This window comes from Scomber scombrus, chromosome 4, assembly GCF_963691925.1.
Source record: "Scomber scombrus chromosome 4, fScoSco1.1, whole genome shotgun sequence".
Classification (NCBI taxonomy): domain Eukaryota; kingdom Metazoa; phylum Chordata; class Actinopteri; order Scombriformes; family Scombridae; genus Scomber; species Scomber scombrus.
Window position 1 is genome coordinate 23559936 of NC_084973.1, and position 288358 is coordinate 23848293.

The window sequence follows — 288358 nt, forward strand, 5'->3', positions numbered from 1 at the left end:
CAGTGTTTTCAAAACACTGACGTCACAGAACATGTTTCCATGAGGCATATTTACCTTTTTATGTTGGGTGGGAAGCCCTATGACTCAATTTGATACCACAGGCAAGTTTTGTTTAAGAAATAGTTTCCTGAGCTACTGAGTAACCTGAACGTTTTTTTGTTTTTTTGTTTTTTTTTTACCTGTGACCCGTTCAGGAAGTCCTTCAGTGGTATAAGGGATTGCAAAATGTATTTAAAGAGTTTAACCCTGAAATGTCCTTCCCTAGGGGTTTCCACATCACACTTGTATAAGTGTCCTGGACCACAATTGGCTTCAAACTAGGTGTGATGTCACAAATCAAGCTTGCATGTACACATCTTTCCCACTTTAGGAGATGTCAAATCTAGTGTACATACATCATTCTGCACAGTGAACGTCCAAGAGAAGGAACAAAAAAACAAACACATTTTAAGTGTAGGTGAACTTTTAAAGGAATAGTTTGGTCAGACAATTTGGGAAAATTATGCACGTTAGATGAGAAATTTGATATCAATCTGACGTCTGACTGAAAGCACTGGAAGCAGTAGGAAACAGTTATGCTGCCTCCAAACTCCTTTAAAGCTCAGTTATTAACACGTTGTGTCTCATTTGTTTCACAGTGACACACAAAAATGTAACAATGGCTGCAGTTACCTTCCTGAGTGCTGCTGCCACAGTGAACAGTCAAACAGCGCTAATGCCAGAGACCACAGATAGAAGTGCTGAGCAAATGGATAAACTTTTGTTCGTAGTTACGTCACCTATATTCTCCTGAAACCACAAAACTTCTGTTTGTGTACAAGTTAAACAAACAAGATATAACATGTTAACTAGTGAGCTCAAAGGAATCGTCACACTGTGCAATTTTTGGCTGTCTGAGATGGAAGTTGACAATCATGAGAGGATTGTGGTACAATTTTCAGTCATCAATCCAACAGGGATCTGACATTTCATCTGGCATCTGGATTTCATGATAGTGGTTTCTTTCATTTACTTTCACAATCGCTATTGTGGCACAGTTTCAAGGCACCTTTAGGGCACCCCTTGCTCTCAAGATATACTAATCATCTCTGGTTGAGTAGTATTGATTGCATCATATATCTGAAATAAAATGAGTTTTTTCCAAAATGTAGAACTGCTCCTTTTAATGCTTAAACACTGCTCATGTGGACATTCATGATATGCCAGAAAAGAAGAAAAGGTGCCATGGAGTGACACTTGGCAACAAAACAGGTCAGTTGGAGTTTCTGGTGGAGGTTTCTGATCCCATCAGATTTTGTTTTTTCCCTGCGAATGGAAACATGATCAATTTAGCTTTGGTAGCAACTCAGTGTTTTCCCACAATATAATTACTTTATCCCACATGTGAAAGTTGAGGGAGTTCTTGTTTGTGAGATCATTCTCTAATTGCCATTTGACATTTCTAAGCAAATGTCACAAAAAATATGTGACATTCGCACAGCACTAATAAATCTCTCAGATGAGGAAATTCCATGAGAGAAAATGATGTGAAGCGATGCAGATGCAGATTCAATGCTGACTGGATCAACTACCAGATGGCCAGCTCGTCCACCATTGGTTCACCAGTCTCTCCAGTTGTGCGTCTGCTGGCAGTCAGTGGTAGGGGTGTGGTCACAGATTGGATATGGTATGATACAAGTAATTCCCTGTCGGACAGGGAAGGGAGACCGAGGACAGCAGGGAGTGGGCAGCATTGGGGCCAAGAAGAGGTCCAGCTGTGTAGGCGATGCACGTTAGGACAATGACCCCGGCTTGAACTGTTCTCTTTCTCCCTCTTTCTGTTAAAATAGAATAAAATAGATGATGTTCTTTAAAAAGAAAGAACTTTTAGAAATTTTTTTTTTTACTTTAATGGAGAGCTCATAATGGTGAAGCAGACATGAAACAAGGGGAAAGAGAGAGGGGTATGACATGCAACAGGGGTCTCAAAGCGAAGTCTAATAAGGGATGTTGCAGTTAAGTGGCATACACTGTCACTATTTGACTAGCAGGATGCTCAAAAATAGATGACTTTTAATTATGGGCAGTAAAGCTTTTTATACAAATATAACAGCAGACCAGAAGCCGTGAATGATGGAGGGTCTGTCTTTATTTAGAGACTGGAACTGGTAATTCATCATAATAAATAATAAAAGCAATTATGACAGTGTCATTCTGAATACTCCTTCCAATCATCTCCCTCCTCTTTCTTGCAGTGTACTAAAAATAAATCAGCAAGACATTAAATTCAATTTCAGTTTTTGCACACATTAATTAACCTGTTTTCACCCTGTATTCATGATGCTTTCAGCACTATCTCAACTGCAAGCATCTTATTTATCATTTAGTTAATTAAGCAAACTCTGACGATACCAAGAACCAAAATACAAGAAAGAAATCTTCAGTCTATATAAGTCCTGAAGTACCTTAGGTTTCCCTGTTATTGTTTTCATTGTATTTCACTGTATCTCTGTTGATTTATTGTGTCTTACTATAAAAAAAACTGTATTATCATTTGTTGCAATAAATGGTTTAATCTATGACGAGAGTGTTCCTGACTGAACCACATTTTCTTTTTGTTCTTGGCCCTTTTTGCCTACAGCAGCAGCCTTTGATTATAAAAACATGAGGTGTTTTCAATGGATTGTTTCATTTGTTTCTATGTCCACAAATCACATCTATACTGGATATACATAAATGATGTATGTAAATAATGTTGAATAGAATAGAACTGCAATTCTGTCTTTGTGCAAAACAACACTTTACCCATGAGCAGCATTATATATACACTTCCATTATTTATCATCTGGGCTTCCACGTGTACACAAAGTAATACGACAAAAGTGAAAGCCTTGTGTCCTTATCGGCTTATCTATATGTGATAATAATAAAAACTAATGCTACTATGAATACAGTATATGATACCTGATCACCTAATAATAGATGGAGTTGTCACAACTGTGTAAAACAATCCTATCTCCAGTTCTTTAATAAAAATGATCATGCCATATGCATCGAATCAAAGGCTGAACGATTGTCACTTAAGAAGACCAATATCCTTACACAGGCTTGCCTCAAATAATCATTCAATCTGCTTTTGATGACCTCAGAGTCCTTCCTTGTACCACAACATTTCACCAGGCACCGCTGATTATGAACTTGACCTTAGGAATACTTCCTGGTAGTTGTAAAAGTCGACTTACACGACTGTTGAGGCCCTGACGCACCTTTCAGTCAGTCACAACATTGTAACACAGCAGTGATTCCAACACAGTGTAAAGTAGGCACGAAAGGAAACAAATGTGACTCCCTAACAGTGGTGTCAAGTTTTGTTGTGCACACCAAGAAGAACTGAGCAATCACGTGGAAAATCACCGTTGCCCACGAGCTCTCACAAATGTATACAGAGACCAGGTGACGATGTAATTATAGCTGCCCGTAAACAAACATGGTGTGGTCCGTCAAAACATAAACATAGATCCCCAAGCATGTGATCTCCGATTGGATGTTCATTTTGACTGGCTATTTTATGATTGGTGAATAATAATACTCACCTTTCTTCACAGCGACAGCATACTTGTCTTGCATGTGAACAGGGTACTCAACTTTCCTGTTGACGTCATGACATTTCTCACGTATGTAGCATGGTGCAATGCAGCAGGACAAAGCAATAAATAAGACAATGAAATATTTGGAAACTATGTAGAACAGGTAGCTTTGTACTTAAGGTAGTAATCTTCGGCAGTCTATAGTTTCATAGATGATTTTTGAATTTTTTGACCTGGTGGGAAGAATGCATGGGAAAAGACTATTTGCTTTTCATCTGCTTATTTATCAATGTTGTTTGTCTGCCAATCTCCCTCAGGATAAAATCACGTAATTAGCATCCAAGAGAAAGACCGATAAAAAGCCAAATACGAAGATAACCCAGTTTGACTTCTTTATTGCCAAAAGTGAAAACAATCTTCAAACTTGTGACAATAAAAGCAAAGAATATTTTATGCCTGACTTATTTCATTATGACACATCTTCAAAAACATGATTATCAGATCAAATGTCCAGTGATTAATTTGTTAAAATAATCATACGTAAGAACATATTCCCTGAAAACAAGAGGGTCTACCTTCTGGTCTCTTACATTCCAAGAAAATTTGGAGGATGTCTTACTTGGAAACACTGAGACTGCATGTGACCACAGTGCTTTCAACTCACGCCAGACTCTGACTAGCATGCCATAACCACTCAGCTGGCATCGCATTGAGTACAGTAGACCCAGTGGGTGTAGAGAGGTCAGCAGCTGCTTGTGATGAAAGCGTTTCCAGTGTGATCTACTGTGATGTCACGAAAAACATTTGAGACACATTGCTCAAGTAGTTGTTCTCACTGAAGGACTTCCATCAATGCGTGCATGGACTGCTAAGATCATGTGAAATGACCCCCTTCATCCCCTCCCCCTTCCCCCTCGTCTCCTGTGCTCTTGATCCACAGCAGCGGCTAGTGTGGCACTTGAGCCAACATCCCAACATGTGGCAGTGTGTGCACCACCACCCTTTAATCTGCTAGGCACGTGGCACCGGGGTAACCAACAACACAGGACTGCTCATTTCAAACGATGCAAAACGATCTGAAAGCAATGACAAAGACAAACATTTAGATTTGCAACCTTCTTCAGGTTTATTTTACTCCCTCACAGGACACACACAAATGAGTTTACCATCGGATTGCAAATGAAGAACCAGTTTTTCTTGAAGCTCATTATGAGAGTGCATTTTAAATGCTTTGCAGTAACAGTTTTACTTACAGTTTAACTTTTTAAATGAAAAGATAGATTACTAAGTTTCAGTTTCGTAGAGGAATTCCCGTAAATGTGGCATTTATTTAAAACAGAAGGTTGCATCAGGGGTAAATTTGTGATGGTTTATGGGTAGGCTATGTTGCATATTGCTGCATGTCAAAGTCTGAATAACTGTCACAGCCAATGTGGCCAATTTCACAGTCCCTTAAGATTTGACTTTGACATAATTTATTTGAGAGACTTTCAAAGATACAACTTTATCAAGGTAGACAAACTTCACCAGCATCAGAAGACTTTAATAACTAAGGCTGAGTTGTTGATGGTAGCCCATGTACTAACATAGCTCTCAATCAATCAATTTTTGTCCACCAGGGAGCTGTTTGAAAAAGCTGTATTTGCAGATTAATAATCAAACCCTCTCAAATCTGGAACATGGACTGATGTACCAGAGTTGGGTTCAACAAACCTGCTTCTTGGAACAGGCCTAATGGCTTTCTTCTTCTTAACAACCATCCAAAGAAACACTAAATAAGTGAAACAACAAGGAAGATTGAAGGAAAATTGGAAAACAGACAACTGAGCTTTCTGTAAACAACAGTTACAGCAACTCATGAGATGAAAACTGAGCAAATGCCACCTGCTAATGGACACCAGCGATACAGTTGCAGCTCCAGAAAAAAGTCAGTTAGACCTTGAGTTAAGAGGTTTGTCAAACCACAATCTAAAGCTTTTAAAAACTTTGGTTGGGTTTATCCACAAATATTTTAGCGTCTGGCAATTGCCAGACACACAGATGTTCAAGTTATAAACTTAAAAGCACTCAATGACCAAAGAGTTTGTGGTTTGTTAAACGCCGGAGGCAGATGAGATCAAGGGGGTTAAGATTCTCCAAGACTATGAAGTTGACATGAGTCACCAAACCAATTCTGGGTTGTATACTGGTTAGTGTGGGGGCACAACATCACCATGTTCTCATTAACAGACAGACTTTTGGGTTAACTGTATGGTGTCTGTCTTAAGGAAAATGGGTCACAGGCTGCAGTGAGAAATTAGGACAAAACTGAGTGCAGAAGATAATTAAAACCCATCATTAAAACATACGGTTTTAATGATGTTAGAGCATCTTCTTTTCTCTAACATCATCCTTATTATTCATAATAAGGATAATATTATTCTTCAGAAATGAAGATTCTGCAATGACTAAAACTGGAGAAGTTTAGACAGTTTAGCACACTTATGACATAGCTACCATTACTCACCTTCCAGGTATTTCGACATGATCGGGCAAAGGATGGTATGACAAACGATTTGAGTTTTTGTGATCCAGTTTTTCTGGCGTGAGGTTTAAGGGGCACATCAGTGCGACTAGAGGCTCGGCAGGATGTTGCCATATATTGCTTCATGCTACAACAAATGTGTCTTTACAACTCAGGAATGTGCTGTGGCAATCCTGATTTATGACTCATCACAATCTGACTGGTGTATATATCAGAAGAGGTGCTTCAGCTGAAAGACAAGCTACTAGTAAGTCAGTATATGTGTAAGAACGTGTGGCAACAAATTCCCCAAAAAAGAAGTGTGTGGTTCTTTAGATTTCTAGATAACTCAAGAGGTGTTGCAGCTTTACTGTGTTTATTAATTAGTTCTCCAGTTTAGAGGAAGCAATGTTGAGGTTTGGCAAGTGAGGTTTCAGAGAACTTAGTTTCTCTGCTAGTAAAACCATCAAAGAAATAAACAAGTGCTCAGTTTGTTGAGACCTGGTTCTAAGGCTGAATTTAACATGCATCCTTTTTTGGGCAGCATGTAGGTGAACGTGTGAGGCAGACAAGGCTGAGACATTTGTGGGGTTGATACTTTTCTACTTCTAAGATACTATAGATTTTAAGCATGACATTAATGCACCTTATGTTTTCTTTACAGTCGCTTTTCTTGGCAGGGGTTGGATAAAACTAGTCTGCTTGGTTGACACTCTAAAGACCCATTTCAAAGAAATTATTTACGAGCTCTGCTTAAAGCAAAGTCACACCTCAATTTGTCAGGTGAAATGTACTCTTGGGTGTGGCCAAAAGCAGGGGGAAATAACACAGATAGGGTTGTAAACAAAATAATAAATAACATTAATGATGGCGATTCTGGGTTCGAACCCACTGGGTGGGTTGTGGCTTTCCTGTACAGAGTTTGCCTGTGCCTGCACTGGTTTGCTCCGGGTACTCCAGCTTCCTCTCACAAACCAAAAACATGTAGGTTAGGTTAATTGGTAAAACCTATTTAAAAAAATGTGAATGGCTGTCTATGCTAGATGTTTTGTGGATCTTCAAAGTAACTAAAATTTCATGATCACGATAAAAGAAGAAAAGAGATCTTGCAATATATACACAACAATGAAAATGGCACAAGATTACTACAAATAACAGGTGAATTTATTTTTCCAAAAAGTTATTTACATTATATACACATGAACACACACCCCAAAAAGAGCCACATACAGTAACAGTAACACTATGCACAGAACCAGAAAAGATCATGTGCAATGAGATCAGATATCTCCTTCAGTTATACAGTGTATCAGTAATCTCACTCAGCAGAAAGGCACACATATTGGTCACAGACAAACAATCACCCACACAATATACATAACATACGCACACACAAACACACACAAGTACTGCATCCAGAAGAAATTCAACATATGCTTCATAATGGGATGTGCTCTGATAAATAATGTTGGTCTTGCAGTGCTTCCATTTTTTTCATAAATAAAAAAAGAATATTTTAAAAATGTACAGTACAGCGACTACAATTGCTGGTGTATGTCCATTGACACCGATTTATATTCTACTTCACACAAAGGAAAGTTCTGTAACTCCTCCGGCAATCTTGTTCATACTGCCCCAACTTCCAGCCTGCGCGCCGTTTTCCTCTTGACACTGGACAGAGACCTCAGAGTCCTTGTTTCCAGAAACCAATGGAAACCATCCAGGTGCAGTTCAGAGTCCGAGACCTCAAGCCCCTCCCACCGTGCGCTGATCAATCATCCTCCTACGAAAAGTGCTCAAATAAAGAGAAGGCAGTGCTTCTCACTTAGCCATGTTGGGTCCCCATGGTGACGGTGCATTAGTTGTTGGAAGTGCTGAGTTGTTACATTGGTATCCTGTTGATCAAAAACAGAAGTTTGGTAAGAATAAAGACACAAAATACTGCAGCTCTTTCTTAATTTACACTATAAATCAAATGTCATTTTAATGGAAGATTATTTATCCAGCATTTCATAATGTTTTTTTTACCTTTTTCTTGGTTTCACTTCCCAGCCATCACGACATTTCACAAACGTTATCGATTCCCCTGGAGAAATATCGGTTTTTGAAGGGTCTTGGGCACAGAAGGTAAACCTATGATAACAAAAGAAAAAAAAATTAAACTTAATAAACCTTTAAAAAAAAAAGAAAAGAAAAGAAATTCTGCATCATTACAGAAGTGCAGTGACTAATCAGCAGCTCCCCTACTTACTTCTTTTGTGTTTCTCCAGCTTTCACACGAATCCGACGAACTGCCAGCACAGGTTTCGGAGGCTTTGAGTTCCAGGCCCAGAATGACTTCTTAATGTTCTTCCAGACAGAATTCCAGGAGTCAGCTTCTCCTTCCCAGCTGAGACGGATCTTCAGCAGGTCACCGATCTCGTCCTCAGTAAACACCAAGAAGGTGTTGGTCAAGTTCAGACCGACAGTGTCCTCAACACTAAACAAACAGATGGGAGAATCAGGGTAAGTCAGGCGTTCAGACAACCGAAGATGGACATCCTAGTAGACGTGCGTTTAAGTCATTTATTCTGCATGACTTAAAAACAGAAAATAGTGACTGAGCTGCACCAACATGTCTAGATAAAGCTGTCTGTTAAATTGTTCTATGAAATTAGCAACTCGAAACTTGATCTGAAAGTTATAAGGAGTTCCCCTTCCCAGACTGAGCTTGATCTACGTCACAAATCTGTAATATGACTGTGCAGACTTTTTTTTCCTACTCCAAAGTAAATCCAAACAAGACCAGATTTATAAATCACACCAGTCCAACACCACAGGCAGTGCAGCTGGCAGATTGAACATAAATATGAGGACAGTGACCAAGACAGTACACAGTGATTTAGGCATAGTCATGCTGAGGTATTGTGAGAAACAATGCTTTTGCAAGTATTTAGATTTTGTACTTACACATCAACAAATATGCTGTTTGTGTCATTATGGGCGCCGTACAATGTGACATAAAAGGTGGGATCTGCATGGTCTGCCTTTTTCCTGTTGAAGACGTGCATCTTCATCTGGTAGTGGTAGCCTTAAAAAAATACATATGAGTTAATGTTTAAACCACAATAGAGTTGTCTACGGTAGTAGTTTATAGTGGCAAGTGGAGTCATAATACAAGTGAGGAAATGCATAAGGATACAGATAAGATACTGATACCTACTGCTTATCAGTATCTCACTCAGTAAGTCAACATAAGAGTAAAAGATAAAACAAACTGTAGGTTAAAAATGTCACGTCCTTACTCACCTCCAAAGGGAGTGTCCGCACGTGTCTTCAGGTACATTTTACTGTTACGCCTCTTGCGCATCTTTCTGGCGTTGTAGCCAATGTTGTTGCAGCGGTTTTTGCGGCAGCTGAGGCAGATTCCCTTCTTAAAGCGATCCGGCCCAGTGCACTGGAAGGCGAAGCTCATGTGCGCCTTATTCATCAGAGAGTCCACGAACAAGTGCACGGCTCGCTCATGCTCACACTTCATCACCTCCATGAAATCTGAAGAAATTGAGGAGGGTATGTTAGATAAACAACAATTGATAGGGACTACAAGTTTATACTTTAGAGCAAAGATATGAATGATAAAGTCAATAGAAAAGGCTGAACATATTTCCATCACCACTGTAGCCACCCCCCAAAAAAACCCACTAAGGTAAAAATGACAGATCTAGACAAATACTTTTCGCAACATATCTGATTACTGCAGATGCCGTTTAATTGAAAACTGTCCATCTGGACAGCTGAAGCCAAACAGACATTTTTATAAGCACTTACTTCCAGCTACTGCCAGCACGTCACCCAGTGCACAGCCGGGCTGCACTTCGCCACCATTGGGGTAGATATCAATGTCCCCAATTGGCTGTTGGATCCCAATGCTCACGCCCAAGGCCTCTCTTGTGTAAGTATGCAGCACGTCCACGAAGTCAGCATCATCTGGAGAGAGGCGCCTCTGTTCCTCTACTCCCTCAAACATTGGCCCTGCTGGGTCTAGGCCTAAATTAAAATTAGACAGAAGATTAGGCAAATCAAGTAGCAATTTTTTTGCCGTTTTTTGGCGATTCTCACTGAATTTACCTGTAATTCTGCCGATGGTCCCTTGTACAAATGTTCCTGCATAGCCTGCTACATGCGCGCCTAAACTGTAGCCAATCAGGTGCACATTCTGCAAAGGCAGCTGCTGCTCATCCTGTTAAGACAAAAAAAAGTTGCATCAGCAGCTGCTACCATGAACACTAACCAATACTGAACAAATCTTGGATTTCAGCCAGTGATGATCAGTCGTGCCTGCAACCGAGCCAAGCTCAGTTAACTCGAGCACAATCTACTGACAGTCCCTTCCATGCAACAGCGCCTCCACCATCTGTCTCAGTTCGTCTCCATGAAATACTCTTTGTCTACACATTTACAACTAAGTGGCAGTGTGCCTGAATCTCTCCTCATTCTACATTAGTGCACTGGTCCGATTTTGTAACAGACACAGATCTCAGAGTACTGAAGGAACAAAATATAAAATATTCTGAAGTGTGAAGAAAACAAACAAGAAATGTGATCAGTTAGGAGTTCCAACACTATCCATAATTAGCTCGCCATTTTTACTTCGGCAGACTCATTCTGACAGGTTTGCCATGCTCTCACAGGCTGTCATCTTTTCAAACAATGCAATCTAAAAGACTGAACATGGCCAGGTCTTGTGGATTTAGTATTTAGCTGTTCCCCTGTCACTCAACCTCAATAAACTTCGCTGTCAAGTTAGCCCAGGTCGCACACTACATCACTAATAATTCGCTCGAGGTATCAAAAAACATCTAAGAGATTAATTTATATATCTGCCCTAAATACTTAAGACACCTTGCCTTACACACCAAGCAAGTCAGGAATATGTTAAAAATGCATGTGAGAGGTTTCTGTGGTGCTCATGGGGTTTTTTTTAACTTCACTTGTGGTTTCATTGCAAGTGAAGGGAAATTATATTGGAATTTTCAGTTCCACAAATGCACTCAGACATGATTCATACTCGGAACAATTTGACTATACACACCTGAAGCCAGTCAAGCATAGCAGCAATGTCAAGGCCAACGGTATGAGTGTAGTTCACCGCATCGGGGTAGAGCTGTTGAGCCATTGATAACCAGTCAACGATCACCACATTGGCCTCGTTTTCACGCTGCATGACTGCTGAGACCAGTTTGTGCATCCAGCTTTCAAACATCCCGCTCATCTAAAAAGGAAAGAAGAAAAAAGGACAACAGGGGTCAGTCGGTGAGTCAGTAAGTCAGTCATTCATTCATATGAACTACTTCAACCTGGTGACCTGTGACTCTCACACAGTAATGTCACATTCCATCAGTCAAAGCACTCTGGTTGGAGGGATAAATTCATCCATCTAACACACAAGCTTCCTTCACTCTGGTAGAAGTGAGGCTGCATCTTGTCACGAATGACCCACATAGAAAGAGTGGGGAAATTGCAAATAGATGTGGGTAATCTTAAAAAAAAATGTGTGTGCTCATTTGTACCGTCCAGCCGTGGATGATGAAGATGGTCTTGGCTGTGGAGTTGAAGCCACACTCCTGTAGACACTCCTTCTTGCCAGTCTTCAGACTGCAGCCCTCCTGGTCCAGATCTAAAGTTTTTCTCATGCTGTACTTAACTGTGCCAACGAGAGACTTGCTGTCTGTTGACATTTCATCCAATCCACTGTCTGCACCTGAGAGGAGAACAACACAGGATATTAGATATAATAGAAGGAAATCTCTGATTAAATCCATGTCTTATGTCTTCCTTAAGCCTTCAATCTATTATGGGAAAATAAACACTAATCTCAAGTCAGTTGTTTCCATTTCGAACACACGATTCAGACACCATCCAGCCAATCACCCTTCAAAACTGCAGGGAGTGGCTGAGACAGCCAATCAATTGCCTATGCTACAAACATCTGCTACAATAATGCCGGTTGGGTACGAGTTACACCGAAGATGCAGGCGCGTAGCCAAACCACCCCTCTCTTCTTTCATTTCATCCTGTTTTTTCACACAGCTGCAGACACAGCTTGTATAATTATATCCAACGTTAACACACTCTGCTCTTAACCCTGAAGTTAAAATTAAAGCGTTTGTGTGAAGCATTTGGAGGATGCTGATATTTTATCCAGAGGTTAAGAAGAGTCATTTAATTACGAGTATGTTGCCAATTAGGAAGCGTATTTTAAGAATACACAGCCTGAGTTGTTGTTTTTCCTTTTCGTAAAAGCACTGCTGTATTTGTATTTTTGGATAAATTGGTTAAACCAATCTGGGTGAGTCCCGTGGCGCACAGCTGCAACGTCACATCTGAATTTAAATGAACTCAACACCCTTTGGTGATGGGCCACACAGACCAAAATGACTTCAGCTGGGTAGTAAAAAAAAGGCTCGTAAGCGGTCCGTGGTAAAACGCGGATTCAGCAGAACATCTTTCCAAATAGTCCACACAGACGTGGCGTTGTGTGTCCTCCACTTGAAGACTCCGGCTGCCTGCTCTCCCAAAAAAGGACACGTAGACCTGGTCTTTTGAATCCATCCCCGTTTTTCTGGCTCACTCTGCCTGCCACACTCGCTTGTATTTGTAGCTCAATTAAACTAATAGCCTAAAAAAAATACAAATTAGTCAAGCGAATGTGTCTGGCACTGGCTGTTTAGGCTTCTAATTTTAAAAAAAATCATTCATAGATTTTCAGAGGTGCATTTCTCCCTGATTTACATGTGTGATTAGATTTTGACACTTCCTTGTGAAGCTGTGAAATACATTAATGATAGAAATGAATGAACAATAGACACAAAGCCATTTCTTACCTCCGAGGACAGCGTTGTCTCCAAGAGCAGACGAGAAGAGCGCAGCAGCACATTGTAGGAAAATCCATAGTAAAAGGGTTTTATGATTCATTTCTCAGTCACAGACGGGTATAGAAGAAATAAAAACGTCCTGAGAATATAAAATGTCTTTCTGCTGTGCCGGTAGTAGGCGCGAAAGGTAAATGAATGAGTGAATCTAGAGCCGGTGGTGCGTTTTTGGTGCGCTCCCGTGTAAGCGCCGCTCAAGAAATGTATTAACTTGCATCAAGTGTCTCATTAGAGTTTTAAATAGTTTTTCCTTTTCAGTCATCTGATCATCGGCTGATCTATCGTGGCTCTTATTGGTCAAGCCCCCATTTGTTTACGTTGAAAGGCGTGGCAAAGTTGAATGAAGTCGTAGTAGGCTTCTCACGTTGCGTGTTAACCCCTGTGGGATGTGTACTACTGACGCAAGCCTCCAGAAAACGTCTCAAGTAGCTCTGTGTTGCTATGAGGGTCGTGGCTCCATATCTTTGTTGCCCAATCTAACTCAAACATGTGTAAAAATAGTCATCAAACAGTCAATACGCCTACGAGACACACTGACAAGAGGAGGCGCTTCTAAAGGAGGCAGGACTGGTGTGAAGACTGCTCTGTTTTATGACATGTTTTACATTACAGTCTGATATAAACAATAAAAAACCCTCCCTTTGCTCATTATCATACGTGGGAAACCCACAGTCCCTCTCTGCACTTCCATGGGAATATTAAAAAAGGCTCCGACCCGTGTGTGGGGGGATGGCGAGTCTCCCTCCCCACTGAAAGACTCGTCCCCTCCGCCTGGCGCGCTGCCAAACCATCGGCTTAGCTCACCGACCAGTTTCAATTGATGAAGCGAAGAATGGGCGCACTCACGCAAGGGGTCCTTGCTACAATAACACCACTGTCTTGTGTATACATACATCAGCCCTCATTGCCCAGCAGGAAGTGTCACCTGCCACACCAGCAGCCCCTGGTACCTTGATTGTAAACATCCTTTGCCTCTTCGAAAACAAAGGTCATGCTGCTGGTTTCAGTGTGCAGTAGGTCAGTGGGTTTAAGGATCACTGCAAGCTCCACACGCCTTTACTACATTTACATATTCAAAGTTTCTTCATATCCTTCATCATTGTCTATTCTGAGTTATTTCTCAAGTGGATCAGCTGGAAAACCAGACAGATCTTGCTCAACCATGTCTCTCAACATGTTTCTCTTCTCTTTATTATGAACAAAGTCTTGATCTTTATGTAAATAATAATTATAATATCTTCGTCAAATGCAAATCAATCAGACCTCTTGCAGTGTCACTGTGACTTGGACTCACTTGGCTGGAAACTGAGCATTTTTATATATAGCTTCTCTTTAAAAAACCAGCATTAATGAGATTAAATATCTCTGATGATCAAAGTGAGGCTTTGCATGATATGGGAGCATCCAGAATAACTAATTCCTGTTTTTAGCACAGGGTCAAGAACCCATGTATTAATACCCATATGGTTTTGATTGTGTAGCAGAAGGTGTGATATCAAATGATGAGATGATGCAACGTAGCGTAAAATCCATCCTGCTCACTCACTCTTATAGAAACAATTCCTTCAAAGATGTTAGATCTGGATGGAAAAGCAGAGATGATGACACCGCACTGTGCCAGGACTCAAACCTTAAATAAAATAAACTTTTACTTGCAGATTAAACTCACTGGTTGTCAGCTTGGCATATAGATGAAAGTGTGACATGATGCCAGATGTTGCAGCTGTTGTGGAAGATGCAAAGGCCTGAACAACTGATTCAAATGAATCATCTTTCTTGTTTCCCATAATTATGTAATTACTTTATTCCATGCAAATTATTTAATGGGCGGAAAGCCCAACTGCGTCAATTGCAAAATTCATCCAGTTATTCATTTCCTTTAATAGCTCATAAGCTATCAGGGGGACTGAAACTAGAGTTTCTTCATGCATTTCGTGTTTTTAGGGGCATGAGGGGAAAAGTCATGGGTTGGTTCATCACATCTATCTGATATCTGTGCCAACTTGGAGACTTTCCAATTGACTTGCATGTTGTTGAACTAATGGGAGAAACTAGAGCATAGGCAAGACAAATTACAAACTAGTGACCATGAGACAGAGTAGACAGATGGCATTAAATGTGACAGTCATGATGGAATTTTTTTAGAAAATACAGCATCTACATATGTATAAAGATTTTAAATATCACTTTGTAACTATATTTGCCTTCATTAGACTTAGATTCTGTTTTGAGACCAACATATTTTTAGCTTGACAGTGTTTTAAATTTAGTCTCAACCCTCTTTAATATGTGTTTGTTATCTTAATGTCAGAGTGATGAGAACTGTTGTTCCTCAAAAAAGATCCAAAATCAAGGACTTCCCACTGAAAGACAAAGCTCTCTTTTTGGTCTGATGTCTGATGCTGACATTTTTATTTACTTAAAACGTAAGGATTTTTTCATGTAATGTCATTATTTCCATCCTCAGCCCATACCTCAGCCAGCTGGATGGCCTGAGTGCCAGTTTAAATTTGCACTATGCTGACCTTTCCTGATTTTGCCCTACAAGGTTTGTCTGACAGGACCCAACAATGAGGTGCTGTGAAATATTAAAATACTCAATTAGACCTGCAAAAGGCTGCTCAGCAGAAAGAGCAGATTTTAGACTATAAAGAGCTTATGTAGTGTAACCTTGCTCTGATTCATTCCTGGAGTTATTGTCCAAAAAATTCAGGTATGAACCATGAAGCCAGAACAAAAGGACACACACAAAGGTTTTGGATGGTCTTTGGATGGGAAATTCTTGTTTCAAGCTCACTGCAAAATTGTCTATGATCTCGTAACTTTTCCAGCATTTAGCTTTAGTTACTTCAAGATAATTCTATTATTGTTTTACATTAATGGCACATCATGATTATTTGGGAACTATCTAGTAACCATATTTGTTGTTATTATTGCAAAAATACATCAAGTCAAGGTGAGAAATTTGCAAAGCTGATTGGTTCCACAAAGAGCAAGGAGTGCTGCAAAGCAAGCTTTCTTGAGATGCTCTATTTTTTCCCACATAATTTTGCATTTGTTTTATGAGGTGAACAGCTTCTGCTTTCACTTTTTTGCTACCTGCAAGCCAAGGCGGTGAGATAGTCCAAAGGTTAACACAATTTCACATTTGCATTATTTGCTTAACCCCGTGTTTGTTATAATAGTACAAGGATTTAGTTTTGCATTGATTACTGTGTATATTAGGACATTCAGGTATTCCCCCAGTGCTCTTTGTCACACATTGCTGTAATTGAGGAGAATAGAAAAGAGAGCTTTTGACTCAGGTTGATGCTTAAAGTAAGTTTAACAGGTAATGGACATCAAATTTATGGTATGTAGATTTCTGCTATTCATTATTACTATATATTATTATTCAGCTATGATGTGGCCCAGTTAGATGTGACGTGACTGTTCAATACAGTAGTTGATTTGAGAAGAATAACATGTTTCTATAACAGTGATTTATACTGGTTTCCAGTGAGTCATGGGTACATTTGTCAAGGCCAAACAACAACAAAGGTTATTTATATTCTATTTAATAGTAAAGGTTGTCAAATTGTTTAAGGCCAGGGAGCTTTCATGTAAACGTTATGTGCAATACTGTCCATCCAACAAATGTGAATGTCTGTACATTAACCATCAATGTTTTTTAAATTTCTTTAAAAAAAAACTTTCTATGTATGCATATGGTATGTACATAATGCATTGACGTGTGCATTAAGAGTAAGCATTAAAGAATGGATGTGCGAATGTACAATGTGTATTTAAGGGTGTGTGTGTCTGTGTGTGTGTGTGTGTGTGTGTGTGTGTGTGTGTGTGTGTGTGTGTGTGTGTGTGTGTGTGTGTGTGTGTGTGTGTGTGTGTGTGTGTGTTTTGAACTTATGTGTTCTTGTATTTGTATGTACATTACATCCTGTTCACCTTTCAGGACGTTGCACTTTTAATGTCGTAGTACTGCCATGCAATAGCAATAAAGATATTCTACTGTATTATATTCTAATTTGTTATCTTTAATTCATGCTTGTTTGGATAGATGGAGAGGGAGAAATTTGGTAAATACAGTAATTTTGGTAAATTATGGTCAAATTAACTTAATCTTAAAGTCTCCATCCAACTCAAAAATATGCTTTCTTCTGGTTCATGGGTATGGTTACCTAGTTTGGAAGCCAATTCTGGTCCATTATTCAACCTATGCAAGTGTGATGTGGAAACCTGAAGCTTCCAGTGCCCCAAAACTGAGGACGGACTGTTCAGTGAAGCAGTAGCTTTTAACAAGTTTTTAAAATTAAATAAATTCGGATATTTATACATTTTGGATTTGGAGTTGTCATTTTAAGGATTTTAACAAGATAGTTGAACTTTTTTGTGTGATATCACAGATTATTTAAAGTAGACGATTAAATAAACATCGTAACCCTTGCATACTTTTCAGGTGTTTTTTTTAGGGTTTTTTTTTTATACATTTGACAACGGAAAAAACACCACATGCACATTTCTTTTAGCCAGACTTTTCCTAATTTGACCCACAGTATACAACAATATAGAACAAATATATCAGTTTATTTTATTTTTGTGCAGCTGATACACATTTTCATGTATGCAAATGTACAAATTTGACCTGTGTTTATTTTTTTTAAATTAAAAAAAAAAAAATCAGCATTCAAACATGTTGTATTCATCATATTCTATAAAATGTTCTCCTGGACCATAAAATAGTGATTGTGAATGTAAGATTAATCAAACTGATGGGGAATTTATGAATGTGAATTATTAATTCACATGAGATTAATTAATTATGCCTCAGAATATGAAAAGTATGTGAGTGTTAAAACACATCTGGAGTGTTTTATATTATCTGTCTCATCACAAACTAAGTCAATACTCACACCTTAAAAAAATGAGACAGCAGCGCCATCGTGTGGACGGAGCAGAGGAGTGGCGAGCAGTGACACAGCAGGAGGCGGAGGTGGAGGAGGAGGCGGTGTGCCACACCGGATCCTTCATGAGGGAAGAGGCCAGGGACAGCCAGCCAGCCCCGGCTCCTCTTCTCTTCTCTTATATTTCTCTCTATTGCACGTCAGGGAGCCCGAGCAAGGGGCTGCGTTAGTGTCCGTAGGATGTCCCGTCATGAAGGTGAGAGCACACTCCGGGGGTCAGTGTTTCACAGAGAGAAATGTTGGCTGAGCAGCGGTAGCCGACAATGTCTTGTTTTGCAGCTCATCCTAGCTAGCGTTGGCTAGTGTTAGCAGCAAGGCTGTGCAGTGTAATTTGGTCGGGGACGCGTTATGGCGGCCACAAAATGTGAGTGTAAGTTAATCCAAGCGGTCCTTGTGGTCGACGTCACGTTTTAAAAACAATAATGTACAGTGGCTTTATTTAGCAGCTGTTAGTTTCACCAAAACAACGCTGACAAATAAGCGGAAGGAGATAGTTAATGCTAGCTAAGTGTAGGGGGGGGGCTATTATTGCAACTAGCCGACAAGCTAAGTGGCACTAGGTTATGTAGGTTAACGAGCTGGGTAGAAAAGGGGGAGTGCCGACAATAGGAAACAGAGTAGAGCAGCGAGTCGCAGCTCGGTCGAGGCTTGTCACATCGTGGAGCTAGTTTCAGCCTCCTTCCTGGTGGAAAGTTGGCCTCCAAAAAAAAATGCTAAGTTAGATTGCAAGCTAACCCAACACTCACCTCGTCCTTGTGGGCCAACCTTGTGCTTGAAGTTCGCATGTTAGTGTCAAGTTGATGTCATCTTGCACATTGTGAATTGTTTGTCTTAGCTCGCCATGCACTAGAGAAAAGTAGAGTTGGGGGTAAAGTCAGTCACAGCTGAGTAGCCTGTCAGCCCGTTAAGTGGTTCATGTTGGCCAGTAACGAAGGTTAGTCAGGGCCCGAGCGGCCTTTATTTTCCATGCCTGTGTTGTTGTCAACTTTACTGCCAGCAGTCATCAAGTTACTCGGCTCTGATGTTTATACTTGGAAGTTATCGTGGTGACTGTCACAGACATTACTGCACTGGCTAATAGTCGTCAGGATCAGGGTTTGGACTCTTTGAGTTTTTTTGTTTTTTTTAAACAGCTTGGTTGCTATGAATGGAGATAAGGGTGAGTTTTGGTCAGCCTGGTGTCATGCAATACAAGCGAGGCTGGCTGTCTGCACGACTGTCCTGGTCAATCAAGAAAAGCCTGGACTTGACTTGACGTTTTACCTCATGTGACACACATAGGTTGAGCCTGTGTCGTCAGTGTTAATATTGTGATGATGATTTATGGATGAGGCCAAAAAAACCATATCATGTATATATGTAATTCAACTCAGTATCCTTACCATGATTACAAGCCTTGTGACATGTTGGTGATTCTTCATAATGGTTATTTTTAGGCTGCTGGTGCTTTATTTTAATGCAATTTTCATAACCAAGCAACAAAAAGGGAGTCCAGTCTCACCCACCTATGTCCTACTACCGTACGAACAGAGCAAGTGCAAATACACAATTAAACCATGAAAATACCAAAAAAAAACCTGATGAACTGCAACAAAACTAATGTGATGCATCATTCTTTAACCTCATAGCAGGATGCAATTTCATCCTGTGATAATGTCACTTTTAAAACCATTTATCTTTTTAATATCTTAGCAGTGTGTTTGCAAGGATGGTAGTTACCTTGTACACAATTCTTGATCATATATGTTTCAATGTGCAATGCATGAAACTCTTTGTAAATGTGATTTGGTTTATTTTATTTTTCTGATTCTTCTGGTTAAGGAAATCCCAGTCTTAACATCTCATTTAAAGCACATCATGAACGCAGAGTACATTCAGTTTTCATCAAAGTAAACTTTGACCGATGACTTCTGATGAAGAGAAGTGACACATCAAATATTAAAATAGACTGCACTCGACTTGTCCAAAATATGCTGTGTCGATGAACCCAATTAAGATGACATAAATATTCAACATCTGCCCTCTCTCTCATCCTTTCCCTTGTCTGTCGTTCTCTTCCCTCAGGTGTGAGCTGTGATGCGTGTTTAAAAGGCAACTTCAGAGGTCGACGATACAAATGTTTAATTTGCTACGACTACGATCTGTGCGCATCGTGCTATGAGAGCGGCGCAACCACAACCAGACACACCACAGAGCATCCCATGCAGTGTATATTAACCCGAGTCGACTTTGGTAAGTGGAATTGATATCCTCTACAGACTAATTACTAGCAGAGTGCTTATCGAGGTCTTGAGGAGTATGAAATGTGTGAATGTGTCCTTACGTTTGCACATTTTAATGAGGTTATGAGCCACCTGTCATTCAGTTCATACAGCATTTGTTGTTGAGATTAACAGCGTTTGGAAACAATTTTTAATTGTGATATACAGATGGTTACTCCACTAACAGGCAGGCAAGAAAACACAGATGTCTTGAGTGCTGCTGCATGTCTACAGTTTGAGACAGACCCTAAACCAGCAACACAGCCTCTATAAACTGATTCTCACTGTGGTTTATCACCTGAAACTGCAGTTCTGAGTCAGACGTTATTGTTAGTTGGCAGTAAAATGAGTACCAACCCTGAAGTATTAAAATAAGTTTGTATCTGCATTCGAGCCTTCATGTGGTGTGACGGGTGATAATCCATCTGCAAGACTGTTAGCAGAATACGCCAAAGCATATTCGTCATGTATAGATATCATTTGTGATTTTTCAGTGTAGATTTTCAAATTTGTTGCAGTGGGATTTTTTTCTTTTTAAGAGATAGTAATTGCACAGATGCCAGTCACAGATTTACTAAATAGCAAATCTCAAACTGGAGCTTTTTAAAGTACATCGGGAACCTGCATGTAATAATAAGGATAAACCACTAATACTGGCAGTCTTTTGTAAACCTCCTTCCATTGGCTTTAATAAGCCGAGTTGAACTGTTACATTGTGTGTTATCTTTTGCTGGCCTTTGCTTTTGCTCTCAGACAGGAAGGATGCTCCCAAATGACTTAGCAGTGATAGATTTGACCCAGACAGCCCAAGGAGTTTTTGGGAGTGCTCGCTGGCTTCAGTTTTTGTCTGAGAAAGTGCTGTGGCAACGACAGGATAGAAATATTCAGATCCTTTTAGTTTTTAGTTTTAGTTAGACTTTTTATGTTTGGCCAGCTTGGCATTTCTTGTGGTATCATCTAACACGTAGAAGAGCAGTACAATTATGATTAAGGCACAATATATGATTACCTTTGTTTTTAGATGTTAGCTTCAATAATTATTTCATGAATTAGTGCTGTGAAATATGCTGTTGATCAGCCTTTCACACATTGGAAATGCTGTTTTACAATCTGTTTTTAAAAAAAAACAGTTGCAGAAAACAGCGGGTGCGAGCTTTCACAAGGTGCAAGGTCCTCAATAATTTGTTTGTGTTTTAGTTTTAGTTTTTTGTGGGGGTTTTCGCATATTTGTTAGTCCTGCTCGGACAGAGAGCTTGTATTTTAAGGTAGAGCTCAGTATCTGCACAACGAGCTCCATATAGTGTCATTTTAAGACCTCAGTGTAAAGGTAGAATTTTATATTTTTTAGGAAAAATAGGAAAAAGCTGTATGTTGCACTCATGATATTGACTGTCATGTCAGCTCTGGCTTCTTTTGGGTGATTTCATGTGAAGCCGACGAGGGAATGTTTGTTAAACCACTTTCTGTGAAGATGCACCAGTCGATGCTTTCATATTAACAATTCATATTTATTTGAAAGGGCTCTCGCTCATATCGACAAAATCATACACAGTTATTATCTGAGTAACTCTACAGTTCCTCTCAGCTCTAGGGAGGTTTTTTTTCTCCTTCCTTTTTAATTCATCTTCCAACTCAGTAGTTTGGTCTGTTAGCCTACAAATATCGATCAGGCCTCACCACTCATCAACCTTGTTTCCAGCAGATAAAGCCACTATAAGCCACCTACTCTGCATCAAAGAGCAGACGGACAAAGTTAGTGACTCGCTGGGGAACATAAGGGAGCCTTTAGCTGCTAGGGAGCCATATGTCCCTCAAGAGTTGTGTAGACCAAAAAAAGAACCAGTAGGAAAATGAAAATTCTCAACTAAATGTTGATTGTGAACTGTTAATTGTTTGTGAACATGTTCACCATAAGAACTTTGTCATGATATGTCAGTAATATGTTCACAGCTTGTTCCGCTGCCACCAAATTAAAATCACTGAATGTCCACGTTGATTTCCCTCCAGATCTGTACTACGGTGGAGAAGCATTCTCGGTGGAGCAGCCCCAGGCCTTCACATGTCCCTACTGTGGCAGGATGGGCTACACAGAGCTCTCCCTGCAGGAGCATGTGGCTGCAGAGCACTCGGAGACCTCCACAGAAGTGGTACGTTTGTGCTGGACGTCTATGAAACTTCCACATGATGTTTGCAGATGTGAACAGAGTTTAATATCAGGCGATGTTTTCATTTGAGTTGCTTTTCCTTACATACTTAAGAATTGTTCTCACTGGTATCAGACTACACACATCTTTGACACGATTTTGTTGCTGCAAACAAATCTACAGCATCAAGCCTAATAATGAATGTCAGGAACAATGAACGGGCCCATATTTTGTAATATATTTAAAAAAACAGCCCAGCCAGAAAAAAACATGCCATAAGTCATCAGTGACAATTATAACTGAAACACTATAATTTTTCAGCTATAACTAAAATCAAGAAAATGGTCACTTATGACTGACATCAGGTTTTCCTTAATCAGCATGTGGAGGAGGCGGACATGAGCTGCTGCTGTCTGAGACACTAAATGTGCCTCAACTCGACCAGACAGTCACCTGCTATTAAAATACATCTTTTTATCTTCATTTTCTGCAGTATACAATTACCAAAACCTTCTAATATCTTCCTCAACGAGACCTTCTGTTCACATACAGTGAACCTGGTAGCTTTATGTAAGGTTTTTGACCTGTTAAAAGACATTTTTCACCTCCAGTTGTCTTTGAAGGATAAACGGCCCATACTGCCCTATTTGTGACACCTAGAAATGGATCCACAATCCTTTTTTCTTTCTTTTCTTTCTCTTTTCCTAACACAAGACCGTCAGCATCACACAAAGCACTTCTGTTAGCCATGATTGATAATTTCTCGACCCTCCTCCTCCTACCCTGATCACCTGCGAACTCACGCAAGGTCATGAGCAGCGATTGGTCCGTGTAATACTTGTAGTGTTGCCAGTGTCCCAACAAAGACACAGCAAGGATTTATGACACTGCGAACGCCTAATCTGACGCGTCTGACTGCAAGAAAAACTGAAATACCAGTGATGTCAGGTAGTCTTTATAGATGTTCACTGTTTCTCTTTTGACAGCCAGGTAAGAAAACATTACTTTGAACTGAGAAGTTCTTATCATAACAATGTAGCCTGTTTACTGCACGCTTTATATCACTGCTGTGCTTACTTAATGTGGTTTTGAGTTACAGTCAACACATCAGGATTGGTTTTTATTTTTGTTTTGATAGTCTGTCCAAATGATGGATTCAAAATTAATTCCGTGCTTAGAAATGATTGTCACAGTGTCTTTTTAAAAGTGTAACACTAATACAGTGTGACTGATAGTTGTGGTAATGTTTTAGGCATTTAATTGGTTTAGTAAAGTGAAGACTGTGAAGACTAAGACCATAAAGTGGGTATTTAATCCTGACATTTTTGCTAAAATATTTCAGAATTAATTACTACCAATCAAATGCTTTCATGCCCCCTCTGTGATGTTCGACTGGCTAATTGTCAGTCATATCTCACATACCATACGCTTAATTAGAATTACACTAAAATACATAGAGAACGGTTACGTTTAAGCTTCACCTCCATGTCCGTTTCTCTTTCACTATCCTCTCTCATTCGCGCTTCCCACCAGCAAATTAACTGACCAAACTGTCAGTGAGTTAAAAATCAGTCGTAGCCCTTAGTGCTGCTGCAGCTTTACAGACATCACATCCTCTCTCCTCCTCGTGTTTGAATACAGTGTTTGTACGGTATATATTTACTAATCTCAGTGTTTGTTCAAAAGCATCCAGCACCAACTGGTGAATGTTGAATGTGTAGTGAAGTATGCCGATATTGACGTTCTCTCTCTTCCTGTCGCTAGATTTGCCCCATATGTGCAGCGCTGCCAGGTGGAGACCCGAATCATGTGACGGATGACTTTGCTGCTCATCTCACACTTGAACACAGAGCACCCAGAGACTTGATATCCTTTTGAAGTATAGAAATTTAATTTGAATTTGTGTTTTGTCATCAGAACCAGTTATCTTAAGGTTTCTGTGTGGAAACTATTCAGATATTTATTATTGTGCTACTTGAAGGATGTGACTCATCATCCAAATGAACCCCCGTGTGGTTTGTGTCATCCAGATTGTGTTGTCATTTTAAAGATTTGCGCACCATGCAGGCTTCTGTTCACTGAAACTGACATTTCTTGACATTTTGCTAATAACATTAAAGCCTCCGGTGGTAGTTTTCCAACTCGCCACAGTGGGAAGAGAACCGTTTAAGTAATGATTTCACTGTCATTATGTAGTTTTAAACAAAATTATGTTTCTCAACTGAGAGGGAAGGTACAGTGAAGGCTAATTGTGTTCATCTCTGTGTTTTTATTCTGATTTGTCTGAATTTCTCCGTCATTAACCGTGGCCTCTCTTTGAAGTGGCTACTAAACAACAGATGAAATGCAGTGTTATGTTGCATTTTTATGTTGTTTTTTTTTAGCTATTCATAAGGTGTTAAAGGTATACAGTGAAGGTTTTTACCACCAGTGGCACTGTAGTTATGATGGGATGTATCAATTCAATACTCTGAATTAGTATTGATGACTTTTCTGACTTAATAACATGGTTATGCACCATGATGTGACTGATCCACTTTAAATACAATTTATTCATCAATTTCATCACAAAACTCATTTTTTCAGTTATTCAGTATACAGTAAATCAGTCACAGTCATGACTCTTTTTAATGCCACTACAATCCCTAGCCTCATTTTATTTATAATAGATAGATTTCACAGAATTTCAAGCAGGGACCTATACAGATTTTAGATTTAGGAAAAAAAGAGAGCACTTTTTGATTGACAGATACCAAGAGGTGAGGAGTTGGGTCAGGTCATCTCTGATGGTTTGTATTATGTGTTTTATGTGCTTTTCATGAGCACAATGAAGCCAAGAAAGGGATGTGAGCATTTAAAACAGAAACGCATTAATGTGGGATTAATTTGAATGCTGGTGGGGATGAAAACAGACAACTTAACCTCTGGACAGTTTTCTGAAAAATAGCCCTGTATTATCTGTTATTAAATTATTGAATCTGTTAGGAACCCGAGGCTCCTCTGAGTGAAAATGCATACTCACTCCATTTGAGGGTGAAAATGCAGTTCAGAAAGGAATTAAGCTGAATTAACCACATATAGGTGTACGTGTCAGTTAAGAAGAGCCGGAGAGGGCTGTATGAGTGTTGAAATATCAGCATCTGCTTTTAAACCGGCAAAACTACTCACAGTGGGTTTGACTCACTGAGGACTGATGACAGCAGTCTGACAGTCGGTTTAGAGAGTTTTGAATTCAGTGCTGTGGTCGAAACAAAAGATGCAGGAGTGCATTTCAAGTTCCATGAAATACAGGTGTAGGTTTTTGTTTGTGGGTGCTGCTAGTGTGCTGTGTTGTGCAAATGTTCATGTGACACGAGGGCAGCATGCAAATACATCAGCCAATTGCAGCAGTTGCAGAAGACCTGTGTGTAATGAGCATTTAGAAAATAACAAGTTGATTTAATACATTTATAGATCAGCACAGAATCATTTAAATCATTCATAAAGGAAAATGTCAAACATTTATTGATGGCAGCTTCTCAAATATTAAGATTTTCCACATTTTTCCATCATATCTTTTAGCGTATGTGAGGGTTTTGGATACATAAATATGAAATTCAAAACAATCAGCTCAGTTTCTGGGAACTAATGGTCAATATCTTGAAAGTGTAATCCAAAAAAGATTATCTTAGTATTAACAGATGACCTTTAGATGCAGCTCTATCACGCTCTTGATGTGTTTCTTAACGATGAGCTTCACGATGAGTCCAGTGGCGTGCGGCATGTGAGGAGGATGTTTCACCCTGGGCGCGGGCTGGGGGGTCCACGAGCCCGCAGGTCTAACATGCACTTCACCAGCAGCACCACAGGGGGGCTCTCCACCAGTCAGAGCTCCTCACAGAGCTCCAACTACAGCAGAGAGGCCATGGACCCCATAGCAGGTCAGTGTCACACACACACACACACACACACACACACACACCCACACAATCACACACACAGATGAAAGGCTGTGGTTATATGATAAACTCTTCAGAAAATACAGATTTTCTATGAAAAGAAGAAGCTGCTGAGCCTGACCAATAACAAAAAATATTTTTGTTATTGGTCCAGTCAGGCAGGAAAATTATTTTCTTATTGTAATGATCAGTATCACCCAGCTTCAACTGCATGAGGTCTGACACACACAACACAGGTGCACAGTTCTTACTGGTGCAACAGGGCAACTTATTAATATAAATATTTAACAGTTGTCTTAATAGAGTACATTTCTCACAGATACAGATTTTCTACTGCAGATACGCTGTGTTTGTTTCAGTCTTCAAGGCAAGTCTGTAATGTGTGGGCAGAGTTGTTGCTGTGGCAATTCCATGTTTATCCTGTTCCCAATTTTAATCCGGTTCAATGCTTGGTATTCGCCATGTCAGTTCCAGCTGTGCCATAATGAGGGTCCCTGTTCAGGCCGCCTCACAAACAGGACACCGGCCAGTGCTCCCTCCTCTCTAATGACCTGCTATACCTGCTGGGCTGTTGATCCGACTGGCCGAGTTTTAGCCTGAAACACTCACTGCCGAGGCTCTGTTGTACTCTGTGTGTGTGTGTGTGTGTGTGTGTCTTTTGAGTTACAGTGCTGTGCTTTTTATTAAGCATCAAAGGCTGAGAAGCGGTCATGTCTTATTTAAGTTCTGCTTTTAGTTGTGTGACAGTGCAGCTCATAAATGGTAGTTACAGGGGTTGATTAGAATCTTTGCTTTTATATACATTTTACCCTTTTAAACCTATATTGATGAAAAAAACTATTAAAGGGTAATATTATTTCCTTACTGCCATGATTGCTTGAAGATTTTTTAATTTTTTAAGGACACTGGTGCACTGGGATTAATTGATCTTTTATACAAACCACCATTAATGGTTGAAGTAAAGTGAAGTGATGCAGGTGCAGAATTGAACTAAAAGTAAACTAGTGTTGTCACGATACCAAAATGAATACTCACGATACTGTACCAGCCAAAGTAACACGGTTCCGGGTACTATCACGATAACAGAGCCTTTTTTATTGTTATTATTATTTTTATGAACGTGCAATATATTTACACAAGTTAGAATGAAGCTGTGCTCACAAGCCAGATTTATTTTTACAGAAACTATGGGTCCCACTGGCACCGTGTTCAACGGTAGTACCGTTGTGTAGAAATTATGGTATAGTAGGCACCGTGACATTTTGGCACTGCGGTAAAGGTGGGTACCGGTAGGCCGTGCAACACTAAAATAAACTCACATCTTTCCATCACAAGTTGTAACATCCCATTCTTGTCTCCACTGTGTTCCTCCAGAGCTTTTGTCCCAGTTGTCGGGGGTGCGGCGTTCGGCGGGCGGCCAGCTCAGCTCCGGGCCCTCGGCCTCCCAGCTCCAGCAGCTCCAGATGCAGCTCCAGTTGGAGCGCCAGCAGGCGCAGGCAGCACGCCAGCAGCTTGAGACGGCCCGAAACGCCACCCGGGGCGGCGGCCGTGCCAATGCAATCCTCAATACAAATTCAGCTGCCACAAACCCCAACCCCAGCGCCAACCACAATACCAACCCCAGTCCCAACCCGGGTCAACCTGAGCCCAACACACAGCATACTGCACATAGCTCCCAGTTTCTACTCAGCAGGTTGGGATATTGCTCAATTTACTGCATCTCTTTAAATATTTTAAAGGAATTATTCAACATTTTGGGAAATATGCTCATTAAATTTTGTGCCATGAATTAGATGAGAAGATTAACTCCATCCTGATGTCCATCTAATTATGAAGCTCCAGCCAGCAGCTTAGTATATTATAAAGACTTAAGGCTTTTGTAAGTTGTTTCTGAAGATAAAACCAGTCTGTGCTTGGCCAAGAAATAGATTGTCGAATCACATCATGTCAATGTGGTTTTTATACAGCTTAATATTAGTTGAGATATAACATGTTCATTAGTGAGCTGTACTGATGCTTAAAGTTATTGTTAGCTTTGGACAGAGCCAGGCTAGCAGTTCCCCCATTTTCCAGTCTTTAGGCTAAACTAAGCTATCTGGCTCCTGGCTGTAGCTTCATATTTATCAGCAAACAACTACTTGCTATGTCACGATATAGCAGAGTATATGGCAGGATGAAGTCACACTCCCTCTGAGTGTGCAGTAACTCCAGCAGAATACTCCAGAAATAGTAACAGACTCTCGATCCATATTTGATCAGCGCTGGCTAGTTTGACAGTTTGATGTGAGGTTCATGAAATGTGTTCGGTTGCTGCTTTTTTCCCCCTCTAACTTTATTGAGTAAATGCCATCTGCATTTGTTTTGGTCTCAAATGCTGGTGCTCTAGTGTGACATCTAGTGGGGTTGAGTGATGCATATTGCACCTTTTTAACAGGACAGTGAATAATCGTATTTCCAAAATGTCAAATTATCCCTATAAATCTAAGCTGTTCTTCCTCTTTTACTCTCCTGTCACCTAATGTTTCATCCATCTGTCTTCCTCTCATTATCAAAGTCTACATGCTCCTCTGAGCTTCATCTCATGACTGATAACTTGTCGTCCTGCAGGCTGAGCGAACCGCGGCTGTCTGAGGCAGAGCGGCAAGTGTGCGAGGCCCAGTGGGCCGACAGGAGCCTGTTTGTGACGGAGCTGCTGCTGTCCACACTGCTGCCAGACGAGGACGCCTCTGCCTCCTCCTCCGAAGACGAGGACGACTGTCACGGCTCGTTGCGGAATTTCGCTGACTTCGAGGCCATGGGCTGTGTTGAGGTCATGACCTTGGACGTGGCACTGGAGAACCTCAATCTCAAGGAGATGACCCCGGCTACCAAGACGACGAAAACGACGACTAAAACGGCACCGACGAAGAAAGAGCCTCCTGCGCCGCCCCTTTGATGACATAGCCACTCCCTCCCCTCAAAAACCACCATTGTAACTGGCTGACTGCTATGTCAGTCCAACTGCCAATGGATGACGAAAAAGACTGCAGTTCTTTTTGGCTTTGTTTTATTTTTATTTTTTTCTCAGTGATTGTCATTTCAGCTCTGTCGCTCCCCACTCAACCCCATGTTTATTACGTTGTGTACATTGAATAAAAGTAGTGAGACGAGAGAATGTGAAAGCAAGCAAGCGTGGTGGGTGCGTGAGAGTAAGGAAAATAACTATATAAATATATTATAGAAAAATTTATATGAAAGTTGATAATCAATTCCACATAACCCGTGTTTCCTCTAGCAGATGAGCAAAAAGCGTAGTTAGCTGTTTAAGAGACAAACACGTCACATACTCACCCATGGGAGAGGCGGCAGACAGAAACCTCTCCGGTAAAAACGCTGCTGTGTATTTATAGTTATTAATTAAAGAAGTGCTTGGATGGTTTACCACAACTTAAGCATGAGCTTAAATCACCATGTGCCCATTTTTAACTGCACAGTCACCAGATGGGGAGGTCTTTCTCTTTTGTTTCGACACCTGAGTAACTGTAAATTAAAACGGTGCTGATTGCCACATCGGTGGCATTTCTGCACCACACACACACACACACACACACACAAACGGACTGATGGCTGCGTTTGGTTACATTCATGTCCAAGTTCAACCTTCCCCTCCCCCTTGTGTGACACCACCTGTTTTGGGTCATGTGACCTTGCTTTATATCGACTGTGGGCACTTTGGTTTTGAATTGCATATCCAGTGTCCATTTGTGTACACTACAGATGCTCTACATAAAGGCGATACGCAACTCGGAGGCAAATGGAGATGAAGTAATCTCTTTAGTGTGACCATTTTCAGGCCTTTTATAACATGGAAGAAACACACAACCCTGGTCTCATACGGTTGTGTTTTTTGTTTTCACCCCCCACCCTTAATTTTTCGGAAGACCAGACGCTACTTTCTCAAGCTTCACGTGATCTGAAATGAATCCTCTCTCCATTACTCATGAATGCAAAGATTACTCATGTGACTTGAAGGAGAGAATCCTGTATGCTCTTTCCATGAAATTTCTCTCGGTCAAAAAAAAAAAGATCTTTGTATGCCTCCACTGCTACCTGAAGAAATGCAATGTGTGTTTTTGGCTGAGCGAACAAGCCAAATTACAGGGTAAACCTTTCAGTTTGGAGGACAATAAAAATGTTTTGGATGGAAATGAACTAACCCAATCCTGATCTCTGGTTTGTTTTTTCTTTCTCTCGGTTGCTAATGTCCTGGCGAGCATGTACAGCGTATTATATATATATATTTTTAAAACACCTATCTTACAGGTCAATCTCAGTTAGTTTTGTCCTCTCCTGAGTCAGGAGTCCTCCTGACGCATGTTCCATCTCACAGCAACAATGCACAGTCAGATTAACATGCTGCACTGATTAACCAATGGGTGAAATTCAAGTGGCAGCAGCACAGGGTTATGCATCATTTGGCCTAAACGTTTTCTTCTGCTCATTGTCAGAAACACCACAAACCTACAGCCGTGTTTCCCCCCCCTGAGCCATTGCAGCTGTGGTTGTTGAGGTTTTACAGACTGTGCACTTTAATTATCGGAAAACACAGTAAATCAAATTCCAAACAAGCACATACTGTTAAATGTTTCATCCACTTCTTTCTGCCAAACTGATGGCATAAAAGGATAACACGCTCTTTAACGTGTCCAGCTGTTTTTTTCCCTACATGACTTCTTCACATACACTAAATAAAATACAGTTAATTCAGTTTGTCATAGAACAGACTGAACTAACCATGTAGGGCCAAATAATCTGAAATATGAAGGAAAATAATTCCATAATATTCTTGGAATAACAATAATTTGGGAATGAAAGTATGTGTAACAGAATAATCCACTTATTAGCTTTTCAGAGCTGTCAACTGCATCTTATTCTGGCAAAAGTCACTGCTGGAAAAGATCACCACACATTTTTAATTTTCTCTATATTACACACTCGGGCCTGAGCGACTACAGACATGCATCTTAAAAAGTAAGTAGGATAAATTATTATATATATATTTCTAACATTGAAAACATTTGTTGGCAGGTGGTGCAAATTAATAAAGAAAATTGATGTTTCCTCGTGGATGGGTTAAATAAGAGGTCATTCAAAATACTACAAAAAAACGCATGAGTCTTACAAGGTTATTAAAGCTATCTGACCAATCGATTTTAACTTAATAAAAACTTTAACTTGTCTTATATTCTGTTGGCAGAGGCTATTCTACTGTCAGTCTTGATTCTGGCATTTATCGCTCTGCAGTTAGATTTGTGACAGGACACTTACACATCATTGCACTCTCTCATATGTAAGAAGAGAATATCAATGACTCCTGTTCATTTATAATGGACTTATGAATAGGTTACCAACGTGGTGATGTGGAGGCTGGTTTCAGTAACAGGCTCCATCAGTGAAAACTGAGCTACTGAGTACTTTCAGAGAACTCATTAGGGGCATGATTCAAATTAGTTGTGCAGTGTCACTCTTCAATGATAAAGTCTGACAAGGAAACATTAAAAGGATGGGTTCACATTCTTATCAAGTCTGTCCTAACGCTCCGTACAAATGTACTGTACAGTCTGTTAAAGACTTATTGATTACTGTTAAAATTCCTGCTGTTTAAACAAGCCACAAGGAAATCCTTTTTCTAACATCACTGCAAAGAGAAGAAGAGATGGGGGACAAAATCCACACAGTCCTGTTGTGTAAAAATGCATTTCTTAGATCAGTTTTAAGTCTTAAGTATAAAACTCACCCTTTGTTCCCTCAGTGTTTCCCTGCACTAAAAAGACTAATGCTGAAAAATATCTACTTGACTTTGACAGCTGAAGCTTCATTTTAGCTTCAAATATACTTTTAAATGCATTTTTGTTGTCCCCTATCACTTACATTGTAAGTGCATTATGAGGGGATGAACAGGAGTGATTATGGCGAGAAAAAACCATTACAATGTTCATTTGGACACCTGACTATTGTTTTAAGACAGGATAAAAAAATTGTGAACCTATCATTTAGGGGTGACACTCAAAAACACAAGGGCTGATGTTGTTTTAATGACTATTACAAGTTGCCATGAATCTACAAGGAGAGGAGTATCACACAGGGAAAATTTAAAAAATGCTGAGATACTTTAAAGTTTTCAGAAGCCATTATAAACCTCAAGCTTGGGTTAAGTGGACATGGAGCGTAATCCCTGATTTAAACAGTTTGCAGTTTTGTTTTGTTTTGCCCTTATCAGACCTTTAACAGCTTACAGGATCCACACTTTCTCCCAGCTGCCTGTTGTCCATTAAAATGAACACAATAACCACAAATACAGAAATCACTTTCCTGAATCCAATCAACAAATGTCTCTAATAAAGCATGAACAAGCGAATTTGCAGACCCCTGACTGTGGGAAATCAATGGTTTCCATTTCTCGTTGGTTACTGATTTAACCAACAAGAAATGGAAACCATTATCCCATTGAATGTTAAGTGGTGTCACTATTTGTGTGCCAGCATCAAACCAGCATTTTTCAGCGTTACTGTAGAGACTCCTTAAATTAAACCCAGCACAGACGGCCACAGTGCTGGGAACGTAAAAGTGCAATTTGTGCCAAGTGGCTGAATTATTATCTGAGCGCAAAACCCCAAATAACAGCAGCCTGAAAAGATTTGGCAGATTCATTCAGTCTTTTAAGAGGTCAGTTGCTGCAGGAAACCAAATGTATATAAACTCAGGGGGGAAATGAGTAGAGACAACCGTGACATTTAATGTTTTAGGACACAATCATTTAGTCACAAAGTCAAAAATAAAGTTAATTGTAAATATTTTGAAAGCTGAACAGGTTGCATGGCACTTTAAGAATATGTGGATGATTTAGAAATTAGATTATCTAGTTAAAAAAACTCAAATAAAAATTACAGGGAATATTTCACACCAAACAGGACAAAAAAATGGTTTCTCATGCACATCATTTCAGAAATAAAACACACAACTCAGTGATTTTTAAGGTATTCTTTGTAATTTTAATTCCCATAATTTAGTTTAATGCAGACATTTTTTCACTAAAATCTTAAATAAAACATTACAGTACGATATATGCAAATCAGAAGAGTTTTAAGGTTTTGTAGAAGCAGGCTACAAGTTTCTTTTGATTTTTTAAAATCCATTTATTTATCTATTTTTTTTTTTAACTTTTTGAAGGACTGAACAGTTAAATAGCAGTAAACAGTAAAAAGACAACACAGAGCTGTAAAGCCTGCAGGCCAGCCAAGGAGCACATTCTATTACAAAACAGACCAGAAAACTAGAGACTGCACGCCACATCCAGATGAAGGTCTGAACTGAATACCCCCCTCCCCCATCTGCTTGTGTGAGGCGGGTGGTAGTTCCACACAAAACAGGAGAGGGTGCTATTAAACCGGGGCGGGTGGAGCTACACGACCACAGATCGATAGCAACGTGTAGTCGCACCTTCACGAGAAAAAAAACAGCTCGTATTGCACATTCAGGGAGAAGAAAATGGCACATTCTGTTTCTCTAGTTTCTCTCAACGAAAAGGTTATAAAACAGTTATACTGCAGTAGAAGCACAGTTACTCCCTCAATGGCAATTACACCACTCATTGATTTATACTGATCAGTTGATATGGACTGGTCTAAAACGCTGCCTCTCTCTACAGGGAGGGAAAGTGTCCAACTGCGCCGTCTAGTGGCTGCGTACACACAACAGATTATTGTAAATTAGCTTCGGTTACTCGAATTAAAGGATTACAATTGATCAAATGAATAGACTAAATAAGGATTGACTCATTTAAAGGCCCTGAAAACACATTTTCTCAATCTGCTTCTAAGATCACTCGTTATTTGGATAAACTGAGCACATATTGGGAATCTAAATGGCTACTTTCTTGCCTGAAAAAAAAAAAAACACTTGATAAAGTGACATTAACAGTCCTACTCTGAAAATTACAACATCTTCTAGCCTGGCGCGTTAGATTTGCCGAGGGGAAATTAAATAATGTTTGGCATCTCGACCCGTCTTAATGGGTGGTCGGCCCTCGGGTATCTTCGTCAGAACAGTCATTGCTGGCTGACATTAGTAGCATCACTACCAGTGTATAGTGTGGGAATGTCGCCACAGACTGCAGATTTAAAAACTCTATAAACTCTGAAATACAGAGATTTATATGGTGGTGATGGATTTAATCTGTATCGTATGAACTTGTTTACCAAGGGCTTGAATATAACAGATGTTCATTTATATGTCAAAGTCACGCACTCCAGCTTTAACATCTAAATAGCATCACTGTTTTAATTTTTAACCAATTAGCCTGGCTAAATGATGAAAATTGCTTTAAATTAAGTTTTGCAAAGCCTTTTTTTTTTTTCAAAAGATGCTTTAACGCTGCCACCAGAGGGCGATTTTCACTTTCCCTCCCCATCTTGAGCAGTGCATCCCTTTTGGCCTATCAGGATTGAGAATGCATGGAAAAACAACAAAAAATGACAAGTGTGTGTTACAAAGTGGGCCTGCAGTGTCTGGTGATGCTTTTTCCTCTCCCAGATATCTGAAGTGTGGTCATATGGATCCAGCAAAGATCAAAATCTGAAGGCTCGTCTTTGTTCTACGAGCCCTCGACTTTTTAAAAGGCTGAAATACTATTCATTAATTCTTCATCATTATAATGGTCATTCAGTAAAATGGTGACAAATGTTTTGTTGTTAGATGTTAGCAGTTGGTTTAAAGGAAATGTGATCCTTTACATGCTCCAGATCTTCGATGTATTGGGAAACAAGGCCAGACTTTCTGGTGTATCATAAAATGTCTTTAAATTGTATTTTTTTCCCCCCCTCCAGGTTCCTTTACTTTGACAAGACCACTAAGAGAATTTGAACACACCAGCTCTGTGCAGCCCCCTGTGCAACCCACAGATGAAAAGGGTATGAGCTTCAAGAGTGGTCACCTGCCAAAACAAGGAAACAAATGTCCTCACAGTCCAGTTATCAGTTAACAGTTTACGATTTAAAATTTCTCACCTACGAAAAAAAGATTTTGCTTCTAGATTTCGCCTTCAGTGAGCTGTCGTCCTGGTTTTAGCAAGATGCCGTCCTGCTCTCACAGCTCATGATTAAAGCAGTAGGGAAACAAAATTACAAAGTGTTTTCATCTAAAATTCAAAAATAAAAATGGTAATTTAAAAATCTGATCTATTGGCAAGCGACACGTCAATCTACATGTTAGAGGGACACGCTGGGCTTCAAGGAAGTGTGGCGCATGGCACCAAGGAGGCAAGACGACCTGTAATAAGATCATTCTTCAGTGTTGCTGTGATCATGGTCTTATAACAACTAGTGCCAGTTTGCCAATTTCCCAAACAACCCACAGCATGTCCTCCAAAGTGTCTGGAAGCTCACCCAGGTTAAAACTCAGATATGGTAGAAAAATATATAGTCTTGATGAAATTTCTCTAGTTATTCTCATCATTACTGAATTGCACCCATACATGTAGTGTTAACGCATTGTAGTAGCAGTGTAAAGTGACAGGGATCATGATTAGCACTACTACTACAACAAAAAAACCCAAAAAACAAGTCAGCGCACGCACACTTGCTCTCGCTCTTTCTCTCTCTCTAGACACTTTAGGTTTTTTTTTTCTTTACTTGCACTTAAAAATTCACGGTTAATAGTTTGTCTTTCATTGGCATCATTAGGCAACTGTTTTTTTTCAGATACTCTACAACATGGTTACGATGTAAACACCACAGTACTTAATTATTTACTGTATCTGCACAAAATAAAACACAATGTTACAAGGCAAGTGGCTACTTAAGCATAGATTTGTTCATGAGAAAAAAAAAAGAAATTAGGAAACACACCACAAGAACAAAAAAAGATCTTGCAACACCTGGCATTGAGTTTGTTCAAATAAAAAAAGCTTTAGACTTTGTTCATCTACAGGTCAGACGACCCTGTTAAAAAGCTGGTGATGATCAGTACTATCCCCCCTAATACCATCTCTTTCAGACATAATGATCCTATTACAAGAGCCTTGTGATATTTTCATGACGCGAGTGGCCTCAAAACCCTCATCAGGCTTCGATTTAGCCCTCAACTTCACCCTATGATATCTAGTTAACCCCCTTAGCACTTAGACTGAAACACAGGTGATCAATAGACTTCATGCGTCTGTACTTAAAACAATACCGGCTCATTTTGAGGAGCTACACGTGCGGCTTATTTGCCACCTCTGCATAACTAGCTGAGTTATAATACAAATTTGTCTCATTTTAGTTTGATATGACACAGTAATCACTGTCTGGCATGACAAGGCTTCAACTTATGGAGGCATCTTGAGACAGACACCTCAGATTTGTCACATGAGGGACAGTTATGAGACTGAGGTTCAGGGCTACAGAGAAAGATACATTCTCGACTAAGACATGCCAGCTGAACTGAACATTGGACAGTGTAGAGGTCCTTCATTGGCAGGGAGCCTTCAACATGAGGAAATGACTCCAGTAACTGAGCTTAACGTATGAAAAAAAAGGCATATAGATGAAGATATGTGAACACTTTATCGGACCTTAGTGTGAATGTTTCAGTTGTAGTGTTTTGGCTTCTGCTGCACCTAAACCTCATTATCCTACATTGAAGTTGGCATGTTGATATGGCGACAAGATTACTTTGGCATGGCGCTGCTCTCAAAAAGAGCAACCTCTCTTGAATTTACTGACTATCTCCTTAGGATCATCAGCTAGTGGCGGTTTTCTCTGTTGTTACAGGTAATATTTGTTTATTTCCAATCAAAATACTATTTCTGCCAACTTCAGAAAAACAGCAGCCTGTAAGTGTGTGTGTGTGTGTGTGTTCATGAGTGTATGTATGGGTACTCTACTGTGAGCCTCTGGGATGAAACATACTGTATATACAGTAAATGACATCATGAAGAGGTGAAGAGGCCCCCACCCAATGATATTTAAAAAACAAACAAACAAAAACAAAAAAAACACCCCACCCCTCCCATCCCCAACTCTTTAAGGGCAGTATTTACAGTACAAATTACAGTATAATACATCATTAAAAAATATGAGATCCATCTCTAAAAACATACAGGAGCTCTTGACAAAAATCAACTCTTTAGTAAATCAGGTTTCTATGGTATCATGTGGAAAATAAAAAGAGTGACAGTCCCACCACCCCTCTCTGAGGCGTCCTTTCCATTGGCCCCAGTTGTACCTGGCTAACATGTTAAAAGTGAGATGATGGACGGGTTGGTTGAACACACGCACATCTTTTCTTCTTTTTTTTTAACTTTAAAGCAAGCCGCAATACAACAAATCACACTCAATCTGATATAACAATATGTACAGGGTTTTTTTCTGGCATTTTGGAACAATAATAATAATAATAATAATAATAAGCATTTGACCAACTATGCTACCCGGGATTGCAGGCAGGAGGATAATAGCTTCACCGCAGGCATATTTGTCTGTTTAGGTGTGAGAATGAACTTTTTTGATGCCATTTTTAGTTGTGATCTGTTTGTATTTTTTGAAGTCTTTTTTATTTTTAATGAAGAAACTCAGAAAATGACTGCCGCTAATTCTCCAACAACCAAAATTCTTGTTAAAGTCTCCCTCCTGTTCTCTTATGTACAGCAGATTGAATCGTATTGTGAAAACGTTGGTTACACGCTTTCTTTCTTATGCACACACACACAAAAAAAGAATAAATAAAAACCGATCAGAAACTCAAATGAGTCAAAAAGATTTCTGGACTGCAGAGCCAGGCAGCATGTGAACCAACCCTCCTCACATCCACAGTACAACCAAGTCCATCTGTAAACCTCTGCAGCTACTTTCCTCTCTGTTTGCTCCTCTTCGTCGTCACCTTTGCCCTTTCCTCCTCTCTATTTTCCTTTATCTGCAACCCCTGACACTCGAGCTATGATTTTTACCCAAGTTTCCCTCTCTCTCTATCTTTCTCTCTCTTCCTCCTCTGCTTTCCCTCCCAGCCGTGAGCCCTCACACATAGGGCAGGATGCCGTAGACGAACAGGGCCATGACGGCAGCACTGAACAGGCCGGCCACGGGCACAGTCACGAACCAAGCCAGGAAGATGTTCCTGAAGAGGCGCCAGTCCACCGCTTTCTTGGAACGGATCCAACCCACGGCCACGACTGAGCCCACCTGGAGGCCGCAGCCAGGGGGAAGGAGAGGAAACAATCAGCCGCAGAGCAGAACAAACATTTCAACTGTCAAAGTAAAAACAAAACTCTGGAGAGCTGCAGCTTGTTCAGGATTTCTTTATGACAACCACAATGGATCATTTTGTGTTCTCCTTTTTCCATGCTTCTGTTTACTTGCCCAGTTTAGCCATTATTTATCCCAAGCTCTAATGGACCTGACAGCAGATCAATGATATTGCTTTTGGGAGTGCTTGAAACTATTTAGTATGTTTTTTGCCCCTGAATTTGCCGTTCAGGGAGTTTAGTAAAGTGAAGAAAAAAAGCCTGAACTCAGCTCTTCAACATCAGCTTAGTCCAAAATGTCTGTTAGTTAGAGCAAGCTGATTAAAGATGTTTACACTAACAAGTAAAAATATTTATGTGAAAGTCTGAAATTAGCAGCTCTGGTTTATCAAAAAACTGATAAATTAATCTGAACAGGCTTAAAATCTCAACAAAGAGATAATTTTGAGTTTAAAAAGAAGTTTTAGTCATTTCTGCTCGTGCCAGACTTCCACCAATCCAATCTTCACTCACCTTTATTCAAGACCAAACCAGAATAACACTAAGTGAAAATACATTTTTGGAGAAGACACGTAATCACATTTCTATCACCTCAGTGTGTTGGAGTGGCAGCTCCAAAGTCACAGGACCAACATGCACAGCGACTGGTTTCTGTATCTGCCTGCTTTTATACGGCCAGAGAAACATAAGACTTTCCTCCTTCAGACTTCAACATATCGTTAAGTGTGGTGATCAGGCAGGTCGAGTCTCACTGTGAACTTTGAAATTTCTCAGACTCTTCTAGATTTGGATTTTAACACAATGCTAAAAGCAATCTACTCGTGTTGAAGAATATCTCAACTTTGTGGCCAAGACATTTGTTTACGGCCATTTGTAGTATTTCAGGCATGCAGTGACAAAGCCTGAACTGAATGCGACCTCAGTGTTTGTGCTGCTAATGGCCTGCAGAGCTTTTGAAACAACCAGTCGCTGTACATAATCCCACCACAGAGCCACACACACCAGGGCCGGGCATCAATTCAGTTTAACCTCCATACATGTGAGAAAAAAGCATCTGAGTGAGCCTAGGAAAACCAAATGGATGCCCATCACCTTTCTCACAGACACACATACATACATACACTCTTTCACAGCCATCTGGGGGATGCTAACAGATGTTGTTGGCTACTTTCTCAAAACCTAATGAGCACTGAGCATTTTCAGTTTCTCTTTTACATTGGTTTCTTGCAAATATAGGCAAAACTGTCTTAAAATGGAAAACAGTTAAACAGTAACTTTAACTGCTCTAAAAAGGTTTTTTTATTTTTATTTCGACCAACAACCTCTGCAGATCCCCCAGACACAATCATTAAATCAATCAAATCATCACCACAGTTACAGTATTTACCTCTAACCATGAGTAGATTTAGCATTTTTGCATAGCAGTGGAGATTATCCAAGATTTTAGAGAAGAGGGGAGGGTATTTGGAGGTGAGACAGGAAAAATAATGTATGGATGGCGATGTTGATGTTTTTGACGAGTGATCATCAAAAATTTAATACCAGTTTTGAGTCTTGTGCAGTTTCCCTTCGGCAGATTGTTTTAACCATTGATCTACATTTTTAAAAAGGTTTAAATGTTAGCAAGACTTTTGACTGATGAAGCTCTTAAGAGGTGAAATTTTATCCTTTGATTTGACTTATTTCACTGACATTACCATTGTTAATAAGATGACATATTTAAAGAAAAAAAAAGAGAATAAAAAAATTAATTCACTTTCCTAATGTTGCAGGAACACAAGCTCAAGTTTGACTTTCCCTCCATTAAAACTATATTCTATCAAACAATTACTAATGTGGTACTTTGTACTAATGTTAAGAAAATGAGTATGTGAATATATAGACATATTTCTGGCTACAAAACAATCAATAAAACATCTTCGGACAATACAGTAACGTCTCATGAGCCACTCTGTATTTACAAGGTATAGTTCAGTTGCTATAATCTTGTGAAATGTGGCTTTATATTAAATAAACTTGCATCAAATGTTATCAGATTTTCTTCCTTATCAAAAAGGCGAGATCAGATTTGGAAGTTTTTCTGCACGAGGAAAACTGAACGAGGTCAAAAGTGCAACTTCGGGAGTTGTGATTGGCTTTGGTGATTGACAGCTACAGGTGAAGCAATGGAAGTGGGCTCTTCTAACACAGCTTCACTACCAATGACTCCAATACCTTGCAGTGGGTGGAGCTTATTGGGATGCCCACATTTGATGCAACAAGCACTGTTAGCGCACTCATTACTTCAATGCAAAATCCGCTGTGAAGACAGATGAGTGGAGAGACACAGAGAGAAAGATGGAGAAAGAGGGAGAGGTAAGAAAGTGGAAAACAAGTCGTGACAGGTGGGTTGGGTTGGGGCTGGGCGGGGGGAGACTGGTGGTGCAGGGTAGCCTGCTTGCAGCCAAGCACAGGAGGGTGGAGGACCCACACACGAAACCATGCCAGTGCTGAGAGGGCAAAATGGAAGAGAGTTGGTGGAAATGAAACACAGGATGAGACAACATGTTGATGGAGGAGAGGGCAGGGCTGGAGGGGTCTGCTATGTCTTCCAGCCTGGATCCGATGTTCCTGTAAAGAACAGGGGACAGGGGCTGCACACTGCTGCCTGGGGCTGCCTGCAGCGGGCTGGACACGACTCAAATAGTCCGACTGTCTTTTCATGCAATGTGAAGATAAATGATGATTGTAACATGTTGCAATATGCCAAAAAGTTAAGGATCATTACACCTTACTACAATATGGGTCTTATTGTTATAGCTTTTACCATAATTTCCATTAGTAATAATACGTTTGTACTAACCTTTTTTTTTGTTTTATATATATATAAACAATGAAAGCTGTTTGCATCACTGCTCAAAATGAATTGTGTGTATCTTTGAGGCCTAAGAAATATCAGATCAGAACAGATCATATAAAATTTGAAGAGCTGATTTTTGTAAGAATTTGAAACTTACATGGTTTACCTCCATGCTAGCTTACAGGCTTATTCTTCCCTACCTTTGTTGCCACATTGCTGTTTCTACATTTCATTGCCTCAGTACCTTTAATTTCTGAAATCTGGGAGCACAGAGCAGACCTTTAGAAAAGGTCCAAAAGGGAAAGAAAGATGAGCTGTAATACAGTTCTATAATTTTTAAACAAACCCCCATTCTAAAGCCTGTCTACACAGGAGGCGTTTTCAGCTGCATTATCTGATGAAACAGACATGCGTCTATTTTTATCAGTACAGCTGTCTACACAAGCAGTGTTTCCTTTCACTCACATTGTAACCATATTTTTACACTTCTATTTTTTTCTGTTTTACAAGCTTAACTACAATGACTGTGTTCTCTGAGTGCTGCCAAAACATGGGTGACAGTGCTTGAACGTTTCCTTTGTAGACATGTACAGAGGACTGAAACTGCTGCTTTCACTATGACGGCAGTGTAAACAGAAGCAAACAGTGAAATTATTACCCAAAAATGTCTGTTGTGAACACCAAGTCACTTTAAAATTTCCTGGCCCAACTTTGACTCACCCTGTTTGCTGTAGCGGTGCACACACACAGTTTCATTGTGCAAAAATGGATTATCGTCAACAAGTGCAGCTGGTTGTTTAGATTATCTGGGTTAGCTCACGTTTATAACCTGTTTATCTTATCTTATATTCTCTTATCTTATATTATCTTACTGGTTGTATGTTCTGACTTTGTTGCAGCTATGTTGTTTAGATCTCCGCAATGACTTCGATTAGCATGTCCTCATGAACAAAATAACAATATAATCTATGAAAATAAAACCAAAATTGGAATAATTGGAATTACAAAAAAACAAACAAAAGAAAACCCCATCTATGATGCAACTAACTTTCTGAGGACGTCCTTATAATAAAAGACAAAGGCCTAATAGAAATTTGGACGAAAAACTGGAATGATTTGTTTATAAGACAGCTTTGGGTACTCCTAGTGTACACTGGTGATTCATGCCCTGGCGCCCTGGGAGTCAGTGTGAACTCCCTGTCCCCTAGGGATGCCTGTGGGGAAGTTGAGAGGCCGGCTTGAGGGGCCACTCGGTCATACCTTGCAGTGTGTGGTACTGACAGGGATTCCGATATTGGAAGCCAACACGACTGTGACTGCAGAAGCCAGTTCAATAGTGAATCCACTGTGGAGGAGGGAGGGGAAAGGAGGAGGGGGAGCAAAGAGAAATCCTTCATTGTAATGCCTGGGATGTGCTGCTGATGGCACCGTCTGACCATGTTCCACAACAGCATTTCATACAACAAGCTCTTTAAATCATGATTAACACACACAATAAAGTAAAAAAAAAAAAAAAAAGACAATCTTTCACACACACACACATAATACAAACAACATTTCACACACACACACACACACACACACACACACACACACACACACACACACACACACACACACACACACACACACACACACACACACACACACACACACACACACACACACACACACACACACACACAGGGGGTCGTGAGAGTGTGAACATTCATTACACTATTAACACGTTTAAGCCACACCAGTAGGCACACTGGAAGAAGACAAGATGAGATGGAGAGAGTGAGAAATAGAGAAACTGGATGAGTGGGACGAGAAAAACATGAAACCAAAACATTATTTGGTTCTTATTTCATCACCGTCACTTTAAGCAACTGGTGAAACTTTCAGCAACTGGTGAAACTTTCAGCAAGACTCAAGTAGAGTTGTGGTGACAGGCGCATTGAAATTGAATTGGCCAGAACGACTAAATATGCACGTTGCTTGAGCTGCCGTTGCAGCATTTGTGAACAGCGACGGCAAATCTCTTTCACAGCAGGGTGATGACGTGCTCCTGTCAGCATGTGCTTTAATAATTTTACTGAAGCCAATCTGTAAATGAATGCCTGTCTTAAGTGTGAGTCCAGTCTTATTTTTACAGAACTGTGATATCTGCTCTGTCTGTAACTGTTACCCGAAACACGATGAAAGTAAAGCACGTGATTTTCAAAGAAGTTGCGAATGTCTTTCTGATGGCTGCTTATTTTATCACCAACACAGTCCAGAGGCAGACACGACTGGTTCCAACTCCAGTGTCTGCAAGGTGGAACATTTGTGTGGCGGGCAGATTATATAAGTGTCCCACACACAATCAGCTCATCACAGACAGACTGGAACTGTTTGTGTTTCTACGTGTCCCAATGGTGAAGCTTAGTGAGGCCAGTAAACCTGCAGCAGTCTGTGGTGGTTCAACAAGGGAGCCAGTCAGAATGATGAAAATCCACGTTTCTAGTTTAAAACCTGTTTTTAATGCTGTGATATCCATCACCATTGAAGAGCTCACAGTGTCTGCTCAAACATATGTGGAGCCACTAAAGACACACAACTACACCTACACACTTTCCTGTTCCTGCTCCCACACAGACCTCTTTGTCAGATTGATGCAGGGAAACAGACACTAGAGGAAAGAGAGCCTTTACAACAGTGAACCAGAGCAAATTTGTCTTTGAGTCCTGGCGAAAAGACTAAGCTGGTGAAGGGAAGAGGGAGCTTAAGAAAAGAAAGGAGGCACACAGTGGGAAAAGGGCCAAAGTAAGAAGAGAAATGAAGAAAAAGGGGAAAATAATTAGATGGAGTGACCGTGAGAACGATTGTGGAACTACGTGGAAAATAGAAAGATTTAGAGGTGAGACGTCTATAAAAAAACAGGACAAAAAGATGCAGTGAGGAGAGGAAAATAAGAAGTGAGGGTTAACCACAAAAATAGAGATTTACTGGCGAAGACATTAAGAGATATGAAAGAAAAGGAGGAGGACGAAAAGGAAATAGGGGAAGGAGTCAGGCTGGCTTCTCTCCATGCGGTGGGAGAAGAGAGGCCAGAGTTCCCACTGTGGCTTTGCCCCTCCCTCGCCCCTCCCTCACCCCTCCTGCTCTACTTGTCTTTGCCCAGAATGCCAAACAACTTCCTGCAACCCTGTGTGATGTTCCTGCCAGGCGCACGCACACACACGAAAAACTGGACCAATTACACTTAATATGCATGCATACACGCACACATACAGTACATTCACCACACAGTGACCTGCAGGCAAAGAGCTTGGCTTTGTTGAGCTGACACGATACACACAAACATCCCTGAGGTACACACACACACACACACACACACACACACACACACACACACACACACACACACACACACACACACACACACACACACACACACACACACACACACACACACACACACACACACACACACACACACACACACACACACACACACACACACACACACGAGAAGACGATAGGACAGCAAGGCAAAGATAGAGATCGATGTCAAGCACAGATGAACAGCAGTTAGTGGTGGAGGATAAGTCTGCTGCTTAGGTTCTGAACCCCGGGGCTTTGCGTTGTAGTCCAAGAGACTATTCATTTATTCATAATTGTTATGTAATAAGTCAAAGAGCTTAAGGAAAAAATTGAGCGCCCCATTCCCTATGCAAAGAGCCACTACAGATAGACAATTATTACAGTAGATTTCGTATTCCAAAACAGTGATGACATATTTCTGACAGTTTAATTTCATGTAGGACTGCATGATGATTGCTTAAATGATCATTACTTTGTTCAATAAAATTATTCATCTCTAGAAACAAAGTATGTGAGGGAAGGAAGATATTGTTACGCTTAAAGATTTTTAACTCACAGATAAAAGCCTTCCAATTAGTGGTGTACTTCATAAACCCTAAAAAAAATACTTCGACCATGTCTATTCTAACACATCTTTACAGTAAAAGGAAGCATTTTTAAATGAAATCAGTCTCAAAAATATAAATAAAACTGGACTTCACAGATGCTAAAAATACAACATTGAATCTGCATGTTGCCTGTATTGTAAATGCTTTTGCCTGCAGCCACAGCGCTGTTTGGTTAATCTCGGGACATGTTTGAGACACCACAGATTGGTTTGACAAGTTTACTGTAAATACAGAGCACCTGAGACGACAGTGCAGGGACTATGCTGGCATTGGGTCATGCATATTACTGTCAGCATAGTCACGGTTCAGTTTTGTCTCAGTGAACATCAGCTGAACAGAGATTTCTTGTGCAATGACATTTCACAGATGTATAACAGACATTGTGAGTGTTCATTCTAACATAGTTGTGTGTACACAAATACTTACCGACAAAGCTGTTGCACAGGATGGACTTGTGTGTCGGCATCTCGAGGCTTTTTGCATGTAGGATTGTTCATCACTGCCACAAATGATCTCTTTCTGTCTCCTACATACACACCCAACCCTCTTCTACACACAGGCACGCATTCTGCCACCCAATCTCCTGTATGGAGGCTTTCTCACCTTGAGGGGGTGATGGGAGTCAGGTCCTTGCCCATGGTCTGGATGACACGGCGGCCCCACACCCACAGGCCAGCACAGATGCCTATACCGCCGTAAAACAGCAGCCAGATAGGAGTGGCAGCGTCCTGCATCACACCGCCCTGGTCATAGATCATCCACAGCGCCACCAGAGGCCCGATGGCATTACTGCAAAGGTGAAAAAACTGATAAATACTCAGTGAGTGTCTACGTTAGACTCAGCTTCTAAGACAAAATGATATCAAAGCAGCAGATTAAAGGTCATTTCTCAGTTTTTTTGTTGCAGAAACATTACTATTGTATATTTAATCAGGCAAAGAGATTAAGCAATTACTTCATACATTATCATGTACTGGGGAAATATACTATATGGGATGCTATATGTCATGTGAGCAGCAGGAGGCAGCACCTGACATCGTTGCCTCCGTGGGCGAAGGAGCCGAAGCAGGCAGTTAGAATCTGCAGGAAGTGGAACAGCAGGAACACCTGAGGACTGTCCTTCTCCTCGTGATCCTCCTCAGCCAAGTCGTCCAGAGGCACTGGTGCAGGAGCTCCTTCTTCATCCACCCCCTCCATTTCTGTGGCCAGCTTCATCTCCACTCCACCCTCCTCAGCCTCAATCTCGGCCTCGGCCACAGCGTTACAGTACGATGAGTAGCTATCGTAGCGTACCCGCTTCTTGGTGTAAGACACGCTGTTACTCCTGCCGCCTCCCTCTCCTACCAGCTTTTCACTGTCATCGCGTGACTCTGTGCGTATGAGCGGTTGGACAGGCATGCCGCATATCGCCGCTGTGTAGCAGGTATAGCTGTTGTTGCGGCGCAGCAGGCGGTAATTGTTGTCAGGCGGGCCCGAGTTGGAGCCTGAGCGGTCGTTATCATCCATGCGGCCCAAGTGGATTTTATGAAGCAGATCTTTATACAGACCTGAGTCCTTGTGCACTGTGTGGTACACCTGGCCATCACTGCGCATGTGGCCGTCAAAGCTGAAGCTGCCATTAGAGATGGGGGACTTGAGGCAGCCATTGGTCATTGAGTGGGTCCGGCCTGTAGGGAAGAAGATGAAGATATGTGTAGAAGGGGAGTATAAAACCTTTTTTTAAAGCAATATCCAGTTGCAATAAATTTTATAGAAATGAAAAAGTATAAAAGTACAGAAACACTGTATTTTGTACTTGAAAATGGAAATTGCGTCTTTTTTTAATCCTTGGCTGGATGAAGATTAGATATTGTACTATGTGAAAAAATGATGTTTCTTGTTGTACTGATGTCTTGTGTATTTTATATTAATTGTAATGTCATAGAGAGCAGAAACTGACCCACATATTACTGTAATGAAAGCAAGATGTTAGATTGGAGAGTTGTGCTGTTTGTTTAATTTTGATGCTGTTAACTTGAAAAAGTTGTTGCAACTCATAAATGCTCATAAAAGCTTTTTCAATCAAAATGAATGTTCTTGTTTTGCTAAGCCCTAGTTTTTGTTTCTTCAAAATATCTCGACCTCTTAAAGGGCAAAATCATACGGCAACAGACCTCCAGTTTCCAGTTGTTCTAATTGTTTTATGTACTCATGTCACATCTTAAATCAGTGGTGCCTTTAAAAAAATTAAAATAAATCCAGTTTTACCATAGACCCTGCCATTTGGCAGGATGGAGCCTCCATTAGACAGGTTTGTGAGCTCTCCACTAAAGTCGCGAGTGGCCCGTTCACTGCTGCCACCCGTGAGTGGTAACACTGCTTCATCTGTGCCCTTTGCTCCTGGCAGCTCTTTAAAGACGGGACTCTCTTCCTCCTCTTCAGGGATCTTGTCCAGGCTCTCATCAGAGATCCTGGACAAAGCTTGCTCCTTCTTTAGACGACCTGCAGGAGAGTGAGGGATGGAAGGTTTACTCAAGAGGAAAGACAAAATATCACCACCAGATAAAAATGTGTCCAAGTGATCAAATATATACAATATGTGTAGAAAAGATAGATTTAGATAGAAGATAGACTGCCTCTTATTTCGTTGTACTACCTGTATAATGGTAGTGCTTATTCACAAGCGAGTCACAAATTTGGCATAAAGACGAAATTTTTGTGCAATTTACATCAGTAGGGTGTAATTTTCACGGATGTTTTTATTGAAACTGTGTTACTACTTAGCACTTAAATTAAATTAAAGCAAGAAACAGTCTAGAATCGAGTCAGAAAAAGAGAAAACTACGCTGCAACATTCCACAAACAGCACAAACACAAGCACGGCCATCAGCTGATCCAAAGCAAACTAATCCCAGTGCTGACAGACCTGATGCCCTCCGCCCCTCAACCCACAGTACAAACACATAAATAAACTCAGTCGTGGCTGGTTTCATTTTAATGGATGCAGTAATATCCAGATTAGGAGCGATAACATCACCTTTAATCCCCCCAGGCATGCAGAAGTCATGACATGCTAAGTGAAAGGTCAACACAGCTCATTCATGTGAAGGGTTGAAGGAAAGAGTAAATAATCGTTCTATTTTAAGCCTTAACTTGGAAATCATTACTTTATTAATAGCAATTCTTTATTTTCTTTAAGGTCTACAAATCCAATGAAAATAGTTTCTCATTAACCTCTATCAACTTACAATAAGAAATACAACTGGCCTCTCAGACTTATAAAACATCTTGGAAAAAAATCAAAGACTCTAGTAGAGGCTCTAGTTTGTAGCCTCGTCTTTAGACTGTACAAACAGATTGAATTTATCCTGCATGACATTAAGTTGTTTGAATTTAAGACACTGGCTGCCTTGAGATGTCCACTGCTCCCAGATATTTCAGCTACTGCCCTTTTCATCTCTTTTATTTAATGTTGTGTGTTTTATGGCGCTGTCTGCTTCGCTGCAGGCTTTTTTTTCAATTAGGGAAACAATTCTTTACCTTGATCTGAAAGCTTTTTACACTGCAGGCTATGATCTTCCTCTGTGACATCAGGCCAAGCGGCCCGAAAATCTAGATGTCTTCAGCAAAGCAACTGGAGTACTACACAGAGTTCACAGAGTTTTCTTGGTGGCTTTAGTGGCTTTGGCAGAGGCCAAAGAGAAACCACATCTACTGGCATCCGTTGTTTGGTGTCAGAGCACAGAGTGTGCAAGCAGAGTCTTGTTGTTGGGCCCGGGTCAGAGTGTTGGGCTTTCACATGGCGTGAGAAAGACGAGATACTCACACACAAACACAAACACACACACAGATACTTACTTGCTATTTTCCTCCTCATCCAGGGACAGACGAAAAACCAAACCAGACCTGCACAGACTATCGACCCAGCTAAAGTGATGAGAAAGATGGCCCATACCGGCAGCATCTCTATCCCGAGCACTGCAATCAATGAACACACACACATAAGAAAATAACATCTTGCAAGCAGTTTCAGCTTGTTACAATACAATACTTTTGTCACACCTTCAAAAGGAATTTTGAGCCAGCAAATGACATTGGCAACATTTCCTGTTTAGACTAAGATGAGAATGTGATCATATGTAGGTGTCCGACTAAATAAACAGAGACAATATCTCTCTTAACCATTGTGCAGCACTTACATGGGGCTCCAGTGTATAAGATGGAGAACATGTTGATCCCGATGGTGGAGGCATAGAAGAGGGGCAGCGCTCGCAATCCGTTGGGAACAGAGTCCTCCTGTGTGATGATAAAAGAGCCAAGACTTAAGACTCAGTGATGATTCATTACTCAGCAACTTTTAGCTTAATGCCTTTGTAATAGTGTGACCACATTGTTGAAAAAAGGTTATTAAGAGTTCTGTCTAATGTAATGAATAACTGAGAGACATCAATGTAAATAGTATATGTGAGATTTTTGCCAAATGTCACCTTGGGCTCTGTAAGAAATGCAACAGCTGTTTCTAACTTTTTTCTGACTATCATGGACAAAATGCTAATAAAAATAATTGTTAGCTACAGTTCTAATCATCTATAGTGGAAAGAACTGTATTTACATTGTGATATTTGATGTCAACTATGTCTTACCATCACTACACAAGTTTTAAAACTATCTCAACGCAGTTTTTTCTGGCTCTTGCCTTTAATTTCCTGCGTGACGACAAACCTTCCATCGCCCGCAGCTCTATATTTTGTCTAAGTGTCCCTGACACACCCTGAAGACAATAAACACTTAACTGCTTTCTGAGTAAACATCCTTCTGGGCAAGGAAAGCTGCCTTTAAGTACAAAAATGCACAACCTATCATTGCAGTCGCCTCTTGTGTCAAAACAAGTTACAAAAATCATGTGTCAGAGTCTGTAATCAGACTTATGGATCAGTAAGTTCACCTCTGAAACAACAATAAAAACAAAACAAATGTTTCTGCAGATTGATCACAGGTCAGCCTTTTTACGTGCTTTCTAGTATGCTTTTTAGCCATAGTTTAACAGCACTAAACATATGCTAACACAACAACTTTATACTGAGGTCATAAGTTCGGCTGCGGTTGGTTACAAGGTGTGTAAATTGTTAAAACAGGTGATGATGTAAAACTGTGAAACAATTCATTCTTGCAAAATCTGTGGTTTACTGTTATGGGGAGTGTGCAATATGCAGCACGATCGACCTCACAAGGTAAAAAAGTCACATCTGCAAAGTAAACCACCATTTTTATTATATTTTTGCGCCCAAAGGTAAGCATTAGATAAGACCGAAGGATCAAATATTCCTCTTAGATGATGCAGACAGCCTGCAGGGACTGAGATGAACTCATCCTGCGCTGACCCAGCTCTAGACGGACCCTGCAGTCCCGACCCAAAACACTTTCCTCTTCCTAGTCTGCCAGAGATTGCCTGTTACGTAACATGCAGATCTGCAGGTGTTGCCAAATCAAATGGATTTTATCTGCGCTGAAGTTTATGTGTACACATGTGTGTCTGTGTCTGCATTTTAACTCATGAACTAATGATTCACCCTCGTCCTGGAAGTGTCTTAAATGTCGAAATAAAGTCCAACTGCACACCATAAAATTATCAAAATTATAACCCTCACACACCAGCAATAACTCACTAAATGAATAAAACAATATTTTTAAGTGGTTAGTATTCCCGAAACCAGATTTTAAACCATTATATTTCCTTTGTTGTGCTTTAAGCGGGTAGTATATGTGTTGGCCTGTCTCTGGTTGGGTGCAGTCACCTCTCGGATTCATCACAAAAAAGCAAGATAAACATTTCCTTATTAGTGAGCTTTAGAACAGCTGATAGGTGAATTTGTTACCTTTGGACAGAGCAAGGATAGCTGTTTCCCCCTGTTTCCAGTCATTGTGCTAAACTGAAAACAGCTGCTGGCTCCAGTTTCATATTTATTACACAGACATATAAGTGGTACCAATCCTTTCATCTGACTTCCTGCAAGTTAGGAAATACGTGTATTTTTCCAAAATGTTGAACTATTCCTTTAGAAATTACAGTTTAAATATTTAGAAAATGTTATTAAACTCATAATACCATACAAACAAAAACCTTCCTTGAGAAACTGCACGTCTGTGTTTGTGTGGGAGGGTGAGTAAGTGTACAGTGATGTAAGCCCACCTTGTTGAGGATGACATGTCTGATGAGAAAGAAGAGGCATCCAGACATGAGTCCAGAGAGCAGAGGGGAGATGAACCATGACGCCACTGCAGAGGGAGGAACAAATGTTATCAGAACAGCAACAGACTCACTTGCAGATAATAAACAAAAAAACTCACTGATAAAGTATCATTCATCATGCTGATGATGTGCAGGCTTTATAAGTTTATGACATAATTGTCTTTTCTGTCATTCCCAATTTTTACTACTTAGCTGTTCTTCTGTAGGTTGATCACCTCAGTTAGCATTTAGCCTAACCCATCTCTCAGTTTTTGGGAAAAGATTAGATTCAGCTGTGTGTTGTATATGTATAGAGAATAAGCAACTGGTACTTTCAAAAGGTACTTTCTCTGGCTGAAAATGAACCATTTTATCTTTTACTTAAAATATGTTCAGTGGCTGCAATGGATTCTGGTCTACTGAGACTCCAAGCACAAGAAATTGATCTCCGTCTCTTCCCAAACGAGTTTGCTTGCTGTGTAAATTCTTCTGGGGATCCATCTGTGCTGACAACATGTTTAATAACGTAGAGACCAAAACTTTCTTTACAGTCATATTCCATCGCAGTTGTGCTGTTAAAATCAGTTAGATGGTATTTTATTTACATCCTTCCAGTTATCCGTTAAAAAGGGTAAGTTGAAAAAGCAAAACTCATAAATAAAATGTATTTAAAAGAAAAAAAAAGGGTCAATTATGTAAGTAATAAGTAACAGAGTTCTGTACACGTGTGTTTTGATGAAAGTATTCAAAGAAGCTAGTTCATCCGCAGTGGGACAATTTAAATGCAGCAGAGGGCACATCTCAAAAAAATACACAGAACAAGATGACACAATAAACATGAAGAAAAATTATTGAGAGCATATTAGCAAAGTGCATAGTAACATCTATAAGTGCTACAACTAAAATGCATATTATAGATTAATATAGTGCTGGGCACATCAGTCAGGAGTGGCAGAACTGTATATGTTACTTATTTTGAGAAGCAGGCAGATCATGTAATATGTTTCTTTTCCATTGTGGAATGTGTATTTTTGTTGTTACAAAAACATGAAGCTGATATTTTGTGTTAGAAGACTTCACTTAAGATTTAAAAATAAATAATGAATGATACAAACATTAAAAAAAAAAAAGACAATCTTACACACACACACACACACACACACACACACACACACACACACACACACACACACACACACACACACACACACACACACACACACACACACACACACACACACACACACACACACACACACACACACACACACACACACTCTCTGCCCCCACCAATCTTAACGAGCTGCATCCACTGTACGCCTTTCGTGCCGATGGCCACCATGGAGAAGCCGATGGTGGCGCCAACAATGCAGTGAGTTCCAGAGATGGGCAGTCTGAGGAAGGAGGCGATTAGCTGCCAGGCTGCTGACCCTGAGATCAGAACAGAGACATGAAACTCAGACATTTATCGCATTGAATTGGTTACTGTATTGCATACCAAAAAAAGATCCTTATCCTTAAAATGAGCCGATAGCATCATAGTGTCATTTTGGTGCTCAAATATGCAAGGCAATGATATTTGTGTGTTGCTTGCGTCACTGGATTGGAGACTCTGACAGCATGACATATCTTAAGTGAGAATCTAAGACCATTTGATATTCAAAATTACTGCTTTAGGTTTGTGATTGTTGTGGCACAAACAAATTTGTGAGCTTCAGTATCTGAAAACTGCAGAAGTAATAACTCCATTGACACATACAGTAATATTTACTAGAAACTGCTTAATAAGTAATATAATGATACAGTAATGGTGATGCTTTTTACATGCAGGATCACATTTCTTTGATGAAGGCATATTTTAAAATATACAGTGAATATACAGCACACATAGCAGTAGCCAGAAGCTAACAATGATGAACATAGAAAACAATGGTTGATTTATCATGACACAAATCCTTTCTTTTCTCCACAGTCAAATGTGTTTTTGTTATCCTTGAGTAACTGAGTCTGTTATTTGAATAATTGGACCTCAGTGTCTTACTGTCAGGCTTGAACTTTTTTTTTCAAAGCCCTAAATTGACATTGACAAGTATATTTTTGCATTTTTTGTGAGCTCCAGTGGGACATTAAAACCAACCAGCTCCACACAATACACTATTTCCCAGCTGTTATCTTATCAAGTCAAGAAGCTGAAACTCCCTTTTATTCTGAGTAAACAATATGCCAGTGAAAAATGCATCCTGGTCGAGATGAAAGAAAACTGCTCAGTGTTTCCCCAACATTTATTTGTGGCAGCCTGCCACATCTGAACTTTCAGCGACGTGGGAATCCCCTGTGAGTAATATCTGCTTATTTGTCACCGTTTCCCAGCAGTCACTATCAAAAGGAGCCCCATTGTTTTCTGTACTGCTCCATTCATTTACTGAGGTGAGCTAATGTGACTGTTTAAAAAGGTCATTTATACTCAGCAATTCCCAAATGTGTTTCACTATAACTGTGCCGAACTATGAAAACAGTGGCAGGACATTTGATGTGAGGCAAATTTAGGAAATGCTGCAAGATTAATTAATGTTGCCAAAATCTGACCTAATAAAGTTTCTCAGATTTTTTTGCAGTTTATTAGGAAGTTACTTTGAAAGTTGGCAAGGACAAAACAGATTTTATAACATCTCCCTCAAAACCAATAAATGAGAGCAGACTGGGAAAAATAGGTTGCTGTTCTAATGAACCACTGTGAACTTTTACTAACTGGATTACAAAACAACTCTGCAGAGTTATATCATTTCACAGTTTGTTTTGGTTTGTGGGCAAAAAGGAAAAAAATATGCAGCCACACACACACACAGGTGTGCAAGGTTCAGATCATATTGGAAAACCTCAACCTTTAAACATTAAATAAAGACCGGTGATGCCTTTTGCTTTGTGTAGACACCGAGCACATTTTGGTCACAGCTGCTTTGATCACAGCTGTTCACAGCACCTCAGAGCAGAATCTACAAACAGACTCTCAAAGTACCAGTAATCCTACATGAGGATGTAGTACGTGTATTAGAGAAGAGTCTGCTGTGATGGAGCGTCTGCTGTCAGGTCAGGACGCTAACGTTTAATTCAAGTGAAGGAAAAGTTCAAAGGACCAGTGCATCTCTGAAACTTTCCTATTTGATAAGTCGATGGATAGAAAATTAATCTGCAACAATATGGATTATTAATAATTTATAATTTCAAGTAAGTCATTGTTCAAGCAAACATTTAATCAATCAAAAACATTCAGTGGTTCCAGCTTCTCAAAGGTAAGGATTCATTTATTCTATATTATTGGAGGTTGAATTTGTGTCTGGACTGCTGCTGGACTTTGAAATTGTGATTAGTGATTTTACACTTCATTATTTATGTACTTACTATTATTTTCAGATTCTTTTATAGACTGTTACAAAAATAAATGTTAGTCACTGCTATATTATTCACGTATGACCCCACCTCAAAATCAGAGCAAAAAAATGGTAATGTCACCTGGCACAGTTTTGCACCTATACAGTAGTAATAACTGATTACTTGATGTATTCAACCACTTTTAGTGGATTATTTCTTCGTCAAATTATTATAGCATCAAAGACCTTTCATCAGCAATTATGACCATTAACCTTCCTCTTAATAATAAAGTCACGAAGCAGCACTGCAATCGAAAGTGAGACATTAACTATATGACTCACTGGATTATTTTCATTATTTAATTTCTAATGACTAACCTGCCTATTGTTTTCTCGATTCGTCAATTATTTTGTTTATAAAATGTCATAAATCGTGAAAATGGCCATCATAATTTCTCAAAGCTCGAGATCATATCAACTTATTTCTAGTTGTGTTCAACTAACAACCAAAACCCAAAGATATTTTCTTTACCATCATATATGACAAAGAGAATCATTGTTTGAGAAGCTAAAGTCAGAGAATGTTTGAATGATTGATTAATGTTCTGTCAATTCATTAATAAAATATTCGACTGATCATTTCAGCTGTACAATGGATGTAAAAGTGAGTCCAACTTACCGACCATGGCGCTGACCTCCCCCGCCATGAGCACAGGCACGGTCTCATTGTACAGGGTGACATCTATGATGCCTTTTCGAATCGTCTCGCCCACCTTGGCCCCTAGCAGCATTGAGCCCAGTGTCTCAAAGATGGATGCCAGGACACAGGCCTGCTTCAATGTGACCACCCCAGACCCCACCGCTGTGCCAAATGAATTGGCCACATCATTGGCTCCCACCGAAAACGCCAGGATGAAGGCAATGATGAAGCCAAAAATCACCATCCACAGATAATTATCCAAATCCATCTTGATATGTTTTCAGCCACACAAAAAAGGGAAAAAAATCCAAGAGGAGTAAAACAAATAGAAAACTAGCTTATGTATTGTAAAAATGAAGTGCTCTGTGCGTTTTTTGTTGTTTTTTTTGCGGAGGACTTGGAAAGCCTGCTCCTTTTCTTCGTCCCCTGGTTGTAAAGAGTTCGAGGGGAGAAGCACAGCCGCTAACTAAGCGTTTGGAGCTCAGTCCAAAGATTGGAGACTAGTGATGGTGGGTGCAGGGAGCATTCCATAGCTTAGTGTGAGACAGTCTGTCTGCACGTTCCTTCACCTGCAGGAGAAACGAGAGAGAAGAGACACACAAACCGATTACTGTTAGGACCCGTGAGCCATGATTACTCTTTTCCAACATCAGTTGCCATCTGACAACACCTCCCTGTGACTTCCTGAGAAAACCTTAACAAAGAGGGGGAGGGACTCACAGACAGACAGACAGACAGAGAGAGAGAGAGAGAGAGAGAGAGAGAGAGAGAGAGGGCTAAATAAATAAATAAATAATTAATTAATTAATAAGGATTTGGGGTGGATGATGACGACGCCGAACTGGCTTTGATGAACAGTTAGGAGCACTCCAGTGCACTCCAGTGGTGAAAGCTGTGGACATCTTCGATAGCCACAATAGGAAATCACAGTATGCACTTCAAAGAAATCAAATCAGTCTGTTCAGAGAGGCTGCTGTCAGTGCTGAGACTATAAAAAGACCACAGTATCCAGAGTGAGATGTGAGCAATGCTCCCAACATTAGAGTAGACTGTTAACACCTTATCCCCACACAAGTCAGCTGACATTTCTGACAAATCTGATTTTATTTCACAGGTTTTACCTTTGCCACACATCCCAATACAATCTACTGAGTTTCTTTATTAAACAACCAGAGTATATCGACCACTATCACTGTCACGTCTGACACAGTTATGCCCACAGTGATAACAGGCAGAATTACGAAGGATATTAAATGTTTTACATCACAATATTGTAGCTCTTCCTGAAACATCTGGAAGCAATTTGATCAAACCGATGTTATTAAAACACAACCAAGAGATAGTTTCACAGTCATCCCGGTGGATGTTTGCGTGGCAGATTACGTTACAGTTCCTCTCTAATCTTTGCTCCGTCAGCCTCAGCATGACGGCTACGGTGCTCACTGGGCAACAGCCAAAGGTACACACAAGTTTTGTAACTCGCTTTGGAGCACAAGTTCAAACAAACTCGACGGCTTTGCTGCAGTATAAAGAAAAAAAACTTGTGTATGGATTTAAGTCCAGACTGCATTGCAGTGTGAACATCAGCAGTGATGTTTTACTGCTGCATTTTGGGGGTTAGGTAAGTTAACTAATAGTATAGAAGAGAAAAAGACTTGAGTCTTCTCTTATGACTTTTTAAAAATATAGTTACTCTCTTATATCATTTTACATTTTCAGTGGCAATGCATCAAAACTTTCAAAAAATCAAAAATTTCGAGAGAGTGGCATGTGGGACAATTTTATAAACTATTCCTTTAGCATAATTTCATAGGTGTTAGAGATCATACTCAAAATTTTAGTTGGACCATTTGTTTGTGAAACTTGATGTAACTTTTGTCAAATGTCTGACACACCAGAACTAGTTTAGGTGGGTTACCTCAATTAACATCTCTACAGATACACAACAAATCAACCTGTGATGGTAAAGAAAAACAATAAAAGGCACAGCAAGAAAATGTATTTAGGTATATTAATAGCAGCAAATTACAGCTATTACAGCTATTAATGCCCCATTTGAAACTAAGCATGAATTATTTTATAGTGGGAGAGATGTTGTGAGTTCACACTGCGTGCAAACTATAAAACTGCTCTTATGTTATGCTGGTGTCATGCTGTCAGAATACATATTCAACAGTGTTAAGGACTGTGACCAGTGTCCAAAATTAACTTTTTGACTCACCTGCCAAGCAATCCACTGGCCAAGCTTACTTTTACCATCCGACATAAATTGCCTTCTTGTGTCACACATACAATTGTTTTAGTACATTTCATTGAGATAAAACGGTATTAATAACTATTTAAATAACGGTAGCTAGCAGCAGACTGGCTGAAAGTGACAGTGTAGCAGAGAGTTGCAATGTTGAATAGCTGTTGTTGCCGTACGATAAACAGTGCCGTGAAACTTGGGGCGCTTGTGACGGTCTGTGGCTGGCGATCCTTCACCTCAGACCGTCTTGATCACTCCCTACAGTATCGCAGCACTGTTTATATGTACAGTACCAGTCAAACGTTTGGACACACTTTCCCATTCACATCAATGAGAAAGTGTGTCCAAACTTTTGACTGGAACTGTATGTAAAAACACATGACTACATGAGTAATTTCCTCTGAGTCATCATGCCAGATATTATATTACATGACTATTTTGGTACAATTACCCGGGAAGATTTACTCACCAAACAGGCAGGCGTTTATTTCGGACCCTGACTAGAACTACTGACGTGATTTGGGAATAATACATTACTTTCTTAAAAACTGATATTTGATCTAGTGATACTTATGTGTTAAGACTGCTGGCCTCTGGTAACATTTAGAGCTTGAGCTCATCTGTTGATCACATTAGATCCACTACAACAACAACAACAACATGCAAACAGCTTCCTTTGTCCCTATAAAGTTCCACAAAACTTATTTGCATCGCAACAATGACAATACGCACAGGAAATGGATGATGAGGCCACCAACACTGAAACCTCTGGTTGTCCTCGAGAACCCTCTAGACCACAAACGACTTGGTCTGGGCTATTCTATTTTTTTCTTTTGTCGTTGCCACAAAATCATAAAATAATGGCAGCACATTTCCTTCTATGGTTAAGCCAATTGTTAATGGGAGCATTAAATGTAAACAGTTTTAAGGCCATACTAGTACATTCTCCCATCATCAACTGACTGTGTGCTCCTCCTTGCATGGGAGCAGGCAGCTCCTTTCTAAGTAGCCTGCAGCCAGTTATGGCTCCCTCCTCCCAACCAAGAGCTCCATCTGGAACAGTTGAGGTCACATACTCCTATCCTTTATCCTTTGTTGAATCACAACACACACATAAAGAAGCTTAAATAATCTGTCCCTTCAGGTCAGAGTGAGACCTCCCTGAATCAGATCTATTATCTTAATTGACAATAAAAAATTATTACATAGTTTAAAGTTGTAAATCTGACATTTTTCATCTTCCCCAGGACTGTTTTTTTTTATAAAGGCTGAAAGTGAGCTCAGGGGTCATGGTGACCTACCAAATCTCAAAAGGACTGAGTAACATTAATGTGATGTTTCACTGATCATTGAGGAAATCCTCTTTTCACCTGCTTCCTTCCACTGAGAGATGAGAGTGCAGGATCAGAGCAAAGCATCAGCGCCTCTGGACTGTAAGATTCAGCATCTTCAGACACAGAGGGCTGACAATTCGATAAACTTAAATCATTAACTTGCGTCCATCAAGATAATTGCTACTAAGAAGGTGGAGCAAGTTAATAACTTAAGTCCAAATATAACAATACAATCATAAGTAGGATCTCCAATCTGAAGCTCTAAAATCTAATTGCTTCTTACAAGCAGAGTGGTTTATCAGAAACATCAAAATACTATTTAAAAGACATTTGCACCATCATTAGACTAAATAAAATGTATTTTGAACCTAAAATTATAATCTGTTCATTTTAAATTCATTTTAATTTGATGTTGTTTGTTTAACAACCTCTTTACCACTTATGAGAAGGGCTAGACAAATATTAAGTTTAACAATCAATGTATTGACGGTAGCAGACTTTGAAGGACTAATACAAGTCGCTGTGTAAATGTTTAATCCAGGGAACACCACCACCGCATGAGGACCACACAGACAAACATGGCTCTCCACCAAGCTGAACCTGAGATCCCACAGAGGAAACAGTCTGTGCATCAGTCAAACACATCAGCTGTACAGCGTGTGCAAGTGTGTAAAGCAGGAGAGGAAAGATGAGAGTGAGTGACTTGAGTGTGGGTGTGCACATGGCTGCCAGGCCTTTTTAATCACGTCCACAATTTTCTAAACAGGGAAACTCAACATGACAGCTGCAGCTGACGCTAGGTCCATTCTGAAGACCTTGTCCTATACTGTAACACATGAACACCAGTGCACATGCAACTACTCCCAGTTGTGCACATATAAACTATTTTCAAGATCAATTTTAATGGTTAACTGTGCAGTTCTCTTGTTAGCTGCCGTGCTACAGAAGAACGTCTGCATTTCCTCAGTCCTGTAAGAGCGTTTAGAGTGAACTACTCTGAGGGGAATATCAAAACAATAACAATGTGTTCAAGATTCAGTAATCTGCGGAATCTGAGGATTAAAAATAGTTTCCTCTGTCTGTCATTACAAATACTGAACAGGGTTTTAATATATGGTTCTGACATAGCTTAAGTGCCTCAAACATCTGTATGGCTATAATAAATGTTTTATTTAACAGGTTAAATTTAAATTAATGTCTCAAGGGAAATTTGTCTTCTCTACACAACCAATTGTAACTGTTTTGCTGTAGCTTAATTGCCTTTACAAAGTATTGAACATGCATGTGTTTTGTGTGTTTTGGGCAGGAGAAATCCAAACAGATGCAGACACATGAAACATGCAAACTTCATACAGAAAGGCTCCAACAGAGGTTTTGTAAATAGCAGAGGCCACAAATTGTTAGACTTTTTAGGTTTGCTTTGAAAAAAACTAATGTAAGAAACTTCTTAATTTTAGATCACCATCATGACATGTCACCACAACAGAGAATGAGCAACAGTCTCTATAGAGGAACGCCTCCTTAAAACTGCGGTCAAAGGTACAACCACACATCCAAATCGAACACCTGTCTGCTAATTTCATTAACAGGCTCAACATCTGGTGTGTCTGCTGTGACATCTGAAAGCACGCAAACGGTCTATTTCACAGTTTGAACACAGATAAAAAAGAAGTATGACCTTATGTCCTTGAATAGCAAGTCAACAAATACTATCATGTCTTGCTTTATACATTGATTTGCACAAACAGCAATCATTCAGAATACAGTACGTGTCGGAGATTGAGTTACAGATTAACCATATATTAAATGGATTCCTTGAAAATGACTTTATATGACCTTCAGTGTGTTAGAGAAACCCCCAGCATCTCAGACTGCAGCGTCAAGCTGTGTGTTTATCACGCTCCAAATAACCTTGTTACTGCACACAGTTTAATCCTTTAAAATAAAAACATTATAGAAGCTTCACAAATTAGCAGAGTAAAATACATTTTAAAGTAAGTTGCAAAAAAACGTTACGCAACCTGCTTGAAAGCCTTCTTTTACTTTTCACTTTCTGAATAGCAAGGATCATTTGTGAGCAGTAATGATCATTACTTTTTCGCTATCTGGGTAAGATTGCACTACATGATTATGTTGTAGTTTGCTGGCCATTGGGATACAGAAGAGGCAAGAAAGTAATCACTTAGGAGACATGTTTGAGATGATATGCAAGTTACTGTAGTACTCATATGGGGCAGGCCACAGTATGACGTGAATAAGTAGGAGTGTTGACCTCTAGTTATCATTCTGATCTCACAAATTGTACACCAGCTGCTTTTGCAACACAAAAAATAATATAGTTTCATGATTATCATTTGTAACACACCGACAATGACCAATACGGAGAAAAATACTGCTAACTGGTCAACTTCAAGTTGTTGGAGAGCTCTGCGCATATTGATAAATATAATGGGACAATTATTTTCCTTCTCAGGGGGCAGCAGCTCAGGTTAAAGTGTCTGTCTGAATCACAACAAGGCTGATGATAAACAGATAAAAACAGCAATAACGAAGCTTCTCTAGTCAGCTCAGGTGCATATTTGATCAAATTTCTGCACAAAGTGTGTCTAGGCCGCTGTCCAGGGTGCTGATCCTGGGACCACCAGGGATGTGGGACCTATCCGAGATGACGGCTGTTGCTCACACTTTGATATATTTTATGACACAGTTAGATTGCCAACAGGATTTAATGTGGCAAGTATTTTCAAGCAATATTGTTGACACAATTCATGTATTTGGGATATACTGAACATCCAAGTGGATAGTAGTTTTAAAGTTTTCTGAGGATTTTTATATACAAGTAATCTTAAAGTCATGTTACCATAGTTAAAATGATCTCCAGTAACATATGTTGATTGGCAATTGATAAGAATTTATAAAATTGAAGATTTCTTTTAGAGAAAAGTAAGCACCTGGATATTTGCTAACCTTTTTGGGTATGTTGGGTATGTAAAATACAAAACTTTACTATCTGGAGGCAGCTGTGACTTTAAAGGATGAACATGTCATCCATTATCCAGCTGCTCCTGTCCACAGGTGTCCTTAAGCAAAACAGTGAATCCCAAATTGCTCCCAATGGGCACGTCAGCCTCTGCCTTCACAAATATACATATGTGTGTGTCTGTGGGAGTGTGTGAATGGGTGAAAAAGAAGCAAATTGTAAAGCGTTATGTCCACTGAAGTAGTAAAGAGCTATGTATCATTTATCATCTTAAAATCACTGTGAAATGAGTTGCTGTCCCATTTAGGTAAGCTACAAACACTAAAGCTTAAATGACTTGAAAGTCACATAGTCTGTGAGGCAACATGCTCTTGAGGATTATTTCTGGCAGACATATTTTCTTCTAGTGGGTGTCAGACAGTTCACATAATGAGTGCACTGGCACAGAAAAACATGAGGAAACAAGGCTAAATGCAGGCTTCACATTGTCTGTGCTGTAAGATTTCATCTGATGGACAAATGCAATGTATTACCAACAGTCATTTTCAGATTATCCAATTCAATTAACTGCAGAGAACGTTAACTCTCCAGCTACAACGCAACCTGAGTCGGACATTTTACCTGTTACAGCGTCAGCTTCTGGAGGCATGTGCTGTGCTCCCTGAACTGTAAAGAGAAACCTGTGTGCAAACTGCTTACTGTGAACACTTCTCTAATTGTTTGCTGCTGCTGCTGTTCAATGTTCATTAATCTGCCTGAGATGCCACTGCACCACAGCCACAGCTGGTGCAAAACACTGTGTCACGAGCTACATTCTGCATTATCCACGGCTGCACTATCCACGTACCGATTCAACCCCTCCTCCTCCTCTCATCAACTAACCCTTCCCAAGGCACATGCTGAAAGGACCAGAACTGGCACATACATGCAGCGTCAGATGATGACTCACAACAGCATCCTACCAGCGCTGGCTAATTGTTACACCTGAAGCATACGCAACTGCAGTCGGTGCCTCCAAGGACACAGGCTGCATAAATCTACCAGATAGCTTACTAAGTTAGGAGTACGAGAAATTAAAGACAGAAAGGAGGGCAAGTAAGAAAACCCTACAAGTCTGGAAATCAACTCCACTCACCTTCATGTCTCCTCATATCAGTGGGAAAGTGGTGGAAATGAATGAATGTCAAAGACAAAACAACAGTATTGGGGAGAAAAGAAAATGGACTGGTGATAAAATTGGAGTGAACATGTGATTGACGAGGAAAGACGAAGGGTACAAGAGAACAGCTGATGACAGGAGGAGAGAATGTAAGAAAAAAATAGGAGGGAAAGAGCAGGACGGGCTTAGTGAAAACCAGCAGGTTGTGGTGGTGTTGCAGGAGAGAGAAGGAGAGTGAGCAAGCTACCAAAAGAGAGCAACACAGAGAGGGAGAGAGAGAGAGAGAGATAGATAGCAGCACAGCCAGCCGAGTCTAGACTGCTTCTTAAAGGAAAGTATCCGCATTCACAGCACACGCCAACCAATGACAAATGTCGATGAGATGCCGATGTGTGCCGCTGACTGGCTGTCAGCGTGCGGAGAGGATGGACAGATGGAGGAGAGCCAGCCAATAAATGCGGAGGAGAATAACCAATCGGGGGAGGGGGGATGAGATGAACCTGTGTGTGGATGTGTTTTCCAGCCGGAGAAAAGCATGCAGACGGATCAAGGGCATTCAGAGCACTAGCCTTCCCTTCATTACTCTGGTTGAAGCACAATATAATACAGTATCTGCATTGTAGCACCTAAAGACTGATCAGCATATTTAGTGGGAAGCAACAGTGCGACAAGCTGAGGATTACACAATCATCCATGATGCTTGTTACTGCATAGAATTCATTATGATGAAAGGAGCTGGACAACTTAGGGATATTTTTCTTGGTACGTAGAGGCTCATCACACAAGAATGCGCACCATCTCAACATCGTTTCTTGGCCATGAGCCACCCATCAGTCTCTCTGCCACTATTTTCCCTTTCAAAGACATGCTGAACAGTATGCCTTTATGTCACTCGGGCATACTGAGTGTCTCAGCAGGCAGAGACAGAGGCTTTCGTCAACACAATGAAGAGTGTGGAGCGGAGTCACTGCAGACTCATTGCTTACAAAATACAAAGCAGAGCTCCCACGTTTCTCTTCAGCAGTTCCTCAATACTCACCAATAAAGCTACGAGAAAAATCCTTCACACAGACGTCATCTTTGACATATTCACATGCTTGTCTAACAAACTAGTCTTTTTGGAACTGTACTGTACTTGTTTTTCATACTTCGGAGAATTTTTTTTTTCACAGATTAGCCACTAACTAACTGCATCACATGATTTCTATCTTGCATTTTTCTTCTTGACTTCCACACAATCTTTGCGCAATTTTCAACACATGGTTAAAAACAAACATTACTTACGTACACCACTGAAGCTAAAGCAGCATCTGGTGCCACTGGTGCAGCTCAGGTCTTGTTCCCTTGAGCCCTTTTTGTTCTCATACTGTACACGGACTAGAAAGGGGTTGATAAATTCATGTGGTCGGTACTGTTAAGAGCTGATCTTGTGTTTGTTTGAGTTCCTGTGGCTTTCTCCTCTATTGCCTCTAACTCATTCTCTCCCTTTCTGTACCCCAACTGGCCCTGCCTGCTAAAAAGCCTATCTGCGTCAGCTGCACCTGCTGCCTCTGACTCTGGGCTTCGCAGCAGGGAGGCGCTGTATCCTAGAACCCAAACACACACACACTGTACAGTGTTAAGATCAGTCAGCCTCCATGAGCAGGAGGGGGGTTGCTTAAGAATGACAACAACAGCATGCATGACTACAAAAGAGCATGTCGCTCTCAACACCACCTTCAAAGGCTCCTCACACACACATTTCCATAAATCCTTTCACTCATTCTGTTTCTCTCCGCTGCCGTGGGTCTGCATTGCAGCACTAAGTCAGGTTGTCAAGAAGCAAATAAGTCTGGTAATCCTTTGGATTGCTTCTGACGGCCATTAAAAGCACATGAGAAACCCGTCAAAAAACTCATGTGTGCCAGCAGCTAAATCAATAGTTTCCCTAAACATTTTTTTTGTATCTTCTGAGTTACTCTGGTAGAGAAGAGTGAGCTTTATCCAACTGTCTCCTTGCCATCACTACAGCTCCATGGCAGCAATCAAACATTTTGCAGCACAATCCTGCCTTTGAAACAAAATCTTAACTTTAAGCTTCATGAATATTTATTTTGCCTTTATAGCGTATTTAGTTTTAAGACAAGGAATGACAACATACCTGATCCCTTTAAATGTTAGATGTTTTGGTTGTAGGTTTCATTTATGTTTGATAACACTGAATGAAAAAAAATTCCTACAGTGGCACATAGAGTTTAAATATATGCAGTTCACATCTGGCTGGGAACCTTTGTGGCATGTCATTGGCCATCTATGTCTCCTGTCATCTCTCTACTATCAGCTATCTAACAAAAAGCCCCCAAAACACGAATTCAAATGAAATTCATGAATCAAGTTCTGAGTGTTGTCAGACTCTGAACAAGTATCCAAGCCTTCAGCAACACTAAAGCAGGCCATGCTACAACAGCAAACAATCGAGGTCCCCTCTGGCTCTCAGTGTTGAGTAAGCCTTATGTTTAAATACTCTTTTAAGGTCAGCTCTCTCTGGTTTCACTGGAGACTGTGCACGGGTTTGACTCCCTCACTCTGAAATGGCAAAGTGACTGCTGTGACTCCTCCCTGTTTGAGTGTCTGTACGTCCGTTTTAAGTAACTGAGACACACTGTACTGTCCTGAAACTGTTTGTATTGGTTTCTATAGGGTCCAAAAAAAAGGAAACTGATTTATAGTAATACAATGAGAGTAATTAAAGAAAACATGAAACATACGCACATAAATTGGTTTAACAATTTAAAAAAGACATGAATGTATACGATACCAACAAGTAGCCTTTTTTCTTATCAGTAAAACCATCAAGGATTTGAGATGTTGATCTAACAGCTGCACTCACACACATAAGTGCATAAAAACCATTATGGCTAAAATTGCAGTGACATAAAGGATGCAGTGCCTTAAATAATGCTTTTAGACTGGCACAAAGTATTAGTCACCTCTGAGAATAAACCCTGTTCACAACGGGGATCCTAATTGACCAATAAAAATGTGCGTTTTCAGATGAATATAGAGTGGCGCACAGGTGGTCGAATGGTTAAGAGCGTATGCCACATAAGCAGTGGACCCCGGTTCGAATCCCGGATGGGACAGCTTGGAATATAGAGCCAACTACCTAAGGGGTCCGTTTTTTTGGGGGGGAGGGGGGGGTTTCGGCTCGCATTCACATCATATGACGACCGACACAATAAGGCACTTACCAACAACTGTGGCTTTTTGAGGTCCAGTTCTCTTCTTGTTCTGCCAACTGTCACCATGTTCCTGAGTGTAGGAGTCTTCTTTCCCTTGAACCTCTCTCTGTTTTCCTCTCCTCTCCTCTCTCACAATCCTCTCACAACCATCATCCCCCCACTACCACCACCAATGCTCAGCTTTGGCTGGACAGTTCCAGTTCTCTTCCACGAATCAGCAGAAGTACCCGATTGCAAAGCCTGACGCGTTCACCCCTGTCCTTCCTCCTCTTCCCCTCCTGCCTTGCCCTCCTGATCTCTTCTCATCTTAGGTGTGAAACTGGAGAAATGTTGATCTGGCTGTGCGCTCACAAATCAGTGCCAGGACAACAAGCTACCTACCTCTTTCTCTACTGCTGAGGCTGGTAATCTATTGTTGGCATGGTCTGTGGTATTAAAATGTGTTACTGGGGCAAAGAGGGTGCTGGTATTAGTGAGTGCTGAGAACTTGGAGCAAAAAGGGCAAGATACTTGGTGAAAAGGAACAGGTACTGACATGATTAATTATGCTTGAGGTTATGCCCACACTAATGGGGACAAATGTATCCTATCCTCTCCATTTTGGCCTTCCATCTACACTAAGCTGCCAAATAACCGATGAAATCTTAATGAAAGCGGAGCCCCAAGTGAAGATCTGAAAATGCCGGTCTATAGTTGTAGCTTGCATGGAGAGAAATGTTCTTTTTTAGAAAAAAAACAAAACTAATGTATGACTGTCATGTGATATCATGCACACTGGTGTCACATGATCCACTTGAGAATCTGGGCTTGCTTTAAAAAGAAAAAAAAAAACAAGTTGACGGATCGCTGCAAAGCTCCTAGCTTAAGGGGTCTTTGTATATGCACCAGAAGAGATTTAAGCGTTATTTCAATTTGGATTGATGAACTATTAATATTTATGTACCCTTTCATAGTATTAGCAGCATTAGCAACATGGTGCTGTGGGCAGAACAACATATGTTAAAAGGTTAAGGAAAGAAACAAAACAGACACATAGATTAAAATGTATCTGCACTGATGTGGACATAGGCTTTCTGTGTCATGGCTGTAAGAGTTAGTTTGAAGACAGATTTCAGGGAAAAGACAAAATTATGCATCACGTATGGATGAAAACAAGCCGATACACCAACTGTGGCTATTTTTCTATTAACTGTATGTAACCACAATATAATGGATATTTGCGACCTTGGATGACTGTGACCCCACATGTGAGGTTAAAAGATGAGCATAAAAGGGAAGAGAAAGAGAGAGAGAGAGAGAGAGAGAGAGAGAGAGAGAGAGAGAGAGAGAGAGAGAGAGAGAGAGAGAGAGAGAGAGAGAGGCAGACGGATAGAGAGAGAACGAGAAAGAGCGAGAAAACATTCCTTCCTAAGCTGGATCTAGCGGCCTGTGCCCTCCTGCTCTTAATCCTGGCTTCCAGCACATGACCCAGCTAACAGTATTATGGAGTGCTTTGATTAGACCTGCTGCTGTGCGCACGTAGTGAGCGACGTGGCAGTGCTGGGGGAACATGGGGTCCTGTACTCTGCCACCACTTTGCAGGAATGCCAGGCTTCTGCATACGCATGCACTACATTAACGACACGTTTAACCCTAGCGTACACAACCTACACACAGCGGAAGGATAGACACGAGGCTTGCCGGATTAAGTCTGCAAGTCAGTGAGTCAGCGGATTACCCAGGCACTGTTATTCTAGGTGAAAACTAAGAGTAATGCTCAAAAACGTGCTGTTAGCATTAGCCGCAAAATGAGTTGCAAGAATGGCACTTAAGGTGGTCATAACAAGGGGGGGGGTTTCACATGACGACTTCAGCAGTGGGCCTTAATCGCATCAAGTGGTCTCGCAAGGGAGAGGTTTATTTTTAAGATTATCGACTATTAGAAGAAAAAAAACCTTAAGATTAAGGGTTGTTTTTGAAAGTCAATAGACTGCTGATTATATTGTTTACACAGCACAAGTATCAAAAACTGTCAAACATGAGTAAGAACTGCATGATTGGTCAATTCCTCTTTGATAAGTGTCTGATTTTAAATCTAAAATATTGCTTTATTACTATTTTAAGGAAAAGTTTAAGCTCATCCACACCAATATAAGCTTGTTTAAAAAGTGCTGGTTTCGGCGCGCAGGTGGTCGAGTGGTTAGAGCGCATGCCAACCCCGGCCGGAGGTCCTTTGCTGCATGTCAAACCCCCCTCTCTCTAGCATGCTTCCTGTCTGTCTACTGTTAAATAAAGGTGTCTATGCCAGAAAAATAGAAAAAAAAGTGCTGGTTTCCTAATGGTACTGAGATGCAACAAGTACCAATGTTAAAAGTTTTACCTTTACCAAGCCATGGTCAATAATCATCATCGCTAAATACTGAGATTAACAACCACGTAAACTAAGCTGTCCTGTTGTTTATAAAGAAAGGGGGAAGGAACTGAGGTTGGTCAAATTTGAAAATACTATAGAGTAAACTGCTGAGGAACTCAGCACAGCAGGTCTACACTGTGGGAGATACACTGTGTGTTGTATTCCCTCTAGGGAAGATATTTCTGCAGTGTCCTTACAATGTTTTGACAACAATGAAGGCTAAAGCAGAGGTGCTGGAGGTAAACCACAGAATACATTAACACAAATATGACAATCTTACTCAATGAAAGGCTCCGTCTGTCCAACTGTAGCAAATATACGAGAGGCATCAAATCAAAACATGAGTGACAGGTTGATTTTTAAGATGTGAAGGATGTTATTCTGTACAACAGCAGAGTCCATTCTAGCCGAGAGATTTTTGAATGACAAAAAGTACGTTTCTCTCCCAACTGAACAGTCCAAAGGCAAAAATTCTGTCAGTGAACTGAACACCGCCAGAATCACAATCCTCAATCATGTCAACAGACTACAAACACAGTATTGCAGGAGAGTTAGTTCCACTACCACTGCTACTACCACTGAAGCATGAATGAGTGCATCTTAAAATTACACAGTTACATCTATCACATGATTTTTTTCCGGCAGCACATGGTGCAATCACACACACACAGATTTAAACCTCAAGGAGTGGTGTACTCATTTTTACAATTTTATGACAAGCACTCAAATCAGGTGACACCCAGACACACCTTATAGTACACATAAAAATGAATCTGGGTGTTTTTATGCATACAATGTTCTAAAATATTCAATAAATACCTCAACTGTAATATAACCAAAACTTAATGATAGAATAACTTGAAATTAATTCAGTTCACAGGTAGTGTCTGTATGTTTCTCTTTCAACTGTATATATTTATTCCAAAATATGCTCATCTACCAAACACTCCAGCATTTCAGACTATTGAACAACATTTTCATAGAGCCGTCTGCACTGACTCCAGGGAGAGATATTTTGGGCACAGCATCGTTTGAGGCTGTGGGTGACATGTGCTACTTTCTTTGTGTCTGACTGCTGTCGCAGCATGCTCAGCTCTAAACAAAACTCAATTTGACAAGTGGTCTGCTGGTGTTCCGGTGATGGAGGGTAAATGGGGAAGGGGGTTGGGCTTGCCTGGGTCACCTCTAATCTTTGTGATAAATAATGTCTTCGAGAATTTTTCACCCATCACGTCAAATCACTTTTCCCAACCAGTAGGGGGCACAATAAAAAACAAATGCACCCGATTTGCTTATATACCGCTTTAAGTTTAAATGTATGGAGTGTATTCAGTGAGAATTGACACACAGATCACTGTTTAATAGTAAAAAAAAAAAAAAAACATGAGGATATTGTCATTTTCTTCTACGCTGCTGTGTATGCATTAAAAGTTTAAACACTAAAGCTGTTCTTGCCACAGCAAGAAGTTACTGCAACCTTACTGTCACCTCCTGAAAATTGTGGGTGGCAGTTGTTTTCCAAACTCCATTAAAACTTGCTGAGATATACAGCCACCTCAACTAAAATAACTCTCTAGTCTAAACAACAATATTTTATTCTGCCACCCCCGACAACACAATCGTTGCAGTATAAAACAGAGCTTCATTACTCTAGAATTGAATGGGAAGAGATCATTTCATGTCTCAGGCTATATGCACCCACAATCCACTACCAGTTTCAATTTGCCTCTTCACCGCCACACATAATATAATACAGAGCGAGACAAATCCCCAACAGAACAAACAGTACGTGCTTCTGACTGAGATAAACAAATCAGAAGGGTCAGCTTTCTCATTTACAGAAAAATAATGTGTCCTATTGTATAATTTGTGAGTCCCAAATGGACGTGTTTATGTGCAAATATTACGTTGACAGGTTTGTTGACTGCAGCTCAGGCTGAAGCTGGGTAAGACTTTCCTGTGTCACTGAGGTGGTGGTGGGGTCACTTACTCTACAGCTATAGTGGGGCTGGAATGTGTGAGACATTATCAAGATGTCATCACCTGTTCAGTACAAGGAACCCTGGAGATTTTTTATGTTATTTAACCCTCGCCTCCCATCCTATACTGGCCTGACATTACCCTAGGAAAAAAAAGCATGTCTGCTCAATGACAAGACCTGTTTACTTGTGCAAACTATACTTTCAGTGTTTCCCCCTGGGTTTCTTGTAGTACAGGAGTATTTTTGGTACTAGTGCATTTTCCAGGCTCTGTTCCAAAGTGGTTTTCATTTCTATGTTTGGACTATCATAGATCTAAAGAGGACCGATTATACAATTTACCATTATTAACTGCGGAGAATGAGGGCACCAAGACCTGTATTAAACTACTAATCATATACTCCCAACTGTATTAAAACCCTGATTAATTCATCTTTAAAAAAGAAATTGCCTCTAATACTGTATTAGGCAGTCCCAGCTTGCTAGTTTAATGACATGATTCAGTGTAGTCATCTCACTGTGTCATCACAATAGTGTTGCCTCAATACTGCACAATTAAGTGTCATGTAGGTGAAATGAAGATGTAATTTACTTAAAAATACTGACAAATCAGTAAGGCAAACACAGTGAGTAAAAATATTGTATTTCAAACATGTTATGAACCAGAGGCGTTATTATACAGTATGCACAATGTAAGATATCAGTTTTAATTAAGCCAATTGGCATTTTGGGAATTAATATTGCTTCAGGGATTTCTCTAAAATGTAATCAAAACATTAACTCTACACATGGAGGTGCTTTCTTTTTGTACTGTCAATCACACAGAGAAACCACCATAATGACATACATGTACCATTTCAGAAACCATGTACCATGCGAGGGTGAGAAAGTCAATCAATGTAGATATGGCTGGGCAATATAGTGATATTGTAATATGAGACTACATATCGTCTCGGTATCGTAATATGACAGTTGACATAGTGTTGTGTTTTCCTGGTTTTAGAAGCTGCATTACAGTAAAGTGATGTCATTTTTTGCCCTTACCAGACTATTATTTGCTTTGACCCACTTGGTCGTAACATCAACACTACTGATGATTATATATATCAAAAATCTCATTGTGTAAATATTTTGTGAAAGTACCAATACTCATTTGTACAATATTGCTGCAATACTAGAGATCATTGGTCAAAAATAAACATTGCAAACAAGCTAGAAAAGGATCTTCAATTACAGTATGGACATGCAGGAGAGCTGATGGTGCTGTGGGTTTTATTTCCTGACTATACAAACATATTAAAGTCTGTGTAAAGTCAATTAATTGATTTACTTCTAAACATATTATACATGTTGGAAAATGGTTACAGAAAACATGTGAAAAGGCTGATAACTATGCAGTACTGAATTGTGGAGATAGAGCATTAAACTGTTTCTCACCCTCTCATTTTTCCTGATTTTCTGAGTCTGCAAAAAACGGCTACCCCGTGACCTAGTGGAGTACCCGCGTGTTCTTGGTCCCTCCCCTACTGTATAAGACCGAGTCCACTCTCCTCAGTGGTTAACCTGCCTAGTGGCCAGTTATTGTTACTACATCTAACATTACTACTACTACAGTCTACAGTTAGCCAGTTAGTTGAGTTAGCCGCCGATTTAGCCGCAGAGCTAGCAGCTGAACTAGCGGCAGAAAGCGCTCAGACGTAGCGTCCATGTTTAGGGTAGAGGTGGTGACTTTGATTGACAGGTGACACTTGGTAGGGGGCGGGGTTTCAGCGAACTCGGCGGACATGCCCATAGCGTTAGGTCACAACTTTGACCTAATTTCATATATTTGGCGATTTTTTTAATCATTCAAATTTGGCAGGGTGGTTAACAACACACTTTTCTGTGGTATGTCAAACTCAGAACACATATTTATTCTTACTTTACACAGACTTTCAAGTGTAATTTCAGTTGAGAAAAGAGAGAGAATGCGATTTTTTAAATAGTTTGAAAGTTATGCAACCACACAAGAACTCAAGAAGCTCTAACAGCATCACTGTCAGGTGACCTCCTGACATCCTGTCAACTAGCATGAGGGATGTGCTTGGGCCAACAATACGTGTGTTTATTTTAAGTGTCTCAATGGAAAGATTTGTGGCGACGGTGTGTAAACTAAACAGCTCACAGTATGTACATTCATTCCACTCTTATTTTGAACAGAATCATTTACAGCTAATTGCCCAGCATGCCATTGTTCAACCTAGCTAATCCACATCCCTGCAAGGTGGCCTCTGGATAGATATCACTGGACTCTATCTGACAAGCTGCTCCCCACCCTCCAGCTTCGTTGCTTTCTGAGGTGTCACATATCCACCACTCGCTCTTGTTGCTAAAGGCAGTCGGGAGGTGGAATGATTTGGCTAGAAATAGCAGTGTCACATGAGTGTATGCAGTGAACAGTCAGCCAGCTGCTCATCCTTACATGGAGCCCTGCCCCATTCGTACAATCAAATGTAAAAGAGGCGGTAACATTATCAACACAACAGTAACGACCCGACGTAGACAGGTCGATCGCTTCTCCCTGAGACTTGTCCCACCCTTCATTACACGGTACAGGACTAAGAGAGCTGAGTTAAAAAGGACACGTGAGCTCACACCTGTTCAAACATCAAGATTTTTACAAACTCAGAAGAACTTTCACATGGACAAAAGAAACCTCTGAGTCCCTCTCCACATGAGAGAAAATGAAAAACACATGCCTTATTTATAAGGTTAAGTCTGCACGATTAAATAAGAAAATATTTACACATAATAAGTTTATGTTAACAATGAAATCACAGCATTATCGCCACGAAAGTCCAATAAGCTGGATCTGTTTCCAAAAGTAAAAAAAAAAAAAGTTCATCAACTTTCAACAAGCATCAGTCTTACAATTGGTAAAGCATAAAGAAACAAAAAAGGAGTGCAGCTAAAAGAAATGTAAAAAAATAAATAAATTGTCTAGCCACCCACACGAGTTTTTCCAGTCCTTTCCTTATTGAAAAGAAGACTCTTGGGATATTTGTAGGTAGCAGGAACGGAGACATTTATCCATCAAGCATAAAGACAACAAAACTCGTCATTTACAGTACATGACTTAACAAATCCCAAATGCCAAGAATAACTTTTCCCATGCTTCTCTTTCAGTATTTCCTCCAGTGCTTTACCATCAAAAGTTTTCCAAATCCTTGAACTGACCCCAGATCTTAGTAGCAGAAAATTATGACTCATTAAAGTCAAACAAGCCCCGGGTGCTCCTAAACAAATGGATTTGGGAGAGAAGAAGGGGGAAAATAATGTCCATTCTACCTTTAATAAATAAGACCACAATGCCTCCCAGTTCAGCAGTAAGCCTGCCATTAGCATAGTTAACACCAGGCCAGCACCCAAACAAGAGAAGCTCTGTGTGACAACGCTTTGATACAGACCCTGCCGCTTACAGAAGGCCACCAGAAACACTACAAAACGGCTCTCATGGCCCGAGTGGAGAGGACAAACGGGGCCAAAAGCACACAACAGGTCAGAGAAAATGATGCAACAGGCAGTCACACACTAACTATGGCAGTAAATGGCTAATTGTGTACATGTAAGTTGATCTGAGTGTATGTGGTTTTGTCCTTTAAAGAGGGCCATAACTATAGAGGTTTAAAGATGAAGATCCATACAAAACAACAGAGGCTTCCTTGCTTGCATGTGTTACCCTCCCCAGTTTTAGATGAGGCTAAATGCTTCAAAGCATTTAGACAGGAAAACTAACAGGAAGCCTTCAGCCTATAGCTGCCAGTGTGATTAAATAACTGAGTCAATCCTAACTGTAAACACTGATTTTTGTCAAGAAACCTTCAATAATACCGCAACCATTATGTAAAGATATGTTGGTATTATGAGCTATTAAGACTCTCTTTTGGGTCAAACAGGAATGCAGGCCTACGTGACAGTGGTAACACGGGGGACAGACAAGTATTATGAGATGCCAACATTTATCGGTTGTAAGCTTGCTTCTAGACAGGAGTTCCCCAAAAGCAGCTGCATACATATACATGTACATGAATACAAACCACTAAATATTTAAAGCATATAAATGCGGCCTCAAGTATTTTTGAGCCCAAATAACTTAGATCTGGTTAAGTACTGAGGCAAAGCTAAACGAGTGGTTGTAAAGTAGTGTAATTAGCTGAAATGGTTTTGATTATTTACTGAGGCTTTAATGTTGCCCTGCCCCTGAAGCAATGCTGAAATGTAATCATCAAGAGACTCACGGAACTGTGACGTCTGAAAAACTTCTATTTGTTTTCCGCTTCATTCACCACCACTGACAGCTTGCAGCTTGCATAATGTGCACTCATCTCAGTTCCCCACAACAACAACAACTACACCCGTCACATGCCGATCTTTCCTGCTTGTCTCCGTCCATCGTGTTTGTTTTGACCTTTGGGAATAAAAAATGAAAAAGACACGTTATCAGCTCCACATGATCAATGACATGCTTAGCCAGGTTTTAACGCAATAACATGGATTAAGCAATGCCGGTACACGCAGACATGCAACACAGGCAATCACACACACACACAGCACGAAGATTCCCACTCTTTCTGTGCTATCATGTGATGTTACCATGGCGAGGAAAGGCTCAGACATAACAGTGTGATTGTGCTCTGAGGGCGAGGTGGGACGATCAGAGAGACAGACTGTTCTCTGACTGTGACACTGCCAGCCCCAGTGCCAACTGCCTTTCCACCCACAGAGAAAAAGACACACCCACTGGCAGAAGGGCCAGCCTGCACGGGGCCCTACCGTCATGGAAACCAGCTGACCCCAGCGTCTTTTCCATACTTTTTCTTTCCTTGTTCTTCTTCTTCTTCTTCTTAGTGTCACTTCACAAGACCAAGGTCACCTTGGGTTACAGATTGTAAATCAATTTCCAAATCATTCTAATTTTGAATGGCAGCATACTGTACTGACAGAGTCTCTTTTTTTAGCCCTAATTTTAAGTCAAAATGGCAACTTTTGTGTTACACTACAGGGCTGAAAATAAAGATTATTTTCATTAATGATTGATCTGTCAATTCTTTTTTTTTGTTTAATCAACAAATTGTTTATTCTAAAAAATGTAGAGTTGAAATAATTAGTCAAATAACTGATTAGTTGATCAATAGAAAACGAATTTTGATTATCCATTCATCATTGTTCAATGTGTTTGTTGTGCTGCTTTTCTTTGTGTTAAGTGAAGTTAAAGTTCATTAGGTTTTGGACAAAATAAGCTGATAAATCACAAGATATTAGCATATAGTTACATATTGTATCTGCATACATGTCGGTCAATAAATAAGGAGATACTACAGCACAGAAATGGCAAATATATGTTTGGGATTATTTAATAACGGTGTCTCCGTTACATTACAGTCCATTACTGTTCATCCACAAGAGGGCACTGACACGTTTTTTCGTTTGTTTTTTTCTAAAAACAGTATTTTCTAAAAAATAATAATAAAAAAATTAAGGGATCCTCACCAACAAATGTTTTTAAAAAAAGACTAATATATTGTTTCTAAATTCTTTAAACTCAAAAATACACATTTAAAAATCTAGTACATCTGTAAAATTCAAAGACATTTTATGACATAACATGATATTTAACAAAGAAAGGCAGCAATTCCTCATATTTGAGAAGCCCGCAATGAGCAGGTATTTGCCATTTTTGCTTGATAGTTAATTAGAATTGTTATTTAATTAATCAAAAACTGTTTTCAGCACCATTTCCCTGAATCTATAAGTCGGGCGTTGGACTACATCAGAGCTCTGGAGTCAAGTATCACACCTTGTAGGTCACTGTAGTGTAACTGTGTAACTAATAGAGAGAACACAGACTATAAAGTCTTTGGGGAAAGGGTGCACCCTGCACAGAAGGATGCTTTGAAGTAACGTGGTGTGACCTGCGCACTCATGGAGAACATTCTTGTCAGAGGCCTGTGAGGTGAATTTGAATAGATGGCATAAAGTTCTGAGAAACTGGACACCGGCATTGGCCCTGTACCCAGAAAGCACACCTTGATGAAAACTGGTCTGACACTGCTCTCTCAGCATCATGTTGAACATGACAACATTACACAATGTACACATACCTCTTCCATGCATACACAGAGCAGCCTTTCCCCCCACTCCTCCACGCACAAACAGCTTTAGCGCAGAACTGCCAAAACACAAGCTTAAAGCTGACTGCTGTTTAAATATGCACTGCTCTGTGTCTGTTATGAAGCATTTGGATTTATGGGTTAGCATAAAAGAGACTATTGACGGTGTGGTCTGAGCTGTGGCTGCACCCTGTCGCCACGGAACTGGCAATTTAGTGTGAATCACTCTGCCTCTATTGTTTTTTCCAAAAGGATTACACTCACAAAGGGCAGGTCAAAGTACAGTCAAAATATGAATCAAACCTGTCCCAAAATGTTCCTGTGAACCTATGCAAGATACTGATTAAAAAAAAAAAAAAAAGTAATTACACCTCAGTTAAAAAGAGGGCAACATATAGTAGTATTAGTCACTCTACAAAAGGTGTCTGCAGAGACAGTATCACTACAGCAGAACTCGCTGGGATTCAATGTAGTGTTCAATGAGTTTTGTTGATATAAGCTTTACTTCTTAAACGACTGCAAAATAATTCACTTTGGGGGTTAGGGTTACTTCTGACCTTATGCTTTCCTTTTCAACAAACTGGACAAAATGAGAAAATGAACCAATTGCCAATTGGCTAGTTGATGAAAACAAAATTATTCTGCACCTATTTTGATTATGAAAGAATCATTTAAAGGACCAGTGCGAAGGATTTAGAGTCATCTAGTGGTGAGGGTGCAGACAGTAACTAACTCAACCACTCCCTTAGCTACCAAACATGTACGAGACCCTACAGTTGCTGTGAAACTCACAAAAAATGCCCTCTCGAGAGCCAGTTTGTCTTTTCTGGGCAACTGTAGGAACATGGCAGCACAACATAGTGGGCTAAATGAAAGAGGACCCACTCTGTCTGTAGATATAAAGGACTCATTCTAAGCGAGTGATTACACATTAATGAAAACTTACTCATGAATATTATATTCCATTTCTGCTAGATGCCACTAAATCTTACACACTGCACCTTTAATTTAATTGTTTCATGTCTGTGTTATATGATCTATGTATGAACAAACATATTGCTTTTGTTTTCCAAAAAGTTATTCACAGACAGAGAACTCCACAGTCGATAATCTTAGTTACACTCCAGAGAGGTCTAACTCACTGTTATAAAACAACCATAACTGGAATCTGGACTTATTTGGGATAGTGCTGCATCAAAATGACTGTCATCAGCAACAAGGAGCATATGGACATCCACTGTATTAAATGTTTTGCTGCTGGGGGTTTCTGAGATCCTAAAAACCAGTAATGCATCAGTTTTGTAGCAGATTTCTTCAACATGTCTTCAGTTTGAAATCATTTTTTTAAGCAATTCTCATAAAATTAGGAAAAGGAATGAAGTATCAAGTCAAAGAATAAAGGTGATAAAGAATGTTGAGTCTGATTTTTGAGCTGTTACAAAATGGCCCGGGGCTCTCTTGCACTTTAAACAGAACATGAGGGTTAACTGAAATGTTTCTTGGAAAGCAAGTTCTCCAGAAAGTCTGACAGCTTCAAATGCAAAGTAGCAGATTAAACTGTGGTGCTGTGCAAAAACTTTAAACTGTGAGAAAACTTGCAGAGCAGGTTATTTCATTATTATTTAAGCACGCTTCATAGATAGGTATGTTTTGAAACAATATAGGGATGGGAGAGGTGCAGTCCTTATCACAGAGCCTGGACAAAAGAAGCCACAGACTGTGTTATCTGGAAATATTCACGTAAAGCATAAAGGTGTGTAAAGAGAGGGAAGTCATTAATCCACCTATCTAATCGTAAAATGCTTTCATATTTGTCGTATAACCTTTATGGCTAGACAAGATACAGTAATCAGTGTATTTGGTTCTTCCACTTTACAAGCTCCTGCTGAGTGAAAAGCACTGATGTTACATTTTCTCCGCAAAGCTTTTATGAGATAGAAAAACAAGAGGAAAACATTTGAAGCAGTGGCAGACCCCAGCATTCTTCTTCTTTCTCACTCTTATCATAATACACCGATTAATCATTAACTCGCAAACCCCATTCTGAAAACTCAAATGGTATGTGCTTCCACTGCGTATAAAGGCGAGAGGATAAGATAGCTTTGTTGTGGGGAATGTATAATTTAAAGAGTAAGATATAATATGAATGTTGAATTTGACTGGTGGGTGGACAAGCTAAGTAACATGTGATAATATAGAGCTGCAACAGTTAGTTTGCAGATTTGCTGTCAACTATTAACTTCATTGCCAACCATTCTGATGATCAATAAATTGTTCAGTCTTTTTTTAAAGATAAAGGGTACAAATTCTCTGGTTGTATCTTCTTTCATCACAGTAAACATTTTTCACTATTTTCTCAAACCAAAAAACTAATCAATTAATCAAGAAAATAAACAAATTAATAAATAATGAAAATAGCCATTAGTTGCAGCTCTAATATAATGCAAGTTAGAACAAAAGCTATATTATAAATGATTTGTGAAGCTAATAGTCTTTTTTGCTGTTTTAACTCAACACTATGGTAAATTTTGTGGGGTTTGTATTATTCTGCAGGGTGTTTCTGTTATTCTTTCCATGCCCCCGCATGTTCACTGTGCATGTGTTCCACTCTGTGTGGTTTTTCTAGTTGGAAAACAGATATATCACGTTGGTAATGTAAGAGGCTCCCCTTGAAATGGCTGCAGCTGCCTCAGTGGCAGGAACATACAGTATGTCTTAAGAATTGCCGAGATGGCACCAGTGAAGATGGTTGTCGTCTTCGAGCTTCCGCCAAAAATGTACGTTCTTTTGTATTTTTCAGTACTTTGTGTCTTTTTGTTTTGTTTTTGCTTTACCTGCATCTACCTCTCTCTTATCTTCCTCCTTTTTCTCAAGTCTGTCTTAAAATAGTCAGGTGCTCTGTGCTCATACGAACACGGAAAGAGGTTTTCCTACTGTAATCATTCCTCCTGTTCATACTGGCTTTTAAAAGATCCCCTTTAAGTGTGTTTTAAATCTAAGTGAAACCATACTGTCCACAAAGTCATTCAGTGCAAAAAATGCATTTAAAAGTTTATCTGGAGATTATATGAGGCTTCAGCAGTTGGAGTTATTCATATCAAGTGGATGTCTGACACATTAAAAGTATTTTTAGCATCATATTCGCTCTTTGTGTTTCCCTGTTGAGCTGTGGTAGAAGTATAGTAACAAAAAAAAGGGACTTTGGCACTAAAAAGACTGTAATGATTGTGATTTTGACTTTGACTAATGTGGATATAGCTGAAGCTTTACATTGGCCTCAAACAAAATTTTAAATACATTTTTTGCACAAAATGAGGCTTGTGGATTCTGGCCCTCCCATCACATTGTAAGGGACTTATGAACAGATGTTCTAATGGCTTGTATGAACAGCAGGAACGATTATGGCAAGGAACATTTATTTCAGTGTTCATTTGGGCACCTGACTGTTTTTTTTTAAGACAGACTTGAAAAATTCTGAACCCATCCTTTAACATTTACTTCGTAATTTGAGTCAAGCTTGGGGAAGCCAGATTTCACTGCTTCCCCGCACAATGTTGCTGCCCTGCATCTAGAATTGTCTGGCTTGCCATCACAGATGTGTATCTGTGGGGACATATCAGCCTTATCTTCAGGCTTGTTTCCCATAGAACCAAAGATCATCCACGGTCAAAATTCAAGGTAGGACACCAGCAAAGGAGTTGAACAATGAAGCCCTTATTGGAGATCAAGGAAGTGACCTGACGCATGAACTCTTGAGGTGTTTTGGATAAGACAGTCCAAACTTATTGGGCAATGGGGCGGCAGTTGTTGTGCACAACGCGCATGCTCAGTTGTCGAACCCGCCTTGTCGATAGCTGTCTTCTGCTCGGTGTAGGAAAAGCTCAACGGAATGAAATGAACTGAAGTGATTAGCAGCTAAATGATTAGATGCTCGTTGAAAGCAGCGTTGGCCCTGTCTTGGCATTGCTTTTCCAGTTTAACATACTGGTTCAGACCGGCGAACAGGCCAGCAGACAGTGAATGTGACCTGTGGCGCTATTGTATACTCACACACACACACGTGCACAGCTCCATTCACCAGTATGGCAACAATGTTACGAGCACACACGTATCGCAAAAATGTGACCACTTCCTCGGCGAAATGCAACATTTACAGTCATGTCTGTCAAAAGCAACTTGAATACAAGTGATAAGGCTAAGTGGATACGAGCTGCAGCAGCTTATTTCAATACACATACATTTGTATTTCACACTTACCAGGCCCGTTCCTCCGTAAAACGCAGCCCCGCAGCAGACACGGTCACCGCAGGGAAATGGGTAAGGAAAGTGGTTGAACACGACTGAAACCCCGTCGAAGGTGAAAAGACAGGGGCAACAGGGTTTTTTTTTGCGAGACAAAATGTACTTACCAACGAAATAGGACACCACAAGGGGAGAAATGTGCTGTGCCGTCTCGCCTCCACGCCTCTATCTATCTCTATGTGTATTTTCCCAGAAGCGTTTCTCCGTGGGCTGCGTCGAAAATGTCACAGATTCCTGCAGTGGCTGTCGTCCACCCGGAATAGTTACCCTCGCGTCGACCGACTCATGCGACCATGTTACCCCTGAATGTCGCCTACTGCTCTCATCCGGGCGTTTAGGGAATGAGTTGAACACAGCTCAGGATGACAGCTTTGGGATGAAGGAGAAGGAGGGAGGGAGGGGGGTTGTAGTGTGTGTTTGAGAGAGAGAGAGAGAGAGAGAGAGAGAGAGAGAGAGAGAGAGAGAGTTGTGGTCAATCTGTTGAGGGCATGGTGACACCAAATAGGGGGATAGAGAGCTAATAATACTTCATTCATTAATTCATGTGTTAAGGCATATCTCTAAATGATTCAAATGCGTTTTTATAGGTGTTTTATTCGAATATATGTGTGCATCTTAAATTTCACTATTCAGAATATATTAGACAGGTCAATACATACTGCAGAAAATGTTATTAACAGTAGACTGTTATAAACAGTAGCAGGAATATTATTTCCAGTATCCAATTTGCTTTGAGTGTAAAACACATGCAACCGCCTACTCTGATAATAATTGTTATTTTTCCTAGAGGCAAAAATGAAAATGTGTAAATATGTGTAGTAATATTGTCGAATATTACTATAGGCTATATTATAATATTATTCCCACACATTGTAGCCTGATAACATAATATATGAGAAAAGCCCCCTCCCCTTTCCCCCCGTGCAGAGCAGAGGAATCCGTCTATGCGAGTCTGTCATTTTGGTAGAAAATCGCTTTTTTTACCCAGATGTTTCCCCTTCACCTCGCCCTTTTTCCACGCCACGCAGGTGAAATGTGGGTTGTATGTGCACCTCATGATCACTGGGTCGAATGGTAATGTTTAATCCGTCTAAATATTGCCGTCTATTATGGCCGTGGCCACGTGCGCAAGGCATAAATGTGTTATGTAACTGGCCGAGCCAGTCAACAACAGTGAGTGGGAGGGAGGGAGGGAGGAGGGGTCGTAATGGGAGGTAATTAAGCCAAACTTTACTGTGTGATTTACATCTGCAGGAGGCTAGAAAGCAAATTATTTATCAGTTTCATCAAAAAATATTGTTAAAAAATCTTTTAATATTCAGAATTTCACTTTCTCTTCCCCATTGTTTGACTTCAAAGTGTAATAGAAGAAAACAACAACTGACCTTTTGAATTATCTATTAAACTATATAAGTTAGTGATAATGAAGCTGCTGGTGTGTGTGTGTGTGTGTGTGTGTGTGTGTGTGTGTGTGTGTGTGTGTGTGTGTGTGTGTGTGTGTGTGTGTGTGTGTGTGTGTGTGTGTGTGTGTGTGTGTTATCTGGGAATCAGTTTCCCTTTTGAATGATGTAAGTGTCTTGATGACAGATAAATCTGCTCCGCTCAGCCAGTGGTTGGAACAACTGACTCTTACTAACTGACTCTATTCAGAGTTTCACCCACGCCTAGTTGGACCTGCTTACTCCACACACGGTTTAACAGTCATATAAAATGTCTCAACCTACACAGGGCCACATATTAACAAACAAAATCAAACAGTATTTAGGCTTAAGGTCAATTCTTTCTCTCTCTCTCTCTCTCTCTCTCTCTCTCTCTCTCTCTCTCTCTCTCTCTCTCTCTCTCTCTCTCTCTCTCTCTCTCTCTCTCTCTCTCTCTGCATACACTCCTAGTAACAACAAATCAATCAGGGGTCTTTTCCCCAAACAAGATTTAAATAATCCAGGCTAACATGATCCTGTTAATCCTCATCACTTGGTCCTTCAAATGCAGTTTGAGTTATTAATTAAATAAATTATTAATTAAGTTATTTTGATTAACAATGTGCTTGAAATAAAGGCAACAAGAGCAAAGAGCTACAATAGAAAATTGTATACTTTCCCTGCAGTACATATTTTTAATCCAGGTGTAAACAGTGTACTCCTTTAAATCAAGGCTCAATACTTTTTTTGCTGCTTCTTTTTATGAAAGTAAACTTGGGATTATGTGTTCATATCTCCCACATATATTTGTCTTATTCTATTTTACATTATTCTTATTTTCCATTTTATACTCTCTTCAAAATCTCTTTAAATGTCTCTTTTTATACAAATTTCTTCTTGTTTCTTTTACATCTTAATGCCGTTTATTTTTTGATGTAAAGCACGTTGGCTCATATAGTAGTTGAAATGCTCTATAATACACTTAACTTGTATTTTTGTTTGTATTTATGATGCAAATAAAATAACTTTTTAAAGGACAAATCCCCAACATAATTTCACCATTACATATTTTCGATTGGCTACTTTGTCTTTTTCGCTGATAGTATCCTAAACTAAATTTGTATTGATTATTTGTTTGAGTGTACGTGTTTTGATGTATATTTTATCAAACATGTGTAAAGTTGTCTTTATTCTAAATCTTATCATAATCCAAATTATGTTAACCGTTTTCATCACATCTCTAAGAAAATGAGTCAGTTAAAAATTATGTCATGTGGGTACAACCCAAAAATCCTTGGTCATAATCCAGCTAAATAAGCATGTTTTTTGCTGGTTTGGGCTAAAGGACTGACAACAGTCCTACATAAATGTAAGGGATGTTTTAAAGACCTGAAGAATTCAGGCTTGTGTCAAATAATCATCAATCAGATATCGACACACGCAGAACAAAACCTTAGAAGTCTATTCCAGAAGCAAAATGTGGTTTAACTAATCCAGACTAACTGTTAATTCATCCAGCTAAAAAGCACAGCTATAGGATTTTTTTTTTTTTAAATCCTGCATGAAGTTATCTTGATCAACAGTGTGCTCCTTTATGGAAATAAAAACAACATGAGTGGAGAGCCATAACCATGATCAGCTCTCATATGATTGGCTGAGTGATGATCATGTGATTATAAGTAAGGCCTTTTGGAAACCTCCCAGCGTGTACCATGGCAGAATCATGGACATAAGTATGATTTTATGTGTATTACTCCACAGTTACTTCTTTTTGCTTTTACTTTTTTGCTGTTAAACTCTGAGTGTTGCTGTGTACATGATTATACAGATTTAACTGTATGGCCACATCTAATTACAGAGTGTTTGTTAGACAACCAGACTTTTAAAAAAAGAAGAAGTTTGGCTTTAATATTCAGACTTGTTCCACTTTAAAATCAATTGATTGTTGCAATAAGTATACACAGTATGGTCTGTACCTGCAGACAACAACTCCAGATTTATTTCAAGATAGCTATAAAGAACAGAAAAATATATACTTGTGTCAAAGCATCAACAATCAAATCAAGTTGACTCAGGTGATGAAAAACATCCTTGATTTATAAAAATGATACAACTATTTTAATGCTCATCCCAGAAGATAAGAAAAAAGCATTTCACTATTCAGATTCTTGTAAATACCGTAAAAATACAGGGTTTTTTTCACAGGAGGACTTAACAAATGTTGAAGGGTCACCATTGTGTGCTTCAGATGTACTGTCTGTCTCTCACAATCACATAACAAATGTCACAGCTTCATCACAGTTACAGGAAATTGATCCTCTTTGTTCTTGCTTTCTTAGAGTCTTCTCATATTGAGTTTCACCTGGCAACTGTGATATTTACTGTACAGTCTGCATTGTAATAATAAATAACCATAACAACCAAAACCACAACATAAATTACTTTTCATCTACATCAACATCCAACTCAACTGAAACAAATTACAGTATCGTTCTGTTTTCTGTTTTAAAAAATGTAATGTTTTGGGAGATACATGATTCAATTATGGATTTCAAAACACAGCATGAATGAATGTCATTAATTTTAGTAAATATTTAGTTAGCTGCAGTTCAGCTTTAGTCACACAGGATAAATTAGCCTCGTGTCCAGGCAAGCCTTGTTGGGCGCGGTGTTTACAACATTTTTTGAATACACTCCCACCACTCAAACAAACCTTTACTCCATATGTGTACTATGTTCTCTAATCTTTAGGGCTTCATAAAATAAACAACTTGCCTTCATGCTGCAGTGATATGAACAGCTCAAATAAAACATGATCAGGTGACACATGCAAGTTTCAACAGGTGTTTGTTGTTCTAAAGTCCATTCATGAATTGTTGAATCTTTATTTTAGATTTCATCATGTGTTTATGATCATTAAAATATATGACATCATTTTACACATAGCAACATGTAAACATAACAAACAAACAAAAAAATCACAAATTGAGGCTTTTATAGACTCACTTCTAGCAACGTACACAATGTCCTTCCTCAACATCTCCCTTTACAAATCCTCCTAACTTTCTTTTCTTGAGCTTTTCAACACCTGGATGCTGGAATTCAATTATATAACACATGGACACTCAGTTACCCTAATGTTATGTACTGTACATGTGTTTTAGTCACCATCGTACAATGGTAGCTAGCTCATGTTAGTTTACTGTCTCATGAAAAGCTTTATAATTAAGCTCTAAATAAGCTATAATTGAGCAACATTTGTATAGATATTGAACCTAATATTGACTCTCCTTTAATTTCCCTTTACAAAAACAGCACATGTGAATTTGTCTCATCCAAAATACATTTAACATTTTTATAAAATATGGAGCCAATTTCCAGAATGGAAAAATTTATCTGTAGGCATGTGATTGTCATGTGGGAGTTTTATATTTGGTGGACATCAAACATATAAATGTCCTACAACAACATCCTGGTGGTGAATTTGATGTGAAAGTTTACACTACAAACATACATTTTATGTATGACTTTTTGTGCATCAGTGTGGCAAAACATGACATGTCTTACCCATATTGTTTACCCTGCCCCTATTTTTTTCATTGGTCCGTCAGGCTTTGACCCATATTCCTGACAGTATCCCTCACCTCAGACTATTGAATCAGTAACATGTTCTATGGGGAACCACTATATATGGAAAAGCCCTCTGTCTGGTGCCTCCAATGCCTTTAGGGACTGTGGATGCTCTGCATCGGATCTATATGATAATCCAACTGTAGACCAAACCTTTACACAAGCTAGTGTAATGTAATAAAAAGCTAAATGAACAACATCCAGCCATATAATATACAAAAATGTGATATAAACATATTCTGAATGGAAATCTGATAATAGTTTCTCCCTTTCAGTCAATACACCAATTATTTGCTGCCATCTAGTGGCTAGACATCATATTTGTCACGCTAACATTTTCATTTTAAGCTGTCACTTTAGTTGATGTATTGTAATATTTATACATTATATTAAAAAGTATTATATGGTAGAAATACCATTATATAGCATTAAAATTCCTTAGTTCCAGCTTTTAAATTGTGAGGATTTGCTGTTTTTTTTGTTTCACATGACATGAACTGAATGTCTTTAGGTTTTAGACTATTAAGCAGACAAAAGAAGCCCAATTATCAGTTTGGGCTGTGCAAAATTGTGATGGATTTTATAAACAATGTTATCATTGTATATTAATAATACATAGGCTATTCAACTGATTGATAATGAAAATAATTGTTAGCTGCAGACTGGCTTATTTAACCTATACTTCATACACTGTTGGGTAGTTTATAACACTGCAGAATATTTTATAAGCTCATAATATATTTAAATTCAGAGTATTGATCTGTAGCAGTCAAAAAAGTGTAGTGGAGTAATATAGACTATAATGTCCTCTAAAATGTGAAGTGTAAGTATAAGCTATAATAAAATGTAAATACTTGAATACCAAAGAACAAATACATCACATAATGCCATTATTTGCTTTCTTGTCAAGTTAGTAGACCGATGCTGCTGTCATGTCTGTATGTACAGTACATACCAGCAGTTGGTTAGCATAAAGATTGGTATTGTGGTCAAAAGCAGGTCTGGCCCTGTTCAAAGCTAACAAAATATCAGTTTGTAAAACTCAAGTTTTAACACGTTTGTTTAACTGAAACATAAACATGTCAATTTGTGGGTTTAACAAGATTGATGTTACAGACTAGATTTGGCCAGGTGTCATGACTTGCTAAGGTTTTGGGGTGCTAGAACACCTTCCAACAGAGTCAGGATATCCCTGCCATTGCACTAAACTAAGCTAACCAGCTGCTGGTGGTAACTTCATATTTATCATAGCCTACATATAAAAGAGTACAAAAAAGCATATTTCTCACAATCAAAATGTCGAACTAATCTGGTGTCTTCATGAGGCTTCGACAAACCATGTCACCTGGACATGTGGACACAGCAGGTTTAGCTAAGCAGTCCTTGAAGGGTAAGCTATGTGTATGAACAGGAGGAATGATTATGACAATAATTTAATATTCACAGATGCACCTGAATGTCATTTTCAGAATGACTTGAAAAATTGTGAACTTGTACTTTAATTTCATTTTACAATTTAAATTAACTGTGAGTTTCATGCTCCAAATAATCAAATTCATTTCATGATGATTAATTATTTCTTGAGGTATATAGTATATCATTTTTCTTCTGTTTTGTGTTCTTCTTATTGGCATTTATTCACTGCTGTTTCCTAAATTATGTAAGGTTATATATTCTGTCCTTGTTTGCTGTTGTTTGTTTTTCTCCTTAAGCGTCCTTGTGAAAGGCGCTATATAAATCTCACCTATTATTATTATTTATTATTAAGCTAAGGACAGGTCTGTTGTGCAATACTGTGGCTTCTTGGCATCTCTTGTCACATCATTTATTTTTGTTATGTGGATTGAATGCAGTGTTATGTGTGTGCAAATAAAATGTATTTAAAAAATGTGAGTCTGCTCTGTTTAATCTAATTTAATTAAATGAGAAATAATGTATAATAATCTACAAACATGTCTTTCTCATGACATCAAATAACATTTTTCACCTTAACTTTTATTTATGTTGAATCTGTTATTTATACTACTACATACTCCTACATACACTCTTCCCTATGAATGGAAATTAAAAGAATTACTGTATTATTATAGGCTATAGACCCATTTAGTATGAATGCTTCCCTGCCCCAAGCCCACCCTGTCGTGGATAAAGCGTGCAACGTACGCACGCTTTATCTACGACACACACACACACACACACACACACACACACACACACACACACACACACACACACACACACACACACACACACACACACACACACACTAACACACTAACACACACAAACATGGCTGCCTCTGTTTCACCGCTACGCTCCTCCTTCAGGATTTGTAGCCCGTTAGCGTTTCACCATCACTGCTGCCGGGCCAAACTGCGGACGCACAGAAAATGCGAAAGTCAAAGGAGATACCTGCACCAGTCGGCGACGAGGTAAATGGCACCACATTTTTAAAAAGAACACATTTTCTATTTTTAATATACGGCGTTACTTCTCGGAGCGGAGGGACGAGCGCCGGTGAGGTGGTGTGTGTGCGCCGTCACGTGTCTGTCGGAGGATGGTTGATTGACAGCCGCGGTTACACGGTGGAGAGAGGGCAGGTGGGGGTTTAGGGGGACATGTCTTACTTTTTGATCGGGTGGGTTGATTGATATGTCTGGTAAAACTGACAACGCTGTCAACAAATGTGTCGCTATTACATAAATCGCTCACTGGGTTGTATCTTTAACGTAAAGACTGCGTCCGTTGGGATTATATTGGCCGCTGTTGCTAGGGGACGGCTAGCTGCTACCATGAAGTATCGGTGCTGCTGAGGCTCTCATTAGCCATAAACTACAGTGGAAATCACTTATCCATTAAGATAAAGACAGAGTAACGTTAATCCCTTCCTGTACTCAGTTATAAAGCGAATTATTTGCGGTTCTTTTCGTCTAAAATTGGCCAGACAGTATGTAACCAGGGAAACCAAATATCAATGGTGCAATTTTGATGTGATTTTTAAATTAGAGCCTGATCAATATATCACTCAGCTGGTATTAACGGCCGATATTGACTTATCCCATATACACTATATGAACAAAAATATTGGGACATCCCAGTCTCAATCCATAGACATTAATAGGAAGTTGTCCACCCCCCTTGCAGCTATAACAGCTTCCACTCTTCTGGGAAGGCATTCCGTAAGATTTTGTGTGTCTGTGAACATTTTTGCCCATTCACCCAGACGAGCATTTGTATTGTGAGGTCAGACGCTGTGAAGGCTTGGCTCGCAGCCTCCGTTCTAGCTCATCCCAAAGATGTTCAGTGGGGTTGAGGTCAGGCTTTTGTGCAGGTCAGTCGAGTTCTTCCACACCAAAGTCACCGATCCATGTCCTAATGGACCTAGCCTTAAGTGCAGTGGTGGCATAATCATGCTGGAGCAGAGAAGGCCGAACTGCTCTCACAAGACTTGAAGCTTATATTTGTCGAAAATGTCTTGGTATGCTGAAGCATTAAGGTTTCCCTTCATTGGAACTAAGGGGCCTCCCCCACCCCTGAAAACCAGCCCCATACCATTACCCTTCCTTCACCAAACTTTACAGTTGGCATAGTGCAGTCAGGTAGGTAATGTTCTCCTGGCATCCACCAAACCCAGACTCATTAATCAGACTGACAGACAGACAAGTGTGATTCGTCACTCCACAGGACACGTTTCCACAGCTCCAGAGTCCAGTGGCAGCGTGCTTTACACCGCTCCGACGCTTGGCATTGTGCTTGGTGATGTAAGGCTTGCATGCAGCTACTTGGCCTTGGAAACCCATTACATGAAGTTCCCAGTTTTTGTGCTAATGTTAATGCTCGAGGAAGTTGCAGTTATTGAGTCATCAGAGCATTGACGACTGTTACACACTATGTGCCTCAGCACTCGATGACCCCGCTGTGTGGCTTTAAGTGGTCTGCAACTTCATGGCTGAGTTGCTGTGGTTCCTAAACGCTTCTACGGTGGCATCCAATGACTGCATGACTAGGTGATTGATTTTATACATCTGTGGCAATGGGTCTGAATGAAAAACCGGAAGTCAATGATTAAGATGTGCGTCCCAATACTTTTATTTAGTCTATACTTGACTCTTGTTCTTAATTCAAGTTAAATATTTATTTAGTTATTTTTTATTTTTTTTTAACATTTATAGTTAGTTGTAATTATTAAATCCCCAGTGAAGTTACTGTTCCCGTGCACTGATGTCTTTTTGTACAACAAAGTTTATTTTTAAACTGTAAAATATCAGGTCTCCAATGCATATATTTGTCTTAAGTGTTTGATAACCACATTTGATGGATCATTGCAAAAATCCAGTAATTTTACCAGATAGGGTTACTTATTTTGAGCTGTAACAAGCATGCTAACTTATTGAGTGTATTTTTGAGTTGAGTTGATGTATAAGTCGGCAGTGGTTGAAGAGTTTATCTATCCCGTCTGTATCCAAAAAACACCAAACATTCTCAGGTGCCATCATCTGAAATATTAATATTGGCTTGTTTTTTTCCATCTTCTGTGATAGTAAACTGAATATGTTTGGGTTCTGGATCACTGACAGTGCTGGAAGTAGTACTCACAGCTTTTACTTAAGTGAAACTGCCAATACAGCAATGTAAAAATACTCAATTACAAGTATAAGTCCAGCATGAAAAATCCTACTTAGTTAGCATTAGTTATAAAAATTGATAAGTGTCTAATCACTTCAGTTCTATGTTAAATAATTTATTTTTGTGTCATGTCTGCGATGTGTGCTGTATTAATTTATGTCTATATGATTTACCTCTCCAGGCATGCCGCTGTGGTGATTTCGGGGACGACGATGGCTCGTCAGCTCCACAGAGAAATCCAACGTGATGTGGAAGAGCTGGTTGCTCAGGGCAACATGAGACCTCACCTAGGAGTGGTCTTAGTGGGAGACGACCCCGCTAGTCGTACCTATGTTAAGAACAAGACCCGGGCTGCCAGCATTCTGGGTCAGATATGAGAATTGCACACATTCCTTAACACTGTGTGCAAAATTTTTACATCATGGAGAACAACAGCCACAACATACTGTAGATCTACCTAACGCATCTCAAAATTTTAAACATGCATGGACATATAGATACACATGTACAAACACACCTTTAGCAAACAAAACTAACTTTAAAACTAACACGCACACGGCTACATTTGGTGCATGTGACGTGTATGTGCTCTCCAGGTATTTCCAGTGACACAGTGGTGCGGCCTAGCTCAGTCTCCCAGGAGGAGCTGTTGGATCTGATTGACAAGATGAACCGTGACTGGAGGGTCAGTGGACTGTTGGTGCAGCTGCCACTCCCGGGTAAACTCAGACACAGGATTTCTCCCCACCAGCATCAAAGTTTGCAGTATATGTAGGTCTGTCATAGCATGCAAAATAAACATTGCAGCAGCTGCTTTATGTAGAAAGAGGACTAAGGTGACTTTTAAAGTAAAAAAAAACATTGATTTTGTAATTGGATTTGTGAACACTGATGGGGTTTGATAGCACGTGTGAAGTTTCTTGTCTTTTTAATTACCTGACTTCACCCTGATTGACTACAAACAAATATCTCATTTAAATTGGCCTGAGGGACACAAGCCTTGCATGTCAAGACTTTCTCCTCACATCATTTGTTTTAGTTTTGCATTTTACCATTGCAGTAGAGAAGGTCTGGCTGTGGCTAGTTTAAGAATCAAAGACAGAAAAATACTAATTCAAAGTGTGTTAGGCTAATCAATGGCAATAATTTACAGGACATGACGTGCAATTATAGAGTGTAGCGGTCACAAATAGTTATGTTCTGCACTTTATTCTATGCAGTATCACTCAACATCAGTCATCCTCCCTCCACTCTTTAGACCACATAAATGAAAGAGCAGTGTGTAACGCCATCGCTCCAGAGAAGGATGTGGATGGCTTCCATATTGTGAATATTGGTAAGCTGTGTTTGGACCAGAGATCCATGGTGCCTGCCACACCTGCAGCCGTCTGGGAGATCATCAAAAGAACAGGTAAACCACCTAAACCTCTTCAGTCCCATTACATAACATAACATCTTCTTTAACTCAGTTAATGCTGTTCTTCACCTTGCTGCAAACTAATTATAGAAGGGCTTTAAAGAGCTGGTGAATTTATTTGAATGAAGTTGAATATCAGTGTTTCTCATGGTCTAATTTATTGCAGCCTGTTACTCAACTGTATGTTTTATTACTTTACTAATTATGATGTTAATTAATTATAATCTACTTATATATATATGTAATGTAATTATAGCCTATTAATAAATATATTCGTTATCAATCTTAATATTAATTAATAGAAATACATTTTAATTATTTACCACCAGGATGAGTTCAGTCAGAGCTTTAAAATCGTTAAATGTATTGTTTCTGGAACTTAATTCAGCCTTGTATTCATACTCAAGTCATCAAACCTCAAGGCATGTTTGACCCTCAGTTACAAACATTTTAAGGGCAATTGTGCAGACAGTGTCAACACGGTGTTACTGTCTTACCTAGTGTGGTCCACTAGATGGCGCCTAACAATCATTTTACAATCTAATATCTGTCCACTGTGCTACTGTACTGGACCACTCATCAGTCATCCTTTTCACCAAGTAAGCATATAAATATTTTAGCAGTTAAGGGCTTGGTTTGCAATGAAAATGAGGTGGAAAAGTCGTGTTGTGTAATTCTTTCACAAATGCAGCATATAAAACTCTTCAGGTGTGCTCATGTAATGAGTTAAAAATATTCTGTTCAAAGAAACATATTTGGAGTCAGTATCAGTTGTTTAGACGGACCTGTCCTGGCTGTGTGGTGGTTGGATGTGTGGCTTAGAGTCTAATAGTATTGACTGTACTTGAAGATGATATGCAAGAATTAAGAGGTGCTACCTGTAATAATAAATCATAATATGAGAAACTTGGCTGAAATGGGTAGTAACCCACCAGTAGCTTTACCGATTAAACCAGGAAGAGGGTGCTATTGTTCATGTACAAGCAGAGTTTAAGCTTCAGTCAACACTGACCTTGGCCCCATTTTTCCAAAATCATCATGACTCAAGACACTCTTAGAAATGATTGTAGATTATTACGTACCTTCTACCCACTCACAGGAGTCTATTATTGTTTTTGTTCATTTTTATCTATTTATTTTCATAATGACTTCTATGTTTTAGCTTTATAAAATAAGTGATAATATACAGTATAATTTAGAAAATGTAAAAAATATAACCAAACTCACACACATGCACATTCACTTGATCCTTGGTACTATAAATGTTGTACCTCCTTCCTCCCCATCAGGGAACAGTAGTTGTAGACATCACTTTATGTTTTCAGTTTCCATATCTTCTCTTTTCTTTTTATTTATGGTGTGTATGTTGTATGCCACACGCTTACAGTAGATCTGATCGAGAGATAATAGCAGAATGACATCCATAATCTGACATGCATATTTGTGAAACTTCCAATGCTGTGTTTTTGGTTTAATTCATGCTGCCTCAGGCAGCACCTACACCAATCAAAATTAACTTTCTTAAATTTGCTTCCACATAGAAACATGAATCATACAGAGCAGCAAGCTGAAAGCTGTTGTCTGTTGATTGTGCACCAAGATTTTTTACTAAAATGTCTTTGTGTCATTTACAAAAGTTGTTATTAATGCATTTTAAATATATATGGGTTGCAGTTAAGTACCCCATTGTATCGTGTATATATAGCAATCTCTTTACACCAAGAATCTCCTTACCATCTACCCATGTACTCACTCTTATTTTCTGCTTTGGGAAACAAGTGTAAACATTTAAGATCTTTGGATGCGTCGGATCCTCTTGTACCTGAAACTCTTGACAATGATGGAGAATTGTTTGGAAGCTCATTTATGTTGCATGCCCATTTTAGAAGAGGGAGAGACCCTGATGGCTGTTTTCACTATCAGCTTTCAGAGAATTTTTGCAATTCCCAGACCAGACAGTGATGCTCAAGATAATTTCAGCCACTTTAGAATTTGTGGAGGATGGGAGGGTGAAGGCCTTCAGTCTAATCTATGTCTCCGCTGTCCATCTGTATGTCCATCTTCAAGATCACATTAAAGTTACTTAGATTTACTGTCTGAGACATAATTCTGTACTCAAACAAAGAATTAATTCACAAAAACATAACTAAAAAAATGAATAAAACTGATAGAAAATTCATTTTTTTGTAGCTTTGGCCACTGAAAAACTTTTTCCAGTTGACAATATGACTTCCCAACATCCATGTAATCATTTTTTTCTTTGAATTAAGGGGTACAGTCATGATTTACCAAACTATTTTTCTGGAAATGTGTTTGTGCAGGTATCGAGACTGTGGGGAAGAATGTGCTGGTTGCTGGTCGCTCCAAAAATGTTGGAATGCCCATTGCAATATTGCTGCACACTGATCGCAACCACGAACGCCCCGGGGGTAAGCATGTGTGTGTGTGAGAATTTGTGTAAGTAATGTTGTGAAGACATAAATCTCTTTTTACATTAACACTATGGGGACTTGTCTCTCATTTGGGTCCCCGTAACATAAATCATTAACATTTGGGTGAAAACTGGTTTAAGGTTAAGCAAAGTTTGCAGGAAATAAATGTGAGTCAACATAATCTAAAGTGATGGAAGCACAGCCGTGTGTGTGTGTGCGTGCATATGTGTGTTTCTGTTAGTCAGGATTGCTGCATACTTTAGGCAAATGATATTGCACCATCGTGGCTTTCCCTGAAATGTTTAAACCTTTGTCAGGATGTGGCCAATGAATAAATAAATAAAAAAATTCTATAATGACTTTTCACCTTTTTATCAAACAATAAATTCTGATGCACGTCCTGACGGAGAAGTACAAAGAGTGAAAACCAAGGAGTGTGGGGGAAAGGCACTGGGCGAGACTTTTGGCACTGTGCACTGCTGGCAGGCGGATCAGCTGTCCTTATAAGGGTATAGGAAGAAGGGAGGGGATTTGGAAAGGCATTGCATGGAATATGCTTTTTAGATGAAACAGCAAATATGTTTGACCAGTCAAAAGTGCAGCTTTATTACAAGTAAGATCAGTACAAAGGTGTAAATAACTCAGCTAGCATATGTCTGAAAACAATTCAAGTTACAGTTCACTCAACTTACAATTCTGTGAAACTGGCCATTAATTGCCCCTGTGATTCAGTCAATAAATGCTACTAAATGTACAAATATTTCAGCCAAGATTGTATGAAGTTGTCTAACTGGAAAAAGTGCTACATGAAAGCTGCTGAGGGTGCAGAATATGAAATGTGCCAGTGGCAACATACCTGGACATTTAAGGGCAGCGGAAGGGTCTTAGGAGCAATTAAAATGGGATTGATAAAAACTTATCTTGAACTAGTTAAAAAATGAACTAATATGTGCTTTCAGGATACGCCTCAGAGCTGTGACCGAAACATATGCTAGAGTCCCCACTGTCTACCACAAAGAGGGCAGTTTATATCAGTCTCTTGGGTATCGGCTTGAGTTTCAGATGCTTATGATAGCTTGGTACAAGATAACACAGAACATCCCTTTTAAGTTTCCAAACATGTTTAGCAGTGAATAAAGATACCAATCTTCCCAGTCATAAAAACACAAACCAGGCAGTCATACAGACAGGGGAAGTAGTTAAGGGACAGTTGCCTGCATGAGTGAATGTAACAAATTTGGTAAGAGAAAAAGGATGAGTGGGGTATCTCCTGATGCACTGACATGCGTCATTGTGGGATGATACTGCGGGGTATGTGGGCTTACATAACGAATAAGAGATATGGGTGTTTTGACACGTCATATACCACCAATGCCCGTTGCTATGGAGTACATGTTGTGTTTTTTGAATTTCTTGAATATTGTTTTAATCATCTTTATGTGTATGGTTATATTTGTTTAGGTTTCATGTTTTATATTTAAATTCTCGACAGTTGAGTTCTCAACTGGATTGAACTGGAGGTATTGAGGTCATAGTGTATGATGTGGGAACAGGTTACCTTACTTTTTCAAGACTTATCTGACATTAGAAAAATGTTATAATGTTGTTGTTTTTTTAAAGTTTTGAAACCTTTGACTTGGACTGTTTTCTGGATTTTAAACATACTGAGTATCCAAGGTGATTTGATGTTATCAAATACCCTCATACTTCAATAATTAGAAATCTTCCATCATGTATCTCTCCAAACAAACATAACCCTTTGGAAAATCCAGCAAGTGAAAACATGTCAAAATACTACTCAGATTTATCTTGTTGGGGCTTTTGAAGCCATTTCTTACCCACACATCGTACTATCAGTCCATCATGCTCTGTTTGGACTCCCTGAATACAGACTTCAAACGCTGAAACTCTACAAAATCAAAGCTCAGAAACAGCTTTTACGCAAGGCTGTTGAGCTCTGTAAGCTGCTTGCTACTAATTATGCACAGTCCTCAAGTACAGTATTCACTATAATGCACAGCACTTCAACTGTTTTGCTCTTAAAGACATACCATTGCATTACCTCAAAATCTGCTTTGCTTACAGTGTTTAAATCATCAAAAACTTGAACTTGCTGTGTGGAAGTTTGCACCTAACTTTTACAGTTATTTATTGTACGTTTAAAAAATATTTTTAGCAGGTTGCACTGGCTTGGATGAGACTATGTTGGGTTGTACACAAGAGTAATGATAATAAAGTTGGAAAAAACCCTGGATTTTTAACAAATCCCAATATACAGAAGATTCTTTTTTACACATTTGGAAATCCTAGCTGTTCATGTTACAATCTACTATCCTATGAAATACAAGGTAGTGATTGTAACTGAATGTTTACCAACCCACAATGACAATGTTCATTTATCCCTCAGTAAAGATTCATTTTGGAAAAAAGGGATTGCTGCAACAACATCACAATAAAAATGTTTTATGTCCAAATTTATGACGTTTTAATGAGTAAAGTTTCATTCTGAGGTCAGTTCTCTTCCTCTTTCTTCTCTAACATACACTATTAGGTATGTGATATGGAGGCTTGATGCGTTGTGACTTGCCTTTCCTTCCCTCTCATTCTTATCTTCCTTGAAGTTTTCTTGTGTGATCATTTTTCTCTTTCTCCACACCTGTATTCCCGGTCACAGTTCGGGTAAACTATGGAGGATGTCCTTCCGTATTTTAGATAAAGATTAAGAGTGCTATTGTAATGTTGTTTCACTCATTGTGTAATGACTGACTAATTCAATAGCTTATTTATCCTACCATCACCTGCTACTTGCACTGGAGAATGTATGAGCTTTGATGTTGAGTTGGAGTTCAACAGTAATAAAAGGGCGTTTTCACACCTATAGTTTGGTTGTTTAGTGCGCAGCAGGCAATAAATTGTTACAATGTAGCGTACTGACTTTGGTACGGTTCGGTTTCACACACGCATATTTCTAAACGAACCAAAATACGTAATGACTACTCCTCATAGGTCACTTTGGTATTTATCTTCTTCGTTTTCCTCTTTTGTTAACAACCTGCACAGAAAAAATCACTGGGCACAGTCTAGTTTTGCTGCAAGTCAAATTTCAGACCGAATATATATAATATAAATATTAGGGTTGTCAGCGTTAACGGGTTAATTGTTCCTCACTGACTCACTCACTGTCACAGATTACTGTTATAATGGACCTCTGTAAACTGTGCACAGTGCACAGCATTTGTTCATATGTCAGGAGTCTCACTGCTGCTGTTATATTCCTGCTCTGTCTTCACACAATGTTGGACTTAACTTTCAATAGCGACTTTTGGTTTTCTATCACTTATTTGTAGGCCTACATCATGTCTTCTTTTTATAATCTCACTGAGGTTGAAAGTAACAAGCCTGTTTTGACAATTTAAGAAGTAGAAAGTACAAATATTTGTGTTCAAATGTAGGGAGGAAAAGTAAAAAGTCGTCAGAAAAAAAATACTCAAGTAAAGTACACATAACTGGAAAATGTGCTTAAGTAAAATAACGTAGTACATACTTCGTTACTTCCCATCTCTGCTGATTTTTTGGCAAATGCTACAGTTTGAAAACGAGGCGCAGCTGCAACTGATAATCTGATGATGTACTGGAGTCGCCGAAAACGCATTGCGCGTCACTTCAGGAAAAAATATAAATGAAGTATAAAATATATGAAATTAAATATATAATTTTATCCACAATTCAGCGCCAAGTAGATCGTTTTACCTATTTGTTGTGGATCGAGACCACCTCTTTTTGTTGTCTCGGACCGGTTAATTTGGTGCGGACCTGAGGTCGATTGTTGCATTCTGACCGACGCAAACAAACCGAAATAAGGAGTCAAACGAATTACTGTTCGATTAAACCACACTAAATGCTTTTGGTGTGAAAATGCCCTAAGAGTGGAATATTTTCATCAAGATTTCCTGAATTATAGGCTGCCATTATCAATATATTGAAAAAATAAATTCACCCACATGAGTCCTTTTCTCTCACTGCCACTGGTACTGTTGAGTCATGCAGATAGTTTTATGTGCTGAGGTTTTAGGATATCAGACTGTGAAATCTTGGCCAGGCACTCAATATAATGGAGGTAAATGGAATTTTGTTTGTGCTGCACTGATCAAATATACCCTGATCAAAAGCTGTTTGCTACTTCTAAGGTAATTGGGCGAGCACTGCATTGACGTATTGCCTTGAAGCAAATGTAATAATCTTTGTATTGTGTTAACTAGAAAACTGTCACTGTTGTCAGGAAGGAAGCTCCAACCTCTGTCAGCTGCAGCCTGGGATGAAACAGGCAAAAAGTATCAAATTAAAGGTTTTGGAGTTTTTTAAAAGATTTTTTGGGGCATAGGCACCTTTATTTGACAGTAGAGAGACAGGAAACCACAGCAGAGAGAGGGGGGTGTGACATGCAGAAAGGTCCGCTGGCCGGGACTCGAACCGGGTTCCGCTGTGCATATGGCATGCGCCCCAAACCACTCGACCACCTGCGCACCAGTATCAAAGTTAACCAAAACTTCTAATGTGAACTGTAGTTTTTTACTTCTACGCATACAGCAAAAAGTTCCAGAAATCAAAACCCAGGGCGTGTCAGCTCCAAAGGACACTCACTGATCAGACCCAGTGGAGTTAGTACTTTTTAGGACAGCAAAAAGAGCACTTCACAAACAGACAACAAGGAATTTCATACACAGCTGGTTTTCAACATACTTTGTTTCAAGAACAAAAAACAACTTTTTATGTTCAACAACTCAAAACCAGTTGTGGTCTGATTCTCTTCACATCAGTTTTCATTGGGAATAACACTTTAGTGTAAATGAGTTCCAAAACAAGCTGTTTATAATTATGTCTGTGGATTATTCTGAATAAGAGATGATTTCTCACTGTGTTACATTGACATTGTATAGTACTAGTGGTGGAAACAGCACAGGCAGCTATCTCAAAACTTCTGCACAAAAATATCTGCCTACATGCCTCTTGTAGTAAGCTCTTTTTTAAATTTGAATGAACCCACCTAAAACCAAGTCTTTCTTCTCAGGTGATGCCACAGTGACCATTGCCCACAGGTGTACACCGAGGGAACAGCTGAAGGAGCTAACTAGCCTGGCTGACATCATTATTGCAGCTGCAGGTAATTACACCCCAGCCACCATTGAGTCATATGGCAACCTTTTATTTTACAGTTTAAAGGGGATATATCATCACATTTCCTGGTCCATATTTTAATATGGGGTTTTACTGGAACACCTTTGAATGATTTACAATTTTTAAAAAAACGTATTAATCTGATAGTGGCCTATGCAACAGGCCGTTTCAGATTTAAGTCTCTAAAAGTCCCCCCTGCTGATGAGCCCTGGGGGCTACGTAAACACAAAATTTATTATTTCATTTCTTTTTCTTGTTCTTAAGTCAAAATATCAACTTCTTAAATACATCCGTACATGTTGGAGCCAAAATCGAATGTGTATATTGTCCTGTATATTGCTTTGTATTGTAGCGTTATGTTGCATTACAAAGCATACATTTGTACTGTTATGATTATTTTTCTTAATTAGAAATTGGGATTTAAATGTGTGCACCCACTGATTTCGTTTTCCTTTTTCAAGAACCGTTCTTTTTCATTTTCTCCAATTTATGCATTACAAATGAACAATTTGAACTTTGAGTGAAGTGATGCATGTTACTAAAGCAGCTCTCCACTCCAGCTTCATGTGTACACTCCTTAAACCAGTGTCAGGTGTCTTTTTTATGATGTCGTAACTACCATAGCGGGAATTACAATACCTGATAACGCAAGCAGGAAGGGAGATTGTGAAAGTACTTACCAGCCCTTACTTGAAGTGATTATTTTGGACAAATCAAGTGTGTGTTGAGGAATTTAGTATAAACAGATTCAGTATATTTACCCCTTACTTTACCCCAACTGTGGTTACAGATCACTGCTTTCTTAAGAACTATAGTGATCTGTGGTTGCTGGAATGTAAGACAATCAATCAGTGCACAACATCTGTCTAAATACTTTTCAGTGACTATGTGCCTTAAAGGGGGTGCCTTGTTTTACTTCTTTTGTACCATTTCCTGATGACTAAAGGCAACTCTCTGGGAAGGGCATCTCCTTTTCTTCTCATTCAATTGCTCAGTTAGACTTTTTGAAAAAAGAACTGCATCTAGACCTAACTATATATTTAATTACAGCTGTTCTCATGTCACTCGGGAATTATCCAGTGTGTATTGAGGGTTTAATTGTTGTGGAACTTGTATTTGCAGTTAGTCAGCAGTTAGATTCTGGGTGTAGTTTGGGGTTTGCGTGTCACTGAGTTTCTCCTGTGTCTGTCTGCTTTATATGAGCAATAGTATTTGATAAAGCTGGTACTTAATTGTTATTTGGCGCAGACTTGATCCTATTATTGGGGAGCTATAATTGCTGTCTGAGGAGTTCAAATTGAAGGTTTCTCACACAGCCAACTCACAGTCAACTCACAGCCAACTCACAGCCAACTTTCAAATAGTTTGGCGCTTAAAATAAATATACAATGGTTTCTTTCCTTCCGTTTAGCTAAGGTATCATCTTATTCTGCTATGCTGACATTTAAGTCTAAGGTAATGTGGTAATTGTCACAACGTTCCACTGAAAGCTGTGATTACATGAAACCTGCAGAACTTTTATCTCTTTCCTGATAGGCGTTACTGAGATTACTATGATGTTTGATATGGAAATGTCATGGTGGCTGCAGATGCCTATCATTAACAACTGTTAACTAAACAGCACTAAAGTAGTTTTTGAGGTTTTAAACTTTAATGTCAGGTTATTTAAACATGTAGTGCAGAACTTTTACATGTAAATAAACGTTTCATACGTTACATTAAAGCCCTTGCCAAACGAGTTTCTACTCTGGTATCGGGTTTGACATTCCCACGCTGGCCAGATGAATGCATACTGCACATGCTCTAAGGGCAGAGCATGTGCACCTAAAGTCTTGTCTCTTCTACACAAATGTTATTGTACCAAATGGATCAAATTCTTTTTGTGAATCAAGTCATTTTGTGGGATTTGTGTGACACTCAAAACAATTTATCCACCATTTTACAACCACAACATTAGCGAAGGAGTTGGCGACTGCAGAGCCTATGACATAAGCATGTGTTGGAAGTGTTTTTATAATTACTCTCACTCTTTTAAGTTGAGTCAAAAATGTTCAGGTTGACCAGCAGCGGAAGTTAGAGAGATTGTCCTTCAAAAAGGTGATGCTGGTTTCAAATAAATCAAATCCATTCTGTTGAAAAATGAAACATATCTCATCGCATGTCCCAAGATTGGGTTACTAACCAGGCAAAACAGCTGATTCCAGGTGCCTTCAAAACTCCCTGGATCACAATTTGGCAGTTTTTGATAATTTCATTAATTGTAACATTAACTTAAAGCACAATGCCAACAGATCTAATAAGGGCCTGAGTGTGAGTTTTGCTTTATTACTAGTTTCAAGATTCAAATGATTTCAGCTGATATTTTGTTTATGGGGGTGAATATTAAATTAATTTGTGTTCAATCAAATTACCACAAAACTTGGCGCCAGGTAGTTTTCCAGAAATCATGCTCATGGTGCACAGAGAGGGCGAGGATCCAGTGGTATATCGCGGGCCAGGAGCTCATTTTTGCCAAGGAGCCCCCTGGCAGTTGAAAGATTTTATGTTGCAGCTCCTGTTGGTGAAAATTAATGAGGTGTCAAATTATCTCGAATCTTCAACACCTCTTTGATTTCTGTGCATAGGTATTCCTGGACTGATCACAGCAGATATGGTGAAAGAGGGCGCAGCGGTCATCGATGTGGGCATAAACCGTATCCAGGACCCGAATACAGGGAAACTACGTCTCATCGGTGATGTGGACTTTGAAGGTAAATTATCAGAGCACATATATCATATCAGAGAAGGACATTTCTGCTAAATCAATTAGCTAAGCCATTGGTAACTAATCAAAACCTGTGACCGTAACAGAAACTCAACTCATATTAGGGACTAAAATCAAGATATCTTCGTCACTGCTGCATCAATTTTGACCATTTAAAAAGAAAAAAAAGTATCTTGTAACTCTCCAGACTTTTATAAAAGTGCATTGCTTAATAGTTGCAGTACACCTTTAAGGTTTCGCTATGCTTATACAGGGTGTTGTACAAGGTGGGGCAAAAGTCTCATTGATATCTCTCCAAGAACTTGTCTCCTTTGTGTCTTTGTTGTTTCGATGCTATAAATCGTATAAATGGGGCAGAGTCTCTGCTCAAAGGCATTCATGACGTTGCATTTAGTTGTACACAAGACATTTAAATGTGTCCTTGTTGGATTGATAGTTTTTGGAAAGTTACAAAAGTTTTTAATCTGACGAACACTTATTTTGACGCACACTGATGCCCTTAGTCCTTTCATATGTGAGAGCTAATTTTATTGGCAAATAAACAGAGATATTCCTGTACATCTCAGCTTTACTTCTTGGAATGGAAATATTGTAACTTAACCCTGTGTCAAATGTTTGGATTGTTATAGGAGTGAAGGAGAAGGCAGGTTTCATCACACCTGTTCCCGGAGGTGTGGGTCCAATGACAGTCGCTATGCTGATGAAGAACACTGTGACTGCTGCCAGAAATGCTCTGATGCACTAACATATTCAAAGACACAATACGAAGCCATTCATTTTGTTGAATGATAGACAGTACATACAGTATATGCTACAGTATATATATATATATATATATATATATATATATATATATATATATATATATATATACATACACACACATACAGTACATACATGAATTCGTTTATACACACACGATTTTATTTAAAACTCCATGAGCTGATGACTACATACCTGCTGGGAAACTTAAGTGATATGTACTTTGTTAATATTTGTTCACTTATTTATTTATGTTATTTATTTCAAAGTTCACTTTTTAAAAATTTAGATTAATATTTTTTCTACCGAAGTCATTTTGGTTCATTTTCGAACATTCCAGATGACCTGGAAATGCATAATTAAATAAAAAACAACGCTGTGCCAGTACTGCAATTTCTCACTTAATTTGTTGGTATTTTCTTATACTTAATAGGTGTTTAAAGTTGTATGATTTTAAAGTTTCAGACTATAGTGATGTGTCCTGGTGATTTGATCTAAAAGACATTGTCATAGACAGCACAGTGTGCTGTCATAGTTAATCTACTTTCACCCTCAATGCAACAGACCTAAGTAAACTGTTGAAAGCAAAACAGATTTAGATGCTTTTTGGCAATCCTACAAGCACTTAATTTGAAGCATATTGAGGTCTTCATCATATGTATTTAATCCACTTTTTATTTTTAAAGGTTTATACTGTATCACCTCCTCTCTGATAAACACTTTTGTTCACCTGAATTCTTCAGCATAAAATGCACGAGGAGGTTCCCCCAGTTTGGCAAAGGCACCCTGACCAACCACTAAGTCACTGCTGCAGTGACAATTATGTGACCCCTCAGTGGCTTCCCACCCACCAACACTGCCAAACGTGTTGGGATTAATCATCCAGGCAAATTAAGAGCCCCAACAACCTTATCAATATTTATTCACGAATGAGAGTGACTCAGATGATCATATTCATTCTGCAGATTTCCATGTAACAGCTGGTGTAAATCTCTTTTGGACACACATAACCTATGTGTAAGAAGGGATCTATACATGCTCTTGACACCTGTCAGCCACCACAAAGAAATCTTGTTTAAAAAATCTTGCAATCAGGCTTTGGAAGGAAATTAGGCTTTCACAACACCTGTCTTTGTCAGAGAGGGGAAACCACTACATGTCAGGCATTTGATTGAAACTATCAATTCAAGCTGAAACTATCCATCTGCCAAGTGCAGGGGAGGGTTCAGATACTTCCAGTGAAGAAGCCACATTTAAAGAGCCTCTGGGTAATAACGTGCCTCCACCACCACCATCAGCCCATAGACTTTGCCCCTGCATGCAGAGAGCCGGGGCAAAAAAACAAAAGGAAATGATGCAGAAGGATTTTTTGGAAGGAAACGCTTTTGGAAGGAAAAGTCTTCGGTTCACTTATTCGTTGTCAAAACTTTTCCATTGGTTCGAGGCAGTATAAAAGCTCTTCAAAAACCGGTTGTTAATCACACAGCGTACAGGGAGTTGAGCTGAAAGCATCAGGTAGCACTGCCAGAAGAAAAGATGTTTACACAAGGACAGCTATGGCTGGAGAAGGGTAAGTTTCTACTTAATTAGGGGAAAAGAGATGTTTTACTTTTTGTTTGTTTTTTGTTTTAGTTTGGAAGTTGGTTAAATTAGCAGAAAGATGCATCAAGTTTTTTCATTTTAGCAATACACCTTCAAGATGAAATGTCTTAAGTGATGCAGAAAATTACACTTAAGCCAAAATGCTGACAATTTTTTCTCAGGTATGTAATCCCACTATTGTGTGCATGTATTATAGTGAAAAACTGGCAGCGTCTGTAGCCTTTTGTTAATATGTTTGTAGAGATCTGGCAGAGTTTAATGTTGCGTCTTTAGAAAAGAAAAGAAAATCTTGACTCAAGAACAGTATGTGTCACAACACTTATCCAACAAGGAAGCAAAATACACCTTTTAAAGATCAAATTTTTTCTGTTCCCGTGTTGTTTTTTAGCCATCTTCGCAGCAGTGGCAGTTGTTCTTTTTGCCACAGCAGGACAATCTGCAGTGCTGACAGACAACCTCCAGACCACAACAACTCCTGCTCTGTCTGACTCATCTTTGACCACTCAGCTTGATAACAGTAAGTGTCCTCAATTTTTTATATTCCCTACAGTGAACTGTGGAAAGCTATTTAATCAATGATATAGGTCAAAATTACAGAGCCCACAGAATGCATCCCCAAAATATATTTTATTGTCTTTTATGTGCAAGATTATAATGTAAAAAACTTATAATCTTTCATGATAGTATTTACAAGAGGATCTTTCACTTGCTCATCTGCTAAATTAGGAACAAACTAATCAACTGATCCATATAAAGTACAAATTATCAACAGCAGTATAAATCCCATCTGCTTCAGTGGTTGTTGTTTAAGATTAAATATATATATATATATGTATTTAATTAATCAATCAGTCAAGTAACTGACTAAATTGAGTAAGAGATTCATTTACTGATGTCACTATATTACCAATTTGATTGTTTATTTATTGTTTATGTTTTGTGTTTTAGAGTAGTTTCTTTCCCCTTGTGTTATTTGTCTATATATTTTGCACCCTTGTAATTTATTTATTAATAAGTCAGTTGATTCATTACTGGCACAGATGGAGCCCCACATATTAGTGTTAAAAACTTGATTATTGATTATCATGCTTCTCTCGGCAGGCAGTGTGGAGGGGCCTCGGGTTTTGCGATCACACAGATCCTGTGAAAGCGAGCATGAAAATTACTGCGGAAACGGTGGCAAATGCATGTACCCTCAAGACAGCGACCAACCTTCTTGCATGTAAGATATTGTGTTATCATATGTACACACACACACACACACACACACACACACACACACACACACACACACACACACACACACACACACACACACACACACACACACACACACACACACACACACACACACACACACACACATTTACGCCTATAGGCATCCTATTGACATGTTTAAGTAAAATCTCTTCATCAAATCCACATGTACATGTTGGTTCGTGTTCACCTCTGGAATGCACTCACATATTTCTCTGTGTGGTCTTTCAGCTGCACGTCCTCGTACACCGGGCCTCGCTGTATGTTCTACAACCAGTCTGAACCCTCTCGTGTCCCGCCTGAGTTAGAGCAACTAATTGCCATCGGCTTCGGGGTCACCATAATCATCATTGTCCTGGCCTTGATAATTTACTGCTTTGCCTATAAGAGGTGAGTTCTTGCTGTCTCCAAACAATTATGTTCATGTGTGATTGCGTATTAGGACATATAGGAGTAGAGAAAAATGACATTATAGAAATAATGCCACAAAACATTTCATATAACAGTTTTTATGAACAATTGGGGAAATTCTGAACCTTCAGCTAAAATATTCTACTACGAATTTTTTCCACTGTTATGTCCCCCTGCACCCAGCACTCATGTTTTACTTGACTTAATGAGTCAGCAACATTTTTCAAATTATCACTCAAACAAGTGATTATTACCATTTATTGTTACTATCAAGGCTTTGGTTGGTGTAAGTTCATGTTTTTTGCATTTCACTGTGTGGCGAGAATAAGACAATAAGTTCTCATCCAGATGTTTTTTGTTTGTTTGTCTGTTTTCAGATGTGTAAAATCAGCACAACTAATAAAGACTGTACCATCTGAGATGTCAGTGTGACCCCTACAACTCACCGTTCCTCCTCATCATCATCCTCATCATTATCCTCATCATCTTCATCATCATTGTCTACAACATTGTCACCACCATTATCAGTATTATTACTCTAAGGAAAAACATAAACCATAACATTTCTTTTCACAATGTAAGTTACATACATACAAATCAATTACAGAGAGGCTGTATAGTTTTTTTTCTTTATTAGGGTTTTCATTTAATTTGCATAAAAAGGCCATCTTTTTTATTTGACCCAACTTTTAAAAAAGCACACACAGCAATGTGAAAGTAAGAGATCTGGATGACAATAACTGAACTGTGTCAGACGTAGTGGTAACTTTTTAAAAAAAATAAACAGGCTCATATATTAATTGTTAGAATGTCCCTTTAAAAAATGAGGGTGCACAAATGTGACTATTTATTATCATATAGATGTTAACTTATTTAAAAATGTTCTTTTTATTTAAAGTTTTGTAATAAATTCATGAAAATGATCATTTATATGTGTTTCTTGAATTCCTGTGGATAAAATATGCATGCACGCACGTCGCACGCACACACACATTATTAATTTATCATCACACTTTTTCCAAGTCTGTCCTAAAATAACAATCAGGTGTCCATATAAACATTGAAAGAGGTTTTCTTCACTGTAATAATTCCTCATGTTCATATTGACCTTTAAATGTGCTTTCAATGTAAGAAATGGGGCCAAAATCCACAGTGTGTCAACAGTGATTTTGTGCAAAAATGCATTAAACGTTTGTCTAGAGCTTATATGAGGCTTCGGCAGTCTGACTTAGTCATATATGCCCTGATATCTGCCATATTTACAGTCTTTTAGCATGAAATTCCCTCTTTGTGTTTTTTCAGACAGCCTTTCCCTGTTGAGTTGTCAACAGGGAAAGGCTGTAATAAGCTTTTAAATAACTTTTTGTACAGTAGGAGGCCTGGATTTTTGTCGAAAAACAAACAGACAGACTCAAATACAGCTTCTTTCCCATGGCAGTGAAGAGGCTGCTGCAAGAACCATGAACATACTGCAATAACTACCATGCACAGTATTTTTACCTGCACTTTAACTTGTTCTTGTTGTTGTTGTTACTTGATTTAAAAAAAAACATATTTTAGATACGTTGTTATTTATTTTAATACATATTTATTTATATTTATACTGATTGTAGCTGCTACAAGGATTGCTGCCAAACGAAATGTCATTGTATCTCACTGTGCAATGACAATAAAGCTTCTTCTTCTTCTTCTTCTTCTTCTTCTTCTTCTTCTTCTTCTTCTTCTTCTTCTTCTTCTTCTTCTTCTTCTTCTTCTTCTTCTTCTTCTTCTTCTTCTTCTTCTTCTTCTTCTTCTTCTTCTATATTATAAGTGCATTATGAAGGGATCTTCTAATTGATGAGTTTGAAAGGAGGAATGATTACAGCAAGAAAAACCTGTTTCAATGTTAATTTGAGCACCTGACTGTTTAAGACAGACTTTCCCAGTTAGGTCCACTGTAAGTCCTTAACATAATATCACATCATCTCATTGTGGTGGGTAATGTTCCCTCAGCTCAGTGCAGATACAACACTATACACCTTGAATGCAGCCCCAGACTTGGCCCCTAACCATCCCCTAATCAGGACTAAATTATTTAAGACATCTGTTGGCCCTTGTTCTTTCTCTCTTGCTCCTGCCATGTGCCCTGGTCAGAGGTAGGTAGGCTGACGTTTAATTCTCAAAAGTTATATTGTCTGATGGCTAACTTTGGTTGTTTGTTTAGCTTCCCTGTTAGTGCCTCCTGCCCCTCCTGCCCATAGACCCTTTCCCTACCACGGTGTTAAGTAGGGCCGGACAATTTTGAGTCTTTGTATATAGGTAGCAAACGAATCCTGTGTAACCATCTGCTGCTGCGTTTTGCTTGCAACTTTTTTGTTACAGCCTTAACTGTATGTCCTGTCTATGAATATTGTAGTTTAGAGGACCAACTGGTTTTATTTTGCTCAACTTTGTTTGTAGTTTTGTTTCTTTGATTTAGTGGAGCTGTGGGCCAGTCACCCTGGCTCACCCAGTGTTTTAGGTTGCTGTGATTGCACTGGTGAGTATACGGTAGCACCCCTAGACATACTTCATTTTAACTTATATTGTATCTTTTAATCACTTTTTGTTGTTCAGCTTATTTTTTCCTGTCCATAATTTGCTAATAAAACACTTTATTTTGGAACCACTGTCCCTCAGTGTATGTATATGTGTACCTTGTTTAGCTTTGAGCTGAAAGGTATTGGTAACATTGATTTTTTAAATTTTTTTTTTAAAGTTATCACTTTTTCCTGGGGTTTACTCCCCAGGTGGCGTAGTTTGTCTTACATCACTTACAAATCCTTATCACGGCCACATTATGTTTATATGTTTAGATTTTTCCAGGTGATTTAAATGCATTTCTGTAGGCTACATTTAATGACAAATGAGTGGATAAAAGGATGACTGACAGATAAGGCGGCTCCTTTTTGCCTGCCTGCAGGGTCTTTTTTTTTGTTTTGCTTTGTTTTGTCTTACCTTCTGAAGTGTGAAATTGTCTCAGATTACAGGGGTCTGTGACCACACCCAGAATGCAGATTCAGCCTATTGGTTTTACAAGCCTTTTCTAACCCAGATTGGCTCAAATACCTGAGAGCCCACCGAGCCGCCTGTCAGCAACTTAAAATGAGGAACAGAAAACCTTCAGTGCTCCCCTCACTTATCGGTGAGTTGTGTTTTTTACTGTTTGAAAAGAAGTCAGGTTCAGACATTTAGTGTGACACCGCTGTGATTTAAGAGTTGATAGGGGGTTCAGCTTTAAAACAAGTTATCAAAGTAAAGATCAGCCAAGACATGTTTTTGAAAGTTAAATCAAAAACTAAACAAATGATGAAAAGGCTCATTAGAACCACTGATCTAAAGTACATTTAATACTTTACTTAGGTACAGGTAAATAGCTTCAGTATTTCCATTGTGTATTGCACTGAAGTACTTGTGAATAATTCTGAAGTACATGAATAACTTAACTACATTTCAGAGGATATACTGGACTTTTTAAATACATTCAGTAGCTTTTCTAATGAGGATTTTATTTGAAATAAACAGTTTAAAATGAGTTTTTGTTCTAATCAGCTGATTAAATCCCCAGCAGTATTTCCATTGTGCAGTGATGGTTGAATGTAATTAAACACACTTAAGTACTGCCCTTATGTACAGCCTTGAGGTACTTTTGAGGTGAAGTATTTTCATTTTAAGCTGCTTTATGAAATTACCTCTCTACCTTTCAGAGATAAATTGTACTTTTTACTGCATTTTAAAACATTTACAAACTGCCCTTCAATTAATTTCCTCCCCAACATTTCTCTGTATGGTTATTGCACTTTGACCATGTCAATGTCATATTTTTAATGCATTTTCATGTTTTCTTTTTTAATGTGTTTCTTATTTTTTAATGTGTTTGTCTATGTACAGCACCTTGAGTCACAACCACTGCATGAGTGTTAACTTAAACATTTAGGATGTTACCCACAAAAACCCACTGTATGATCAGTATTAAGTGTATTTTTCATCACTGGCATCTTGAAATGTCCATCTTAAAATGTTATAAACACCTAAAATGCAACTGAATGTCAGATGAAAATATCTCCAAGATGTCATAATTTATCAACCTGTTGAAACTACTGATATTTTAAGCAGTATACTTTAGTATTTCCATTATGCAGTGGTAGATTGTATATTTACTCAAGTACTGCCCTTGTGTACAACTTAGTAAGGTACCTCTAGAATATTTCCACTTTAACTTACTACATACTGCCATGTCTCTACATGTCAGAAAATATAGTACTTTTAATACATTTAGTTACTTACTCACAAAACATAAGATCAGCTTATAGAATATGCATCATTGTACTTAAGTGTACTTTTCACTTATGGCATCTTGAAGTGTCCCTTTCAAAACCTGTGATAAACTCCCAACCTACTAAAAACATGAAAATACTTAAAATTATAGAGGAAAAGTACACAGCAGAACATTAATTCAGACTCATTTTAAATTAAAATCCCATCAAATTAGTGTTTTTGCTCTTGATCCAGTACTATATATATATATATATTTTTTTTTTTTTGTGTTTTTGTTTATTTTGGTACATTTACTCAAAATATTAGAGTATTTCACATTGTGCAGCATTAAGTATACTTACATTATCTAAATTCTTCATCCATCCACCACTGGTTAGTTAGTTAAATGATCAATATGCATCAAATATCAGGTCTGTTCCTTCAGCTGTGACTAATTTCATAAACCAGCTTGGGTGGAAGCCTTTGAGACAGATGAAGCACTTTTCCACATACTGACGCCCTGCTAATCCCACAGCCTGAGGGATGCTACAGGATGTTGGCAATTAAACTAATGAATGGAAAAGCTGATCTTTGAGCAGTAAGCTTAAATCTTTCAATAGGTTTTTGTTCAGCTGAATTCTTATCAATAAAAAAAAGAACATACTCTATCTAGTATAAACAGTTGAGCACCCAGTAGGGCAGGAAATACTTGGAGCTGCACCAATGCTACAATGTACTCAATATCCTACTTTTACTACCCAGCAAAATGTAAGAATCAACAGTGAAAGTAGGTTCTGCAGGTAAATGACGCTTATGAATGACGCATTAGATTGTTAATGCATCAATACATAAGCAGCATTTTACTGTTGAAGCTGGTCTTGTTGGGGCTTGTTTTAAGTACTTCATAACAAGTTTAGTCCAGTGGTTTCCAATGTAGGGGTCAGGCATCATCCAATGAGTCACAACATAAATCTGAGGGGTCATGAAATGATGATTTGGGTAAAAAATAGGGAAATTTGCTATTCTTCTACAGAAACATTTGTTGTTGTTTTTTGGGAAACTTTTTTTTTCTTTTGTGAAATACTGAATAATTTTACCTCATTGTGTTTCAAGCTGTTAGAGTTAAATTAAAACCATCTAAGAAGTTTAGAGAAATGTCTTTGGGGCAGCTGCAAATGACTCATTGGCATCTAAAATGTGACAAGATAACCCAACCAGACAGTTTTTTTTGCAAGATGTCATAAACCAAAATTGTTTGGCGAACACTGGTTCTAATCTTTAGTAATAATCTGGAGAGTGCTCAAGATTATTATAATGTGAAAGGTACTTCAGTTTAGATTATTAGAAGTATGATGTAGTATAAAATAGTAAAAGTAAACCATAAGTAGATTGTAATATTTTTCATCAGGATTGATTTTTTTCTGCAACTAATACTGTTACAAAAATAACTCCTGACGTAAACCACTTAAGAGGTATGACGCACTGCTAATTTTTAATTTCATTATTCTTGTGGAAAGGTGTTTGTAAGCTTTTGTTATTAACCTGTTATCCATCATGATAGCAGTTTGCCACTGACAACCTATCCCCTTTTTACTGCTTTCGGTAATGTGGGTCATATACAGTCAGCTTATTGTGGCCCTGCTCACCTTTACCCTAAATATAAAAAAACACTGATTAAACATTTGTAGTTGTATAGTATAAACCTGCTGAGCAATTCAAAAATCAAACTATCTTCTCATCCAAACTGCAAACTTCTCTTAACTTCTGTTTGCAACTGCTTTTCATTAAATCCAAATTTAAGGGTTAACTTTCTATTCTCCTGTTTTTATCAATCTCTATTTTAACTTAATTTGATTTCAAATTTAACACTTTTATCTGTGTTTAAATGTCTTATTATTTTGCCATGTGTTGCTTTTATATTCTGTCTTGATATATTTTATATTTTATGTAAATGTGCTATACAAATAAATTTGCCTTGCCTATCGATAACTGATTGTTCAAAATGTTATAAAAATTACAAGTGTAATTGTCATCCAAATTGATATGATAAGGCAAGATGGCATTGAGAACTCATTGTTCCTTGATATGCTTGATTAAAGTGAATCATTTGGTAATGATATAAATGACTTGACTGAACAATGATTAATTAGCAATGAAGACAAGTTGCTTAGTCACCACTTCCTGTCTAATGGCTGCGTAATTTACACCAATCAACCAAATCAGAAACACCCAACAACCAGCCTGAGTCCTCTCCTTGAAAACATCTGTGCAGCCATAACAACAGATAGCAACAAAAACCTGGAGAGGGTGCGATCGATAGAGGTTTTATATTCATAACCAGTCATAACCGGACACATCTTGCACTCAGATTGCTGTGTTTTTCTATTCTATCATGCCTGCAGGAATGTGGGCGTCCTCAAATGCCGTACATTATAAAGTTGTGCAGGCTGGTACAGGCATGTGGGCCGGGCAACACGAGCAACACCACATCATGTTCCATTTGGCAAATTTTACAAAACCCCCCCCAAAAAACCTGGCAGGGAATCTCAGTTTTCTCGCCAAAAATGGGTATTTCCACATATTTACGATTTTAGTAATTTTCCTACAGTTGCACCTTATCTTAACACGGTTAACAAACTCAGTTCATTTCGGGGTGTTGTCGCTTAAATTATCAAAAATCTCCTCACTCACATGTGATGATGCAAATGCTGGTTCAAACATAAAAACTTCAGTTTATTTAAGACATGTTAGAATTTATTGTAATTTATATACAATTTTATTTTGCATTGTGAAAATGGCCCATACCCTTTGTTTGGATGTAAAATTTCAGCTTTATACAACAAACAGAGTCATCTGTAAGGACAAATTGAATGAGATCAGAGTGCACTTTTAAGTTATTAGAGTTTCTTATGTCAAAAGTGAGTTGATGGGACTGTTGAAGATTGTTCAAAATGAGGCTCTTCAGGATCATATCAGCAGCTTACAAATGGCTGGTAATACTCAATGTCCATAAAAAACTGACCTACTGACCTCATGACCTGTGCAACAGCAATTAATGAGACAAATATTCTCTGTTCGACAGGGGTCATGTTGCTCTGGCCGTATGTACTCACCAAGAGTGTCTCATCCAAACTGCAAACTGCAGACAGCGCCTCCCTATCTGCAGGTATCACCATGACAACTGTTAATGTCTTTTGATAATTTATCCTTTTTTTTTCTTGCACTTGTTTGAGTTTGTAAATGTTTCTGGATAACAAATCATTTTATTTGTCAATGAATTGAAGTTGAATTTTTGCCACAAGTAACACTCATATTAAAGCATTGCAGTGCATACAGACAACTGGATGAGGTATATTAAACTGTATATGACTCCAAATAGTCTATGTTTATCGTACTTTTGACATTATTTTAGCGTGTCATGAAGCATGTTGTAGAAGGAAGTGTCAGCTCAGCTCTACAGTAGTTCAGCATGCAATGTTTTTTGTTGTTTATCTTTTTTTAACCTCACTTTATAACCTGCACCTGTAGATCACTGATCAATATTTGTACAGCAATTCATGTTATATAAATGTGTTTAAAGTCCTGCACTGTGTGCACCCAATATGCACCGTCAGACACCCCTAAAGCTCAAATCAGCAATTCAACATCCTTTTTTCATTTTGCATTCAATATGCTGGATTAAAGAGACAAACAAGGGTAAAATATGTAATTTTCCACATATTTACACTATACTACAGTTATATTATCTGAAACTCTTTGGGGGTCAAATTTGTAATATCCTGTCAATATCCTGGATCATTGCAAACACAACTAAACTGGATAAAGGAAACGGTAAAAAACTAACAAAAACAAAACATTAGATTTATACTCAGATTTTGGGGTTGATTATCAGATACTATTCAGAGTTATTAAATGGTGCCTTGCTTGTTGTATGTGAGAAGGTTTAACAGCTGTCTCGTTGTGGTGGTTCAGGTCATGGAGGAGAGCGCCCTCATGTGGCGAAGCGGTCGACACAGAGCTGCGACAGCTCGTATGACAACTTCTGCCTGAACAACGGTCATTGCATGCTGCTGGTGGACATCAACGAGCACCACTGCAAGTACGATCCTGTCTGCGTGTGTGTGTGTGAGTGTGTGTCTGCTGCTTTTAAAGCGTCGTGTGTGATTAAGCATGACTGGTCTCTTTGTCCTGCAGGTGTGAGAGCGGCTATTACGGCCCCAGGTGTAGCAATCCAGAGCTTGTCGTCCAGCCAATGGGAGAAGAGCAGATCATTCTTACCATTTTCTGTGTGGGTTTGCTGATTATAGGTCTGTCTGGAGCTCTGTACTTCTTCTGCAAATGGTAAGTCTCTTAGTCACTCTGTGTGTGTGTGTGTGTGTGTGTGTGTGTGTGTGTGTGTGTGTGTGTGTGTGTGTGTGTGTGTGTGTGTGTGTGTGTGTGTGTGTGTGTGTGTGTGTGTGTTTTGATGAGACATCAGCATGAATGAATGATAACTATTATTAATGTAAAAATGTATATAACTTTAATCTTGATTTTAGTATCACCTGTATATCAGGAGTGTAGATGTCATGTTCTTTTTCTTTCTTTCTTTTTTTTCATAAAACAGCCATTTTAAAAGGGACATATCATGATTTTGGTGATTTTCCATTATTTTTATAGTGATTTGATGTCAGATGTCTATATTAAACATGATCAAAGGTCCAAAACTTGTACGTAAAAATGATCCTTGCATGTGAAAAGCTGGGGCTTCAGCCTGATCTTAGAGCTTTGTTTGCAATATCACCTTTACTCCCTCCTCATGATGACACTAAATTATTAGCACTTGCCCACAAACAGTCCTCTGTCCTGTGGCCTTTGTTGCTAAGGTTGGTCCATGGGTCGTCCACTTTCAAATTTTGGATTGGATTCAGGCTCAAACATGTGCTGATGTGTTTGAGAAGTTTCCATTGAAGATTTAGACAAGTCATGAAATTCTACTACTACTGTTTGTTAATGTTGTGAGGGGAAGTTTTAGACCAATCAGAACAGAGTGGTCACGTTGGGAGGGGGACTTTAAAGTGACAGGAGCTAAAAGGCTTGTTTCAGACAGGGGCTGAACCAAGGTGCTGCATAATGAGGCAGTATAAGATGAATAAGGAGTTTTTGAACTGTAAATCATACAAATTTATATCAGTGGGGCCCCAGAATATGAATATATGGCTGAAAATGTGCATGATATGTCCTCTGTGAGTTTTGTTGCCATTTTTGACCTCTTCTTCACAGTGTCTGTTTTTCAGGTGCTATGAAAAATGTTTTATGTACAAGTTCCCATTGCATCAAAAATGCATATCTTTTCCCCCGCTATCAATAATTGAAAGCAACACATTTATCATAAAATACTGAATAACGTGTGAACATAGATTTCGGGGTGACTCAGACACCACCTTTCATCATGCATAACCTGCAGGTCGACTTTGTATTCCCAATCAAGCCCCTCATGACGTAAAGTCTGCCCTAACATCCCGTCTCATGCAGAGACATGTCAAACCACAGACAATGATTATTATCTCAGCCTTTTCTTTGGACATTTAAACTTGGTCCACCTGCACCTTCTGGTTCAACCCAACATGCCTCAAAGGATACAGAGTTAGTGATTTGATTTGCACCTTTTTGAATAGAGTAAATTACATACTGTGTTGTTCCTACAGGTATAAGAAAAACAGATTCCCACGTCAACAGAAACGGCAGGGTTACAAAGGAGTTCAGACGGCTTAAAGTGTCACACACCCACAAACATCCTTCGTGGCAAGAGGCAAAACAGGATTTTCACAGTTTTCTAAATGAAAATTTCAACATACAGTACGATGACTTTACCTGACTCTCTAACACTCAGTTGCAGGTTTAATGGACTGTCACAGCACGTCACACAGCTTTGGTTTTTATTATTTGGAAGGAAGATCGGCACAAAGAGATTAAAATGTTCAAAAAGAAGCTTTGTGTGCTGTACGATTGTTGTTTGCAGCTGCAGCGGTTCTAGTATTTCAGCACCTCTTGTTCTCATGTTTTAAAAGAAGAATGGTGAGACACGCAAAAACAAATCCCATAATAGCATGCCATGGAAAAATGTGAAAGCCTGAACAAATATGAGGGTAACAGTGAAACCATGAAACTGTAAAACATTTCTGATCTCTTACATAAAGCCACAGTCTATAAATCAATAGGTAAACCTAAACTTCTCAATTTCACCAGCAGATTCTACTGAATTTATCTTGTTTAATTTGATCTGAAGTTTTCCAAGAGCACATTTTTGAGTTTCAGCAAGGTTGCAGATCTAAAAAAACCCTCAAAGCTCTGAAATACAACTAATCAAAAACAAAAATGATCAAATCTTAACTATTTAGCTGCCTTTTGTCTTCTGAGTTACTTTCTAAAGTACAGTTGTATTGTCTTTTGTTTTCTTTTTTGGCCAGGGTTGACATGAATTGAGAGGGGAGAGTAATGGGGGGTTACATGCAGAACCAGACATTGCAGTTATATACTGTATAACTATGTGTCTTAACCAGCAGACTACTGGAGCACTCCAGTTTTCTTGTTTTTTTAAACCTTATTTTTAATTTATATCTAATCTTTCTGCCTAGTTGAGCTTTTATTTATTGTCGCCTTTTCCACCATTTGTAGCATGATAAATATTTAAATGAAAAAGTGCCTTAATTATCATTATCACTGCTATTATACTGGCCACTGAGTGTAACCATTCTGCTCTTTGTTTAGAAGATATTGTCATTTTGATAATTTATTATAGTGTTAATGTGTACACTGGAAGCATGTCTGTAATGCAACTTTATTTTTTTAACTCCTGTATAGACTTTTTCTTTTTTAAATGTGAGTTTCTATTTGTTTTAACACCTTGAGTCTTACTTACAACAATATAATTTTGCTATATCTGAAGGGTAAAGCTGAGGGTCTTCACATTCTTCTCAAGTTTTGTTACAGTTTTGACATTTTTCTTCCTTGTGATCAGTGAGAGAATATTCCCTCTAATCAACATGGGAAAACAACCAAACTGTTTTTTTAAACCTGTGATTTTACAATGGCAGTATTAGCTGAATATGTACCAGGAAAAGATGTTAAATCAAATATAAATTAAATACATTTCAACTCTGCAACTTGTATGTCCTTTATGTACTGCTGACATCTAAACTGTGAATCTTCTCAGGAATTCAGATCTTTAAAAATAAATCATGAAATCAAACTGCAGGTTCACAGATGTTTTACCTCATTAAGACTTTCTCAGTGTACTTCCACAGAGAGCAAAAATAAATCAATCATCTTATAAGTTGGATAAGGAACCAAATCAAGGTAATTTATGGACAGTATGTAAGACTGGCCTTGCAGCTTAACAAGAGTCTAGTGAGACTAAAAAGTCAAAAGGAATTAATCTCTTATCAATATATTTTGTTTCTGTTGACATGATCAGAGAAAAGCTTCTAATACAACCACCAGAGTTACACAATATATATATCTTTATATATATATATATTTATATATATATATATATATATATATATATATATATATATATATATATATATATATATATATATATATATATATATATATATATATATATATATATATATATATATATATATATATATATATATATATATATATATATATATATATATATATATATGAATGCTTGTAGGTACACCACTGGAGAAAAATACAAAAAAGAAAAACTTGTTCTGTAGCAGAGTTGATTCAATAATTGATCAATTGTCAATGTGTAGAATTTAGTGGCATCTGGCAGAGAGGACTTGGCAGAAATGGAATATAATATTTATTAGTATGTTTTAGTGTATAATCACCTGGAAATAACAACCAGTGTTTTTTATTACCTTAGAATGAGCCCTTTATATGTACACAGGGAGAGGGTCCTCTTCCACGGAGCCCACCATGATGCCCCGCCATGTTTCTACAGTTACCCAGAACGGACAAACCAAACACTGGCCTTGTGCAGTTGGTTGCAATCTGCAACCTCACCACTAGATGTCACTAAATCCTACACACTCGTCCTTCAAAGCAATATACTGAAAACCAGCAGAATGTGTAGCACTTACCTTAGTGCATCATAAGTTACAGTAATCTTACGGTTTATAAGAGAAAAGACAATTCTGTTAGCCACAAAAGATTAAGTTTTAATCAGCTTTAAAAGGTTAGAAGCTGGGTACACGGTAAGCAGTGTTATTCTTCTTCTTTGCAGCCAGATGTTAATATTGGTGGGTTTTCAACATTTGTTCACAAACAGTTTCCCAGCATTGTGGCAATGCATTCTGATTGTGAGAATCATCATCATCTTTTCCACATTAGTTGCATATCAGATAATGGAGCCACCTTTATTGACCTATAGATATATTACATTACCAATACCAAGATAAGAACTTGATGGTTTTACTTACACTTTTACTTTCACAAGTGAAGTAATGAAAGACTACATGGAAAAAACAGATGCCTTCATACAGCATCTCCAAAACTGACGACTTTTCTAGGATTGAAGAAACCTGTTGAAGCATTGTGACTTTTCATTTCTGAGTTTATCTGATAGGTTGTTAAAAGTTCATGTGAGCACTCCCAAACTACAGAAACTATTCAGTGAAAATTTGACAAACACTCAAATCTAAAATTGTCACTTAATGCTTATACAATGCAAATAAATAAATACTATGTTTGTATTATGGCAGTAGTATTGAGTGCAGTGTCTGGTGTCATGTTAATAGATAACACTATTTTACTCTCTGTACTCTCATTATAGGCTTAAACCAGAGTCAGTGATCCATTCTTAATACCTACTTTAAGCATCTTTATATGTTCTGTATGCTAATGAACAGCAATGACCACACATAAACATTAACTCAACTGCTAATGCTTTGCTGTTTAAGGCATACTTAAAAACACATAAGCATGCACACACACACAAAGGCCCACAAACACACCCACGCAATGGTGTCCATTTATAAAAGCTATGTGAATAAACATATCCACAATTCAGGACATGCTCTAATCTCATGCATGTGTTTAGGTATGGAAATTGCATGAGTAAATTCATTATTTGGTTCCCCACTATTAATGGATTGCCAATACATTTGGTACAAATATCCATATGTCCTTCGTGAATAATTTCATCTAATCTGAAATAGTGTATACACCACTTTAATTTGTCCAATTCAACTCTTTGGCTTGACTTTCCCAAATGCTATGCTCACACACTGAACTAAATAGGTGAACCTGGTAAACATTATTCTGTACCAGTTTATAATCAGCATGTTAGCCTTTGTCATTGGAAGCATGCATCATCACCTCTGCTGTCAATGCTTGCAAGATATTTAATTGGTAGCTTGCTGGTTTGCAGACATTATGTGAAAAGGTAACAATGTATGTGTCTTTGTGCTGAGGAGGACTTAATTACATCTGTAATCTTGACTGTAAGGGACATACCATGGATATATTATAAGAGGTGGATAGGGCTCCACCGCTCAGCCTTGCAGCATTTCCCCATAGACCACAATTTTAAAAGAGACTTCTATAAAACGGTTGACAAGACACCTCAAACCGCAAACAAGGTTAATTATAACTATAATTATTACTTTCTATTATAACTTTTTTAATCCATGGAGGTTGTAAAACTTTGTTCGAGCCAAGAAAAGTGATTTAAACTTTATTGGTCTGGTATCCAGCTCTTACAATACATCCCCTGGACAGAGAAAGGATAATAGAAACTATAGCAGCGATCTTCTCATCCACAATCATTTATCAACAACAAGTCAAGGCAAAGTTGAACTTTAAAGAAAAACTTATTTTCATGTTTTAGGTCCACCTGGAATCCCACAGTGCCTTGTGAAGCGGTTGTTCAGTGGGTCCTTACTCTGTGGATCAGTCTTACGTGCAGTTATTAAGATACTTGTATGAAACTGCAGGTGTATGTCTGAAGCTTGCATCTAAGTCTTGTGATTGTGCTTTGTGTGGGCAATAATCCTGTTTGAAGAGAAATTGTGAGAGCTAAAGACCTTGTAAGTGTCTGAAAATGTACACACAAATGTAGTTATGTCCAAATAGCTGTTTTTGTGTGTCAGAAAGTTTTAGTATTCGTGCTGTTAGCCACGCAGCCCTGTGTTTACAGTGGATGACTGTTGTTAAGTGTATTCTCTCCGAGCAGCTTGTGTCAAACTTTCCAATTGTTCATATCACATATCCCCAATGCCATTACACATAATCCAAACAATTTTATTCCACGGCAGTTATAAACAAAACGTGTCACATCCTTCTGCTCATAGTTGACGTTCCCAGCATTCCAAACAGGTTTTTCTTTTTAGGATTCCATTGGAGCACGACCGATTAGACTGTCACTCCTAGCCGCTAGACACAATAACATAGCCAACACATCTCTGTTAGATCCCCACCCAAGCTTTTGGTTTCTGTGTACTGAAATAGTAACATCATTTAATCAAGCCACACGCACAATAATTCTCTGTTGTTGAACAACACAAAACACACGTACATTAAGATAATATAAAACCAGTAATGAAAAATACATTTAACTTACTGTATCTCTCATCAAAAAAAGCATCCATATATGGAACTAATTTTCACTAACATTCAAGAGTGAGTCTCCTATGACAAAACGTCACGTTACTACATCTTCACCAAAGTGTTTAACCCGGTAACAGAACTTCCTTCAGTGTATTTCTCATGTTGTGGTGACATAAATCTGTTTACACGTCATGATGTGTGGACTCGCCTCTTTTATGGTGACAAAAAGCAAGTCCCTTTAACTTAAATCATAATTTTAGGTTGAAGACTTGCTTTAAAATCAAGGTAAGTTTAGAGTTATAATAAGGTTAGGGTAAGGGTCAGGCATATCTCTAAGGTTAGGATAAGTCTCCAGGAAATTAATGTAAATCAATGTGATGTCTTCTGAAGTGATGGAAACACAACTGTGTGTGTGTGTGTGTGTGTGTGTGTGTGTGTGTGTGTGTGTGTGTGTGTTACTGAAGTGCCCTGTGGCTAACTCAGCAATTATGTCCTTATACGTGACCATAGAGGGAGATGTGCGGAAGCAATAACAGTTAAAGGAGGAGGAACGGTTGTTTCTGTGTGTGACAAGAAACATGTCAGAATACATGAACGTGTTTTGTATCTCAACTTAGACTCTCAGACTTATTAGTCCTTGACAGAGATGCGTGAGATGCAAAATGTGTCGCCCCAGGCAGATTAATCATTAGACACTTAAAACATAAGCTACACACACACACACACACACACACACACACACACACACACACACACACACACACACACACACACACACACACACACACACACACACATACACACACATTGATTACATAAACCTCTCCTACTTCTTCTGGACAGATATGCACGTGCACGCACACACACACACACACACACACACACACACACACACACACACACACACACACACTCACACTCACACTCACACCCTTTATCCTTGGAGTTTTGAGAGGCAGGCGTTGGTCTATAAAAGCTGCACCCAACCCCAGTGGAGGTGAGAGCAAAGCACAATCTCTATCAGCAGGGGACACACTCTGACACAGACAGACAGACAGACAGACAGACAGACAGACAGACAGACAGACAGACAGACAGACAGACAGACAGGCAGACAGACACTTAGATCACAGCTTGACTGTCATACACACAACACACTCTTCCTAGGATATGAACCTGCTCGTCCTCACCTGTCTCCTATGCTTCGGTAAGTCTGGACTTGAACTTTTTATTGTGTGTTTGTATGTGTCTGCACAGAACATAAGTGATTGAAGTAGAAAAAAGGCATATGTAAAATTGTATGAGGAAACAGGAGGGGGGGAGAGGAAGAAATTTCCCTTGCAAGTGAGGACTTGTCTGATGACAGAGAGAGATATTCAGGTGTTTTAGACAAAAGAATTTGTGTCAGACATGTGGCGCCTCTGGCTCTATAAATATATGAATAGACCAAATCATTATATGTCATTCCACAGTGGCACCAGATGCTGAAAGGTCAACATATTTCAAATGCTTCAAGAGCCTTTGATTGAGTCTCCGGCATTAATTAAGCATTCAAGCACTGTAAGCAACAGTTCTGGATGTGGAGTGGTTGTACTTGTTTTACAGTTAATACAGTAGTGTCTAATTGGCAAGCTCTGATTTAAGATGAATTGATGAGTCAGATATAAATAGGTCAAAAGTTATGAATACAATGCCAAAAAAAAAGGTAACTGAGTCTGACTTTTGTTGCTGTTAAACCAGAGAAGAAGAATAAAAAGTATATTATTAGCAGTAAACTCCTTTGGTAACTTTAATTAATTTTATATCTTGACATAAACATTTTCTAACAACTTTGACCCAGATTGTTCTTTATTATCTGTTATTTAACTCTGTAAACTTCAATGTTTTTTCCCCCTTTTCTAGTAGTCTGCAGTATTGTAGGTGCTCAGGGATCTGAGATCACATTCTCCAGTGAACTAAGTGGAGTGACTGGGGGTCCGTCCTCCGGCGAGGGCCTCCAGACTACGCTGAGTGATGATGATGAACTGGAAGCAGATGAAGAACTTTCAGGAATAGCTAATGAAAACGTCGGCCATCACGGTATTGTACCATTTGATCTTTTTAATGTCTTATTCTAAATTAAAATGCTGCTAAATATTGTTTGAGGCTCATACAGTATGTCAGTTGATATGGAGTAATTTAATCTGTGATCAGTAATCATAATTTAAGAGTTGAAGAAATAAAATACATTTTCCCTTAAATGGATCTTAAACTTAAGTTATTTTTCTACTTTTCTTTCTTAATTGAAATACATTATTTTGCTGTCACATAAGTGACAACTGGTCGTAAAATCAATGTACTGTAAAACTCCTTACCACAAATGACCTGGTATATTACCTGGATTATTTTTAGTTTAGAGAGTACATGGAAGACTTAAGTATCTCTTCGTTAAAGTTCACTATATAACCCATTTTCCCTAGAAACTCCTGTAACTTCATCCTCTCAGTTTCCAAAACGATTCCACACATTTTTCAGAAACTCCTGTAACCTTTAACCTGTATCACTAACCGTTTCCCATCTCTACTGCTACAGACTCTCATCTCAGTAAAGATGAGAGAAAGAAGAGGAAAAGCAAAAGCAAAAGGAAGAACAAGCACAAAAGCAAAAGCACGACTGCTTTCAACCCTCAACACACGTTCTTCACCAATGGCTACACATCACCTTTCAGCACCACACAGGATCCCTGCACCACCAGTCACCTGGGCTACTGTATTCATGGCTACTGCAAGCACATAGAGGGCTTGCCAGAGCCTGTGTGTATGTGAGTACTGCATCAGTTCACTTTGTGTGTTAAATCAGATATTCATACGTCCTAAAAAAAAAAAAATCAGAATAAGCCATCCACAATAGAAATTACATGAAGCTACAAATATAATTAATTTATATGAATGTTTTAATTTAACTTTATTGTGATATATTGCTGCCTTTTCGATCTGCAAAATTGAGTACAATTTAAACCTAGTTCAAACATCTGAATAACATTTTGTTCTGGTGACTCTTTACTCTGCAGCTGCATGAAGGGTTATGATGGGGAGCGCTGTGGGATCCAAACTCTAGAGACCAAGAAAGATCTGAGCAACAATAGCGAGCTGGTGCAGATGGTCTTAGTGATCATCGCTGTGGTCCTGTCAGTCATCAGCTGCATCGCCATCCTGCTCATGACCTGTGCTCAGTAAGTATGATTTGATAAGCGTCACACAGCCACACACACATGTACACACATTTAGAGTTTAAAGCTGCAATAAAGGCTAAGGTAACACAGATAAAGAAAAATGTCATGATGTCACCTGCTACCTTTTCTGGCTACAGTGATCTCAGAAGCAATATTATTGTTAGTGGTTGGGATCCAGTAAGGGATCATGCAGTAAAACATGAAAACAAGCAGCTGGCAGTCTAAACTTCAATTCAAATGGTTTGTTAAAAGCAATATCAAACTTTATACTCAATGGCTTTATATATTATATACCAACCTACATTAAAACATATTTACTATTTATCTTATTTAAATCTTCAATTTATCTTTTATTACCTCATCTTATTTTTCAATTCTTTAGTTATCCTATATTTTGGGTCTGGGACCCATTTAATAAATTATCTTATTAAAGATAATTTACTGTATAACTAATTGTATACTGTAAACAGAAAATGCTGTTACTATATGTGCTATTTTCCCCAAGCACCAGTTTCAATTTGCCTCACCACATATTTCACACATTGATCATATTTTATGTAGAAATTGAAATTCTCCAATAGTATCAGTCTAAATCATGTAAACAAGTGGAGGTCAAATGCAAATTATAGTTCTTTATTGGACGGGAAAATTTCCATAAATTTAGCAAAATCCAAACGGTTTTTTGGTTAACATGAACATACTGTGTTGCTGGGTGTAGGTTACAGACATCAGTTTTAAAAAGATAAGCTACAAAATATTTTTCTACTGTTATTGTAATAGGGCAGATTATCAAAGCTTTAAGCGAGAATGCAGGAGGGCAACCTTCCACACCCCAGAGAATCCCAACATAACACACATTACACTCCACACATCCTTCCCAGAAACACTTCTTGGCATCTGATCACACTGACACATCAAAAAGCACATAACACACCCAAACACACCCACTCTGTGTAGGTATTGCTCACCACCTTCACAAGATGACTTGAATGTCCTCGATAGCTCACGTCTCAAAAGAGTCACAACTTTTATGATCGCTTGTGGACTTGTAGGGAAGTCTTTAATTTCGATGTACAGTAACTTATCACATCGTATCATCAGGTATTAGTTCACGTATGACTCATGATTTATTATAATTGCCCATCCATTACTTGCTGCTATAGTGTGACCACTCACCATCTATGTAATCATGCTTTCTTATTAATATGTAACCAAATTGCAGCTATTGTTGTAATGTAGAGCAAAGTCAATAGTCCATGAGTGCACGAATATAATAAGCAACAGTGCAATTTAACTTTACAGCCACAGTTAGGACAGCTGTGGGGAGGTGGAGTGAAAGTAGAGCTTATTACTGTGAGAGTGAAACTGTCTCTGGTTCCATTTCTGATAAAAAATGCCACCATAACAAAAACCCACGCCTTGAGTTTCATGTGATTAACAGACCATTTGACAATCACAAGTGCCATACTCAGTTTTTATACTTATACTTGAATGTCTCTTGTAGTTACAGGTCACATAAAAACTTCCTGGCATCCTACCTGGGATCAGCGACAGAGCAAGAGAAGCTCCAGAAACCAGTTGGTGACCTTGTTGTGTGAGGACGTCGATGTGACTTCTGGCACTGGTAGGTGTCACTGAGGTTTTGACCTAATGACCTGCAGTCAGGTCTATAGTCAGTCAAGGGAGGTTCAAGTCACTCAAATCCTGAAAGAGGCTGTTATCAATGTTTTTGTATGTGTATGGGGTTGCTCGAAGTGATTAACCCACAGAGATTTATCACCCAACTCTGCGGTTCCTGTCAGATCTAAAACACATTACATGAGCCCCCAGAGACTCCTGCATGCCAAACTGGGCTAACAGTCACTTTTAGAGCTGATTGACTCTGACAGACTAACTATAAAGAGACTTTAAGGACTAGTGACTCTAGAGCTAATCCAAAGTCAGTGTTTGGTTTGTCCCTCCGTGGAGGAGAACCTGCACTGTGCAGAGGCCCGCCGGTATTCTGCCTCTGATTGCCTTTGACCCTGATATTCTTACCCTAACCCCAACCATCACACTCCTCATGCCTAAACATAAACAACAACAAAGGCAGCCAGTGCTAGGCAATCAGAGGCAGAGTAGGGCGGGTCTTTGTGGAATGTGGGTTGGAAAAAAAGAGATAAGGCCCCACTCCCTATGTAGATATGAAGGGCTTATCCTAAAGTAACAAAAACACAATGATTCTGAGTTTCACTAAGATGCACTGATACACTAATGAAAACATAATAACAAATATTATATTTAATTTCTGCCAATATATTCCCCTTAAATCCTACACTATGGTCCTTTGATAGACTCAGTAGTCTAGCAACATTAAGGCTTAAAACAACATTCTCTGCAGGTGGTTTTACAGTCTCATTTAAAAAAGACTGTCTGATCTTGTGAACACAAAACTGTCTAGTCCTTAAATAACATAATAACATTCACCAGAAAACCAGAAACAATCCTCTAAATCAATGCTAATGTTACTCCATATCAGCTGGATGTTTAAAAAAAAAATCCAGATCAATTTAAAAGGTGACAGTGAAAGTTCACAGTATGTTTTCCTCTAAAGTTATTGCAGATTTAAGGACATGTCCAAGACAAGTCACTAATTGCTGACCATTAAAATTGCACCACATTCAAATATTTTCCTCTCAAAACTGTGGCTAGACTTTAAATGCAACAGATTATATGCAAGAATATGGCTATGCATCGCATATCTGATAATGTCCTATTCTGTTTTATTGCTCCTGTTTGAGACTTGGATGTTTTTAACATGGCCTCAAGTGAAAACAAGTGTTCATGCAGTCAAGTCTCACAGCAGTAATAGTCTAAGTCAAATCTCTAGTCCTCGTTTTTGTGACTTAAATCCGACTCAAGTTTCAGTCTGGAGTCAGCTCTGTCATAAACAACTCAACATCCCCCCAAAATAACAAATCCAGTTGCTTGGATTCAAAATAGTAACCCAAACCTTCACCAGCAGTTTTGTGTTTCTAGTGGAGTATATTTAGTTAATGTTTTTAATCCAAAAGTCTTGCTTAAGGCATCAGAGGGCGGTGTCTGGCTTTCTCACGTGAGTTTTCAGCCAAACAGGAAAGTGTAGGCTCTAAGGGTGAGAGTAAAGCCCATACGCTTGTTGTTGTTGTTAAACACAGCGAGTTGCATCACGCAAAGAGGAATCCCTACTACAGGAATTAGTCTGGATTAGCTGTGGGGTGTCACGGCCTATCCCATCTCTGCACTGCATACCAGCGTAAAGAAAAACCACACACATTCACCTGTGTATCCAAACAATGACAGCTCTGACACACTGACTGTACACGTGATGACTATACTGCAAGAGCTTAATTACTCTATTTGCATGTTGTCAGATCTCACTGAGCAACACAGACTTAACGTATTTAGACTCACACAGAAATGTAAGCCTCAAAACAAACAATAGAGTGAAGACTAGAATAGAAAGTCTGCCACTTCAATAGAAATAGAAATCTTTCACCGTAACTTGTTGGCTGCAAAATGGGATCAGTGCTCAAGGCTAACGTGTCATCCACCAATTACTTCAACATGAATTTATCATGCTTATCAAAAGCTTTAAATTGTTTTATTAATTTACTTTATTTTTACTTTATTTTTACTTTATTAAATTACTTAATTTAACAGATTATTACATTTTTTGTGACTTGAGTTCTATTTTTTTTAATAGTTTTTAGTAAGATTGTACTCACCAAAGCAATTGCTGGAATATGGGAACTTTGCGACATTGCTACAGCAAAGTCAGGCAGGATAATGACAGTAAAGGAGCAGTTAGACATGTAGACAGGTTGTAAAAAGTGTCACTGGATTATCTAACAGTCTTTTTTTGGAGTTTAAACCAAGATAGTGCACCCTCAAAATGTTGCTAATAATCCAATAATGGAATATACAGTATGTCAAAGTCAGTCTTTGTGCTGAAATAAAAAAATACCATTATATGATTTGTTGCATGATTGATTTTCTCACAATAAGTTTTACTTTTACATGAAATACTGCTTGTTTCTGTGCTTACATGATGTGTTGACTTTTGATTTCTATCTTTTCTCAGCCAGCTGCTCCATTCAAAGGCAAAGCAAATGAGAAGAGTGTTATGACGTGAGGAAACAACGGAGAGAATACACTGCTTTAATAGATGTTGTGTAAAAATGTTGCCCAAGGCTTTTTAGAATGTAATTTATTTACTGTTATTTATTGCTAAAAACTGTTTGTTGGATTATTATGAGCTCTATGTGTAAGAATGCTGCGCATTCAGTCTTTTCTTGTTCTGTAGGTTTGGTTTTATTTATTGCACTTCTATTCTTATAGGTCAGAGAAATACATTTCACTCTGGAAAAGGGATGGAATATGATCACCAATAAAGTATCTCAGTGTTAAGTTGAAGTGTTATTCGTTCATGCGTCTCTGCCAGATTTTTGTGTTTACATTCCCATCTCTGGATACATCCCATACCCCATCAGCTGGCTCACACAAACACCTCGACCTTTTAGCCAAACACACATTCTGCAGACAAGAATAACCGTGAGAGAAGCTCTCACAAAACTCCTTGACATCATTGAGGTATTCAGAGAATTAAGAGAGCTACACAAAAGCGTGGGAGACTGGAAAGTTTTTTTAGGAGTGTGTGGGAGTGGATTATTAAATGCAGTGCTTAAAAAAAACACAAAGGTATTTTCTGGTATTCCACCACACACACAAACACACACACCAACAATTGTGTTGCTATGGCACGATGAGATTTTTCAACAGCAAAATGACGTCCAAAGCTTGAGTAGACGAATGAGTAGACGCTCTACAGCACAGGTGGACTGGTCGCCGCTATTTTGGGAATGTCCATCTACAGTAACTTAAAGTAGCCTACTCTCCTCACACAAGTGCAAACAAAGACTTAAAAATAATTAGATGGTTCAGGACAAAGGAGCCAAGAAAGCAACACAGTTTCACATAACTGAAGGGAGAGGCGTGGTTGTTACAATGTGCAGCACAGAAGTAATGAGATTTTGATTTTTAAAAGCAAGGACAGAAGAAATGTGACACAAACTACAGTAGGGAGAACGTGGTTGGTAGTCACACTTTTTACTTTCCTTTGAATTCCTCATAAACCATAAACTGAATACATTCCCCTCTAATTTGTAATGAAAGGCTAAAGTGTCAGGTAGGAATAGAGAGGTCTTACTCTCCTCCATCTGATTCTGTTCAAAAGATATGGGCCGTCAAATATGTCTTGTGCATTTGTGACAACCAACCCCACGATGCAGATGGTTGTCACACACTATTGGGTTGGTTGTCCATGAGCTATTTTAATGGGGAAAAATAAAAAATGTATACAGTCTTAAAAAAGTATTTAAAATGTTTAGTTTAATTGAAATACAACAACCTAATACATCCCTTGCACCAAGAGAACATAAACAGGAAAAATCATTCCGTTAAGTGCCTTTTCTGTCCTTACAGTATATGACAATATTGTTCACTCTGACTGCTCTGAGCATCACATCTGGAGGAGTCTGACCCTTGTTTGTCTTCCTGACAAAGTTCCTTGTCATTTTGCGATCTTAAAAGAAAGAAAGAACTAGATATATGACACCATATATGTCTAATGTATACCAACATGTGACAACCAACCCCGAAGAGAATGTGACAAACATCCCAAACTGGGATTTTTTGCTACCAGAAAAGCTAACGACCACATGTTTTGGTGTAGCTAAGAAAAAAACGCACCAATTCATTTGCTAGAAAAGAGACAAAACACACAATAAACAAAGTTAAGGATGATTTGATTGATAGCATTTTTTTTTCAAATGTTCTATAGATATCACAATAATATAATTATTATGAATTATTGTGGCCGTGATAACCATGTAGTGAAAAAATGATATCGTGACAGCCCTATATGAATCATTATTAATCCTTTTTAAATAAAACAAACTTCTGCAAGTCTTTTTGTCTGCATGTTGAAAAGCTTCAGGTATAGCCTCACTTGAATTAATCCCTGGAAGTCAATGGCAGTGATTAAAAGGAAAACAGACAGTTTGTCAACTTCAATGGTAGCTGGTATAGTTTAGGATTTATGCACAGCATTTATACAATTGTGAGAACAAAAAAACATGTCATCAGTCCACTTTATGGTAATAAATGCATTCTACAAAAATAGCCATGACATGTGTAGGCGTGTAGTGCATATTCACAATGCTGCCTTTCGAAGAAACACTTTTTACCATAGATTTTGAAAAGTAATTTCATCACATGATTACTGCAGAAAGGAATCCCTGCACACTTGAGTAGTGGCAGGTGCGTAGGAAGAAAGTGTAATGAAATAATAAAAAAAGCGCCCACACACTGTCTCTTTCATTGTTGTTTGTTTTGTGAGATAGCGTGCAGGATCTTTGCTCATGTTTTGATCACATGACTATTAGCACAAAATGTTCACAAAACTCTAAATACTTAAATCTGTAAATACAAAATATTAAAGATCCAGAGCTGGATGAGAACTAAAAGTCAGATTTCTGACAATGAAGTCAGATGTTTGAGATTAGCTCTGGATTCTGCCTTCAAACCAAATCTCATACTTAATTTTAGGATCGACTAATTTTGCCAATTCAGTGAACCCACAGTTCACACATTATTTTCAAAAAACTGATTTTGAATTTTGAGATTATTCTTAGAAATGTTTTACCTATTTTTGGTTGGCTCTACTTCTTCCACCGATACCTGATCCCATTAAGAGTGTTTTGATGAAGACATCAGACTTTGCAAACAGGTTCGACAAAATAAATTAATATGGGTGTGGCGAGTTTATAGTTTCAGTGGCACTGAGGTGGGCCCGTAAGCTTTTGTGGGTGACCATGGAAACAGAGTAAACACACAGGCAGATGGCTGGTCAGTGCTGGTGATAATTCATTTACAGCTCAAATAAAGGACATGCTGGAATTTCCTGGGTGTGGTTGTGTTATTCTATTTATTCACCTTTATAGAGGAGCGGGTCAGTTGCCAAGGAGGTTCATTTTTATTTCCTTTCTGTTTTTAATTGTTATTTCCAACACAAAGTTCTGCTTCAGTGAAATTAAACAGGTTGTCAGACAGGAGGCCATGCAACAGCACCACTTTGGCACAGACTAAAATGCTTAACAATTATTGGATGGATTTGTATAGACGTCCACGGTGTCCAGACTACTTTTGTGATCACCGGACTTTATGTCTAGTGCCACTGTGAGGTTTTGAGAGAAATGTCTTGATATTACGATACAGTTGGCATGAAATCTGGCTCACACATTCATTTCAATGTCAGATTGTAATCACAGCTGTAGTTTGTGTATAGTGTTAATTAGTGAATGTTAGCATGTTGATATTCTAAACTAAGATGTGTTAGCAATGGTAGACATATGTTCACTCAAACATTGCACTTACATAGAAATTTGAGGTACTGGTACTTTACGCTGAAATGAAGCCAGACCTAAGCCAGAAAGTAACTAAATATGTTTTTAAATGATGTCAACACAGGTTTGAAATGGAGTAGCTTGATTTGTTATTAAAATATTTGATTTTGATGGAGAATTTATTGAAAATTGGGGATATACAAGTTAATGTTTTTCTTCATTATCTATTAGAGGTGATAATATTATGTAGAACTATCTTTTTTCAGATATTTTTCATGTTACAAAAGCTAAGTATTTAAAACCTTTTTAAACTAAATATCTTTTATTAATATCAAGTAAAATGATGTTGACCAGCAAAAGCTGAGTAGTATCTCCTTTCTGACAATTGCTGTAACACTAACTACAGCAAAGAGCACCACCTAGTGATGTGATATGAACACTGAGAGTCAGTAGTGTCAGTCAGTGCCACACAGGTCCTAGTGATAGGGTGTAAATATGTAATTCGTTTGCTAAATGACTTGTTCTGTGTGACACATCAAAACCTCAAGAATTTACAGTGGGGAGCAAACACTGCAGAGAGATAAATGGATTAGTGTTAGCTTGCAGGAATGACATAAAAAAAGTAGTTAAGATAAGAAAGATAAAGAAACTGATGAATAATCCTTCCCAACATTCTATTAGCTACTGTGCCAACTTTGGATGACATTTCCTTTTCCTGGAAATGCACTTTGATATGTGTACACTGTGAATGTCTCTAACAGTATTTAAATAAGGCACTTATGCAACAACGCAACATTTTGCACGTTTCCTGTAAGGGGTCTCAAGACGTACCCTGTGACTTTGTCTTTTGTGGTCTGGCTTACGTAATTTCTAGATCATGCAAGGTTTTTTTTCTTTGTGGTTCAGAGCTTAATGTTCTCCATGTTGACATAAGTTGTCTCGTGCAGGAAGCAAATTCAGCATCATCTACAGATGATGTTAAGAGGCGGAAAAGAGAACTCACAAAAACTTCTGTTATGTTTAACAAGACATCAAAGGTTATGGATGTGAACACCGATCACATATGACGTGAAACCAGAGAACTGAAACAACCAACTGTGAGGCCATAAAGATTGTTAAGTCAGGAGCGTCTGTGATAAAAAATTATATTGAAAGAGAAACAGCCTTTGAACACAAGATCTGAAGATGTAGATAACTTTCTCTAAATGACAGGGTGAGAAGAAAGACTTTATGTATTGGATATTATTTGGAGATAAGTAACAGTCTGACTATACACCGACACTTATATGATTCAGGCTAAATTTGGTTGAAATTATGGCTCAGTTTAATTGGTCTCTTTCTCTCCTGATTATATCAATTTAAAGAATACAGCTGGAGATTTGATTGTTTAATGTAACTTATTTCTCCATACCTTATACATCCAAAAACTATTAAAAACACCTCAGTGAGTTACACTGTTGCATTGGTTGACATGATAATGGTCACAGTAATTTGTTTAGAAAAGGATCCAAAGATTTATAGTGTCTGTACAGGTAGTTCCTTATACAGCAGATGCCACTGCACATGTGCAGAAATGCTGTTCCATTTAGGGCTTTGCTAGCTTGTTGCGCAACATATCTCTAGCTCTTGACATTCCTGACAAGGTATTTTAAGAAATTGACATTGTAGTTTTAAGTCAAAAGGTTGTGATATGAAGCACAACAAGCTAGCAAAACTCTTCAAACGGTTCTTGTGCATGCTCAACAGTGTCTGCCTCACACAAAACTACTCTCCGGAGACCGAAACGTGATTGCTGTTATTAGTCTTTGGAAACTAATATACCCAAACATGCTAAAGGAACATGCCTCAACAAACACAACATAATCTTCTATTTGGCAAGACATGAAAGGTTATGAATGTTTCACATGACCTGAAAACGAAGAACTGAAACCACCTGTGATGGCATCAAGATGTGAAATCAGGTGCTGCTGTGATAGGAATATATATTGAAATACAAACAGTGATAGCGAGAAAGACAAGACCCTGTATATTTTTGCCTTTACCTTTCTAACATTGAAAAAAGGCATTGTTTTCAAGCAGTAACAATGTGGAGCAATAATGAAATAATGAAATATTTTCACAAGCCAAGCTGAAGCCTCAATGTAACTTTGAGCTTTTGATATAGGAAGTGGTGAATTTATATGGTTAAAGGGTTGAATCATATCACTTTGATGTTTTGCTTTGATGTGTAAATGAAGCTTTAAAAAGAAAACCTTTTGCCAGAGATTCCCAGCCAGGGCAACTCATACCCAAAGGTATACTTCTGTAGTTACTATGGGCTAGTTATTTTAAGCAAATAGAAAATATTATTTAAATGAAAAAAACAAACAAAAAAACAACAACCACAAAACAGGAAAATAAACACACAAATTAGATAACACATGGGTGTAATGCTGATTGAATTTATTGTCACAGTATCAGTAACCTTCCAGCTGTAAAAGACAGACTGCACGGGACAGGAGCTTCTACCGACCTGCATAAGCTGAACTTTAACATCTAACCACAATGTGGTGCTACTAAGAGCATGTGAAACTACTTAGCAAGCTACAGTAACAGAACAGCATATATAAAGATAGATATATGCAAACTTAACCACTGAATTTTCCGCTGTGTAAAATTGTGGGTCAGAACCGCTAGAAAAACATGCTGGTTTACATAATGCAAAATGCAAAAGAATGAAGTATAACATCATATGACTTTTCGCACACTGCATTTGACATACTCTGTATTGGAACATACTAAATTACCTTCTGTCATACTAAATAGTATGTTAGTCTGGGTAGAACGTATCCTTGGTCTTACTACTGTAGGTCTTAAGATAGTTTGGAGGATATGATAATGATTGTTTGTCTCATGTTTAATCCATTCCTTACACCTTTTCTCTTGTGTTTTTGGAAAGCCAAGGATAAAACAATTATTAGATGATGAGTAAAAAATTCAAAGCTTATCAAGCATAACTCTGGTTGTTAAGCTATGACTAGACAACACTGTTAATGGGAGGGGTTTAGTGAGCTGTCAATTCAGAAATGACTATTTCCTATATGGATGTACATGTGTAGCCACAGATTCACTGCAGTGAGTTACTAACATGAAGCACATGAAGGTACAACATAGGGGTACTTGATCCCATGTTGTTGGGCTGTGGGAGTGTGTCAGACAACTGATGATGATGTAAATTCCTTCACAGCACAGCTAATCAGGATAAAGTGAATGTTGCATAAAAGAAATAAAAAATAGAAGTAATTAACATGATCAAGAATACAGAATCATTCACAGGACGAACTCATCATATTTCATATTTCTTCATTGTGTGTTTGATCCAGTCCAGTTTTTTCTTTGACAGAAAAGTGTAAATTCCAGGAAATTTCTTCCAGCCACAACCCTCTACAAAAAAAGTGACTCCGACTAGCGTTTCACTGCACAACAGCGGTCCACCTGAATCACCCTAAAGAGAGCAAACACAAGACATTTTGAGGTAAGCTGTTAGGGTGACATGGATATTCAAAATAGATGAATTACTTAAGTGTATTTACCTGACAGCCTTTATTATCTGAACCAGCACATATCATGTCCTTAGTGATGAGAGGTTTGAAGTCGTAATAGTCAGAGTTACACTTCATCCTGTCAACCACAGTCACATTGACTGCCATCAGGACATCAGACATTTTTTTTTGGGTAGCATTGTTTGTCGACCCCCATCCAGCCATCGTACAGGTGGAGCCAACTGCTGGCTCTTTGATGGTTTTACCCAAATCGAACCATTTTACTGTTTTAGTTTCATTTGCTGATTTGCTGAGCTGAAAAAAAGAGCATTAATTATTGATGGCAAAAGTTTCTGTTTTGCCCTTATAATGTTTGAACAAGGAACACGAACAAGGAAGATTGAGTAGCACCAATGAGTAGCATCAATACCTACTAGCGCCTATAGTTGGACTACAAGAAATTAAAATGTAAAAATGTAGTAAAAAATGGTGATATGCAGCACAACAAGCTAGCAAAACTTTGTAATACTAACTAATGTACCCACACTTTTTGTGCCAAAGGAACATGTCACCCAGTGCATCAGTGTGGCTCCTTGAACTGTTTTAATAGTTCTCGGACAACAAGTTTTTGGTGTAGATACTACAAAAGCAATTGCCGCAATGCCAGAAAAGGGACAAACCATCAGTATCATATTATAACGTGAAACTTAACACGTACAGTAATAGGCAAAGGTATATCCCAGGGTAATAGGCCCTGTGATATACATTTTCTCCATATACCACAATGTCACAAAATGGTCCACTGCTGGTGTGTGGAGAGAGGCACACATCATACCCTCAATCTGATGTGATTATTTTCATAGAAGAAAATGCATATCATGTTAGAAGTGAGGCTCCATCTATGGTCTATCTATGCTTCCGTAAGATACAGAGGAATATGAAGTATCAGGCTTTAGATACGCACAATACTTCTAAGTAAGATGAGCTCATTGTTAGGTTGTGTCTGCATGAGATTTGTTGACAATAAGAAAAATACAGAAAATCACCAGCCATATCTTTTAAGAGTCAGAGTTCATAAAATCACTCATGCACCTCTGCAGATTGAAACAAGTGATTGTAGTTAATGTAACATCACCTTACCTTGAGCAACATGAGGTCATCAACTTTGTCAGTCTTATCATAGCGAAGATGAAGAATCTGTTTCTTCACCTTAAGGACCTGCCTCGAATTCTTTTCCTTTTTTTTTGATTTTATGGAGTGCACCCCCAGCAAGACTGTCTTGATACTGTAACAGCATAAGACACAGGAATCTGTTTGATTACAGTTTACATCACATTTACACGCAATAAGTGAATAAACTGATGATAAACTTATACTCTATGACACACAATGAGGTCAGGATATGGCCTTTGAAGAAGAAATCTGAGAAACCCCCCCAAGTGTGAACAAGATTTGACACTTCGGTAGTAGAGGTTTTGAAAGCAGAGTTTAGGGCTAATACTCTGTGGTAACTGCTGACAGTGTTAAATTGACTGTCATAAAATGGTGATGTTTATTTTCACTCTCCCTGAGTTAAATTAATCCAAATGAAAGTCTGTCCTAGTAGATCTTCTAAACTTGGTGTAGAAGTTTTTACAAAAATACAATATTAATACAGTACATACAGTTTACTGACACCGTTAAACACAAATACATATCTTTAAATGTTGCAATTTCATCTATATACATGACTTGGGGGATCAAAAAGTGATTGTGTACCAAGTTCATTTATGGAGGACTTAAATTGCAAAACCACTTGCATTAGAGAAAAGGAAACACTATGTAGCATTATGCAAACGTCTTATAAATGGTTTATAACACTAATGATATCGCTGTAAGCTGACATCGACACATTTATAACAATTAATAACAAATAACAATTACTTCTGTGGGCATCCACAGATGATAAATGATACAATAGTAAAACAGTTGTAATAATATCAAATAGGTCTTCAAAGGAGAAGTTATAATTGCTGGCATAGTGCTTATAAATGCTAATTAGGTGCACTTATGGTAAAGTGTTACCTTAATTCATATAAAAATCAAGAACGCTGTCTATATCTTAGATGATCAATTATAGTTTGAGTGAAAATATTCAAGTAAAGTTTGTACTGTAACAGGCTTACCCAGTGCAGTGGGCAGCAGTCAGGACCCAATCTGGACTGATCAGTATTCCTCCACAGGATAGTTTCTTTCCCTCCAACAGAGCCATGAAAGGCATCGAGTGAGGCCGTACTTGTTGACCTCCAATAATCTCAGCACCATGACCTAAGACAGAAAATATTCAGACAATTCATTTAGCAAGAAGGTGATAAAAACAAAACACAACACTTTGCACTGGCTGCATGATAATATTGAAAGACACCTGTAGCATTACTTTGCATGTTTCGAATAAGAAAGGTATCACCAAGTAAATATTTACTCACTAGACTGGACAATGAGGAGGACCATGGAAGAGAGAACAACACTGAGATTCATTAGGCAGAGCATTTCTTCTTCTCTTCGATGTGATGATAAATGCACTGAAACCCACCTTGATGCGCACTCTTGTATTGATATGTTTAACTTCGAGGATGTGGTCTGACCAAGAAAATGAATGAGTCAGCAAAATGGACGAAAACATGACATGAAGAGCTGCTGCTAACCATCTTCATCTAGAAGACTGTGGTAACTGTCTGTCATTTACCAGTCATCATACAGTGGTTTTAACTGGCAGCTCTGTGGTGGAGGCTGTATTTACGTGAAGTAGAGAACATCATCAGGCTGCAGACCTTTCAGGTTGGTTGGACCAGTGTGCAACAGTTAAAGACTGGCGGTCTTTAACCACTTCAGCTATGATGCATTTAAGTAATATCATCTTTTGATTCAGAGGAAAGTGTGAGAAAGTGGAACATGTCAATGATGTGAAAGATAAACTATGAGAAAGAGTCAACTGCTGGAAAACAAAACCCCAACCCTTAAATGTACAAGAAAAGCCATCATGTCAACCATGTCACAGTAGATGTATTTTTATGAGGCTTTACATAAGCAGCCACCTAAGACAGCATTAAATTGCTTACAGTACATTTGTATTGAAAAAAACTAAACAATAACAGAATGCAGACTAATATGCCGCACAGAAATAAAATAAAACCAAAAGGCCTGAGGTGCATGAGAAAATGCATATGTTCACAAACATTTTGTACATATTCAAAAGATTTCATTGAGATCCCAACCAGGGTTACTCATGCTTGAAGGGGTAATTCTGCATATACCATGTGCTATGTGGAAAGACTGCAGAGTAGTAATTTATATAATAATAATAGCAAATAGAAAATATAGTTTCACTGAAAAAACATCCACAAAACAGGAAAATAAACTAAAAATTAGAAATTAGATGACAAATGGGTGTAATGTTGATTTAGTTTATTGTCACAGTTTCAGTAACCTTTAGCTGTAAAGGGCCGACAGCACAGGACAGGAGCTTCTAACGATCTACGTAAGCTGACCTTTAACATCTAACCACAATGTGCTACTACGAAGAGCATGTGAAACTGCTTAGCAAGCTACAGGAGCGGAATAATCTAGATAAATATAGATGTAGAAAATGATAGTTAACAATGTATTGTATGTATACAAAGTATTTTCTGATGCTCCAGGAGGATGTAGGATGGATGTAAACTTCACCACTGAATTTTTGCTTTTTATATCATTTTCTGGTATACTAAATAATATGTTAGTCTGGATATCAGAAGATACCCTTGGTCTTACAGATTGTAAGACAGTTATGTGGACATGGTAACGATTGCTTCTTATGTTTAATCCATTCCTTACACCTTTTCTCCTGTATTTTGTTTTTGGAAAGCCAAGGATAACAAAAAAATTAGATGATGATAAAGAAATTCAAAGCCTACCAATCATAACTCTGGTTATGATTGGTAAAAAATGAAAATAAATAAAAATGAATGTTGCACAAAAGAAATAGAAGTAATTAACATGGTCAAGAATACAAATCATTAACAGGAAGAGCTCATTGTATTTCAGACTTCTTCATTGTCTTTTTGATCCAGTCGAGTTGTTTTTGTGACAGAAAAGTGTAAACTCCAGGCTTTTTAATGAGGCCACACTGCTGTCCAAAGGAAGTGACTCCAACTAGTGCTCCATTGCACAACAGCGGTCCACCTGAATCACCCTAAAGAGAGCAAACACAAGACATATGGAGGTAAATACACAGCAGTTATGGTGATATGGATGTTACAGGTTACTTCCTGCTCAAAATATATGAATAACTTCAGTGTACTTACCTGACAGGTATCAGCTTGGTTTTTACCATCTGAACCAGCACATATCATGCCCTTAGTGATGACAGGGTTTAAGTTGTAATAGTCAGGAGAGTTGCACTTCACTCTGTCCACCACAGTCACATTGACAGCCATCAGGACATCAGACATTTTTTTGGCAACATTATTTGTTTTTCCCCATCCAGCCACCTTGCAGGTGGAGCCACTTGCTGGGTCTTTGATGGTTTTATCCAAATTAAGCCATGCTACCGTTTTGGTTTTCTTTGCCGATTTGCTGAGCTGAAATATCAAAAAAAAAAAAAAAAAAAAGGAGCATTAATTATTGATGGCAGGTTTGTGTATTGCCTTTATACTGTAGCATTTAAACAAGGAACAAGGAAGACTGGATAATATCAATAGAATTGCTAATAGTAATTCTAATATATAAGGAATTACAGTAGTCTGGGCAACAAGAAATTAAAATATAGATAACTTTATCAAGAAAAACATTTATACGGTATACTATTTGGAAATAAATAACAGCCTGACTATACATTGACATTTATATGATTTGAACTAAATTTGATTGAAATTTCAGTTCAGTTTAACTGGTATCTTTCCCTCCAGCCTACACAAACGTAAAGGTGCAGTGTAGAATTTAGTGCCATCTAGGTTAACAGACTTGCACTACAATATTCAAAAGTATGTCTTAATTAGTGTATGATCACTTGCAAATAAGAATCATTACCTTAAAATGAGCTCTTTACATCTACATAGGCAGTGGGTCATCTTCCATGGATGCCGCCATGTTTCTACAGTAGCCCAGAGCAGACAAACCAAACACTAGCTCTAGAGAGGGACTTTTGTGTTTTTCACAACCAACATAGGTTGTCCTACACACTTGGAAGTTGAGGTGTATTGAGTTTGTTGCAATCTACAGCCTCAACATTAGATGCCACTAAGTCCTGCACCCTGGTCCTTTTAGGAATACAGCTGGAGATTTTCTATATTTTTCTTTTCAACAAATCTCGTCCAACAATTCCAAACCAATAATAAATTGATCCTATTTACAAGTATGTATCCAAAGTCTGATATATCAATCAATTAATCAATCAGTCAATCAATCTCTTAGTCCTCCATGCCTTTGACATCCACAAACTATTAAAAACACCCCAGTCAGCCACATTGTTGCACTGGGTGACACGTTCCACAACGATTATGGTCACAGTAATTTTTTTTAGAAAAGGACCTAAAGACGTACAATCTCTGTAGAGTAGTTCCTTGTACAGCTAAAGCCTCTGAACATATTGCAGATGATGTTGCATTCAATACTTTGCTAGCTTGTTGTACCACAAGTTCTTCTTCTTTGGAGATGTTTACATTGTAGTTTCAAGTCAAAAGGTTGTGATATGAAGCACAAGTTAGCAAAACTCTTTAAATGGAACCACATTCTTGCACATGGTCAGTAGTATCTGCCTCACACAGAACTACTCTTCAGAGACTGAAAACACGATTGTTGTTATTAGTCTTTGGAGCCATTTCTAAACAAACTAATGCACCCAAACTTTTTGGAGTTTTTGGTCTAGATACAGAGGAACATGATATATCAGGCTTTGTGCGCACAATACTTGCAAGTAAGATGAGCTCATTGTTGGTTTGTATCTGCATATGAGATTTGTTGACAATAATAAATAATATAGAAAATCACCAGCCATATCTTTTAAGAGTGAGTAAGAGAGAGTTCAGACAAAGCACCAGATATATTTCTAAATGATCTCTAATTACTTCATGCATCTCTGCAGATGGAAACAAGTGATTGTCGTTACTGTGGCGTCACCTTACCTTGAGCAACATGATGTCATTGACTTTGTCAGATTTATCATAGCAGGGATGAGGAATCCGTTTCTGCACCTTTAGGATCTGCCTTGAATCCTTCTCCTCTTTTATGGATTTTATGGAGTGCACCCCCAGGAAGACTGTCTTGATACTGTAAAAGCTTGAGACACAGTAATCTATTAGGTACAGTTTACATCAAGGTTTACTCCATCACACATAATAAGGTCAGGATATGGCCTTTGGAGACACTGAGAAATCTACTGCATTTCCTCCCAAGTGCGTATATGATTTGAGACTTCAGTGGTAGACATTTTGAAAGCAGAGTTTAAGTAGGGCTAATACTCTGTGGTAACTTCTAAAGTGTGAAACTAAAATATAAAATGGTGATATTTATTTTCACTCTTCCAGAGTTAATTAATACAAAGTCTGTGCTTGCAGATCTTCTAAATTTGGTGAAGATTTTTTTTACAAAAATACATTTTTTTAACAGATAAATGATAATACAGTAAAACAGTTGTAATTATGTAAAATAAGTCTTCACAGGAGAAGTTATAATTGCTGACATAGTGCTTATAAATACTAAATAGGGACACCTACAGTGAAGCATTACCTTTATTTATATTAAAATTAAGATTTCTGGCAATATCTTAGATCATGAGTTATAGTTTGAGTGAAAATATTGAAGTAAAGTTTGTTCTGTAAGAGGCTTACTCAGAGCAGTGGGCAGCAGTCAGGACCCATTTTGGACTGATCAGTATTCCTCCACAGGCTGGTGCATTTGTCTCCAGCAGAGCCATGAAAGGCATCGAATGAGGCGACACTACTTGACCTCCAATAATTTCAGCACCATGACCTAAGACAGAAATAAGTAGACAGTTAATTTAGCAAGAAGGTGATGAAAACAAAATAGGACACTTTGCACCAGCTGCGTGATACTATTTAAAGACACCTGTTGCATTACTTTGCATCTTCTGATTGAGAAAGATTTCACTTTGTAAATTTCTTCAAATACATAAAATATTACTTACTGGACTGGACAATGAGGATGACCATAGATGAGAGAACAACACTGAGATTCCTTGAGCAGAGCATTTCTTCTTTCTCTTTGATGTGACGGTAAATGCACTGAAACCCATCTCGATGCACACTCTTGTATTTATATGTTAAACTTAGAGGATGTGGTCTGACCATGCAAAATGCATGAGTCAACAAAATTGACGCAAACATGACATGAGGACTGCTGCCAACCGTCTTCATCTAGAAGGTGGTGCTAACTGTGCCTGTCATCATTTAGTGGTTTTAATCAGCAGCTGTGTAGTGGAGGCTGTATTTACGTGAAGTAGAGAACATCATCAGGCTGCAGCAGCTAAACATTGGGGGTTTTAGACCACTTCAGCTATGACTCAATTGTATATTATCATCTTATGATTCAGAGGAAAGTGTGAGAAAAGTGGAACATGTCAATGATGTGAAATGAAAACTCAGATAAAGAGTCAATTGCTGGAAAAAAAACAACTTAAATTGCAAGAATATTCAACCATGTCACAGTGGATATTTTTCCATAAGCTTTTCCATTTCATGGGGGTGTTTTTTGGCACACTCTATGATTTGCATGTCTGCTGTATTTTCCATCGGTTAATGTTTCCATTTGATATTGCATAATTATATGTGGGACCTATCTTAGGAGAGACACCTTGACTCAGTGCCAAACAACAGTCTGAACATCGGCAGCTACTGACCTGAGAGAGTGCTGCCAAACTACATAAAAACACAAATGGTAGGGTAAATGGCCTGTACTTATATACCGCCTTTCTAGTCTATTCGACCACTCAAAGCGCTTTACAATACATTTCATTCACCCCATTCACACACATTCATACACTGATGGCAGGAGCTACCACGCAGGGTGCCAACCTGCACATCAGAAGCTAATCATTCATACACATTCATACACCGTTGGCACAGCAACGGGAGCAATTTGGGGTTAAGTGTCTTGCCCAAGGACACATCGACATGTGGACTGGAGGAGCCGGGAATCGAACCGCCAATCTTCCAATTGGTGGACGACTGCTCTACCTCCTGAGCCACAGCCGCCCGTACAAAGGGTATAAAAAGTGTAGACCCATCTCTGAAAATGAAGGTGTTATATTAGAGTGGGCTTATTGTATTTTACAATTTTGAATCAAATTGGTCCATTTGAATGGAAGATGTTAAATAAATGCGCATATAAAAAAATAACTGAAAAAATAAACTAGCTCATACACAGGACATTTTTAGTAACTTCATCAAACAAATGAATGTATTATGATGTATGCATGCATTCTTGTCTTCAGGTGACCGCTATTTACAGTATATTGTTATGATCTTTTCCTTCGTCAGTTAGGGCCGGTCTCCGGGGGGAATCCCGGACCCCTGCATGTGTTCGCACCCTGTCAATTTGTGTAAAATAAGGTTAATTCATCTGGGGTACTGAACCTAGCCGGTTAGCTGGATAGAGGTTTCAGGATCTGGGCAGTAGGTTTACTTTGTTATTTTCATAAATATAATATTTTGGCACTGCATGGTATTTGACTCTCTAGTCAGAGTATGTTTTATTTCCACAGGTAAGATTAGTGCATCCAGGAAGGTTTTTATTTAATTTTTTCTCAGCTGTAGTGAGTCAGAGGGGATCTGTTGGGTTAGAAGTGTGTTTTGTTATGTGTGTTCATGATTTGGCGCCATCTGCAGCCGTTCTCTTTGATAGATACATACGACATATGAGAAATTAAGTGTAAAAAAAAAAAGAAAAAAGAAACCAAGGTAAGCCTGACCTAAAACCGTGACCCCAAAACCGTGATATTAACCGAACTGTGGATTTTGTGAACCGTTCCACCCCTATTAGACAGTACAAGTTCAGAATGTTGACGCATATAGTTCTGATACGATTTGTGTGCTCAGGTGATTGGTTTATACCCATAGACTTGAAGGACGCATAAATATTTCCACAGAATTCTGAGAGACTCTGGTGGTAAGGTCTCAGTCCAATCCTCTAGGAGGGTCCAGGGGCATGCTCCCTCAGAAGAAATGTTTGTACATTTTTAAGTCAAATGCATCATTCTGGTGCACTCTGAGGGCAAAATTAAGAGGTTATGTCTAGATTTTTTTTTGTGCTTTGGTAATTTACCTACTGGTTGAACGGAGATGAAACAGCAAAAAGGTCACACCCACAATGCGCAGGAAAGAAATATTACCAGTTAATAAATGTTTGAAACAAACTATTAAAAAAGACTAATGTCCATATTTCAGCTCTGAAACAATGGAAGCAGATGTGATTATCCAACTAATTATTAACATATAAAACACTGTTTCAGTAAATATATTTTTCTACATTGTGTTTCAAATAACTAAACTAACTGTCTGCTAATCAATAAAACTTCCAGATGACTTAGAAGTGGATCAGGATCAGAGTTGATTTATTTTACAGATGGAAATAAAAGAAGATCTCTCATTAAGAATGTTTTTAACTGAACCAACTAAAGCAGCATTGTGCTGCTGCTGTGTTTTAAACAGCACGCAGGTGTTTCAGATTCAGAGGTTTGAGGCTGAGCTGCAGGGTTGAGTGGAGGTGTGTGGGGAAGTTCATTTGTGCTGTTGAACGTAACCACTGTGAAAACAACCAGAAAATAGGGTGTTATTGACCTGATTCACCGGCTTTCTTACTGTCAGTGCTCTCTCTCTTCATTCATTCTCTAGCTCGCTCGACCACAGCTGACACAACAGCGTCCTGTAGCTTCTTACTGACGGAGCAACTCTGTCCTCAATTCAGTGTCCGGACCTTTTACACAGAACAGTGTGGTGGAATAAAGTAGTAGTATTCCTGCCGTGAACAGAGAAGTGACAGCAAACAGCAGCAGATGCTAAAGTTAGCTGCTCCTCTCCTCTGTCTCAGGGGCGGAGCTGAGTCCTCCGTTCAGCAGAGTCAGGGACAGTGGAAAATTGTCACAACTTCACTAAGTAATACAACAACATAATCCGCACACAAGAAGATAACGTATTGTCCTATTTCTCATTTGAAAATACGTTGATATATCTTAAAGACTCAATATACTGCTAATTCCTAAAACAGCGTAACCTTTTGAAGAGTGTACAGACGTGTTCAGCTCACTGTGAAACTGTGATGAGTGAACGGCGGGCTGCCACAGTCTTTAACCCTTTCATGCACAGAACGTAAGTTCCAGGAGTCTCCTGCATATTGATAGCGGCTCCCTGACGCCTGCAAATGAGACACAATCTCCCTGAATATGGAGCGAGCAAGCAAGAGTACGCTGTAGAGAGTGTCTGCTCGCGCATGTGTGTGTTTGTGTGACTATTGTTACGACTTGAGCTAATTCTACTTGCTAAATCATACGCTATGTGTTAGCTCAGTCTGTGTGTTCGTTAAATGAAAGGATAGGAGAAGATGAGCGGTCTCACAGGCTATTTTATTTAGCAGTAAATGAATAAAACATACAGAGCTCTGGGTCGAGATTTCCTATCCCTGACTAACATTGTCTGTCGTCAGTTCACGAAGTCTGACTCCTATCTCTTCCTAACCCAGTCTTATATACAATCCAGAATGGTTATGCAATGTGAGGTTTGGTCTCCTGGTGGGCAGGTGATCGGACTCCCTCCTCCATCTTCTCATGTGTCCTTCCTGTGACCTCCTTAAGCAACGTCCAGGGTAGTGTGACAGTTCCTGTCTCTGAAACTTACAGAATCACAAGACATCCTGTATCCCTGAGTACAGAACAATAGCCCCTGATTACAGAACAATAGCCCCTGAGTACAGAACAATAGCCCCTGAGATAATGATGATGACTTCCTAATCATTATTATTTGAGAGAAGCACTGTTCTGTCTTTACCCCTGCAATGTGATAATCATGTCTTTACCAAAGGTCAACTGTCTTCCAACTGGGATGCATTCTTATTACACAACAAGCTTACTGCTTTCAAATTGTTACACATAGGACCACATCTTTATATGAAACAAACAATAAAGTAATTAATCCCCTTATCTGATATTTTAGCAGTGGCCAATTCATAGCATATATCTACACTATCAAAGCAGCGAGTGTGAGAGCAAAGTGTCCTGATAGCTCTGTGTTACTGCTTATTAGACAACCCCCCCTCCTCCGCACGTAGACCGACACCGATCGGTATCCCACCACCCCCCTTCATGCATGAATTATGATAACCTCAGTCAGGATTTCCCTTTAGGCATGAAAAAAAAGATTTCAACTTAATTTGTTCTTTCACCAAATTATATAATATTACATTATAATAACATAAATCAACTGATTTACAACCAAAAAAGTAACTGCAGTATTAGTGCTGATGTATGATATGACGAACTAGTGTCCACTGTGGTGGCTGAAGTGCAACTATGCCATCAAAATCTTTCATACATAAGAAAACAGCTTTTGAATAGCTGTCCACTGCAGTGACCACTATGCGTGAACAGGGATATAATTATCCCCGTTATAACTGATGCACTTTATAGTCACATTCATATTTATTTCTTTATCTTTGCACTAAACGTTACCTGATTTTTATTGTTTGATGTACTGTTGTCGTGTTTTATGTCCCTTGTAAGGTGTCCTGGAGTGCTTTGAAAGGCTTTAAAATGCATTATTATTATTAGTATTATTATTATTAATGGGAAACACTGCATACAAATATCTGGTGCTCCTGTTCGGCCTTTCACTATGTCCTAACCCTCAGTTGCCAAGCTATAGTGACGCTAGCCCAAATCAATAATAGATATGACGTGATGACCACCACACAACTACACATGCAGTAATTTATTAGCTAAAAGACAAACAGGCAATTCCCAATTGTCTGCAGAAAAAGTAGCCTTCTGCCTTGTTGTAATATCACCAAGCAGTCTTATTCATACTTTTGGTCTCTTTTTATTTTCTAATTGCAGCATAATGCCTAGAAAGGAGAGGGTAAGAAAGGAAAAAGAAAGGGAGTGACAACAGGCAGCCCAGGGAAGCAGCTCTCTGCTCTCCTGGATAAAAGCATGCACCAGCAGCAAGGAGGAAGAGGAAGATGAAAGGTCAGAGTCAAGACCAGAGTCATGTTAACTGTTTAGGGCCTTTTAAAGCTCAGATTTTAAAGTTGAACTGTTCTTCTGATCTATCATTGTACAGTAGCTGCTTAACTTGCTAAAAACCTCTCCAGGTGTGTATATTCCAGAGAAATAAGACAACAGTGATTGACTGATCTGTGCTATAGTCCAATTGAAAGGTCAAGTAATTTTATTAACATATTGACTTAAATAAATGTGCAATTACATTCAACATGTGCCTGTAATGTTTTTTTTTTTTTTTTTTTTTTAATCTCACACTGCTATAATAAGGCAGCCGGCAGTTCCACATGCTGCACAAAGTGCCCTTATTTTTCACAGAGCACCTGCCCCCCAAAATGTCTGTGCACGCCACTGCCTTATATGGATGTAGCCACAGCACATGAAGGTAACAAAGGGTTACTTGATTCCTTTACAGTATACAGCTAATTAGAATAAACTGAATGTTGCACAAAATAAATAAAAAATAGAAGTAATTAACATAATCAAGAATACAAATCATTAACAGGAAGAGCTCATTGTATTTCAGACTTCTTCATTGTCTTTTTGATCCAGTCGAGTTTATTTTTTGACAGAAAAGTGTAAATTCCAGGCCTTTTAATCAGGCCACACCTGCGTCCAAAAGAAGTGACTCCGACTAGTGCTCCATTGCACAACAGCGGACCACCTGAATCACCCTAAAGAGAGCAAACACAAGACATTTTGAGGTACATACACAGCAGTTAGGGTGATATGGATGTTACAGGTTGTTTCCTGCTCAAAATATATGTATAACTTAAGTGTACTTACCTGACAGGTATCAGCTCGGTTTTTACCATCTGAACCAGCACATATCATGTCCTTTGTGATGACAGGGTTTAAGTTGTAATAGTCAGGAGAGTTGCATTTCAATCTGTCCACCACAGTCACATTAACAGCCATCAGGACATCAGACAATTTTTTGGCATTATTTTTTGTGGCCCCCCATCCAGCCACCTTGCAGGTGGAGCCACCTGCTGGGTCTTTGATGGTTTTATGCAAATTGAGCCATTTTACCGTTTTGGTCTTCTTTGCCGATTTCCTGAGCTGAAATATCAAAGGAGAAAAAAAAGAGTTTAACCTTTTGATTTGAACAAGGAAGACTGAATAATATCAATACCTACTAGTGCTAATAGTAATTCTATATAAGGAATCACAGTAGTCTGGGATACAAGAAATGAAAATATAGATAATTATATTTGGAGATAAGCAACAGCCTGACTGTAAATTGGCACATATTTGATTTGGACTAAATTTGGTTGAAATTTTGGTTCAGTTTAACAGGTCTCTTTCTCTCCTGCCTATATAAACTCAAGAATACAGCTGGATATTTTTTATATTATTCTTATCAACAAATCTCATCCAACAATGCCAAACCAATAATAATCCTACTTACAAATGTATAGCTAAAGCCTGATCTTATTCCTGGATGCCTTTACATCCAAAAACTATTAAAAACACCCCATTGAGCTACAATGTTGCACTGGGTGATGTTATGGAGAATTTTTTGTAAGTTTGTCAGTGGTTAACCCCAGCAGTGAAGTAAGTTCACAGGAGCCTGGGATGTCTTATGCTGACAAAGTTTATTGAGGCTTGTATTATCAATACACTGTCTGATGCATGAAAGCCTTCACAGATAGTACCATGAATACCCTATGTCCATAAACGGTCATACTAAATGCATCTACAGTGATAGAATTAGCCTAAACAAAATAATGTACCCAAACTTTTCGTGCCTAAGGAACATATCACCCAGGGCATCAGTGTTGCTCCTTGAGGTTTTGTAATATTTTTTGGTCAACAAGTTTTTGGTCTAGATACAGAGGCATATGATATATTAGACTTTAAATACATACAATACTTGAAAGTAAGATGAGCTCATTGTTGGTTTGTCTCTGCACATGACATTTGTTGACAATAATAAAAATATAGAAAAATCACCAGCCATATCTTTTAAGAGTCAAACAGAGTTGAGCCAAAGCTCCAGATATGTTTCTAAATCATCTCAGATCACTCATGCACCTCTGCAGATGGAAACAAGTGGTTGTTGTTACTGTAACATTAACTTACCTTGAGCAACATGAGGTCATTGACTAAATTAGTCTCATCATAGCGAGGATGAGGAAAACCTCTCTTCACATCTAGGACCTGCCTCAAATTCTTCTCCTCTTTTTCAGATTTTATGGAGTGTACCCCCAACAAGACCCTCTTGATACTGTAACAGCATGAGACACAGGAATCTGTTAGATTTTACAGTTTACATCAAGGTTTACATACAAGAAGTGGATAAACTGATGACTCTATCACACATAATAAGGTCAGGATACAGCCGTTTGAGACACTGAGAAATCTACTGCATTTCCCCCCAAGTGTAAATAAGATTTGACTCTTCAGTGATGAAAGCAGAGTTTACGTAGGGCTACTACTCTGTGGTAACTGCTGAAAGTGTTAAATTGACTGATATAGAATGGTGATGTTTATTTTCACTCTCCCTGAGTTAAAATAATCCAAATGAAAGTCCTAGTAGATCTTCTAAACTTGGTGAAGAAGTTTTTACAAAAAATCAATATTAATACAGTACATACAGTTTACTGACATCATTAAACATAAATACATTTGTTTAAAAATTGAAATGTTGCAATTTCCTCTATATACATGACTTGGGGGATCAAAAAGTGATTGTGTACCAAGTTAATTTATGGAGGACTTAAATTTTACACATGCAAAACCACTTGCATGAGATGAAAGGAAACACTATGTAGCATTATGCAAACATCTTATAAATGGTTTATAACACTTGATGATATCGCTGTAAGCTGACATCAACACATTTTGAAACAACAATTACTTCTGTGCAGCATCCACAGATGATAAATGATTACATTGTAAAACAGTTGTAATAATATAAAATAAGTCTTCACAGGAGTTATGAAGTTATAATTTCTGACATAATGCTTATACATGCTAAATAGGTGGACTTACATTAAAGTGTCACCTCAATTTTTATTAAAATCAAGATTTCTGACCATATCTTACATCATCAATTATAATTTGAGTGCAAAATATTCAAATATGGTTTGCAGAGGCTTACTCAGAGCAGTGGGCAGCAGTCAGGACCCAATTTGGACTGATCAGTATTCCTCCACAGGATGGTTTCTCTGTCTCCAGCAGAGCCATGAAAGGCATTGAGTGAGGCCACACTTCTTGACCTTCAATAATGTCAGCACCATGACCTAAGACAGTTCATTTAGCAAGGAGGTGATAAAAACTAAATATGACACCAGCTGCATGATAATATTGAAAGATATTTGTTGCATTACTTTGCATGTTTTGAATAAGAAAGGTATCACCAAGTAAATATTACTCACTGGACTGGACAACGAAGAGGACCATAGACGAGAGAACAACACTGAGATTCCTTGAGCAGAGCATTTCTTCTTCTGTCTCTTTGATCTGATGGTAAATGCACTGAAATCCACTTTGATGCACACTCTTGTATTTATGTGTAACTTAGAGGAAGTGGTCTGTCATTGAAATTGCATGAGACAGAAAAATGGACGGAAACATGACATGAATCACTGTGAACCGTTTTCATTTAGAAGACTGTGGTAACTGTCATTTACCAGCCATCATTCAGTGGTTTTAATCTACAGCTGTGAGGTGGAGGCTGTATACGTGATGTAGAGAACATCATCAGGCTGCAGAACTCTCAGCGGTGGGATCAGTGTGCAGCAACTAAAGACTGGTGGTCTTTAACCACTTTAGCATTGACCTATTTGAAAATCATCTTATGATTCAGAGGAAAGTGTGAGAAAATGGGATGTGTCAATGACGTAAAATAAAAACTCTGAGGAAGAGTCAATTGATGGAAAAAGTTCATCCTTAAATGTGCAAGAATAGCCATCATGTCAACTGTGTCAGAGTAGATATTTATTTATATGAAGCTTACATGAGCAGCCGTCTAAGACAGCAATACATTGCTTACAGTACATTTTTATTGAAGAATAAAACAAAAACCAGAATGCAGAATAATATGCAGCACAGATCTTAGAAAATTAAAACTAAAGCAGCAATTACCATGGGGTATGTGGAAATATTGCAGAGTACTTATTTTGACCAAATAGAAAATATTGTTTAACTGAAAAAAACAAAACAGGAAAATAAATACATCAATCAGATTACAAATGGGTGTAATATTGATCTAATTTATTGTCACAGTATCAATAATCTTTAGCTGTAAAAGGTCGACTGCACAGGACAGGAGCTTCCACCAACCTGCATAAGCTGAAGTTTAACATCTAACCACAATGTGCTGCAGCTAAGAGCATGTGAAACTACTTAGCAAGCTACAGTAGCAGAACAATATAGACAAATACAGATGTAGAAAATGATAGCTAACAATGAAATATCCATCTTCTGCTGCTCCAAGAGGAGGTAGCAAACCTCACCACTGTTCACTAATCCCCACCACCTCAGTAACTGTTGGTTCAACAGTCAAACTTTATGTTTGTGAATCACTGCAAGTTATAAGCAATTTCTTGAAACTGTGAATCCTTGATTTCAGACAAAAAGCGTGTTTTGCAAATGTCTCACTATTTGTCTCACTAATATCCACTGCACCTGTCAAACTGTTTGTGCACCATTCGAAATTTTAAGTAATTTTTGAAACCGTAAATCCTTGATTTCAGACACCTAAGATTTGATAGCACCCAGGATTGACAGTGGAGAAATACTACAAACAAACTTATGCAGTTAATTAATAATATATACATTTTTTATCTGCATTCCAAATACTTTTACTTTTTACTTTTAGTATGTACCGCAGCAGCTGCCCTTACAGAGTACATACCATTGCATGCAGTATGCATACAGTTGGGACATACTACTTCATCTGCGTTGCTGGTTTGCATACTACAAAATGCAACAGAATGAAGTAGGACATCATTGTACTTTTGGCATACTGAATTTGACCTACTCTGTATTGAGACATACTAAATCACTTTCTGGCATACTATATAGTATGGTAGTCGGAGTATCAGAACGTACCCTTGATCTCACAACTGTTGGTAATAGATATATGGACATGATAACAATTACTTCTTATGTTTAATGCATTCTTTACACCTTTTCTCTCGAGTATTTTGCTTTTGGAAAGCCAAGGATGACAAAAAATTAGATGATGAGAAAAAAATTCAAAGCCTACCAAGCGTAGTTCTGGTTGTTAAGCTATGACTAGACATCACTTTGCATGGGAGGGGTTTAGTGAACTGTCAATTCAGAGATCACTATTTCTTATATGGATGTACATGTGTAGCCACAGATTCACTGCAGTGAAATACTAACATGAAGCACATGAAGGTACAAGAAAGGGTTACCTGATTCCTTTACAGTACAGCTAATTAGGATAAAATGAATGTTGCACAAAAGAAATAAAAATAGAAGTAATTAACATGATCAAGAATACAGGATCATAAACAGGAAGAGCTCATTATATTTTAGGCTTCTTCATTGTCTTTTTGATCCAGTTGAGTTGTTCCTTTGACAGGAAAGCATAAACTCCAGGAAATTTCTCCTGGCCACAACCCTTTCCAAAAGAAGTGACTCCGACAAGTGCTTCATTGCACAACAGCGGACCACCTGAATCACCCTAAAGAGAGCAAACACAAGACATTTTGAGGCACATACACAGCAGTTAGGGTGACATGGATGTTACGGGTTACTTCCTGTTAAAAATATATGAATTACTTGAGTGTACTTACCTGACAGGTATCAGCAGGTTTATTACCAACATAACCAGCACATATCATGTCCTTAGTGATGACAGGTCTTGAGTTGTAATGGTCACAAGAGTTGCATTTCACTCTGTCTATCACAGTCACATTGACTGCCATCAGGACATCAGACATTTTTTTGACCTTCTCCTTTGTCCACCCCCATCCAGCCACCCTGCAGGTGGAGCCACCTCGTGGGTCTTTGATGGTTTCACCCAAAGTAAGCCATTCTACCGTTTTGGTTGGAATTACAGTAGTCTAGGCAACAAGAAATGAAAATATAAATAGAAGACTTATATACAGTATATTGTATATTTTGTTTCGTTTGACCGGTATCTTTCTCTCCTGATTATATAAACTTAAAGAATACAGCTGGAGATTTCCTATATTTTTCTTTTCAATATATCTCATCCAACATTACCAAACCAATAATAAATTGATCCTATTGACAACTGTGCATCTAAAATTTGATATATCTTATTCGTCCATGACTTTGACATCCACAATTAAAAACACTTCAGTGAGCCACACTGTTGCACTGGATGACATGTTCCTTCACCATGAAGATTACAGTCATAAAAAAGGATCCAAAGATGAACAGTCTCTGTAAAGTAGTTCCTTGTACAGCAGAAGCCTCTGAACATGCTGCAAATGCTGTTGCATTCAGTGCTTTGCTAGCTTGTTGAACCATGAGTTCTTGACATTCCTGGTTCTTTTGAGAAGTCTGCATTGTAGTTTAAAGTCAAAAGATTGTGATATGAAGCACAACAAGCTAGTGAAACTCTTGAAGTGGAACAACATTCTTGCACATTCTCAGAAGTGTCTGATTCACACAGAACTACTCTCCAGAGACTGAAAACATGATTGCTGTTATTAGTCTTTGGAGCCGTTTCTAAACAAACTTTGGAGCAGTTTTTAAACTGTACTCAAACATTTTGTGCCAAAGGAACAAGACACCTAGTGCATCGGTGTGGCTCCTTGAGATGTTGTAATACTTTTTGGACAAGCTTTTGGTCTAGATACAGAGGAATATATGATATATCAGGCTTTCGAGACACACAATATTTGCAAATGAGATGAGCTCATTGTTGGTTTGTCTCTGCATATGAGATTTGTTGACAATTATTTAAAAAATATAGAAAATCATAAACCATTTATTTTAAGAGTCAAACAGAGTTGAACCAATGCTCCAGATATGTTTCTAATTAATCTAAAATCACTTCCTGCACATCTGCAGATGGAAACAAGTGATTGTAGTTAATGTAACATCAACTTACCTTGAGCAACATGAGGTCATTGACATGACTAGGCTTATCATAGTCAGGATGTGGAAACAAATTCTTCTCCTTTAGGACCTGCCTTGACTCCTTTTTTTTATTTTATGGAGTGTACCCCAAGCAAGACTTTCTTGATACTGTAACAGCGTAAGACACAGGAATCTGTTATATTTGAAAGTTTATATCAAGGTTTACATACAAGTGAATAACCTGATTATAAACTGATGACTCCATCACACATAATAAGGTCAGGATACAGCCTTTTGAGACACTGAGAAATCTACTGCATTTTCTCCCAAGTGTGAACAAGATTTGACACTTCAATGGTAGAGGTTTTGAAAGCAGAGTTTACATAGGGCTAATACTCTGTGGTAACTGATGAAAGTGTTAAATTGACTGATATAAAAAGGTGATGCTTATTTTCCCTCTTCCAGAGTTAAATTAATACATGTGAAAGTCCTAGTAGATCTTCTAAATTTGGTGTAGAAGTTTTTACAAAAATACAATATTAATACAGTACATACAGTTTACTGTCACCTTTAAACATAAATACATTTGTTTACATGTTTAAATGTTGCAATTTAATCTATACACATGACTTGGGGAATCAAGTGATTGTCTACCAAGTTAATTTATGGAAGACTTAAATGTTACATATGCAAAACCACTTGCATGAAAGGAAAGGAAACACATTGGCCAACTACGCAGCATGCATAAGCAGTATGCAAACATCTTATGAATGATTTATAAAACTTATGATGTAGGTGTATGAAGACATCAAAGTATTTGGAAACAACAATTACTTCTGTGGGCATACACAGATAATACATAATGATATAACAAAACAGTTGTAATAATAATAAATAAGTCTTCTCAGGAGAAGTTATAATTGCTGACATAGTGCTTATAAATGCTAATTAGGTGGACTTTACGGAAAAGTGTCATTTAATTTATATTAAAATCAAGATTTATGATGATATCTTAGATCATCAATTATAGTTTGAGTGAAAAACATTCAAGCAAGGTTTGTACGGTAAGAGTCTTACCCAGAGCAGTGGGCAGCAGTCAGGACCCAATCTGGACTGATCAGTATTCCTCCACAGGATGGTTTCTTTGTCTCCAGCAGAGCCATGAAAGGCATCGAGTGAGGCCGCACTTGTTGACCTCCAATAATCTCAGCACCATGACCTAAGACAGAAAATAATAAGACAGTTCAATTAGCAAGGAGGTGATGAAAACACAACACAACACTTTACACTGGCTGCATGGTTATAATGAAAGACACCTGTAGTATTACTTTGCATGTTTTGAATAAGAGAGATATCAACAAGTAATTATTACTCACTGGACTGGACAACGAGGAGGACCATAGAAGAGAGAACGACACTGAGGTTCATTAGGCAGAGCATTTTTTCTTTCTCTTTGATGTGATGGTAAATGCACTGAAACCCACCTTGAAGCACACTCCTGTATTTATATGTTAAACTTAGAGGATGTGGTCTGACCATGAAAATGCAAGAGTCCGAAAAATGGACGCAAACATGACATGAGGACTACTGCATTTTCATCTAGAAGACTGTGGTAACTGTCTATCATTTACCAGTCATCATACAGTGGTTTTAATCTACAGCTGTGTGGTGGAGGCTGCATTTACGTGATGTAGAGAACATCATCAGGCTGCAGACATTTTAGCGGTGGGATCAATGTGCAGCAACTAAAGACTGGTGGTCTTAGACCACTTCAGCTATGACGCATTTAAGTAATATCATCTTATGATTCAGAGAGAAGTGTGAGAAAGTGTAAGATGTCAATGATGTGAAGTAAAAACTCTGAGAAAGAGTCAACTGCTGGAAAAAACCTTAAATGTGCAAGAATATCAATCATGTCAACAATGCCACAGTAACTGTTTTTTCACATGAATCTTGCATGAGCAGCCACGTATGATAGCATAAAATTGTTTACAGTACATTTGTATTGAAGAATAAAACAAAAACAGATTGCAGAATAATATGCAGCACAGGTCTTAGAAAATTAAACCTGAAGGCCTGAGGTGCATGAGAATGTCAAAATATATGTTTTCACAAACATTTGACACATATGCAACAGATTTCATTGAGATCTCAACCAGGGCTACTCGTGCTTGAAGGGGTACTTCTGCAGTTACCACAGGGCACATGGGAAGATTGCAGAGTAGTTATTTGAGCAAACAGAAAATATTATGTATGTCACACAGTAAGATATTGTTTTGCATTTGTTTTGCATGTTCATTTGTTACTGTAATGAATTATGTTAATGTTGCATGCGTATTTATCAGTTTCTGTGAATTATTTGACTTTAATCTTACTTTTGATAGTTTGGTTTAATCAGTTTTGTGAATTGTGTTGGACGCTGGATACACGCTGTTACTGCTAGAGGACAGACCCATTAAACACCGGACTAAAAGGAGTGGAGCCGACATCGGAGGCTGGCCTGCCTCATGAAGTAAAAGTACTAATTTAGCAAAAAGAAGAAAAAAAATGCTGCATACCTGTATGCACTGACTAATCAGTATTAATCATATAATTAAAAAAAGCTTATTTAATATATGAAATACTTCAATTAAGTAAAACACTGGTATTTATTCTTGATAGTTCACCAACCGGCGTTGATCTGTCACGTTTTAACTCAGCACCAGCATGTAATTAACGGCACAGAGAAAATGACCTGAGTAGTGTCCAAAAGGGCTCCCTATATCATCTATGGACTCTATATAATGACTTGGAAGTAGTGAGTAGTGAGTGATTTCAGAAAGTCCAAGAGAACTGCGGTTTGGACTTCAACACAAAGGACTTTGTGGTACCCTGGCTTAGGCCCCAGCCACTTATTTTTATTACATTATTTTTTCGTGCACTACTTGTGAGCCTTTTTTGTGTTGTTTTACCATAGTTTAGCTCCCTCTTTTTATATATTATCTTGGTTTATTTAGCTTAGATTTAAAATATTTTATCCACTATTTTTTAACTTTTAAATTGTTCCTGCTTTGTGTTTTGGGATTGCTACACTATGCAAAAATAAATCATTATCATTTTTGGTACTCTGCTCTGGTCTCTGTCTCTGGGTTGCTCCACACTGCTCTCTACTGTTGGAACCTGAAGTCTTGCTGCTAAAAGGGAGAAAAAAAACCTTTAGAGTTTGGCCCCTACAAGCTTGGTGGCGTTGTCAGACAATATTAGTAGTGACTGGTCCACATTTAACTGAAGAAAACATCCACAAAACAGGAAAATAAATACACAAAAGGGTGTAATGCAGATCTAGTTTATTGTCACAGTATCAGTAATCTTTCAACTGTAAAAGGCCGAATGCACAGGACAGGAGCTTCCACCAACCTGCATAAGCTGAAGTTTAACATCTAACCACAATGTGCTGCAACTAAGAGCATGTGAAACTACTTAGCAAGCTACAGTAGCAGAACAATATAGACAAATACAGATGTAGAAAATGATAGCTAACAATGAAATATCCATCTTCTGCTGCTCCAAGAGGAGGTAGCAAACCTCACCACTGTTCACTAAACCCCACCACCTCAGTAACTGTTGGTTCAACAGTCAAACTTTATGTTTGTGAATCACTGCAAGTTATAAGTAATTTTTTGAAACTGTGAATCCTTGATTTCAGACAAAAAGCATGTTTTGCAAATGTCTCACTATTTCTGTTGACGTGTAACTTTCCCGGCGCTATATTACCATTGACTGTCTGTGCTGATGTCATTGGTCTGTGCTCTCTGGGCGGATCAGTCAATGTAAAAAAGATCTGCTGTCACAGTCTGCTGCATGCAAGATTGTGGGTCAGAATAATCAGAAAAACATGCTGGTCGTAGTACTTTTAACATATTGAAGTGGACATACTCTGTATTGGGACATACTAACTCACTTTCTGACATACTAAATAGTTGTTAGTCTGGGTATCACAACGTACCTTTGGTCTTGTAACTGTTGGTCGTAAGATAGTTTTGTGGACATGATAACAATAGCTTTTTTAATCCATTCCTTACACATTTTCCCTTGTGTTTTTTTTTTGTAAAGCCATGGATAACAAGAGTGACTAGACATCACTGTGCATGGGAGAGGTTTAGTGAACTGTCAATTCAGAGATCACAATTTCTTATATGGATGTACATGTGTAGCCACAGATTCACTGCAGTGAAATACTAACATGAAGCACATAAAAGGTACAACATAGGGTAACTTGATTCCTTTACAGTACAGCTAATTAGGATAAAATGAATGTTGCACAAAAGAGATAAAAAAAATGTAAGAACTAATTAACATGATCAAGAATACAAAAACAGCAAAAGCTCATTATATTTCAAACTTCTTCATTGTCCTTTTGATCCAGTCGAGTTGTTTCTTTGACAGGAAAGCATAAACTCCAGGAAATTTCTTCCAGCCACAACCTCTTCCAAAAGAAGTGACTCCGACAAGCGCTCCATTGCACAACAGCGGACCACCTGAATCACCCTAAAGAGAGCAAACACAAGACATTTTGAGGCATATACACAGCAGTTAGGGTGATATGGAGGTTAAAGGTTACTTCCTGATAAAAAAAAATATATATATATATGAATTACTTGAGTGTACTTACCTGACAGGTATCAGCAGGTTTATTACCAACATAACCAGCACATATCATGTCCTTAGTGATGACAGGTCTTGAGTTGTAATAGTCAGGAGAGTTGCACTTCACTCTGTCCACCACAGTCACATTGACTGCCATCAGGACATCAGACATTTTTTTGACCTTCTCCTTTGTCCTCCCCCATCCAGCCACCCTGCAGTTGGAGCCACCTCGTGGGTCTTTGATGGTTTTACCCAAATTAAGCCATGCTACTGTTTTGGTTTTCTTTGCCGATTTGCTGAGCTGAAATTTTGAAGAAAGGAGCATTAATTATTGATGGCAGGTTTGTGTATTGCCTTTATAGCATTTAAACAAGGAACACGAACAAGGAAGACTGAATGATATCAATACCTTTAGTGTTAATAGTAATTCTAATATATAAGGAATTACAGCAGTCCAGACAACAAGAAATGAAAATACAGACAACTTTATCAATAAGGACTTATAAATAGTATATTATTTGGAGATAAGCCACAGCCTCACCATTAATTGGCACATTTGGACTAAATTTGGTTGAAATTTTGGTTTAGTTTGACTGGTATCTTTCTCTCCTGCTTATGAAGCTTAGTGAAAGTTCAGACAGGAAGACCATCTTTTTGTAATCATAATTTCCTTGCTGTTATTTCTGGCGCATCAATTGACAAATGAGCTGTTCACATCACCTGGTCAAGTCTAATAAATAGCACTGTGACACACCTTCTTTGTCAGCCTATCATATTGCAGCTGTCTTTTTAAATTTCTCTGCTCAGGTGCTTTCTTGATGCTTGACGACCCATCACCACCCAATCTTCAGATTCCTCAATGCATCACTTCAACCTCATCAGCCCGATCAGTCTCAGCAGAGTCATATTGACATTGTTTGTCTCTGCGCTCTCTCTTCTCCTTCTGTCCCTTTCTCTCTCTCTCCCCCCTCAACCACAGTTTTTCCTGCCACTGTCGCCAAGTGCTTGCTCATGTGGGAATGTTGGGTCTCTTTCTAAATTAATCAAAGAGTTCGGTCTAGTCCTGCTCCATGTGAAAGGTGCATCAAGATGACTTTGTTAGGATTTGGCCCAAGATTGATTGATCAAAGTCATCAGCCGCCACCACCACCAGTGTCTGGACTCCATGGATGGGATCTATCATGCTGTTGCTCAGTACTGACGTCCTTCAATTCAAAAATTCTCCCTGCAGAGTCCAAGCGCCAAAGACTTTGACAATGCCTAATCATGGATATCATCTGCATAACAAACATTATTTTTACTGTATTCTCTGGTTTCACCTGGTTGCTCATATAAACTTAAGAATGCAGCTGGAGATCCAACAATGTCAAACCAACAATAAATTGACCCTACTTATAAGTGTGTAGCTAAAGTCTGATCTTATTTCTTCACACCTTTGCAACATCCAAAAACTATTAAAATCACTGCAGTGACCCACAATGTTGCATTGGGTGACATGTTCCTTCACCACGAAGATTACAGTCACAGTCAGTAGAAATATAGAAAATAACCAGCCATATCTTCAAACAGAAGAGTCAAACAGAGTTCAGACAAAGCAATGTTTCTAAATCATCTCAAATCACTCATGCACCTCTGCAGATGGAAACAAGTGATTTTTAATTAATGTGACATCACCTTACCTTGAGCAACATGAGGTCATTGGCGTGACTAGTCTTTTCATAGCAAGGATGAGGAAACCAACTCTTCACCTTTAGGACCTGCCTCAAATTCCTCTCCTTTTTTGTGGATTTTATGGAGTGCACCCCCAGCAAGACCCACTTGATACTGTAACAGCATGAGACACAGGAATCTGTTAGATTTTACAGTTTATATCATGGTTTACAAACAAAAAGTGGATCAACTGACTCTATCACACATAATGAGGTCAAGATATGGCCTTTAGAGACACTGAGAAATCTACTGCATTTCCTCCCAAGTGTGAATAACAGTTGACACTTGAGTGGTAGACGTTATGAAAGCAAAGTTTAAGTAGGGCTAATACTCTGTGGTAACTGATGAAAGTGTTGAATTGACTGATATAAAATGGTGATGTTTATTTTCACTCTTCCAGAGTTAAATTAATACAAATTAAAGTCTGTCCTTATTATTAATTAAGTGGACTTACAGTAAAGTGTTACCTTAATTTATATGAAAATCAAGATTTCCGACAATTATAGTATGAGTGAAAAAGCAAGGTTTTGTACTGAAATAATCTTACCCAGAGCAGTGGGCAGCAGTCAGGACCCAGTTTGGACTGATCAGCGTCCCTCCACAGGATGGTTTCTTTGACTCCAGCAGAGCCATGTGTTGCGGTTTGAGTGTCACATTAACCTGTCACCTTCAGTACCCTGGACAGTGCCGTGGAGAGGCCGCACGCTGAGTGCGTCTGCGCTCAGAGCTTATTAGGACCTGATGTGCGTCACCTGGGAGACGCCACTGAGAGAAAGCCACTCTCGCCACACAGAACTTTTCCCCCTACCCTTTCCCCTGATTTTATAGTTGTTAAAGTATAGTAAATAAAGTAACAAATTTTGTACCTGCAACTTCGACTCCTCCTATATCCGCACCTTACATTTTGGTGCCGAAACCCCGAGAGAAGAAACAAAAAGAACGCATGACAGCTGAAGACGCGGACAATAGGACAAAGCAACAATTTCGAACCTGCTAAGACAAAAGAAACTAAGGGGAGCAGTACGGGCCGCTACGACACGACTCTTGGACAAGATTGATCGGGAGGTTGGAAAAGAAGATCCCAGCATAGATGTGCTGGATGAATACTTGGAACATCTGACGGCGAGAGAAAGAGCTTTGTTGGATAGTGATCATGACATTGAAGCGGAGACAGCAGTGGATGATTTGGAAGATGAGGTCAATTCAACCTTTGAATACATGGATCGAATCATATCAAGAAAGACCAGGATAAAACGCATCCTGAGAAATACGGACGACAATCAGAGCGCAGCTTCAGTGGCTTCCCAATATTCAAACAATGAGGTGAGAAGATTTCCAGCAGTCAAGTTGCCAAAATTGGTCATGGAGAAGTTTTCCGGAGATGTCAGTAAGTGGCAAAGTTTTTGGAGCCAGTTTGAGACAGCAGTTGACAATAATGCAAGTCTAACCAAGTCTGATAAATTTACCTATTTGAAAACGTTTTTATATGGCACAGCAGCTAATGTAGTTATGGGACTTTCTTTATCAGACGAAAATTATGACAATGCAAAGAAAATGCTTATCAGCCGATTTGGGCGTAAAGATCTCATCATAAATGCACATATGAATAAGCTATTAAATCTGGCACCAGTAAAAAAGGCCTGGGATGTCGCAGCTTTACGCAGGCTATATGATGACATCGAGATACAAGTGCGCAGTTTAGGCTCAATGGGAGTAGTCTCTGACAGTTATGGCAACTTGCTCTGCCCTATTCTCATGAAGATGATACCAGAAGAAATGGCTTTGCAGTTCACCCGTCAAAACGGTAGTGAAAGAGATGATGCAAATAATGACAACACGTTCAGTGTCCAAAGCCTGATGACGTTCTTCCAAAAAGAGGTTGAAAGTCGTGAAAGAACAGCTAATCTCACCCAGAATGTGCAACAACCAGATAAAGAGAAACAATGGGAAAGGCCCTATGCGGAGAAGAGAATACCGGAAAAAAGGAGATCTTACACAGCCTCTACAGCCTCGTTCCACGCTGTCAGCGTCAGAGATGAGCCAAGGTGCGTATTCTGTGGAGGAAACAATCATAGATCTAAGAACTGTACAGAACTGACTCTTGAACTGAGGAGAGAAAAATTGAGAAAAGAAGGAAAGTGTTTTGTGTGTTTAGGTAGCAGACATATAGCGCGTAATTGTAAGACGCAGGGAATTACCTGTGAAGAATGTGGACGAAGACACCACAAAGTAGTCTGCCCTCAATTATCCAATCAACAGGAAAAACACACAGAAGAGAGACAAGAAAACACACAGCAACTTGTCCGAAATCTTACAACAGATGCAGTGATAGCAAGTGCAGCTCCCAGTAGTTCTATGAGTAGTACAGTTTTACTCCAAACAGCTACCGTTTGGATAGACGCACCCACTCAAAGTCAAGTGGCTAGATGTCTTTTGGATGGAGGTAGCTCACGTAGTTTTATTCGAGAAGACATATCCAGAGCACTTAACCTGCCAGTAATAGGTAAAGAAACACTGAATGTTTTTGTATTTGGCTCCAAAACACCTCAAAGACTGATGTGCAAGAAGGTGAAGGTGCGTTTAAGGAACATCAGAAATAATCCGAATATCGAAGTTCAGCTCCTGGAGACGCCCAAGGTGAGCTCTTCAATTATTAAAATGGCAAATGAAACGATAAGAAATGATTTGGAGTCAAAAGGAATGCCTATGGCGGATGTTCCCGTGAGAGGAATGGAATCAGAAGAACTGGGAGTCCTAATTGGAGGAGACCAGTACTGGAGAATTGTCACTGGCAAAATGGAAAAGCTGGAAGACGGACTTGTTGCGCTGGAGAGTGTGTTTGGATGGCTTGTGCAAGGAGAAGTCACCACACTGAATATTGTCACCGAAGCTGTTGACGTTGAACTGCTGCATGTCTGTGTGGAGCAAGACCAAGCGCTCTCCAACCAGTTGCGCAGTTTTTGGGAACTGGAGTCACTCGGAATAGGTAAGGAAGAGTTACATTCCGAGACAGATGAAACAGTTCTGAAAAGATTTGAAGAAACTGTGAAGTTTGTTGACGGCAGATACGAAGTCCGACTGCCCTGGAAAAATGAGCATGTAACTATGTCCTCAAATTATGTTACAGCTAAAAGCAGATTTGATAATCTAATGAGAAGGCTTAAAATTAATCCAACTCTTTTTGAAAGATATGACGCTGTTATTCAAAACTATTTAAAAGAAGATATAGTGGAAATAGTCAATGATAATGTGACAAATGACCCAGTGTACTATTTACCACATCATCCAGTCATAAAAGAAGACAGAGCTACGACAAAATTAAGAGTTGTATTCGATGCCTCCTCTCATGAGAAATTTAGCTGCTCATTAAACGAATGTCTGCTTATAGGTCCAAATTTAAATCCTGACCTTTTGAACATTCTGATCAAATTCAGACAATATCCAGTAGCTGTAATGGCAGATATTAAGTCAGCCTTTCTGCAAATCTCCCTCGACAAAAGAGACAGAGACGCACTGCGATTTCTCTGGACAGATGACAAGCTGATGTCGCAAAGGGAGATAAAGGTGAAAACACTCAGGATGACCAGAGTCCCGTTTGGAGTGTCATCGAGTCCTTTTCTGTTGGCAGCTACTGTACGACACCATCTAAAACAACATGAAGAAGAAAATCCTGAAGTGGCACGGACAATAAAAGAATGTCTTTATGTGGATGATTTCATAAGTGGAGCCGACAACAGTGACGCAGCGGAAGAGCTGTGTGTAAAGGCCAGAGAAATCATGGCAAGTGCGGGGATGGATCTTTGTAAGTGGAAAACAAACAGTCCTGAACTTCAACAAAAATGGTCACAGGAACAACAGGAACAAGGGAACGATTCCACTCCATTAAAGGTCCTGGGCCTTGTCTGGAAAAGTGAAACGGACGAATTCGTCTTTGAAATGGCGGAGCCTGTCCAGGTCACAGACAACAGGAAGGTGGATGGAGAACAGCTGACGAAGCGCTGGAGTTACCGCCGCAAACTGGTGGGTGAGTTTTGGAACAGATGGAAAACAGAATATCTGATGGAGTTGCATTCCGCTCACTGTACCAGAAGTGTGAAATCAACTTTATTCAAGGTTGGAGATTTTGTTCTTGTTCATGATGAAAGGCTGCCACGTCACATGTGGAGGAATGGTCGAGTGGAGGAAGTGTTTCAAGGCCGTGATGGAAAAGTAAGATCATGTTCTATTCGTTTACCTTTCAACATTATTCTAAGAAGACCTATTCAACTGCTTTATCATCTGGAAGTGGAGGGATGAACGTGTTAAACGTCCATCGGCCCGGAGTTTGTTGCGGTTTGAGTGTCACATTAACCTGTCACCTTCAGTACCCTGGACAGTGCCGTGGAGAGGCCGCACGCTGAGTGCGTCTGCGCTCAGAGCTTATTAGGACCTGATGTGCGTCACCTGGGAGACGCCACTGAGAGAAAGCCACTCTCGCCACACAGAACTTTTCCCCCTACCCTTTCCCCTGATTTTATAGTTGTTAAAGTATAGTAAATAAAGTAACAAATTTTGTACCTGCAACTTCGACTCCTCCTATATCCGCACCTTACACCATGAAAGGCATCGAGTGAGGCCACACTTGTTGACCTCCAATTATCTCAGCACCATGACCTAAGACAGAAAATAATGAGACAGTTCAATTAACAAGGAGGTGAAACAAAACATGACACTTAACACTGGCTACACGGTAATACTGAAAGACACCTGTAGTATTACTTTGCATGTCTTGAATGAGAAAGGTATCGCCAAGTACATATTACTCACTGGACTGGACAATGAGGAGGACCATAGAAGAGAGAACAACACTGAGATTCATTAGGCAGAGCATTTCTTCTTCACTCTCTTTGATGTAATGCTAAATCCACTGAAACCCACCTCGATGCATGTTCTTGTATTTATGTGTTAAAATTAGAGGAAGTGGTCTGACTGAGAAAATGGAAAAAATGGACATGAGGACTGCTGCATTTTCATCTAGAATGTGGTGTTAACTGGGCCCACCATCTACCAGCCATCATATAATGGTTTTAATTCACAGCTCTGTGGTGGAGGCTGTATTTACATGAAGTAGAGAACATCATCAGGCTGCGGACCTTTCAGCATGGGTGGGACCAGTGTAACAGCTAAAGACCGGCAATCTTTCACAACTTCAGCTATGGCTTATTTGAATAAAGTCATCTTATGATTCAGAGGAAAGTGTGAGAAAAAGGAACATGTCAATGGTGTGAAATGAAAACTCTGAGAAAGAGTCATTTGCTGGATAAAGTAATCCTTAAATTGCAAGAATATTCAACCATGTCACAGTAGATATTTATTTATATGAAGCTTACATGAGCAGCCACCTAAGACAGCAATAAATTGCTTACAGTACATTTGTAGTGAAGAATAAAACAACAACAGAATGCAGAATAATATGCAGCACAGATCTTAGAAAATTAAACCCAAAGGCCTGAGGTGCATGAGAATGTCAAAATAAATGTTTTCACAAACATTTGGCACATATGTAACATATTTCATTGAGATCTCAACCAGGGCTACTCGTGTTTGAAGGGGTACTTCTGCAGTTACCACAGGGGAATGTGGAAAGATTGCAGAGTAGTTATTTGAGCAAACAGAAAATATTGTTTATGTCACAGAGTAATATATGCACCACTGGAAATTCTGAGTAATTTTTGAAATAGTGAATCCTTGATTTCAGACAAAAAGGGTGTTTGGCAAATGCCTCACTATTTCTGGTAACTTTGGCTGGAGTTGCTGGAGAGTAACTTCCCCAAATACAATAAAACGCAGGACAGAGCTGCTAACTTTATCTAAGATCTGATAGCATCCACGACTGAAATATCTGTAAACAGGATTTTCTTTTTTCAATGTAACCAACAAATCTATACAGTTAGTTAATAATATGCCAATTTTTACTCTGCGTTCTGAATACTTTTGCTTTTTTACTTTTAGTATGTACTGTTGCATGCAGTATGCATACAATTGGGACATACTACTTCATCTGCCATTATGGCCTCTTTCATTGACCTTCAGTGCTGATGTTATTGGTCTGTGCTCTCTGAGCAGCTCAGTTGATGTGAAACATCTTATAAATGCTAAATAGGGGGACTTACAGTAAAATGTTACATTAATTTATATTAAAATCAAGATTTATGACTATATTTTAGATCATCAGTTATAGATTGAGTCCAAAATATTCAAGTAAAGTTTGTACTGTAAGAGGCTTACCCAGTGCAGTGGGCAGCAGTCAAGACCCATTTTGGACTGATCAGCGTCCCTCCACAGACTGATTTCTTTGTCTCCAGCAGAGCCATGAAAGGCATCGAGTGAGGCCGTACTTGTTGACCTCCAATAATCTCAGCACCATGACCTAAGACAGAAAATATTCAGACATCTTCATTTAGCAAGGAGGTGATGAAAACACAACAAAACACTTTACACTGGCTGCATGATAATATTGAAAGACATCTGTAGTATTACTTTGTATGTTTTGAATGAGAAAGGTGTCACCAAGTAAGTATTACTCACTGGACCATAGAAGAGAGAACAACACCAGATTCATTAGGCAGAGCATTTCATCTTTCTCTTTGATGTGATGGTAAGTGCACTGAAACCCACCTTGATGCACACTCTTGTATTTATGTGTTTCCCTTAAAGGATGTGGTCTTACCTTAAAAATGGCGAGTCAGCAAAATGGACGCAAACATGACATGAGGACTGCTGCCAACTGTCTTCATCTAGAAGGTGGTGCTAACTGTGCCTATCATTTACCAGTCATCAAATATTAGTTTTAATCGGCAGCTCTGTGATGGTGGCTGTATTTACATGAAGTAGAGAACATCATTAGGCTTTAGACCTTTCAGCGGTGGGACCAGTGTGCAGCACCTAAAGACTGGGGATTTTAGACATCTTCAGCTATGACTTATTTGAATAATATCATCTTATGATTCAGAGGGAAGCATGAGAAAGTTGAACATGTCAATGATGTGAAATGAAAACTCTGAGAAAGAGTCACTTGATGGAAAAAATTATCCTTAAATGTGCAAGAATAGCCATCATGTCAACCATGTCACAGTAAATTTTTATTATATGAAGCTTACATGAGCAGCCACCTAAGACAGCAATAATTTGCTTACAGTACATTTATACTTTTGTATTATTTGTATTTGTATTTATGTCTTCCATCAATGATCTGTCTATGCGCTGTCTTTGGTCTGTGCTCTCTGGGCAGCTCAATCAATGTGACAAACCTTCTGCTGCGTGGAGGATTGTGGGTCAGAATAGCCAGAAAAACATGCTGGTTTCCATACTGCAAAAAGCAGCAGGATGTAGTAGGATATTGTAGTACTTTTGGCATACTGAAGTAAACATACTTTGTACTGGGACATACTAAATCACATTATGGTATACTTAATATTATGTTTGTCTGAATATCAGAACATACCATTGGTCTTTCAACTGCCACCTCGTGGGTCTTTGATGGTTTTACACAGATTAAGCCATGCTACCGTTTTGGTTTTCTTTGCCGATTTGCTGAGCTGAAATTTTGGAGAGAGGACAGGAGCATTACTCATTGTTGGCAGGTTTGTGTATTTCCTGTATAGCATTTAAACAAGGAAAACGAACTAGGAAGACTGAATAATATCAGTAACTAGTAATGCCAATAGTAATTCTAATATATAAGGAATCACAGTAGTCTGGACAACAAGAAATGAAAAATACAGATAACTTTATCAAGAAAGACTTATATATAGTATATTATTTGGAGAGGCAGAATGAGGAGGACCATAGAAGAAAGAACAACACGTTAGATTTGTTAGGCAGACCTTTTTTTCTTCTCTCTCTCTGATGTAATAGTAAATGCACTGAGACCCACCTCAATGTACACTCATGTGTTAGAATTAGGGGAAGTAGTCTGACTGTGAAAATGCAAAAAAAATGACACAAGGACTGCTGCATCTTCATCTAGAATGTGGTGCTAACTGGGCCCACCATTTACCAGCCATCAAACAGTGGTTTTAATTCACAGCTGTGTGGTGGAGGCTGTATTTACATGAAGTAGAGAACATCATCAGGTTGCGGACCTTTCAGCATGGGTGAGACCAATGTGCAACAGCAAAAGACTGGCAGCCCTTAACAACTTCAGCTATGGCTTATTTGAATAATGTCATCTTACGATTCAGTGGAAAGCGTGAAAAAGTGGAACATGTCAATGGTGTGAAATGAAAGGGGTACTTCTGCACTTACCAGGGGGTACATGGAAAGTTGCAGAGTAGTTATTTGAGAAAATAGAAAATATTGTTTATGTCACACAGTAAGATATTGTTTTGGATTTGGATTTGTTTTGCATGTTCATTTGTTACTGTATTGGATTATTAATCTTACTTTGGATAATTTGGTTTGTCAGTTTTGTGGATTGTGTTGAACTGTTTGAATTGTATAGTTGTGTTTAGTTTTCTTTTGCCCTAGTGGACCACCTGAAAGCAGTGAACTTAAAATTAACCTGGTTGAATAGTAAGACTGGCATCTGGAACAGCCTATCATGAGTTGTATACAGGACACCAAGGAGCCAGCAGGAAGCAAAGCTGCAGGCGGGGTGAGGAAGCTTGTAAGCAGGTAGGATATCAGACAGAGGGGGATGCAAGGCAGACAGGACACCATATACATGCTGTTACTTCTAGATGATAGACCACTGGACGCGGGACCAAAAGGAGTGGAGCTGACATTGGTATCAACGGGCTAATTCTACAGTGCTGGGCGGAGGCTGAAGCCTCGTAAAATAAAGTAAAATAGTAATTTTGCAGATTTAATGATATACTTTAAAAAAAAGTCTTATTTAATATATTAGATACTTTAATTAACCGCCGCCGAGCTAGCCGCCGAGTTAGCCACCGAGTTAGCAGCTGAGTTAGCAGCAGAAAGCTCTCAGACATAGCGTCCATGTTTCTGGTAGAGGTAGTGACTTTGATTGACAGGTGACACTTGGTAGGGGGCGGGCTCAGCGGACTCGGCGGGCCCTCCCACAACGTTTGGGAGAACAGAATTAGGCAACTTTTTTTTACACAACTTTGAAGCCTTAATTTTCTGTGGTATGTCAAACTCAGATCACATATTTATTTTTACTTTACACAGACTTTAATAAATGTTTGAGTAATCTTATGGAAAAAAGTCAGTCACAATCACTAATTTATGGTCAACGTGCAACAATGACGTAGGTCAAATTTATACATTTGCATATATACAAATGTGTATCAGCTGCACAAAAATCTTAAATAGATGCATTTTATTTCTATTTTTGTATATTGTGGGTCACATTTGGAAAAGTCTGGCTAAAAGAATTGTGTATAGGGTGTTTTTACAGCTCCGAAATGTAAAAATGGGTCAAATGTGACCCTTAACAGTATGTAAGGGTTAAGTAAAACACTGGTATTTATTCTGGATATTTTGATCGGTCACATTTTAAGTCTGCAACAGCAATGATGTAATTAACGGCGCAGAGAAAATGACCTGAGTAGTGTCCAAAAGAGCTCCTATAATGGACTCTATATAATGACTCGAAGGTGTGAGTAGTGAGTGATTTCAGACACAGTCTAAGAGAACTGGGCTTAGGACTTCAACACACAGGACTTTGTGGTACCCTGGCTTAGCCCCAGCCACTTATTTTTATTAGAAATTGTGATACATTATTGTTTTAGCACACTGCATGTGGGACTTATTTGTGCTGTTTTACATAGTTTAGCTCCATCTTTTTTATATATATATTATCTTGTTTTGTTTTGAGTCTTGAAATATTGTATCTACTATTTTTAGCTTTTAAATTGTTCTTGCTTTGTGTTTTGCTCTGGTCTCTAGGTTGCTCCACACTGCTCTCTACTGTTGGAACCTGAAGTCTTGCTGCTAAAAGGGAGAAAAAAACCCTTTAGAGTTTGGCCCCTACAAGCTTGGTGGCGTTGTCAGACAATATTAGTAGTGACTGGTCCACATTTAACTTAAGAAAACATCCACAAAACAGGAAAATAAATACACAAAAGGGTGTAATGCTGATCTAGTTTATTGTCACAGTATCAGTAATCTTTCAACTGTAAAAGGCCGAATGCACAGGACAGGAGCTTCCACCAACCTGCATAAGCTGAAGTTTAACATCTAACCACAATGTGCTGCAACTAAGAGCATGTGAAACTACTTAGCAAGCTACAGTAGCAGAACAATATAGACAAATACAGATGTAGATAATGATAGCTAACAATGAAGTATCCATCTTCTGCTGCCCCAAGAGGGGGTAGCAAACCTCACCACTATTCACTAAACCCCACCACCTCAGTAACTGTTGCTTCAACATTCAAACGTTATGTTTGTGCACCACTTGAAATTCTAAGTCATGTTTGAAACAGTGAATCCTTGAATTCAGCCAAAAAAAGTGTGTTTGGCAAATGTAACAATATTAATGCTAAGTCTGGCTCATGTTGCTGGAGTGTAACTTCCCCAAATCCAATAAAAAGCAGGACAGAGCTGCTAACTGTTAGGGAATTTTCCATATTTGGGGTCAAGCATGGACCTTGATGTCACAGTAAAGACTGCACTATCATCTAGTTACATGCACATGATAATGATTGCTTCTTATGTTTAATCCATTCCTTACACATGTTCTCTTCTGTTTTTGTTTTTTGAAAGCCAAAGATAACCAAAAAAATAGATGAGTAAGAAATTCAAAGCCTACCATCTATGACTAGACAGCACAGCACGACATGGGAGGGGTTTAGTGAACTGTCAATCAGAGATCACTATTTCTTATATGGATGTACATGTTTAGCCACAGATTCACTGCAATGAAATACTAACATGAAGCACATGAAGGTACAACATAGAGTTACCTGATTCCTTTACAGTACAGCTAATTAGGATAAAATGAACATTGCGCAAAAGAGATAAAAAATAGAAGTAATTAACATGATCAAGAATACAGAATCATTAAGAGGAAGAGCTCATTATATTTCAGACTTCTTCATTGTCTTTTTGATCCAGTTGAGGTTTTTCTTTGACAGGAAAGCATAAACTCCAGGAAAATTCTTCTGGCCACAACCTCTTTCAAAAGAAGTGATTCCGACTAGTGCTCCATTGCACAACAGCGGACCACCTGAATCACCCTAAAAAGAGCAAACACAAGACATTTTAAGGCACATACACAGCAGTTAGGGTGACATGGATGTTACAGGTTACTTCCTGCTCAAAATATATGAAATACTTGAGTGTACTTACCTGACAGGTATCAGCAGGTTTATTACCAACATAACCAGCACATATCATGTCCTTAGTGATGACAGGTCTTGAGTTGTAATAGTCAGGAGAGTTGCACTTCACTCTGTCCACCACAGTCACATTGACTGCCATCAGGACATCAGACATTTTTTTGACCTTCTCCTTTGTCCTCCCCCATCCAGCCACCCTGCAGTTGGAGCCACCTCGTGGGTCTTTGATGGTTTTACCCAAATTAAGCCATGCTACTGTTTTGGTTTTCTTTGCCGATTTGCTGAGCTGAAATTTTGAAGAAAGGAGCATTAATTATTGATGGCAGGTTTGTGTATTGCCTTTATAGCATTTAAACAAGGAACACGAACAAGGAAGACTGAATGATATCAATACCTTTAGTGTTAATAGCAATTCTAATATATAAGGAATTACAGCAGTCCAGACAACAAGAAATGAAAATACAGACAACTTTATCAATAAGGACTTATATTATTTGGAGATAAGCCACAGTGTGACTATAAATTGGCACATACTTGATTTGGACTAAATTTGGTTGAAATTTTGGTTTAGTTTGACCGGTATCTTTCGTTCCTGCTCATATAAACATGAGGAATACAGCTGGAGATTTTCTATATTTTTATTTTAATCAAATCTCATCCAACAATGTCAAACCAACAATAAAGTGTGATCTTATTCCTCCATGCCTTTGACATCCAAAAACTACTAAAACACCCAATTGAGGCACAATGTTGCATTGTGTGACATGTTCCTTCAACATGAAGATTACGTTCACAGTCAGTATAACAATATGGGAAATCAGCAGCCATTTGACTGCCAACTTTTTGTGCCTAAGGAACATATCACCCAGGGCATCAGTGTTGCTCCTTGAGGTGTTGTAATACTTTTTGGACAACAAGTTTTTGGTCTAGATACAGAGGCATATGATATATCAGACTTTAAATACATACAATACTTGAAAGTAAGATGAGCTCATTGTTGGTTTGTCTCTGCACATGAGATTTGTTGACAATAATAAAAATACAGAAAAATCACCAGCCATATCTTTTAAGAGTCAAACAGAATTGAGCCAAAGCTCCAGATATGTTTCTAAATCATCTCAGATCACTCATGCACCTCTGCAGATGGAAACAAGCAATTGTTGTGACTGTGACATCACCTTACCTTGAGCAACATGAGGTCATTGATGTGATTAGTCTTATTATAGAGAGGATGAGGAACCGAACTCATCACCTCTAGGACCTGCCTCAAATTCTTCTCCTTTTTTGTGGATTTTATGGAGTGCACCCCCAGCGAGACCCTCTTGATACTGTAAAAGCATGAGACACAGGAATCTGTTAGATTTTAAAGTTTACATAAAGGTTTACATACAAGAAGTGAATAAACTGATAATCAACTGATGAATATCAAACGTTATAAGGTCAGGATATGGCCTTTTGAGACACTGAAAAATCTACTGCATTGCCTCCCACGTGTGAATAACAGTTGACACTTGAGTGTTAGAAGTTTTGAAAGCAGAGTTTAAGTAGGGCTGATGATAAACTTATACTCTATGACACATAATGAGGTCAGGATATGGCCTTTGAAGCAGAAATCTGAGAAACCCCCCCAAGTGTGAACAAGATTTGACACTTCGGTAGTAGACGTTTTGAAAGCAGAGTTTAAGTAGGGCTAATACTCTATGGTAACTGATGAAAGTGTTAAATTGACTAATAGAAAATTGGTAATGTTTATTTTCACTCTTCCAGAGTTAAATTAATACGAAATGAAAGTCTGTCCTTGTAGATCTTCTAAATTTGGTGTAGAAGTTTTTACAATACAATATTAATACAGTACATACAGTTTACTGACACCTTTAAACATAAATACATTTGTTACATGTTTAAATGTTGCAATTTCATCTATATACATGACTTGGGGTTCAAAAAATTATTGTATACCAAGTTAATTTATGGAGAACTTCAATTTTACACATGCAAAATCACTTGCATGAGAGGAAAGGAAACACTTTGACCAACAATTTAACATGGAAAAGCATTATGCAAACATCTTATGAATGGTTTATAACACTTATGACATAGTTGTAAGCAGACATCAATGTATTTGGAAACAACAATTACTTCTGTGGGCATCCACAGATAATAAAGGATAATATGGTAAAACAGTTGGAATAATATTAAATAAGTCTACACAGGAAAAGTTATAATTGCTGACATAGTGCTTATAAATGCTAATTACGTGGACTTTACGGTAAAGTGTCATTTAATTTATATTAAAATCAAGATTTCTGACCACATCTTAAATCATGAATTATAGTTTGAGTGCAGAATGTTCAAATACGGTTTGTACTGTAAGAGTCTTACCCAGAGCAGTGGGCAGCAGTCAGGACCCAGTTTGTACTGATCAATATTCCTCCACAGATTTTCTTTCCCTCCAGCAGAGCCATGAAAGGCATCGAGTGAGGAGACACTTGTTGACCTCCAATAATCTCAGCACCATGACCTAAGACAGAAAATATTCAGACAGTTCATTTAGCAAGAAGGTGATAAAAACAAAACATGACGCTTTGCACCTGCTGCATGATAATACTAAAAGACACTTTGCATGTCTTGAATGAGAAAGGTATCGCCAAGTAAATCTTACTCACTGGACCGGACAACGAGGAGGACCATAGAAGAGAGAACAACATTGAGATTCATTAGGCAGAGCATTTCTTCTTCTCTCTCTTTGATGTGATGGTAAATGCACTGAAACCCACCTTGATGCACTCTTGTATTTATGTGTTAAAATAATGGGATGTGGTCTGACCATGAAAATGCATGAGTCAGAAAAATGGACGTAAACTTGACATGAGGATTGCTGCATCTTCATCTAGAAGGCGGGGCAAACTGTGCCTTTTGTTTAACAGCCATGATTTGGTGGTTTTAATCTACAGCTGTGAGGTGGAGGCTGTATTTACGTGAAGTAGAGAACATCATTAGGCTTTAGACCTTTAAGCGGTGGGACCAGTGTTCAGCAGCCAAAGATTGGGGGTCTTAAACAAATTCAGTTATGAGTTATTTGAATAATATCATCTTATCATTCACAGAAAAGTGTGAGAAAGTGAAACATGTCAATGATGTGAAATGAAAACTGAGAAAAAGTCAACTGCTGGAAAAAAAATATCCTTAAATGTACAAGAATAGCCATCATGTCAACCATGTCACAGTAAATGTTTATTTATAAGAAGCTTACATGAGCAGCCACCTAAGACAGCATAAATTGTTTACAGTACATTTGTACTTTTGTACAAATATACTGACCAATGACTGTCATTTTTCTGTACTCTTTGAGCAGTTAATCCGATGTGACAAATCTTCCGCTGTGCACAAGATTGTTGGTCAGAACAGTGAGAAAACATGGTGGTTTGCCTACAGCGAAAGGCAACAGGATGAAGTAGAACATCGTAGTACTTTTGGCATACTGCATTTGACATACTTTGTATTTTCTGGTATACTAAATAGTATGTTAGTCTGGATATCTGAACATTCCATTGGTCTTACCACTGTAGTTCTTAAGATAGTCACATGGATATGATAATGATTGCTTCTTATGTTTAATCCATTCCTTTAATCCACCTTTTCCCATGTGTTTTTGTTTTTGGAAAGCCAACGATGACAAAAAATGAGATGAGAAAGAAATTCAAAGCCTACCAAGCATACTTCTGGTTGCTAAGCTATGACTAGACAGCACTGTTCATGAGTAAGGGTTTAGTGAACTATCAATTCAGAGATCACTATTTCTTACATGGATGTACATGTGTAGCCACAGATTCACTGCAGTTAAATACTAACATGAAGCACATAAATTGGCACATACTTGATTTGGACTAAATTTGGTTGAAATTTTGGTTTAGTTTGACCGGTATCTTTCGCTTCTTCTCATATAAACATAAGGAATGTAGCTGGAGATTTTCTATATTTTTATTTTAATCAAAGTTCATCCAACAATATCAAACCAACAATAAAGTGTGATCAAAAGGTAGTGATATGAAGCACAACAAGCTACCAGATGTCTTTAAACAGAACCACATTGCACATGCTCAGTAGTGTCTGCCTCACACAGAACTACTCTCCAGAGACTGAAAACATGATTGCTGTTATTAGTCTTTCGAGCTATTTCTAAACAAAAGTGTCAGGTTTTGTAGAAAGTTCGGACCCAAATGCAGAAAGTTCCAAATTCAAGAGTTTTTAATTGAACAGAAAAAGTCAAAAAACAACTCCAACAAAGAATGTCCCGTCAAACGGTGAAAAAACTCAACAAAAATGCAGGCTCTTGGCCACAAAACTGAAACAGGAGAAGAGCTGACAAACTAGAGGGCAGTCCAAAGAGTGGTCTAGAGGCAGGCAAGGGTCAGGTCCAAATAAGCAGTCCAAACAGGCAGATAATCCAAATCGGCAGGCAAAATCCAAAAACCAGGTTCACAGGCAGAGTACAAACCAGCAGGTTGGCAGACAGGAAAAGCAGGTAACAACGGTAGATGTGCTCAGAACAAAAGACTGGGACAATCTGACAAACTGGGGCTGACAGAGCACAGAATAAGTAGGCCTAATCATTAGGAGTTAACGGAGTACAGGTGAGCACAAAATGGCCGACAATGACCACATGGAAGCATGACAGGTGAGGGCGGAGTCATTACCCAAAACAAACAAAAGCACATGGTTGCAACACACAAAATGTCCAGCAGGTGTCAATGAACATGCAAGGATACTGACACAAAAGTAAAACAAAACACAAGTAGGGCTAATACACTGTGGTAACTGCTGAAAGTGTTAAATTGACTGATATAGAATGGTGAGGTTTATTTTCACTCTTCCAGAGTTTATTAATACAAAATCTGTCAAAGTATGTTTTTACAAAAATTCAATACCAGCTAGAAAGAGTTTGTCAAAGTACGTTGAGTGTAAAACGCGAAAATTGTACAAAATCAAAAATTCAACTTCCTGTTGGAGTTAGGGTATGGGTCAAAGACACTTTTTTGTGTGTATTTATATGATATATATGTGTACCGAAAGTCGTTTGTCCCCGTCAAGCTGGAGCGAGGGGCTCAATTTTAAATTTTTCTAGCGGGCGCTGTTGAGCCATTTTGCCACGGCCATTTCTGCAAACTTATAAAATATCACATTTTTTGCCGGGTCTGGTATGTGTGCAAATTTTCGTTAGTTTTCAGGCACGTTTAGGCTGTGGAAAATGTGTTTGCTTTGGAAGAAGAAAAAACAAATTCCTACAGATGCAATAGGGCCTTTGCACTACTAGTACTTGGGCCCTAATAAAGTACATACAGTTTACTGACACCACTACACATAAATAAATCAGCTTAAATGTTTAAATGTTGCAATTTCGTCTATACACATGACTTGGGGGATCAAAAAAATGATTGTGTACCAAGTTCATTTATGGAGGACTTAAATTTTACACATGCAAAATCACTTGCATGAGAGGAAAGGAAACACTATGTAGCATTATGCAACATCTTATAAATGGTTTACAAAACTTATGATATCGCTTTAAGCAGACATTTACACATTTTGAAACAACAACTACTTCTATGGGCATCCACAGATGATAAATAATACGATAGTAAAACAGTTGTAATAATATAAAATAAGTCTTCACAGGAGAAGTTTTAATTGCTGACATAGTGCTTATAAATGCTAATAAGGGGGACTTACGGTAAAGTGTTACCTTAATTCATATGAAAATCAAGATTTCTGACCATATCTTACATCATCAATTATAGTGTGAGTGCAAAATGTTCAAGTAAAGTGTGTACTGTAAGAGTCTTACCCAGTGCAGTGGGCAGCAGTCAGGACCCAGTTTAGACTGACCAGTGTTCCTCCACAGGATGGTTTCTTTTCCTCCAGCAGAGCCATGAAAGGCATTGAGTGAGACGGCACTAATTGACCTCAAATAATCTCAGCACCATGACCGAGGACAGAAAATATTCAGACAGTTCATTTAGCAAGAAGATGATAAAAACAAAATATTACACTTTGCACTGGCTGCATGATAATATTGAAAGACACCTGTGACATTACTTTGCATGTTTTGAATGAGAAAGGTATCACCAAGTAAATATTACTCACTGGACCATAAAAGAGAGAACAACACTGAGATTCATTAGGCAGAGCATTTCTTCTTCACTCTCTTTGATGTGATGGTAAATGCACTGAAGTCCACCTCGATGCACTCTCTTGTATTTATATGTTACTTACTTGTAACTTAAAGGAAGTGGTCTGACCATGAAAATGCAAAAAATGGACATGAGGACTGCTGCTAATCACCTTCATCTAGAATGTGGCGCTAACTGGGCCCACCATTTACTGGTCATCATACAGTGGTTAATTCACAGCTCTGTGGTAGAGGCTGTATTTATGTGAAATAGAGAACACCATCAGTCTGTAGAGCTCTCAGCATGGGTGGAACCAGTGTGCAACACCTAAAGACTGGGGGTCTTAGACCACGTTAGCTGTGGCTTATTTGAATAATGTCATTTTACAGTTCAGAGGAAAGCGTGAGAAAGGTGAACATGTCAGTGATGTGAAGTGAAAACTGAAAAAGAGTCAATTGCTGGAAAAAATTAATCATACATTTACCTTGGTTTTTCCTTAAATGTGCAAGAAAAGCAATCATGTCAACCATGTCACAGTAGATGTTTATTGATATGACACTTAAATGAGAAGCGATGTAAAACAGAAATAAATTGTTTACAATACATTTGTATTGAAGAATAAAACAAAAACAGAATGCAGAATAATATGCAGCACAGAGTTCGGAGGTGCGTGAGAATGGCATAACATTTTGCGTATATTCAACAGATATACCTGCTGTTTTTAGACTTACACTTCAAACCATTAAAAACTGAGGAACATTTTTATTTAAATCAGAATACTGTAGATGTATGTTCCTCTCTGAAATGCTAAATTTTGTTTTGGGTCCAAAACATTCAAATGAGTGTAATACCAAAGGCCTGACAACATATTACTCATTAGGTTAGCGCTATTAATGCTGACTCCTAAAAAGTACATTTATGTACAACAAATTTGCTACAGCCACCATATTTCAAAGTACTCATATGGAATTTGACTTACATGTATTAATAGGCCTGATGGTAAAATGAAAATGTATGAAACAAAGCACAAAAAAACAAACAAAATATAAATTAATAGAAAAAATAATCAAATATCAGAATACTTTTCTTCTCATGATATGAGTAATACTTTCAGAATTTGTTGCCACATTCACATTATTTCCATTTCAGCCTTGATGTAGAATATATTTTGTCATATCTTAATGTCATACATAGCATAGTCAAGACTTGAGTTCTCTTCATCTGGCCAGTGACACCATGAGGAAATTGGTCCTTTTTGGCTAAATCTGAACCGTTTTATATTAGTAGGGATCATCCTCTTTTTGAAATGAACTAACTGGACAATCACTGTTTGAGGATTTGTTTGTTAACTTATGTGACAAGAAGAAAACTATTAAAAAGATAATAGTTAATGCCTCACAATTTCATCTTGCTTCTTATTCAGACTCCATGTGAATAGTAGGCTATGCACAATTCATGGTCTAAAGTCTCAGCTGCATTCATATGAAGTTGCACAAAGGCTCACACTGCAGTTCAACAACAACAAAAAAGCTAGCTTCAGAAAACACATTTCTAGTCAAAATATATTTTTATGTGCAAAGTATACAAAAAGGCATCACAAAACAGATCACACTGTGCTGTCAGCTTGAAGCAAACCCTCTGCATCAACTCTACTATCATCCATGTGTCCACTGTAGAGCCTTCTCTCCATTGCACCATGCTAACGCGTTAGCTTACTCTATGAAGATTGATGGTATGACACGTTATCTCTGACTAAATAACAAGTTGAAGGATATTCTGTTGGTTTTAATAGATGAAAAGGGTGAGACAGTGATAAATGTGACACATCTAAACATGTTATTTGTTCATCATAACTAGTTGGATACAGGTTACGTTTTCATACTTACTGTGGGTCAACTCAAAGTCCTGCATCTTTAAACTACCAAACCACTTACCTGCGGCCACATCTTTTCTTCCTGTCTTAGTACATGTTATATACAAATCAAACGATTTGAAAGTCATTTTACATTTTGCGTTTTGAGTCTTTAAGAAACAGAAAAGATCTACAAATTTAGATTTCAACCGGCTTGATGAGCCAACAAATTAGCCCTCAAAGATGCTGCTGAAATGCTTCCCCTGTGAAGTAGTTGCAGGAGGTGTAATCTATGTTAAAATGACTGCTCCAAAACAGTATGGTGAACAAAAGCAAGTAGGAAAAATAGGAAAACGAGGCTCCAATTGGCTGAATAAATTGGGACCAGGGACATGTTAATCTAATGGTATACTGTTGCAAAAATGCAAACAGCAGCTCCTACTTTTGGCAACAATCATAGCTACGACACGACTTTAAGTGCACATTTGTGGTCAGCCATATTAACAGACAACAACTGAAAGCAGGCAAACGACAGTTTCCTAATTTAACAGTGAAGCACTTTTTCTACAGGAACACATGGGTGATGTGGACCATCAGGTCAGCTTCTCAAACACTTGTTTATGTTTGCATTTAGTAAACAATTCACAACATCATAAATAAGGTTATTACAGTGAAGGTTAAATAGCCTGCCCCTATCATCTAGACTCCAACCTTTTTCAATGATCAGGAAGGTATTATCTATCTAAGTATTTGGTTTGGACGTCCTTGTTTCTGTTTTACACTTTAACCAAATCCCCTGGTTCTCCCTTGGATAAGGTCAACAGTTGTGTCTTCAGTTTAGAGCTGCACTGATGATATGGCATGGTCTGACTCAACATGGGTATCTGGAGAAAAAAGAAAAATGACACATGAAGGAAACCTAACGTGTAAATATTTGTCAATCTTGTATTTTATAAGAGGTATTTTAACATACTGATTTTCAAACACAGAAAAAGAGACTTGCCTTTTTCAGGATACAATACACAACAGACAGTGGAAGAGCCACATATACGAGCTTGAGTAACTTCAAAATGTGAATTCTGACTGGGTAATGCTCACCAGAGTCCACTATGGAGGAGAAAAGACAAATAGCATACACAAATATGGTCATTTAAAGACAATTAACAACAGCAATTTTGTAAATATGAGTGTTGACTAGTCATTAGTGTGGAAATATTAGTTTCCAGAAACTTTTTTTTTGGGGGGGGGGTTTTCTCATTCATTCTAGTCTAGCTGGTCTCTGTGCCATTTTAGATATCCAACTGTGGATGCCCGACCCATTTACAGAGATAATGGTTATTGTCATTAAATATAAGTTGTGTTTTTTTTCAGTTGAGAATTGAGGATTGATAAAAGGATTTAATTTCATTTGCAAGTTGCCAGAAACTAAAATATCTGAATTGCTGGCCTTGAGATTTGCCAGTTGAATGTATAGAAGGAATCAGCTGAGCCACCAGCTGATGTGGGCTGGCTTGAGATGAGCTGTTATTAGCAGCTGTAGCTGGGTTTGTGAGCTGAGCTTGACTATGTGGCCTCCCTGAACTAACGCTATGCTCAGTTTTTGTTTGATACTATTATGAAACACATTTTGTAATATCTCAAAGCAGACTGAAGTTACAAAGTTCACAGCACAAAAACTCAAGTCCTTCCTACCTGTTTTGACTGGGAGAGCAGTAGGGTCACTTTGAAGGATGATTGTTCCACCAGGATCACCATCATGACGAATGACAAGCGAAGAAATCTCAATGAAGTACTCAGTGGCTGAAGTAAGGTTGGAGATGTTGATGTTGATAAATGCAGGGCCATCAGTGTAGTTGTAAAGGAGCGAATCACACCTGTTGCTGCAGATAGTTACATTGTAACTGTGTGGCGTTATCTGCATGAATGCAGAGACATTCCAGGTGAGAGTCACGCGATCAGAGCCCACCGAATCCACCGTCACTGGCTGTGGGGCAACTGGACCTGTTAGTGATGATGAGAATAAACAAGCTCGTTAGAAACCTACAGTCTCATTCATAAAGTGTTCACACTGACTTATTACCAACTAACCACATGGACAGACTGGTAACCTGTTTACAGATAGTTGTACTATAATATTATGGTATTATAGTTTATTATGGTTTTAAAGGATACAGCTGGGTATTTTATGTTTTTCTTATTGGCATTAAATCTAATTTTCAAAGCAAAACCAACAGCCTGATATTTCTTACTCCTCTGTGCTTTCTTTATTAAAGGTTATGGTTAAAGTTTCACACATTTTCAGTGTGCTGAAAGTATGTCCTTGTATCACAGATGACTGAAAACATAATCATAGATACATAGTTATTAGTCTTTGAACCAACCCATGGCTGTAATCTTTGGGGGGAAGTAACATGTTACATGAGTGCATATTGTGGCTCAGTGAGGTATTTAACAGCTTTTGGGCAACAACTGAGGTCTATGGCACAGAAAAATAAGATATATCAGTATATGAAATACACATACAATAATTGTAAGTGGGATAACAAAAAGAAAATACCGAACATTTCCATTCATATCCTTTAAATGAAGTCGCTAACACACTGTACATGGAGTATAATACAAACAAAGCATATCCCTGTTGCACGCGGCTTAGCATGTCATGGAAAGTGCTACAAGCTCTGGCAGGACAGGTAAAACAGGATTTTAGTCATAACAACATGTTCAGAAGAGCTTTGTTGCCATGGTGTCTGACAACAAAACAGCATATTAAAATAACGTCAGCCATATTCGGCACAAATTTTGAGCATGAGCATTACTGTAGAGATGTGTGGATGTGAATGTAAGTATATAGTACGTACATAATGCAGTATGTGTATAGGTACCCATAACATGTATATGTGTTTCATGTAAAACACATACTGTATATGTGCAGATAGTGAAAACAAATCTTCCCCTGTGAAAATAGACTGTCTAATTTAGTTTTTGGCTTACAGATATGACCACAATGACATTTTAAACAACAACAATGAGGCACAACTCACCCTGGCACACAAACATATGCGGCTCATCACAGTAACGAGCCAGCAGCTTCTTGCCTGCCTTCAGCATGGCCTCCAAACTTGCGCAGTGGCCTTCATAGTTGTTTCTGTACCAGTGTTCATAGCTCAGGTCTTCCTCATCCACCCACTTCCAGCCACTAGCAATGCTCTGACGCTGCAGACCGATCCAAAAGCTGGCTCTCTTTGTCGATGTGGCGTTGAGGAGTGTGAAGTATTGCTCTTCTTTGCTCAGAACAGCCAGGTCCACAAAATGCTTCTGACAGAATTCCCGGGCTTTGGACCAGGATATAGGTCTCTGTACCATGAAGTACTGAGACATGATCTGGCCCACTGTCAAGCCATGGCATACCACTATAACAGGGTAAGAAGATTACTTATTAACAGTCTCACTACAATGTAAGGAGTTAAACTAACTCTTGAGTACCTAGTTCTCTCTTTGATTAAGACTGAGGTTTATGTCAGTAACTGTATTTGTTTGTATTTGCCTGCTGTTTATCATGCCACTCTTTGAATACATTTTTTCAGAGTAGCTGAAGAAAAAAATCACACTGTTCTTGTTATTTTACAGAATTCTTTGGTGGAAAATAGGCTTGTCAATGTGCAAATTGCAGCAATAATCTGACAGAAAGTGGACTTTGACATGAAAAATAAACAATACATAATTTAAATATCACTTGTCACATGTTGCACTTTGCATTACAGTGTATTTCTCTAACTAATACACATCAATGAGTAAAGTCAGAGCTTGACTGAAGTTAATTAATGATCTGGTATTATTTACCAAGTAGAGCCAGTCGCTGCAGAATCCGCGTCTCATAAGCAAACATAGAAGACGTCTTTTCTTCCTGGAAAGTGAGATTTGTTCCCCAAATCTAACAATATGCTGTCTTGTATTTCCCAAATCTTGCTGACCATGCATGTTTTTTGCCACCTAACCAGTCCTCTCTTCTGTTCGTCTCTCTCTGTTTGCTCACCTGCATGGGAGATTTATAAAATCGGTTCACACTGTGGGGTGATGCAAGAGGTGGAACAAATGGGAGTGGCCATGCAGGTTAACTTCTCACCTGTTTCAGAATGTTTTTATGTTAGAAAAATGTGTCAACCCACTCATGTTGCTCCTGAAACTTACTTATGTGAGGACTTCCTTCACAATAAATCTGGTTTCCCAAAATATTTCTCTAAATATTACACTACAGAAGTGTAATTTTATAAGCAAATCTGCTGGAGTATCACAAAATGTTTGAACCATGTTGAGGACATTTATGTTTACTTTATTACAGTAAAGATCAGTGTTGGGGGAAATTACTTTTTTGATGTAATGAGTAATCTAATGTGTTAGGTCTGCAATGTAAGTACTCAGTTGTTTAGTTACATTTTCAAAAAGGTAATCTGTTATTTTTTAACCAACTACTCCTGTAATTTTTGCCACAAGAAAAGAAAAACTGCCACAAATTTGCACCGTTACTCCTTTTCTGGCAGGCAGACACCTGTCTACGTGCTCCGGTTATATCACTGTGCGTGTGTACAGCGGTGAGCAAGACAGCATTCACTTTGTGGAAATATTCACATTATTTTGAATTTATGGGAGGAAATAAGAGCAAGAACATTACAGTAACATGCCAGCTGTGCCCGGGTAACAAGAGCCTGCTGCAGTGATGTAGGGATGTGTTTGAAAAGCCTATAGCCTATGTAGTTTTGTTACATGTATGTGGGCATATGTTTGAGAAGCCCCTTTAGTACAATAAAGAGCTGTAAATTGGACTAAAGATGTACAGACTATGGGCCAGAATTGGTTGTGTGATGATAATAGAGTCATAATATTTAAAGGAGGTCTTGACTAAAACAACATGAGGAATCACAAAGGGGTTTTCATTTTCAGTAACGTAAAAGTATACTTACTTTTCCCAGAAAGTAATGCTGTAATGTAACTAGTTACTTTTTAATGCCAGTAGTAGCAATAGTAGTAGTAGTAGTAGCTTTGTTATATAATTAGATACCTTTAAAAATAACGTTCCCCCACTGATAAAGATATAGATATAGATTATAGTGGTGAACAGGAAGATACATTTTTCCGTGGAAACTTCTGAACTGGCAGAAGATCCTAGCTGAAAATGAACACCAGCAGAAAGGTGTTCAGCTTTTAAACAAGGTGCTAAATATATCGACATCTAGCTCCACCCTGAATTCTATTTTTAGAGCAGGTTGTGTAAACTACAAATAGCAGCAGTAAGGCCAGCTACTTTTCTTTAGGAGTTTGTTCTACTCAGTTGTGTAGTGTTTCTAAGTATGTGTTCTTTGATAATTAAATTCTCTTAGTCTTTAATCAAGATACTGGTAATTAATTAACATGGAAACAGTTCCGTTTTTGAAGTGGATCTTGGGCTAAACTAAGGATTCACAAATACACAAATACAAACCTGGCCACCTCTGAAGGTGCTGTCAAGGTTTTCTTTTCTGTTATGATTTCATTTTTCTTGGTTTGATTTGTGAATTGTCACTGTATTCATTCTTTATAATTTCTTGCACTATTGAATTTTGCGCCTGTCTTTGTTTTTCTTTTTTGCACTTACACAGAGCTGTCAACTTTTCAGATCTGAAGGAAGTTGGGCCGGACCCCCAATATTTTTGGCCTTTTCATGGTCACCACCATACATCAGACATTTTATTCAATTTTTACTTTAAGTAAAGAATCCTGAAAATGTACAGCATGGGCATAGGAAACATTTGAAATTTGGGTGTGACACTTTGATCTGACCATACTGTGAGAACAATGATGAGTACATTTTATAATTACATCCAGAGGGAGCGTTTGGCCCCAGATCACATATTACAAGATATTAAAAAGTATACAAAGTATAGAAATTGATGAATCCATATGTCACAGCTGTGACATATGAGATAGTGATTCGCAAATTCTGATTTTTTTGGGTGGTCTATGCCTTTACAAATAAATGACAATGAATTTAAGGGTCCATTGTTGATTTAAAGTTTGAAAGTGAGCATAGCAGGAGACGGTTCACCTGGAAATAGTATGATATTAAGTTATCAAATTTTCAAATAGGTACATGATGCTCTCCTGACTTTATTGGTCATACAAGGCACCTTGACTGAAATGTTTCCCATTCAATATTCCCATTGACAAATTATTCTTAACTGTCAAATCCCTTTCATCACTCACCACAGCAAAGGATCGCACTGTCCCTGCATCCTGCACCTGTCTCTGACTCACTCTCATGCACCTAGATGTCAGGAGAGGTGGTGGAGTGATCATTGTTTAGTGAGCAGTATCTATTCTTTCACATTTATAATCAGAACAAATGATACTGAATATGAATGTAAATACAACTGACTGTTAAATATCAGTCTGTGAAATTGGAAATTTACCCAAAGCCCTCAGCAGCAGGCCAAAGATTGCTCCTCAAAAAGTAGAATATTTGTCAGTTTTATGAGCCAGTTTATAAATGAGGCAGCCAGGCTTGTATTAGCCAGCTCCTGTCCATAAGAGACTCAGGTGTAGTTAGCTGAAGTTAACTGATTACTATCAGTGATGACTTACTTTCTTTTTTGAAAAAACAACCTTGTTAGCACTTCATAACAGTTAGCTAACTGAACAGTATTTGTAGAGACTTTGTCAAAGAAACATAAAGGGGACGAATTACCAACATTTAGTTTCAGTAAGTTAACAATGACCTGAACATTTAGTTGTGACAGTATTGGACCACCTTAAGCTTCCCGGTGTCTGTGCATCAACCGAGCGTCAGCAGCCGTGTGTGTGTGTGTGTGTGTGTGTGTGTGTGTGTGTGTGTGTGTGTGTGCACGCGCGCAGTATGCGAGAAGCTGTCGGTATCAGGACATGGACTGGAGTTTCATTGATTTGGGTTTTCTCTCAATAAACAAGCGGAAAGGATTCAATATTGAAGCTCTGACACAGCGCTCTGAAAACAGCGCAGAGTGGATAGACTGATGGAGTGATTTTTGACATGGTAGAAGTGTATGGGAGTCCAAACTAATTATTTTAAAAAGATAGTTCGGTATTATTTTTTGACAGTGTGAGAAATAGCAGCGTGGCATGAGTGCGTGTGAAAACGGCCATTTGCTTGACTCACTCTGATTGCATGAGCGGTGACAGCTCTGACTTACAGATTGATTTAGATCACTGCTATCAAAAGGAAGGAAAGGGGGAAGCACTTAACAGTTGTGCCCTTTAAAAGACTAAGGCTTTTTCCACATGAAATGTCACAGATAGAATCACAGGTGTAAATCATTAAATTATTTCACAGCAGCTTCGGTTTAAGGGTCCTGGTATTGTGAAAACTGGCTCACTGTCACACTGTCACGGACACTGGGAAAGTAAGCAGAAAAGGGTAATCATAAATGTAATTTGTAACCCCTGTGCTTTTCCTATATATAGGTCTGCTGTGAAAAAAGTCAAAACACAATTTCAAAATACAAAATTCACCATTTTAAAATAAATTGGTGTTTGCAAACTGTTATTTACACATCTGAAGGATACCCAGCAACATTAACATTAATTTGAAGTTGTTTAAGTGTCAGCACAATTAACTTTTAGCTCTGTTTTGGTCTCCACCAACTCCTGAAAAAAAAAGCTCTCTCTTAAGCTGCTAAATGTTCCACTATGTTCACCAGCTAGTTGCTAGCTTTGTCAGTCTGACATTTATTGCTGAGAAGGCAGCAAACAGTTGGTTTATCAGTGCATTCTGCTAGAAAATACCTGCCTGCTAAGGCCGAAAATTATTGTGAAAAAAATGTGTAAAGTTATGGGTCGTAAAAAAAGAGACAAATCTGCTGCAAGGCACTACAAAGTGTAATCTAGCTGAAATACTGCAAATTAAACAGGTTAGCTTAATTAACTATCCAGAATTAAAGCAAGGAATGACAGCTAACCTTCACTTTAGTTTCCATGAATTACTGTGAACTCACGATATGTCATTGTCATAATATGCCGACAATATCCAAAAAAAACTCTCCAGCCTTAGGACTTTGGTATCTAAAGTCAGCGTTGTAGCCAGGCTACCACACAGGCAGTATAGTACTGTATCTCATAAACTACTACCAAGATTTTGAGTTGTAGGGAAGATGCATGTTATAATTTTGTGGGGGTTTTTTAATTTAATTTTTCTCTGTGTTACTGATTTGTTTTATAAAATGTTGTGTTTTGGACCAAATAGCCACTGCTCATCAGTCTGTATGTTGCAGTGTCTTTGAGAACCAGATATCTGTAGTGAAAAAGTCTCCACCTCTCATGTTGAACCATCCTTTTCACACCTAAGTGTCTGTGAACATGTCACTCATGAAACATGTCACATTAGTTCGTGGTCTTGCTTTGTTCTTTTTCTTTTCTCAAAGGAAGTCACCATCACAGATACTTTACCCACAAAGAGTTTTCTCAAGTGTAGTTTGTCAAATAATTGTAGGGTAACCTTTTGACACACTGGTCCTGTCAGTTCAGTCGCTACTTGTTTAACGAAGCCCAATAAATTCTCTCTACTTACTTTATAATATAATAAAATTAATTTGCCGTAATTGGGGCTTACTTTGCTTGTGGAAAGTGACAATCAAGTACAAGTAATAAATACAGTCGTCCAGAGAATTTACACAATCGTTGCCATATAGCAGTGTTTATTCAGCACATATCTCAGGAGGATACCTTTAATGTGCTGACAATGGACATGATCTGCATCATTATCACAAACAGATTAAATAAACACATATATGTGCAGTAATTGATTTCATAATGACCTCTGACAAAACTGATAAATTATCCTGAGCCTGTGCCTTTAAATGCTAATTGTGAGTCATCTGAGCTAAGACACATATCCAGTATTTAGGTATATCTGAATTGCCCTCAAACTGTGGTGCAACTATCTTGATATAACAATAAGTTTGACTATGGTAAGCAGGTTGGGCTGTGTGGTTAGTTCACAGCATGGGACAGGAAATGTGTTTTGTGTGCAGTGCACAAAGGTCAGACATTTAACCTGACCACATGCCAACAACATTCACCATCCATGCTCATCAATGTTGTGGTTAAATAAAGATGAAATACAAGTTACATGTGCCAGATGTTAAGGCATTGGTCCGCTCCAGCAGAGAAAATCTGTGTTCCATCAGGATTTAAGGCCAAGTGCAGGACGCGATCTGAATGACCTGAAAAACAACAACAGCATTATTGAACTTTTACATTTAAATACCCACACAAAACTGAAAAATGTCTTGCTGTCTTCACCACTGAAATACTGTACTATTACTGAGTGATAAAGCAGTATTAAACTTCTTATTGAGCAGTGATAAACACCTGTTTTGTCTGATAGCTTTTGTGTCACGTATATGTCAGAATTTATGTCACATCAAAACGCACAGAATGGGTTTGAGCAAATAGGAAAGGCTTACAAACTCAGAGCGAGTCTCGAAGACTAACATTTAATAGAGTTTTAGAGCCAGACAATTGCCAAGAAAATGGTGACAAGCATGGAAGAAATCAATACTATACTATAAAGGTTGTTGGAATTCGACTTACAGGAACAACAACTCTCAAATCTCAAATATCTTTGATCTGTGTGAAAAGAATTAAGTTAAGTGCTCTAAGCAATCATTACTGTAGCTTCTGTGTTGTATAAGTCTACAAATAACATTGGTGGAGTAGATACATCAGATTGCTACGGACTCAGCAAAAGGAAAATTAACAAGATGAACTTAATATCAGACTGAAAAATGAAGTGAAAGTGGGCTGTTCAGTCTGACTTCCAGGCAAAAAAAATCACCTCCACGGTAACTGCAAATTGTGAGTAAATGAGTAAAACAACTACTGAACCTTTAGTAAACAATCAATCTGAAAAATATTCAAACAACCTTTGTGAAATGCAGTCTTTCTTTACTCACAATATCTGAAATGTCTTTCTAGTTTCACATTCAGTTGAAGCCCAGGACTCAAATGAGTCAACACAAGATGACAGATGACTGAATGGCAGCAATAGACCCAATTGTCACGTTGCTACTGTTATACTATTACTCAGTGTGTATCATGATGGAATACCATACATTTATTCCTATGAGGCTGTTCTGAATGTGTTAAACAGACACTGTTGAGGGCGGCAGTTGTAAATTTGATTTCACGTTCTCTCACCAGCGAGATGGTAGCTCGGGCTAAGCGAGGACAACACCCAGTCCCAGCAGATGACGTGGTGTTGGGGGAGGCCGTGACCTGTCACCAGGCGACACTTCTTTTCTTCCCACCGTAGAGAACAGATCTGCAATTGGAGACATTGTACTGTTAAGTCAGCGATTATGTCTTTCATGTAAAAGCAATTTATTCACAGTTAAAATACTTTTTGAGTCTCCATCACCTGAGAGTTTGTGTCAGCAGAAGTAACACAAGTCCCTGACTGTGTGTCCCAGATTCTCAGCTCTCTATCTTTCCATCCGCCTCCTGTAGCGATCATCTTTCTCTGCCATGGACACCATCCCATCGCCTAAACATACACACAATGAATACACAAGCACACAGACAACTATTAGCAGACTGTCTGGCTGTTAAAGAAAACCCCCCGGTGATAAGTTTCAGGATCAACTAACAGCAGTTTTCAAACCTCAGAATGACAGCAGCTAAACCTTAAATGAACCAACCAGCATCGTGCAACTCATTTTAGCATGAGCTAAAATATACAATATGCAATATACGAATGTGTCAATCATAAATGCTTAACTTGTCATCCTCTTTGATTGATGCAGGTGTTTCTTTGCAAGTCAGACAAGCCAGAGTCATGCAGTGCTGATAGTGCTGATACTAACTTCAATGTTGATTTTCAATGTGCTTCTCTCTCCTCTCCTTTCTCTCTCTCCTGGGTTGGGTTACTTTAAATCAAATTAATGAGTACGGTCTACACCTGCTCTGTGTGTAAAGTGCCTTGAGATTACTTTTGTTGTCATTTGGCGCTACTGTATATAGAGATTGATTGAAAGTGTTTCATGGTTTTTAATTATACTATCAAACCACTCACAGTAATGACATCCACAATCTCCAGCTGCATGCATGTTTACGTTTTTTTAATGCTACACTACAGTATAAAGATAATCTTCTTCACACATTTAGTCAGTTATCACATTTAACAGACAAGCTCCTTAATATCAAATTAAAGGATATACAACAAACTTTTTGGGATCATCTTTTGTTTATATATTATTTTGAGGCTGGATGTCTATTTTAAACTTTGTCAATGTTTGAAAAACTGGAGTGGATGTAAAAAATGTCCCTGAAAGTCAAAGCTGAATGCTCCATTTGCAAAGTTACCTCTACTTCCCTTATTGAACTGACATCAGATTGTTCGCACACGCCCACAAACAGCCACCTGTGCTATGTTGTGCTGTTTCAGACAGCGGCTGAACTCAGGGGCTACACCCAATGTAAGATAAACAAGGAATTTTTTGAACTGTAAATCATGCAAAGATATTCCAGTCAAGCCACACAATTTAACTATAGACTTGGAAATGTGCATGGTATGGCCCCACACTGTAGTACTGGGAGGCATTTCCCTTTTATATGATGACCATGGACACTGTAATTTAATATGAGGTATTCTCACATACACTATCCTGCTCCTACTCACAACACTTCACCATTGCTGAAAATAATCCTCAATTAATGCACTTCTATAGTTCATATACAGTTTTTCAAAATAATACAGTGCCCAGCTGTTTAAGGAAAAAATTATACAGTGTATGACATTTTTTAAAGATGTGCATGAGAATTACTGAATGAGTTTAATGCTGGGAGCAGCAGACAGAGTAAGGAAGTCAAAAAGTACAGGATGACATGAAGTAATAGAGAAGACCCATCATGAAGCAAACACTGACCTTAACTGCGCTGGGCTGCTTCATTGTGGTGAGTGGTTGATGTGACCCTGTGATGTCACTATCCCATATACGGAGAAGGCCATCTGTGGAGCCGCTGGCCAGCCAGTCATTTCCTGGTGACCACTGCAGGCTGCAGAGACCCTCCTGCTGGACGGCCGCACCTACCAGAGGTGCTGGAGCTCGAGGGTCATGGTGATGGATACGTCCGAGGACAGAGCCGCTGTCAAATAATGGAAGAATACATAACTAACCTTCCCAGTTACATTTCTTTTGATGAAGAGTTAAACAGATATTGATGTTAATGAAGCGAATAGAGTTAAGAATGATACTGAAAATTCTTTACAACCTTCATTTTCTATTTAGTATACAGACAACACACACCAGTACCTGCTGACTAAGTGCTGTTTCCAGGAAAGAGCGCTAACCACAGACAGGTGTGATGTCAGACAGCTCATATTCTGTTTTTGTTCAACATCCCACAACTAAAGAGTCAAAGAGAGACAAAGACACCACAAACTGTCATGCTTCTGATTCAACTACACTTACTCTCACCCAGGCCCCCTTATGACAGTTTCCACCCTGCACCAGCTATACTCATTTACTTTATGTGCCTAAGCATTTACCTGTAAGTCCCCTCGCCTGGTGCCAATACAGAGAGCTTGGCCATCTCTGCTCCAGCACAGAGACGAGATAGACGATAGAGTCTGATGGCATGGTCGTCCTAGTTGTTGACTCGGGTTAAAATGTCCCACCAGAGCACGAGTTTCTGAATTCCAAAGGTAAACAGAAGAGCCCAGGGCTAATGCAATCATACCATTACAACTGCAGTCGAGAAGATTAGAGTCTGAAAGGGAAGAGATGTATAAGGACTAGAGGATACTAGGTCAGATGAGTACAGTACAGAATATTTGCTAGATTCAGAAGCTGTACACAGTATATGTTCAATACATGCTAATTGAAAGAATATGCCAACTTTTTGGGAATACATTTATTCTTTAGAGGTCATGGGCAGCAAGTGTGACCATTTGGGGTACACATAGGTTCTTCTTCTTCAAGAGTGAAATTTGGTCAAAGATTATGAGTCAATGCAAAGTTTGTACACCTATTGATGCTTGCAATTAATATATACATGCTTGGTCTTACAGTGGATATAAAACATTGTGTCTATCGGCTTTTATTTCCTCAAAATGCTGCTGCTTCTGCAAAATGGACAACATATAAACATGCAAACTGAAAAAAGGATTGAAGAGTATGATCAGAATGACAGGTGTGTCATGTGTGCCACTTAAAGGTTGGCAATATTCTTCATTTCTATTGCTGTAAACAAATCCCATGAAAAGCCAAAAAATTAATTGATCTTTCTACGACTCTTTAGACAAAGGCTGATGTAGTTCATTCCTCTGTGTCAATTATTGTACAGAAACTATTAAAAACACATACCAGTCATAACAATAATGAAAGGGGTACTGTGGTTAGTTTTAAGTTGCTCCCACGTACACCTACTACTGCTGTAATTACTGACTAGGGAACCTCATGTGTATTGATTCTGAAAAAGTCCCCAAAAAATACACCATTTTCTCCTGTGTAACATTTGTTAAAGCTTGAGAAGCCTTATTAGGAAATGAGTGGGCCTTTTGAAAGGATTTGTGTTTCAGTAAGCATGACAGGCCTGGTCCTGAGAACAACTAACAGGGTGGGTAAGTTTTGAGGTATTGTCCAACACATTGTTGGTTCTGGTCTTTTCATGGAAGTTTGACCATAGAAATACAGAATCACACTTTACCCTTTAAACCCAGAAACAGAGGAAATAAGACAAATTTGTGAGTATAATGCGGGATTTGTATCTACTCTTACAGTAGTCGTTCAGCAGCGATGGCGCCGCCAACTTCATCACTGACTTCCCCTGCACACTCACTGATGCTTTGTTCAGAATGGCAAACGGCTGCAGATCATTTCTTATGTTATCATCAGAGCCTGCAATAGAAAAATATGATAGACATAAAAATACAGTTACCTAAGCACATACAATTGGTTTTACATCTAAAGCAATACATCTTTGTTGTATTCATTTATTTGCAGTCACTTGCTGATCAAAACTGAAAGCTTGTGTCATTTGAAAACCAACACAAATACATGCATCTGCATGACACTACATGAAACAGTCATCTAAGTGGGTATTGTTACAGAGCAGTAATGGTTACTGATCATCTGTCTGCTGCATTTAAGCCAGGAGACACACACACACACACACACACACACACACACACACACACACACACACACACACACACACACACACACACACACACACACACACACACGTCAGAGGACATTCTTGGCACTGCTTTATATGCTTCAGAAATCTAAGTTATTGAGATACATGTGCAGGTTTAGCCTCTCTTTCATAAACTTTACAAAGCAAATGTCCCAATACAGATAATAAGACAATCATATCAGCATCAACACCTCCCACAGCAGCTTCTGTTGCTCAGACACATTTGTGCATTTTGTTTCCTGGTTTGACATCATACAGTATTACTCAATAAGATACTCTGTCATACGTACACACGTATGTGTGTGCGTGTCTGTGCGTGTGTGTGCGTGTGTGTGTTTGTGTGTGTGTGTGTGTGTGTGTGTCTTAAGAACGTAGTGAAAGAACAGTCAAGCTGTACCACACTCTTGTGCATTTCCATGTTCATGTACTGCAGCTGTCCACACCCATTCCTGCAACAAAATAAATTTTGATTTATTGCCTTGAGTTTAAGTATTTTGAATGATGTGTACATTAACTCTTCAAACTCAGACAGCTAGTGTGGAGATTTCATGTCATGTTTAGAAGTCCTTTGTGCAAGATTGTGATCATGATTTTGTGACTTTCTCAATATAATGAAACTTTATTTATCTGTTATGATCCTCATTGGGTCCTTATTATTTTACCTTCTTATAACATTTCTTATTTGTTCTCCTAAAGTAGTCTCACATTAGGAAACTACAGACTAAAAACTAACATAATGCTTTTCCCTGCTATTTTCTTTAAAGGGGGCTTCCAGAAGCAAAAAAAGGAACCAAATCTCTCTATTTCTCCCTCTGTTGACTTTGCGCCCTCTTTTTTCTTGCGAGGTAGACGACACAACAATGAAACTATGGTGGCACAAGTTCAACTTCCTTAAACAAACCTGTTTTGGAGTATTTTCTGTGATGGGCTGTCTCGTGGCATGCATGATCTGTGTTGTCACAGTGCTGCAGTGGGATCCGACTCCTGCCAACGTCGCCTCTGATGAAGCTGAATCTTAACACAGAAAACATAACATCTGCCTCCATCAAAAAATAATGCAGGAATCAATCTACTGTCTGTGTGCAGAGTCAGAAGTGACGATGACACATAGTGTATGGTTTTGTGGTTTTGCCTGTCAGGGGAATATGTTGCGGTTATTTAGTAATGCAGTAAATGTAATAATGCTATTTATCCTAAAACAAGAACTCATAGACTGACTTAGTGGATTTTGGGGCTTATATGCTGATACAGACATTTGAGATTTTAAAAATGTTGACCATAATACATCTTCTACCACTAAATTTTTAATATATTTTAGCTGCAATCTCTCAAAATCGGTCACATGATAGCTATGACAAAGACACGTGTGAATTGTGTAAACCATAAATGCATCACTATATGCAACACAGTCTACTCAGCTGTGACATGCAACAAGTTTGAGCTCACATCTGAAACCTGCTGCAAACCACACAGTTGACCTCTAGAACACTTTGTACACTTTTTCCCATCGTGAGGACCAAAACCTCACAGCACAAAAACAGTTTCATTTTTCTATCGACTGCAGCTGAACTAATTCACAGGGTTCATATCTAACATGACACATGACATTTAAGCAGTTCTGTATCTACTATTTTTTGTGCATGGCATATACTGTTTATACTATGGACATTTGCATATTCCCAGTCAGTGCATGTACATTTCCTTCTTTTCATTTTAAACTCTAATATCTCTTTTCAGTTTAGAATATCTGACATATTTTTATTGTAAATTTCTTAGTGTTTTTTTTCTTTTATCTTGTTGTTTGTTTTAGCTGTTATGCACCACAACACCATTTTGTCGTTAGAAAGACACCAAGGCAAATTCCTTGTGCAAACCTACTTGGCAATAAATCTTATATAATGTAAAAGATTTATCCTGTGATAAGCCATTATCAGGCCCCTTATGTGTTGGACGCTAATCAAACATGTATCAATACAGTATAAAAATACTCTGCTTGGAGCAGTAATGTGTGTCTAATATGGTTTTTCCATATTCCATAAAAAATATATGTACTATTTTAAAGTAATTAATGGCATCTACTCCCTCCTGATTCAAAATCCAGAACCTATAGAGTTTGTTTCAAAAGTTTAACAGCAAGATGTCTTAAGTACTTATTCTAAGGTGACGAAGACACGATAATACACCAGTTGAAACATTGAATGAAATATTTATGAATATTCAATTCCATTTCTGCCAAGTCAAGTCTGCTAGTTGCCTCTAAATTACACACACTGTACCTTTAAAATAATCACAAATCTTAGTTTGTTTTTCTGGTCATACTTTTGATGAGGTTACTGTTAGGAGTGTCAGATCAGTATCACAGACTACATGCCCCCATGGTGTGTTTGTAGTCAAAACTGTAGGCTACCTTGGTCTCGATGTAGTCCTCTCTGCGCTGGTTCATGGTGTCTCTGAGGTGAATCCAGCTCCAGTCTCTGACAGACAGAGTCAAACTCAAAATCTGGTTCATACTGCCGCCCAGTGGACAGAGGTGTACTGGCAGCAGGCCCCTCACTGCTGCTCCTCTGGATGATTCGCCTCCTGAAGCGTTTGTATGATGCGTGATGTGCATCGTTTTGTACCTGAGAAGACAAAAAAACAAAAATAATATTATCAATCCGAAGAATATCAAAACACTGGAAACTGACACAAACCTTGTCAAACTTCAGGCCTTATAAGCAAAACTTTCATAATTCCATAGTTTTCTTAAGTGCTTTTTTGTTGCTGTTTCTTTTTGAAATATCACAAACCATAAAACAAAATAATACTCTTATTACAGAGTTTTGGTCTATATTTAGTTCAAGAGTTGACCCTTTGTCAAAGATTTGATTTAGTCCTTCTGACGTCATTGAAAACACAACACAGTATTGAGTGAATTAAGTGGTAACTTTTTCTTTTGCCACAATCTAGACATCCACATGTGATGAATCACAGAAGTGAAAGCATTAATATCACTCTAAATAAGAAAATGCTGTATTTCATGGTTTATTTGTTACGGCTTCACATTAACAAATGTATAAATTCCCTTTTGTTTGCCAACTGACCAGTCAGCAACAAAGAAATTAATATTATCCTATAGTGACCCCAGAGTGGATTAACTCCCTGTTAGACCTCTCTTTTTTAACAAACTGTTAAAAAAAAAAAAAGATTGCTGTTTACTGGTAACTATGATGTTCAGGTTGGTTGCTACTGGTTGACTTTTGTATTGGATTTTCTCCAGACCTCTGGTAAGAGGTCTGGAGAAAGATAAATGAGGCCTGCAGGTTTCCAAATTCAACTGCCAGTTTAAAAATAGTAATAATATATAAACGCACATTTTAGTTTTGAATTGACCGACTCAGTTTTGTAAGTGATAATTAATACTTGATTGATCAAGCAAAGCGTTCAGCTTTAGTTTGCTTTCATGCTGAGTGCTTTCTCACTTTATATTTCACTGGAAATTACACAAAAAGACACACACACAGCATCTAGTTTGTTTGTTTGTTTGTTGTAACATTTAGAATTAATTTGGATAACTATATTTTAAGGGTAATTATGCTGTTTTGATTTCACTTTTGCTTGTGTGCACATCTGTACTGCTTTCATATAGGGATGGTGTCCAGATGGTAATCCTAGATTATTCTCGCGAGATTTGAAACTTTTCTTCCTTCATTGTTCGTGTTGTTTGTCAGCGTACAAAATAATTGTATCGTATGGTGTCACAACGCTGTGGTTAAGGTCTGGTCAGGTTTAGGCACTTGGTTATGGTTTGGGGTGTTATTGATTTGGGTTAATGTGATCACTCTCGCGAGATCTTTCGCAAATCTAGGGTTACCATTTAGACATGGCCCTCCTCCGGTCCACCGTGTCCGCCCTCCAAGACTCCTGGCAGGGGCCCCCTTCTCCGACCCACCGTTCGTTCTTCCCCCTTCAAGATGGAGGCCTTAGGGGGCTACCCTGCCAAGTCCTCCAACCCCAAAGCAAAAAAGTTAAGGGTTTTGTTGAGCATGACAGTCGGTGTGGGGTGTCTGTTCCTCCTGCAGACCCAGCTGCTGAAACCGAGAAAACCGAAGGATTTTTACTCCTTCGATGTGAAAGACGCCAAGGGGAGGACTGTTTCTCTGGAGAAGTACCGAGGAAAAGTAAGTCCACATCATCAGGAATCACTTCAGAGTTTGGGAAGAAATCTGTGCAAACTTTCACTAAGTTATCCAGTGTAGGTTAAAGGCGCGTTTCGGTGCAAAATATGTGTCTCTTGGAGCATTTTAAACGATATTATATGCAGTATGAACTCTGTTGTTTTGCGTCTTCACAGGCGTCTTTGGTTGTAAACGTGGCGAGTCACAGCGAGCAGACGGAGGCGAGTTACGGGTCTCTGCAGGAGCTGCACCGGGAGCTGGGCACCTCTCACTTCAACGTCCTGGCCTTCCCCTGCGGCCAGTTTGGGGAAACCGAGATTATGGCCAGCCGGGACATTGAAGCTTTCGCAAAGTCAACCTATGGTGTCACCTTCCCCTTCTTCAGCAAGATCAAAATAATGGGCTCAGAGGCTGACCCTGCCTTCAAGTTCCTCACAGGTAAGACTCACACATCTGTCTGCATCTGCACCAGATTTACAACATTTCATAGCTGCAAAGATATCTGAAGGGAAAAGTACACGATCTTTATTATTCAAATCTGTATTTGTATTTAATTAAGTGGCAAATCATCTTCAACAATGATGGATAAACTTCTGAAAGGAAGTTCAATCTGGACCTAACTTACACTGAACCACGCTTTTTCTAATAGGGCTTCAACTTCTGTTATTTTTATGATAAAGTAATCTGTCCAATGATAAATAAATATATTTTTTAGCATATGTCTGCTTACTTACTCTGACCTGGGGCTAATAGTGTTCTGTTTATAATGGAAAAAGTCTTTGTAAAGGTGTCACTAACACATGTTTAATGTTTCTCTTGATGAAGCTGAACCTGTCATAGTTTGTCACTACAAGTGATAACTGTCACTTTCCCAAACAAAATACAACACAACATAAAAACATTATTAAGTCTGCAACTAATGGTTATGTTCATTATCAACTAATCTGTTGATTGATTATAAATATTTTCTTGTTTTTAATTTTTCTAAAATCTACAGAATGGCAGAAAATAGTAGAAAATGGTTGTTATGTTTTTCCATAGTTACTGATGGCATTTTCAGTTTACTGTAACTTCTGAATATGAAAATCAGTATGATTTTTGTGTAGTTCTTGCACCCAATCATTGTTTAAATTGAGGTTTATACCTGTGTTAATAATGTAAAATGATATGCTATTTTTTAGTGTGACATCATGTGTATAGTAGCTTGTACATTCAAGTGACATCAGAAATGCAAGGATTTTCCCTTTCATCTGTTACTCTGGATGACAGTGGTAAAACGTTTCAATCAGTGACTGACCTGTCAAGAGGAACTGTTATAATATACTATCACTTTAATATGTCTGGTTAGGACATTGTTGCCATTGTTACAAATCAATGAGCAAAACGTCTTTTTTTATAACCACGTTGGATTATTGGAATGCAAGCACCATTTTAGATTATTTTGTCCATATGGTCCACTCTTATTAAAGAGTAGCAATACAGGGAATTAACTATAATACACAATTATTTAAATTATTATGTTAAAATCCTTAAAATGACATCTTCTCCTTCTTCATTAAAATTCTAAATCTGTAAATATGTAGCCTAAATATTTTCATTTTCAAAAGTTAACTGCTGTCTACTACTACTACTCTACTGAGTTCACTCAGTGTTTGTGCACTGGAAGCTTTCAGTTTACACATCACACTTTAACCAGGATTGGCAACAGACTAGTTGTAATGCCCCCAATTATGCTCATAGGTACAAACTTCCTCCTCTGCATATGAATGTGAAAACAACCTATTACTGTCAAATCCTGCACAGCAGTCTGCACAATGAAGCTCAAACATCCAACTCCAGTAACAATAAGAAAAATCCATTTTGAGTGCAGGGGGACTTTAAATATTTAAATAATGTGCAGTGAGTCAGGCTTGGTATCATTAATTATATGGTATAAATTGATATAATACATCTCACTCACTTACTGATTTTTGATTGTATGCATGTATAAACATGCAAATCAAAACAAACTAAATCGGGTTTGTATGGCGTAGCATTAATTAATTAATGTCATCATGTTATTTTTCAGATTCTGTGCAGAAAATCCCAAAGTGGAACTTCTGGAAGTTTCTTGTCAACCCGGAGGGGAAAGTGGTCCGGTTCTGGCGAACGGATGATTCCATGGACAGCGTCCGCCAAGAGGTCTCGGCGCTTGTGCGAGAAATCATCTTAAAGAAACGGGTGGAGCTATGATGGAGCTTATTGAGAGATACTGGACACACTGTCTGTCTTTCCTGTGCTTTGACAGCCAGGAATAACAGGACTCTGACTGAACTGTTACCTGCAGTGAGTGTGATTGGGTGATGGATGAAAGGACCCACTAGTTTTAGCCCACAAAGCAATGGAAATCATGTGAGGATAGTCAGAGTGTGTGTTTACATTTGTGAGAGTCTGTGTGTGTAACTGTTTAAAGACCATCCTGTGGTTAATAATGACAATAGTAATGAACATTCCTGTTAATGACCACTGCTGCCACTGAAGGATTGTTTAGCCATTTAAGTGTTGGATGCTTAGTTTGGCCTAGTCTCTTCTTTGTACCATCCCCTCCAAATGTTTACATTAAAATGTATGTCTTAAGGTAAAGCAACATACATGTATATTGGTTGTATTCTGTATATGGCAGTTGATTTTTATTATCTGATGTAAGTGGATGGGTTCACAATTTTTCAAGTCTGTCTTAAAACAATAGTCAGGTACCCAAATGAACATTGAAACAGGTTTCTTTGTGATAATTATTCCTCCTGCTTATACTGTCCATTAGAAAAGCCCTTCATAATGCACTTTTAATGTAAGTGATGAGGGACACAATCCTCCTCTCCTCCTTCTGTTCAAAAATGTACTTAAAATGTATCTGAGGCTAATATGAAGCTTCCAAATGACCTTTCATACTCGTCAATTCAAGAAAATATCTTTCAACATTACAGTATTTTTAGTGCCAAAGTGCCTCTTTTTGTTACTGTTCTTCCACTACAGCTCAACAGGGAAACACAATGAGGAAATTTAATACTGAAAAGACTGTAAATGTGACAAATATCCACTTGATATGACTACATCAGACTGACACTTTTTTTAAAGTGTGAACCTATCCATTAAGCATCTTTGGTACCTCTCAGTATGAACATTTCTAAAAAGTGATGAATGGTCGCCAAAAAAATGTTTCTTTCATCACATGTACAACAGGAACTCTGAAATGCAACATGCTGTTTTTAACTGATAGACTTGAAGTTTAACTGCAGACATCCCCAGCTTTCTGGTGTGGATTAAATGGACAGTTGGAGGGCAGCAGCAGGTAAGCTGGCACAAACACCATCAACCAGCTAACAGGACACTGCCTTCCAGCCACCCACAATGAGAGCTGGGGAAAACAATATCAACTTTTGTGATATCAGGAGATGATTAACATTGCTCTAAATGGTTTGGTTTTAGGTGATTCAGCTCTTTTTGACACTGGAAGCTTACACAGATTTGAAAATGTGCATAAGACCAGAAGCCAATTGCACGACTTTCAAACAAACTCATTCTGACATAGAGAGTAGTTGTGAAATATTTACCTGCCTATAAACTGTTGGCTAAATGAAACAACTAACAATATAATTAGCTTGCTAATATCTGAACTGTTCGTATTGAAGAGTAACAGAGGAACATTGTTGACATATCTGACCTGACATTTTACATCACATTTGACAAGAAAAACATACCTCAAATTACAAAATCTTATGCTGATAAAATATAATTGGTTAGGTTAGTATAATTGGATATTTCCCTCTCACTGTAAACTGCATGAATACTATTCATTTTAAAGCACACGTATCCAGCCCTGAAACGCTCGGGGTGTGTTTGCTGCTGAATTCCTTTTAAAGATTACACTTAAAAATAGTCCTTATTTATAGGTGTAAGACGAGCAATAATGATGATATTTGAAATATAAAGTACCGTAAGGAGCCACTGTTAAATTCGGCACCTATTTTGTAGGTAAATGTGGATTTATTTCAGTAAAATGTCATGGCTCATGCTAGTCACCCCTCTATGGTGCAGCCATTTAGGCCCACCCAAGAAATCCTACAGCACAGAAATGGTGAAAAACAAGTTAACAGTCTAACTTCAGTATTACATAGTTGACAGTCTGTGTTTTTCCTTTACATGAACTTCTATAAACTTCTTTATAAGTATATGTTGATCCACTGACACTTTTCCAATGAGTAGTTATGAGTTCAGTTCAATGCAACTGTTTAGGTAGCAGAGCATTGTGAGCTGGCTTGAGTAACGTCAGCTAACATTACACTGCCTCCCAACCAGTCACAATTCATAGGTCTATATGAAAATGTGTGGATTTGACTTTGTTGAACTGAGTGTTTTGTCATTGTGCTAAATGTAGGATTTCATGTTTTCCCACAGCTGCATTCACTTTCCTCGCAACTTTATATGCGGTTGGGTCTGCAGGTGTTGCATTTGAAGTAATTTAGTCGCAGCAGTGAGGAGTGTAGCTGACAGCTGTCAATCGAATAATACAGCCAGCAGCAGTACACTGCCACACGGTCACCACCACCTTTGAAACTGGAAGGGGAAGGATGCAGCCACCAATACTTACCTGAAAAGCGAATTTAGAGGTGCATTTTTATTTCCTGTCTTACCTTGAAGGGGCAGGGTCTTCTCTTTCCTACAAAATCTCTCAGCTTTCTTCTCATATTGTCCTGAACATGAAACCAATCAAAGACTTTGGTTACGGTGATGCTCATCATCATTAATATCAAACACAGGCTACCATTCCTGAATGCTGCATTCTCTATTATTAAATAATTATTCAGCAACTTGGGGATTCTTCCATTAATATTATGAGTAGCAGTTAATTGAGGTTATTCTATCAGCCGGTAGCACTAAAAAAAATATTTTACCATATGCTGTTGTTGAAGTAAGTGTTATAGCTACGAAAGAGACACAGTCATGTGTTTAGAGTTTGAAGTGGTTGCCTGGTAGCAACAGCAACAGGCCACAGTAGTAGCCTACATGGTGGCAGGGAAACTACCTGTTAGGCTGTTTTAATATATAAAAAAGATTCTCACCCACTCATTTGGATCTCCACCTGGGAATTTTAGTCGCATCTTCAGTTTCCTTCACTTCAGCAGCTAAAACACCGTCGTCCTTCCTCTCAGTCTGGTGGAGGAGGCTGACAATCATGCCTGGTGCACCTGTTGTGTCCTCTCCTGGACGGGCTCTGCTCCTAAATACTCCTCCCGGGCGGACGGTGGAGCGGGAAGCACCATCCTCTTCTCTGCTATTGGCGGTCAGGTGGAGGTTTTTTTTTTTTTTTAATTAAACACTCCTTTACTGGGTTTCCCTCCGCGTCCTGGTTTCTACTGGAAACAAATAGGCACACTAAAAAAGAGCAACGCTGCATTGTTTCAAAGCTGGAGGCGGCAACATGTTATCAGTTAAAAACCCAGACAAGGACATGACGCTTTTATTTCAAAATACTGGTGTCAGTTTACATAGCTTACAATAACAGAAAAATCGTTTAATTGAAGAAAACAACCTCATTGTTCCTCATTAATGATGATAACTATTGTGTGTGGCATGGAGGTGTATGATGAACACAGGCAAAATAAAGCGTAAAATACATTTAAAGGGGAAACATATAAATAATTACAATCAAAAAGAGGGGAAATAGTCTTAATTATTAAAGCAATTGTTTTAATTATTATTACTAAATCCAATTATTATTTTTTGTAATAAATAACGTCATAATAATATATTCAATCGATTGAAGAGTTTACGCACATAAGATAAGATAAGATGTATCTTTATTGATCCACCTTATAGGAGAAATTCAAATGGACGTAGTACAGTGGAAAAAAGTAGCAGCATATAAGGGTGAAAGTGATTAAAAATATATATATATATATAATTAACCATAAAGAAGACAAACATAGGATAAGATAAATAAAATACTATATACAGAAAACTGGATCTTTCTGTTAATAAATCAGTAATATAGCTATAAATGTGCAATATGCAGAAGTTCCTGAGATTATAAATCTATAAATATATTTAATTAGATTTGATTGTAGCTTATTTTATAGTCTTTTTGATGTAATGTAAAGTATTGCTCAGTTTTGATGGCTCTCCTCTCCACAATGTGCGTGTTTTGCGGGTACAGGTCGTGTATACGCGGGACTTACCGTTTAATGACGAGCTGCTCTGGCGCTAAGTGGGCCTAATGGCGCGAGGAAAGCCAGCGCACGTTCCTGCCACCTGCCACTTCCATATGCGCTCGTTCACACCATTTACACCCTGAGCTCGAGCCCGAGCTCGAGCCCGAGCCTGGCACTGAGGCGACAGGTGTGTGCTCTCAGTGGCCGACACATCCTGACAGAGCTCCTGCAGTGAGGAGCAGCAGGCCGCCATATGCAGCCCTGCAGGCACGAAGAGCTGAGTTAACCTTCAGTTTATCCACCACTAACCACCGCGTTTTTAACCCTTGACCCTGACAGTGTAGGCCATAGGCTATTATTTTAATTAAGCAGGTCATTAACTTAACACTGTATTGTACATTTGCTGTTTTTTTAAACATACATTTTTAACATATACATGGGTTTCCCCACTAGGGGAATAATAAAGTTTCTATAATCTAATCTAATTAAATCTAGTTTATTATGGGTAAAACCATTTTGTTTATAGCTCTTTTGTTGTCTTTATTGTCTCTATATTTATTACTTTACCGGAGCCTGCTTACTTTGGCTACACAGGGTGGATTGGGGTAATGTGGGACATTTAAGTTCCAGTGCATTTATTTCTTTTTCTATTCAATTATTTTAAAGCTAACCAGTATATGCGTACTGTGTAAATTATATTGTTTAGCATTACACATGTGAACATACAGGCTACTAGTTTTTTAACCTATATGACAAAAAGATTCCTACTAAATTTATGGGTATACACAGTTCAGAATTTGTTTTGGCAGATAAGGTTGCTTTGTATAAATCAGAGTATTTCTAAGCCAAAAGCTTCTGATTTAACAAGGAAACATACTGGGGATTTCATAATGATATTAGGTGTTGATATGATGTATTGGATTCATATGTAAATAATCAGAATTGCAAAAAGTGTCCCACATTACCCTAATCTACGCATGGAAAAGCCCCCCCTATATACACTATATATTGTTCAGCCTCTCCCAGTCCCACTCCATAGGTGACATAAATGATTTTCTTAACCTCTCTCTTTCCCGCGGGTTTGCACCCTCCCTCCAGGTTTGGCTTGAGTCACCCTAGAAACTCATTGTGTCTGTATTTTCCTTTCCCCTCCCGCATTGTCCCCCCGCAGTTTGGCGGTAGCTTAACCGGTCAAATGTGTCACACACAGCTTAAACAAAGCTCTGTGCCTGCTCTCGCCAGCCCTGCTTGGCTGAAAGTGGCTGAAAGCGCGCCTTGGTGTCGAGCTAAGCTGACGTGAAGGTTTATGCGGTTATATGAGGGTCTGAGAGGGTCTGCAGGGTCTGACAACAAGCGTCCCGTTTGCTTTACGTTGGCAGCAGGAATTTAAATTGTTAACGGTAAAAGCCCACAGCGTCGTGGTTAGCCCGCCATGGTACCTGTGAAAGGTGTTCAAATACTGCAGAGACACAATTTAAAATGAGTTTCGGTCATTTATCCTCAAAATGAAAGGTCGTACGGCTAAATTAGGTGTTGTATATCAATCTATAGCCTATTCAATCAATCAATCAATCAATCAATCAATCAATCAATCAATCAATCAGACAGTCAGTCAATTAATCAATACTTCATCAATCAATCAATACTAGGTTGATCAGACTACTCTCCTCTCACATTGACCTACAAGTAAAGGCCAAATCAGGGACGACAGAGCACTGAATCCATGCATGTGAGAACTTTTACATATAACCATCCATTTAAAATGGATCACATTTTCTCTTTCATTTCTTTATTCAGTTTGTTTCCTTCCATGTCAACCCATAGCAGTGTTTTACAATCAAATCTGAAGTATGCAATTTAAAAGATTTGTTCACAATTTTTTTTTTTGAGGTTTGCCCAATTGAACATTAAAACAGATGTTTTCTTGCTGTAAACATTCCTCATGTTCATACTGGCATAAATGCACTTGTTCTGTACAAAAATGTATTTATAAAGGAATATGAGGCTATATGAAATTATTCAAATCAAGTATATATTTTTTAGCTTTACATGATTTTAAAAGCTAAAGTCCCTCTTTGTAGTAAGGAAACACTGTCCCAGGAAACACAGGGAAGGGGAAATTGATTCTAAAAAGAAAATGTAAATGTGGCAGATCCACTTGATATGACTAACTCAGACTGCTGGAGCCTCATATAAGCTTAGATAAACTTTTAAATGTAATTGTGCTCAAAATTAATGAAAAGTTATCATAAAAGTGATTAAGTCAAGGCATCACCTGTATCAGTTGTTTACAGGAAAAACGTAGTTAGGAAGCTCTATTTCAATGTGTAATGAATATGATATGTCCCTGTTTCAGCTGCATGAAAGCATGCATTAATGCAGCAGAAATATTAGAGATGAACATCTTCAGTTTTAAGGGAACCATTAAGATTTGTGCAGCAGATGAGGAGGTGAGGTTAAAAGCAGATAAAACAGGAGGTTCAAAGAATGTATCCATGTTTATATCTTAAATGAAAAGACAAAAATGCATATCACAATAGAAAGCATTTATTTATTCATCAGTTGGCTTTTGTGTTGTGTTAAATGTTATCTAATGTATAATGAGATTATCATATTTGAACTTTATCTTATTTTCTTTTCATTAGACCGTGAAGTCTTGTTCTGACAGCATTGTTGACATGTCTCAATATAAAAGATTTTACACGTCTTTTATCTCAGGGGCCCATTATTGAAGAAGTGGGGTGAATATTTGCTTCCCTTTTAAGGACTTGACAGTTGACAGACTTTTTAAAAAACAGTTTCATCAGCATGATTATGTAAGTAGTTTTAATTCATAATCCAAACTTCAACAATTAAAGTAAGGGCTTCATTAATCTACTCCTTTGATTCCATCTCATTGGCAGCATCTTCTTATCTTCATTTGTCTTGTTAGATTGAGTGACAGCAGCAGTACTGTGATGTGTCTCTACTCTTGTGGCTGTGGTGCTGCCTTCACTGTTCTAAAGCAAACAGACTCACGTTTGGGAAGTTTAAACAGGTGTCTGATCTGATGTCTGACATTGTCCTCTGGGACAGTCTACCTCACACAGACCCACTTTTTTTTCCTCTTTACAGCTAAAGTACTCAACGGTGTGGGTAAGGAAAGGTTACATCACAGATTTCCAAAGGTCAGAAGGTCACATGCAGTTAAATTCAGCTCATCATCTTGTTTTGATTTGCTGTTTTTTTTTGTTTTTTTAATTTTATTTTCTAACATTTTTTTAAGAAAGGTTTTAGGGAAATACAGTCTTATTCCACTGAGGTGTACTGTTTAATACAGCAAGGTTGTTACCAGCATGTCTTAGAACAGTGGTTCTCAATTTTTTTTTACCTCAAAGGCCCCTAAACTACGGACCCCCATCTGATAAGATTTTTGCTTTTAGATGTTTTGTTAAATAAAGTGTAAGAAACCCATGACCAAAATAGTCATACATGCTGTCATAGTGTTACTTATGGATGGAATATATAGTGAAAATAAATTATTCACCTTTTTGCTGGGAACCCCTTCAAGGACCCCTGAGGGTTCTTAAGGGGGTTCCAAGCTTTAGAAGACCAACAACAAGCAACAAGTCTTGAAATTTGAGTGTAAAAGTCAAGTTTAGTTTTCAAAAACAAGGATATAAACAAGGATGTTGACTGCAATGCATCATGACTCAGTGGCCTCTCTTAGCCACGCAGACAGAGACAAAAGGAGAGGAAGTCCCTGCTGCTTAAAGAAGGTCACAGGGTTACATTTGTTTCACTGGTCAAACAAGGAAAGTTCACGCTGAGAACAGTTTCTTTTCTTTTGTTTATACAACACCCAAATCCTCTTAAAATCCCTCCTCTGGGGGCCATGTCAATTTTTAAAAACGTTTATTTGTAAACTTGTAAATCATTTCTGTTTTTCAAAACAAATACATATAGGTGACGTGTAAAAATAAACATGACATTGCTGTGTGCGCCATTATTCGGCTGGACCATTACATTTTGAGGCATGTAAACAGAAACACAATGTAAACAACAGTTGGGGCAGTATTATTTCCTTTGTCAGGCACCACCTCTGACTGATTAGCTTTCAAGCTACCTGAGGAAGACATCATTTAATCATTTACCGATATCACTATAGATTATGAGTTAAGCATTAACATTAGCTTCCCACCCACACTTCCTTTCAGTCTTGACTGGACCTATGGCGCCTTCAGATGGCTACTCAGAGTTCAAGTAACAGTAAGAAAGTTTATGACGCTGTCTTTTACATTTTATATCAGCTGTGGTTGGGAACCCAGCGAAAGCGGTATCCTCCTTGCTCAGTTCTGGACGTAAATGCATGACCGTGAGGAAACACCTGGGTCCTTATAGTGCAGTGTTCTCTAATAGACGTTCGGAAAGATGAAACACTCTCTCCATCCTCTGCTCCATCAGTCCTCACGCTGCTATCTTTGCATACAGAAGTCTGTAGGCCTGAGAATGAACCGTGCATGCGTATACTCTCAGAGTCCTGCGGCTGTTTTGTCCCAGTGGCAGTACTGTGCAGGACAGCATTGCAGCGTGTGCTGATGTCCCTCAGCATGTCTTCCACTGAGTCAGGCTCTATTTCACATCCATCATCCAATCGCTGCCGCTTACAGGGACTCAGTAAAGTTTTATCATCACAAGGCATCACTTCTTCGCCTACATTTGGGTCCCTGACTGTCATCAGTTTCTGAGAGAAAACAAAGGAAGACCCATAGAAATAAAGATTAGACATACATGTGTGACATACAGGCATCAATATGTTCCTGCTGAGGTTTTATGATTCCCATAACAATGTCAATCATGCCTCACTTTAAGTACTCACTTCCAGAACTGAGGCCAGATGCTTTGCTCGGCAGGCCAGCTGCTTGAGGTGAAGGTTTCTCTCCTGAAGGGAGTCGATCTCTTCCTGTTTTCTGTGTAGAGTCTCATGGAGCTGCAGACAAACAGAGCGATGCATCTATTTAGCAATGCTGACTGAGGACACATCTCTCTTCCTTGAATAATAATAATGCATTTTATTTATAGAGTGCTCTTCAAGGTCATCAGAGACACTTTACATAAGTTAACAGGATGGTAAAAAAAAAAACAACAACAAAAGAATAACACACATATCTAATTATGCAGTTATTTTAGAAGTAGCCCTGTCACAAACTTCACTTCTATTGCCATTTACTTCAAAATGTTTACCCAAAGAATCAGCCCACATATCACACTGGTTCACACAGTATAGATCTTTAAACCCAACTGTGCATTTTCAGCCTTGTTCTGGTGATATGACACTTTGATGCCAAGCAGTGAAGGACCAAAATTGTCAACTAAATTGTCAAAGGCCATTAGCAGGGTTTTGGAACTTCTTGTAAAACTATAATAAATCAAAAATGGAATTTAAACCCGCTGTATCACAAATCACACATACATATTATATTATTGTGTGCACCACAGTCACCAGAGTCCATGAGAAAAAAATAAAGATTATCAAGCAGAGCATGTCCCATAAATCTGAAATATGTACCTGATTATTGACCTCCATGGAATGCCCCAACACCCTGCCTTGACAGTGGGCGATGCCCCTCCAGAGAGCTCCATCCTGGGCATGTGGGTTGCCTATCTCTGTGAAAGAATTAACTAGACTGTCCTCTGGAGAGAAGTCCCTCTGGGGAGTGAGGGGAGGTATGATGCAGCCCTGAAAAGGTACCAGTTCAGCTGGAGACAGACTGCTCTCCAGTGTGGCAGGAGAATCTGACAAAGGAGACAAACTGAAGTTCAGACAACATGTCTTTAGAGGATTGACAATAATGATGAGGATGATGATGATGATTATGGTAGAAGTTGTGACAAACTAGATTTTAATCGAGAATCTTAAATTCGTTTTTCTCACCTGCCATGAAATCCAGCGCATAATCTCCAAAATCGTGGTCATCAACATCAGATTCATTCACCTGCGGGGAAATAAAATAGTGGATTAACAGACAAAGATCCCTCGGCAAAGAAATCGTAACTACCCCGGATCCACGAGCTCTATACCTGAAAATCCCAGAAGGACCAAGCAGGGTACAGTGGGTTTATGGCAGAACATGTATTGGTGGCCATTTCATCGAGTGTGCGTAATGTGTTTTGGGCGCACGGTGAGCTGTGCCAAAAAGGCAGCTTGTAGGCAAACCTTGTGAGGTCCAGCCAATTAGCGGTAGCCTGCGTATCATGAGTAAACTACAATCCCATTCGTGCAGAATTCCAGAGCACCGTGTCAAACATTAACAGCATGACAGTGATGCACAACTGCAGATACACCTGATTTCTCTCTCTCTCTCTCTCTCTCTCTCTCTCTCTCTCTCTCTCTCTCTCTCTCTCTCTCTCTCTCTCTCTCTCTCTCTCTCTATCTATCTATCTATCTATCTATCTATCTTTCTGGTAGACACAAAGAGTTGGAGATGTGTCTGTTAATTAAGCCCAGCATGATCCTTCCGTTACAAGTTTTTTTCCTCACCTGAGAGCCGAGGGAGTCGCTCTCCCTTCTCACCACAGACTCGCAGTCTTCCAGATCATCCCATGCAATTGTTGAAAAAGCTGCAACACATGAGAAATGTGTTGTGACACACGTTGTCTTTGTACGTACGCTTAAAGTTAGTACATGAAGGAAGTGCAAAAAGTTCAACCAGATGTTACAGATGCGCACCTTGTTCAATGATGCAGGGCAGCTCGACGTACACAGTGACTGGACTGCTGCTTCTGGGCACCAGCACTTTATCCTTCAGGTATAGAAATCTTTTAACATCTAATTTTTCAGAGCTACATTTTGTGCAACTTTTTGTTTTAAATCATGGTTGACTTCATACCTTTTTGGCTGCTGCGGCTCTCATTGCCTGTTGGCCCATTTGTTTGGGACAGATAGCACCAAACATCTTTCTGTCTCTTTGCATCTTCATCAGTTCAGCTGTCTGCAGAAGTAAAGAGTCATGGTTTGATTTAGAGCTAATATAGTCGACATTCTCCCGGTTTGTGTCTCTCTGTGCCGCGGCCTCATAGTTTTGGCCCAATCAAATGCACTTATTTGGTCTCCAGGGAATGACAGCGTCCTCGGAGATTAAATTGGTGCAGACTAACGGTTTTCTGATCTGAAGTGTAAAGTGGTACCGCGCATAACGGCGCCATTACAGCAGGTGCTCTCTACGTCAGACCTGCCCTCCCTTTGCCTGCGGCCAAATATTCCCGGCGCCCTGCTAGAGGCGCATGTAAACCCTGACACGGCTCCTCATACCCGTATCTGAGTTATATTGAAAACCTCTTTGTCTTCATACTATACATGCACATAAGCTGTTTACAGACAGTTTGTGTTGGCAAAGTGACATTAAATCAAAGAAAATCACCACCACGCTCTGTTGCTTTAGGATTCGAGACTTTTATCTATTTATTATTATTTTATTCTATATCGTCATCAATAATGCTTTATTTGTTGTTTTTCGGAGATATTGATCTCGCAGCCACCACGGCATCGTGTGCGTAATTTCTATTAAACTGTGCGTAAAACTGTGCGTAAAATACCTACACAAATTAGGTCAAGGCCCGTCTTCTGTCTACACATTTGTAGCGAAGTGGAAAAGGAAAAGGAAAAGGGCAATTACAACAGACAGCTCAGTAAACACTGGTGACAAATGCCTCTATTAGTAAACAAACAAGAGTAAGTCTACTCGGCCCTTAACGCTGAATGCACCTGTGTGGTCGACACTGTGTCAGCAGGTCGAGCTGCCACGCGTAATGGATTATCAGATAAAGCCCCTCAATTGACCAGGCTGTGTTGGCACAGTTCAGTTTCAAATAATACAGACAGTGATGCAACGGTTAGTAAAAATGTGGGTTAAGTGACCTTCAGGCAAACAGCCTTAGTGGGCTATAAGCCACACAAATCGGTTGTATCTTTATATCCTTTATAAGAGGACCTGTATCTTCTCATTTACACACTTTGATACCAATTAATGTGAAGTGATTTATAAGATTTATGTCAGTCTGAAAGGATGCCTTATCTGTTCAATGTGATTATCTTTTTATACTTTTAGTCATCTAATAGAGCAGTTTTATGACAGCAGTAAAGTTGCAAAACATAGAAAAACTTGTATGTGAAGGTGCATTTTGTCAAATTGTATTCATTTATTTTGTCTCCAGACTTGATTCAAAGGAAAAACCTAGTCAGCTTTAATTTCAACCACTCTTCCAGAGACCAACACCAGTTAATTTACTTATGATTTATTTCATGATAACATAAATGTATTACAGTACATTTTTCAAGTCCTTCATTAAAGAGATTGCAGCAATAACAACTCATAAACTTAAAAAAAAATCAGTGCATATACTATAGTAAATCATGACTTTTCTTCATAATACAAACACAAGGAATATATTAATATACTTCATTGATAAACAACAATCTGCTGTAGAAAAACATAAAAAATGATGCTAAGTTACAAAACTTTCAGTAGCTGTAATAAAGCTTTATGAGGTACACGTAAGAACTGAAAGTACACCAGACTTTTCTTCTGAACATCACCTTCATCTTACAGGAAAACATATAAATTGAGACATTCATTCACACTTTTGTTTATTGTTAAATAACAGAATATATCTCCAAAACTGGAGGGGAAATGAATTTGGCATTTTGGTAAGATTTGAAACACATGTAGTCACATATTAGACATCACCTCCAATGTTTCTTGGTTAAGTGACACCAGCAGCTTCAGGTTGTCTTTACACTCCTGGGCCAGATTGGTGTCATAACTCTCCACTGCCAGCGAGCAGCCCTCAGACAGCTCAGGGTCACTGTCTGCAAGTGAATGACTGCTTTCAGACAGTTCATCCATAAAACTGTCCCACTGGTCATCCTGGGACTGGATGGATGCATGCGTTGTTGGCTCTACAAGAGCCTGTTCAGTTTTCTGTAACTCACTTGCGAGCCTCAGTGCACAGCTGGCAGTCAAAGATGGGGGATACTTGTTGAAAGCATAGTCTGCTAGAGTCAATTCGCACACCTTTCGCGCAAGGGTGCTGCATTGCCCGGGCCTTGTGTCTGGTTTCACTCTTGCAGGCATATTATCACCTGTATTCCCAGGCACAAGCTTGGCAGCCTCAATGCACTTGGTGTAATAGTCCAGGAAAAAGGACAGGGTGGGAGCAGCGAGGCAGAAGTTGAGTCGGAGGAGGATGAAACACTCCAGGTTGCAGAGCTGCTCCTTATTGAAGGCGTTGCAGCACAATGACAAGAGATGGCTGATCCTTGGCGAGCACACCTCCACCTGGGTGACACAGAGAAAGAGAATAAGTTATGTTGCACACAATCCAAAAACACTACACATTGTTTGTTCCTCAAGCACCTGTTTACTGGCGAGGAGAAGCGCAGTGACACCCAGTAGCTGGAAGCAGTCAGCGGCCACAGGTGTGGATGCCAGGAACCTGTCCATGATGTTCACTGCCAGGCAACAGCACTCAAACGACAGACGGAAATGTTTGTGCACAGGGATGAGCCAGCTGACAAGCTTGCAGCGTGCCTCTGCAGTCAACTGTAGAGGAAAGAGCAGCAAATGAAAAAGTTTAAAGGCAGCGGAATAAAAAAAATCAGTTTAGTGACAGTTCCTGAAAGATAATGTTTCATTCATGTGTGCTTTAAGTCATAAAAAAAGTATACAAAAGCTTTCTACAGCAGTGGTTCGCAAATGTTTTCATGTTATTTATAACCAAGTATAACCAAGTATGCCTTGTGTCACAACAAAGGCAAAACCTTTGATGCTGACTTCAGGAAGCTCTTAGTCAGATTTTCAGAGTAGATATAGTTACAAATGGTCATCTCTATTAGGAGGTCGACTCTATTAGGATAAACTTAAAAAAAACATCCGATTAATTTGTTTTTCAATTTTGTTGTGAAACTTACTCTTAGAAGCATTGTTACTAATTAAATGGGCCAGGTGTTAGAAGCCTAATTATATTTTTGATTATTTACTACTGTAAACGGTGAAAAGTAAACGTTTGGTAGATAAGTACCAGAAAGTAGTAAGCATGTTTTCAATATTGAAGCTGCACTGTGGTTTCCATTCCAACTTCCAATAAAATCTATTGTCAGTCTGACCAAACTCAGTATCATGTGTGTTAAAGCCTACTTGTGGCTGTCGTGCCAGGCTCTTGCAGGGATGAAACTGCGCCTCTTTTTCCCTCTGGATCCTGTAACCGATGTCACCATACTGGAGGTACCAGAAGGACAGCTGGGGTCCTGTAGGAGTGTCCGGTTCGTCTAATCGCAGCGGGGACAGAACTGTCCGTGCGGGGGATGGAATCGGGGAGGATACCAAGTCCTCCTCGAAACCGGAGTCACTCAACCTGGACATAAGTTTCTGTTTCCTGTGCCGGGCTGTGTGCCGCTGCTGGACCGATGTGAGCGCTTCTGCAGGAGGGGATGCACCGGTCGTGCGTCTCCGTTTGTAAACTGTCTCGGGGTCGCCGTCACCGTTCATGAACGACACCATATCACCGGAACCTGTCTGCCTATCGGCTGCTACTCATCTGACTGTGTTATTGAAGCCAGGCTTTGCACACAGGTCTCCCTCTGGATGTTTGTCCCACGGGATGCAGATTTTTTCCTAAGATGGAGACGGATTTACTTACTTAGAAGCCTTACTCTGCCTCTGATTGGCTGGTACTCCTTGCCTTCGTTTGTTTGGGTTGGTTAGGTGTAGGCATGAGAAGTGACATGGTAAGAGTATCATGGTCAGAACCAGTCATAAGCAGAGCAGGGGCTGGTCTTCAAGGAATATTCCGTCGCCATCCTAGGACATTAGAACTCTCCTGTGGGATGGTGAGGGGAGTTCCCTCTGGTGACGTCATGTTTTCCCGGGGTCTTCCCCGCTCGTGCAGCCCACCTTGCTCCAGTCTCCCCGGGCAACCGAGGCAGCGCGAGGGGGCCAAACAATCACTGGTACCAGCCAGGCATTATCCTCAACTGTGAGCCATATGTCACACCTCTTATGCCTTTAGTTCAGCACAGGTAACCAAAACACAAAAAAACATAACACATCAAAGGATTAACAAAGGATTGTGCTGATGAGATTATAGCCTACAGGAGATTATCTATGTTTCTTAATTAATAATGTTAAAATACATTATAACAACAAAAAGAAATAAATATAAAAAAGAAAAATAAAGATGTAACCTAAGGACGTGTCAATTATGAGATAAATCTAAAAATCAAAATCATATTTTTGTGTGTTAAATGTAGGGCTTCACTGAAAACATGGACTGTCATATATGTGCTATTTGTACAGTATATACATCATATTAGTCCAAAAACCACATGTGCAATTGTGCATCGCCTGTATGTGAATTCTACATGTGAAATGTTGTTTGGCTCATGACATTGAAATTCCTGTTGCTGAAAGTGCATGTAATGTCTTACATATCATATGCTACCCTAAATATCTGAAAACCAGATAGGTTCACAATTTTTCAATTCTGTCTTAAAACAACAGTCAGGTGCCCTTATGAAAAGTGAAAGAGGTTTTCCTTGCTCTAACCATTCCTCCTGTTCATACTGGCAATTAAAAGATCTCCTTTAAATGTGCTTTCAGTGTAAGCGGACAAAATCCACAGTGTGTCAATATAGTCAAAAATGCATTAAAACGTTTATTTGAAGCTTAGATGATGCTTCAGCATTCTCAGTTAGTCATATCGAATGGATATCAGTCACATTTACAGTCTTTGTAGCATCAAACACCTCTGTGTGTGTCCCTGTTGAGCTGTGGTGGAAATATAGGAACAAAAAGAGGTCAATTGAACTAAGAAGACTGTAACGTTAAAAGATATCTACTTCACTGAGAGAAAAATGCATGTCACACTATAAAATGGTGTAATGGACTTGTGACGTGTGGCTTGACTGAATGGGCAGGCAGTAGAACAGGTAGGGACCTTCAAGTACCCGGGCATGGAAATAGACAGCCTCTGATCTTTCTCCCAACTGACTGACTCAGTATATGAGACATCACATCCTGGTTCAACTTCATCTCTGTTAAGAATAAATCAAAGCTTTCCTGGATCATTAGCCAAGCAAGTTAAATGACCGGCACCGCTCAAACTCAATCATCACTACTTTATACCCAAGTAGTTGATAGAAAAAGCCAACCTCATCACAAAGCCCCCTGCACAAGTCCTTCCAGCTACTACCATCAGGCTGCTGCTATTTAAAGCCCCCTTGGCCAAAAAAATACATGCAAGAAGCTCCTTCATTCCCTCTGCCATAAGCACTTTAAACAAAAAAAATGAACAGTGTACTTTTACATACCCACCTTGTATGCACCCATAACATGTATATATTCTGCCTAAGTTATTTATGGTCTATATTTTTATTCTGTTTTTAGGAGGATGTATTTGATATCTGAGTTTTGAATGGTGAGCCACATCTAAGAGGATTTTCTGTCGCGTTAGACAATAACGTTTCTGAATCTGAATCTGATTACTGGCTAATATTTCATTATTAAATCATATGTAGCATTAATACACTCAAGAATAGAATAATGTGATTTATGGTTCAGCAGCCAAGACTGTGTTGGCAGACCTGCATCAGGCACATGCTCTGAGGATTTACCTTGTGATCCTTACAATGAGACAGTATAAATGCCACTTTGGCTCCCTAGGAAGCAGATAATGACTAACTACTGGATTAATCAAGGGGACAGAAAGACAATAATCCAATTTAGAGAGTTTTGGAGGCTTACTGGGAGAGGGGAAAGGAACATAAAACACATTTTGGGTGGGCGGGCAAAGAGATAGCAAAACAAGTGAAAGTCCATGACATTGAATTCTGTCTTATTGTACTGTGGCCGGTGAGACCAAGGTGGATGTTGCAGAACACTTGTGTAGACATGGGATTGTTGAACATTAAAAATAGAAATAAAGTTCAGAGTTTTACATATTTAGAGACACAAGGTACCGAGATTATGTACAGCTTTTTACAGATGGGTCAAAGGATCCATTACCAGAAGCAACCGGGGCAGCTGTGGTGATTCCCAGTTGCCAGGTTGGGATCACATTGTTTGAATGTTTACGTGGTTGAATTAATTACAATTCTTTTAGCATTGAAGTGGGTGGAAGAAGTGAGGGAAAACAGGATCAAGCATCAAAACAGGAGCAGGCTATAATCATCAAGATTAAATATATGAAATGTTGTTTACTAATTCAAGGTTAGTCAGTCAAAATTCATTGAGTACCAGATCATTCAGGGATTGTGGGAAATGAAAAGGCAGACAAGCTAGCAAAGGAGGTCAAGAGAGAATTAGTGGATATAATTGTTAAACTGTCAAAATTAGAGGGAAATAATTAGGCCATGGCAATAGTATTGGGATAGAGAAGAAAGGCACTTATATGAAATACAGAATAAAGGAGGAAAGGAAATAAATTGTGAAAGTAACAGAAAACAATAAGCAATTGTTAGCAGGTTAACAATTGTTCATCTGAACAGCACACTATTCATATTTGAAGACAACCAACTAGTCATTGTGATCAGTGTTGAGGGAGGTAGACAGAGGAGCATGTCATGATGTCATGCAGGAAATATGAGGAGGAGAGAAGAAGAATGATGACATGTGTAAATACAGAGGCTGGGGAGAGTGGAGGCGACCATTAAGGATTTCATTGAATGTGTGGACAAGGTGAAAGGTAGGAGGCTGGTGTTTGGTTTCTTTTAGAGAAACTGGATTACAGTTTTTCTGAATGTTTAAATGCTATCAGTGATTCTTGAAGTTCTATCTTTGAAACCATTAACACTTGTAGCCAATGCATTTACCAAGTGTGCCAAACTGAGTGCATGTTCTCTGCTTTATACTCAGTTTGCAATTTTATAAAACACTTTTGGTGGTACACATTTGGATACCTGTGTGTATGTGTGTTCTTCATTTATACTGTCAGTGTGTAGTTGGTGCTTTGTGTGCTTATTTAAATGATGGTTTGTGTATACTGTATTGATGCAAAAACACATTTTGAAGAGTTTTGCAAGAATAGTTTGCTTTTCAAGAATGTTTTGCTGGTTAGGTGTAAAGTTTCGTGGTTAGTGTGTAGAGTTTTGCAAAATAGCCTATAGTTTCCAAGACAGTGTCTAACCAACCAGAAAAAACTGTAATTAGGGAGACTCTAATGACATCAGACTATAGCAATGGTATATAGACCATAAGGCCCACTGGTCAGAACTGGCCCGCCAATGGGGTCCAATCTGGCCCACTTAATAACTGCCAAGTATGAAAATTGCAGAAAAATGATTCAAAATGTTCTGCTGCTTCAGAGATTGTTTTTTCCCCACCCTGACCAGAAATCAATTCTCTGGAAAAAAAAAGAATATATATTGTGATAATATTTAAAACATTAAAAAGTGAACATTGTGGAAAATGTTAATCAGCAGCTTCTGTGCTAAATAATCTAATGATGTGCAAAATAATCTGTAAATAGAGAATTTATTGTAGTTATAAGACATATATTTTTATTATATAGGTTATTATGCAATTGTTTTACTTTTCCGGCGCACTTGACATCAATTGGGCTGTATGTAGCCCTTAAACTATAAATGAGTTTGACACCCTAGACTATTAGTGATGGATAACCCAGTAGGAGGAATATAAAGGCTGATACGTGCTTTAAGTCACCAAAGAAGAAGAAAGCGCATATGGCACACAACACCGTGACGCAACACGTAAGGCACACAACACCGTGACGCAGCACGTAAGTCACCGCCCCCGGCGTGAAGTTTTAGGGAGTCCCGATCATACAAAGTCAGACCTGAAGGCTTCAAGAATGTCCTCTGTGCACGTACAAAAGGTATTTAGAAGGCTGCGAATACCATTTATGTGCAATTATCAGTGAAATTAGAGTGGGCAGCCTGTGCCGCAGCTGTAGGTTTAACAGTTTTAACAAAAAAGTGTAAAATCAAAACAGTATCGTTAGCTGTTAGCTGCTTCTAGCTGTTAGCTAACGTTAGGTGGCCTAGCTAAAAAATGAGCAGCTAACCGTAACATTAACCAGTTGGCTTATATGTAGCAAGTTCGCTAACCTTAAATCTGGTTGTTAACGCTAATCCACTTGACGGTGTGTCAGCTACATGCGTGATTAAGTTAGCCCCATTAACGCGAAGAGTAACGTTAAGTAGGAGCTGCGGGTAGATGCAGACTGGACATGCTAAGTAGGCTAGCTCAGGCTAACACCATGTCATAACAAGCTCTTCAAGTAGAGTTACTGTTAGCCAGGTAACTTGAGATGTTGTGTGCATAGTTACCGTAATTAAACTAACTGTGATGTTATATTAGTGAAATGTGCTGTAGCGTGACGAGGAGCCTTGTTTATGTTTGTTTAAACGGGTCTGACGGGCTTCAGATGTTTAAACACTGTCAATACACAGACAATAAAAGTCCTGAGATTTCAGAGGGCAGACAACTTTAGAAGAAGGCAATGAAAGCTTATGCACAACTTAATATACGGGCAACTAAAATAAAACGATACGGGTATCTGTCAAAGTCAACAGTTTTGCAGATGTGCTTTCGCATACAAGCATGTGACAAAGATATTATGATTACATCAGGTTTATACACTCACTGACCTCTTTATTAGGTACATCTGTGCAATCTAGGTTAATCCAACCTGCTTTAAATTCTACATTATATATTATACATTTTCAGTTTTTGTCGACATTGTCAGGCAAGGTGATAATCCTACGTTATGTTTATTATTGAGCTCATGTTGGGTGATGTATTAGGGTGTGTTATATTGAATGGTGTTCCTAATATTTTGTCATTCCATTAACATACATAAGAGGGGCAAAATATTAGGACCATCAGTCAATATAATGCGCCCCAGTACACCACCACCACTTAGTACGACCTCAGTTATAAACATAATTTTATTGACAATATAGACAAAACTGAAATTGTATAAACTTCATAGTTGTAGAGTTTAAAGCAGAGCTGTTTTATTGGATTGAATTAGACTGCACAGCTGTACCTAATGAAATTGCCTTTTATGTTTAATGAAATGTGCTATGTAAAAATAAATTTGCCTTGCCTTGCAGTTTTAGCATAAGTGTACCATGGAAAACTCGGGCAGGTCTTACCGGACAAGGCAAGGTGGCTGGGAGAGGGGATCCACATCAGAGAAGGCAGATAGCTGGAGGAACCAGGACCAGGGTAGAGGACAGAGCTTCAGACCACATGGAAGTCAGCAGGACAAGAAGAACCACGGTGGGCCGTCCTGGGCAAGCCCCAAGAAGGGTGGAATGGGGCCCTTAGGTTATTCCCCTGGAGGATTCAGAGGTGGTCACAGCCCCTTGCAGATGGATGAAACCCGGTGGTTTCCAGGTCATGACAGCAGCGGTGGCGGTCGAGAAGATAATTGGAGAGAGCGATCGCAGCAGCAGCAGCACTGGAGGAGGAGTACCCAGGGAGAAGGTCCAAAGGAGGATAAGGAGCAGTGGAGGAGAGAGGACTCTGATGGCGGGGCTAATAAACAAGGTGAAAATTTAAAACTCAGACATCCCAGAAAAGTATAGATTGGGTGCATTCACTGTCATAGAGCTGCATTAATTAGAGGGAAAATTAATCTGCAACTATTTTCATAATCAATGAATCGCAAAAATGCCAAATATTTGGTTTCAGGTTCTCAGATTTGAGAATGTGCTGCTGTTCATTGTTGTCCATGAAAATAAATTCTTAGAGTTTTGGACTGTTGGTCGGACAAAGTAAGACATTTGATCACATCCTGTTGGGCTGTAGGAAATTGTGAGGGGCATCTTTCACAGCTTTTTGATGTTAATAATCAAAAAAAGAATTAGAAGATTAATCAATTATGAAAGCAATCATTACTTGCAGCCCTATACTGTGATGAGACATAATTTAAGACTAAATCATTTAAGACTTGGCTGTACCACACTGTCCACAACATAAACACAGTTAGTTAGTCAGTTAACACCATCTCTGAGACTTGGTCAACAAATCCATGAGGCATTTATTTCTTCTCTGTAAAGGGAGAAGACGGAGAAACCGAAACAAGAGGAACGTTTTTGCTGAAGAGAACAGGGGCCTTGTGATTGAAGAGTCCACACTCTCAGCCAAAGAACTCCAGAACCTTCGGCAGGCAGAGAGGCGACTGAACAGAGAAGAGATCTACTCCCTGAAGAAGGTACATGCACCAAATATACAGCCTTACATATACATATATATTTGCCTTGATACTTAATTTTATATAACATAGGCATTCTTTCTCTGATTAGAGGTTATAATAGGTATGAGATGCATTAAGATGTTGTCAACAACATTGTCATTTGTTGCAGCTGTTTTATTTACTTTTCTTTTTCTTTGAATTGGTTCAGAAATCTCACCACAACCCCGGTGCACTTTACACCTGCGCTCTGTGCGACATTCTCCTGGAATCTGTGTCTGAAGCTTACAGGCATATCAGAGACAAGCGGCATAAGAAGAGGGCCAGGGTGAGAGATGGTCTTATTATACTAACTATCAGTAGCATGGTCACAGTTAATATGTGTAGACTGATGACGCCATTATGCACAAACTGTGACATAGAGAGTGGACAGGTGCATCATTGTTAAATCAGTCTTTGTGCTTTGACAACTGGGATGAACACCTGTTATGTTTGTGTTTATAGGAGAGGCAGGAGCAGGTGATGCTGACCGAGATTCTGCCCCCTGGCCCGGAGCAGATCAGTGCAGTCAATGCTGCACTTGAGGCTATTGTCCAGGAACATGGGATGAATGACGTGGACGTAGAGAAGAGACAGTCTGTTGTCTCTATCATGCAAGAGCTCCTTCAGTCCGTCCTGCCTGGTGAGCCACATAAGGACAGAGACATGATCTAAATTCATGCTGACAGAATTAGCAAGCTGACTTTTAGCTGTTATGCTTTTCATCATTTAATTATTCAGTGTGTAATGTTTTATTTTTAATAACATTAGTCCGTTTCTCTCATATCTGTAGAGATCAGGCTCAGGCTATATGGATCATCTTGCACTAAGTTTGGATTTAAGGATTCTGATGTCAACATTGACATTCAGTATCCACCTCATGTGAGTAGCCCAGTGCGAGTTTGATTGTGTGTATTTTGTTTATTAATGAATCGTTTTTTAATAAAATAAAGACCACAGTAATAAAAGTAAGACCCTTCCTGACAGGAAATAGAAAGACATTCTCAAAAGTCAGAATGTTACAAGTTGTAAGATTCGATTCACAGGATGCAGTTCAAGATAATACGACACTGTAAAGTTACTTAACCGAGCTTCAGGATCATTCAGACTGGTGCTTGATACAGTATTCAAAATAAATCAGCTCCAGCAAGAGTTACTGTGGTGATCATAAAATATTTGCTTGGTTGTTTCTTGGATGTATTCACAGATGCATCAGCCTGACGTCTTGTTGTTGGTCAAGGACAACCTCTCTAAGTGCCGTGAGTCACCTCTCTTTCATTTCACTACAAGACTCAACAGTTTTTCTTGAATATAAATTCCACCATGTGGAAGACAGTCATGGTTGATAGTGTACATTTAACATGTCTTGTTGTTTTCTCAGCTCTTTTTGTTGATCTGGAAGCTGATTTTCATGCCAGGGTACCTGTAGTAATCTGCAACGAAAAAAAGAGGTGGGTAGCCCGTACAGTTGTACATTTACTGATTTTTTTTTGCATATTGAAATCATGAATTAAGCTCAGAAGTCATGACTCAATATATACATGTTGAACATTATTCAAAACATTGAAATACCAAGAGTTTTTCTTACATAAAAAGGGTAAGTTGCTGATGTCAGTGAGGTATGAGATATGCTACCTCATGCACAGGGGCTTTAAACTGAAACTGTTATTTTTCCCCACAGTGGCCTAATCTGCAAAGTAAGTGCAGGGAATGAAAATGCGTTCCAGACCACCTCCTATCTTACTGCTTTAGCCAGTAAGGAGCCTCTCCTCCCTCCACTGGTTCTGAGCCTCAGACACTGGGCCCGGGTAAGTTCCCAGTTGAGACACTGAAATATTGATCACTTTAACCAGACAACAAGTTACTCTCCCTGTCTGATTGTATCTACAAAGCACCATTAATGCTGCTAAATGTTATTTTTGACATCTGTTCTTTTTGCCGCTGGTTTAGATCTGTCAGATTGACCGTGCAGAGGAAGGTGGGCTGCCACCGTACGTCTTCGCCCTCATGGTTATATTCTTTTTACAACAGCGCAAAGAGTCTCTCTTGCCCACCTATATGAACCAAGAGGTGTGTTTCTTTTTATCTTGTGCCTCATGTAAAAATATTCTATTAGTTTAGCTTTCAAGTATTGCTCCTTGTTTGTCGAATTTGCCATTTTTTTATTGAAACTCTTCTAATCATTTTATTATCTTTTAGATTAAAGTGTTTTCACTCAGCAAGCTGTCAGACTTCAATCTCACGCATGTAGATGATGGATATTTACACTGGGCTTACACCTCTTCGTCCAAAGAATCCTCACAGCCAGCAGAGGGCTCGGGTATGAAGGGAAAGGTAATCAAAACAAATATTTTGTCTGAGGAATAAAAAGGTCCTTCTCCTCATGTTTATTTTTGTCCAAGTTACCTCGCTGTCATAGTCTGTCACTTAAAATAAACTTGAAGGCATCTTAAACATAAGACATGGGAGAGCATTTACTAACTGATTCATGAACATTTATACCATAAGTGTGTCTGATGTGTTTATCTGCAGATTTCGCTGGTATTTCCGAGCCCTCACCCACCTGTTCAAGTCGGGCTTCTCTGGGTTGAAATGCTTCGCTTCTATTCACTTGAGTTCAACATGGCCGACAATGTCATCGGTGTACGGACCAGTGTTGTCCTCTCCAGAGAGACCAAAGACTGGCCAAAGAAACGCATTGCTGTGGAGGGTCAGAAAATTCATCATTTGTAGTGTTACTGAAATGTCATTGCTTTAGTTAACAGCATTATTTTAGGATGAATGTTGGCCATAATCTTCACTTCTGCGGAATGTTTTAAAGGTTTAAATACTTGTTCATGTTCTAATTGTTGCTAATATCTGTGTTTAGACCCCTTTTCCGTGAAGAGGAATGTGGCCCGCACAGTCAATAGCCAGCAAATGTACGAGTACATCCTCCACTGCCTCAAAACCACATATAAGTACTTTGCACTGCCACTCAACACACCAGCTGCTAATCACAGGACAGATGCGCAGAGGAAACCTACTCAAGGTGCAAAGGCAAAGGATTTTAAAGAAAAGGATGGATGCATGTCAGATTTCAAGCAGCTCAGTATTAAGTCACAAAATGCGAGTCAACCTAAAACTGAAGAAAATGGTCCTGAAGACTCTGATTGCATTATTGAGGAAGAGGAGGAAGTTGAAGAAGACAGTGACTCAGATGGGGACAAGGAAAAAGTGGACATGGGCAAAAGCAGCCTCTCTGAAGATGATGAGGATGAAGATGTGGATGTGGACACACATATGAGACACCACTTGGACAGCTTAACCACAGAGGATGAGGAGATTTTCCTAGTGGACGAGATCTCAGGGGAGGAGCTTTTGTCTGATGAGGAGGGTCCAGATTTGGATACACCTGGTTCAATGGATGAGGACGAGGAAGAGGAGGAGGTGCTGGCAGCTGCCAGTCTCTCACCTTTACCTTCAGAGGATACAATTAAAGATGAGAACCCTGAAAATAAAAACCAAAAACAGAACAAACGGTCCTATGAATTCACCAGGCAAGCGTTTACACGAGGCAAGGTAACTGTAGCCTCAAATGTGTCTTTGTTTTACATGCAGTGATTCTGTCTGCTTCTTTGAACAGCAAGGTTCTTTAACATTGATTTGAAAGACAACAAAAACAATTTCAAACTTGTTATGGCAAATAAGCTTTTGTGCATCATGTAAACTTTTCAATCTCTCCTAGTCACACATGGTGGTGTGCAGCTTGTGCAAGCGTGATGGGCATCTGAAGAAAGATTGCCCAGAAGACTTTAAGAAGGTGCAGCTGGATCCCTTACCAGCAATGACACCTGAGTTTTCCAATCTTCTGAACAAAGTCTGTGAGCAGTGCTACAGTAAGTATTCTGTAAAAGTGAGTATTTTGAATGGGCATCATGCAAGAACACTTTCATATGCATACTAAATATGTTACTTTCTTTTTACCAAACTCTCCTAACTGCACAGAGTTGTCTTTAAGTGCTCGTTTCAACTTGATGAATTCCACCTGTACATGAGTAGGTGCACTGTTGTGGGAGGTTTCTCTTTAGTTTCATTCACCACAGGGTTTCTACTAAGAGTAAAAAAGAGGAATTTCTAACCACAGAGCTTCAAGTCTTGAAAAAATTACAACATACTGGTACAGCTGTCAGGTGTCATCAGAGCAGAGATGAGCAGTAGCATGACATAAATAAATGAGGAGTGGTTTGATATGTGGTGCTAAAGCAAAATTGCCCATGACTTAGACGGAAGGCGATCAAGCAGATGAATGACAAAATACTGTACAACAGGTGATATTATACTTGTCGGTGCAATGGAGGATTTTCCTGGACACACATACATACCCTGAAACAGCTGTCAGCATGCGAAAATAAACACTTCTAATAAATACTTAAGAAGTCATACCAAAATATGCTAATAAAATAAATTAAAAATCAATCTTCTCAGTTCCAGTTAAGACATTTGTGTGTGTTTGTGTGAGAAAGCCTGCCCAGCCTTAACAAGCAGGTTAACGAGTGCTGATGTCATCGCAGTCAGTGTCTGCAGGCAGAGCAGAGGAGCATATTCTGGACACTACTGAGTTTTCCCATTGTTGTGCATTAATAGCCAGTATTTATGTTATTTTCATCTCTAAGTGTAGTCATGCAGCTCTTACTTACTGGGCTTGTTTGTAGTTTAACTCTTCATCATTTTTCCCTTAATTGGCTCCTAATTGCCCAGTTAGTGTGGAGGGCATCATGGTTGCTATCTGGTGTTAGTTCTATTAATGTGCTACAGTTGTGGTCTCCTTAAATATGTAAAGTGATATAAATAATTTAGTACAACCAAAGGGAATGTTTGCTTGAGAGAGTTGTAATTGATTTAGACTGAAACAGCTGCAGTAAATAGCTGTATTACTTTGAAGTATGTTAATTCAGTTATGTTATTATTTTCTCTTGTGTATACAACTGAAACACCTAATAAGTGTCCTACCAGGTCACATTTATGTCTTCTACAAAGTCTACAATAAATCCCCTGAACTACAGATCCTCTCTCCTGTCAATCTCTGTATCGCTGTATCTCTATCCAAACCATTTAATTTTCCAAAGGCCTTTATTACTGTGCATGACTTCTACAGCAGGTCTGGACCACTTGTGAATTCCTACCGAAGATGTTAACTAATAAAGAGAATAGGTGAATGTCACATTCTCATAAATTACTCACATGCCACTTAGGAGCAAATCAGTTCGTATGAGTGGTTCTTGCATCCTGCCCAGAAGGGATTAAAGGTTGTGTTACTATTATCTATTATCTGTGTTACTTGTGATTGAGTCATTCTTATGCTTGGTTGAATTATTACAAAATATTTTCAAGTATTTTTTTTACTCTACTCACAGTGCACTTGCAGTATACAGATTAAATACTCTGCTACGTATGTATGTGTACATTTTAAAATCTGATCTGGTGTTTGGTTGGTTTCCTTTCAGCGGACTTTGCACCAGATGAACTGGAAGTGAGTGTAAGAGAGCACATCCTTAAAGATCTGGAGATCTTTGTCAGACGACAGTTTGCTGGTGAAGTAAACTAGCATCACTTATTCTCTGTGATAATGTGTTTTATTGACTTGCCCATTCACCACCAAGATGAAGGACAGACAGCATGATGAGAATGAAATGTACTGTATGTGGTTTTTTGATGGACAGGTGCTCGGCTACAGCTGTTTGGATCTTCCAAAAATGGTTTTGGCTTCAGACAGAGTGACCTGGACATCTGTATGGTGCTGGAAGGACAGGAGACCATGGATGTATGTTACACTTTTATCACACTTGCATGCAGTCATCTAAGAAGGCACCTGCCTTTTCAGTTCAGTTCAACTTAATTTATCGTTGTATGTAGCAGCTCGCTACCCAGATATTGGCTGCACAAGTAATTTGAAAAGTGGGAAAGTACTGAGCTGTAATTCATAAAATATAACTTTTGTCTTGTTTTTTCCCCCTTTACAGGATGTTGACTGCATCAATATAATTGAAAGCCTGGCAAGACTTCTGAAGAGACACCCAGGTAAGAAATGGCAGACTTTTGTTACTGATAAATAGAACATGTCTTTTATGTACTTCCAGTGCATCATTAGTTATTAATAAATTATTTTAAAGGCTTGCAGCTCATTTTTGGTTTCAGTTTAGGTCATGTCAACAAGTTATCTTTTGGAAAGTAAATGGTCAAATAATGTTTGTGCGGTAATTCTGTGATAAAGTGAAATGAGATGTAGAGCAAAAATAGTATCTGTTTAATGTGTATCCATATCTGCACCTTGCCAAAAGATCTGAAGAACATCCTGCCCATCACTACGGCAAAAGTACCCATCGTGAAGTTCTTCCATATTCGCACCGGCCTGGAGGGAGACATCAGCCTCTATAACACGCTGGTAGGGACTTCAAAATGCTCTACCTGATCTGTTTTATTTTCATGTAGTCTAAATATCAGTATGTCAGTATGCCAGATAACAGGATTTCACTGTACAATAAAATGTATACAAGTCTCTTAAATTGACAATCTTGGGTTTTAATACAAAAATTTTCATTCTCAGGCCCTGCACAACACACAACTGCTAGCATCGTATGCTGCTATCGACAGAAGAGTGAAGATCCTCTGTTACGTCATGAAGGTTTTTGCCAAAGTGAGCGTGCTTTACAGACTCATAGCCAGGCTGTCTATACATGCCTTCAATGTCGCCATCTGCTGTGTTGCTGCGCATGTGACAATAAAAGCTCTTGACTCTTGAAATGTAAACGTGCATGTCATATTGTAAGTGTGATGCATTACTTTATTACCATCATTTTTTCTTTTTTCGTCCCATTACAGATGTGTGACATTGGGGATGCTTCACGTGGGAGCCTCTCCTCTTATGCGTACACCCTCATGGTACTTTACTTCCTCCAGCAGAGAGACCCACCAGTTATCCCTGTGCTGCAAGAGGTACACATGACTTTAAAAAAAGTTATTTTATATTCTATCTCTCCTATGTGAAAAAATACTTTAGTTTATAGTCCAGTTTATGCTGTAATTTTCCCATGATTTAGATGTTTTCCAGTCCAAGTACCATCAGGCTGCAGGCTGTTTTAGAGCATAAAACCTGAATTTTTTTACATAAATAGATTTCACTTTGTAGCAGTCAGTTGTGTTGAGTTAAAAACAGTCCATCTATACATGCAACACTCCCAAGCTTAAAACAATATGTGTTAATATCTCAAACTCTGTTAATTTGATTTTTTTTTTTTAACTGTTTGTTTGTTGCAGATTTATGATGGAAAGAAGAAGCCTGAGGTGTTAGTGGATGGCTGGAACGTGTACTTCTTTGATGATTTAAAGTCACTTGTGAGTATTGTGTATTTCTACATATTTTTGTATGTGTGGATGTTTCACACTGTGTCTTAAATAAGACTTTTGTCTTCCTCAACCTGCAGCCCAGTCGCTGGCCACATTCCGGGCAGAACACTGAGACGGTTGGGCAGCTGTGGCTTGGCCTGCTCCGCTTCTACACTGAGGACTTTGACTTCAGAGAGCATGTTGTCTGCATCCGTCAGCATGCCCGCCTCACCACTTTCAACAAGCAGTGGACATCCAAATACATCGTCATTGAAGGTCAGCTTGTCTTATTGAGTGTTAAGACAGAATGAAGTGTGAATTTTGGATGTAAGTCAGTGGAAAGATGGGAGTGGTTGTGAAGTGGCCTGGAGCAGCATGGATTGACACAAAGATGCATCCTTGTTGGCTAAATATGTTAATATGAGTGAACATTTTTGTGCTTGGGGCCTGTCAGGCAAATCTATTGTTGTTTCGGAGACTGGAGGAAAATAACAGGAAGAACTGGAGTTCATGTTGGCTGGTTGTGGCAAGAAAACACAAACTGCAAAGGTCCAGCAGTTACATTTTGCATGAATTACGTGAGGCAAAAATGAGTTTTTGCCCAAACTTCTGCAATAAAAAGAGATCTAAATAATTTGATAGAGTAACATGGAAAAAGTTGGTAGTGTTCTGGTTTAAACTTGTTTCCCATCCAACTGCACAAGCTGTCGAAACATGATTGTTCTGCCACCTTATAAATGATGTTTGTGTTTGTTTCTCTTCTCTGTTCATATTACAGATCCGTTCGACCTCAATCATAATCTGGGTGCTGGTCTGTCCAGGAAAAGTATGTTGATTTCTTTGTTTTCTATCTCTCAAAAGTATATTCATGCATTCTCACATTTCTTTTTTCTGATTTTCATCAATACAGTGACTAACTTCATCATGAAGGCTTTCATTAATGGCAGAACAGTGTTCGGTACACCAGTTAAAGTCTTTCTTCCTCAGTACCCCAGTCAAATGGTTGGTATTTGCCATCTAAACACCATATTTGTATAATGTGGTGGCATTAACTAGTAAGCACTGACACTGATTTGTCTGAATTGCTTACAGGAGTATTTCTTCGATCCTGAAGTTCTCACTGAGGGAGAGGTGGCTCCCAACGACCGCTGCTGCCGCATCTGTGGCAAGATTGGCCACTTTATGAAAGACTGTCCCATGCGTAAGAAGTGGGTATCGTCACCATCAGTGTTTTACTTTTAAGTTAATCTACACAAGGTGTCGAGATAGATGTTTATGTTGTCTTGTGGATAATACTCACCCAGGTCCAGGCACAGGCGGGACTCTGAGAAAAAACCAGAGAACATGCGAGACAGGATGGATTCTGGAGAGGACAAGGAACCGTTCAAACACAAGGGTGAGCACTGGAGGAAAAGAGATGCACTGGAGATACGCTGCTGCTACTTGTGTGGATCAAGTGCCCACATCAAGAAGGACTGTCAGCTGTACAGAAGCCCTGCAGGTTGGTTGCACTGTTAACCACTCTCAACTGCATTTTGCTTTTGTACTTTCGAAGAAGTTAGGGGAAATATCGATAGCTTCCTTTTTAAATCTTACATTTTTGCTTGGCAGGAAATGTGAAAATGGAAAGCTTTCCTTCAGCTTCAGGCCACCTGAGGAACTTGAGAGAGAGGGAGAAACAGGTAAGTCTCACATTTGTAAAAAGGGATTATGCTATTTCTATTTAATTCTCTGCCACTGACTGACAGCTAACAGCAATGCAAACCTCTACATCTGTGTGCCTGTGTATCTTTTTTTCCAGGGTTCATCCTTACAAGAAGAGAAAAAGAAGTGGAAGCAACAGAATGTGATATTAAGTCCACAAGCAGGTATATACTCAGTTGTCAGTCACAATGAAAGATTTGTGACCTAGACGTCAGTGTATAGCTTATTTAACATTTAAGTTGCATTAATTATTTTAATTTTTTGTAATATTATAACAAGTGCTTATGGAACACTTTTATTCAATTTTTTTTAACACAGGCAGTATTTTTTAATGTAGTTGAGGTTGAGGAATGTGAAAACTGTATCTGTTTTCCATTCAGGACACCACACTTTGAATTATTTCTCCCCACGTCATGCCTCAATCCTGTTTGGATTTTGGGGTCCTCTATATACTTTCTACAGAATTCATAGTTCCAGTAAAAACTTTTTTTTTCCTTTTTTGTATTTTGGGTCAACTGACTTGTCTAGGGCTGGTGAGGACAGAGAATGAGAGCAGAGAAGGTTTGCAGCAGGTTCAGGTCCATCCTTCTTTCTCTGGACAGAGCAAATGCCGTCTGTTATTTTGGCTAAAGTTTTGTATTTTGCTCCTGTTATTTGTTGCCTTCTATACAGTCCAGAAACATTTTTTGTGACACCTGTAACCTGAAATGATTTTGTGCAAATAAAGCAGTAAATGAAGCAAATTCAGCTCTCAGTTTATCAGGATGAGGAGATAGGTCTTGCTTTGTCATTTAGGATAAGATTTTTTTAAATACATTTTGACAATTGCTTTCTGATCGGCTAAAAATTAATGTGTTGTGTGTTTCAGTAACCTGCCGAAATTTGGGTCGCTCTGGTCACAGGAAGAGCCCGGTGGAATGAGCAGCGTCTGTTTGGAGGCAGTGGCTACACAAACCACGAGGTTCTCCTCTTGTCCAGGCAGATGGCGACCCGAGCCCAGAAATCTGAATGAGACTGTCGGGCCAATGGAGCCTGTTAAAAGCCAAAGCCAGGACGCCTTGACTTGAAGCCATATAGGGCCTTTTATGTGTGTGCGTGTGTGTGTGTGTCTCCACCCCCCCCCCCAACACGCACCTCCTCAGAGGAGCTTTTTAAGGCTGTCATTTTAAATTCACAAGCCATTATGCATGCACCTCATGTCTTTGTTTACTTACACTGCCAGTCAAGTTTTTTTTTAAACTCATTGCATTTCAAGCAATGTTAATGTCAATTCAGTGTCAAATCTAAATTCAAAAATAAAAGTCATTGAGAAGAGTCTCTCACATGCCTAACAGTAAAAAGCTGATAGCTTGATTCCATTAAGGTGTCTGTTGCAGATAACATACCATGTATTTTCATTTGATACTCAATGCCTATACATTTTGACACTGTATAGGTGAAAATGTCCTTACAGTCAGGGTAACACTGCTGCAGCTGTAAGACAAAGACACATGGTAATGATATAGTATGTTGTCTATTATTTAGAGTGAGAAGACATCAATTAGAAAAGTCAAGATTAAGGGTATATTCAGTTTAACCCAAAAGAGATGAGCACATCTCTCTAATTATATGTGATTTACAATGAATTTACAAATGTGTTCTTTGAGATTTAACAAAATCAATTATAGGTTGTTTAAAAACATTTGAATGGCAGTGTACCTTTCGTAATGGCCAGATCTTTTTTTTTTTTTTTTAAATTGAATTACTTTTAAATTGATTGTCCTCTGCACTGACGTCCATCAGTCCGTCTCTCCTTCAGCTTTGAAAGCAGCTCTAATTACAGAAATACTGTGTCTGTATTATGTGTTTGTGTTAGAGTAAACCACAGTGCAGATATTTGTTCAGGATCATAATTTTATTTTTTTGCGACTGTTGATCCACGCCTATTTTATAGATGCATACAGCCCCTCAACTGCTTGTAACTTTAGGACAGAAGGATTGACATTCATCCTCAGCTGTCCCTAGTGTGTAATAATAACCTTTGTGCAAGAACTCGGTTGAGGAAGTGTGGCAAGAAAGTTGACGCTTGACAATGCCGGTATTAAATAAAAAAAATAAAAAAAACTGATATAGTTGAGCTGATAAGCATACACTGCTACAAACACTGCATTCACTCACACCTAAACTGGAGGTTATCTCAATTGGCTCAGTGGAGAGTATAATGTATTTATTTCCCACAAAGGCTACATTTTGTCGTAATGGTGCCACAGATTGGTAGCTGCACTGTGTGAGGGTCCACGCCCTTGAATTATGTTGCTGCTAGATGATGTCTGAAAGACCTGCTAATCATTCAACTTCTTCAAATATGGACTGTCTGGCTTTACTGTTGTCTTAATATGGTTGAATTTTATAAAAAAGATTGTGTTCAGTGTATTGTAATCCATTTTTTAATTTTAAAAGTAGCCTTGTTTCATGCCAGCCTTACTATTTTTGCTTCTGTTGTGTTTTGACCCAAACGAGAGGTTCAGTTTGTTATTAAGGAACCCCGATCCTGCCAGGAAAGGTTGGCTCAAAGAATTCATTAAACTGAAATCCAATCCCAGTGTGGAACATTGTCTTTGGAAGTTTTTGTACAACATATGTATGGAGATCAAATATTAGTGCATTTATAAAAACAATTTACTTTTACAATCAACTCCATTGACTATTTCTCTGTTGCACAACATATTTTACAGCACCCATAGTTGTGCTCAGAAATATCAGTCAGGTGCATCTCTTATGAAGTTGACTCATATGATGGATAGAAGATTAAATATGAATAAGAAGAAATTTCTTTCTTGTTTTAATGCTTCTATAACACATGAAATTCATATTAATTCAACATCATTTATGGTAAGATTTATGTGTTATTTTTTTACAGTTAATCTCAACCACTTCATCCTTGATCACTGGATGTTGAGTTGTAATGTTAATTTTCACAGGAAGACCTGCACACCATACAGAGAATACCATGGTATTGTAAAAAGTCAGTTACTTAATTTGTAAATAGTAGTTTGACCCAAAAAAAACAAAGCAAATCCTGCATGTGTGGTTGAAATCTCTGGAGAAATCTAGTGGACTTTTTGTTCTCAATATCACTGATTATAAAATAATGGCAAGAACTGAAATGAAAACAATCAACACAAGAGTATTCACAGGTCTTGAAAATTATTTATTGAATTTTTTTTTTTTAGCAAGTACTTGTTTCAAATGTTACAGTATGATTATTGATATAAAAACAATATATATATAAATCGATTACTATTGGGTTATGCAACAGAAGCTCTCCCCACCCCCAGCCTTTTATCTGAAAGCTTATTGGCTTGATCACCCGTCCGTCATGAGGTCCGCTATTCTCATTGGACGAGCTGCTCACTTGGGGCGGTTCCCTGCTTCCTTTCATAACACTTTGTCGTTCAATGTTGTGATTCCAACTGTAGCAACATGTCTGCCTCCATGGTGCGAGCGACCGTCCGGGCGGTCAGCAAAAGAAAGATACTACCTACAAGAGCCGCGCTGACACTGGTGAGTAATAGCACGGGGTTATAAAGTCATAAGATAGACCGTTCAGCTGCGTTATATGTGTTGATTCAGAGAGCGGCCGTTACGCAGTGTTACGTTATCCACAGTTAGCTTAGCTGGCTAACATCTGTGACGTGAATAGCGTGCCCTGGTGTTATGGCGAAGTCTGTCCCCCCGTCGATATGTGTTCCCCTCCTCCATAACCCCCAACCAGTCGTCTTCTGGAGGTGCTTAACCTTTATCTAATTTTACTTTAACACCCAACCAGCTAACCGTAACCATACCGAATATGTTGGGAGGGTTTTATCAGTAGGGTGACATTATTCAGAGGGGGGTACAGACCTCGACATAACACCGGTTTACGGATCTTTCCCAGTAAACTCTTCTCCATGTTCATGTTTACGGATGTTCACTTCTAGGTAGTTATAATAAAACGTATCACTTTGGTGGCAATAATCTTAAAGTCGTCCTGGGCTTAACTAAATGCTTGTCATTGGCATTGTACGATGGTTAGCTAAGCTGTTGAGCCGTTGTTTGGTAATTTGCCACCGACTGAGGTGACTGCCACTGTGTTTCAGTTCTTTAAAAAACACACAACACGTCAACTTGTCTACCATGATGTTAAAAACAGTAACATTAAGTAGTTATAAAGGTAGAAACAGTGATGTGAGAGACTCAGTGTTGTTTTTTTATATAAAAAATGTGCAACAATCGGTTGTTTCTGCAAAGGATGTAAAAAGAAAAGTTGATTTCCTTATTTAAAACAACCTTAAAATGATTTTAATACAGTACAGAAAATATTAATTTGGTCATTTTTATCGCATCTTATGTAAACAAAGTCGTATCGCCAACAGGATGCATCCACAGTTCTTCACGTATTTTTCTCAAGTAAATGTTTTTAAATAGCTTGTTTTCAGCATCCACACAGATGATAATAATGGCACACACGTTTAACACACAGTAGGATGATCAAAGCGGGTGGTTTCTAGCTGTTTTGACCACAGTTTACATAGTGCTTAGACACAGACTGAATATATTGTGTGCACACAATGACTCAGCACTTTCCCCACTGAGGATAACGTTACAAAATAGCAAGATTTTATAATGATGATAATGTGAGGTACTTAATAGTATTTTGTTTCTTCTCTTCTAATTTAATACTTATGTTTTATAAAAGATCATCTTTGTGCGTGTTTGTTTTGTCACAAAGAATGCTTATGTTTTAGTTTTAACTAGATATTGACCTGTCACAGATATATCGGTATCAGCAAATATGTTTGCCCGATATATGTTCCAAAACTATTTTTTATATAGTTATAGTTATATATAGGCAGCATATTATGTATATTTGAACCATTTTAAAAATTCAAGTTGAATATATGTATGTTTTTTTTGTTCTGTTTTAAAAAAAAATTCATAGCTGATTATAATTATTAAATTCCCTGCTGTGTTTTTACTGTTTCAGTTACCAGACACGGTTTATTGTCAAACTGTGATATATCAATATCCATTACATATCCTTGTCACAAGTGATTAATAACCACATTTAAGGGATCGCTGCAAAAAAATGTGTGATTATGTTTAAATTCTGTATAATATTATGTAATATATGTATCAGAGCTATTTTGCTGTAATATAATATATAATATCCGAATCTGCATCGTTTTTCAAATGTAATACAATCATTCACCTTGGTGTGGACTCCACAAGTTTGTTCAAAACCTGATGACCCATTTATCTTAAAAACAGAGTGGTGGTACTCCTCCTCGGTCAGGCAGGAGTTGGTTCAGTACAGGTGTCAAACTCCAGAATCGGCCAAATACTCTAGACTTTAAAATATTCCCACCACCATGTTTCACCTTTGGTTTGATCCTTACATTCAACTTTCTGTTACTGCAGTGAAACTCAAACTTGGATTCATCAGTAAACAGGACTATTTTCAAGTCATCTACTGTGAAATTCTGATATATCTCCGCTCGTCTTAAGCATTAGGCTTTGAAGTGGTTTATAAACTGCTGCTCGTCCTCTGAGACCACTTCAAACCAGCCATCTTTTGATAATACTTTTACTGATTGGAGTCTTTTTTATTTATCTACCAAATTCAGTATCTGTGATGACGCTTTTTTTGTATCTCTCGGTGAACAAAGTTTGATTCGTTGATCTTCTGATGTTTTGGTCACTTTTAGTCTGCCTGATTGTGCTTTGAATACAACCGATCGACTTAATGCAAAGTGTTTTAGAGCTCCATGAATCGCCTCCTTAGAAACTTTTCTAAGCCATGTCTAGCCATGATTTAACGCTGAGAAAACTCCTTTTTGCTTAAAATAACAATTTGACTTCTGACACTTTCACTTGGTTCTGATGTCATGTTTCCCACCACACAATGCTTCTTAGTAAGCAATAATCTGCTAGAAAATTGAGGAGCAGTCATATTTACCACAGGTGAACCATGGCTGTGAGTTGAGTTACTTAAACGAGGCTCTGATGAGTACATCTGATCCACCTGAGTGTCATCTGAACGCTTCATTGGAGGAAATCTGACCTTTTGTACAAAGAAGTTAAGTTGGTCAGGGCCTCAAATGTGCTTAAACTTGATTCCTGGCCTACAAATGATGCAGAATCTTAAATATTTTCTCAAATATCCTCAAACTTTATGATTATTTGCAGGTGAAAATATTAATCATTTTCAATGTGATCTCAGACCTTTGGACCCAAGTTAAATTAAAATAAGAAAAGAACCAAAATACCCTTTTTAAGAAATCATAAAAAAACAACCAGACCCAAACAGACACAACACAATTTACAATACGATACAAACTATTACAGTTTAATACAACAGAGAGAGAGATAGTCTTTAATCTGGTGTCAGGTTTGATATTCCCACGCTGGATGAATGCAAACATTAGCGGCCAAGTGGCTAACTTCTGGTTAGCTCTCAGCTAACTTAAATTGGGATAAATTAATTTAATTGTGCGGCTTTTCTAGACTTTCCAAATATTATGGAACCAAATGGATCAGGTAGTGAAACAAGTCTTTTCATGGGGGTCGTGTGACGCTCAAAACAATTTATCCACCGTTTTTACAGCTACAATAGACAAAAGACGCATTTCAACAGTGTTTTTGTAATTACCGTGACTCTGTCGGTGCAAAGTCATGGTTGGTGGTTTTGGGCGGGATGGAAACACACCGAGGGTGAATATCAGTCTGACGAGCGTTGCTGCAAGATAATTTACGTGTTGTTCTGAGCTGATAAAAAACGTGAAGTAGTAGATTGGCCTTCAACTTTAAGGCAGCTGTAGTAGACGGATGGAAAAGTAAAAGAGAAAACAGCAAACATAGTGTTGTTGTATTTTAGTACTCAGGATAATTTTACTAAGATTTGGAATAAAAAAGGAAAATAAAATAAGGTAGGGAAGAAAGAAAAAATGTTTATATCTTTATAGTTAATTTAATCTTTCATATATATATTTTTTTCTTTTTCTTTTCAATTACACATTTCAGTTTTAAGTTTTTAATTTTATGATTTAAATTCAGGTATTTTCCATTTAAGTTTTCAGTCTCAATCAATGTCAATTTGTCTTCAATATCCAATTTCCAATCTCTCACTTTTTTTTCTTTTAAAAAAAAACAAACATTTTATATATTAATTTTGCATTTTCCCTTAAAAAAATAAATTAAGATTCTGGGTAAAGTAATCTTTCACACCTGTTGGGCACTAATGACACATCCTTAATATAAATGTTAACGAATTACACATTAAACATGATATAACTTAACTAAAATAAGTTGCAGAATTACAAAAATACAAAGGTTAAAAGAAATAAGAATATAAAATCTAGTGTATAAAGGCTCATACTTGTATTATCTCTCTGATTTATAAGAGATAAGGTGTTTGTCTCCTCTGAACATTTGGCCGTCGGTATAGTTATGAAACAGGCTGTGACACAGTTTAACACATGCTGATGAATGTCCCGGCTTTAAGGGATTAGCACTATGATGTGGCAAATGTAGTTCACCACCCTCTCCTAAATGCAGGAGAGCTAAAACCTTATCTCATCCACACCTATATCCTGTCAGGTACAGTCCTGGAGGTTATTACTCTACACTGTAGGTACTGATTTCAGGCTCTACACAACAGGACAAAAACGATTATAAACACTTGATAAAAATCTCTCATTTTCCATTTTCAATCAATCAATCAATCAATCGCACTGTATTTATATAGCACCTTTCATACAGACTAGTGTAATTCAAAGTGCTTTACCGTTAGCTGATTGACAAGTTGATTATAAGACAGAACAAGTGTCATCATAAATTATAAAATAAAACAAAAACAATGTACAAGAGAAAACTGGAGACCAATGCACGCACCAAAAAAGAAAAATGCTTAAAGGTAGTGTAAAAAAAAAAAAAAGTAGACAAAAATGAATTGATAAATAAAAATTAAAATATCAAAAAAACATAAAATTCAAAGACTATAAACTATGTTTTGTTTTATCCATGTTCTTGTTTTTCATGTTTGTTTTTTTTAAAGCTAAACATATAAAAAAAAGAAGGTGTTACGTACTATTTATTGGAGATATGAGGCATAATCTTTTGACTTCTGTTGTCTTTTTCTTATTCAGACTCCAGCAGCTGTGAACAAGATCAGGTGTTTGTTGGACGGAAAGCCAGAATATGTGAGTAACTGATACAACCAAGAGTCACTGAAACTTCATATCAATAAACAGCAAATGTGTCTCTATCTCTTTTGTAAATGACAGCAGGGTGCAGCGTTGTTCTCCACCTGAGTCTTAAATGAGTCTTTATATCCTTTGAAATGCCTTGTTGTTGAAATGTGCCTTAAACAGGGAGTAGGGAATGAGTGAATAAGTGGCTGATTTCAGACACGTCCACAGTGTCACCTTTTTCACTGATGATATTAAAGTTTAATGTAAATCCACTTTCAGAAAAATTAGGCGGTTTTTGTAAGGTGATTAGACACTAATTAAAACATACTAATGTTATTTTATGTTTCTCCCAAGTCTGTCCTGCTAGATACTACTAAACTCAACACATTGATCCTTTAATCAGAAAAATCCTACTGCAGTTTGATTGATATTTCCTGGAATACATAATAAAAACAGGATTCATAAAAATGAAAATAAATGGAGATATCATTTTTTTTCAAACAAACATAATTGATCTCTTTGGTTGTTCTTTCAGGGTAATATGATGTTTTTCTGTGGACTAAAGTGCTTGACAACTACTGTACATCTGCATATTTGTCTTACAGCAGAATGGATGTAATGAAATTAAGTTTTGGTGGATGAATTACAGTAAACGTTAAAGCTCCTCTGGCTCTTTACAGATCGGTCTAAAGGTGGGAGTGAGAACACGTGGCTGCAATGGACTAACGTACACACTGGACTACACTAAACAGAGTGACAAGTCTGATGAGGAGGTGCTGCAGGATGGTAAGCTGTGTTTTCTTAAACCATAGTTAAGATGTGGAATATTTGATTTATGAAAAAAGATGGAACAGATCAGAGGGGCAACTTGTTTGGAGCTGATGTGAGACGGCTTTCTGCTAGTGACTTCTTTTTAAAACTACCACTAGGGGGTGCCAAAGTGTACACAGTTGTTTTATGTTTTATGGGCATGACTCTTTTTTTTACCATAATGGAAAATCTACAAAATCCTGGCTATAATATACTGAGGTTAAACCACTGTAATAGTGATGGCTGTGCTGTGGTGGCTCTCTTGCAGGTGTGAGGGTCTTCATAGAGAAGAAAGCTCAGCTGACTCTTCTGGGAACTGAGATGGACTTTGTGGAGTCAATGCTATCCAGTGAATTTGTCTTCAACAATCCCAACATAAAAGGCACGTGTGGCTGCGGAGAGAGCTTCAACATCTGAGTGTCACGGAGACTCCGTCCTCCCCCTAACCTTCCCTGCTCCAAACCCTGTCCCATCCAAAAAAAGACTGAGAGACCCAGTGTTGACGAGGGAGTCGGACATGAGGAAATCTCTGAGATGTGGACGTGCCTGTGTACTCACCACTGCTGTTCCTGCAGACCACTCGCATTCACACATCCTTAGTAAGCACGTTGATGCTTAGAAAAGGGTTTTCATACAACTATTGCATCTTAATTGATTTTAGGTTCTCATTATTCTGATGACAGCTGCTTCTTTTTATTCTCCATCTGAAATCCACTCCGGACCTTAGAAAGGAACTCGATAGCAAAGTGTTTTTAATTTTAATGTCTAGCTGCCATTTTACTTATATACGCACATTATTTTCAGAAATTCAGTCAAGTAACATCCGGATATCTTTGCAGGAAATGGTACAAAATGGCCCAAATACATCCTCTATAAAGCTGACAGCTGAGCAGGCTGATGAAACATTTGATACTATTAAGTATATTGTTTTTAGGTTTGAATCAATCCACCAAAACCCAGATGTAACAGGTCAATAGCTGTTGACTAAACACACTGTAAGACAGTGTGCCGTCATATAGTCGCGTACCAACAGTATGCAGAAGTGGACGAGGTTGAGTGTCTTGAAACTGCTGTATTCAGTTTGTATAGTCTTTGAAAAGTCAAAAGTATATATTTATCTCTCTGTGTAAATATAAAGAATGTAAACCTTTGAACCACACAAGCGCACAAGTAAAAAAAGCAACGCACACAACAGGTATCCCTCACATAAGAGTACATAAAGTTTATGTTGGTTTCTTTTTGCTTGATCAAAGGCAGACTTTGTATAGACTGTGCTCTAAAGATTTGTAACCTGTGCAATATGTCTGTGTACATATGAAATAATAAAGAAATAGATACATCAAGTCATTGTAAATTGTGTGGTCACTGTATTGTGTTCAGCCAATTTTTGTTTTGTTTTTTGTTTTAAACTTTATTCATAAAACTATTTGATAAGACAAAGAAAAAATGAGATGCAGTAAGTACAATCAAATGAACTCATAAGGCACTACAACACAATTTTACTATAACTCAAAACTGATCAATATCACCCAAATATTCCTCTAAATCTTCTAAAACATCAGGGTAGAGTTTAGACCACATGTTTTTTTTAAATGTATTTTTATACTTTACATTCATTTTTTAAAGACTGCATTCATCAAAACAAATTCAATGTAATCAAAGTCCAAGTGTTAAACATTGTGAAATCAAGTCTTCTGAAAGAAAATAAAAAATAAAAAGGACAAAACAAAAATGAAGGCAGATTGAAGTTTAAATGTTTTTTTAATGTTATAATGAATTGTACATATACTGAGTTTCGAATAAATCTTATAGATAAAAGAAATGTAAAATCATGAAGGAAAAGAGAACCTATTTATAATCTTTTGAGCAAAATTTTTTTATTTAAAAGATAATCCCATTATTATTACATTTTTGAGTTAGAAATTACATTTATGTTTCTAGCCCCACCAAAAAATACGGTTGTACAATAATAATACAATTAAGAAGCTCATGAATGATTCAATTTATTTTCTACATCAGTGAAATGTTACACAATAAACATTTGTGGGGTATATGTGCAATGTGGGATTTTTTAAATGTATATCCATAGGCCTAGTTGCTATACAGAATTTAAGATAAGATGTATCTTTATTGATCCTCCTTTGGAGAAATTCAAATTGACACAGAAGTACAGTGGGGAAAAAAGTAACAGCATAAGGGTGAAATTATTATTATTTTTTAAAAAATACAAACAATCTCTGTGTAAATAAATACATGTGCAATATGCAGAATCTCCTGAGATAATATACATGTGTACAATGTTCCCGGGATTAACACAGTAAGGACAACATCAGTCTTTTTTAGTGGGAGTGGGAGGTACCGGGAGTTGTGGTGTTGTACTCTCAATTAAATTATTCCAAAAGAAGCTTCCCGTTGTAGTTATCTTCGTTTGTTTGTACAATTTATTTTAAACATGTTTTTAGTAGCATTCAGAGACAGAGACATCCAGGTGACAGGATGGTTCTTTCTTCATAACTTGGATACAGTTGTCATGGAGACGGTTGACTTGTCAGATTCTCAGCTGTCAGTAGGAAGCAGATGTGTCAGCTTGCTTCATCGGTGCTGTCACCACTTTTCTGTCTGTCCTGACTTTCATGGATTCAGACAAAAGGGGAAGGAGGTAAATTTAAGAAAAAAAGACAGATTTTAGTCATTCTTATTTTTTCAGTGTTAACTTTACAGAAGTAACATCTGGACACATTGATTTTTCTTTTTAAAGGTCTTTTGGGGTGATGGACAAACAGAACAAGGATGGAGATTTTGACAGCAGAGAGTCTCATGGGCTGAAGGTAGTGAAGACAAACAACATTTATTAGATTTTTAGGACTAATAGGTAACATTTTCATGCTAACATGCTGATGTTTAGAGGCTAATATTTTCATTTTCACCATCATAGCATGTTAGCTTGCTAATATTTTCCAATTAGTACAGCTGGGGTTAATGGGAATGGCATTTGTTTTTTCTGGCATTTAGTCATGGTAAAAATTTAAACTTTGACCTATTGATGCTGCTACATTAAACGTAAGGGGTCACCATTGTAATTACAACTCATTCTAAGGTGGAAGGTGAATGTCTGTACCAAATTTCATGCTAATCCATCTGATAATTGTTCAGTCTGGACTGAAGAGGTGATTGGTTGACATGGTGCTAGAGGAAAAGTGATTTGGACACTTGGTGCCATTTGAGGCAAATATAAAATGTATAATTTTGACAAATATGAATTAGATCATTTTGAAGATATAATGAATGAATGATCTTTATTTGTCGTTATACACAAGTACAACGGAACTCTGGCTTCTCTCTGGTAATTATTTGACAGGAAGCAGGAAAGCCTATACAGACTTTAATATTCCATTACAAGTAAAAGTCCTGCATGAAAAATTCTACTTAAATAAAAGTACATATGTATCAGCCTCAAAGTATACATAGAGTATTACAGTAAAAGTAATGGTTTGGTCCCTCTGACTGATATATTATTATGTATGTCCTCATTAGATTATTAATACTGAAGCACCAGTGTTAGAGCAGCATGTTACTGTTGTAGCTGCTGGAGGTGGAGCTAGTTTACACTACTTTATTTAACTAGTTTAGTCCAGGGGGTCAGTCCCCTCCAAAGGGTCAACAGATAAATCTGAGGGGTCATCAGATGATTAATGGAAGAGGATAGAAGAAAAAATAAAGTCCCAAAACACACATCTGTTTTCATTTTTTGAACTTTTTCTCTAATCTTTGATTTTTGGTGAAATATTGGATCATTTGAACATTTAATGGAATGAAACCATGTGAGAAGTTTAGAGGGAAACTATTTGGTGGAGCTGTTAACAACTCATAGACATCTGAAATGTGAGCCCTAACACATTTCTTTTTGTAAGACGTCAAAACCAAAAAGGTTGGAAACCACTTGTTTCATCTTTAAAAACTGTCAGTCGCTGAAGGGTGATCTCTGTCAGTCCTGTGGAAAACACCTAAACTGCTTTTTTTTCAGATTTCAGAGTTATTGAAGACTTTGGCTGATAAGAAATCACCACCTCATTGCAACATATGTATTGACCCTCGAAACATCAGCACCACCCTTTCCATCCTAAATAAAACAGGGTGCACTTGCAGCACTGCATGGATTATTAGATCCAAAGCTGTCCTCCCCAAAAACATCAACCAGCTGTCCAGTTGTCAGTTTAAGAGGCGAGATCATTTTCGTGAAAGCTTATCATCCTCTGTCACTGTTCCTGCCCCTGTCACCGCTGTGGCCTCAACTCAGGAGGGACAACTGCAACCCAGCTCGCTGTCCTCAAATCTTGTCATCCTTGCACACCTGGTGGAAAAATCTAAGAAGCTGCCCTTAGGTTCAGTCTCTTCTGTTGGAGAGCAGCTTAAAAAGCAGGAGATTCATCCACACATCCTAGGGGTGCAGGCATGGACGGGGCAGCAGTCATTGGAGTGGTGCAGGCCGGCTGCTAGACAGGTGTTTCCCCAACAAGGTCAGGTAACAATTTGTCTTTATCTTCTCCTGCCACACAAGTAGGCACATATACACACCAAGTTAGTCCAATTAGAAGACCAAAAGTGAATAATTTAAGTGAGTGTTGAAATGTTTGATCCAAATTTAGGGCCAACCAATAAATGGTTCTTTGAAGACTTGACAGACCTCCAGAGGAAACTGTTTATAGGAGCTTCAAAGAAATCTGGAAACCCGAGCCGCTTGCAGACGCCTGGGAAAGATACTCGCCACGTTTCATCTGAGACCATCCCTTCATCCAACAGTTAAAGACAGTCAACAACACAGAAAAGATACAACAAAACTGAAACCAGTAAAAACAGTTTGACTCTTTTTTATGTAGCACTTGTTTGTGAGAGACTGTGTTATGTGGAGAAGGAGCAGGTGGACCCAAATACAGGATACTACATGCAGAAGAAGGCTAACAAGACTAGTGTTTCAGTTCACTTTAGCACATAGTGTGTAGGGGAGTCATAGTAGAAAGCAACAATATTTCAAGTGGTCTTTATAATCTGCAGCCTCTCTTATCTGTTTTTTGACATAGAGCCACAACAGACTGACTCATTGACCCTGTTTACACCTGACATGCATCTGGGGTGATCTGATCACAAGTGGACAGCTGAGAGATACTGCTGTTCACACCTATCTCTACCTGTCTGGTCTGAGCACTTGTGTCCAGATTTTGTTGATGCCTACGTCACCTCTGCTAGAAGATCAAACCGCCTCGCTCACAGTTATTACTTATAACTTATATTCATTTGAGTGGTACTAATGTTTTAAAACTAATTGTAGACACACAGATGCAGAAGATGACAAATTAATATTTCTGAAACAGTTGTATTTCTGACATGCATCAAAAATACATTTAATTTGGAATATAAACATATGACATTTCAAACAACGCTTCAAAATCCAGATTAGATGCGATCCAGATAATTTGACTTTATGCATGCTTTATGCCCAAGAAAATATGCCAAACACCAGCTGCAACAACAACAAACATCACCTTTGTACCCAATCACTTTATCTCTACTTGTGCCACACTGTGTAGATGGCAAGATTAGCCACTTGCCCACTCGCAGTCAAAGCTGTGAAGGCTGTAATGACAGCTTTAAAACCGTTTGTCGTGCTGGAGGGAGATCAAGCCGCACTGTCATCACAACCCTCAGCATCCTGCATGATTCATTCATGTTCATTTTGGTTTGCAGATCATTATGAGTTTCCTTTGTCTTTGTAATGAATCAGCCGTAACTGCTTAGCATTGATGAAATCAAATTTGGTAATATCATCAACCGTTTAATTTATGAAAGTCATTTTTAAATTCTGCCTAATGTTACACTCCGGCTAGACTCTGAAAATTAATTTATCAGATTTTGAACAGCAGAGAATTGAGAAATTGGACCATCTTGTCACAATAAAGGCTAATGAAAAGACACTTTGAGCTGACATAAACATTTTGGATGTTAATTTGATGAAGAAATAAAATAACGTTGCTTCTAATCAAGCTGCAGTCAATCTGCAGGGCACTGAGTCCTGGGTAATTACAGGTGATGATGTAAATTTGTTTTAAAAGCTCCCTCTAGTTTAGTCTCTCTCCCTCCTGCGCTCACATAAATGCACATGGAGCATTTATGTCCCCCTCCCCTCCCCAGCTCTGGTGGTCTATAACAGTGCTTTCATCTCAGACCTGCAGAGAACAGAAGAGCAGCCGAACACTGCGAACAGGGGGACTACATTTTTCTTTACAGAGCAGAGTGAGGAACACCGGTCGCAAAACAGACACCACACAGGTAAAAAAAGTTTCTTATACCAAGAAAACATTTATTTGATATGTTTAAATATTTTAATTTGATTTTTGCTGATGTCATGAATCCAAGTTTGTAAGTTTTCATTTAAATACTCATGAGAGAAATGGTGCATTATCATACTATGGATCACAGACAGACACTACAGACACATTAGCTGAGATACTACCCAATTCACATATGTTCTACATGTACCACAGAAACATTTTTGAGTTTGGTTTGTCAAGATGATCGAGGACTCGGCAGACAGTCAGGGTCCGGACTGCGGGTCTATATGCAACGAGTCTGCAGCTCTGCAGGGCCAGGGGCCACCCATGTTGGTCGACGCGTGGCTGGTGCCCACTTTCTTCGGCCTCATCATGCTGGTCGGCCTGGTCGGGAACTCACTGGTCATCCACGTGGTCACCAAACACCAGCAGATGAAGACGGTCACCAATATTTACATAGGTAACAATTCCAAAGCACAGTGAGTCCAACTGTGTTTTAAAGTCTTCTAGTTTGTTCAATGAAAGAAACGTTTCTGAGTTAATCATGAGCTGCAGTTTGATAGTGAAAGAAATGTGATGCTAAAAACAAGTTCAATGGGTTTATTGGGCTAAAATATGATATTCCTAAAAAAAACTGATTTTCCAAAGAAAAAAGAAGGATGATGAGAGAAATCATTCACTTTCTATTTCATATAAATATTTTTAAAAGTTGCAATATAAAATAAACTAATTTAAGTAATCTCTGCTACCAATCAGCACTGCCACCACAAATCATGTTCTCTTGGGTGATGGTGGTCTAAAAAGTCACACTTTGAATTGAAAAACTTAATAATTTCAGTAGTTTTTAAAGGCAGAAACTTCATTACCCTCCAGTTATTGGTACTGTCAATATTATTCATGATCTTTTTGTTTCTCCATCTCAGCTTTTTGTCCCTTTGAATGTGTCTCATCTCAACGCCGGCTCTCACAGAGATGTTTTCTGTTGAGGAATCACTGTTGGCGTTTGCTCTCTTCCAGTAAACCTGGCTACCACTGATATCCTTTTTCTTGTGTGCTGCGTCCCCTTCACCGCCACACTGTACCCACTGCCCAGCTGGATCTTTGGAGAGTTTATGTGCCGACTGGTGAACTACCTGCAGCAAGTGAGATGCACATGTGCACACACAAAACACACACAGGCCTGGAAATGCTAGAAAAAGTACGATGTTAACCATGCTACCATTGTCACTACCATCATGGCACTGACCAAAGCACCCGGCCATACAACTACTTAATAAAACATTTAAAAACTGACCTAGTATTTCAAATATTTTCATTTCTATATTTCCTGGCAGGACTGATAACCATCATGTACCATTTACCATGTATGTGTTTCAGGTGACTGCACAGGCAACATGTATCACTCTGTCAGCCATGAGTGTGGACCGCTGCTATGTGACTGTCTACCCTCTGCAGTCATTACGACATCGGACCCCATGCATGGCTCTGGCTGTTTCTGTGTCCATCTGGATTGGTATGACACAAACGCACCTCACTCACATTCACAACAATACATTTAGAGAGAAGATGGAGATTTGCCATTTCCACACAATTAGTGAAACCTATTATGAACATCATGCTCTCAGTTACACAATAATTCTCCCCCTCTTCTCTCCAGGCTCCTTCCTTTTGTCGATTCCTGTGGCGGTGTACCAGCGTCTGGAGGCGGGATACTGGTTTGGTCCTCAGACCTATTGCAGTGAGGTCTTCCCTTCAGCCCACCTCCAGAGAGCCTTCATCATCTATAGCTTCCTGGCTGTCTACCTCCTGCCATTGCTCACCATCACTGCCTGTTATGCCTTCATGCTGAAGCGCATGGGCCAGACCAGCGTGAATCCCATTGACAGTAGCTACCAAGTAAGAGAAAGATATGGAGATAGTGTTTATTTCACATGCATTTTTCTTTTACCTTATTAACTCCACAGAAAATTGTATATGTTTGATAGTTTTGATCATTACAATGCTTCTGTATCTCCAGCTTCAGGCTCAGGTAGAACGGGCAACAGCAGTGCGGGCAAGAGTCTCTCGTATGGTGGTGGTGATGGTGGCCCTGTTCCTCATCTGCTGGGGCCCCATTCAGGTCTGCATTCTACTGCAAACGTTTGGCTTCCGCAGTTATGTTCTCTACAAGGTATCTATCTATCTATCTATCTATCTATCTATCTATCTATCTATCTATCTATCTATCTATCTATCTATCTATCTATCTATCTATCTATCTATCTATCTATCTATCTATCTATCTATCTATCTATCTATCTATCTATATATCTATCTATCTATCTATCTATCTATCTATCTATCTATCTATCTATCTATCTATCTATCTATCTATCTATCTATCTATCACGTCAGTTTTTTACAAACATGGTTTCTATCATATTAGATAGTTTTTATTACAGTGCTTTACATAAAGGTTTAAAATGTTGCTTTTAAATTTGTTTTATATAAGTTATTGAAAATATAAAAAGGGGTGTGTCACACCATGAGAGATAGCTGTGATTGATAGTCGCTCCCAAACTCAAACTAAAGTCTCAGTAGCATTTCTGGCAATTTGTCTTAGGTTTTTATTACAATGATGCAGATCTCGACTCTCTTTCAGGCAGGCATGTTGAATGACACGAATGAGCTGACTGATGCTTTTTTTCTGAAACGTTAACACAGTTCGATACCCTACATTTAATTCTGTCCAAATTGTGCCTTCACAGCTGAAGATTTGGGGTCATTGTATGTCTTACTCCAACTCCTCTGTCAACCCGCTTGTTTACGCCTTCATGGGTAACAACTTCAGAAAGGCCTTCAAGCACGCCTTCCCTGCCGTGTTTCTGTGGCGTACGCGGCGGAGAGTCAGGGTAGGCAACATGGACACGGAGGAAGGGGCAGAGATGGATCATCAGACACCCAAAGGAGAAGCAGAGATGCACTTTCTTTCATCTGGGTCCTAAAGGCCACGCTAGGCATTTGGACACTGTGGACTCATTGTTTATTTATAGTTTGTTCTGGAGATGAGAGCAGTCTGTAGCACCCGTGTACATGTGTGCATGTGAATGTGCACACACATACACAGATTACATACAATATACACAGAAAAAAGAAACATTTTAGATCAAATTGCCTGACAGATAGTTCCACTTTGAGTATTGTGGCACAGTGTGGGCTCAATAGAAAGTACTGTACTAAAAACACCTGTAAGTGACAGGTTTTAACACACACACACACACACACACACACACACACACACACACACACACACACACACACACACACACACACACACACACACACACACACACACACACACACACACACACACACACACACACACACACATGGAGGAGCAATGGCTGTCATGTGACCTCTTAAAACAAACCAGTCAGGTGCCTCTCGTGACCTCCACAAGCTGCTGAAATACAATTATCTCTGTCACATTTTTTAGCTTAGCTGGACTGATGCAATCAGTTCCACTGGATGTCAAAATGTTGAGCTCCTTTCTTTATATCAGCATCTTTCAAGAAGGTAAAGTAAACTGTAAAGGCAATATTGCTTCTTGATCGTAACTCTTGATTGTGTCTGCATCCTTTATGGACAGCAGCCCTGTTGGACATAGATGTTTAAAAGTGTTCAAAAAAGAAATATAGAAAAGAAAGTCTCCACATTTAGTAACTGTGGTGTACATTTTTGTGGCCTTGAACTCATATGTGAACTCATTACACAACTAATCAGTCAGTTTTGTGACTGTTTTTCAATGTTATCTTTTGTGTACTTTATTTGTTTATTACCTTTTTTTTTTTTTTTTTTTACAGATGTTCTTTCTGGCCTGTATGGAGATTGTGTTTTATCTTTGTGCAGTCTATGGCTACAGTTACATGGTTTTTCTAGTAAATAGTAGCTACAGAATCCCTCATGAACAGCTATTTAGTTGCTGAACAGGCATTTACAGATGTGTTACACATGGGGCAAAAGCTTGCACACTCACTCACACAGACACACTCATAGACATCAAACCATGGTCACTTTTGGGGACATTTCACGGAGACTTACCCTAACCATCACCACTACTGGCTAAACCTAACCCTTACCCTTAACCACTGACCCACAACTTTTTCCCAAATGGGGACACCGCTTTTTTCAAACAATCCTTAATTAATTGGTCCTAAATCTGAAATTTGTCCCCATAAGTAACCTGTAACATACAACCATGTCAGTTTTTGCAAATATATTACTAAATAAATTATTTAGGATCATGCTGTGCCTGTTTTTCCTCTTGTGCATGTTGGAATTTTTTTTTTTTTCTAAAGCAGAAAATATGCTTCTGTTCCTGTGCAGGTACCTACAAGTACTGTGGATTTACGACAATACATGGGATTAAGAAGTCTGTTTACATTCCTGGAAAATAAATCCAATTAATTAAATACATTACAAACTAAATGATATAAAGAGTCAGTGTGTTTCTCATGGTTTTGTTATTTAGCTCAGTGTTGGGTGTTTTGAACTATAAGAAAACCTCTGCGCTTACCCAGAAATTTAAGTGCCGACCAGCACTGATAGTGAAATGTCCGAATTCCTGCAGGTTTTAGGGCTGATTGATTTATTGGTGATTGAATACCTATGATATAAAGAGTCAAAGGATACAATATTACCTAAGAATTAGGTAAGTGAAAGATCAAGTCACTGTATAATTTGTAATCAACTTTCCTTTCAATGCCTCAATTCCGTTGATTATTTTGTCTGTAAGGTTATTTAAATACATTTTCAAGTTATTATTGTCATTTCAACACATTGTACAAGTGAAAGAATGAAATTCACATGATTTGGGCAACAACACATTTTAATGAATAAAAAAGTATAAATATAAATAAATATATATATATATATATAATATAAAAATAAAGTATAAATGAAAAAAGTACTATAGAAAGTACCAATGACAGTATTGTTGCAGTTATATATCTTAATTTGTGTTTAAATAACTTTTAAGTTGCTGGATCTGTTCATCTGTCTGTTTCCTTGTGGCGTGACAGAGGAGCCAATCGGTTCACATCTATATTGATTTTCACCAATGATAACCAAACAGACATGTGACACCAGCCAATGAAGTGGCTGGCTGGGCTTTTGGTGCTCGTGCTGCCTTCAAGTTATGTCGGAGATTTCAGCACTTCTGCAGCGAGGACATGAAACAATCAAATAAAATGTAAAATGCAGTAAATAACCTACAAACTGAACATGAATGCTGCATTACAACAGATCACTTTTGTACTCAAATACACAAAGAGACATGAATGAACATGGCAGCTATGAACAAGCAAACTAAAGCAGCTTTAACACTCCTGCAGATGGCACACTTGTCAAAATTATAAAAGACTTACTCTCCTTGCCGAGTAGTGGCATGCTGAACTGATATTGTGTATGCTTATCATAATGAGTTAATGTCTGGCATGCTGGATGGATTGGCACAAGCTATCTTACATCTCTGACATCCCCTCCTTCACCTTCAGATCCCTTAAATCTACTGGCCAATCACTGCTAATACTCATCTATTTTCTTTAGCATTTAAATTGTCATTACAAAGATAAGTCATACTCTATTTATTTGTTTTTCTTGTCTGTGTTTTTATTTGTAACTCTCATATCTTTGTAAAGCATTTGGTGACAATTTATTATTTTCAATGGAGCTCTAACAATAAATTGAACTGATTTTTTTTGTCTTTGTAACACTTTTTTGTTTTTAATACATTAAATATTGGAATAAATCTTGATATGTTTGTTTTCATATTGAGAAAAAGTTTATATCACAGAAAAAAAAGCTCTGTAACAAAATGTGGAAAATGATCTACTTCATTACCATTACACTGCACTACATGGTATAAATGACAATTATTTCAATTTCCTAAATTCAAATGTTTTTTTCATGTCTTAAATCAACAGTATCCAACAACAAACAGCCTCTCATTACATCCCAAATGGATATAAACAATGATAATATGTAAAAAAATAAATAAATGACATAAAAATGTAATGGAAAGATGGACATTTTTCAAATCATTTTTCTCTTGGTTTTAGGTGTTATTTTGTGAGTGGGATTAATATATAAATGCCCTTTTTATACATTAAACCAGAAACAAAACACACAAAAAACAGTTAAATTACGGATTATTAAAAATATTGCCACAATATTATTGTATTTGTAGAGATAAACAATAAACTAACAAACTAGCAAGTGTTTACAGATATATTTAAATGTGTTTGCCAATTGTGTAATTGTTAACCAGAAGTACGAGCTTACTAGGAGCACCTGAACGCAACATATTACACACTAGTGCAGGAGGAGAGCAGCAGCAGGAGTCAGGAGAGGAAATCATTCATATCGCTGAATCCAAAGGAGACAACAGCTACCAGTTAAAGAGAGAGAAACATTTTCTTTTTTATCATGGAAGAGAAAAAAACCATCAACTTCGGCGCTGGGCCCGCAAAACTCCCCCAATCCGTAAGTTTAGATCCTGTTTCTTTGCGTAACTTTAATTATCTGAGAAAAGCTGTAGAGGAAAGTGGCAGGTATACTGTCTCAAATGAGAAATGTGACTTTTATTAAGAGATTTTCAGTAGTTTTTTTCCGCAGATGCATGATTGTGAGTCAAACTTTCATGGGTTTTCTAAGGTGTTGTCATTCTTGTTTTTACGTGACGTGCAAAATTCAGACTTTACAGGTTCACTGCAAATCTGCTTTTTCGAGACTCATATGTGAGAAAATGACTGCAAGCATGTCGGCTTGGCGTTTGTCAGCCTCTCCAACTGGCTGAAAACACAGCGTTGAGTTGCATCAGCCTCATTCATTCATGTGGAAAAACCTGCTCCTTTGTGCCTCGCTGCCAGGAGAAGACACAGCCTCTAGATGGCAGAAAAACACATTCAAATAAATCACGGCTCACACTAAAAAAAAAACCCGAAACTTACACAACAACTTTTACACAGCTGTCATGTAACCTACAGCTAGATAAAAGCACCAATTGAATCTTGTTTTACTCGCACCTTCTGCTAAAACCAGTCAGGTCTTGAAAATGTAACATATTATCAGTGGTGGAAAGTAACTAAGTACATTTACTCCAGTGCTTCTGTACACTTTTGAGGTGCATGTACTTTATTTGAATATTTCCATTTGATGCTTCTTTACACTTCCACTCCACTACATTTCAGAGGGACATATTGTACTTTCTACTCCACTACATTGATATGACAGCTTTAGTTACTTTTGTATGTCTTACAAAAAGCAGTGTGTGTAGTTAGTGCCACATTTCAGGTGTATGAGTTGTTAACAGCTCCACCAAATAGTGATTTTCCCTCTAAACTTCTCACATGGTTTCATTTCAATAAATGTTCAAATGATCCAATATTTCACCAAAAATCAAAGATTATAGAAAAAAATAAAAAACCGAAAACAGATTTGTGTATCACAACTTTTGTTTATTCTTCTTTCCTCTCCCATTAATCATCTCTGACATCTGTTGCAGGTGCTGCGTCAAGCACAGAAGGAGCTCCTGAACTACAGCAGCCTCGGTATCAGTGTTCTTGGTAAGCTGATGTTGACAGACTTTCAGAGTGAGGTGTGTGGGTTGATTTAATCAGCTGTGATTACTCTGAGGTCGTTTTTTGTGTGTGGAAATTGCATCATTGTTCTTTTCTGACAGTAACAGACACATGAAGAAACACATTTCATATATTTCATAAACACTGTCTAGTGTGTTCGTCATGTGAGTTGAAGTTGCCTCTCAACCGTCTTGTCTGCCTTTTAAAGTTAATCTGAGATCACTTGGGTCATAACTGGTTAAAGCATGACAGTGTTATTAAATAAAAATGTTTCTGACTTTCAATGTTTTCATTCAAACCAGAGATGAGCCATCGATCGCCAGACTTTAACAAAATCCTGAACAAAACCGAGACTCTCATGCGGGAGTTGTTGTAAGTACCTCTTTGTGGATTTAATACTTCTATAATCCTCTTCACTCCTCTTTTCTGTAAAGAAAGAAAGAAAGGTGCCATAGAGTGGTACACTGGGCTGTAGCCTTGTCATACTACTTCAAAACCAGGGTGTTAAAACATACTATTCTCAAAGCATACCTGTACAAAATATATGGATAATGCACTTTTATTAAACAGATAGCACCTTCATCTTGTTATCAGGAATCCCAGGAAGATTACTGACCTTCTTTTAATCCTATTTTTAGTTTGAACATCCTCACTACACCATGGTGACCTTTTAAACTTGCATGGCTAGTAATGCAGAATAATTTTATAGGGTAACACACAATTACCCATAACACATGCTAGTAAGATTCAGGGAAGAATTAATAATTACCTGTGCACTCACTCTCTTGTTCTTGCAAGTGTTTTTTTTCTTTCCTTCTTGTGTGGGATCAGTTTCTGATTCCCGTGTGTCCACATGTTAGCTCGATGATGGCTGAATGCCAAACAGGTTTTAGGTGAGTTTTCACCAACGTGGTGTTTGTCAGACACAAAGGTGTGTTACTCCACGTGGTTATTACTGTAAGATTCATCAGGGAGGAGCTGATTTTGAAAGTTTTCATAATACTTTTCCAAACCAAATCCAGCTCTTCTAGTGAGGAGAAAAGATGCAGGCTACAGTACTCTTTTGTATGATTATTTTGAGGGTTTATTTCAGCATTATAAAAACTAAACTAAAAGGTTGAGTGAGTTTTTATAACTCTTCCTCTCTAAGTGTAGTGAAATAGTTCATCATATTATGTGTGACAATGTTGGTGGTGTGGAAACTGGTAAAGCCAGATGTGTGTGTGGGTTTAAACATTTTTTTTTTTAAAGCCTTCTTTCTTTAAAGAGACACTAACCAGTCAATTATAATCTACTTTTTAAACTGTATACATTGTGTGTTTTTATTGACTTTTCAACTTAAGTCAGTTAGGCGTAGGTCTTTGCAGTTAGCTCAATCAGTACGAATTTTGTCTTTTAGGCAAGGCAAGTTCATTTTTATAGAATCTTTCAACAACAACGCAATTTAAAAAAAAAAAAAAAAAAAAAAACTTTACATGACACATATAAGGCACCAAACGAAATGCCAAAGAAACAACACATTATAAAGAGATATTTATAGAAAAAATACAAATAAGCTAAAACTGAATAAGGCAGATAAAACAGGAGAATAAAAAATCACAGTGCAGACTGGACACCACAGTGACTCACTATCACCTCTTGAGGTGCAAATGAAGTCTTTAACACAGTGACCTTTGTCTACACAGAGATATCCCGGACAACTACAAGGTGATGTTCCTGCAGGGCGGCGGGTCTGGACAGTTCAGCGCTGTTCCTCTCAACCTGATCGGCCTGAAGGAGGACAAGTGCGCTGATTACCTCGTGACTGGCACCTGGTCGGCCAAAGCTGCAAAAGAAGCGGAAAAATACGGCAAAGTCAACGTTGTTCACCCGAAGTTGGATGGTTACACAAGTGAGTGTATGTGTGTGTGAATGAAAACTACCAATGAATGAACACAGTAACTGCCATACTGCCATTTCATTTCTTCGGTGACATGAAGACTTATAATTACTTTTCTGTGTTTTAAAATTCAGTAAAATTATCGTTACTCACTCACAAAATAGTGTTGGCTCTCGTGAGTCAGTTATTGTCATTCATGTTGCATTAGGACGGTGCCTCCGCAGAATTTGGCTGAGTGTCAAAGGCTGTTGCGTAATAAACAATAGGGCTGAATACCAATGAAAGACTCTGGTATGCCTACAGTCTTTCCACATGGTTGTGTTTGATTAGAGTTTTCAGTGGGGCTCTTCTTTATCCTAATGTGATAAGGCAGCTTTACAGTGTTATTTCTATTTAATTTGATATGTGAATTTTATATAATTTTATCTGTTAAAAGATAAAAAGAACACAACACAAAATCTAAATATGTTGCTCCTCTTCACTCGGTCCCCAGACAGGCCGGTTTGTATTGAAGAACATTCTTCACAGTCTGCGATCACCAGAAAGAGGAGTCTCTCATTTACAGCCTGCAATTTTTCCTTTTTCGCACTTACTCCTGCAAACACATCTGGATTTTACTGCATCTGCCAAATGGCCGGTGGAAACCAAATGCTCGAGGTAGCATATATATGGCAGTGGTTCATTTTTAAAAGAGGATTAGATTTGAAAATAACCACAAACTGGTATGAGGCAGGCGAGATGTGAAGTCTACCGTCTTATATATTCATGGAAGATATGAATACATCCTACATAAGAAATTCAAGAGCACATGCACAGTTTTTAATCTCTTTTGTGCTGTTGTTTTCTCCAGAAATCCCCGACCCTAGCAGCTGGACCCTGAACCCCTCAGCCTCCTACGTGTACTACTGCTGTAACGAGACGGTCCATGGCGTGGAATACAACTTCACACCGGAAACAAACGGAGTGGTCCTCGTCAGCGACATGTCCTCCAACTTCCTGTCCCGACCTGTGGATGTGTCCAAGGTGAAGTGAAGAATGATACTGTATAAAACACTCAAAGCACCTTTTTATTTCTCCCCAAATTTCCCAGATAATTTGCGCCAAGAGTGTTTGATCTTTATAATCCCCAAAAGAGAAATTTGATTGGCTAAAGGGCATCCAAGTCAGGGCCTACATGAGCATGTGAGGATGTAAAACAACTTATTTTCTTTTTCCACCTTTTTTTTTATTGTATAGTTTGGTCTGATTTTTGCCGGTGCTCAGAAGAACGTGGGTTGCGCCGGGGTCACTGTGGTCATTGTGCGAGAAGACTTGTTAGGTCACGCACTGAAAGAGTGTCCCATCGTCCTGGACTACAAGGTGCAGGCTGAAATGAACTCCCTGTACAACACACCACCTTGTTTCAGGTACTGACACTCTATTTTCACTTTTAGAGGTTCCTCTGTTTCTTGCAGATTGATGTAAAGACACATTATATTTATTTAACAATCAATATAATATTATATCAATCAATATAATATATAAACCCTAATTTCTAACTTAAATCTACGGTAAGAATAATAAGAGAAAACACTAATAATCTCCCTCATCACCGTGTGTTTGTGTTGCTCAGTATCTACATTATGAGTCTGGTCCTGGAGTGGATCAAGAACAACGGTGGCAGCGCCGCCATGGAAACACTCAACAAGCAGAAGTCCTCCTTGATTTACGACATCATCAACGGGTCTAATGGTTTCTATGTGTAAGTATAGCAAACTTTTCAGTGATGGATGCTATAATTACGGGAAACAGTAAAAAAAAAAGTCAAAACCTTCTGGGAAATTTAACACACTGTGAAACTTTAGTGCCAGTCCAGATCAGATTGAGTCTATTAGACCTTAATCTACATTTATGGATACACTTAGGGAAGAATTTTTTGCAAGTGCCACCCATTTAAAAGGTGGATGATGTAATACAACTTATGAATAAAATAAAGTAATAGCTCAGGGGGCTCACTCAGACAGCACATAACAATGACAACAACAAAAGACCGCATTGCAATAAGGAGCATTCTCAAAGTCAGTCAGGTCTAATAGCGTGCCCCCAAAGTCCTCAATATTGTTGTGACTGAGGCCTGGTCTGCAGCAGTTGATAGATAGACCAGTAAGTGACCTCTTCGCAGAAAATGTTAGCCCAAACCAAAACTATTATTGTGCAATCAAAGACGCATACAGCAACATATCTGTGTTGCTATATTTTTATATGCCAGTGCTATTCTAGTGTTTCTGTTTATTAATCACTTCACTTTGAACAATTGTTGCCTTCTTCTGTATACTTATTTTATTATGAAAAAGTTTTATTTCTGACACAAAATCAAATTAAGGTAAAAATGAAAAATGTGAGAATTTGACAGTATGTTTTGTGTGTGTTTGAGCACTCAAATCAGGCTCAGCATATATACAATAAAACGATTCATCTTAAAAGGAATATTTTATTTATGATTTAGAAGTGAGAGAGCTTTCCCTTTCCAGGCTTATTTCACACTTAAGTTATCATTATGACACCCGAGATTGTGCTGAAGCCATCCATCACAGTACTTTTGGCAACGCTAGTGTATTCATCACAAACAGCACCGATAGAACTTTAACTCTATGTCTACCCTAAACCTCCGGTCCCCTTGAATTATGTTTCCATGTGTATTAACCTTTATGGGTTTTTTTTAGAGCTTGACTATGTTAATTAAACTAAAACTGATTACATTGAAGTGACTGTCATGTCTGTCCACCTGTCCAGGTGTCCAGTAGACCCGGCTTGTCGAAGCCGCATGAATGTACCATTTCGCGTGGGGAAGAAGGAGGGAGATGAGGCCCTGGAGAAGAAGTTTCTGGAAGGGGCATCCAAACGTGGAATGATATCACTGAAAGGACACAGGTTAGAGTTTTTTCACTGTTCAAAACAAACAATCCATATCTCGTTTTTAAATGAAAAGAAAATATGTCTGCAAGCGCTCTGAGGCGGAGCTAGGCTACTTCCTATTGGTTAATAGCTGGGTTTCATAAGATTTCATAAGACCTCAAACCTTTAAATTTGTCTCCCCCTTCAGGTCAGTTGGAGGAATTCGTGCATCTCTGTACAACGCTGTAACACTGGAGGACACTGAAGCTCTGGCTGCGTACATGAAAGAGTTCCTTAAAGAACATCAATAGAAGAGGTCAGGCTAACAGTCAGCCGGCCTTTCCTTTACAGTTTCAACAAAACTGTGGTTTACTTCTTCTAGTTTCAGATCCATGTTGGATCTGGAAAGTGCACCTTTAGACAAGTGTTTTGTAATACCCTTTCATTGTTCCTAATAAGCTTTAACCACTACCACTTTTTTCAGTCATTTCTTAGTTACATCTGTGTTTCAGAGAAGTAATATCTTTATGAACTTGTCGACTAACAGTGCTTTGATGTAAATACTGTAGGTAATTCCTGTTACTTGTTCAAAAAATGTTTACATTCCAGTAAATCTTTGGTAATACCTATATTTTGCAGTGTCAGTTCTTGTCTCAACTGCTGTTATACAAGTGTCCACAGTGAAAATGAATATAAGATCCTGACTGTTGAGAAGAGAGCTAACAACCGAAGTAAGCTGTGTGTGAGGGATTGAGTTAAGAATAGTTCATTTATGTCTATTATTTGAAAACATGTTCACTTCTGTAAAAATCAAAATCACTTCTTCAATCCTGACAGAGGATTGCTTTATCCTCAAAACGAAAGATCCAAAATGATCAAATGATCATGACAAATTTATCTTTCAATTTGTTAATAGTTTGGCTCAATAAATCCAAAAAAGAGAGAAGCAGAAAATTATCACATTTGATAAGCTGAAACCATCAAATGCAAGTGTTGTTGATTTATTTTAATGTTGATCGCTCTAGTGTTTGTGGTGTCCCATTTTGTGTTATTAATATCACCAAAAGTTGACTTACAAGATAGAAGCAATAGAATGATTGGATGGCTGTATATCTCTTTCCAGAAGTATTTTATTTTTTTCTGTTGTCTTGGGTTGGTAGCAGAAATCACACAGAGGGATGTCTGAATATCTGGGTTTAAAAAAAAAAACTACATTGCATGACCAAATAGAAATAAGTGAGAAAATGCTATTATTGAATTTGGGTGAAGTGCCCCTTTAATCAGCTCCTATTATCGACTAGTGAGCAGCTAAAGGCCAAATCTAGGTAACTCCCACACTTAAAATGATTGTGGCTTTATAGTCATAATATGTAATACAATCATTTTCTAATCAGCTCTAGCAATTTGTCTTTAGTCTGTGAGGTTCAGCAGTCACTTCCCACAGCTTCACTGACAGCAGGGGGGCATAATGGTTTCATGGTGAGAGAGGCCCTCCTCCATCTGGACATCCAGAGGCCAGCTCCCTGCTGAATTTGCCCCACTGAGGCAACTTCTTCAGCAGGACACTGCAGCTATACCAGCTCGTGGAGCACTGAACTGTGTCTAACCCTGACCTTTGACCTCCTCATAGAGGAAAAATTGTAGTTGATCATATATCCAGTCCTTACAGGTCACCAAAAATGCATTGTATAGGCTGTGTAGGTGACTTTCACAAATCATTTTTAATGAAAAAAGGATTGTATGGCGTGTGAATGGGGTTAAATGTGTGTGTTAACTTTTATTTTGTGATTCAGCCTTACCCTGCATCTCATCTCGAGCCCCTCCACAGTCTGTTTCATGTTTCAGCAGCACTTTATTTATGAAGAGGTAGAGTTTTAAGCCTCTAATCAAGTCAAGTCAAGTCAATTTTATTTATAATGTGCCAAATCACAACAGAAGTAATCTCAGGACTATTCTCACACAGAGCAGGTCTAGACCGTTATTTATAGAGACCCAACATTCCCCCATGAGCAAGCACTTGGCAACAGCAGCAAGGAAAAACCCCCCTTTAACAGGAAAAACCTCAAGTAGGACTGCGCGCTGGGTGGGCAGCCATCTAACCCTAACCCTGACCTCCGCCTTGACCTCTGTGGCTTATGAATCCTTCAAAAAGCCACCAGATAAAAAACATCAAATCCTTCTGAACAGTATAATAAAATAGCTTACTTGAACATGCTTAACATTATAATTTATGAATGACCTTTATTCATTATGCATATGATTGGTTCAGCTTGTGAACACAGACTGTTTGTCCATCTACATGTTCTTCAGGTGGTATTGGATGGCTTTGCTCAGCTTTGCTCTAAAGAGATGATAAATGGGAGACTAGCAACTCAGTTTTATAGTTCACTTTTTTTTTCATAAATAAATGCTGTTCATTTTTGCATATTTTAATTGCCAGCAGGCTTGTCTCAGCACTCACAATTTAGAAATGTGTCCTTTAATTGCAGCTTTTTCCTGCTGTGTTTACAGACATGACGATAATTGTTTTCGGTGGATTCGTATAAACTATAAAGGTCTCAAATAAGACATACCGGGGTGGCAGGGTCCTCGTAACAGAGTGTATGATTTGGTTTATATGTATATTCAAAATATATGCAAGCAGTTTTCTGTTGTAATGACCTGAACATAACAACAAGATACCCAAATATTAAAGTCTCAGCTACATTTGCTGTGATTCTGCTGCTAACATCCTTTAATACAACATAAAAATTCAAGATGTTTTTGCTTCAAATGACCACTAGGTGGAAGTATTCATCAAGAAATCTATGTTTACAAAACTTTGAGGTGGATTTTTCTCCCAGCAAATGGGGCTTTGACCGCCTTTGCAAAGATGTCTGATTCTACTCACCCGCACCACCTGACTTCTCTATCCAGTGATGCTTTATGGGCTCGACATTTTGATCAAATCATGTCGGCAAAGCATATACATAAACAGAGTAATAACATATGGTAAATAATATATAATACTGATATAGAATTCTAATAATATAATGTATGTAGAGTACAATCGTAATTGATAATGTAAATACTTGATTCAAAAAAAGAAAGGAGGAAAATTCAGAATACTGTTTCTCGTTCTCTCACTTGCTCACACACACACACACACACACACACACACACACACACACACACACACACACACACACACACACACACACACACACACACACACACACACACACACACACACACACACACACACACACACACACTGACTGGTGTGGTTTCCTCTGATAAGGTCAACTCACCACCACAGGCAAAGGGTCCTCAAGTGAAGAGCAGGATCAGCATCCTCTCTGAAAACACATATCCACCTCATAATGTTTGGACAGAAAAAACATCCTCCAAATGTTTAGAGCTCAGCACAATTCACATTTTGCTTCCTATCAATCCTCAGCGTTTTCTTTTGATAGATATTGAGGAAAATGTAACCGTGTCAGACACAAAACAGCAAGTTGTTTATAGTTATTGTCGCTGCAGCAGGTGATTTATTTCACTTTCCAGGAGCTGGGCATCTTAGATGATTACCAGACTTTTGTGAAAATGCTATTACTGTGATATTAATAGAGTTTAAGATGGACTGTTTTGTCAATTCTTTTATCTTTCATGCTTTATAACACCATCAGTGCATGAAAGGGTAGGTATGGGTGGCATAAATGGAGTTCGAGCTATTTAAGCTGGCAGCCTTTTTCAGCTTAGCATCTATATTATGCAGCAGCCCACTTTTACAGAAGCAGTATCCTTAAAGTACTATTTCCCATTATCTTTCTCATAGATTTAATATACCTCTTGAAAAATATCTATATAGCAGGTAATCATAAATTGTAACCTCTAAAACTGACTCATTTTGGCTCTGCTCAGGACTATCTTACTTTCATTTTGAAATATAATGAAAAAAAAACATGCTATCTTCTATCAGAGAAGGACACATGGTAAAGTAAATCTAGGGGTTATTATTTTATATAACATCCCACATGATTCTTTCCAAAAAGTAATTTTGGCTGTTAGCAAATATCAATACCAAGAGCAGGGGAGAAAGTCTGAATGTTGGTGTTGACTGTGGATCCCTCGGGCGGGAAATGTTGGACCTGCTGCGAAGGTTTGTGTGCCCATAGATAAAAATGTTCTGCCAGAGTGAGGTATTGCTTCAAGCCAGATGAATCTTCTGTTAGTACAATAAGACATAACCTCATCATTTCTTTAACATTTATACATATCTTCAACTTTCTGAAGCTGAAATCTCTCAGTAACAGCTTGTCTTAGCTCATGGTCATCTTCAGCTATGGGCTTGAAAGCCTTCATGTTTAGAGGGAACTTTGGCATCACACTCACTGTGGTGTGCATTTAGTCTCAGTATCAATGAACGTTTCTTCACAGGGTAAATCTGAGCTCCTTCACTTCCATCTTTACTGTAGCCCGATTAGGTGGCTCCTCTCCAGTGTCCAGAGGCTTGAGACTCTGCAAATTCAGCAGCTGCCTCTTCACAGATGGCTCCACTATTTTAGTTTGTGCCCTGTGTGTTTTTGGCTCGGCTCCTAGCTTTACTGACGTCTCTCGACGCCCTGCTTCGAAATAGGAAGTGGACATCTGCTGTCACCAAGTATTGTACTTGATTATCACTTTCAGGTACTTGTGCTTTACTTGAGTATTCATTATGTGCTGCTTTATTTCTCCACTTCACTATATTTAAGAGAAAATATCATAGTTTTTCCTCCACTACGTCTACTTGACAGATATAGCAATGTTGCAGATTTTTTTTTACATTCAAACATGTGTTCAGCTGAAAATATGATGAATTGTAGAAAATTAAACATTCTGAAAGAGGCTACCCTGTATTGTGAGTTATTGTTACTTTTGATACTTTAAGTATATTTTATTGACAACAATCATTTTAACATTTTCAGTGCAGTACTTTTACTTGTAATTGAGTATTGTTTTATGGCTATTTTTACTATTAAAGTAAAGAATGATCTGAATACTTCTTTCACCACTGGCTTTCATAATGTCTAAGATGGCAGCTTACAATGGCAGCTTTTATCATGTGTTTAGATAAAGGTGAATAACTGTAGGGGAACTTTGGATATCTGAAAATTCACCCAGGTGAGAAAATCAAAGAAACAACAAACTTGTAAGACAAGCATAAAGACAAGCTTAAAGCAATCATGTAGATAGGGAGCTTAAAAGAAATACAATATATTTCTTGCTGATTTGGCTTGGAAAAGGAAACCTGGGAATCTATACTGTTATGCAAACAAAAAATGTGATAAATCCATGCAGTTGGGTGAGGACCTGCAGTGCAGTCTGAAATACAATAAGATCCACTGTTGCCTGAGGCGAGTTAGGTACAGCAAATTATACAAAGGGATTTGTGTGAGATCCATTTCTATAACGTGAGGTGTGATCCAGGAATTAAAAACTGAGCAGCTCTCACAGACCTTTAAAAACCTCATATCCCATAAGAAGAAAAACTGGAATAAATCAGAAGATGTAAATGCAAGAAACGGGTGGCAAGAAATATATCCATCCACCTGACAAGCCCAGATATACAACTGCTCATTAGAAGTGTTGATGATTAAGCCGCAGAACTTAAACAGTCCACTGGAAGCTAAAAGCAGCTGCTTTGGGCCCCAACAGCCACTGGAGGGCACAGTTATTGATAGCAATTGAGCATTAATTGGAACAAGCCTGTCAACAATTTGTGCATGTTTGCAAGCGTGTGACAGTGTTGAACAAACCTTGCTGCTTGTGCTTGGGGCTGTGAAATAAAAAGTTTATGACAGTTGAAAAATAACATACAGGAGGAAAAAACAAACTTTACAAAAAGGATTGCGTTGTTGTATGAAGCTCATTTTAATATTGCTTCTATATTTGGTGACATTTCTGAGGGAGGCTTATTTTAGCTTTATTATGTGTATTTCTTTCAGGTGTAATGTATTCTTGTCAATGAAAATGTCTCCATCACCTATATACTTTCTTTATATTGTACTCTCAGCCTAAAAGAAGGCTAAATTGGGATTCTGACAAACTGCCTAACCTGTCTGTAATTTCGCCCCAAAGATATTGTCCATGACCCTGCAACAGATCCACCTTAAAGGAGAAAAAAATAAGTGAAAGATAAGAAGAAGCAGAGGGGCTTTGAAATGTGAGTAGGGTTACAGCAGAGATGGGAGGTTGTGACAGGATTGTGTGGTGATTCGCGTCCTGTCAAGCCCACTAATGTCAAGGTAATGCCACTGGCAGGCTGCAGTAAGACGGTGATAATGAAAAACACCGGGGAAGACAATATCAAATGGCTCCTCTACATCCTACAGTGGAGATTAGTCGACACAAAAGTAGGGTGGCAGAGGCAGAGGAAGCAGAGGCAGGCTTTAGTGCTGCTGATTGAGTCTCTTGTCAAGAGCTCCATGCTTGCAGCATGAAAAGTTACTGTGACTGATGTCCTTTATACAGTCTATTTCAGACAGAAAGACAGAGACAGTTTGCATTGCCTCAGAATCTGTTTTCTATAGCTATTGTATATGCTGTCTGCTCAAGGAGGGAGATTGCTGAATTGTGAATTATTTCCTTTTCCCTGAAACTGCTCAGTGTGCATCAAAGCGCATTAAGTACACTTTTCCCCACATGAAAAAAATGAATGATTGTGTTTCTTCCCCAAAACCTTTGCCGCCACACTGCTGTGTATCTCCACTGGAAAATGCAGTGCTTCAAGTTAAAAAACTGTAGCTTCCTGTGTGACAGTGCTAGCTGATACAGATCAACTATCCAAAATGTTCATAAACCTGCATTCATTTTTTTTTATCCACTTAAGATCAGCAAGGCAAACTGTAGATGTGTTTCTGACGACCTGATGAATATACAGTAAGTCCAACATTCACTCATTCCTTGTAGCCCTGCTTTGAACTCCACCAACTCCTAAGGGAAATATCTGACTCTTCAGCGGCTAAACGCTCTATTATGTTCATCAGCTTTGTTTGTCTACTGTTTGGTGCTGGGCAGGGAGTGTATAGTGGGATTTTAGAGCTTCTTTTTTTTTTAATTAAAACAGCTGCCTCCTGTGTCTGTAAATGATGCTAATGAGAGAAGTGAAAATGAACCAAAACAGGTAAGGTGCAGGTTGTAGATTCCTTTATTTGAGTTACTCATCTAATTTTCACTCATGACAGCACAGCTGACAAAACGAAGCAATACACAAAAAAGACACTTATGCCTGCATACTTCAAGTCATAAAAACAGTGCCGCAAATCGGTCACAATCATAAAACACAAACTGATGCTACAAATTACAAAATTTACAAGCTACAGGCACAGAGAGAAAGTCTCACCTAAGCTGAGATCGTTTAGACTACTTGTTGACAATTTTGGCCTTGATGAGGTTCATCGGAATCCCCCAAAAATATTTTCTCACTTGGTTTGGGGTTTTGAAATGCCACAACTCCTGACACATGACGCATTTTCATTATTAGCTGTTCATGTAGTGAATGCCATGCAATTTTGTACAGGCTGTCATGGTCCCTGGAGGATGAGTCAACTGCATATGGTGTTGGAGGGAGAAGCCCCATTCATGCCTATGAAAGTTGCTCAGTGGAACATGAAGCCAAAAAACCCTATTACTGAAAACATACTGAGCACACTCAATGGGCCTAAGATGTCTATGGAGTATTATACTTCAAGTTTAGATCCCCAGCTAACTTGAATGGGGATAAAATGATTCAAACAAATGGCTCTAGACTTTTGATATGTGATCAGACCAAATGGAACAAATTCTGATATTTGAAAATGAATGACATTTCCATTAGACTCAGTTGTGTTTAGGATTGATTAGCAAATGCTGGCACGCTAATATGCAAAACCAAGGAGGGTCACAGTTCGAGGTGGGACCTAAAAATTGCACCAAAAAAATGCAATGATAGCATTGGACAAGGGTGTAGTTATTGGATTTGCCTCAATGTAGTGTGTGCTTACAGTTTGGTGAAACTAAAATTGGGACTCAAAGTGTAAGAAGCTCTCGAAACAGTGACAAAAGGTCACTACAGAAGATGTTTCCAGGAATGGGAGTAGCGCTGGGACAAAGTGTATCACATCTCAAGGAGGGTACTTTGATGGGGATTAAAAATGTACTACTAAAAGATTTATAATGACATTTCTGGGAATTTTTGGGTCCCCCCTCGTATACCAGCTAAATATCAGCATGTTAGCATTGTCACTGTAAGCATGTTAGCATGCTGACATTCGCTTTTTGCTCAAAGCACCACTGTTCCCAAATACAGTCTCACTGAGCCAATAACGTCTTGGTGTCTGTAGACTTAGTCTTGTTTCTCTGCGGCTGGAGTTTCATTGAAACAGGCACAAATCAACATTAATATCCTGCTCTAAATCACTCAGGCCCCTAATTTCTACTAATCTTGTTATTTAATTTATTCGTGAAGGAATCTCTTGAAACCTGTGATCCTAAAGCCAAGTGATTCATTGTAGGATTGCTGTAATTCAGTACTGATTGGTGTACCTAATAAACCTGTGCCTGAGTGTAAACATAACCTACATAATTCATTTTTTGCACTGAATTGATTTATTACCTCTACAGTCTCTCTGACACGAGCTCAAGTGTTGTTAGTAATTAAAAGCTGTCAAAATCAGAGGTACGCACAGTCTCTTCCCTGCCGTTGTTATTATTCAGCAAGCTCATGAAACTGAATGTCTTTTGTGGAACAGTTCATTTAAAGGCCACTCTGGTGATTCATGCAGGAAAAAAAGGATTCAGTTTGAATGACGAGCACACAATTTCCCTTTATTTCACAATCCCATCCTGTGTGCATTTCTCTCTCCTTCTGTGCATCTTGGTTGTCCTTCCCTTCCTTCCTCATTTAACTTCATTTGTCTACTCCTTACATAACCTTTTTTTTGTATACCTCCTGTCTCATTTTAGTCTCTTTTCAATTCTTCTTATCTCCACCATCTCTCTCTCTCCTTCCAACACCTTCTAATATCTTTCTCTCTCAACTGAATCTCTCTCCCTGCTTTACCTTTCTCTTTCTATGTGTGTGTGTGTGTGTGTGTGTGTCTGTCTCTCTAATAAACCCATTGCTCCATGAGGCTAATCTTGTTAGCACCAAATGCACCATGTTCCGCTAGCTCCTCTTAATTGCTGTTGTGTTATTAATGAGTGGGGAGCGGGGAAATCACTCTTAATTAGCTTGTCTCATTCTACAGGCATCTTGAGTGAAGCGGTGGCGACGGCGCTCAGGCACAAACACACTGGGGATAATTAAAGCACTTCACTTGTCGGAGTATTTATCTAAACCAAAGAGCAACAAGCTGTACCCGCAATTAGCCTTGTCATTCATTAGCAGCAGAGTACCATTGATTTGAGTGTTACGTTGTCATTTTACCATTGCTGACATTCATTCATTCAGTGACACTGTGGTATTAGTGTGCTTAAGTTATTCATGTGGCAAAGTCATCGCATGGCTTCACTGCACACTTATTTTCCACAGTTTTGCCGAGTCACTGACTATGCCTATGCATGTATACACACACACACACACACACACACACACACACACACACACACACACACACACACACACACACACACACACACACACACACACACACACACACACACACACACACACACACAAAAAGAGATCACTGTAATAAATTAGATTACAGTAAGACAAGAAATCAGATAAAATGTTGACATGAGCTGCATAAATCAATACACTAAAATCCCAGTTAACATTCTACATTACATTTACTTTCCTGGTTTTGGGCTTTGTTGAGCAAATGCATACCAGGTTTATGTGAGAAGTCATCAAGTAATACAATGTCTCAGGTGTCTCAACTGTGGTCATCAGGTTTCTTCCCATTATTTATGCCAACATTTTTGAATAATCAGATTACTGTAGTGCAGTGATCAGATTCTGTCTTGCTATGCTCACAAAATGTGTTAATATGTGTTAATTTTCAGTGGAACAACTTGACAATCATTTACAATTTATTTTGAATATTTAGAATAAGTTCAACTGCAGACACTGATTTTTTTTTAACCAAAACAACACTAACAGACTTTTTTCAATTTTTAAAAAGTGTAGCCAATTTTCATAAGCAATGACCCATAGGTTATTTTAAGGTTTATATTTCTTTAGAGAAATAAAAATATAAACTTAACAAATCTAATGAGGATAAGGATGCAGTGTAGATGTGAGCACAAGCCATATTGAAAGAGCCTTCATGCTCTGCGAAGCTAGTGTGGCAAGACAGAGAAATAGCCCTGCATTATAAAAGTATGTAGTTAAAGGAATAGTGTGTAAGATTTAGAGGGAACTATTGGCAGTAAATGAATATAATATTCATAAATATGATTTCATTAGTGTATAATCACCTGAAAATAAGAATCATTATGTTTTTGTTACCTTAGAATGATCCCTTTATATCTACATAGGGAGCCTGTTGCACTGCTTTTCTTCTACAGTAGCCCAGAACAGACAAACCAAACACTGGCTGTAGTGAGGGCTTTCTTTTTTGGGGCCACAGTAGGCTCTCCTACATGCCTGGAAGGGAAGAGGGAGGGATGTTCAGTTGGTTTAAATTTACAATATCACCACTAGATGTCACTAAATCCCACACACTGGTCCTTTAAAACAACCAAAGAGCTAATGGAAAAATACTGAATGTGTCAAATAGAAAAAGAGGGTTTACCAGGATAGTCATATTGAGCTTGGCTTCATTGTAAATGACAGTATGAGACCCCGCGAGCTGAAGGTGTTCATTAGCGTAGTCAGTGGTCCCTTAGGAAAAAAAAAAAATCAGAGCTTTTTTTAAAACTGAGAACAGCTGCCTACTATGTAAGGAAACAAGGCTGATGACAGAAATGAGACTGAACCAAAACAGTCAAACTATGAAAGCAAAGAGTTGAAAGAAACTGAAACCATCTGTAGAGCTGAGTGAAACTGAAGATTAGTGATAATAATCTGTGGGTTCATCACCCCAGGCGACATCTCTCAGGTCACATGTAGTTATTTGATCCTTTTTTTAAAATTAAAAAAACTATTGATTAGTGCAGCTTGAAGTGCAAGTGAACACTGTAGTCAGATTCATGCGTTCAGCCAAAAAATATATCAATTTTCAGTTGAATGAGTTGAAAACCATTCATGAATTGTTTTGTGTATTTTTAATTAGTTCAAGCTAGTCTACTATTTCACTTGTTTACATTGTTTGAAGATCCAAGTAACTTACTAACAGTTACGTTATTGGGAAAAAGACAATAAATCAATATAACATGTAGCTGCAGAAAATACTGCTTAGTAGCGTATCATAAGCCCTAAATTAAAACAATATATCATCGTATCTCACATTCTGGTAAACATCCCTTGTACAATATGAACACTGGTCACTGAAATACGCTAACATTTGTTTCATTTCTCTTTAGCACAGCTGGTGTTTTGTTCAGATCATCACCTTAAAAGTACAAGCAAACAATATGAAAGACAAGGTTGCCACCGCATAAAAAGGAGAAAAATAAATGAGATAATGAAAAGAGATTATGCCCTCAGTGGCTGCAATGCAATTTTACGCCTGTGAGAAAGACCCACTCACCATTTCACAACAGTACAATGACACTTAATAAACATGCTGGCACTAAAGTCAAATTCACCTTGGGTAAATATTGAAGTGGTTAGATACAGTAGGATTGTAAACCGTGTAAACTTTTGTATAATCTAATTTTTTCATTTAATTTAATTCAAATTTGTATGCAACTTTTCTCAAGTTAAAAAATGTATATCCTGTGTACTATATTTCCTCAAATAGTGTTCCAGGCCTTTATTGGAAGGAGGCTTATATTTGAGAAAGACCTTTATTTCTGATTCTGTTTGTTTGATTAGTATGATTGCTCATATTAGTATGAAGCCTCTTTGTTTTCTGATCTGCTTCCTTTTGCTCTGTTAAATATGTGTTACTTCATTACTGGCTATGCACTTTTCATAGAACTAGAGTTACATCCAGGTAACTACTATTTAAGCTTAACTGGCATGCACACTATATAACAGGCACCAGGAGTTTTCCCCCAGCCTGTTTTTGGGGCAGGCTGTTGTTTGTGTTTTAATTGACTACCATCTTTTAATTGCAGAAAAATACAGTATTTATAAATATAAATGGACTGTCTACACATGGTGCAAATTGGTGAATCAATTCTCTACATTTATTTAAAAACTTCCATTTCCTTTTCTGATTGTAGCTTCACTATAAACTCAGTTGTATAATTAAGCTTATTGTTTTCAGCACGCAACATACAAAAATTGAATCAAAACTCTGCAGCTCTCTTCTGATATTTTACTGTACTATTCACAGCAGGAAATAGAAAGGGCTCTGTAATTATATATTTTTGGTGTGCGCGATGTGCATGTGAGTGTGACTGAGTGCACCTGTCTTTGTCTCTGTGTGACCCTGACATGTTCTTGCATGATGACAGACCAGTGGCATTGCATTAAGACAAATTTAATTTGCACCTACAGCTAAGTGAGATGAGGGAGGGAAGTCATACAGTATGGGGCAAGACTAATTGCTGCCTGGGGATCTGTGTTCATGTGTGTGTGCATTTGTGTGTGTTTGCCTGCCTGTCTTTCTGCCAACATAAACACTTTAGTGAATATTTAATGCACGTGTTTATCTGTGTGTGTCTGTCAGTGTGTGATAACAGAAAGTCAGCAAAGACAGAGGAGTTAATGAGGCCTTTTTATTGCCACCAGGAGTGGAATGAGCAAGGTGCACACAGCTCTGTGGGCATTATGTCTGTGTGTAATCACGACTGTCATGTTAGTAATCTGTGTCTGTGTATCTGCCGTAGTGCACAGTATCAGAACGGATGCTCAAATTCATCATGACGACAGTCAACTATCAGTTCATTTGCCAAACATTACATAGAAATTGGGCTATTCAAACACCCCATTCATCATCACAGCAAAAGAATGGTATCAGCCTCCTCTTATCATAATTAAGCAATCATCGCCTATTTTATTTCTTAGGTGTGTAGAGGAGTATAATCATACCATGATAATGATATTGTTATTGTCTGCTTATTTGAGAACAAAACATTGGCCTTTGTAAATGAAATGGTTGTTGTAACAGTTGTCCTCCACTGCTGAACAAACTAAACGGTGATTTGTAGCAGGGGGCAGGGAGTACTTGCTGAACTGAAATTAAATCTTTACACCTGGAATAACTGCTCAGTCTTTTGTAAGAATGAAAATACTATATGGTTATTTTGTGCTTTAGTTAAGTAAAAGTTATACTTTATCTACCCTTTATATGTCTTGTCTGGTTACTCTGTCCAGGTTTTTTTTAAATGTAATTAAATTATTTAACAAAAAGCTGTTTATCTGCAACTCATCATCATCAAATTTTAAATGGCTGTTTAAGATCCTGTATTGGTGTTTCAGAGATTGTTATTAAGTATTTACCTTCTGTCTCACTTCTCTTAGAGTGTGAGGTAAATTGTGGGATTCCTCAAGGTTCTGTATTGGATCCCCTTCTGTTTAAATAAATATTTTATGTATAATCATTGTATCTCTTTTAATTGTTATGCTGATGACTGTTTGAACACTTTCTTCATCTGAATGTGGACAAATCTTGAATGGTCTTATTTGGGCAAATCTGTATACGCATATGCATAAACACTGTCTGCCAAAAATCTAAAAAAAAAAATAAGAACTTGAAACTCAATGTTCTTTCTCAAAATCTTCTGATTTTAGAAAAGACATTATTGATTGCTATAATTTTTTATTTTCATGCCTAACATGCAACTTTTATTGATGGCTGATAATATCCTTCATTTCAGCACCCTCACTCACTACTAGAAAAGGGCTGAATGGTCAGCCTCTGCCTGCTGAACCTCTTTGTCCCTACACACCAACCTATAAGCTCTAGTCTGTCACATAGTACATAGAAGTAGGATTGGCTCCAAATTTAATTTTGAATTTGTTGGGAGAAAACCAAAACCAGCCAGACCTGTGCATACTTTTTAAAAATCTAATGAAACTTGTTTTTACACACTCACTTTCTTTTAATTGTTGGCTGAATAGTTTTACAACTGGTAATTATTTTATAATAATAATTATAGTAATAATGATTTAACCTGCTTCTCTTAATTGTATAGTTTAGTTTAAAACCCAAAAATATCATCATGCTTTGTGCAAAAAACAATAATGTGATGATAATGTAATCTGCAAACTGACTTTGACATGTTAATATTATTTTGTTTTATTATTTTACATCAGTGAATAAATATTAAAATGCTTTTAATAAAGACTAGGTTGAGTGTTTCCATGAATGTATGATGATAGGAACGTCTATTACTTAGCAGTTTGATATCATTCTTTCATCACTTGCAAGAATAATTTAACACAATATCTTGTGTTTGCATTTCTGAATAAAGCCAGGAAAAAAGTATTGTCAGGGGTAAAAGTTTTTGTTCAGTGTAATCTCATCTGATGTACTGCTGCAGTGTTTCCTCTGTCTCTGCACGCTCATGTCCTCAGCAGGCAGGTTCATAAATTGGACAGCTAAGCCTTTCATAAAGTTTAATAAAGCGCTGTTTCGAGGCTCAGGGGAGCTGGTATTAGTGACGAGAGCCACTGCTGCCATTCCAGCAAATCACATCATCATAATGAGGCTGTACTATGGGAGTAAGACACCTCCCTTACCACCCACACATCCACCAACCTCCCCTCCATCCCCTTTGTTTTCTTTATCATTCCTCTGACACAATACGATGTCTTCACTTCACAGCATTTTTCCAGTGGGAATTTGGGGATAGCGTTGTTTAAACGTTGTGGCCGGCTTGGACAGGTTAGGGTTATTTCTCATTTAGTAAAGATCACAGCTGCTGTAAATGCTCCGGCAGCATGCAGTGAATGCCAACACCGGCGTGATTGGCAGCTTGACGGCAGCGGCAGCATTTGCATGGCATTTAGCTGGGCGGGCGATGGCCACCCCTAACACCAAGGTGGGTAAATAAGATGACTTCTCTGTTCACACAATGTACACACGCACAAACACACACACGCTTAGGCACTCACGCATGCAATCTCACTCCTCAACAACCCCCAACCACCTTGGCCTGCCAAACCTGGAGCCACTCATAATTGTGTGGCATTTAGGCAGAGGAGAGGGACATCTAGCTGTGTGGGCGAGTGGACCATTGGAAAGTCTGAGCCTCCCAGTTTTACATTTTAGGATGTTATTTCAGAATGATTAGGCACAGTTGCAATTTCCTGGAGATCATAAAAGTGGACTTCCATTGTAAATGCAAGCTGGGATACAGCTTTTATAGTTTGAGACTAATATAAAATGTTCTTAATTTTGGAATTTTTGGAGAATGGAAATAATGTACTTGAGTTCAACAAGAAAATAAGCTGCATCTTGTTAATTAAATAATCTTGAAATCTGTCATATCCCTAGTAGCCACAGAGTCCCTGGTTTTATAGAAGATGCAACAAACTACATATCAAAAATGTGTATAGTCACAAGAAATATCCCATGCAGCTCACACTTGTACTCGATGCACACAAATAACAAAACCTGGAACCTTGGAACATACACTGCATCCACATTTAGAGGAAATATTATTTTGTGGTGCACAGCTCTAAATAGTTGTGCTTTGTGCTGTGATTCAGACACAGAAAAATTGAAAGAAAGACAGAGACAGAGGTTTTGTTAAATTTGGAAAGAGAAGACTGCTTTGGCTGATATTTGATTAATTACTTTTTCTTCTGACACTTAATCTTACCGTTGGATATTGAAAAAAATCAAATGAACACCAACATTGTGACCCTTCCCTCCCATCCACGAGCCACCATTACAGTCAAATATTGTTGTTTCACTATCATGTTTGATGAAATGAAAGACATTTGGTTTAGCACCTTTGGTTTAGCACCTTCTAATTTTCCTCATAACTTAATGTTACCCAACACTATAACTTTTTACCACATTTGGCAGGTTGAAGGGTGTTAATTCAAGTTGAAAGTGTAAACCCTCGACTACTACAATCTTGTTCTTGAAACATAACTGACAGTTGTATTATATATCTTTTCCTATTTAAAAATGATTTAGTAAAATTAGTTTCAGTCCATGAGACCACATAGACAGCACAGTATCAGTCAAATTGGGGTAGTAAAATATTACCAAAATCACTCCTAAAATGACTTCTTTCACCATTTTACGATGCACAAGAAGTTTCTGCACCTTTGAAATTGGTCACATCAAATCGGGGCTTCTTTGTATTATCAGGCTTTGATAACAACCCCTATGATCCAATGATACAAGTGCTGTTTAGACAGTTGCTTTCCCTGGACAGGATGAGGAAAGCAGACAAACAGCTGGTTGCATAAGCACAAAGCTGGCCCAGGGCAGAGAGCCTCCTTTAGTCAGTGGAGGCACAAATATTCAGGGAAAAGAGCCTCTCAGTCAAAAGACAGGTAACAAAGGAACATACTGTATGCAATGGTGCAAAGTGAGATCAAACCATGCAGTGAAAGAACAAAAGAGATGAACTAAAACTGCACAGACTTATAGTAATAATTTATAAATAGTATATAGTATAATAGTACAAAACAAACTAAAGGGATATCTTTATGTACATACTAGATGTTATACTTTAATCAGTGTGTTTCTTTAGCTGATAAATGCTCATATGTAGAGTTGTGGGCCATGAAACCAAAACAATTAGCTAAAATGTGCCATTACAAGAATGGAGCCCAATACGATACTTTGTGTTTATGGTCTGATTTTTTCAGTAAAATTGTTATTATCTTTTGTTTAAAGACTTTTCCAGTTATTTATTGATTTAATACTGCTCTACATTACTTTGAATTGGTATGAAGTGGCAAATACAATGAAGTACTTGGCGTTTTGATGGATGTAAAAGGGTAGGTATTATAAGCTTTGACTTCATTCTACATATTTTCAGTTTGTTGACTGTTTTGTTAATTGAGCTTTTTAGTATTCTGGTTTGATAACATTGACATTTGTCTTTATGTGCTGTGGACCAAAATAAAGCTTGACAGTGATGATGATTAACTACCCATTGTAGAGCCAGAAACAATGTGACATAGTAACACTTATATATGCTGAATGACTGCAAACAACTAATTCAAGTGTATGCTTCAGGATCAGTCAGGTCTCCCACTCTTACCCTCTTGAATGATCTCTTGATGTCATATTTCTTTAAACACTGAAGAAAGATGTTTATGCTCCAGAATACTTTGCACACAGTATTGATATTGCTGTATTCATGTTTGTAGTTTCAGAACAGGAATAACTGGTAGGAATGGTTCTACTGGTTGAAATAGTCGGAGTAAAATTAACTAATTAAGACGTGACGTGACGTTACTTCAAGGTTCTTACTTTGCTTCTCACCTCTGCTTTGATTTTGAATCCCTATAAATTAACACATTAGCATAAGTTCACATACTTTTATTCCTAGAGGAAGAGATCTGTTTAGGTATCAGAAATCATAATAACCTCTCCGAGTCATCTTATTTTCTAATATTTTATCCAGCTGCAGAGCAATCACTCGCTCACATTTACACACCGTCCCTCAACTTTTATTCACCTGAAATGATTCTGAAATGACATTACCAGTGACAGCCAGGCAATAACAAAAGTACAAAAACTTCTTTGAGAAACAATAAATCAATAAGCCTCGCCAACATATCCTGTTACATTCCCGACTCCTTGACACCTGAAGCTCATTAAACACAGCCTAACGTCAACTTAGAAGAAGAAGAGTACACAGAGGTTCGCCTTTTCACAGCCTATCACAATAAGAGGTACTGAGCAACCTTGATATATTGTATATACTAGAAATAAATATGATTGTCCTTTAATCTGATTTTATTATACTGGGGACTCCCGCTGGCAAACCTACTGAGGGCTGATAGCCTGTAATCTTATTGCAGGGGGCGCGGTGTGTTTCATATCCCCTTCTTGATGGTGTTTTATCATGTCAGGGCTATTATTGTTCCTATTGGTATATGTGTTTCTGCATTTATATGCGCTGGTGTATATAACCTAATAAATCGAGTTATTGAACATTCTTGAGCGTCTGTCTCTGTTTACATATGTATGTGTGCATGTTTGCGTGCACCCTGCTCAGCCAGGAGCTCGGCTGTGGGTGCTACATTTTGACCCTCAGCGTTCCGAGCTGCTCTGAGGACTCTGCTCTGTTTATGAACCAGGCATATTGACCCAATTTGTGGCCTTGGTGTTTTCTCTCTCCCTCTTTTTCCTGTCTTTCTCCTCGCATCTCTATCTCTCTTTTTGTCCACCTGCCGGGGCATATTGTGAGTCTGCATGGCTGGAGAAACGGGCGCACTCAGACTGAACTAAACGCCATACGCATCATTGAGCAGCATTACCAACCTCTCCCCACTCATCACTCTCACTGGATGTGCAGGTGTGTGCATATGTGTGTGCATGTGTGTGTGTGTGTGTGTGTGTGTGTGTGTGTGTGTGTGTGTGTGTGTGTGTGTGTGTGTGTGTGTGTGTGTGTGTGTGTGTGTGTGTGTGTGTACAGTATGTGCCTGTGTAGAGGGCTCTGTTAACTAGAAGGTCTCATAAATCAACCTGTCTGTCCACAGCCTCCTCCCCTCCTTCGCTCTTACCTATTCCCCCATTACTCCTCCCTCCTCCCAGCACTCATCTTTTTTTCTCCCTCTTTCTCTCTTTCCTCCTCCATCGCTCTCTCTCCATCTCTCTCCTTTATGTCCTGTAATTCTTCTTTTAAAGCTCAGGGGGTGATGTTGGAGGCATTACAGGCCTCCTGATAAATCACTGTCTAGGAGCAGGGCAGAGTATGGCCATCTGCGGATCACCTTACTGTCATATGTGTGTGTGTGTGTGTGTGTGTGTGTGTGTGTGTGTGTGTGTGTGTGTGTGTGTGTGTGTGTGTGTGTGTGTGTGTGTGTGCGCGCATGGAGATATACTTGGTGATGCATAGTGTCTTACCAGTGATTGCACACTTTTATAACAGTGTGTATTTACGTGCATGCATGTGTCTAGGCTACATGTGTCTCAGATATTTGTGATTGTATATTATGTGCGGCGTGTGTGTGTGTGAGTGCATGCATGCGCTACAACTGAATGCAGTATCTGGCCTGTACTGAGCTCCCTGTCCTGCTGAATGGTGGCTGATTGAGACACATGGACTGCCTTTGTGCCCTGATCTAGTTGCCATTGATTACCTATCAGGGTTTTTGATTGCATCCTGGAAGTAATTCTTTTAAATAGGCCCTAATGGCCTCCAATCTGGGCTGATGACGACCTCAGAGAGTCCAATCGCAGATCCATTTAGACCCTTTCAGACCCCTCCATGTACACTCTGAAACTCTCACTCATTGCTCACTCCCTCTCTCCACCACCCCCACCACCTCTTTGCCTTGTGTCGTGTCAGCACCGTATCCTCTATGCAGTGGCAGTGAAAATCCACCACGAACTAAAGAGACAGAGATACCCTTCGTAGCACAGGCCAGGTTTTGATAAAGATTAGAGTTGATGATGGCAGAAGGTGAGCAAAGTAATTGAAAATGACAGCAAGAAAGACAGACTGAGGTTCAGAGAGATACAAATAGAGTGTAATCCTGCTTTTAACTTAAAAAGACAAAGAGACAGTCCAGGTTTCAGACCTGCACAACGTGAAGGAAAATGAAGCCATGGTGAAAGGAGGGGTATGACAGATCTGTTAGGGATAAGACAGAGAGGAAGGAGGGGGGCTGGTCGTCAGTATGTCAGCCTGTGTTATTATAGTCTGAGGGTTGGACGGAGGCATGAGAATGAGCAAGACGAGGAGGAGGAGGAGGGGCTGCAGCAGACAGGAAGAGGGCTCGCCGTCTAATCCTCCAATTTTCTTACATTACTGCTCCCCCTCCTTCTCTCCACCTCTGTTCTTCTTTCCACCACCTACCCCTCCCTCCCTCCCCGCTACCAGGGCTGTCGACAAATGAAAGTGGAGATAGCGGCGACTTCACAGAGATTGACTTGAAGGAGTAAAACACACACAGAAAAGAGAAAGCAAGACAGAGACCTCCTGCACCTCTAACAACATAAATGTACCTAGAAAACCCAAGTGGCCCAGTCATTTACTGCAGTGTTTTTTAAATCCTGGTCCTGGGGCACCCCTGCCCTGAATGTTTTAGAAGTTTCCCTCTTCTAATACACCTGATTAAAACAATCAGCTTGTCATCAAGCTCTGCAGAAGCCTGATAACGAGCAATTTATTTGAATCAGGTGTGTTAGAAGAGGGACCATCTAAAACATGCAGGCCAGTGGTGCCCCAGGACCAGGATTTAAAAACACTAATTGATTGTACTGCACAGGAAAAAAGCAACACACTGTGTGGGTTCCTACAGTACATGTGCTATATGCTTTTCCTGAATTTTCCTCCACACTTCTGTCAGCAGTCAAGTAAATTGTGGCTGTACGAGCAAGCAGAGCTGACCAACTGATTTGAATGATGTGCACAGAAAATGCAGCTGTCTTGTTGTATAAAGCGGCCCCTGAACATGATCAATAACTTCCTGCTGATGAGGAGAAAAACCTGATGACAGAATATTAAATTAAAGAGATTGTTTTACGCTGGGAATGTATTAACGGCTCACTTAGCAGAATTACAAAGCAATGATGACAAACAAGGTTCCTTTGCCAGGCAATGCTGCTTGTTAATATGCTGAACCTTGTTTATTTATTGATAGATTTGTTGTTTTTTTCCCAGGATTGCTTCATTTTATTTAATATCGGAGTCATACTGTACCTGGTTGGCCTGGCACTGATTTGATGAATGGCTGCTGTTGATTAAATCTGGGCATTAGAATTGGGAATGAAGCTGAGCTTTTAGGGGAATTAAACTCACAAATTCAGAGTAATGTTCCTACAATTTACAGTCAATTTCCTCAGACTAATAATAATCACATGCAACAGTGCAAAGCATTGCCCTTGAATAGTTTTTTTTAATTCAGTGAAGTCAACGTTTTATCCTTCTCATGTCTGAAACTAGCCAAAAACATTCATTATTCCCCACTTCTGCTAGTATCAAAACCATCTCGACATTGGCTCAATCTTGACCTTTTCCACTTTTGTCTCTAATTTCCAACAAAGACTTGATTTTTTATCTCCCCCAGAATAAAAGTTGACTCAATGTTCTCACCCCCCTTCTTCACCACAATTTAGTGATTTCCATATCCCCGCCCTCTTGATTGATTTGCATTCCAATCACTTCTCATTGGGCGAGCAGAACCCTGACTGAGTGGGACTAATTTGCCATGCTAATGAGATGGCTCCGACAAACAGAGCCAGCTGGAGACCAGAGTAAATGATCCTGTCATCAGTCAAGAACACAAACATGGCTAACAGCTAATTAGCTCGCGGCAGTTTGTAGAGGTGACATTCTATCTGATCTGTGCCGCGCTGGAGTAGAAGGGGAAAAAAAGAGGAAGAGGGGAACAATAAAGGAGACGAAGGGAGGGGGGAAGGGAGGTTTGGCTTGGTGATGAATTTGGCTTTTTGTTTTCCCCAAACACACCCTCGTGGCATCAACTACAGAACACATGCACACTCACAGAAACACACACAGACACACGCATGCCCTCACCGCCATCTACAGTTTCCCCCTGCTTCCTTTGCATTGTGCCATGCAATGAGGATAAGAGCGACTATGTGCCATCAGAATTAGGGAGAAAATATGCTAAGCAGGCAATCAGAAGTGTACCCCCTGGTGCTAAACAGCCAATCATGGCTGTCCCAGTGTGTGTCACCAGCCAGCAGGAGGCAGAATTAGTCCTGGTTAGCAGCCAGAGCCCCGCCGAGTGGCTGATTAGTCTTTTAGACTGAAGAGGGGACAGAATGTTAAAAGTCCAACTGCCTATCTGAGACTCTTCTGCACACTAGACAAAGGAATGGACTTTTTTATATTCAGAAAAAAAGTTAGCAGCCTCATTGCTGCCATGTGAATACAATACAAAGGGTTATTTTACTGCATTATTATTACACATATTTGCAGCGTTGATTTAGGGAATCTCTATCTGACATTGGAGCAAACATGGGCGGGTTTAGGCAGATTAATGCCATGTAGTACAGATAAGGCGCATTAAAGTCCCAGTTTTCACCGTGCACTGTTGATTGATCCCTTACAGTATTATGCATGATACCTTTCCTTCAATGCCTTAAAGAACCAGTGTCATAGGTTTTTGGATGTTGCAGTTCTGATTAGGGTGATACATTATTTGGATTTCTTTTTACTTTCAGTCCCTGTCGATGTCACTGCTTCCCTAGTAATTAATTGCACACGATTTACTGTAGGTCTGTCTCCTTTTTTCTGCTTTCAGCATCCTGGTCTGTTTGTCATCTGGTCGCTGCATGCTATTTCGGTTTTTATCAGCACAAACACTCACATCCATCCATTTGTAATCTAATAAAGAAATGGCAGCAATCTGTATGTTCCTTTTGGGGGACTGGATGACTTTGAGCACCAGATGCTGATGTTCCCCCAGAGTCGTTACCGTGATGGAGCTGATCCTTAACTGTCTCCAATAAAGACACACACTTCCTCACACGCGCGCGCGCGCGCACACACACACACTCACACACACACACCTCCCTTTGCTCACTCAGTGTGGAGGCAGGATTAACCTGCTGGTAGCACTGCGCTGCCTCGCCTTTCTGTCTCTGAGGCCTGGTTATCCCTTCACACAAGCTCGCTGTTCAAAGGGGCGGCCGCCAGGGATTAATGACGTGTTAAAGGGGTGACCATGGGGGATTTAGACGCAGCTTGCTGTAAGGACAGGAGATTTAAGAACACGGACCAGTGGTTAGTGCTCATTGAAGTATGATTAGTTAGACACTGAGCCTCCTACATACACACACATGTAGATAATGACAGACAGGTGCTATATTATTATTCTATATACTCAGAGGATAGTGTGGTGGCGAAAGGACAATCCCTTTGTATTGGTCTTATAGTAAATATACCTCTGGAACCCTGCTGACCTAAAGGACAACATCAGAAGCCCACAGAATCACTCAAACGACAAGAAGAGTGTCCACATCTTGTTGCCAGTTATGAATGTCTTTTTAATCTTTTTTCAAAGGCTTTGTATCCTATCTATTTGTGATGTTTTTCATGTATTAATTTTCCTTTCCTTGATTTGTGTCTGGATTCTATTCCTCAGATACTTTTTTCAAAGTTTAATTAATATGTTAGGATATGAGATACATTTAAAACCTGTGAAGTAGAGATGCATTTCCTCAACTAAAGTGATAACAACATCTGAGATGATAGAATAAATGCAAAGACTCAAAAGCTTGCTACTGCATCGTTATTAAGTAGAAAACAAGGATAAGATGTTGTGTATGCAGTTTTCATGATTAGTGTTGGTGATTGATGTTTCAGTTGTAATTCAAACTAAGGATACATCTGTGTATTGGCCAGTAACTCCACCTTAGAAATGTTAACCTTTCATCAAATGTCAAAAATGAGAGTAGTGGTGTTGTGGTCATTTTTTCCACTTGATTATTGTCAACAACAAAAACAAAAAGTAATAATAGTTGGAAGAAACTGGCAAGTTTATGAAAAATAAATGTGATTCAATTTGCCATGCATAAGTATCCACAGTCTTTCCCCCAAACTCAGCTATTACAGAACCATAACATACTTTGCATGCAGATATTGTACAGCAGAAAGAGACTATTTTAAAATGTTGTATTGGATGATTTTGCAGAATAATCCAATACTGATATTTGTGTCTGGTGACAAAGCTGACTCTGTTTATGACAAGTTTGGAGTTGGTTAAGCAACATCTTGTTAACTTGTGCTTTCCAATGAGAATGTCTGCAGTGTCTTGTTGAGCACAGAGTAGCTATAAGCTGCCTGTATGTGCCCTTGGTTACAACTGAGGTTGTGGATGCACATACTATGTTCAGTTCAGCTCTTTAGCTGATGCTGCTATGATGTGTAAAGGGAGTTTACAGCAATGAATGTAATGTGTCTCTCTCACCTTAGCCGAAATGCACTTTCTGAATCATTCAAATTAGATGTGGCACACTGGCTAAAACAATGTGTTAAGCAATTTTGGACTTTGCTGCAGTTAAAGCCTGATAGAGTATGTGTGTGTGTGTGGGTGAGGTCATGGATGTCAAAATTAATAGTAGGGAGGTGTATAATATTAGAAATAAGCAGATACTTTAAAAAGTGATGTGCGCCTGTGTGTGTGTGTCTGTGTGTGTGGGTGCGTGTGCGTGTGCGTGTGTGTGTATGAAATACGAAGAGCGAATAGGAGGGAGGACTAGAAAGAAGGAGCTGCAGTGAGATTAAGAGACATATGTACAGGTGCTGATAGCTAGTCGGGATCAGTGCACTGAACAAGATGTTGAGGCCGCATTTCCTCGCCACCCACTCCCCTCCACAACCTACGTCAAGCCCACCCTCTCCCCCCCTAATCTCCCCTTCCTTGATAAGACACTCTGCCCGTCCATACACACAGACACGCACACTCACACAAATACACACGTATCCACCCTCCTACCCATATACCCTCAAAATCCGCTGCTGTGCAATCTCCTGCGCATCAGCTGCCAAATGAAGTTCCTCTTTAGAAAAAAAAACTTGGCTGTCGAATCATCTGAGGCATTGTGGCTGGCGGCAAAGGCAGCCCTTGTGTTGAAGCCAATAATCCAGCGTCAGGGCTTCAGGTGCGCAGAGAGCCGTGATTGACAGGGCTCGATATGAGGCCCTCGCCTCACTTGACATTTGGGTTTCATAAGGTCTGGAACAAAAGGCAGGGGCAAAATAATCAGAGAGGGGCGCAGGCAAATAAATCTGTTTATTCCTCCTCACCTGCCCCCTCCCTCAACTCTGCACCTCCCCTGCTCGCCCACATCACGGCTCAACCCTTGGAGGGGAAAGAGGGAGGGCACGATATTACCTTTTCTGAGCCTTAGTTGATTCACGCACCACGACAGCAGGTCACTTTAGGCCCTGTGCTTACCTGAGATATTAGTTTGTATGTGTGCTAGATAGAGATGTGTATTTGAATGGCTGCAGTGGTGTGTATGCCTGCCTGTGTATGTATGTATGTATGAGGGAGAGAGATAGACAGTCAGAGACAACAGGGAAGACAGTGAGACAGAGGCAGACAGACAGGCTGGGTGAGTGAGGATTGATGTGGTGTCATATTGTGGATAACCATTTGTACGCCTGTGTGAGTGTGTCTGTGTGTGTGTGTGTGTGTGTGTGTGTGTGTGTGTGTGTGTGTGTGTGTGTGTGTGTGTGTGTGTTTGAAGCAACATGTAATGATGACAGAAGTCCTCCTTTATTATGTTAAAGCAGCACAGCAGCTTTAAGATACAATTAGGCCCTCACATTATAATAAATCTGATCCTACTGTAACTATAGTAATAAGAGCTGATAAGAAATGCTGAGAAGGAGAGAAAAAATATGAAGTTTAATGTAAAACAAGCAGTTTAAGATTTTGGACACAGTCAGTTAGTGTCACTAAATGACTGCAACAGTGGTTGGGCAAGGCGCTGACCCAGCCACAGTGTGTTTCATCTTCCCACACTAAACATCTCCTCACAGTAATGTAGGCTGACATACTGTATACACTCACACTGAATGGGTGTGTGCATAGCAGAGAGAGAGATACTGAATCCGAGGAATTACAGACGGTTTTAATTTCAAAAACCAGAGCAGCTAAATAGTCATTATTTAAAAAAAAAAAATCATTTACACCTGTGCTTTTCTTGCAGTTGCATGTCAAAATGTCTCCAGTGAAAAGGGCTTACATTGCACAGGAATTGTTCAAAGAAAGAAGACAAAAAAGTTGGTCATAATAGACTAAAAGCCAATTAGCAGCATTTGTCAGATTTAAAAGAGCTCTGATAATCCGCACTTTGATATGTGTGTTTTCTAAGCAACACGAAGAGCTCGGAGTGCAAATCTGTGCTCAAACTACAAGAGCAACAGCCAAAAAAGAGAGAAAAATGCTTAAATCAAAGGAAAGAGTTGTGAAAATCATGTTCCATCATTGTCACAGGATAAAGACAGTTGACTAAGTGCTAATTGGCATGCAACCCTGCTTTGTAGTGGTAATGATCCAAATCTGAGTTAATTAATTGTCTACATTATTTTGTCTACCCCAATATTCTTTATATCCCATACAAGCAGGCTGAGGTATCTACAAGGGAGCTCAATGGGAATTTAATTGCAGGCTTGTAAATGCAATCTCTGGACATAATAGCAGACTGTTTTAATGGGCAATTACATTAAAAAACAGGAAAAACATCAGACACCTAAGGGCCATATGTTCGCCTCTGCCTGGAAGTCTCTCTAAAAAAACACACACACATAAGTCAACAGATAGTTTCCAGATTAATCCCTGTGACATCGTTTAGTACCAGAGCGAACCCCACGTGGGGAGCCTGCATAAATTGCATCCTGTTGCAGGTGATTGGTTAACATATCGATGACTGGCAGGAGTATGGAGCGCAGCCGGGAGACTTTCTCCTCTCTATTGGACGCCTTTAATGGTCGCTCCTCCTTCAGACCACACACCATTGGCTTTGGGGTCGTCGAATAGGAGCCGGGAAGTTGTAGTTCTTTCTAGTAGACGCACATCTGTAGTGCTTATTATCGACTAATATGAATTAAACTACACGTCCCGACGTCACGGTACGGGCTCCTGTAATTGTTGTGAATATGTAATTGCACTCGTACGACTGGTTGCTTCTAAATTTGGCTTCGCAGGGGCAGGCTGCTACAGTCGGTGAGGCGGTCGCTCCGCCGGTGCAGCTGGGATGTGAACATTAACGGAGGCTGTAGGAAATTAACCGATACATGCGTGACGACGGGACGCCGTGGAGAAGCTCAGTCGTGGACAAGCGGGGTCATGATGTACCAGAAGCTGATCCTTTGTAGGAAAAACCAGAGAAAATAAACGAGTCATTTTTAGTTACAGGGGAAATATTCAGCTTTGTGCGCATCGAACACGCCGGAGACACTTGGAGAAGACTGAGGCAACTCCAGCTTTGATTTTTACACTGAATGGACGTTTGAAATACTGTCTGTAAGAATGACGTCCAGCCAAAGGTCCGAGGATGTCCCCACTCTGCCTGGTGCCTGCACATAGCCCGCTAACCAGCCACTGACTGACCTTTTACGCACGGGAAAGATCCGTGCTCACACATACTGTTTTCGTGTTTAGGTGGATGAACTTTTCAACACATTTTTAATGATTAGAGATCTGAGCAAGATGTACCCCCCGGCGCGGCATCCGGTAAGTAGAGAGCAGCAGCAGCCAAGCAGTGTGTCAAAACAGCGCAGATTAACAGCCGCGCGCTTGATGCGTAATCAGTTTAGATCAAGTTTCCGTGCCACCGCGCGCTCGCACGGACAATTGCATTCATTGACAAACTGCTGCAGTGTGTGTCTGTGAGTGTGCGTGGGTTAACGAGTGAGCGACTGAGTGAAAGCGAAAAGGCCATCTGAATGACAGAGACCTATTGTAATCTACAGTCTTGCCTCTGTGTGTGTGTGTGTCGTGACACTGAACTTTGGTGGCTCAGTTCTTCCTCTCTTCCCTCACACGCTGTTTGGTGTTTGCGGTTTGGGTTGAGATTCCCCACCAGCCGGGACAGCCGTTCAAGTTCACTGTCACTGAGTCCTGCGACCGGATCAAGGAGGAGTTCCAGTTCCTCCAAGCCCAGTATCACAGGTGAGTGTTTGGATGGAAACACAGCATTTATGCTGTATGGAAACATCAACTCATTGCCCAAATAGTGACATAATATCAATGAAGTCTTCTGTAGTATTCTGACTTCATTTTAGAAACTACAAAAGACTACTTTCTGTGATTTTTCTGTCAATTGACCCTCTGGTCATGTTTGAGTCATGCAGTATGACCAACATTTCTAGGAAAATGTATGATGCAATTATAAAAAAAAATAAAAAAGCCGAAATAGATTTTTGCTTAGGATTTGATGAAGCAATAAACATGATGACTTTGAGACAAATATGCATCTTACAAAATAGAACCAACATGCTGTTATTCTTTGTCTCGGGTCCATCTATCACACAGGTAAACCTCATCAACCTTGGTATGCACGTCTCTCTCTGCAGGTGCAAGTGGTGTGAAATACTTTTTAGCCGACATGATGAAGTGTGAAATATATTGCTCGGGGCAGAACCATGAGCATGATACCAATGCATAATAATCGCCCACCTCTGGCCACCTCGTAATTATTGTCCAATCACCTGGTGAGATGAACCAGCGGTCCAGTTTGTTGGCCAATCGTGGGGCTGAACAGCTGAACCAAGACTAGTATCTGCTGCATGTTTAAATGTGTAATGCTGCGGCAGCCCAGATCAAACTGCTCTACACCAGTGAAATTATAACAGCAGGAGGACACTGTTGATTTGTTAAAAGAGGGAGGAAAATGGGTCAGATACACATGCTGAATATACATCATGGGACTAAAAGATTAGATTATAAAAAATTAATAAAAGATTATTTCCTTTGTACATGTTTTCTTATTTATGGTATTTGGAGAAAAAAAAGTTATGAAACTTTCAGCTGAAAACATTTGTCAAGGTAATGATCCAACCACCTGTCACACTGAATGACATTTAAAATAATCTAAAAAGCTGATCTTAGCTCTTTTGTCTCCAAAGTTGCGTCTTTTTATCTTTTAAATTAATTTGAAGGCCTGCTTGATTCATTTGTCCATCCAAGTTGTTGATATTTAGAGTGTTTTATCAGTAAGCTTATTGCAACATTTACATTTCAGTAACATGTGAAATTACCTCCATTTGTTCATATTTGGCATGTCAGCATACTCACTTCATCTGCACCAGCTTGATGACATTATCCCCTTGATGATTATATCTTGTAAAATATGCACACAAAATCATGTAGCA

General features: G+C 38.7%; 21 protein-coding genes and 1 pseudogene across 43 annotated transcripts in view; 11 read left to right on the plus strand and 11 right to left on the minus strand.

Annotated features, from left to right (window-relative positions):
* Positions 1–7211: 7211 nt before the first annotated feature.
* Positions 7212–13382, minus strand: lipg (lipase, endothelial). Its single transcript, XM_062418348.1, has 10 exons — positions 12933–13382; positions 11619–11809; positions 11141–11320; positions 10177–10288; positions 9877–10095; positions 9358–9600; positions 9019–9139; positions 8321–8548; positions 8098–8202; positions 7212–7964 (listed from the first exon to the last, which is right to left on the minus strand). The coding sequence occupies exons 1-10, from the start codon at positions 13021–13023 to the stop codon at positions 7952–7954; spliced, it is 1503 nt and encodes a 500-aa protein (XP_062274332.1). The 5' UTR covers positions 13024–13382; the 3' UTR covers positions 7212–7951.
* A 4628-nt stretch (positions 13383–18010) lies between these two features.
* On the plus strand, positions 18011–30475 carry LOC133979758 (E3 ubiquitin-protein ligase KCMF1-like). The gene is made up of 7 exons (XM_062418349.1): positions 18011–18134; positions 20003–20170; positions 22207–22346; positions 24108–24209; positions 26083–26263; positions 27656–27974; positions 28889–30475. Exons 1-7 carry the CDS (start codon positions 18119–18121, stop codon positions 29214–29216), a joined length of 1254 nt encoding a protein of 417 aa, XP_062274333.1. The 5' UTR covers positions 18011–18118; the 3' UTR covers positions 29217–30475.
* Positions 30476–33367: 2892 nt separating this feature from the next.
* On the minus strand, positions 33368–82493 carry slc20a2 (solute carrier family 20 member 2). Of its 3 annotated transcripts, XM_062418316.1 has the most exons (12): positions 82360–82493; positions 81483–81744; positions 55591–56180; positions 52834–52974; positions 51505–51590; positions 49514–49610; positions 49173–49292; positions 47583–47816; positions 46366–47002; positions 45939–46124; positions 42640–42724; positions 33368–38478 (listed from the first exon to the last, which is right to left on the minus strand). In XM_062418316.1, exons 3-12 carry the CDS (start codon positions 55877–55879, stop codon positions 38314–38316), a joined length of 2040 nt encoding a protein of 679 aa, XP_062274300.1. In that variant the 5' UTR covers positions 55880–56180; positions 81483–81744; positions 82360–82493; the 3' UTR covers positions 33368–38313. The 3 variants fall into 3 exon arrangements, with proteins under 3 accessions (XP_062274300.1, XP_062274302.1, XP_062274301.1); XM_062418318.1 differs by lacking the exon at positions 42640–42724; XM_062418317.1 differs by lacking the exons at positions 81483–81744; positions 82360–82493 and adding an exon at positions 66563–66673.
* Positions 62354–138406, minus strand: LOC133979733 (granzyme A-like). The gene is made up of 6 exons (XM_062418319.1): positions 138335–138406; positions 138035–138176; positions 137010–137154; positions 135921–136184; positions 135558–135832; positions 62354–62364 (listed from the first exon to the last, which is right to left on the minus strand). The coding sequence occupies exons 1-5, from the start codon at positions 138396–138398 to the stop codon at positions 135674–135676; spliced, it is 774 nt and encodes a 257-aa protein (XP_062274303.1). The 5' UTR covers positions 138399–138406; the 3' UTR covers positions 62354–62364; positions 135558–135673.
* On the plus strand, positions 88783–103582 carry LOC133979235 (bifunctional methylenetetrahydrofolate dehydrogenase/cyclohydrolase 2, mitochondrial-like). The gene is made up of 8 exons (XM_062417721.1): positions 88783–88855; positions 91231–91415; positions 91646–91768; positions 92308–92460; positions 94788–94895; positions 99967–100059; positions 102698–102823; positions 103467–103582. The coding sequence occupies exons 2-8, from the start codon at positions 91262–91264 to the stop codon at positions 103580–103582; spliced, it is 873 nt and encodes a 290-aa protein (XP_062273705.1). The 5' UTR covers positions 88783–88855; positions 91231–91261.
* LOC133979725 (epigen-like) lies at positions 105092–107372 on the plus strand. The gene is made up of 5 exons (XM_062418301.1): positions 105092–105169; positions 105590–105718; positions 106303–106423; positions 106690–106848; positions 107247–107372. The coding sequence occupies exons 1-5, from the start codon at positions 105136–105138 to the stop codon at positions 107299–107301; spliced, it is 498 nt and encodes a 165-aa protein (XP_062274285.1). The 5' UTR covers positions 105092–105135; the 3' UTR covers positions 107302–107372.
* Positions 109993–116898, plus strand: LOC133979686 (proepiregulin-like). The gene is made up of 5 exons (XM_062418258.1): positions 109993–110032; positions 114227–114310; positions 115126–115243; positions 115339–115485; positions 116832–116898. Exons 1-5 carry the CDS (start codon positions 109993–109995, stop codon positions 116896–116898), a joined length of 456 nt encoding a protein of 151 aa, XP_062274242.1.
* Positions 122884–126522, plus strand: areg (amphiregulin). The gene is made up of 5 exons (XM_062418377.1): positions 122884–122920; positions 123616–123792; positions 124285–124513; positions 124763–124924; positions 126429–126522. Exons 1-5 carry the CDS (start codon positions 122884–122886, stop codon positions 126520–126522), a joined length of 699 nt encoding a protein of 232 aa, XP_062274361.1.
* Positions 138407–139917: 1511 nt separating the features above from the next.
* On the minus strand, positions 139918–143095 carry LOC133979379 (granzyme A-like). The gene is made up of 5 exons (XM_062417891.1): positions 143032–143095; positions 142715–142856; positions 142010–142154; positions 140192–140467; positions 139918–140079 (listed from the first exon to the last, which is right to left on the minus strand). Exons 1-5 carry the CDS (start codon positions 143093–143095, stop codon positions 139918–139920), a joined length of 789 nt encoding a protein of 262 aa, XP_062273875.1.
* Positions 143096–148625: 5530 nt separating this feature from the next.
* LOC133979380 (granzyme A-like) lies at positions 148626–151560 on the minus strand. Its single transcript, XM_062417892.1, has 5 exons — positions 151497–151560; positions 151220–151361; positions 150199–150343; positions 148900–149175; positions 148626–148787 (listed from the first exon to the last, which is right to left on the minus strand). Exons 1-5 carry the CDS (start codon positions 151558–151560, stop codon positions 148626–148628), a joined length of 789 nt encoding a protein of 262 aa, XP_062273876.1.
* A 2056-nt stretch (positions 151561–153616) lies between these two features.
* On the minus strand, positions 153617–156585 carry LOC133979118 (granzyme A-like; annotated as a pseudogene).
* A 2928-nt stretch (positions 156586–159513) lies between these two features.
* LOC133979117 (granzyme A-like) lies at positions 159514–166351 on the minus strand. The gene is made up of 6 exons (XM_062417558.1): positions 166288–166351; positions 166079–166134; positions 162029–162114; positions 161451–161595; positions 159797–160072; positions 159514–159672 (listed from the first exon to the last, which is right to left on the minus strand). The coding sequence occupies exons 1-6, from the start codon at positions 166349–166351 to the stop codon at positions 159514–159516; spliced, it is 786 nt and encodes a 261-aa protein (XP_062273542.1).
* A 6154-nt stretch (positions 166352–172505) lies between these two features.
* LOC133979282 (granzyme A-like) lies at positions 172506–175498 on the minus strand. Its single transcript, XM_062417786.1, has 5 exons — positions 175429–175498; positions 175149–175287; positions 173950–174094; positions 172777–173052; positions 172506–172664 (listed from the first exon to the last, which is right to left on the minus strand). Exons 1-5 carry the CDS (start codon positions 175472–175474, stop codon positions 172506–172508), a joined length of 765 nt encoding a protein of 254 aa, XP_062273770.1. The 5' UTR covers positions 175475–175498.
* Positions 175499–189917: 14419 nt separating this feature from the next.
* LOC133979382 (cell division cycle protein 20 homolog B-like) lies at positions 189918–197723 on the minus strand. Its single transcript, XM_062417894.1, has 9 exons — positions 197697–197723; positions 197401–197614; positions 194573–194692; positions 193336–193562; positions 193106–193200; positions 192719–192938; positions 191212–191337; positions 190992–191115; positions 189918–190015 (listed from the first exon to the last, which is right to left on the minus strand). The coding sequence occupies exons 1-9, from the start codon at positions 197721–197723 to the stop codon at positions 189918–189920; spliced, it is 1251 nt and encodes a 416-aa protein (XP_062273878.1).
* Positions 197724–198902: 1179 nt separating this feature from the next.
* gpx8 (glutathione peroxidase 8 (putative)) lies at positions 198903–201721 on the plus strand. Its single transcript, XM_062417960.1, has 3 exons — positions 198903–199153; positions 199327–199588; positions 201219–201721. The coding sequence occupies exons 1-3, from the start codon at positions 198947–198949 to the stop codon at positions 201380–201382; spliced, it is 633 nt and encodes a 210-aa protein (XP_062273944.1). The 5' UTR covers positions 198903–198946; the 3' UTR covers positions 201383–201721.
* Positions 201722–209623: 7902 nt separating this feature from the next.
* On the minus strand, positions 209624–212297 carry mcidas (multiciliate differentiation and DNA synthesis associated cell cycle protein). The gene is given in 6 exon segments (XM_062418324.1): positions 209624–210061; positions 210197–210307; positions 210887–211113; positions 211253–211313; positions 211859–211938; positions 212048–212297. Coding segments are annotated over 6 exon segments (1167 nt in total).
* A 1749-nt stretch (positions 212298–214046) lies between these two features.
* On the minus strand, positions 214047–215876 carry LOC133979383 (cyclin-O). Its single transcript, XM_062417895.1, has 3 exons — positions 215514–215876; positions 214734–214919; positions 214047–214655 (listed from the first exon to the last, which is right to left on the minus strand). Exons 1-3 carry the CDS (start codon positions 215874–215876, stop codon positions 214047–214049), a joined length of 1158 nt encoding a protein of 385 aa, XP_062273879.1.
* A 4234-nt stretch (positions 215877–220110) lies between these two features.
* Positions 220111–233745, plus strand: tut7 (terminal uridylyl transferase 7). Of its 2 annotated transcripts, XM_062417423.1 has the most exons (29): positions 220111–220206; positions 221450–221888; positions 222401–222555; positions 222746–222862; positions 223039–223216; positions 223367–223455; positions 223781–223832; positions 223955–224024; positions 224255–224381; positions 224524–224643; positions 224773–224907; positions 225106–225283; positions 225443–226134; positions 226301–226451; positions 228060–228146; positions 228276–228376; positions 228576–228633; positions 228894–228997; positions 229160–229249; positions 229435–229548; positions 229870–229947; positions 230037–230214; positions 230717–230764; positions 230849–230940; positions 231031–231146; positions 231243–231439; positions 231550–231620; positions 231740–231806; positions 232511–233745. In XM_062417423.1, the coding sequence occupies exons 2-29, from the start codon at positions 221468–221470 to the stop codon at positions 232561–232563; spliced, it is 3939 nt and encodes a 1312-aa protein (XP_062273407.1). In that variant the 5' UTR covers positions 220111–220206; positions 221450–221467; the 3' UTR covers positions 232564–233745. The 2 variants fall into 2 exon arrangements, with proteins under 2 accessions (XP_062273407.1, XP_062273406.1); XM_062417422.1 differs by having other exon boundaries at positions 230717–230940.
* Positions 233746–235092: 1347 nt separating this feature from the next.
* isca1 (iron-sulfur cluster assembly 1) lies at positions 235093–242000 on the plus strand. Its single transcript, XM_062417668.1, has 4 exons — positions 235093–235185; positions 239808–239861; positions 240533–240638; positions 240931–242000. The coding sequence occupies exons 1-4, from the start codon at positions 235105–235107 to the stop codon at positions 241077–241079; spliced, it is 390 nt and encodes a 129-aa protein (XP_062273652.1). The 5' UTR covers positions 235093–235104; the 3' UTR covers positions 241080–242000.
* A 5228-nt stretch (positions 242001–247228) lies between these two features.
* On the plus strand, positions 247229–249972 carry kiss1rb (KISS1 receptor b). Its single transcript, XM_062417220.1, has 6 exons — positions 247229–247448; positions 248006–248130; positions 248366–248501; positions 248646–248884; positions 249006–249158; positions 249736–249972. The coding sequence occupies exons 1-6, from the start codon at positions 247229–247231 to the stop codon at positions 249970–249972; spliced, it is 1110 nt and encodes a 369-aa protein (XP_062273204.1).
* A 3412-nt stretch (positions 249973–253384) lies between these two features.
* psat1 (phosphoserine aminotransferase 1) lies at positions 253385–259918 on the plus strand. Its single transcript, XM_062418060.1, has 9 exons — positions 253385–253510; positions 254532–254592; positions 254910–254979; positions 256293–256498; positions 257337–257509; positions 257723–257892; positions 258099–258227; positions 259259–259396; positions 259569–259918. Exons 1-9 carry the CDS (start codon positions 253454–253456, stop codon positions 259669–259671), a joined length of 1107 nt encoding a protein of 368 aa, XP_062274044.1. The 5' UTR covers positions 253385–253453; the 3' UTR covers positions 259672–259918.
* Positions 259919–286673: 26755 nt separating this feature from the next.
* Positions 286674–288358, plus strand: part of LOC133978459 (transducin-like enhancer protein 4) — a 35433-nt gene continuing 33748 nt past the window's right edge. For all 20 annotated transcript variants that reach the window (XM_062416676.1, XM_062416677.1, XM_062416679.1 and 17 more), the window contains exons 1-2: positions 286674–286718; positions 287059–287156. In XM_062416676.1, coding sequence (XP_062272660.1) covers positions 286674–286718; positions 287059–287156 — 143 coding nt within the window. The remainder of the gene's footprint in view (positions 286719–287058; positions 287157–288358) is intronic.

What these genes read in the sequence shown, in the direction of transcription:
- LOC133979383 (XM_062417895.1), bottom strand. Translation starts at nt 215,876, where the DNA reads ATGGTGTCGTTCATGAACGGTGACGGCGACCCCGAGACAGTTTACAAA. An exon ending in GCCTGGCACGACAGCCACAA is followed by an intron (nt 214,920 to 215,513) that starts GTAGGCTTTAAC and finishes TTTCCTCTACAG; the next exon opens with TTGACTGCAGAGGCACGCTG. An exon ending in TTCTCCTCGCCAGTAAACAG is followed by an intron (nt 214,656 to 214,733) that starts GTGCTTGAGGAA and finishes TGTGTCACCCAG; the next exon opens with GTGGAGGTGTGCTCGCCAAG.
- LOC133979733 (XM_062418319.1), bottom strand. Translation starts at nt 138,398, where the DNA reads ATGCTCTGCCTAATGAATCTCAGTGTTGTTCTCTCTTCCATGGTCCTC. An exon ending in ATGACCTCATGTTGCTCAAG is followed by an intron (nt 136,185 to 137,009) that starts GTAAGGTGATGT and finishes TCTTTTTTTCAG; the next exon opens with CTCAGCAAATCAGCAAATGA. An exon ending in CAGATAATAAAGGCTGTCAG is followed by an intron (nt 135,833 to 135,920) that starts GTAAATACACTT and finishes TGCTCTCTTTAG; the next exon opens with GGTGATTCAGGTGGACCGCT.
- areg (XM_062418377.1), top strand. Translation starts at nt 122,884, where the DNA reads ATGAACCTGCTCGTCCTCACCTGTCTCCTATGCTTCG. An exon ending in TGAAAACGTCGGCCATCACG is followed by an intron (nt 123,793 to 124,284) that starts GTATTGTACCAT and finishes CTACTGCTACAG; the next exon opens with ACTCTCATCTCAGTAAAGAT. An exon ending in CTGCTCATGACCTGTGCTCA is followed by an intron (nt 124,925 to 126,428) that starts GTAAGTATGATT and finishes TGTCTCTTGTAG; the next exon opens with TTACAGGTCACATAAAAACT.
- LOC133979235 (XM_062417721.1), top strand. Translation starts at nt 91,262, where the DNA reads ATGGCTCGTCAGCTCCACAGAGAAATCCAACGTGATGTGGAAGAGCTG. An exon ending in CCGGGCTGCCAGCATTCTGG is followed by an intron (nt 91,416 to 91,645) that starts GTCAGATATGAG and finishes TGTGCTCTCCAG; the next exon opens with GTATTTCCAGTGACACAGTG. An exon ending in CATCATTATTGCAGCTGCAG is followed by an intron (nt 100,060 to 102,697) that starts GTAATTACACCC and finishes TTCTGTGCATAG; the next exon opens with GTATTCCTGGACTGATCACA.
- LOC133979380 (XM_062417892.1), bottom strand. Translation starts at nt 151,560, where the DNA reads ATGCTCTGCTCAAGGAATCTCAGTGTTGTTCTCTCGTCTATGGTCCTC. An exon ending in ATGACCTCATGTTGCTCAAG is followed by an intron (nt 149,176 to 150,198) that starts GTAAGTTAATGT and finishes TTGATATTTCAG; the next exon opens with CTCAGGAAATCGGCAAAGAA. An exon ending in ACCGAGCTGATACCTGTCAG is followed by an intron (nt 148,788 to 148,899) that starts GTAAGTACACTT and finishes TGCTCTCTTTAG; the next exon opens with GGTGATTCAGGTGGTCCGCT.
- LOC133979686 (XM_062418258.1), top strand. Translation starts at nt 109,993, where the DNA reads ATGAGGAACAGAAAACCTTCAGTGCTCCCCTCACTTATCG. An exon ending in AGTGCTCCCCTCACTTATCG is followed by an intron (nt 110,033 to 114,226) that starts GTGAGTTGTGTT and finishes TCTGTTCGACAG; the next exon opens with GGGTCATGTTGCTCTGGCCG. An exon ending in CAGCGCCTCCCTATCTGCAG is followed by an intron (nt 114,311 to 115,125) that starts GTATCACCATGA and finishes CAGGTCATGGAG; the next exon opens with GAGAGCGCCCTCATGTGGCG.
- LOC133979379 (XM_062417891.1), bottom strand. Translation starts at nt 143,095, where the DNA reads ATGCTCTGCTCAAGGAATCTCAGTGTTGTTCTCTCATCTATGGTCATC. An exon ending in ATGACATCATGTTGCTCAAG is followed by an intron (nt 140,468 to 142,009) that starts GTAAGGTGACGC and finishes TTGATATTTCAG; the next exon opens with CTCAGCAAATCGGCAAAGAA. An exon ending in ACCAAGCTGATACCTGTCAG is followed by an intron (nt 140,080 to 140,191) that starts GTAAGTACACTG and finishes TGCTCTCTTTAG; the next exon opens with GGTGATTCAGGTGGACCGCT.
- LOC133979282 (XM_062417786.1), bottom strand. Translation starts at nt 175,474, where the DNA reads ATGTTGTTCTCTCTTCTATGGTCCTCCTCGTTGTCCGGTCCAGTGA. An exon ending in ACTGCTGCCCACTGCTCTGG is followed by an intron (nt 174,095 to 175,148) that starts GTAAGACTCTTA and finishes ATGCTTTTACAG; the next exon opens with TATCAAGAGGGTCTCGCTGG. An exon ending in AACCTGCTGATACCTGTCAG is followed by an intron (nt 172,665 to 172,776) that starts GTAAGTACACTC and finishes TGCTCTTTTTAG; the next exon opens with GGTGATTCAGGTGGTCCGCT.
- kiss1rb (XM_062417220.1), top strand. Translation starts at nt 247,229, where the DNA reads ATGATCGAGGACTCGGCAGACAGTCAGGGTCCGGACTGCGGGTCTATA. An exon ending in TGGTGAACTACCTGCAGCAA is followed by an intron (nt 248,131 to 248,365) that starts GTGAGATGCACA and finishes TATGTGTTTCAG; the next exon opens with GTGACTGCACAGGCAACATG. An exon ending in GCAGTTATGTTCTCTACAAG is followed by an intron (nt 249,159 to 249,735) that starts GTATCTATCTAT and finishes GTGCCTTCACAG; the next exon opens with CTGAAGATTTGGGGTCATTG.
- LOC133979382 (XM_062417894.1), bottom strand. Translation starts at nt 197,723, where the DNA reads ATGAAAGTTTTGCTTATAAGGCCTGAA. An exon ending in AAACAGCACTTAGTCAGCAG is followed by an intron (nt 192,939 to 193,105) that starts GTACTGGTGTGT and finishes ATTATTTGACAG; the next exon opens with CGGCTCTGTCCTCGGACGTA. An exon ending in AGCAGCCCAGCGCAGTTAAG is followed by an intron (nt 191,338 to 192,718) that starts GTCAGTGTTTGC and finishes GTGTATGTTTAG; the next exon opens with GCGATGGGATGGTGTCCATG.
- isca1 (XM_062417668.1), top strand. Translation starts at nt 235,105, where the DNA reads ATGTCTGCCTCCATGGTGCGAGCGACCGTCCGGGCGGTCAGCAAAAGA. An exon ending in CAAGAGCCGCGCTGACACTG is followed by an intron (nt 235,186 to 239,807) that starts GTGAGTAATAGC and finishes TTTCTTATTCAG; the next exon opens with ACTCCAGCAGCTGTGAACAA. An exon ending in TGAGGAGGTGCTGCAGGATG is followed by an intron (nt 240,639 to 240,930) that starts GTAAGCTGTGTT and finishes GCTCTCTTGCAG; the next exon opens with GTGTGAGGGTCTTCATAGAG.
- LOC133979117 (XM_062417558.1), bottom strand. Translation starts at nt 166,351, where the DNA reads ATGCTCTGCCTAATGAATCTCAGTGTTGTTCTCTCTTCTATGGTCCTC. An exon ending in ATGACCTCATGTTGCTCAAG is followed by an intron (nt 160,073 to 161,450) that starts GTAAGGTGATGT and finishes TCAAAATTTCAG; the next exon opens with CTCAGCAAATCGGCAAAGAA. An exon ending in AACCTGCTGATACCTGTCAG is followed by an intron (nt 159,673 to 159,796) that starts GTAAGTACACTC and finishes TGCTCTCTTTAG; the next exon opens with GGTGATTCAGGTGGTCCGCT.
- psat1 (XM_062418060.1), top strand. Translation starts at nt 253,454, where the DNA reads ATGGAAGAGAAAAAAACCATCAACTTCGGCGCTGGGCCCGCAAAACTC. An exon ending in GAAGTTGGATGGTTACACAA is followed by an intron (nt 256,499 to 257,336) that starts GTGAGTGTATGT and finishes TGTTTTCTCCAG; the next exon opens with AAATCCCCGACCCTAGCAGC. An exon ending in GGGTCTAATGGTTTCTATGT is followed by an intron (nt 258,228 to 259,258) that starts GTAAGTATAGCA and finishes CCACCTGTCCAG; the next exon opens with GTGTCCAGTAGACCCGGCTT.
- gpx8 (XM_062417960.1), top strand. Translation starts at nt 198,947, where the DNA reads ATGGAGGCCTTAGGGGGCTACCCTGCCAAGTCCTCCAACCCCAAAGCA. An exon ending in TGGAGAAGTACCGAGGAAAA is followed by an intron (nt 199,154 to 199,326) that starts GTAAGTCCACAT and finishes GCGTCTTCACAG; the next exon opens with GCGTCTTTGGTTGTAAACGT. An exon ending in TGCCTTCAAGTTCCTCACAG is followed by an intron (nt 199,589 to 201,218) that starts GTAAGACTCACA and finishes GTTATTTTTCAG; the next exon opens with ATTCTGTGCAGAAAATCCCA.
- lipg (XM_062418348.1), bottom strand. Translation starts at nt 13,023, where the DNA reads ATGAATCATAAAACCCTTTTACTATGGATTTTCCTACAATGTGCTGCT. An exon ending in TCATCATCCACGGCTGGACG is followed by an intron (nt 11,321 to 11,618) that starts GTACAAATGAGC and finishes TTTCCTTTTTAG; the next exon opens with ATGAGCGGGATGTTTGAAAG. An exon ending in AACAGCATATTTGTTGATGT is followed by an intron (nt 8,549 to 9,018) that starts GTAAGTACAAAA and finishes CTGTTTGTTTAG; the next exon opens with TGTTGAGGACACTGTCGGTC.
- slc20a2 (XM_062418316.1), bottom strand. Translation starts at nt 55,879, where the DNA reads ATGGATTTGGATAATTATCTGTGGATGGTGATTTTTGGCTTCATCATT. An exon ending in CTTATACACTGGAGCCCCAT is followed by an intron (nt 49,293 to 49,513) that starts GTAAGTGCTGCA and finishes CATTGATTGCAG; the next exon opens with TGCTCGGGATAGAGATGCTG. An exon ending in CACGGAGGCAACGATGTCAG is followed by an intron (nt 46,125 to 46,365) that starts GTGCTGCCTCCT and finishes TCACCTTTGCAG; the next exon opens with TAATGCCATCGGGCCTCTGG.
- LOC133979758 (XM_062418349.1), top strand. An exon ending in CGGAGACCTCCACAGAAGTG is followed by an intron (nt 22,347 to 24,107) that starts GTACGTTTGTGC and finishes TCCTGTCGCTAG; the next exon opens with ATTTGCCCCATATGTGCAGC. An exon ending in GGCCATGGACCCCATAGCAG is followed by an intron (nt 26,264 to 27,655) that starts GTCAGTGTCACA and finishes GTGTTCCTCCAG; the next exon opens with AGCTTTTGTCCCAGTTGTCG.
- tut7 (XM_062417422.1), top strand. Translation starts at nt 221,468, where the DNA reads ATGGAAAACTCGGGCAGGTCTTACCGGACAAGGCAAGGTGGCTGGGAG. An exon ending in GGACAACCTCTCTAAGTGCC is followed by an intron (nt 223,833 to 223,954) that starts GTGAGTCACCTC and finishes TTGTTTTCTCAG; the next exon opens with CTCTTTTTGTTGATCTGGAA. An exon ending in GACTGTCCCATGCGTAAGAA is followed by an intron (nt 231,147 to 231,242) that starts GTGGGTATCGTC and finishes ATACTCACCCAG; the next exon opens with GTCCAGGCACAGGCGGGACT.
- LOC133979725 (XM_062418301.1), top strand. Translation starts at nt 105,136, where the DNA reads ATGTTTACACAAGGACAGCTATGGCTGGAGAAGG. An exon ending in ACAGCTATGGCTGGAGAAGG is followed by an intron (nt 105,170 to 105,589) that starts GTAAGTTTCTAC and finishes GTTGTTTTTTAG; the next exon opens with CCATCTTCGCAGCAGTGGCA. An exon ending in TACTGCTTTGCCTATAAGAG is followed by an intron (nt 106,849 to 107,246) that starts GTGAGTTCTTGC and finishes GTCTGTTTTCAG; the next exon opens with ATGTGTAAAATCAGCACAAC.